The sequence below is a fragment of the Pinus tabuliformis genome, chromosome 9 (assembly GCF_031772625.1).
Source record: "Pinus tabuliformis cultivar Carrire ecotype Pingquan chromosome 9, CPIR1, whole genome shotgun sequence".
Classification (NCBI taxonomy): Eukaryota; Viridiplantae; Streptophyta; class Pinopsida; order Pinales; family Pinaceae; genus Pinus; species Pinus tabuliformis.
In genome coordinates, this window is record NC_142307.1 from 1,721,055,705 (window position 1) to 1,721,344,062 (window position 288,358).

The 288,358-nt window shown below is 39.5% G+C and overlaps 1 protein-coding gene across 4 annotated transcripts; it reads left to right on the forward strand.

Annotated features, from left to right (window-relative positions):
• Positions 1-11,720: 11,720 nt before the first annotated feature.
• Positions 11,721-186,956, forward strand: LOC149155578 (ankyrin repeat domain-containing protein 2A-like). 4 transcript variants are annotated; one of them, XM_089445751.1, is made up of 8 exons: positions 11,721-11,876; positions 124,044-124,210; positions 124,304-124,513; positions 124,650-124,798; positions 125,069-125,246; positions 125,374-125,466; positions 186,079-186,230; positions 186,475-186,956. In XM_089445751.1, exons 1-8 carry the CDS (start codon positions 11,852-11,854, stop codon positions 186,575-186,577), a joined length of 1,077 nt encoding a protein of 358 aa, XP_089301877.1. In that variant the 5' UTR covers positions 11,721-11,851; the 3' UTR covers positions 186,578-186,956. The 4 variants fall into 4 exon arrangements, with proteins under 4 accessions (XP_089301877.1, XP_089301878.1, XP_089301880.1 ...); XM_089445752.1 differs by having other exon boundaries at positions 186,091-186,230; XM_089445754.1 differs by having other exon boundaries at positions 124,719-124,798.
• Positions 186,957-288,358: the final 101,402 nt, after the last annotated feature.

A 288,358-nucleotide genomic window follows, 5' to 3' on the forward strand; every position in this document is an offset into this window, starting at 1 on the left:
GCTCATTGGCCAAATTGCTATTTTTAGAAGTGCTATTTTTAGGAGTTCTATTTTTAGCACATTCTAAATTTAGCATTTCTTGTTGCACACTTTTCAACACTCCCTCTCAACAAGAAAGGGATTATCAACAACCTCGATCTTGTCTCTATGGAACTCAAACTTGCCCTTTGACAATGCCTTTGTCAAAATATCTGCATCCTGTTCCTCAGTCAAAATGTATAGCAACATCATGATCCTCTTGACCACACAATCCTGTAGATGATGATAGCGGATATCTATATGCTTGGACCTGTCATGAAACATTGGATTCTTAGAGAGTTTAATGCAACTCTGATTATCACAATATATCACGGTAGGATCCATCATCCGACTAAACAATCCAACTAGAATCTTCCATATCCAGATGGCCTCACATGCAGCCTGACTAGCAGCCATGTATTCAGCCTCCGCTGAGCTAAGTGCAACTGATCTCTGTTTCCTGCTATACCAAGAAACCGCAGCTGACCCAAGGTTGAAGATTCCTCCAGAAGTGCTCTTCCTGTCTGATGGACTACCTGCCCAATCTGCATCCGTGAAGCCTTGGAGCTTCACTCCCTTTGTCCGCCTGTACCATAATCCATACTGTGTAGTGCCTCTGAGATATCTTAGCACATGCTTTGCCGCCTTCCAAAATAACTTGGTTGGCTAAACCATAGCTTGACTCAGCTGGTTCACCGCAAAGCACAAATTTGGTCATGTGTTCACTAGATACATAAGTGAATCCACAAGCTGCTGATAAACAGTAGCAACTACTACCTCACCTGAAGTAGCATCCTCCTTCCTCCAGTTACCTGCTAGAGGAGTCTCCATGGGCTTGCACATCTCCATGTGGAAACGCCTGAGTATCTCATTGGCATACTTTCCTTGAGACACAAATACTTCTCCATCTCTCTGCCACACCTCCATGCCTAGAAAGTAGTGCATGAGGCCCATGTCCTTCATCTCAAAATCTCTTGCGAGGTCCTCCTTACAAGACTTGAAAAACTGATCATCACCTATCAAAATCAGATCATCGACATAAAGTACAATAATCAATAGCTTACCTTCTACCATGATGTGATAGAGGTTCGCATCTGCTTCACTCTTAGTGAAGCCCAACCCAATGAAGTAGATGTCGATCCCGGTATCCTGGTGAGACTCACGATCGAAGGTCTCAAATCCCTTAGGCTGCTCTATGTATACCTCTTCCTCAATCTACCCATTGAGGAAAGTTGTCTTCATATCCATCTGATGGATCTTCCAACCCATCTATGCTGATAGTGCTAGAATCGATCTGATCAATGAGTACCTTGCAACAGGAGAAAAGGTCTCATCATAGTCAATCCCCTCAACCTGTGAGAAACCACGGGCAACAAACCTTGCCTTTTGTTTCTCAATATTGCCATCAACTGCATGCTTTACCTTGTAAAGCCATCAGGATGTAACCACTGACTTGTCCCCCGTTCTAAGAACAACATCCCACACACTGTTCCGCATGATAGAATCATACTCCTCTACCATTGCATCCACCCAAACTGGCTTCTGCACTGCGTCCTCAAAAGAAGAAGGCTCAGTCGCTACACACTCCCCAACCAGGGCCATGTAGCCAGTGTATTTATCGGGAGATCTCCTCTATTTGTGCTGAGAGGATGGCTGCCCCACATTCTCTCTCGCATCCTGCATCAATCTGTCAGCTTCCCGTGAGAGTTTTCGCCCATCTCTGGAAGACTCTCCAGCAGTGGTGATCTCCACTACTGGAATCTCTACATGTGGCTGATCCACATCATCAAGAGGCTCCTCCTCCTTAGGAACTAATAGTTCCTCATCATCACCATGCAACTTGAGCTCCCTCTCAAGTGACACTCGCATGGCTCGCTGCTCATCAAACTTCAGATCCCTGCGCACTACGGTCCTTTGACTGGCAGGCAGAAACACACGATAGTTGTGAGGTGTATCTGTGTACCCCACAAGTATTCCCAACTCAGCTATTGGGTCTAGCTTCTTCCAAGCATCTTTGGTCACATGACAGAAGACTGGTGATCCAAAGATGCGGAAGTGACTCACATCTGGTCGCTTCCCTGAAAAAGCCTCTATAGGTGTCTTCATCCCCAACATGCGATGAGGACTTCTGTTATGAAGATATACTGTTGTATTGCATGCCTCAGCCCACAGATGAAGTGGTAGGCCTTGGTCATGCAACATCGCTCGAGCTGCTCCCACAATAGACCTGTTCTTCCTTTCAGCCACCCCATTCTGTTGTGGGTTATGAGGTGCCGTGAGTTCTTGTTTAATTCCTTCTGAAGCACAGAAGTCCTTAAACTGTTGGGAAACATACTCTCCACCGTTATCAGTCCGCAAGGCCTTTATTTTCATCCCTGATTCTTTCTCTGCCAAAGCTTTGAACTCACAAAAATTCAAGAAGGTTTGATCCTTCTTTTGCATGAAGTAGATCCAACATCTACGAGAAAAATCATCAACAAAAATAACATAGTACCTATGCTTTGCCGTGGAGGCTGTAGAGAAGGGCCCGCATACATCTGAATGAACTCGCTCTAGAACTACTCCTGCTCTACTATCCTGATCATGAAAGGAAGCTTTTTCATACTTACCCAAAGTGCAACCTTTGCATGTGCTCGTTTGCTCTAGCTTACACTTGGGTAATCCGGTAGAAATTTGTTGCATGATCTTCAAGGCCCCATGATGCAAGTGGCCTAGTCTCCTATGCCATAACTCGCCAATATCTTGGCCATGCACCACCTCTGCTTTGGAACTCAATGCAGCATAGTCTTCTACCTATAACTTATAAAGATTCTTAATTTGAATCCCTATCTGTTTGGTCTGTCCAGTGCCGATATGCATTAGGAAAACCTTTCCCAAACTAAAGACTACATCATAGCCTTTATCCTCAAGCATAGCAATAGACACAAGATTCTTTTTCAGCCCTGGTACATACATAACATTAGAAAGAGTGAGCGGAGAACCATGCTCCCTTTGAGACACAATACTTTCTGTCATCGCCCATCTCGATCCATATCTGGAGATCCTTCTCCTCCAAAGTGCTGAAAATATTCTTGTTATCTGACATGTGGAACCTTTCTTGGACTTCTTCTTTGGGCAATTAGTAGCATAATGGCCCAACTCATGACAATGAAAGCATCTCACCTTCGACTTGTCAAACTTCTTCCCTCCTTGAGAAGACTTGGATTGGGATGCCTTCCCTTTCCCTTTCTTAGCTTTAGATGCTAAAGCCAATTTCTCTTCATCATCATGTTTTGATGAAGAAGCTCCATCCCTGGTGCTCCATCTTATCTCCTCTTGCATCAAATCCAACCATAGTTGTTCCCAATCCAGCAGTTTGTCCCTTCCATTCACCAAGTCCCAGTAGCTATGCCAGCTCTTAGGAAGGCCAAGGAGTGCTAGACTCACCATATCATCATCGACAGTCATGACCCCTACACTTGCAAGCTCATCCCTGCAGGTGGTGAGCTTGTTAAGGAACGTAGAGATAGTGTCATTCTTTTCACACTTGATCTTGCGAAGTTTGTCCTTCAGTGCCAGCTTCCTCTGATCACTGCTATTCTGATATAAATATTTCAATTTTTTCCACATTGCATGCGGAGTCTCCTTCCCATGGAGGCTCGAAATTATGTGATCTCGAACTCCCTCCAGGATGATTCTCCTAGCTCTAGCCACACACTTCTTCCATTCCACCAGTTGAGTAGCATCAGTAGGCTTAGGGACTTCTTGATCAATGAAGTCCTTAAGGCCGTTATCTTCCAATATTGCCTCCATGTGATCCTTCCAAGCTATGTAGTTTGAGCTGCCATCAAGGGCATACTCAAGCCTCAAACCATAGAAAGCCATCAATGAAATAGATGTGATAAGAACTTGAGATCTATATCCCAAATAATAAACTTCGAATTTCTCTTGCTTGTATATTGTTCTTCCTTGATCACCTGTGCTCTGATACCATGTAGAAATTTCACACCTGTAGATCAAACTGATATATGAAATGTACTAAAGCATAATACTTGATCTAGTTCTACAAAACATTAAGCGAAAGCATAATCGAATTTATGAGCAACATCAAGCATAAACACATATAACTGATCAAGAGAAATAATCAACCATGACACAAGATATATCATTGGGGAAAGCACCAGCATAAAACCCCTATCTGTATTATCAATCAAGTGGAAATCCTCTTCTGTTTACAAAAAGAATCAGCTCAAGAGCTATCCTCTACTCTCTAGAATCAAAAGATGAAGATCATAGACTCCCTAGGCCTCAATATATAGGCCACAAGTCCTCCAATCTCCTATGTCACGTATTTATCTTGGAAATAAGTCCTTCTCCATGCAAGGAATACTTACTAGAAATATCCAAGCATCTGATAGTACATTGTCCCTCATCTGATCTCAACTGGGTCTCTGTCTGAACTGACATGCATCAGTTATCCATGAGGGAATGCTCAGTTATCTGAAATAATAGTTGTCACATGCATGCAAGAATTAAAAAAGTATATCTCATTAATTTAACAACTTGTTAAATTAATCTAACTGGACTAGACTAATTAAAACTAAGTCAACTAATCCTCTCATTATAGAACTCATACTTGATTCCTCAATCATTGGAGAAAATCAAGGATAAATTCCTCAATCAGTGGGACAACTAATTGCATGTTCTCACAAATACTTCAAGTTTAATTTTCCATAATTAATTAACTCATGGAGATTAATTAATTAATATTTTAAACTGTTGTTAAGACCAAATTCGTTTTTACTTCCTATAGTTAGATCAAGGACTACTAAAAATAGGAAGGGACCCAAAAATGATTTTCAGAAGATTCTATTTTTAGTAGTTTCACCTCTCACCCAAGGTGGCCAAAATGCTTAATGACCAAAATACTATTTTTAGAAGTGCTTTTTCAGGAGTTCTATTTTTAGCACATTCTAAATTTAGCATTTCTTGTTGCACACTTTTCAACACACATGCCCCCCCTTTCTAAGAATGATTATATTCCAATGAAGTTTTCATGTTTGATGACCACTATTCCTCCTGTTTCTAGTGCCAAACCCCTTATCTCTATTTCAGTAATTTCTTCACCTCTTCTCCTCCTCCCATCTTCTCAAATCCCTACATGCCTCCTTTCATTCCCTCCCCCTATTCCCTAGGGGCACTTTCTTTGTGCTCTCCTCCTACGGTTCCTAACCCCCCTACATCCCTTCCTCTCTTGCCTCCTCAATATAACCTTTTCTCTTTGGGATGTGTTTCCTCATCCCCTCCCTTTGATCCTCTTCCTTCTTCAACAAACCCAAGGGGTGGTATTGGTCTCTTTACAAACCTCACCTCTATACCCTTTGTCAAAGGTCGAAAATCCTTCGTTTCAAAATCCTAGCAGAAAGATCACATTGAATCCAAGTTGGGAATTAGTCTTCCAACAAAAGGGCACTTAGATCAATTGGCCCTCCTTCAGTTCCTCAATGAATCTTCTTTCTTTAAACTGCAGGGGATTGGTTAGTCCCGCAAAAAAAAAGGCTCTTAAGAGATTATTTGAATGTCACTCTCCACATGTCATTTTAATTCTAGAAACTATGTTAGACGATGGAAACGTCTCAGATATATTGAAATCTATTATGCATAATTGGGATTTCATGACCATTGATGCCACAGGAAGATCAGGTGGCCTTATCATCAATTGAAATTTGAAATTTCTTCGCATAATATTAGCCTACTCTTCTTAGTCTTTGTTAGTTGTGGAATTGCTTTCAACAAACCTGAATTTGTCTTTCCATTTCTTAAACGCCTATGGCCCATATTCAAATTAATAAGAGTTATGGACATTTCTTTCCTATTTAAGAGCTTTCACATTTGACAAAGTCATCTTAGGTGGGGACTTAAATTTCACTGTGAGCAATTCAAAATTTTGGGGATCTTCAGCCATACCACATACACTCTTTGAATTTATGGTATCCCTCCTGAACGATCTAAATCTTTGTGATGTCCTTGCACAAAATCTCTCCCCTACCTGGTCAAATAATCACTTAGGACAGGTAATATTTTCAAAAAGGATAGATAGATTCCTTAGTTAGAGAACATGTTTGATTTGGGGCTTAAAATAAAATAATGATCAACAATTGGGGGAAGCATGTATCACTTTCCTATTCTCTTGAAATTGGCCTCCTTCCTTGAAAAACCTCCCAGTCCTTTCAAACTAAACCCCTATTAGCTAGAGGATCCATTGTTAGAAAATTATATATTACAGAGCAATGGAACACATAAAATATTGCAGAAATATAAACACAGAAAACACATAAAACAAGAGAGACACAGATATACATGGTTCACCCAGTTTGGGCTACGTCCATGGAGAACCAACCATTCCTTCCTTTTATATTATCCAGCAAACTAAAGAGATACAACCTACAACAGATCCACTGTAGTTCCCTCTTTGATCTCAATCTCCTCCCTTTTCCTCACTCAGAATACCGACCTACATAGACAAAATACAATTCCTTCATATATAGCGAGGGGTTGCCTTCTAGGGCAAAAAACGCTAAATTAAACATAACTTCTACAGTCAAATCTCCACCTAATCTAGATTGAATACGAAATTACAACATTTTACAAGGCAATTTTACATCTATTCTTAGCTTCGAGGGAATTGCCTCTGATCCCCCTGCCAACGGTGGGGCTCCCAAAATGTTGCAGCCGCCCCCCCTGGACCCCCCCTGCAGCGAATATTTTACAGGCCCCACACCAAACATCCATTCCTTCTTTCTCTTCTAAAATCGACGTGGTCCCCTCTCTCTCGTGCTTCCCTTGAATCTCCCTCCCCCAAATTTCATCACAATCCTAAAAAAGTAAAGAAGATCCTTGGAGATTGGGCCAGACGAAAAAATGAGACATCCTCAAAATACCTTTCAGATATTGAAAAAATATAAAATCTCTCTAGAATATGCTATCTTCCCCTCTTAACCCTATAGAAATCAAGAAGAAGGATTCTCCTTGACAGGGAATAGGAATGGCACTTAAAATGTTGAGCTCTCTGGTTATCAGTCAGGGATGACAATACAAAGTTCTTCCACTAAGTGACAAGCCATAGGAAAACTATAAATACCATTTGGGGTGTTATGGAACCCTCAGACCTGCATATGCCACTTCTTTCTCAGACATTGCCTTTGAAGGAGTCTCCTACTTCAAAAATATTTTCGACTAGGGAAATTGGTTTTCCATTAGGTAGGTTATCCAAGTTGCTCGACATTTCACTCATTTCATGGAGTAGGATGGTAATGATATGTTAATGGAGGAGATTACCAAGAAGGAAGTGAAAGATGTCATTCATAGTTTCCATAAAGACAAGAGCCCAGGGCCTGATGGCCTCCCAATTGAATTTTACATCAAATTTTGGGAATTCATTGGAAAAGATCTCTTCTCAGTGGTAGAATATTCTCATTCCTCTAGAGAAATGTTAGGGCCTTTCAACTCTACGCTTTTGGCCCTCATCCCAAAATTTGATAATCCTACTTCCTTTGATCGTTTCTGCCCCATCTCTATCTGTAACTAGATTTATAAGATTATCTAAAAATCATAGCTCTACGTGTAAAGCACATTCTTTCTCGCCATGCCTCTTCTGAGGAGTTTGGTTTTCTTGCTAATAAACAAATTCAAGATGCCAATGGACTAGCCCAAGAGGTTTTCCATTCTATTCACTTCTCAAAACAAAAGCCCTCGTTCTAAAAATTAATCTACCTAAAGCTTTTGATTGTGTAAACTAGCTTTATATTCATCTGCTTTGAATCCATCTAGGGTTTTCCTTTCCCTTTGTCTCATGGGTTATGAATTGTATCTCTACCTTTCCCCTACCTTTGCAGTTGTTATCAATGGAGTTACCTCCCCTTTCTTCAATGTCAAAAGGGGTTTTCAACAGGGCTACCCACTCTATTCCTTGATTTTTTCTCCTAGTAGCGTAGGGTCTTAATAGGATGATCTCTTCAATTGTTAGATTAGGCCACTTCAAAGGTATTATCACCTCTCCAAACAATTTCATGGCCCATCTTGTCTTTGTGGATGACATCCTCATTTTCTTGAATGGGAACTTACATCAGATTATCCATATTTAGTCTCTCCTTGAGCTATTTAGTGAGGCTACTTGAATGCAAATAAACAAACAAAAGTCAACTCTTTATAGTTGGGCTTTATCGGAAAATTAAAAAATGATCTGTCCTCCTATGAGATATCCTCCATATTTCAAAGAAAGGAGTTGATATTGGGATCAAATATTTAGGGTTTCTCCTCAAACCATGTAATTATGAGATTCAAGATTAGGCTTGGCTCCTAGAAAAAAGTGGAAATTCAAATTTGGAGCAATGGATGGCTATCTCGGGTTGGACACCTTGTGCTTTGCAAATTGTTGATTGAAGCTATTCCTGTTTTCTGGGCTTCCTTTCTTAGATTCCATAAGATATTTTGGGGAAAATACAACAATTTCAGTTGAATTTATTTGGTAAAGGAAATAGGAAAAACACACTTTTGCTCTAACTGCATGGAGCTCCATCTCTCTCCCAAAATGCTCGGGCGACTGGGGTATTAAACAACTCCAAAAGTTTGCCTAATCTTTGGCTACCAAAGGTGTATGGTGTTTTATTCAAGGTTCAAGGCTTTGGGCGATTACATTAACAAAAACATACATTTGGATCTTATCAATCCTATAATGGATTCATACTCCTATTTAATCCTCCAGAAACACATCCATTATTTGGAAAGCAATTCTCAAGGCTTTTGCGATCATTGGAAATAAATTATGTTGGAAGGCGGGCAATAAAAAATATCATAATTGGGAAAGATCCATGGATAGGCAATCTTCATTGATATCAACTTCTTGGTCCACTGATTCAATCTCTTGCAGATAGATATCTCTTCACTCTAAATCAAGCTATCTCTAGCTCTTCTTGGTTCTTAGTTGTTGATCTCCGTCTAGAGGGTGAGGGTGCTATTGATTGAGATCATTATATTAGGGCTTTGAAATTCTCAAACATACGCATAATTGACAATGAAAACTAGCTCATGTGGGCTTAGAGTTTGCATAAGACCTATGCGTCGAAGTATGGTTATCTATCTCGAATTCCAGGTATGGAGAATCCCCCATGGGGGGGGAAACTTCTTTGGGAACTTTGTTGGCCTCCCAAAACTATCTTATTCATTGATTTATGCTTAAAGGGAAAGCCCCAAGCTGGGAAATTCTTCAAAGATGTTCCTTTCAAGGGCCAAACATTTTCATGCTATGTAGATCTAAGATAGAAACTCTCTCATATTTTCATTAGATGTCCCTTTGCATGACAAGTCTGGTCTAAAGTAAATCATCTATGCCCTCAAGCTTTGGATTGGAATAAAGTTAACATATCTAGTTGCCTTAAACCATGGATCTTTAACTCTTTATCAAATAATCTAAAAAGCTCGCCCTTGATAGTCAGCCAGGGGATTTGGCTAGAGAAAAATTATGCTATCTTTGAAGACTCCCCTCTAAATTTGGAAAAAGTTTCTTCTCTTAGTCTCGCCATCTCCTCCACTTTTCCCTCAACCTATTCACTTGGATCTCCATTTACCCTTGCCCCTATAGAAATCCTCTCAAGGCTCAAGGCTCTCTTTGTTTGGGGGTGTTGGACGGATTTTACATATCTCTCACTCTCATACCATCTCTTTCTCCTCAAATATTGGTTAGGCTACAATATGGTTGAGTTATATGCACTCTACACTATTATTATTTTAGCCATATCCAAAAATTTCCATTCTCTTCATATCTACGACGACTCTCAAGTGGCTATTCTTTGGATGCAGAAACAAGCTTCTCTAAAATATTTCTCTCTTCTTCCCCTCATGGAAAATATTCAAAGAAAACTCTCATGCTTCTCGCTTATATATTTTGATCGCATGTACAGGCACATAAATGAAGAAGCTGACAAGTTATCAAAAATGGATTGGAAATGGACAATGACACATGCAAAATCTTTGAAGATAAAGAAGGACACAAAACATAATCTATTTTTGGCCCTTGGGACTTCTAAGGCAGGAAAGAATGATAAATGATCACTACGCATAAGCCACTATCAGAAAATTTTGAACTTCTGATGCTAAGGACAAACTGCTTTGTTTATTTTCTCATGATAGATCAACACGTGGCAACTTCTCCTTTTTGTGAGCTAAAACCTGTTTCTATCTCTCATAACTGTACCTGCACAAGCTAGATCAAGGGGCTCCACGGGGGGTTGGAACTACACTTTTTGGGCTCACAGTGTGGGCAGAAAATCAATGCACAACAAGTGACATCTATAGGCCGTTTTCTTGTTTTGTGGGCCCATGGGGGGGCTGGTAAAATCTCTTCAAGGGCCCGATGTGGGTGGTTTGTGTATTACCTTTAATTTTGCAAATTATAGATGTTGTTAAATACTATTGAAAATCATGTTTTGAGGCAATCGAGAGAATTGGTATATTTTCATAGGGCAATAGCCACTGGAATGCTTCAACATATACGGATGTAATTTTTATCTTTAAATGAAAATTACAAGCTTTTTTCTCTGGAAAAAAACATGCTTGAATCACAACTGTGCATCGAGAGTTACATTATGATTTTATTTCATCTTCAGTATCATCTATAGATTCCTGAACCAAAATTATCCTCCAAAGAGAAATACAATTGATACTAAGCATATACAGTTCTTTAGAGGTGAATACCTTCCAATAAAGCCCCAAAATTAAATAAAAATTGCAATACATATAGCCTACTTCAAAATATAATCCTTGATTACAATATATTTCCTCGAATCCACTAGTTCATTTAGGTTTGGAAACTTGACATTAGAGGTGATGGATTGATAATTGAACATAGGATTCATGCATAGTCCACTAAAGGATGGATGATGGTCAATTGATCATTTACCATCAACTCTCCAAACTTCAAATTGCAACCATATTTGGCACATTGATCTACTTCCTTGTTATTATTCTTGAGAATGTGCTTGAAACTCATCTTTGGACTATCTTTTGATATTTTCATAATTTGATTAAGGAGATTATCCAAAACTTTGTCTCTAGTAACGATCCTTTGACCAAATATTGAATTATTAAAAGAGAGTCACCTAACACAATGAAAGAAGAGACCTAAAATTCTTTGGCAAGAAAAATGCCTTCTATTAAACCATAGGTTTTTGCCTGAATATTTTTCATTTTCCCCGAGCACCATGAATACTCTAAAACATTGATTTCTCTGGGGCCATAAAAGATGCTTCATTTTCTCCAAACCCATGAATACTCTAAAATTTTGATTTCTCCCTAGCCATTAAAAAAAAACCACTCCCTCTCACCACTTCTAATTAGTAATACACTCCACTCATACAAGATTATAAATTAAACTAATATAAAAAAATATTATAAAATTAATTTGAAAAAATTATATATATATATATATATATATATATATATATATATATAACCATTTATTTATATATTTTATAATCTGGTGTAACGACGATATCAGTTCCCGATCTCAATATTTATGCCATAAAGAGCTATACAAAAAATAGTTATCAGACAAAATCTTTTACATCCCAACTCATCAATCAAGAGCACGAGCATGTTTAAAGTGTCCATGACTACTCTTAAGCGGGACGAGAAAAGATAAATCCAACATCCACATCAGCCTGCCGAGATATCACCAAAACCAATCACTGAAAAGATAACGTGGATAATCGCTCCTTCAATAATTATGCAGTTTTAAACCTCTGAACCCAATGGAAGATCGGCTCTTCATCAGCCAGTATAAGCAGCACCAGCCACCATGGCATCTGCACCGGTTAGCTCAGGTCCTTCCCCTTCACTTCATCGTATGCTTCAGAATTATATAAAATTCTTTAGTATTTGTATGGTGTTGATTTTCCTGCATTTTATGATTAAGAAAAGTGTCATTTAAAGCTCCTACATGTAACTCAAATCATACATTGATAGCGAGTGGCAGGCGTTTTTGACCCTTTTTCCACGAGAACCAAATCGATCATTATAGGAACGCCATGAAAATTCAGTTTGTTGGAAGCTGGTTTAGCATAAGCGAAAACGTATTTCTGGACTTGGGGATTGTCTAATTTTTATCAGAGCACGAAATGAAAAGGTTAGGACGGGGAATTCTTCCAGCAAAGTTTCACAGGGCACATTCTATTGGAATGGGGCCTTGGACCTAAAAGTAATTCGGGATGATCTTGATTTTGAGTTGGCGCAGCCCAGTGCTCAACTAGGCAGACATGATCTCATCATGGTTTGAGAGGTCCAAACAAACTGCTCATGAATTTTGATCATTACAGTTTAGCCGCTTAAAATTTCGTCCATAGTAGGCAGACATGATCTCATCATGGTTTGAGAGGTCCACTCAAACTGCTCATGAATTTTGATCATTACCGTTTAGCCTCTTAAAATTTCGTCCATAGTGGTCCTGGGGAACCGAGCGGTCTTTACAAATCACACTCCCAACATACATGTAGTTACAGATTTAACCCAATGTAAATAGACAGTATTGTGCCATTAATGCAATGATAGAAATCACACGATAAGTTATATAATTGCCATGTCGTAATCGCTGAGTAGTTAATTGTTTTTTTGGAAGTAATATAATTACTGCTCACATGAACTTATAGTAGGTATAACTTCCAAATCCTTTGACATTATCTCTAGTGGATTGTTAGTCCACTTGATCGATTCCCAAAAGTGTCATGATAGTCGAACCAACCTGGCCAAGGCAAGGCCCTGTCTTTTATTATGTTAAAGTTGCTATTACACCAAAATTAGTAGGTATTATTAACAAACATTATGTTGAATGGATAGTTTAGTCGAATGTTCCCAGAGTTGCAGTTAATCCACTATCCATTCTGAGAATAGCTGCCGTTAGTCCAGCCATTTTTTTTTTAATAATAGTTTATGTGTTGATCAAAAACTTGTGGCGGTTTTACCCATTACAGTCTCAGTCCATTCATCGATCATCTATCAGTGCAACGTAAGAAACAGAGTCAGAGTTTTGTCTGAGATAATTTAAAATGATCAATGTTTTCCTGCTCCAAAACGTTGCAGGTGAGAATTCTAATGAATTGTCTGCATTAAAAGATATAGAGAAATACATCTTTAACTAGTAAATAAAGAAAATCATTTGAAATTGGACACCGAGTCCACTTGGCTAGTTGCTTCTATCTTCACCCGGGATTCTTTCCCCACCTCGCGATATGCAGCTTGCTCCAAAAACATCTCCTGTGGAGGCAGATTGACATGACTGGCAATTTGAACTAGAGGGTCTTGAATCAAGGAGATGTCTGCATCCAATTCAATTCAATTGTTTTCAGCCTAAGAATAGTGAGTGCACTCATGGATTCTTCTTCCCAGCTGCGTATAACCAAAATGTGCTTTGCTGCCTTCACATAGAGACAGTCCTTGGATTTATTGGCCTTTGAAAACTTTGATTCGACCAGGATCTCCTTGCAGCCCCTTACCCCAAAGTTAGTCAGGCTAGCTTTAACTCCTTCAATTTCTTTGAAGCAAGCTTTCATACGACGTTGAAGTTCCTGCATGTCCTCCATGGAAGCTAAACAAGAATCACAGTGGTTCATAGGGACAAGAGCCAAGGATGGGTGGATTGAGAGCGCACCAAATCAAGAAGTTCCAGATTGCAGATTTGCCAGGTTCCCTTTTAAAAAACAACAGATATAATATTTATTTTTGTTGTTGTTTTGTTTCTGAGGAAATATTTGGACAGATCTCCAAGGGATCACATCTACATCTCTAGTCTAGGCTTATTAACATATATAATATTCATTTTTGTTGTTGTGTTGTTTCTGAGGAAATATCTGGACAGATCTCCAAGGGATCACATCTCTAGTCTATGCTTATTAACATAGCCTAATCTCAAGAGCGTTAAGGAGAATTGACTCGATGACCTCTTATTAGCCAGATGTGAAAGATGCTAGCCCAATTAAACTAACCCTTGGAACTATATATAAAATAATTTTATTAATATGCAATAAATAGTTATAAAATTCTAGTCCATAAAAATTAATGATACATCCAATGTGAAAGCACATAATCAAAAAGCTAAAAATAGCATAGTTTTATTAATGTACAACAAATAATTATAAAAATAAGTTAACCAGATTTAATAATACATTTAGTGTTAAAAGCACAGAAACAAAAAAACAAAAAATAACATAATTTTATTAATATCCCACAAATAACCTGAAATTAGGTAAATAAAAATTAATAATACGATTGATGATACATTTAGTGTGAAAACACAAAAGCACAAAGAAAGAGGAGTGCAGCATAACTAAATGCCTAAATAATTGAATCATTATGTCTAACCAAAAGATACAGTAGTGGTATAAGTGCAATGACACGATAGAAGGGCTCAAGACTGGATATGTTGGCACTGAACGAGAGAGATTGAGATGATGTCAAGGTTTCCTAGGTCTAATGATCAAGGGCAGAAGTGGGCAGGGGAATTGACGTATTGGTTTATTGTGGAGTCAGTGTAGCATGAGTTGGCGAGTGGGCTGAGTAAAAATAAGTTAACCAGATTTAATAATACATTTAGTGTTAAAAGCACAGAAACAAAAAAACAAAAAATAACATAATTTTAAATATCCCACAAATAACCTGAAATTGGGTAAATAAAAATTAATAATACGATTGATGATACATTTAGTGTGAAAACACAAAAGCACAAAGAAAGAGGAGTGCAGCATAACTAAATGCCTAAATAATTGAATCATTATGTCTAACCAAAAGATACAGTAGTGGTATAAGTGCAATGACACGATAGAAGGGCTCAAGACTGGATATGTTGGCACTGAACGAGAGAGATGGAGATGATGTCAAGGTTTCCTAGGTCTAATGACCAAGGGCAGAAGTGGGCAGGGGAATTGACGTATTGGTTTATTGTGGGAGTCAGTGTAGCATGAGTTGGTGAGTGGGCTGAGTATGGCCGAGTCCGCTACAAAATGAGTGACTCGGCCATACTTGGCTGAATTTTTTGTTCCGCCTTTTTTTCTAGTTAAAGTTGGCTTCTTCTTTGTTTGTTCACACTCACTTCACTTGGAATTAAGTTTTATTTTGTGAATTTTTCACAATTGCAATTACTGGATATTATTCTCTTAATTTGTACAGTTTATTTGTCTTCTGTAAATTAATTTATGACAAATAGTGAATAATTCACAACTGCAATCTCCACAAATAAAAATGTTGTGGAAGATAAAAACTGAAACTCAGAAATATGCACACACAAAAATTATAACTTCATTATTTTTGGCCAAATGTCTTTGGAAAAACTTCGAAGGGAAAACCAGTGTACGCTGCAACAGATGACGGTTTTGTTATTTTGTTCAACAATTTAGGAGAAATTACAATTGGTTGCTTTTCACTGGTAAATATTGATCTCCACTGGCAAAATAATCTGGAGACTGTCCCCCTCTGCTACTCGATCTGGCACTCTCCTAGCAACTTGCACTCTCCCAGGATATTTGCACTTCCTTTGGGAAATGCGCATTGCTGCCTCTAGAAATTCGATCAGCGACTAGGAACCCTTCCCAGCAAGTCGTCTTGCCTCCCTCTGCCTCTCGAATCCACTCACTCTGCCTATGGAAAATAGATCTAGCCTTGAGCAACTGAAACGTGGTCTCCTCCGGCAACTCGCATTGGGAAATTTGGCTAATTGCACTAGCTGATGCGACCTCCTCTGCAGATTAATTCAACCTCCTCTTCCTGTCTCCCTGACACTGGAAAATACCGAGGAAATCTCCTCCGAACTCCTGCTCCCAAATATCTATTGAAACCCTTTCCTCTGATTCTTCCCTAGCTTCAACCGCACCCTTGCTGAATACCTGCCACTGGGTAGTTGAACTGCTCAAATGATACTTGATACTTGGTGTCTTTTCCAAACCCTTCGACTTGCTCTTATAATCTATCGTTGGAGTCTCAACTGCCATGATCACGTCTCAACTGATGGCTAAGATCATCTTGATTCCGTCAATTAACTTTTCTGGAAGTCTCTCGAGCAAAATCGAATTTCCCCAATTAATTCACTTTAATCAATCAGTTTTTCTAAGTTAGACTTAGGAAATATCTAATTAATTTAATTGAGGTGTCTCCAAGTTTTTTTTTTTGGATATCTCATATTCCTTAGCCTCTTAGACATCATAGAGACTAGAATACATGTCCGCTACTACCATAATCTAATACTCCCTCTTAGCCAGGAAGGTGTTCTCCACTTGATCTAGGGGATCTCCACATTAGAAATTATTACCTTGCACACCATGGGATATGCCATTGAAGGAAATGATTAATGCTTCAAATGGGATGGAAAAGCTCATGTATTATTTATTAAAAATTTGTAATAATGATTAATACTTTGAGTATGACATACTCATGTATTAGTCATTAAATTGGGAAAATTATTAATGCTGGAAGTGGGTTTGAGAATCTCATGTATTATTCTTTTCAATTTGTAATAAGGAAAATTAGCTTTATGAGAAAAAACATCTCACAACTATTTTTCCTATTCTCAATGAGAGGTTGAGAGTCTCATGGGTTGTTTGAGATTTTGTCTTAGTTTGGGCATTGAGTTGTTATGAGATCCTATTATTATGGATCTTGTTTTTCCTTAAAAATCATGAGATCCTATTATTGTGGATCTAAGGAGTTATTCTCTCTTTGATTGGAGAAACTATTTAAAATTCCTTATGTGAGCCTTTTGAGGGAGATTTTGGAGGAGCTTGGTAACAACTTGAAGCTTGGAGCTTGGAGCTTGCATTGAGAGGAATGTAGCCCTTCTGGTGCTAAAGAAATGTCTCTTATGTGAGTGACTTAAGTCCTTTGTGTAGGAGAAGGTAGCCCCGTATGGAGCATGATCCACATATGGTGAGAAGATTTTAGCCCATTTTGTAAGGAGGTGAATGCCTTAGAATTAATAAAAGCGATTCGTATTTCAAAATGAATCCGAAGATGTAGCCCATCTCCCAGGGTGAACTCTGTTATCAAGTCTCTCGTTATGCTTGCTTAGTGATTATTGATTTCTTTGAATATGTTAATGTATTGGTGAAGAATTATCTAAAGAATGTGTTTGCTCACGTTCACACGCAACTAAGTGTTAGTTAAAGGAATTGAAATGAAGGTTTTTGTTTAAGTACTCACAATTTTTTTTGGATCAAGTGGTATCAGAGTGGTCTAACCATTTTTTCAAGGACTATGAATGTCATTGTGGGCAAAGGATTGAAGCGAGCAAGACTTCAAGAGTTGGAAGAGATTAACCAATGCATTCAAGTGGAGAATGCAGAACTCAGAAGGCTTCTACAAGTTGTAGAGGACGAGAAGCAAAAATTGAGGCTCATGTTAGAGCAGGCTATGGAGGAACAAATTGGAGTGTTTCACTACAAAGGAGAATAAATATCCCTCCAAGATTAGGCAAACTTGTGGCCACGATAGGTATAACAATTGTAGTTACTCTAATGAAAATGTGGATGTATGCACATTTGGTCAGGTACTAGAAGATACCTCCTACGTATTGGGGAACCAAGGTGGTTTCCTAGAGTATCCTTAGTATTGTAGGAATTTTACAGGGTAAGTTACTTAGATAGAATACCAAAGGACACTGCTCACAAACATATCACAGATCGGTACACCTATATTCTTGACGTGGTTAAAACCCTCAAAGAGGGAAATAGTCTACGGCTTGAGCCAACGTGGCCACTTTAGGCAATTTATTAATGTAAAAGAAAGAAAATTTACGTAAGCTTCTCTCATGAATAGTCACCTTACAAATGACCCTCCATGCTCTTTAAATAGAGATCATGGACCAATCGAGTGTTAAGCCACAGATCAAGTGTCGGTAATACCGAGGAGAGAATGAACCATCGGATCACTTCATGTCTAGAACATATCGTGACCATCAGATTGTAAGTTACAAAAAGTACATAATAAAGAAACACACTTTATCTAACTATACACTAGACCAAGTTATACTTAACTATTTCCTATGTGTCAGAGTATCTTGACATCCCCCCTTAAGAACAACTTGGGATAGAAGTGAAGGATGTACAAAGATGATATAATAGGAGAAGGAATGAGGCATTATAGCCTATCCTCCCATAGTGACAACTTCCTGAACTCCAACCATAAATTGAAGTATTCTTTTAGCTGCTTTCCAATGACTTTCATGTGGGTTTTGCATAAATCGAGTAATAAGGCCAACAACAAAGGAAAGGTCAGGACGGGTATGGGTCAGATACAAAAGTTTTCCAGCAAGCTAATGGTATAAGGTAGCATCAACTTCAGGGGAAGTACAAGTGATTGAAAGTTTGGCTCCAGATTGAAAGGGAGAAGGGGATGGCTTACAGTCTTCCAATTTGAAAGTGGCGTAGAAGATCACAGGCATACTTGGACTAGGAAAGGGAAATACCTTCTTTTGATTGCAAGACTTAAAGACCAAGAAAATAATGCAAGTGTCCTAAGTCTGTCATTTCAAACTGCTTTTTAAGGCTAGACTTCACATGGTTTATAAGGTTGGGATCACTACTAGTAAGGAAGATCATCAACATAAAAAACAAGAATGATAAGATACTTACCCACTTTCTTGGTGTAGACAGCATTGTCAGAATGGCTCTTAGAAAAGCCAGTATCTAAAAGAAACCTATCCATTTTCGCATACCAAGCCCGAGGGGCTTGTTTGAGACCATAAAGGGATTTCTTAAGCCGACATACAAGGTTGGAGTCTATTTATATAAAGCCAAGAGGTTTTTCCATATATATTTATTCATGCAAGTCTCCATGCAAGAAGGCAGATTTAACATCCATCTAATGGACTTCCCATTTGGAAGAGGCAGGAAGGGAAAGAACAAGGTGGATAGAGTTCATTTTGGCAACAGGGGAGAAGGTTTCAGTATATTCAATGCCTTCAACTTGTGAAAAGCCCTTAGCAACAAGACGAGCTTTATGTTTATCAACTTTTCCATCTGGTCCAAACTTGGTTCTGTAAACCCATTTGCATCTAACAAGTTTTCGTCCCTTTGGAAGAGGAACAAGGTCCCATGTATCATTTTCCAATAGTGAACGATATTCTTCATTCATAGCTGTGTCCCAATCTGGATGGCCTGAAGCTTCTGCAAAGGTGTCAGGATCATAATTTGTTGAAGCTTGAGCCAGTAAAGAAGAGGCTCTATCGAACTGAGAACGTGTACGACGCTGATCTGTAGGATCTCTTGCAAGAGCACTTGTCGCATCCCGAGTAGCACAGACCCATTTTGGAAGTTGAGGAGCTGAAAAAGGATCCCGAGAAGGTGGGGGAGGATTGTCATCCTCGCTGTCATCATCTGAAGAAGAAATATTTTCAGAAGTAGAAGGGATAGAGAGAGGTGGCACATCCGCCGAACTAGGCTCGTAGGCCGATATATTTTCAGCAAACTTTACATCTCTTCTAATGATGACATTTTTGGATTTTTGTTGAAGAAGTCTATATCCTTTGACATCTTCAGAATATCCAACAAAAATACATTTTTCACTCTTAGGTTCTAAAGCTTTATGTTTCTCATGTAGAATATGGGCCGATGCTTCACTTCCAAAAACACGAAAGTGACTTACATCTAGTTTAATTGAGCTCCATGCTTCTACTGGAGTGATATTCTATAAAACCTTAGTAGGAGTGTGATTTAATATGTAATTTGCACAGTTAATTGCTTCTGCCCAAAATTTAAGACACTCCTTTAGATTGAAGCATACAATTAGCCATTTCTTTTAAGGTGCAATTCTTCATTTTGTAAGGACCAGATCTATACTATATATATATTTTACTTTCATTTAATAAATCATAGCAAAATATAATTAGAAGAGAAAAACGTTGGGAATTCAAATTTATCAAGCACTGTCTATCACATCCCTAAATTTTATTTCACTGAACATATCATAAAATTTACGTATATTTAACTAAGGCCATAAAGAAATCATACAAAAGAATATTGTAACACATGTACCATTCACCAGAAGACGAGACTCCACTTGAATTGTAGTTACTGGTCTTCCCTTGCTATCGGCCACCTCCGAGTGTGAATGACGACGTACTTGAACCGAATGTAATGACCCACCGGTTAACCTCCCAGCCTACTTCTTGGGTACTCTTCTTCCCCGCGGACCCCCGAGCTGCAATGGAGTTGTACAATGGAGGAATGCAATAGCTGGTAGAGGAGAGCACTCCTTGGCTCAAGAGTCCCCTCTCTAAAATCCTCTACCTCGATGATCATACAAATCACTTTGTGTACCTGACATTGTCACTTATGGGGTCATGTAGACGTAGTTTGAAATGAACGACTATAATTGGAAGCTACGGGAGCACAGTGTGTGGATGACTTTACTTGGTTGAAAGCATCATATATTAATTGTACCATGAGATGAATATTGATTGTGATTATCCTGCCCTTGTCTTGTTGTTGCTTAGTCCCTAGAAAAAAAAAAAAAATTGGGCTGCAATGTTCACCAGATATAGTCCTTTAGTTTATAATGGAACCCATGGTATAGATACCTTGGGAAATTCTAACCTGCCCACTAGAAAGTAAATCAATCTGGATATTCACTTACTAAAGAGTCATTATTTCTTGGAATAACCCATATTCAAATTCCAATCAAACTAAAATGGTAGATAACTATGATGTCGACCAATGTGAGCTTAGATTGGAGGGATTGCGTACCTACTATTAATTTCCTTGAGAAATGGCCAACAAGAACGAAGAAAATGGGGAGCAAACTTTTGATAAAAAAAAAAGAAAAAAAGAAAAAAAGGACTTGCATTATGAACATAGTATGAAGGATGATCATAACAAGGACAATTGTTGGACATTACATCTCAAGCTCATGTTCGAAGGAACTATACTAGAAAGACACTCTTGAATATTCAAGAGGTTAAAGGAATGAAAATGAGAAGCATTAGATTTTATGACAATGTTTCATGAGGGCCTAATAGAACTAATTAGGTAAAAATGATAAAAATAATAATAATAATAAATAAGTAAATAAATTTGTTGACAAAATTACTTAATCCAGAAGATGAAAACGATTTTTTTAATTGATTTTAATTCATTAGAGGAAATTTGCTTAATTTAAAAATTAGAGATACCTGTTACCAGAAGGTTAGCAAGAGTTTCAGGAGGGGTTCCTAGGGTATATGTTGTCATTTTTCCTTTATGTTCTAAGGACTTCGGGACGAAGTCCATTGTTAAGAGGGGGTGTATGTAGTGCCCACTCTAGTTTCCTGACCCTAATATGACATTATCTTAGATACTTTAGTCTTTGAGGAACTCAGGTTGAGGATCTAGAAACGTGACTCTGTTATTAGTGAATGTAATGGTTATGCATGTTCTCTATTGATATTATGATGATTGTGGCATAAATGGTTATGTTTGTTATCTATTTGATGTTATGGTAATGATAGCCATGATGGATGTGTTCCCTATGTTACCTACTTGCATTAGTTCTGGTTCACAATGAACAGTGATGTGAATGACCAGGTGATGGTAATAATGCTATTATGACAATGACTAACACCGAGAAACCTCGTTACTGATTATTATTGAGTATGGCAGGAAACCACCAGAGGCACTCGCACATGACGAGTTGACGACACCTGGTTTGATGAAAATTTATATCATTTTATCTTTGAAATTCTAAGTCGATTTTGAAATCTGCTATATATGTTTATCTATATTCTGATGATATGTTAATGGTTGCAAGCACAGATTAGATGCTTGGCCGAATGACTCACATATGGGTAATGGGGTTGTACAAGTGGATGGAACTACATGGGAGGGGTGGGACAGTGTTCCTGATCTCACCCACTGGCACTCCCACTGTGACTTAGGCTGGAAAGGTGGAAACACCTTCGCCTTGAAGATCACGATGTCAGGAGGGCAGGTCCCAAAGTTGGGTCGCTCATGAGGATTTTACCGGAGGGCGCGCATCAAGGCGGATTCCTTGATCCCCGACACCATTAATCTCACTATAGCAGACAACATAAGAGATGATAGTGGTCTATGATGTTGCACCTATACTTTCCCCTCGTAGTCACTGAATGCTTGAAGGGCAAGTGGTGTGGCACCCTTGGAACTTCAAGGGAATTTCTTGAAGGGCACGACCAACTTGGCACCCTTGGCATCACAAATAAACTATTAGGCGTGGCACCCTTGGAACTTCAAGGGAAGTTCTTGAAGGGCACGACCAAACTTGGCACCCTTGGAATCACAAATAAACTATTAGGCGTGGCACCCTTGGAATTTCAAGGGAAGTTCTTGAAGGGCACGACCAAACTTGGCACCCTTGGAATCATTAAAAATAATTAAATAATTATAATCAAGAAATGAAAACTAGGTAAATTTACATCAAGGGTAAATGATGTTAGAAACCGAGATAATTAAATAAAAAATAAAATTTGGGTTAAAAGGATCATAGGAAGAAATGAAATAGGTTACCTTTAAAACTCTACCCTTTCCATTTGGAAAATAGTAGGTAGATTATGTAGTTTAATTAGGTAAAAGGGGAAAGAGGAACAAAATTTTAAGGATAAAGATTAATCCTAAAATAGTTAAACCTAATTAAGAGAAGAGGGTGGTGAATTAAAATAAGATTAATAAATTAAATTTTAGAGAAATGTAGAGAACCTCCATGTGGCAACAACCAACATAAGAATATCCATCTAAGAGATAACTTGAGTTAAATTAGGGAGTAGATAGGGGATCAAATCTTGACTCATTAATTGAATTTAGTAATGAACACAAATTAAGGAGTAGAAAGGGGAATCAAGAGGCAACTAGGAGAAGAAATAGGAATCTTGTTGAGGTAGGAAAATATTAGTTTTAAATTAAAATTTAAGTAAATAATTTTGGAGACCCTTGATGAGAGAGTGATACATGGGTGGGTGAATAATCAAACTATTGAATTATAGAAAAAAATTAATTATGCATGACATGCCAAGTGTCATCTAAGAGGACTCTTATAAAAGAAGGGGCAAGCCATGGGAGAAGGGACTTTTTTTGGGAACCCTATTGTGGGATGGATGAGACTATGTTAGAGCAGTGATTACGATACTATAGTGAGTTTGGTGAGGTAGAGGATTTTAGAGAGGGGACTCTTGAGCCAAGGAGTGCTCTCCTCTACCAGCTGTTGCATTCCTCCATTGTACAACCCCATTGCAGCTCGGGGGTCCGTGGGGAATAAGTGTACCCAAGGAGTAGGCTGGGAGGTTAACCGATGGGTCATTACATTCGGTTCAAGTACGTCGTCATTCACACTTGGAGGTGGTCGACAAGAAGGGAAGACCAGTGACTGCAATTCAAGTGGAGTCTCGTCTTCTGGTGAACGGTACATGTGTTACAATATTCTTTTGTATGATTTCTTTATGGCCTTAGTTAAATATATGTAAATTCTATGATATGTTCACTGAAATAAAATTTAGGGATGTGATAGACAGTGCTGGTTAAATTTGAATTCTCAACGTTTTTCTCTTCTGGTTATATTTCGCTGTGATTTATTAAATGAAAGTAAAATATATATATAGTATAGATCTGGTCCTTACACATTTCAGCGACCCCATTTTACTATGGAGTATATGGAACAACATGTTGCAATTGAATTCCATACTTAGTGAAAAAGTTGATGAATTTGTTGTTAACATATTCTCCACCATTATTAGATCTTAGCTTAAGAATTTGATGTCCAGATTGTTTGTCAACAAAGACCTTAAGGCGAAGATTCGAAGAACATGTTAAAGATTTCACTCTTGAGTTTTAAGAAGTATACCCAAGTGCGTCTAGAGAAATCATCAATGAAAGTTAAGAAATACTTGTAGCTAGAGAATGAAACAACAGGAAGTGGACCACATAAATCGCTATGCACAAGCTGTAAAGGGGTTGAGGCATGCCAAGAGGGATGTTTGTCAAAACTATGTCGATGATGTTTTCTGAGTATACATTCGCAACAAACACCATCTTTGTAAGATACCATAAGAAGACCTGTCACCATATTTTCTTTACATAGATTTTAAAGGGAGCGATAGTTTAAGTGACCAAATTGCTCATGCCAAAGTTTGTTCACTTCATCATTATGAGCAACAAATACCGAGGGAAGAGTTGATGACCCAAAGTTGTTAAACTTATACAACCTTGTAGAATCATCAAAAATTCCAGTAGCTAAAATTTGTCTAGGTTTTTTTAGGTCCTTAATTACAACATCATGAGGTGAAAATTCAACAATTTTACCTTCACCTGAATGAGTTATCTGATATATAGATGGAAGGTTGCAGGATAAGGTAGGAACACATAATACATCATTAAATTGACCATTGTCTAGATGAATAGTTCCATTCCCTACAACACTAAGAGATCTATCATCACCAACATATATATTTTTGGTGTTACAATCATTTAAAGAAGAAAACATGGCTTTATTTTTGGCCATGTGATAAGAAGCTCCAGAAACAATGAGCCACTCATGAGAATGAGAAGAAGAAGATACATTTAGTGAATAACCAGACCGAGATGCTTGACAACCACATGCAAAAAATGCTAATCCTGAAGATGAAGTTGAAGTTGAAGAGTGCTCCAAATGGATGTTATGCTTCTTCATTGCTGCTTCCAAGGATTCCATCTTCTTAAAGCATTTGGATTCTAAGTGGCCATCACGATTACAAAAGTTGCAATGTCTATCAGTCTTCTTCCCTTTGTTTTTATTTGCCTTATCATTTTGTTGAATTGATTTTTCATTTTGAGACTAAAATTGCTTAGGACCCTTGTTTGGTTTAGGACCATTCTTTTTAGGATGCTGCTTCTTAGGATTCTTTGAATTTGGTTGTTGTTGGGCTGCTAAGGATTTCTTAGAAGAGTTTCCAGTATTAAGAAGACCAAAATGTAAGAGTTTTTCTTATTCTCTTATTAAAGAATCACAAAAGACATCAAAAGAGGAGGACTTGTAGGCTTTTCCTTGAGAAATGAAGGCTTCTCTAGTAGAATGGAAGGTGGAAACAAACACAGAGTAGGCCGGTCCTAACTTAGAAAGAATGGAACAGATAAGGCTACCATCTTCTTTCTTAACCTTAACACCTTCCAAGCGAAGTCTAAGGGTCTTGAACTTGGACAAAAAATATTCAATGGAATAAAATTTATTGGGTTCCAACGTAAGCAACTCATTTTCGAGTTGATGGACTCTAATTTCATTTTTAATTCCAAAAACTTTATTGAGTTGTTTCATTGCTTCATCAGGGGTATCAAGTTCTGCGATATGGAATCTAAGGTCTGGAGAAATAAACATCCCTATCAACCCACGTGCTTGATCTTGCTTATTTTCCCATTTGGCTAGCTTATATTCATCTTTAGGTTTAGATTCTTGGCCTGAGGCTATTCTATAAAGATCTTTACTTCTAAGTAAATCCATAATGTAGGATAACCATTGGAAGTAGTTGGTGTTGTCAAGAATAACTAGGCATGGAATTTCAATTTTAAAAGAAACTGAAGCTGAATATGCTGAAACTAAGTGTTCCAATGGAAAGATCTCAAAAAATTAGGCCGATTAAAAAAAAACGGCTCTGAAAACGGCTTCCGGATGAAGAAGTTATGGCTTTTTGAAGAAAAGTTGTTGAAGATGCCGACGAACTACGTGAATGTTGGAAAGTGAATGATAATGTTATATTTAAAAAAAATCCCCCCCCCCTTCCAAACTTAATCTAATTAACTCACTTTAAAAAAATATTACTTTATGTGACCCACTTTTATAAATAAGTGAAAGTCACTTTTACAATGGTACTTTATGAACTACCCACTAAATTGTAATTTAAATAAAAGATAAAGTGACTTCAGAATTATAAGTGACTCACTTTTTATAATGGGTGAGAACACTTTTACATAAAGTAACTTTAAAACATAAGTTACATGTGCTTTTTGAAAAAGTAACTCAACAAAAAGAAAGACTTGAACCCAAGACCTCTATTTTCATAAAGTAACTTTGGACCAAGTGAGCTAGTTTAAAAGGTTAGTAATTTTTGGAAAGGAGGAAGGGGTTTTTTTTTTTTGCTCACTGAAGCTTTGGAGTGCGTGCTTACTTGAAAAACATATTTTTCCCTACAAAACAAAAGAAACCACACAACTCAAACCAACATGCAAAAGAAATCCAAGCCTTACGGCTTAAAGTTAGATTTGCCCGGAAACTAAATATTTTCCTCAATGTTTATGAGTTTCCAAGATCACAGTAAGGCGCAACGAAAAAGAGCATACGCATGAGAAAAATCCTTTCTTTCTGTTTCTAGTTTTCCCAGATCGCACAGAGTCGCTGGGCGAAGAGCATACATAGGAATGATAGGTATAGATCTAGTAATAATTTTTTTTTATAGAGGACTATAAACCGAAATAAACAGAGAGATAAATAATTGTAACTGCAAATAAAGATTGTATACCTCCAGATCTTAAAAATGACGTAGCTAGGGCTACCAGAAATATTTTCGCGTGAAATGAAAGGGGTTCCTCACTGAAACAGATGCTCCTAACACAATAGAGAAGTCATCTTGGCCCGAAAGCGGTAAGAAACAATAGATCTAGGAAACGATAGTTGGATGCAGTTGTACCAGCTTCAGATTTGAATCACCAATGGATGCGGCCCTTGAATAGCTCTGGTACCATGTACAAATTTATAGGGTAAGTTTCTTAGATAGAACACCAAAGGACACCGCTCACAAATAGATCACAGATCAGTACACCAGTATTCTTGATGTGGTTAAAACCCTCAAAGAGGGAAACAGTTCACGGCTTGAGCCAATGTGGCCACTTTAGGCAATTTATTAATGTAAAAGAAAGAAAATTTACATAAGCTTCTCTCATGAACAATCACCTTACAAATGAACCTCCATGCTCTTTAAATAGAGATCATGGACCAATCGGGTGTTAAGCCACGAATCAAGTGTCAGTAATACCGAGGAGAGAATGAACTGTCGGATCACTTCATGTCTAGAATATATCATGATCGTCAGATTGTAAGTTACAAAAAGCACATAGTAAAGAAACACACTTCACCTAACTATAAACTAGACCAAGTTATACTTAACTATTTCCTATGTGTCGGAATATCCTAACAAGTATGCCTTTCAAATGCACCAAAATTGACTGCTAGGAAACCTTGGTTATCCTTGAGATCATCTTCTACTCTCAGAAGGATCCTGGTACAACTTGTCCCACATCCCCTTCGTTGTTCCATTTTCTGCGACGTGTCGAACTATACGATCCCATACTCTGTCGAGGACCATCCTCTTAGCCTTGGTCATGTCCTTCTTGTAATCATGTAACATGATAGAATCTACTAGTACAACAACAACTATTGTCACAAACTCCTACATATCGTGCTCATCTAACAGGAACAACATCCTAGCCTTCCAGATGCCAAAGTTGGAGGCTCCATCTGTTAAAAATGTAACTAGTTTCAGTCTTCATAATTATTGTACTCATTTCAATATGTATCCTATGTTACAAACAAGAGAAGAAAAGAAAAAGTTATTATTATTAAAGCATGGGTCTCTTTATTGATGGTCTTCTAGGTAAAAGCATGTTCTTCATGCTTCTAGGATTCGTTAGGTCTTAGGATTTATTATCATGAGTTAAGGGAGTCAACATTATGTTTAAAAGACCCTTCTTGGAAAAAAGCAATTGTAAAAAGAATTATTTATGAGTCTATAAAGTCTTGAAAACTCCAAAAGTACAAGTCGGCCTAAAGAAGGCAATTCGACCGCTTGGAAAGGCTATATAAAGGAGCAGTTTGACCTCATTTGGGACACACTCATCCACAAGTTTGATCACACAATAAGAAGTTTGATCTTTAGCTGGGAAGCAAGAGAAAAGGAGAGCGAAGGTCTAGGAGGAAAGAAGGATCCAAGAAGGAACCAAAATTCTCTGTTTTGGGCTCTATCTCTCTCACACATGTGGACCTCTAGGGTTTCTGGTGCTGCAGAAAGAGGCCGCTAGGACGAAGTGTAGTATATTGAAGTTGGAAGGAAGAATACCCTACCTTGACCTCGTTGACCTTGGAAGGAGCTGTCTTGCTCTAGGAAGGTCTCAGGAGGAGGCTAAATTAGGGTTTCTATAGTAGCTACAAGGCTGGAATTACAGGGTCAAAGGTGCAGGACGAGTTGCAGTGTTGAAGTTGGCAGGTCAAAGTTGCATTTAGAAGCTAGTTGGAGCAGGATCAAGGAAGGATTTGTTGAGGGGCTGACTTGGTACTTGGAGGAGCACCTGGTCTAGGGTTTGGGTCTTTGTGTTTCATTTGGAGCAGATTCCATAAGAAGAGAAAAGTTTTCCGGGTTTTCCCCTTGGAGGGGTTTTTGTTGTTTTTTGTAGCATCAAATGTGTTATAGCCATGAAATTTGGTGGAGAAGGTAGAATACATGTATTCTCCAAAACCCAGAAATCATTTCTGGAAGTTCCACCTAGAGATGACTTAATTAAAATGATTAATCTTTTTTTAATGGTGCCTAAGGCTAAACTTAGGAAAACTGATTAATTAAAAGGTATTAATTAAATCATGGTGAAATTGATCCAGGTGGATGTTGGTGGCCACCCACCTATCCCATTTGGACCCCCACATCTGTCTCTTTCAGTTTTTCAGTTTCCGTAACTGTAGCACAATTTACTATTTTAGCAGTTTTTCTGGTCCTGAACTTCCGGAGCCGTTTTGAGGCCATAAACGTTGTTTTTTGGGAAATCTGGGAGCAACATGGGTCCATGGACTGATGTTTCTCTTCCCAAAGTTGTAGTGCTTGGATAAATCTTTCAAACGAGCTATTGTATGTGTCAAACGAAGATCGTATGCCAAAGTTACGACCCCGGGAAGTTGATATACCAACTTACCCAAAACGGGGCCCACAATTTGGTGTTTCATCTTCTAGGGTTAGGTTTTGGGATGTTAAGGGTTTTCCATTGTTTCTTAACAATAAATAGGCCTTCGAGCCTCATTGTAACACAGTTCAGAGGCATGTAGCCGCCACATCTCTTCTCAGAGATAAGCTACCATCGCCCTAGCTGGTTTATTTCCATTTCTGTTTGTAAGCATATTTCAGTATTTTACATTAATGAAATGAAGTATTATTTCCGCTGCATCTTTGTGTATATGGTTATCTTTGTATTTTGTTGTGTTCCTGTTTAAATCTGGATCAGTGGTATCAGAGCGGTCTGCTTTTTCTCTGTTTTTCTTTGCATGTCCCCAATGAGGTCGGGATATAAGGAGTTAGGGCTTGAACTGGTCGAACCTTTGCAAGACCAGCCTCGCAAATCCCGACGGCCTCCCATGGCGGATGAGAAGAAAGACGAGGGGGCAGGAGATCCTATCAAAATCTTGCTCGAAGAAAGCCCTCAAGCGACAAAGGAACGCGATGATGGACAACTTTGCGCAGATAACAGCTACCCAGAGGTGACGCATCAGCTTCCAATAGCTACTTTGGAAAAGCCACACCGTTTAAGGTACAAGTTAATTTTGAAATCCCCATATTCGAGGGTTAGATAGACGCAGATGTCGTAGATAAATGGTTAAATCTGCTAGATGGGTATTTTTCTGTTCATGAATTTTTGAGTAAGGAAAGATTGTTTTCGCTCTTTTCAAAGCAGCCCCCCATGTCAAGAACTGGTGGGAAAACTACTGCGAGCAGAAGGATGAAAATACGGACTCACTATTTTCAGTCGTACCCACTTGGGATTCATTCCGGGATGCCATCAAGGAGCAGTACTACCCTGTCAAAAGCTATGAGGACAAATACATCAAATGGACCACACTGCGGCAGGGAAGGGACCAAGATGTGCCGGAGTTCACAAACATTTTTCATACCCTTCGCACACAGTTGGGTATCAAGGACTCTGAGCTGCATTTGGTACTCAAATACTGTCACTGCCTACACAGATACATCCAGGAAGAGATGGAGTTCTTGAACATCTCCTCGCTCGGCACGGCGTACCGATACGTTGTCAAAATTGAGTAAAAGTTCAAACAAAAGAAGCGAGACTTTGGATCTGCAAATCCGAAGACCAAAGGACAAAGCCAAGGCGGGGTGACCCAAGGCAACCCGTCGAAACTGTAAGAAAAGAACAACACCCCGAAGTTGAAGGACACAGGAAAGTGGTGTGAGTTCCACAAGAGTCCCACTCATAACACAAGTGAGTGTTGGACCAAGCAGTCGTTGGTGGCCGAGTTGAAGGTTTTAGAATTAGATGCATGTTCCGACCCTGAGTTAGAACCCGACAAGGGGAATGGCAAAGGGAAGCAGATCATTGATGTGGAGCCTAGGATCACTGTTGCCACCGCTAAGATGCAGAAGAATGAGCGTGAAGATCCAGAGGAGGGGGAACGTCTTTTCCACTCACATATGTGGGTGAAGGGTTCGCCGCTACAATTCATTATCGACAGTGGCAGCCAAAAGAACCTCATTTCAGTAGAGGTCGTGAAGCGGTTGGGCCTACCGACTACACCACACCCGTAGCCGTACAGTATCAGGTGGCTTCATGAAGGATGAGATCTCAAAGTTCGCTAGCAGTGCTACCTTCCCTACAGCGTCAAGCCCTTCACAGACGAGGTATTGTGTGATGTTACACCTTTGGATGTTTGTGATGTATTATTAGGCCAACCATACTTGTGGAGGCAACATGCTGTGTATGAGTCAAGGCCTCGTGCTGTCATTATTTCTTTGTGTAATTCATTATACAGGATACCGGAGGTAGCCCCATCGACCGCCACCTCTTTGATCGCTGCTAAGAAAGGCAACAAGCTCATCTCACAGACTAGGAATTTTTTTTTTGTCTGGTTCGCTCCCAAAGTAAGGGGAAGATCGTCACCACATCCATGACCCTCGCGAAGGGTTCTGTCATGCAGCAGAAAAGAGATACGTCATGACAGAACATGGAACAACTTCTCTTCACCCATAGGGGTACCACACAAGCTTCAGGTGGGCAACAAAGTCTGGTTGCATCTGCAGAAAGAATGCCTTACAAGAGCCCATCAGAAGTTCCGACGACTCCGACGTGGTCCTTACACTAGTACCAAGGCTATGGGAAACAATGCTTTGGAGCACAACATTCCTCCATTCCTTCGCTTGCACCGAGTGTTCAATGTGGACCGTCGTCGACCAAGCTTCCCACCATTACTGGGACCAAGTTCAGCAGATGGAGGAACTCAACGCAATGGGGACCATTGCTTCCTAAGGGAAGAGGAATGATCCAAGTGGATGTTGGTGGCCACCCACCTATCCCATTTGGACCCCCACAAATGTCTCTTTCAGTTTTTCAGTTTCCGTAATTGTAGCACAATTTACTATTTTTAGAAGTTTTTCGGATCCTAAACTTCTGGAGCCATTTTGAGGCCCTAAACGACATTTTTTGGGAAATCTAGGTGCAACATGAGTTCATGGACCGATGTTTCTCTTCCCAAAGTTGTAGTGCTCGGATAGATCTTTCTAACGAGCTACTGTATGCGTCATATGGAGATCGTATGCCAAAGTTACGACCCCGGGAAGTTGATGTAACAACTTACCCAAAACGGGGCCCACAATTTGGCGTTTCATCTTCTAGGGTTAGGTTTTGGGATGTTAAGGGTTTTCCATTGTTTGTCAACAATAAATAGGCCTTCGAGCCTCATTGTAACACAGTTCAGAGGCATGTAGCCGCCACATCTCTTCTCAGAGATAAGCTACCATCGCCCTAGCTAGTTTATTTCCATTTCTGTTTGTAAGCATATTTCAGTATTTTACATTAATGAAATGAAGTATTATTTCCGCTGCATCTTTGTGTATATTTATCTCTGTATTTTGTTGCGTTCTTGTTTAAATCCGGATCAGAAATCTTCTAGAAGAAGACATGGATCGAATTCTAGTCAATATTAGCCATTGATTCTGTTTTAATCTTGGTCGTTGAAGCCTCAATGAGAGATTATAAGAAGAAATTTGATGAGTGTTGGAGAACACACTGGAGTAGCCACCAAGAATTCGATATCGCTAGGAAATTGAACTCCAGAATAGCAACTGTGTGTTGCTGGAGGTGATTCAGTAGTTTCGAAGCAGTGAGAGAGGGGCAAGGACAGTAAGGCCGGAAGGAACTTTTTCTAGTCTGGTAAGTGCATAACAGAGAGACAGTGTACTCCACAGAGACGCTGACGCAGTGCAGAGATTTAGAGGGAGATCTGTATTTTGTTGAGGAGAAGTCGAGATTCAGTGGTAGAAGCCGGAGTGGGAGCCCAGAGGCCAGAAGATTGAGTTTCTAGAGCAACAGCTGATCAACAGAGTGAGAGAGACGCTGGTCCAAGCAAGGCTGATGCAAATCTACATAGGGTGACACAGAGGCAGCATAGAGAAACTCATCTTGAGGGTCAGTGTTGGATCACTAGCGGAAGTGAGCTTTTTCTCACTGGATTTCTATCAGTCATTTTCTCTGTATGGAAATCTAGATTTGAGCTTCCATAGATTTGTACTCAGATTTACTACTGCATAATAATAAAACCCTCAGTTGCTGCACCGGTTTTCCCAAGTTGGGCTTTTTGGGGACACTGGTTTAAAAATAATGGTGTATTATTGTGTGTGTGCATTTATTCTTCCAGTATTTTTATTTCTTCCACAATATTGTATTTGTGAAGGCTGCAGTGTATATGTTTCGATATTTTCCGTAGGAAACTGCAAATAATTTTTTTGATTAATTTAACAAAGAGAAGAAACATTATCATTTGTTGCAGTAGGATTCGGGCTCAACAAACTTTCACATGGTATTATAGCATAGATAGAAGCCAAAGAGCTTAGTCGCAGAAAAGGAGAAAGAGGTTCGAATTTCCATGTAGGCAGCAGTTCAAAACCCTCTAAGGCAACACTGTCCCTTGAGCCAAGAAGGTCAGTTTTTGAGGATATTTATTTCTTTGAGTGAGTCAACAGAGAAACTAAATTTTACAGATCGAAGATTGCTAGAGGCAGAGGGAGTAGCAACAGTTTTCCTTGTAGAGAAGATCTTCAGCTGACAGTAGATTTTGCAGCAGTTTGCTAGTGCAAATAGCGTCAGGAGGGAGGAAGAGCACAAACAGAGGGAATTCATTCCTCAGGGGACTTCTAGCCGAGAAGTTCAAATTTTCCTAACAGAACAATAGTAGTTATGTGTAGAGTTTCTCACTCCAGAAAGGAGTGTGAATAGTTGGGCAGCAGCTGCGCAAAGGAGAAGAGGAGGAATTCAACATTTTTCAGAGATGGCATTAGCAGGGTTGATAGATAAAGATCGGTTGGAGGGAGCCTCCAACTATGTGATCTGGAAGGCTAGAATTTCCTGCCTTCTAGATGAACATGATCTCAAGACTTAAATCGATATTGTGGTAGCTGTACCCATAGATGCAGATCCTCTTAAGAAGTACAAGAAGGAGATGGCGAAAGCAAAGAGGCTGATTCTCGATGGGTTTCGAGATCACATGGTATCTCACATAGCTGGCAAAGATACTGCTTGATAGATGTGGGAAGCACTTGCTATGTTGTACGAAGGATCTTCCGAGCAGCAGAAGATGTATCTTGAGAAGAAGCTAAGATGCATGAGGATGTAGAAAGGGGAGCGCATAGACCGCTTCCGTGCTAGGCTTCAGGATGTCCGGGAGCAACTGTCTTCAGTAGGGTCAGCACCCCAACCTATAGAATTGGTACGATTAGCTTTGAACAATGTTTTCGAAGAATGGCAAGTTTTCTTCCAGAGTATATTGGGCAGAGAAAAACTTCCAAATTGGGATCGTATGTGGGTTGATTTGCAGCAGGAGGAGATGAGGCGATATTTGGTGAAAAGCACCATCACTAGTGGCAACGGTGTTAATTTATGGTATGTTCTATGCTTAGAGCAATTTACTTTTCTTACTTATTATTATTCATAGATTAGCAATCACATGTGCATAAGTAAAGCGCAGATAGAACATTAAACAATCAACAAAAAACAAGCCAAGACAAGAGACACAAGATGTGGCAGCTAGCTAGGGACAAACCCCACAATGTGTGGGGAAACCCTTTGATCAAATCTTCTTTTATCTTCAATAATTCAGCAGAGAGAAATAGTACAATAAATCTGATTTATATCAGCAGTATCAAACCCTAGATTAGCAACATCAGCATTAGCGGCTTCATCATCAAAACTAGGGCAGTCGATATCTCGCAAACCGACCATCGGATCGGCTTGATTCCACCACCAAAAGGTGCGGCCTTCAGAGGAGGTTCAGATGAACCTACAACGTAGTTCAAAAGAGGAGGTTTGATGGTCCACGCTGGTCAAAGTTTGGATCTGCAGTTGCAGCTTCAGTGTCAGCAGCTTCCTTCAAACTAGGGCAGTTGATATCTCACAAACAGACCATCAGATCGACTTGATTCCACCACCAAAAGTTGCGGCCTTCAGAGGATGTCTAGATGAACCTACAACACAATTCAGAAGAGGAGGCTTGATGGTCCACGCTGGTCAAAGTTTGGATTTACAGTTGCAGGTTTAGTTTCAGCAGCTTCCTTCAAACTATGTGTGAGAGAGAGTCTCTGTTTTGCGCATGAGAGAGATGTGATGAGATGAGTGAGTGCAAACGAGGAAAAATCCTCCTGTAGCTATACACAATTGTTGATGTTTGAATAGATGTGACTGTTGGGCTTCTGAGCCTACATGAGTGGTGGTCGGCTTGATAATAATACCATAATCAAAATTAATTCATATCTCCATAAATACTTATCGGAATTGTATGATCTTTAGATCAATCCTACATCTCTCGACGAGAGGAGTCTAATAAAAATATTATCAGCCATGAATAAGATGACCCACATGAAGTTTGGCCCTAGTTGCCAATTTTAACACTCCCTCTCAACTAGGGAGAACTTCATCTGCAATCTGTTTGTCGGTTGCTACTATTCATCCATCAAATGCACTGCCCTGTACATCCTGACCCTTGCCCTGCTGTGCTTTATTCTGCCTATTCTGCTTTGTCTTGTTCTGCCCTGAACTGATCTATACTGCTCTACTCTATTCTGCTCTGCTTTGCTTTGTTCTGTTCTGCTCTGCTCTGCTTTGTTCTATTTTGCTCTGCTTTTGTCCGAATTATGAAGAAGAAGAGATGATCAAGGATGTATCATACTGACTCAAAGTCAGTCTCAGAGTATGTACCACTGGTCCCAGACCAGTCTCAACCGACCCGAAGTCAGCGTCATAGTGAGTACAACTCCTACCACTGGTCCTAGACCAGTATCATCCTCCACTGACTCAAAGTTAGTCTTAGAGTGCGTACCACTGGTCCCAGACCAGTCTCAACCGACCCGAAGTCAGCGTCATAGTAGGTACCACTCCTACCATTGGTCCCAGACCAGTATCGCAGTCTCAGAGATTGTACCACTAGTCCCAGACCAGTCTCAATCGACCCGAAGTCAGTGTCATAGTATGTATCACTCTCACTAGTCCCAGACCAGTACTGCACTGACTCAAAGTCAGTCTCAGAGTGCGTACCACTGGTCCCAGACCAGTCTCAACCAACCTGAAGTCAGTGTCATAGTAGGTACCACTCCTACCACTGGTCCCAGACTAGTATCATTGATCCCAGATCAATGAAGGTCATCCTAGCGTAGGGAGTACGGTAGATACAACGATGCGTCCATCGGTACTACTATGGTCCCTAACTTCATTTCCTTGCTCATTGATCAAATGAGAGGTACTTCCCATGAGTCCCTGACTACATGGGTAGGATGCCTTGACAGGAGAACTTAATCAATCCTATCCTCACAGGAGAACTAATCATCCTGCTACACAATTGCCATGGAGAACACATCATCCAGGCCTTATAGGAGAACTAATCATCCTGTGACATAATCGTCATGGAGAACACATCATCCAAACCTCACAGGAGAACTAATCATCCTGCTACATAATCGTCATGGAGAACACATCATCCAGACCTCACAGGAGAACTACTCATCCTGCTACATAATTGTCATGGAGAACACTTCATCCAGACCTCACAGGAGAACTAATCATCCTGCTACATAATCGTCGTGGAGAACACACCATCTAGACCTCACAGGGGAACCAATCATCCTGCTTCATAGGAGAGCGAATCATCCTGTCCCACAAGAGAGCGAATCATCCTGTCCACAGGAGAGCGAATCATCCTGTCTCACAAGAGAGCGAATCATCTTGTCCCACAAGAGAGCGAATCATCTTGTCCACAGGAGAGCGAATCATCCTGTCCACAAGAGAGCGAATCATCTTGTCTCATAAGAAAGCGAATCATCTTGTCCCACAAGAGAGCGAATCATCTTGTCCACAGGAGAGCGAATCATCTTGTCCCACAAGAGAGCGAATCATCTTGTCCACAGGAGAGCGAATCATCCTGTCCACAGGAGAGCAAATCATCCTGTCTCACAAGAGATTGAATCATCTTGTCCCAAGAGAGCGAATCATCTTGTCCACAGTGTGCACCACCAGGGGAGGGTGAGTCACCCTATGGTCGTATGTTGCTCCAGTAAGAACCGCAAGCTCCCAGAGCTCCTAGAGCTCAATGTATGCAACATGTAGGACCGTTTTACAAGAGTCTCTCGACGACTCCAAGTTGTTCAGGAAAATAAAAAATATGATCTTTCCCCGGGGCTCTGACAAAGTGTAGCAACTTGTACATCATCTCAGTGTGTTGAGTTATGGTATGTTCTATGCTTATAATAGTTTACTTATTTTTCTTATTATATTCCACAGATTAGCAATCACATGTACATAAAGTAAAGTGCAGATAGAACATTAAACGATCGACAGAAAACAAGCCAAGACAAGAGACACAAGATGTGGCGGCTAGCCAGGGACAAATCTCGCAATGTGTGGGGAAACCCTTTGATCAAATCTTCTTTTATATTCAATAATTCAACAGAGAGAAATAGTACAATAAATCTGATTCATAAAACTAGGGCAGACGATATCTCACAAACTGACCGTCAAATTGACTTCATTCCACCACCAAAAGTTGCGGCTTCCAGAGGAGGTTTAGATGAACCTATAGCGCAGTTCAGATGAGGAGATCTTCTAGGCGATGCAGGTCAATCTTTACTTCTACAGTTGCAGCTTCAGTTTCAACAGTTTCCGGCTTCAAACTAGGGTAGTCGATATCTTGCAAACTGTTCGTCGGATTGACTTCATTCCACCACCAAAAGTTGCAGCTTTCAGAGGAGATTCAGATGAACCTACAACGCAGTTCCAAAGAGGAGATCTTCTAGGCCACACAGGTCAATTTTTACTTCTGCAGTTGCAGCTTCAGGTTCAACAGCTTCAGCTTCACATGTGTGAGAGAGAGACCCATTTCTGCGCAGTAGAGAAGAGACTCATTTCTGCGCAGTAGAGAGAGAGAGATGTGATGAGAAGAGTGAGTGCAAATGAGGAAAAGTCCTCCAATATTTATACACAACGTTGGTGTTTGAATAGATGCGACTGTTGGGCTTCTGAGCCTACATGAATTGTAGGTCAGCTTGATAATAATTCCATAATCAAAATAAATTCATATCTCCATGAATACTTATCGGAATCGGATGATCTTTATATCAATTCTACACCTCTCGACGAGAGGAATCTAATAAAAATATTATCAGACATGAATAAGATGACCCACATGAAGTTTTTCCCTGGTTGCCAATTTTAACACAGTGCGATGGAGCCTCCTTGCTTATCGACTTGCCATATCCTAGATAAGGCAGTATCTGATGTCTATCTGCTGGCAATCATTGAATATGGGATTCCTCAATACTCGAATCCCATCTCTGGCTGTCACAAAGAATCACATTGTATTCATCATGCGTGCTCACTGAAGTGTTTCCACAACCAGGCAACTTCATACGAGGTCATACTCATAGTTATGTATCCGGTCTCGGTGGTACTTATAACAACCGATTTCTGCTTCCTGCTCACCCATGATATCGAAGCAGAATCCAAAGAGAACCAGCACTGAGAAGTGCTCTAGTGATCCTTCACACTGCCTGCCCAGTCAGCATTCGAATAATCATGCAGTTTTTATATTTCCGGCAGTGTATCTCGATCCATGATAGATTGTGCCCCGAAGATATCTCAGAAGATTCTTGGCACCAATCCAGTGAGACTCAACCAAATATGAGCTCACCATGCTAACTGTAAAACATATGTTCGGAATCCAACTCCCTCTTACTTCTGAAAATGAGAGGGTTTGCACTTGTCAGAAATAGTTCGTCTGCATAAGGTGCTGGTATGAGAGGTCTATCATCCACAACCTTCGGGTAGTGGTTTGGATCGATTTCGCTCCTAGTGAATCTCAGCTTCATCAAACAGCTATCAATCCTCTCATACTACGCCTGGGGTGTTTTGCTTCAAGCCATAGGGGGATTTCTTCCACCTCTACACGTGGGATTCCCATTCATGAATCTCAAACTCCACGGGTTGTTCCAAACCTGTGGCCATGCTACCTGAGGGGAATGGTCCCCTTGTAAGATTTGCCTTTGGTACATCTCAGACATGTACTTTCATGCTCCTTTTGAATTCAGGCTTCCTTGTCACCATCTGACTCATTGACCTCCGATGCAATGTGTTAATGGACATGGTCCCTAGTGGACTTCTTACAACCCTGAACTCAAAAAAATCTTCGAAAATTCAATTTTCAAACACGTACCTTTCCATGACAAATGCCACCATAAAACCTTTGACTTCCATTCCCTTTTCGGGATAGGTGGCATCGGCTCCAAGTGTAATCCCACGATTGTTTCCATCTCTACCAATTTAGAGAGTGCACCCTTATATCTGATGAAGTGCCTTAAAGCACTACAATCAATACGCCAGATTCCCAAAGAATTTGAAGGAGAGGGCCAATACAAGATAACACTTCTTTATCTTATCATAAACAATATTTGATTCTTCATACTTGGGGTTCCTTGTTTTCTTTGAAGAGTCGACCAATTTTCCTTGATGAACTACATTACCTGTCATTCTTTTGAAGATGTCCCAGGAATGATCATCAAGTGATGTGTCCCTGCCATTTGGACACTCCTTCTCATAATGGCCGAACTTATTGCAACCAAGGCATCCGCCTTTCCTTCCACCCTTAGATCCGAACTTCCCAATGAAATGATGTTTAGATGGGTCATCAGAAACTTCCGCTATGCCATTCTGTTTAGGAGTATAGTAGTCTCCCTCTTAAAGCCAACCTCTACATATAATACATCTGAATTTCTAGCCTTCTTGAATGGTTGTCCTCTTCCTTGATTTCCAGCACTCCTTTTACCTCTGCTATTAGATTTTCCATTCCTTTGATTACCATGAGAGGGATTTTGATCATCGTCCCAGTGTGAGTCCCTTCTATTAGGGCACTCCCTTGCATAGTGACTTGCTTTATCGCAAATGTAACATCGTCCTTTTCTTCTTAAATGCATCTAGCCATTAATTCCTCGAAACCAGGGATTACATTATTGTTCAGAAGAGTAGTCCTGAACACGTACCATTCGGATGGTAATCCTCCAAGATTCATGAGTGCCATTTCCCTATCAGTAATAGTCTCCCCAATAGATAGGATATCATTCCTGATCTCGGTGATTCTAAAGAAGTATGCTTGCATATTCTCATCTTTGCCCTTCTTAATTTCCTTCAGCGTATTTCTAAGAAACAAGACTTGATTTGCATCATTAACTTTAAATAAACTCACCAGTCTATCGTAGATTTCCTTGGAGGTGTCTAGGTCGGAGATGTAGGCCACCAAGCACTTGTCAATAGAGTCTCGGATGATCTTCTTTGCTTTGACTTCACTGGTTTTCCATTTGTTCCTGGCAGTAGCGGATGCATTTGATGGAGGCTCAACAATATTGCCCCTCACATGGTCCAACACTCCTTGATCTTCTAAGGTTAGATCGATAGACATCTTCCATCCGTGATAGTTAGCTTTCTCACGGAGCTTGTCCTCTACAGGAAAGAGTGATGAGGACCCCATAGTTCTTTTAGGATAGCCTTGCCAATCTTCTCTTCGGTGATTGCTCTTGCTCGGGCTTTGTCTTCACCTCAGCTCTGATACCATGTTAAGTTATGGTATGTTCTATGCTTAGAGAAATTTACCTTTCTTACTTATTATTATTCATATATTAGAAATCACATTTGCATAAGTAAAGTGTAGATAGAACATTAAACGATCAACAGAAAACAAGCCAAGACAAGAGACACAAGATGTGGCGGCTAGCCAGGGACAAACCCCACAATGTGTGGGGAAACCCTTTGATCAAATCTTCTTTTATCTTCAATAATTTAGCAGAGAGAAATAGTACAATAAATCTGATTTATATCAGCAGTAGCAAACCCTAGATTAGCAACATCAGCATTAGCGACTTCATCATCAAAACTAGGGCAGTCGATATCTCGCAAACCGACCGTCGGATCGGCTTGATTCCACCACCAAAAGTTGCGGCCTTCAGAGGAGGTCCAGATGAACCTACAACGCAGTTCAGAAGAGGAGGTTTGATGGTCCACGCTGGTCAAAGTTTGGATCTGCAGTTGCAGCTTCAGTTTCAGCAGCTTCCTTCAAACTAGGGCAGTCGATATCTCACAAACCGACTGTCGGATCGACTTGATTCCACCACCAAAAGTTGTGGCCTTCAGAGGAGGTCCAGAGGAACCTACAACATAGTTCATAAGAGGAGGTTTGATGGTCCACATTGGTCAAAGTTTGGATCTGCTGTTGTAGCTTCAGTTTCAGCAGCTTCCTTCAAACTATGTCTGAGAGAGAGTCTCTTTTCTGCGCAATAGAGAAGAGCCTCTTTTCTGCGCAGGAGAGAGAGAGAGATGTGATGAGATGAGTGAGTGCAAATGAGGAAAAATCCTCCTGTATTTATACACAAATGTTGATGTTTGAATAGATGTGACTGTTGGGCTTCTGAGCCTACATGAGTGTAGGTCGGCTTGATAATAATTCCATAATCAAAATAAATTCATATCTCCATAAATACTTATCGGAATCGGATGATCTTTAGATCAATCCTACACCTCTCGACGAGAGGAGTCTAATAAAAATATTATCAGCCATGAATGAGATGACCCACATGAAATTTGGCCCTAGTTGCCAATTTTAACAAACAACAGCAGTGGGACGAAGCAAGAAAAGGAAGAGGAAGATGTGGCCCTCTCATCAAAGGGGCAACAAGAGAAGCACAAGAGGAAGAAGGACGTTTCCAAGATCAAGTGCTTCACGTGTGGTGAGCTTGGCCACTACAACACAGTTTCCTCTCAGAAAGAAGGACAAGGAGGAGAATCATGATCATCAGGTTGCATCTGCAGAGATCGACAGGTTGTCCTCCATATGGGAGGAAGAGTTTGCCATGATCACCGAGATACCTCCAAGGGTGAGGTGAGGTGATTTGGTTTTGTAGCCCCAGAGAGCTACAGGATGGGTAGGATTCTTGAGGAGGTCCACCTCATGAACCAATACCTTGTTACAGGAGCCCAAAACAAGCAGTAGTAGGATGGATCAGTGGCAGTTGGTGCAGTCAGGTGCCAGAGTGACAAATGCAGTAGCTACTAGCAGGTTAGATACTGGGCATCGCAAAGCAGAGTTGGCAGCAGTGCAGTTAGCACAGAGCAGAGTCAGCAACAGCGCAAAGGCTTCAGTGACAGCGCAGAGTCTAGCAGTAGTCGAGACTCAGGTGATAGATGCATCATATTGACCACAATTGGTTCAGTATTTTGGATGCTGTTCCGTTATAGTTGTTGTTGTTGTAGTTGTAGTAGCAACAGATGGAGAGGGAGTTGCAGTGCAAGTGTAGTGTTGGCAACAGTTTAGCAGTAGCACAGATGCAACGTTTATAAGAGTTGCTCAATGGTTCGTGGGCAGCAGCAGCTAGACATCAGCAACGTAACAGGAGATGGTGCAAAGACAAGGTGTTGCTTCAGTGGGTTGCAGCGCTAGAACACATTCCTCGCTAAGAGGGAGTGTTGATTTTTGTAGCATCAGATGTGTTCTAGCCACGAAATTTGGTGGAGAGGCTAGAATACATGTATTCTCCAAAACCAAAAAATCATTTCTGGAAATTCCACCTAGAGACGACTTAATTAAAATAATTAATATTTTTTTAATGGTGCCTAAGTCTAAACTTAGGAAAACTGATTAATTAAAGGGTATTAATTAAGTCATGGTGAAATCTTCTAGAAGAAGACATGGATCGAGTTCTAGTTAATCTTAGCCATCGATTATGTTTTAATCTTGGCCGTTGAAGCTTCAACGAGGGATTATAAGAAGAAATTTGATGGGGGTTGGAGAACACATTCGAGGAGCCACCTAGAATTCGATATTGCTGGGAAATCAAACTCCAGAGTAGCAGTTGTGTGTTGCTGGAGGTGATTCAGTAGTTTCAAAGTAGTGAGAGAGGGGCATGGATAGTAAGGTCGGAAGGAAGTTTTTCTAGTCCGGTGATTTCATAGCAGAGAGACAGCGTACTCCACAGAGAGGCTGATGCAATGCAGAGAGGCAACATAGAGCTTTTGAGGGAGATCCGAATTTTGCTGAGGAGAAGTTGAGATTCAGTGGTAGGAGTCAGAGTGGGAGCCCAGAGGCCAGAAGATCGAGTTTCCAAAGCAGCAACTGATCAGGAGAGTGAGAGAGACACTGGTCCAAGCAAGGGTTACGCAGATTTGCGTAGGGTGATGCAAAAGCAGCAAGGAGCAACTCATATTGAGCTAAGGTCAGTGTTGGATCACTGGTGGAAGTGAGATTTTTCTCACTAGACTCTTGTCAGTCATTTTCTCTGTATGGAAAGCTAGATTTGAGCTTCCATAGATTTGTACTTAGATTTACTACTACATAATAATAAAACCCTCTGCTGCTGCACCAATTTTCCCATGTTGGGTTTTTCCGGGGACATTGGTCCAAAAAAAACGGTGTATTATTGTGTGTGTGCATCTATTCTTCCAGTGTTTTTATTTCTACGGCAATATTGTATTTTTGAAGGCTGCAGTGTATATGTTTCGATATTTGCCACAACAAACTGCAAATAATTTGTTTGATTAATTTAACAAATAGAAGAAACATTATCAGTTGCTATAGTAGAACTCAGGCTCATTGAATTTTCACAGTTTTTTCTTGGCTGAGAGCCTAATTTTTGTGTCCTTTGTTGTTGCTATTTTGTTCTTGATATTTGTTTGATGAAAAGATCTAACTAAGGAACATAAAGAAGATTAACAAAGTTCACAAACAAATATTAAGGTTAAGGAAAATAAGAACTAATAGTTTCCATTTTTGCATTTTCCAACATGGTATGAGAGTTGTTGTCGCTCAAATTGTATAGGCACGCTGCGACAACAACTCAGGTCAGGGGCTGTCACTCTGACCCGCCGTCTCTGTTCTAGCTGTCTCCCAACAACAGGATATGGGGGTTAGTCCCTATGGAATGTGAGAATGTGAGATTTGTCGGCAACCAACAAATACAGGAGAAATAATTGAATGGCCTAGCCACTTGGTTGATTTAGCAAGTTTTAGAGATCAGATTATATTTTTGCGTGAGACCAGTGCCTTATGGAGTCAAATACTTTCTTTATATCAATTAGACACCAAATGATCAGATGAGCAGTTACTGCTTGGGGATGCTTTGCTATCCTATATGTTATGCAAATCCTATAATCTAGGTGAGATGTAAGATTTTGGTTTATTTTAATTAAATGCCTAACTAGGTGAATATCTTGATCCTTCGTTGTTTTGAGGCTAGTCTCTAAAGTAAGTTGTAGAGAGAAGTCAAGGCGATGCAAACGACTTGGTTAACGATACGTCCCCTTAAAATCTAACTACCCGGTGCCTCCGACACTGTAGAGACTGTGGCTCTGACGACTGCAAGGTTACTGTGTTAACCACTAGAGAGAGTCTAGCCTTCGCAAGCTACAAGAATAAGGGTGGCCCCATCTTTCTATCGGCCAAGCTTATGTTTGGAGGTTAATTAATTAATGTAGGACTATTCCTAAGATGCAAATGCAAGGTGATTGAGTGCTTCTTGTGGTGATATTATTATGATTTTAAGTACTTATTTGCAATCGATCTTTAATTATGACAAAAGAGTACTTACTTAACAAATGGAGGATAATCTTAACCACAAGATAAAGTGCTCAATTTAAAAGTGTGCAAGAGTTATATCTAATGTAACCAGGAGATAATTGCTCAAGTACTAAATCAAAGACAAGATTAATACTCTTCAAAATTATAACAATCCACCAATATGCCAAAGATAAATTATCATCCACAATAGATATCCAATTCAACCATGAACAATAAAATCAATGACAATAATGGCTATAAGAAAGAATAGAGCACTTATCCACGATATAACTTAGAACAATTAGCTAAGGTTCTTCAGAGACAATATGAGAATGAAAACAATTGCTCAAGAGATTGCCAATTTAGATGATAAACCACAATGTCAATTATATGTCACATAGAACAATTAGATGTCCAAAAAGGAACAAGTGATTAAACATTAAGATGCCAAAGTCCAATATGCCTTTTAATCACCAACTTAAGCAATATCAACCATTCAAGTGATTTGTCAAGTGCTTTTATGAGTGAGTTATTTAGTGCAAAATTATAATCTCTTAGATTATAAAACTCACAAGAAAGCAGAGTGTTACTATTCTTAATAGAGATGAATGCAATAACTTAACCAATCACTTAACAATCCAATATTACCAATACTAACAATCATTTTCACAATATGCTTATCGATAGAGCATTACCCAATGTTAGGAAAAGCTTATGCAATTTATGCTCAAGTTTTATGACAGCAGTAAGCTAAATATGCCAAACTAAATCCGATGAGAGCACTTAGAATGTAAAAAATGAAATGCTTATGAGTGCAAAAATGCAAATGAGGCAGCCCAATTAAAACTACTTTGCCAACACAAGATCATAAACAATGATGCAAGGGAAATAAGAGATGAATGCTTGATGAGCTTATGATCCTTTTCCAGAGTAACTGTTATGTATGATCAGACCTTGTTATGCTTCTTTAGACAACATGACAGTCATCAAAATTCATGAAATGAGCCGAACAATTATTACCCAATTGATGCAATGACTTGTCAATGTATTTAGGTGACTTATTAGTAAGATATATACCTCTTATATGAAATTTATACCACTGTAAACAAAATGATCAGAGACTGCTAGTAAAACAGAGATGAGATTGAGCGTTTGAGAAGGCAAACCAATAGGCCTTTAGGCCTTGAAAATGGCTAGTTTACTTGCCCAAAGCTCTTCCAATGACCCAAGCAATGACTGAAATGAGGCAAAGAGGGCGGCTAGATTAGGGCAGTGATGACGGCTTGGAGGCCAATGCTAGGCCAAGGAGGGGTAGCGGTCAAGGGAGGAGGCCTAGTAGGCCTGCGACAACAAGGAAGAAGGCCAATAGGCCTGTTGTCAAGGGCTAGAAGGGGCTGCAGCCCCTAGGGCAGGCCTCCTAGAGGCCGTTGAGGAGGGAAACAAGGCCTTTAGGCCTGCGGCAGGGCTGAAGAAGGGTGATGGAGGGAGGAAAAGGCCACAGAGTTGGGAAATAAGGTTTCAAGAGGCCTGCAGCCAAGGCCAACAAACCCTAAGGGCTGACGACAAGGGTTTGAGGGCCCACGGCAAGGGTTTGGAGGCCAAAATAGGCCTGTGGCTCACCAAGGGAGAAAGAGAAGGCCACAACTAGGGCAAAGAGGGCTAATGCTACGCCTAAAAAAAATTTGGAACCCCTGCAAAAAATCAAATTTTGATTCAGATCTTCAAAATTGCCACAAAATCTCCTCAAAAGTCTAGTGGCTTCCTCTCTTGCTTGAGCGTTAATCCTGGAGGGTACATAGAGGCTAGATCTTTCCTTCCTAGGCCTAGATATGCCTCAAAACCCCAATGATTTCTTCCAAAAAGGCTAGACGTCTCACTTGGGTGAGAGAAACCCTCACAAAATCTGTGATGGCTTGAGAATTCACCTGCACAAATGAAATAAAATTTCCCAAAAACCCAAATATATACAAAATTTAAAATAAACCCAAAACCCCAACTACTGCAAACAAGGGTTAGAAATAATTTACAAAATTATTTTACAAGAAATTATTTATAAAATATTTACACATGTACAATGCTTGAAAGATTTAATTTTTGAGAAATAGATCTTGAACAATGGCAATGGATAAATGTATTTTATGAAAATTAGAATATTGGCCACCCCCTTTTGCAAAGTTAGAATACCAAATAAAAATTCCTAGAGCCCAAACATAGTTGTCTCTTTTCCAAAGTCTGTGAACTTGGAGCCCAAGGGTCAGTGTACCTATCGATCTCCATATATTTTTCTCAAATCGAATTGTTAGATCATATGGTGAATCAGATCACCTAAGATAAAAAAATTAATTTTTACTAATAGAATGTCTTATCATCGACAAATGAAATAACGAATCATATAACAATTCAACACAATATAGGATTAGCACATAACTAGCATGTACCACAGATCAATAGAACAAGAACATGTTAATTAGGTATGTTCTATGCTAGAGCAATTTATTTAAATTTTCACAGTTAGCAATCACATCAGCATTAAAGTAAACTGCAGATAGAACATAAATATAAATCGCAAAAGACAAGCCAAGACAAAAGGACACAAGATGTGGCGCCAACCAGGGACAAACCCCACAATGTGGAGAAACCCTTGATGAATTCTTCTTTTATGTTCTTCAAAGTTCAGCAAAGAAAGTGAGAGAGATAGTGCATTTACAATAGAAGTCCATACTTGACTTTTGATATCGCATGAGATCAGTTGAAGACATATTGCTTCAATTGATTCTCTAAGGTGACTCATTCACCTATTTTAGTGCTGCATCTTGTCACTGAGCTGCTCCCATCTACTTCCATCATCATGCTACTCCTTACTAATATGCCCGTCATGCTGCATCATGCTGTCTCATTCATCATCATGCTGAGATTGATCATCCTTATCATTCTCATTATTGCTTCATGATGCCCAGACTATATTATTTCTTTATTATGCTGAAGCATTAGAACTGCTTCTCCTTATAGACTGTAACACTGCTTCGTATGCTGAGACATATAGATCCAAGTCATACTGCTCACTGTGAAGTATTCTTGTTCCCATCTATACCACAGTGATTATCACCGAGACTATGGGCTATCTGCTACAGGAGTATCCAAAGTTTGTCATCTATCCGAGATAGATATGCTGAGATGCTCAGGCTTCATCCTTTCTTTGCTGCTCTCTCCATATGAGAATACCTTCAATCTACAGGTATGCTGAGAGGGTGACCAACCTTGGTTCTACTGCTCCTTAACCCATTCGAGGAGGCAGCTTGAACCCTTAGACATATCTCACCTCAATGCGGATCCGATTGTGGCTTCCTTCTTCGTGACTGCGGCTTCCATGCGTTGACTGCGGCTACACCTCAGGACTGTGGCTCCTCTTCTTCGTGACTGTAGCTCCATGCGTTGACTGTGGCTCCTCTTCTTCGTGACTGCAGCTCCATGCGTTGACTGTGGCTCCTCTTCTTCGTGACTGCAGCTCCATGCGTTGACTGTGGCTACACCTCAGGACTACGTATAAGTGCCTCATGAACAACGTTAAGATGTTATCATGACTGCATTGAACTGCATGTAACGGTTTCCATGACCTGCATATATATGTCACCATGAGCAGCATATATATCTCTCTATGAACAACATATAACTATCTCCATGACCAGCGTGTAAATAGTTCTTCATATCTGTGTTGGAATAAAAATATCAGCTGCCATAAATAAGATGACCCACATGGAGTTTGGCCCTAGTTGCCAATTTTAACAAAACACCATGAACTGAACCCTAAAGTCTTTCTATCATGATATTAAAACGTTCCCAGTAGAGCAATGACTCAATACCAGCGTTACAAATTTTACATCATCTAGAGATAACCCAAGATTAGTCTATCTTGAGAAGTAAAATGGATTCTATTTATAGAGAAATCCTCCAAGTAGAAAATAATGGCTAGTTGGCATGATCCCTGTCAAAATAATCTCAATTGTTGATAATAATTTGATCACCTTTTAATCTTTGCAGCCGAAAATATTTTTATTTTGTGGGAAATTTCGAATTTCACTCAAAACACATTTTTTATTAATCCAAAAATTAATATTTTGGATTAATTTCCTCAAAAAAATGACTTTGACTTAACCACCAAGGTCCAAGGGCTTAATTTTTCTTAGAATATCCATTTTTTTCTTGGTGGGAGACCTCCAAAATTTGACTTTTCTTTGACCCACGAATTTTTTGATTATTTTCCACTTGCAGAAATTTTAATTTCTCTACAATTATTTTTTTACTCTAAATTAATTAATTTTCTGGCTTCAAATTTAATTTTAATTTATTCAAAAAAATTAATTAATTGAGACAAGAGGGGATTAATATTTTTTCCACCCTTATATACTTTAGCCATGGTGTCTAAATATGAGGGACCATGCATTAAAATATTTTTTACATCAAATATTACAAATAATTCAACCCTTAAAGAGGAATACACATTCGTTAAAGACCCTCATGACACTACCCAATTCTGCGATACAATATGATCTAATATAGACCAAGTGATATGTAATAAAATAATCTAGCCAAATAGCTTAACTTATTCCCAAACCACTTTTACAAAGACTCGATATAACACTGGGACTCACCTAAGACCTTGTCAATGAATTCCACCCTAGCTTTTTGATCTAGAATTTATCCAGGATTAAGAATGAAAGGTATTACAGACTTATGTGCATGGATATGCCTATGTTACTTATGCAACAAATCGATAAGATTGCTAGAATACACAGACACTGAGGCAAATAGAGAAAACATAAGAGACAAACATGTAAATAAAACAAGTTTAATAAGGAGTTCACCCAATGCTCCTCGGCTACGTCTCTTGGTCCAGCCTTTCAGTGGTGGCCTCTCTATTATGTTTTCAAGCAGAGTTTTTACAACAGTGAACTCGATTCGAGACTTACTAAACAGAATGAAGTCAGTAGGAATGGAGTGCACAAACTCTCCTTACTGAAACTCGACCTCTGAGGGTCACAATAGTATGACAGGCCTATGCCAAGGAGTTTGCTTGAACCTCTCAAGCCTTCAATGGAATACACAGACTCTTTGACTCTCTCTGGCTCTATCTAGCTCGATGCTGCCTTCAGGTCAGCTTGGCTTCTACTCTGTGTTCACTGCTATTAGCTTTCTATGTCTTTGTGTGTTGCCTCTCTATGTGTGCTGCCCTCTCTCTGCTTCTATCAGTTTATGGCTTTAAATCTAGTCTGTTCTTTGACTGCTCGTTTCCACTTCCCGGCCTTCTGGTTTCCTTACCTCTGTCCATTCAAATTCCTCTGCTCTGCGTCACTATCACTGGGTAACGCCTTGCAGGGAGGTCGCCACCTGTTTGCTAATGAATTGGGTGTCAGATCCCCTCAATCATATTCGAATGGCTGTTAAATTTGTTTGCTTCAAGATTGCCACACGAATTATTTGCCAACTCATCATCCATGTCGGACTTCAAATCCCTGTCATCTTGCTTTTTGACCTGTCAAATCCGGTCAGCCATCGGGACGTATCTCCGTCGTCGATCTGGACCCCCTAGATCCTACGGTCGTCCTTCATATCAGGCGGACAAGTCGCACGGTTTTTACCCATCTGATGCGGGCGGTTTTCTCTCTCATCCGCTGGACGCGTGTCGCTCAGTGTATGGCATCGGGCGAGACTCAACCAAAACTGCTTACCGCCTTGAACTTTGGAGCCTTCCGATATCCTGTCGGTTTGGGAAATCTCGCGCTACGGAACTGAAACGGTTAATTTTCCGAATTTTATATCGATTTCAAGAGCGGGCACTTCGGGGCTTTCCTTCATCGAGGGGGACGCTCTGTGATACGCGATTAGCGCTAATCACGTATCAGAATCCACCTCTCTTTCCTGAATTAGCCTCCGGTTTTGCCAGTTTTGTGCCATTGCGCTTTACCATGGGCCAACGATCTGCGCGCTTGACCGAGGGTCCTTGTTGCTTCGCTCTGGCCACAACTGCAATTGTTATGAGGATTCCTTCTGATAGCTTCGATCTTTTCTAGGACTTGAATCTTTTAGCATAATTTGAAACAGTCATGAAAACTTAGAGAGTTTTAGGATCCAATTCGGATCACGGCCTTCCCACTGAAAAAGCTTTTGGACCACCAAAAGTTGGTTTTCTTTCAAGCATCAATCAAGTGACGGTATTGTTTCCTCGCTTGCTTAATTTCTATCCATTTCACACTGCTTGGCTTTGAACCTTTGAGTCCGATCCTGAGGCACTCGGCATCACCTCTGCGTGTAGTTCTTACCTTCCTGTCCAGAACTGTATCTTCTCACAACTCATTGAGATATTCAAGTAACAGGTTATCAATAAAAGGCAATTGACTATGCTCTTCGAGATCTTGAATTAATGAAGGTTCAAATAGTCTCAAGCTGTTTGCATTAACAACTGATTAGATGTGCATGTAAGCTGGTAGATCAAGGCGAAAAACATTCTCACCATTTTTCTCAAGTATCTTGAAAGGTGCTTACCTTATTGGCTTTAGCTTCTTACCTTCACCTTGGATTTTGTCTTTGCTGATATACAACCAGACTTGGTCACCAACTTGGAAACTATGCTCCATCTGATGCTTGTCATGCCTTGCCTTGTACTTGGCTTGGCTCTTTTCTAGCTGTTCTTGTACTGCCTGGTGAATCTCTTGGATTTGTTCAATGAACTTGGTTGCTTTGTCCACATCACTGTGTCCATCAACTGCTATGTCTTTACCAAAGACAAAATCCAAGGGAGACCTTAGTGTGAAACCAAAACAGGTTTCAAAAGGAGATCTCTGTGTAGAAGAATATTTAGCTCGGTTGTAAGCATGCTGCACATAACATAAATTTTCATCCCAAAGTTTGGGATGCTTGCTGCAATAGCCTCTAAGCAACTGGATCACTGTCCTGTTGACCACTTCTGTTTGGCCATCTGTTTGTGGATGAAAAGCTGTGCTTTTCTTCAGCCTGGTGTCCATCAATTCCCACAAACTTGACCAAAATTTCCCAACAAATCAAGTATCTCGATCAGATATTATGGAAGTGGGTAATCCAAAATGAACCCATACATGCTGAAAGAACAACTTTGCAGTTTGTTCAGCTGTAATCTGTTTGTTACAAGGTATTAAAATACACATTTTTCTGAACCTATCCACAACAACATATAAATAGTCATGACCTTTCCTAGATTTAGGCAGTCCTCCAACAAAGTCCATGGAAACACTTTCCCAAGGATGAGAAGGAACTGGTAGTGGAGTGTACAAGCCTAGTTTTCTATTGCTGGGCTTGCTTTTAGCACACATGGTACAACCTCTTACATATCTAGAAATTGCCTCATTCATTTTTGGCCAATAACAAAATCTTTGCAGCTGTGCAACCGTTTTACTTACACCAAAGTGACCTGATATTAGAGAAGTGTGTGCTTCTCGAATTATCTTTACTCTTTCAATTTGTGGAATGCATAGCTTCCCACAATGATACAAGAGTTGGTCCTTAATATGATAATCCAATTCTTCTACCTTTTTTCCTTGACTCAAAGTTGCATATACATCTTTAAAATCTATATCTTGAGCATATTGTTCAATGTAGCTTTCATGCAATACTGAATTATGCTTAAGTATAGTAGATGCATTTATAATTGGTCTAGATAACATATCTGCAACTTTATTGTGTATGCCCTTTTTATATCTGATGACTAAATGAAATTGTTGTAGAAAACCCATCCATCTATAGTGTCTTGATCGCTGCAACTTAGTTTGGGAGTGTAGTTATTGCAGTGGTTGATGATCAGTATGTATCACTGTCTCTTTGCCCATTAATTAATGTTTCCACTTTTTCACACTCTGTACTAATGCATACAATTCTTTATCTTATGTAGGATAGTTAACTACTGCAGAATTAAATGTCTCAAAATGATAACATATGGGTTTACCGTGCTGCATCAACACTGCTCCCATGGCATAGTCACTGTCATCTGTTTCAATCTCAAATGGTCTTTGAAGATTGGGTAGTGCTAGTACTGGTGTTGTACTAATCTTTTCTTTCAAGGTGTTGAAGGCTTTCTGTTGTTTGCCTCCCCACTGAAACACCTTGTTCAATCTTGCTAAAGCATGTAAAGGAGCTGCAATTAAGGAAAAGTTAGAAATAAACTTTCTCCAAGATTGTGATGCTCCTAAGAAGCTTCTAACTTCTGTAGCAGATTTGAGTTTAGGCCAGCTTACAATGACTGCAACCTTAGAGGGATCTATCTTCAATTCACCACCCCCTACTATATGTCCCAAATAATTCAAAGATGTTTTGCCAATTTCACATTTTGAGAGTTTAACATAAAGTTTTTCTCTTTTCAAAACATCCGGTGTCTGCTTAACATGCTTTAAATGTTCTTCCCACATTTTGCTAAATATAAGAATTACATCCAGATATAAAATAACAAAATCATCAAGAAAAGGTCTGAGTACATCATTCGTTACTCTCATGAAAGTAGCAGGAGCATTAGTTAAGCCAAAAGGCATAACCAGCCACTCATACAATCCCTGCATTGTTTTGAAAGCAGTCTTCCATGCATCTTGCTCTGCAACTCTGACCTGATGATAGCCACTATGCAAGTCTAACTTGGAAAAATAAACAACCTCTTTCAACTGATCTAATAGATCATCTATGCGAGGAAGGGGATAACGATTTTTGATCGTTATCTTATTCAGTGCTCTATAATCAATGCACATTCTCCACGAGCCATTTTTCTTTTTCACCAAAACAATTGGAGACCCACATGGTGATGTGCTAGGTCTGATGAACCCTTTCTCGAGCAGCTCCTGTACCTGCTTCTTGATTTTTGCATTCTCTAAAGCGGACAACCTGTACATTCCGATGTTAGGCGATGGAGCATCTTGTTGCAAATTAATATCATGCACTATTTCCCTTTTGGGTGGCAGACCTTTAGGTTCTTGAAACAATACATCATTTTTTGAAACATCTTTTTCTAAATCAATTTGTTATTTAGCATCACAACCCTCAAATACATTGGTTTTATCAGGTTTCTTTTCCTTTACAACCATCAGTAAAAATTGTTTGCATGAATTTATAATTCATTTCATCTGCCATGAGTTTATGAGAGTATAATTATTCTTGAGCTTATGAGCTCTTACAATATATTCGATTCCATCTTTAATGAGTAGACAGTTGTTTTCAGCTCTATAGAAAATAGCTTTTCTATCATACAAGTAAGGACTTCTTAAAACAATTCCACATATATCCAAAGGAACTATATCTAACTCAACCTCATCTACAAATGCTGACCCAAAAGAAGTTTACATTGTCTAGTCACTTGTAGCTGTGCTTTATCACATAACCAACCTAATGGATATGGTTTCTTGTGAGGTATAGTTAGTAATCCCAGCTTCTTTACAATTGCTTCAGAAATTAAATTTACTTGTGAACCACTATCAAACAAAGAATCAATCTTTTGATGCTTGGAAATAACTCGAATATGAAAAAGCTCATGTCTTTTCCTCTCATTTTCTTCATTATTAGTGGATTGTGCAAAATTACTAGTAGATGCTTCAGAATTCTTACCTTTTATACCTGTGGCTGCGATTGTTGCTTCATCTCCTGAGTCTGACCCCAAATCCTTTTGAATAGCTGCAGTGGTATTCTTCTTCTTGCCCTCGAACTTCTTAGGTTTCAGCTCTGGATGCAAAATCCAGTAGTGTTCATCATCATGCCCATTCTTCTTACAGTGAGTGCATGAACACTTGCTTTTCTGTACAGTGTTTGTCTTCCTCTCTTTCCATTTCTGTTTTCTCTTCTCCTTATTTTTGCTTTTAGTGGGTTTGGATGATCCCCCAACTTCTGGGTTCCCATTCTTACCTCTCGCTTCGAGATGCGTAGCCTGAACGGATACTTCATCTATACTAGTGGGATTAAACATGAGGATAGTGTACCTCATGTAGCTGTGTAGACCACCTATATACTTCAATAGAGTCTCGGGTGAGTCTAAAGAAATTCCTAGAATCAAAACTCTTTTCCTAAATTCTTGGGTGTAACCTTGTACACTTTGCCCCTTTAGTTGTCAAAGAGTTTGCCAGCTCATCATGGCTTGCTGCATGTAGGCTAGTGGATAGAATTGCTTTTTAATTATAGAAACAAATTCACTCCAGACAGAAAGAATCTTACCATGTTTCTTCATGTCAGCTTGTGTCCTGCCTTCCCACCATACCAAGGCAGTGCCTCCAAGGCGTAGGCTGGCCAGCTGAATCTTACTCTTGTTTGAGTCAATACTCTGCACTCTGCAATAAACATCAATCTCTCTGATACAATTATCCAACTTCTCTACATTCAACTCTCCATCATATATTGGTAAATCAAATTTAACATCTAATTTAATCAAAGATGTCTTCTTTTTATTTTCAGGGCTATTAGGAGGTGTGAGAAATTTTTCTTCTTTCCCTTTGCCTTTGGAGTGGTCATGGAGGAGAGATTCTTCTACTCCTTTGTCTTATTTGGAGCTTGATGAATCTTCATCTCTATGTTTCTTATAGTCCCGATACATTTCCTCCACCATGGATTTCAAGGTCATAAAACTATCCATGAACTGGGGGTTTGATTCCAAGGGATTTTCTCCTGACATTTTCCTCTTAGAATAGACACTTCCAATTTCCAGGTTAGTTTCAGCCAATTCTCCTTCTCCTAATTTAAGCTTTGATTTAGTTAGCATTCAACAACAAAATCCAGCACAAGCTTGTCTAACCTTAGTAACCTAGAGCTCTGATACCATTTGATCTGGAATTTATCTAGGATTAAGAATGAAAGGTATTACAGACTCATGTGCATGGATGTGTCTATGTTACTTATGCAATGATCAATAATATTGCTAGAATACATAGACACTGAGACAAACAGAGAAAACATAAGAGACAAACATGTAAACAAAACAAGTTTAATAAGGAGTTCACCCAATGCTCCGGGGCTACCTCTCCTGGTCCAGCCTTTCAGTGGTGGCCTCTCTATTATGTTTTCAAGCAGAGTTTTTACAACAGTGAACTCGAATTGAGACTCACTAAACAGAATGAATTCAGTAGGAATGGGGTGCACAGACTCTCCTTACTGAAACTCGACCTCTGAGGGTCACAGTAGTATGACAGGCCTATGCCGAGGAGTTTGCTTGAACCTCTCAAGCCTTCAATGGAGTACACAGACTCTCTGACTCTCTCTGGCTCTGTTTGGCTCGATGCTGCCTTTAGGTCAGCTCGGCTTCTACTCTCTGTTCTCTGCTATTAGCTTTCTACATGTCTGTGTGTTGCCTCTTTGTGTGTGCTGCCTTCTCTCTGCTTTTGTCAGTTTATGGCTTTAAAGCTAGTATGTTCTTTGACTACTTGTTTCCGCTTCCCGACCTTCTGGTTTCCTTACCTCTGTCTGTTTGAATTCCTTTGCTCTGCGTCATCATCATTGGGTAATACCTCGCAGGGAGGTGGCCACCTGTTTGCTAACGAACTGGGTGTCAGATTCCCTGAATCATATTCGAATGGCTGTTAAATCTGTTTGCTTCAAGATCGCCCGCGAACACGAATCGTTTGCCAACTCATCATCCACGTCAGACCTCAAATCCTTGTCATCTTGCTTTTTGACCTATCAAATCTGGTCATCCATCGGGATGTATCTCCGCTGTCGATCTGGACCCCCCAGATCCTAGGGTTGTCCTTCATATCGGGCGGACAAGTCACCCGGTGTTTACCCATCCGACGCGGGCGGTTTTCTCTCTCATCCGCCAGATGCGTGTCGCTCGATGTATGGCATCGGGCGGGACTCGGCCAAAACTGCTTACCACCTTGAAGCCTTCCGATATCCTGTCGGTTTGGGGAATCCCGTGCTATGGAACCGAAACGGTTACTTTTTCGAATTTTATAGTGATTTCAGGTCTGGGCGCTTTGGGACTTTCCTTCACTGAGGGGGGCGCCCTACGATACACGATTAGCGCTAATCGCGTATCAGAATCCACCTCTGTTTCCCGAATTAGCCTCCGGTTTTGCCAGTTTTGTGCCATTGCGCTTTACCATGGGCCAACGATCTGCGCGCTTGACCGAGGGTCCTCATTGCTCCGCTCTGGCCACAACTGCAATTGAGGATTCCTTCTAATAGCTTCGATCTTTTCTAGGACTTGAATCTGTTAGCATAATTTGAAACAGTCATGAAAAATTAGAGAGTTTTAGGATCCAATTCGGATCACTTTTGGGGTTTAAGTTGGAGGAAAAGCTCTACTGATTATCCATGTTTAGAAGCACACATAATTTTGTGAGGTTAAAAGACCTCCTAGGATGAAATTTGTTGCCAAAATCAAAGGCTTACCTAGGTGTTGATATAAAATTAAACGGTCATACTAGCCTCATTTACAACATAACTTGCAGAAATTGGGTTTATAATGATATAACAATTGGCTGGCTGATGATTCTGATCTTTGAAAAATTTTGTACATTGCTTTCTCAAACTTGTGACAAAATGGATACAACAAGAGGTAAGGTGAACAAGGAAGGCAACTGGAAGGACACTAGAAGGAATCACTCATCAAGGGGAAGGAAAATGGAAACTCTCAAGAAATTCAGAAAGAGTTGTTTCTTGAAGAGATCTAGTTGAAGACTCATTGGTAGACCTATTTAAAGGAAGTATTAAAGGATCTTGTTATCATTCATCACTCTTGGAAGTTGTTGTTGGAGAAATCCTAGGAAACATCTTTCAAGGATATTGTAAGACATCAAGGAGGTTTGAGACATCGTCAAGAAGAACCTTGGTTGTCAAGTAAGTATCATTTTATTACATCATGTTTGAATCTACAAGTCATATGGGTTCTTTTTGCAAGGAGAGCAATAAACTTGTTGGAGCATCAAATTACCTAGCATGGAAGAAAAGAATTGACTTGACACTTGTTGAACATGAGGTAATGGAGTATGTTATAGGTGAAATTACTAAACCTAGCAAAGACAAGACTCAAGAACTAGCAAAGTACAAGAAGGGGGAAGTAAGGGCACAAAGGCTCATAGTTGAATCCATCAAGGATCCTCTTGTTCCATTTGTTGCAAACTTGAAAAATTCCAAGGCTATGTATGATAAGCTAGTGAACTTGTACTCTGTAAGTACACCAAGACAAAAAATGTCTTTGCGGAATAAGCTATATAAGATGAAGACATGGCATCCTTTCTAGTGAGAGTCTTTCAATTGAGAGATCACTTGCAAGGGCTTGGAGAAACAATCTCTAATTCGGAAATGACTATTTGTGTGTTAAATGCATTACCACCGGAATGGGGTAGCTTTGCAACAAGCATTTAATCTAAGAAAGATTCAACTCCCTTTGATGAGTTGTGGGGTCAATGCATTTTGGAAGAATCAAGGATCAAGGTCAAGGATAAAATTAAATCAGATGAGCCAACTCAATCCTTTCTAGCTTGAATCAAAAAGCTGAAGAAGGAAAAGTTTGGAAAGTCCAAGAATAAAGATATGTCCAAGGTTCAATGCTTCAAGTGCAATGAGTTTGGACACTTTAAAAGGGACTGTCCAAGCCTACAAAACAACAAGAGAAAGGAAAGAAGCAAAGCTCATGTAGTGGGAGAACCTGAGACGAAGCCGAAGAAAGAAGAAGTGAATGATCTTTACTATTAAAGAAGGCACCTTGTTTGTCAGATTCTTGTTGAAATTGGTCTTTCCGTTAGGATAATATGCATTATTGTTTATTTTTGAAAAGTCTTGATTTTTGTATAACATCATAGGGAGAAGCATGTGGTAGTATCATATATAGAGTCTACTTGGTTAAGATGCTTTGTAGAAGTCATCTAGTCTTTAAAAGGAGATAGATAGACCATTTTGCATGTTGTTCATCCAAGCATTATCTAATATTATGTTAGAGGCAATCATCTTGCTTGGGTGGATCATTATGATCCCGGAAGAACCATCATTTTGAAAGGTTCTTGGGAGAAGCATTATGACAAGGTTAGTATACATTCCATGTAATGTGGAAACAATATTGGTAAAGGGATGAAGGAATGCAATGGGTCAGGTTGCTGGCTGATTATGAGACATATAGCTAGATGATGGATAAGAAGCATAAGAATGCACATTGAAAGTGACTCTTGGATAAGATTCATGTGAATAGAATCTTGTAACATGCTTGGTATGATTGTATGATGTTTAAAAGGAAGAAATTGACTTACTTAAGGATGTATAAAAGATTAATACTTTCTTTAGAATATGTAAAATGATGATTAACATCCAGTATAATCTCCGGAAGAAAAAGTTGTAACTTGGTAATCAAGTTTGATCCTTGGGCACTCTGATGCATGAAGGAAGATTCAAGTGGAGATGGACCATGAGGATGTTGATGGAACAAGAAGGTCATCATGATGAGGTAAGTCTGATTTTCATTATTGTTGGTTATTTGGTTAACATATTATTTTGCTACCTGGAAGAATGTTGCAGGAATATATGATGACAGTTGAGGCAAGTTCAACCCTATGAATGAAAATGTATGAAGAATGTTGAGGGAAGCTCGATATATGGTAGCTGGCAACTATGAAGTCAAGATGTGTTCATCTTGGGATTGAAAGGTAACAATGTGAGAAGATAACGTGAAGGTCAAATGAGATCACTTTTACGAGGAAGCTATGATTAGCTTGACGTTTGGAAAGGTTCAACACAATCCCTTTATCTATGATGTCGAAGATGAAAGTGATGAACAAGAAAAATGACCTAGATCCTGTCACAAGATTGAAGAGTGAAGATGGCTCCATGATACCTCAAAAGGAAGCAAGTTCAATACAATGAGATGTGAAGAAAACAGGGAGCTAGGCAACTATGGAGAACTGGTAGCTGATACTCTTATGAAGATAAGCCATAAGGTTTGTGGTGTTAGCTTCCACTATTAAAAAGGAAGTCTGAAATCCCCTTTGGTTTTTGAAAGGAAGCAAAGGAGTCTCCTTGAATAGATGCAGGGATCTATTCTCTAGTCAAAAGGAGAATAGGGATATCCTCTCTGGTTGCAAGGGAGTGATTTTGGACATCACATGTGCATTCTCTTCTGCTGGTGATGAAGAGGGAATGGTGGAGGATTGGATAAGCATCTGTGGTTTCCTTGAGGATAAAGCATCGTTTTATTGCTCAAACTAGCATTGGTCCTAGGAGGGAATCCTAAAGGGAAACTACTGGGTCAAGGGAAACAATGGAGTGATAGCCCACTGTCACCTCAGCTAAGGCTCCTTGCTCTTTATGGACTTCCACCGATGGGAGGAGACCTGGTATAAATGGAATCACTAGATAAATGAGTCAATAAGGGGATAAGGAGTGATTTCTAAGCCCTATTCACAAGAGAGACTCAATTGTATGGTTTGCTTGCTTGTGAAGCAAGGTGTAAGGCTCTCTAGGAAGGGCCAAGGGGATTTCAAGGGCTAGGGTTTGTGGATAAGACTTGTAAAGGGGATACCTAGACCTAGAAAACCTTGTGAAAACTTGGTTTCCAAGTGATATTTGTGAGATTATCTTCGAAAAGTTATGGGACCACATGGGACCAAGTGGACCCAAAATTAGGTCAAGTAAGAGGGATTGGTCACTCAAGGAGGGGCTTTACCTAATTGTGGAAGAGAAGAGGATCAATGGACAAATCTTCTCGGAATAGAACACAATGATCCAAATGAGGTCACTAGCCAAGGGAAACCTAGGGACAGAAACAGTCCTCGAGCTAGGGCTTGCAATATCTCGAGATCCCATTGTCAAATTTGCTTCAAATTTGGAGGGCCTCTAGAGAAAACTCCAACGTAGTTGTGGACCAAAAATTGAAGTGTTTGGATGGCTAGATTGTGAGATAATTGATGCCCTAGGTGACCTATGTAGGCTAGACCTAGAAAGAAAGAGAGAAAGGTGAGAAAAATATGCTTTAAGGTGATCACCTATGGAGGACCAGTGCCTAATCCTTTGGGAGAAATGGAGTCAAGATGATTCCAATGTTTGGGATGGTTTCACTTCATCAAGGAGGCCTTTAGAACAATTTTGCATGGCAATTAGGGCATGGGACAATTGCTTCAAGGTCTTTATACTTCGATGTGCAATATGTGATGACTTATCAAGATAAAAATATCTTTAGGAACATTCACTTATTCAAACATGGCCCATGACATGATGCAACGCTATAAAAAGACAAATTTCCACCATTTCACACAAGAAAAGCAACAAATTTTAGCCTAGTATTGTGAAATTCCCCAACAACATGCATGTGACATAAGAAAATGATAAAATAACGTTAAAAGAAAACTTGCATGTGAGAACAAGTATATCCAATCATCATCATATGCCAATAACTCCAAGACAAAAATGAAAATATCCAAACATCAAAATTCATCCATCCATCCAATTTCGTTCTCCAAAGAGTATAGCGAAAATCTCACAAGAGAATATGATCAATCCAAGTGATGATGAGAGAATGAATCAACTCATCATCTATTTATACAACGTCTAATGAATTCGATCTAGCTTATCTGGCCTAATGTAACCCTTAAAATAAAATAATGTGCATAATAACAACCTTTTGGTGACAAGCCCACCAAAATAGCTCAATAAAGGAGTAAGCCTGTCAAGAGGTTCGAATGATCAATAACGTGTGTTGTTGGGCCTTAGAGGAGGCCTAATGAAGTCCATAGGTGCCATAATGGGAAATAGGACTCCAAAAATAGTGGAAAAGGGGTTGGCCCCTTGTTCTCCAAGTAATAAACTTGTGGTGCTCCCAAATGGATGTGGGGGCACACAAATGTCCTCATGGGTCTCCAAACAGATCGAAGATGCCTATAGACCATCTACAAGGGCTAGGATGATGATATAAGTGATGCCACATCATCATATAGATCCTGGACCATCTGCAAGGGTTGGGATGATGATATAAGTGATGCCACATCATCATATAGATCCTGGACCATCTTCCAAGTGTATGGTGCAACGTTGGAGTCAGATGGGAATGGTGAACCAAGTGCATCTTCCTTATACACTAGGTGAACCACGAGCAATCTTTGAATGACTCTGGGGTTCCATGGAATGCTATCTGATGCTGTGTTGGCCCATGTCTCTCTACACACACCCTACATGTGCCAATGTAGCCCTCTGGAGGGTTAGGACCCCATATAGGGAGACCAAACTCAAAATGGAGACCATTTGTAATCCTGCATAAGATCCAATGCGTCCCCTTTCCCTCTAGTAGACCAAGTCATTAAAGAAATTAAGTAAAAGAGTTTACAAACCATGGAAAACAAGTGGGCACTTCATAATGGCATGCGATTCCATAGTGGGTTTTGGCATGTGCAAATGTCTCCAAGCTCAAAGGGGGGTTAACCAAGCACCATATTAGGTGGTTTCTGCTTCTAAAGGGGGTGGTATGTCCATGGTACATCCTTCAAATGGTGGTGGCATGTGATAAAGTGATGGAATGAAGTAGATGATGAAGGGCAAAACCTGGGTCACATGCCATGGTACAAGGGTAGCTAATGAAAAGGAAGCCCATGCTTGGGTAAATGATGTGTAGAAGGGAGAAATCATGGTACATGAGTTACCTTGCCCTTGATTTTTCCACCCTTCTTCTTATGCCTTTTGCCTTTTATGATTTTTCTTCTGTTAATTGCTCAGGGCTCAAGGGAATGAGAGCATGATGTGTAAAGTATAGCAGTGGATACCCCCTTTAAGGTGGGGCAGTTCATCGCCCACTAGGGGTTGGGACAATCATGGGTTCCTGAATGATAGAGGAGGCTCATCTAGGGCCTATAGGAACCAGGGTGATGGCCATGGAAGGGGTAGAGCTCATGTATTGGCTTTTGCCCACGTGCTAAATGTGTTTGTCTTGACCATCTTTTGCATTTTGTGGTACAATTTCCTGTTGAATGTGGCCAATTATGCTTTTTCTTTTCTTTTCTTTTGCATCAACCTCTAGGCATTGTTCCAGGCCCGACCCAAGGTGTGGGCAAAGGGGAGGGGGTGGCTGACCCTTTGTGGACCTAGTGGAGGAATGTGGACCCAGGTGGGAGGAGTGATGAATGGGATTATAATGAGCGGAAGGGGGGTGATATATGTGGATCAGGGAGTGGGACCACGCAACCAAAATCGGGGTTTCCCATGTAGTACCATCCCTAAAGCCCAAAGGTCAGTAAAAGAGATCCCACAAGACTAGGGTCCAAGGTTAACATCCAAAAGAGACCTAGGGGACAAGAGCACAGACCTAGTCCACTCTTTCTGCCAAATCCCCCCATTAATCCATGCCCAAGAGTTTCCATGATAAGTAAACTAAAATACTCAATCACCAAATGACAAGGCATACCTTTAGGTTTGGGAGGCCCACCTTCAAACATATGATCATGACAAATGGGTGAGGGACCACATGGCTGGCTCAGGTGGCAGAGAAATGGTACAATGAGCTAGATGATGACTGCAAGGGGCTGTTGGTTGTCGACTGAGGACTATCATGGAGATTTTTTTTCTCCTAGGGATATCACCCACAAGAATAGTCCTAAATGGACCTACCTTGTGGACATTTGAATGGGGTATGTGCCTTGTAGAGGCAGTGTGGTATCACACGTAAAACCTTCCAGCATAATGCTCTTGATTAAAGAAGAGCTTGTCTAGTTAGGCCTCAGAGACAGTGCTGTTCATGATGACGATGCTTCCAGTTGGATTATCAATCCGACTCTTCTTATGATAACTCTTTAGTTTTAGGTTGATGTTGTACTGGTTGTACAATTATGAATACCTCCCTAGTTAAGAGGGAGTGTTGAAATTGTAACTAGTTTCATTTTTCATAATTGTTGTACTCATTTCAATATGTATCCTATGTAAAAAACAAGAGAAGAAAAGAAAAAGTTATTATTATTAAAGCATGGGTTTCATGCTCTTTATTGATGGTCTTCTAGGTAAAAGCATGTTCTTCATGCTTGTAGGGTTTGTAAAAGCCATAATTTTACAATTAACAGAATTTTAATGAAGTTGTTGCTCAGATTAACTAGAGAAACTCAAAATTTGACAATTAACATTTTAATGCCCAAATTTTGGAATTAAACCAAAGAAACTAAAATTTAATCATTCATTTGAAAGTACTTACCTGAAGCTTTCGTTTGAAGGTTTTTCTGGTTTGTTGTTGCTCCTACTCTTGTTACCAAATAAACCCTTTTCCTCGCAGCGTATTTGGGATCAACCTACTCGGTTCCCAGATGCAGAAGACTTGAAAATGGAGGTCTTCTAGCCCCCACGCCCAAATCTCCAAGAACAATCAAGGTTCAATCTTCCTCTCTATCTGTGGATCTGTTGGAAATTCCTCCTCTGTCTACATAATACTCCAAAAATTCTCCCCCTCCTATGCGCTATTTTGTCTCCTTATATTTCCCCCTCCACCACTGGCTTAGCCTCCAGCGAGGTCTTCTATATCCTTGTTCTCTGGCATGTGGAAACCCAAAATGATCTTTTCCCTTTTGGAGGTAGTCACACTTGTTTTGTTTAAATAACGTTGTGTTGATTGAGTCAGTCATGTTTTGTTAAAAGATTTATTAAAATGTTTTTTTTGTCATATATACTATTACATTATATGTTATGTTATATTATTTAAATGTTATTTAGTCCCTTTAATTGATATAATGTATATAATTATATTGTTTTTTTTCATTTTCTTTTAATTGTAAGATATCCAAAGTATGCTTACTTTTAATTAATATAATATTTATATTAAACTTTCTTTTTAATTTGTATAACAAATTAATATGTATATATTTTAATTTTCCCTTTTATTTAATATATATTGTATCCCTAATGTACTTTGTTTAACCCATTGTATTTACTTTAATTTTGTATGATATATTCTAGTTATATATGTTATGATGGTGGTATACATAACAAGTACTCCACAACATATATTCATTAGATTTTGGTATGTTAGAATTTACTTAGCACTTCGACAATTAATTCATTACCTTATACTTGGACATTTTGCATAATTAGTTAGTATGCATACTAGTGCAGTGCATGTGATACATGCATATGTAGCTGTCATATGCATTCTAATAATCATATTCTATTCATAATCTGAGATGGGTCTGTTGACCACTACGTGTCAACTACCCTTAGCAGTACACCCCCCTTTTCTTCGCAAAAGGGATAGTGCTTGATTGACGTGTCCGTGCCATTTGACAGTCATCGTCGACCTTATCATATTATGTTGTAAATCCAGTCTGCATGTGTGAATTGTAAATAATCTTAGCAGAGCTGAGTCATGTATTAAAATTGCCTAGGTGGACCTAATTTTCTAGTGATACTCTATGTTCCAGAAGGTTTTTTGTCTCACTGATCCATGATCGGCAGATTTTTCCTTCAGCCTAACCCCAAAGCTGGAATGAATTTTGTCACTAGAATCTTAGAAGAATCCTAGTGCGTTGATCTGCTAGATTATAGTTGTATCGCAGAACTGGGTGGTCTATGTCAAAATGGTTTTCCCCCTTGAGATGTAAAATTGTAAAAGTCATGATGTAAAGTGTCTTGAGGGTTAGAAAATGTTTTAATCCCCTCATAAGTCCTAAGTCCTAGGTCCTAGGTGATTTTTCCAAAGGCTAAGTTCAAGGATCCATTTAAAAAAAAATAAAATTTAAATTTAAAAAAAAAAGTTAAAAAAGTTTAAAAATGTATATAAAAAATTAAAAATAAATAAATAAATAAAAATAATAATAAAATTTAAAAATTAAAAAAATAAAATAATAATAAGTCAAATTTTTGAGTAAATAAATGCAAAATTTCAATTTTTAATATATTAAAATGCATTTAAAAATTCGACGGATGAGATTAAAGGATATCTTGATCCTCATCGATGGTCGAGATCATTTTGACATGGATCACTCGAATTAGCCATTGGGAATTTTTCCTTTAAATAGGGTGCTAGGGGTCATTTGAGATCATTCAATCTGTGTGTCTTGTGCTGAAAAAAGCTCTTTTGTAAACTTTTTTTTTGTGCAAATAAAGAAAGACTTTGTGTTGAAATTTGGTACCGGAGGACAGGTGGTTCCCTTAGTCTTTGATCTTTGGCCTAGGGAAAAGTGTCCAAAAGAAGTTAATTTTTCTCCTAAAGTGACTTTATAATTTTATAAAGTTAAATCTAATTTAAAAGTGACTTTAAGTGATAAAGTTACTAAGTCTAATTTTAAAGTGATGTTTATAAAGTCAATGAAAAATCAGAAAGGAAAAGTGACTTTGAAAATAAATGACTAAGTGGGTCTTTATTAAAGTGGGGTGAATTAAAAAATAAAAAGTGAGATTTAAATGAGCATTTAATCTCAGCCTTAGATCTCAATCTATTTCAGCCATTGGATTTAGGGATCACCCAAAAGTCACTTGGATCACCCAAAAGTCACTTGGGGTTAGATTAAAGGAGGAAAAGGAGGAAAAGGTCATTCATTCTTTCATGAGCAGATTGGGAGAAGGAGAGCAAGAGAGTAAGAGAGCAAGAGAGATTTCTGAGCAGGGAGGAGAAGGAGACAGCAGCTTGGCACACATTCCAAGGCAGCAGTTGAGCAGATTTGTACAGTTGGTTCAGCACACAGTGAAAGACAGATTTTGGCACAATTTTCGAGGAGTGGTTTGCACAAAAATCGAGGAGCAGTTTGCTGATTTTTCTGCATGCAAAACAAGGGCTGTACAATGCATTTATTGCAGTCCGTACAACGCATTAAATGTTGGCCGTACAATAGCATTTAATGCTGAAAGTGGGCACGAAAATCGAGGAGGTCGTACAACATTTATTGTTGTCCTGTTTGCTGTAATTTCCAGTTTGCTGTGAGGCATGGGAAAAGAGATAAGTTGTAAATTTGCTTGCTGATTTTTTGCTGAATATTTCTCACTGTGAAAAAGACAATTTTCAGAAATAAAGAAGAGCTCTCAAACTGGTTTTCCCCAAGAGTTGTAGGGGGTTTTTCCAGGGTCACATTGACCAAAAATCTCAGTGTTTAAATGTGTTTTAATGGTTGTTTATTACTGCTGATTTTTATTTCTGCAATTTCCAGTATTCTGTAAAATTTCCAGAATTTGTGTTTTCAGCAAATTTATTTTTTCCAGCTTGTTAAATGTATGGTTATGGGAAAGGGCATTTAACTATATGGGAGAAATAAGGAGAAACTGAAAACTGGGGTGGGAAAACAGAAATTTCTACATGGTATCAGAGCTTGAGTGCTGAAGGACAGTTTGGGACAGCAAAAGGAAAAATTACAACTATTGATTTTTCACTCAGAAAATTCCAGCAAGCTGATTTTTTCATAAACAACAGTTTTATCTTTACTATAGCAGTGCTATTTTTTCAGTTTTAGGACAACAGGATGTCATTGGGATTGAGGGTGGAGGATAGGCTGGATGGGCATACAAATTACAACGTTTGGAAGGAGAGAATGCACAGTATCTTTGAGGAGGCAGAAGTCTGGGATATCATGGTGCATACCACACAGAACCTTGTTGTTGTGCCTACTGATGCTACTCAGTTGGCTGAGTATAATAAGAAGAACAATAAGGGTAAGAGGCTGATTCTAGACAGAATCAAAGACCATTGCATTCCTCGTGTGAGAGGAAAAAACAATGCCCATGAGATGTGGACAACGTTGTCCAATCTCTACCAGAGTACCAATGAGAACCGGAAGATGGTCCTGAAGGAGAAGCTGAAGAACATTAAGATGGGTAATGATAGTGTAGCTGGATATCTCACAAAGATTACTAATGTGAGAGATGAGTTGGTAGCGATTGGAGAGGCCATTCCACCCACTGAGTTGGTGCGGATTGCAGTGAATGGCCTCCCCCGTTCATGGTTGAACTTTGCTGATGGGGTTTGTGCACGTGAGACCCTTCCCACATGGGAGAGGTTTTGGGATGATTGCATTCAGACAAAGATCAGGAAAGGTCAGCTTGGGGCAGCCAAGCCAGTTGAGCAGGATTAGGATGTAGCACTGGTGGCAGGGGGCAAGAAAGGCAAAGGAAAGAAGCAGGCTTCCACAAGCAGTGGTGGGGGCAAAGGCAAAGGTAAAGGTAAATAGGGTAACACACAGAAGGACTATTCCAAGGTGAAGTGTTGGAATTGTCAAAAGATGGGACACTATGCAGTTGTGTGTCCGGAGAAGAAGAAGAAGAAGGGGAAGAACCGAGATGTGGCAGCTTCAGCAGAGATTGAGGACTTTACAGGTCGTTTTGACCGGGAGTTTGCGTTCACTACGTGTGAGTCCTCTAGTGCAGGATCACCTGCCACACAGGTTCAAAGGGAGCATGCTTTTCCCTCGATTAGTGGAGTATCTTCAGGTATCTGGTATGTGGACAGTGGGGCTTCACGTCACATGACAGGAGTCCGTGAGTACTTCTCAGAGCTTTCAGAGAGTGGCACTGATATTGAGGTAGTACTCGGTGATGACAGAGTTGTTAGAGCAGTCGGGGTGGGGACACTGACATTTCAGAGGGAGTCCAAACCTCCCTTGAAAGTGTCAGATGTTCTTTATGTGCCAGGGATGAGGAAGAACCTCATATCCGTCTCAGCTTTAGAGGACAGAGGATATGAGGTACTGTTCAGGGGAGGACAGGTGTTGATGTATCGCAGGGGCACTCCAGCGGATTCAGCTAGAGTGATAGGTGTACGCCATGCAAAGGTGTACAAGTTTGCATTCTAGCCCCTTTTGGCATTGAGCAGTAGTACCAACAACAGAGCTAGCAGTTCTGAGCTGTGTGAGATTTGGCACCGCAGGATGGGACATATGTATCATGGAGCCTTGGGGACATTGCGGGAGATCACTACAGGTGTGCCAGATTTCAGTACTAATCACTTTGATACTTGCAGAGGTTGTGCGATGGGCAAGTTTGCCAAATCCCCTTTTCCCAGTAGTGACCGCAGAGCGACTGGGATACTTGATTTGATTCATTCTGATGTGAGCGGTCGGATGTCTCATGTTTCCTTGAGTGGATATGAGTACTATGTTTTATTCATTGATGATCACTCCAGGAGGACTTGGATTTATTTCTTGAAGACCAAGAGTGAGGTCTTCAAGCGGTTTCAGGAGTTCAAAGCTCTTGTGGAGACACAGACAGGTCGAAAGATCAAGTCCCTGAGGTCGGACAATGGAGGAGAGTACACCCTCGGAGAGTTTGTTGATTATTGTGCGGAGGCAGGCATTAGGAGGGAGTTCACTGTTCCTTACAACCCCCAGCAGAACGGGGTTGCGGAGAGGAAGAACAGATCCATCATAGGGACTGCCAAAGCCATGTTACATGATCAGGGGTTGCCATTGTTCTTGTGGGCAGAGGCCTGCAACACAGCTGTTTACTTGCTTAATAGGAGTCCGCATCGTGCCTTGGGACACATGACTCCGGAGGAGGCTTTCTTTGGGAAGAAGCCTGATATTGGTCATCTTCATATCTTTGGATGCATTACATACTCCTATATACCCAAGGAGAAGAGGACCAAACTAGAGCCCACCGCAGATAAGGGTATCTTTGTGGGCTACAGTGAGACCTCAAAGGCCTTTCGGATTTACATTCCTGCACAGAGGAGAGTTGTTGTCAGACGGGATGTGAAGTTCGAGGAGGACAGGGCCTTCAGGAGGTCACGGGAGTTAGAGTATCTGGATCAGCCAGACCCTCAGCAGCAGTTGAGTCAGTCGCAGGGATCCAGTGGGCAGGGATCAGGAGGATCAGGAGGTACATCTATGAGGATGTCAGGTCCGTCAGTGAGCAGTGGCTCACCGAGCCAGAGGGGTGGTGCTCCGGGCAGCATGCAGAGCAGTCCACAGAGCAGTTCACTATGGAGTCCACTGATGGAAAGTTCACACGATACCTCAGCTTCTACAGGTTCAGGTGCAGGCAGGAGGACAGCAAACAAACAGTCAGGAGTTCAGGCTCCTGATGATGATGAGGAGGAGTTTCATTCTCCGGTGGGAGAAGTGTGCTCAGGGAAGAGGAAGCCCAAGTGGCTTCAGGACACCTTGAGAGATGCCACATCTGTTGCTGAGCCGAAGAGGCCGGTCCCAGAGAGTAGACCACCTGAGAGGTTTTGTAGCTATATGGAGATGGTTACTAGCATCCTTGACTCTGAGCCTTCTAGCTATGAGGAGGCAGCTAGCCAACAGGTCTGGAGAGAGGCCATGCAGGAGGAGTATTCTTCTATCATGAAGAATGATGTTTGGGAGGTGGTGCCGAGGCTTGAGGGCAAATCCGTGGTTACTTCCAGATGGCTTTACAAGGTAAAGCATGCTGCAGATGGCAGCATTGAAAAATTCAAAGCAAGGTTTGTGGCTAGAGGGTTCTCCCAGGTAGAGGGAGTTGATTATGAGGAGACCTTCGCTCCCGTGGCTCGATATACTTCGATCCGCTCCATTATATCTATAGCAGCAGAGATGGGTTGGAAGATCCACCAGATGGATGTGAAGACTGCATTTCTCAATGGCTTCATACAGGAGGAGGTGTACATTGAGCAGCCACAGGGCTTTGAGGTGCATGGGAAGGAGTCCCATGTGTGCAGACTGAAGAAGGCCCTTTATGGCCTGAAGCAAGCTCCCAGAGCTTGGTACTCCAGGATAGATACATATTTGCAGGGGATGGGTTTCACAAAGAGTGAGGCAGTTCCCAACCTTTACTTTATTGTGATTGGTGAGGAGCCTCTCATTCTGGTGTTGTATGTGGATGACTTGGTCATTACAGGTGCAGAGAGACTCATAGAGCATTGCAAGAGAGATCTTGCGACGGAGTTTGAGATGAAGGACATCGGCTTGATGCATTACTTTTTGGGCTTGGAGGTGTGGCAGGAGGAGGGGCATTTCTTCCTGGGGCAGGGGAAGTATATTGTGGACATCCTTAGCAGATTCCACATAGAGGATTGTAGACCCATGTCGACACCAATGATCACCAACTGGAAGAAGCTTCATGCTTCGGATTCCGAGTTGGTGGATCCCACATTGTACAGGCAGCTGATTGGTTCCTTGATGTATTTGGACAACACTAGACCAGATATCTGTTTTGCAGTCAACACGATGAGTCAGTTTATATGTGAGCCTAGGAAGGTTCACTGGGTGGCTGCAAAACACATTTTGCGGTACTTGCAGGGGACAGTGGATTATGGTTTGGACTACAGGCAGGGAGATGGAGTGAGATTGGCAGGATACACTGATTCTGATTGGGCAGGTTGTGCTTCTGATAGGAAGAGCACTTCAGGGTGTTGTTTTGGATTGGGTTCAGTAATATTGTCATGGTTCAGCCGGAAGCAGCAGTCAGTAGCACTGAGTTCAGCAGAAGCAGAGTATATGGCAGCCAGTCTAGCTAGTTGTGAGGCTATCTGGCTTCGCAAGATGTTGTTTGGCTTATTTGGTTAGCTATTGAGACCTTCAGTGATTTACTGTGATAATCAGAGTTGCATTAAACTCACGGAGAATCCAGTATTTGATGACAGGTCAAAGCATATCGGGATCAGATATCATTTCATCAGAGACTATGTTCAGAAGGGAGTTGTGAAGCTTGAGTATATTTCCACTGATGAGCAGGTTGCAGATATTCTTACCAAAGCCTTACCACGGGGCAAACATGTCTACTTAAGAGACAAGATGGGTGTGGTGAGGAACACCTTCCTCGGTAAGAGGGAGTGTTGAAATTTGGTACCGGAGGACAGGTGGTTCCCTTAGGCTTTGATCTTTGGCTTAGGGAAAAGTGTCGAAAAAAATTAATTTTTCTCCTAAAGTGACTTTATAATTTTATAAAGTTAAATCTAATTTAAAAGTGACTTTAAGTGTTAAGTTACTAAGTTTAATTTTAAAGTGACTTTTATAAAGTCAATGAAAAATTAGAAAGGAAAAGTGACTTTGGAAATAAATGACTAAGTGGGTCTTTATTAAAGTGGGGAGAATTAAAAAATAAAAAGTGAGATTTGAATGAGCATTTAATCTCAGCCTTAGATCTCAATCTATTTCAGCCATTGGATTTAGGGATCACCCAAAAGTCATTTGGATCACCCAAAAGTCACTTGAGGTTAGATTAAAGGAGGAAAAGGAGGAACAGGTCATTCATTCTTTCATGAGCAGATTGGGAGAAGGAGAGCAACAGAGCAAGAGAGATTTCTGAGCAGGGAGAAGAAGGAGACAGCAGCTTGGCACACATTCCAAGGCAGCAGTTGAGCAGATTTGTACCGCTGGTTCAGCACACAGTGAAAGGCAGATTTTGGCATGATTTTTGAGGAGTGGTTTGCACAAAAATCGAGGAGCAGTTTGCTGATTTTTCTGCATGCAAAACAAGGGCTGTACAACTCATTTATTGCAGTCCGTACAACGCATTAAATGTTGGTTGTACAACAACATTTAATGCTGAAAGTGGGCACAAAAATCGAGGAGGCCGTACAACATTTATTGCTGTCCTGTTTGCTGTAATTTCTAGTTTGCTGTGAGGCATGGGAAAAGAGATAAGTTGTAAATGTGCTTGCTGATTTTTTGCTGAATATTTCTCACTGTGAAAAAGGCAATTTTCAGAAATAAAGAAAAGCTCTCAAACTGGTTTTCCCCAAGAGTTGTAGGGGGTTTTTCCAGGGTCACATTGACCAAAAATCTCAGTGTTTAAATGTGTTTTAATGGCTGTTTATTACTGCTGATTTTTATTTCTGCAATTTCCAACATTCTGTAAAATTTCTAGAATTTGTGTTTTCAGCAAATTTATTTTTTCTAGCTTGTTAAATGTATGGTTATGGGAAATGGCATTTAACTTTATGGGAGAAATAAGGAGAAACTGAAAACCGGGGTGGGAAAACAGAAATTTCTACACTTTGGGGTTGAAATCTTGCTGGTGTTACTCTTCTAAAGTGTTGTAAGCTGCTTTATTTTTTGCATAATTCTGTTTTTAGCCATTGGTAATAGCTTGATGTAGAGTGATGTTGAACACAAGTATCTTGTTCACTTACTAGGGTCTGAATGGTAATAGAATTTCTGAAATAATGGCAGGTATCTCCATTGGATCTGGAATTTAGTACTGTTTTTTCCCTCTTTATTGATGGTTGAAGTGAGCTGTGCAGGAAATCTAGATTGAGAAGATCAGTGGGCGTTTGGGGAAATTCTCGGTTGAACCAGCCAACTCCCGCCAAGCATTTTCTTGAAGAGCCCAACCAGTTTTAATTCTGGGTCTATCATTTTAATTTATCTTTTGAATGCATGAGAAATTTTCTGAAGTGCCTCATAGTAAATCTAAAGTTCTGAAAATATTTTTGTGGATTACTGACAAATCTGGCTGTTATAGAGTCATGAAACTATAAATATTGTAGCTGGTTTGTAGGGTTTTTGCATATATATTCTCTGGGTGTTTGTTTTTCCATTGCAGGTTGCAGGTCTGAGAAGACATTTTTGTGGGAAACCAGATCTAGGCCCTGGAGGGTAAGATCTGGTTTTGAAACTAGTTATTTGCAGGGTCACCGTTTTGCTGTTCGAGGGTTTCAAACTTCAGATCCGAAAATTTTTGTGGGATTTTCTGAGTTCTTGGGTTTTCATTTCAGTGGTTGAGAAGTTTCAAATGTTTTAAGGCAAGCTGTGTTCATTCACGCAGCTGCATACAATCTCAATCTTCTCACGCAGTGCCATCCTCTCTCCCCTAGCTCCTCGCTATTTGTCCTGCAAAACTCCGCGGTGCGTTTTCTGCTTTCCAACACTGCAAATTCTCCAAGTTGCCGCCTGCAGAGAAAAGTCATAAAGTCGATTTTTGTGTGCATCATTTTTATGTACTTTACTTTTATGGTTTTAAATCATTAAAATTTAAAAAAATAAAAAAAATCTTATTAAAAAAAAACCAGCGTTTCAACCTGCTCCATTCCTCAATGCACAGTCTTATATCCCTCAACACTGCGCATTTATTCGCTGCTTAATTTCTGCCTTTATCCATCGACTTGTAGCTTTCACTCTGCCCTTCCTCTTCGCGTTTTTTTTCTTCCTTCTGCTGCCATCACGCAGCTCTTCCCAAAGCGCAGTCCTTATCATTGCCAATCTTCGGTGCTACTCTCCAACCCACGGACCTGCACACACACGACATCAGCAGTCCATACTTCGATCCTCCGCAGCCATTTCTGATAGAACACGCAACTACCTTTTGCTCTCTCCCGTAGCCTGCCCTCCTCACACCGTCCGACCTACACAAACGTTAAACAAATCATTCGAATTTTTTCTCTCTTTATTGTATGCTATGCAGCTAGGTTTTCAGGCGTATGCGATTTTCATTTAGTTTGTTTTGTTTAAAGTTAGGATAAAATTTTAGTTAGTTTTCATTTGATTTTTTTTCCTTAGTGTATCATTTGTTATAAAGTGTGTTTTTAATAGATAAAAAAAAAAAGAAAAAAAAATGATTTTTATTTTTGATAGAGTTAGATATTAGTTTTGCTGTTTTATTTGACTTCTTTTTTTTTAAAAGTCACGTTGTAGTTTAGTTTTATTTAATTTTAGTTTCATTTCATTTTTAGCCAAAAAATGTTTAAAAAAAATAAAAAAAGGGGTTCTTATAAGTTAGAGTTAAGTTTCAGATTTTTTTTTTTGGTTTAGTTTTAGATTTTTTAATTAAATTTAATTTTGTTTAAAGTTAGATTTAAAAAAATCAATTCATAAAGGTTAAAAAGTTCCTTTTATTTTTATTAAACTTTAGTTTAGATTAGATTTTATTTAGGATTTTAGTTTTGTTTAATTTTTAGACTCAAAATTATATATATATATATATATATATATATACATATATATAAATCCCAAAAAAATTGTTTTTCCTGAAATATTTTTTGCGTCATTTTTAGTCTTAGCATATTTTGTCATGTTTCCAAATTTTTGGCATATTTCGTTAATAGATTTTTGATGTGGGATCAATATTTATCATTTTTATGTGGTTAAACGTACTTAATTGTTCATCTGAAGTTAGCTATGTGAAAGTGGTAACTGGTCAGCATTTAAATTTTATGATCATTTAAAGCATTTAATTTTTCTTGAAGTTTAATTGCTGGAACATCGTTAAAGCATTGTGAATTTACTGAATATCTTGCATTGCTTGGGTTATTTGATGATAAATGTTTGTTTACATGGTTTATACTTTTGCAACATTTAATAAATAATCATTTAATCATTGACTCCCTAAGGCACTGGTCTATTAACTTAATAAAATCAATTGAGTGCTTGTTTCCCCTCGTGTCTCCCAACCCAACTGGTTCACAGTTGGTCATCCATTGTCCCATAGGGTCTACCCCCCTTAGCCGCGGGAGACAGGCTTAAACGGAGAGATCGGGGATCAGGGTGACAGCCCCCGGTCTGAGCGTTGTCGTGACAATCTGTGCGACAACAGGGTCATTACAAGGTTTTTTAGGTCTCAAGTGCTGAAAAGTAACTAGGTTCAGTCTTCATAATGACATGTGTGATTATGATTTTATGTAATTGATGTAAAGAAAAAAAATAAAATTATTATTGTAATGCTTGTCTCATGGGTTTCGTGGGCAAGCAATTTATTTTTAGTGTCACTCCCATTGTGAGTCCTTAAGATTGGCCATAAAGTCAAATTGAGTCAATGTCATGTATGAAGGAACCTTCTTGGGTATGGTACATTTTTGAATGTGTCATTCAAAGAGTCAAAAGACTCTCCAAGACAAGCACAAGAAAATCCTAGCAAGTTAGCTTCAAGATGAATTATATGATCTCCTCAAATGACATGTCGGCTCACACCCAAGTCAAGTCGGCTTATATTGACAGGAAACAACTATAAATAGCCCTGTTCGAATTCCATTTCAGAAATAAATTGAAGAGAAGTAATTCGGTCAACTCTGAAGTAAAAGTAGTGTGAAGGGAGCTTAAGGACCAACAAGTAGAGAAGAGGAAATCGAAAATTATTCCAACATTGTTTGGGACTGTTTTGGGCTCAAGGTATCTCCACTAGTGCGAAGTTGCAAACCTGTAAATTGCATCAAGGAGGCTGAGAAAGTTACAACAATCAAAAGGTAACTAAGTTGGGTGAAGGATTAGTCAAGAGGAAGTCGAATTAAAGGGAAGAAGTCTCCTACTAAAGAGAATCTAGTTAAGGGCTAAAGTTGGTCAACTGTACAAACTAGTGTTTTTGATTTGGAACCAGAAGTTGCAGACTTAGATCAAGGGGTCGAAATTCTGAAGGAAAGCTGAGAAGAAGAAGCAAAGGGTTTGACTATTGTTGACTCAAGGAAGAGGAAGGAGGCTTGGTGTCTCAGTCTTGGAGTGGCAACTAGGTTAAGGGTCTTGGCCTTGGTACTCATCAATTAAAGTCTCTATAAGAAGAATAAGTTATGCGGGTTTTCCTCTCAAGTGGGAAAGGTTTTGGCCCTGGCGAATAGCCTACATTCTGTGTCTTTTGTCTCTTTATTGTTTATGCATTGGTAACTGTTTGATGAAATAAGAACACAGTAATAATCTAAAGAGAAGAATCTAGTCTAAGAAGTAAAAAACATTCAGAAGCAGCTATCTCTCAGAGAAATCACCTTATACTTGATGCCCTAGATTTCTCAACATGGTTTTAGAGCTAAGGTGACAAAGTCAATGAAGGGCATCTTATCAAGGGACACTCAAGGATCAAATCTTGAGAAAGGCATCAAAGCAAAGATCATATTTAAGACAAGATTTACAAAGGAAGCATTATAATGCTAGAGCGAAGAAGGAATCTGCAAAAAAGTCTTGGGATCATCATCAAGAAAAAAAGGCCAAGTTGAAGAAATCTACAAATCAAGGTCCTTACCATTGAAGACATCACCAAGAAGTCATCATTGATATTCATCAAAGGATCCAAAGAGATCTCACTCTCTGTGGGATCAAGGATCACTCTTGAAGAAAACTACCTTCATCAAGGAGAAGTTTTCTACTATCTATATCATCATCAACATCAAGGAAGCAACAAGGAGAAAGGAGCATCCTATCAAGTAAGTATATGACCTTATCTGAATCTGTCAAAATTTCTTTTTGCAAGGAAAGCAACAAATTGGTTGGGGCTTCAAACTATCTTGCATGGAAGAAAATGACAGATCTAAATCTCATTGAAAATGAGGTCATGGATCATGTCAAAGGATCTATCACCAAACCAGGAGAAGAAGATGCTCAAGAACTTGCAAAGTATATGAAAGGGGAAATTAGGGCTCAAAGGATTCTCATTGAATCCATCAAAGATCCCCTCATCCCATATGTATCTAAACTTGAAACGTCAAAAGAAATCTATAACAAACTGGTAGAGTTGTATTACGTAGGCATTGCTGGAGAAGTCATCTCATTAAGGCAAGAACTCTACAAACTGATGATGTCTAGGGAAGATGGAATAGCCTCATACTTTATGAGGATATCTAAGATCCGAGATCAACTACAAGATCTGGGAGAAGTCATGTCTGATAGTGAAATGACTACAGTTGTATTAAATGCACTACCGGAGGAGTGGGGTAACTTTACTTCAAGTATTTATGGGAAGAAAGAAGCTACTCCATTCCAGGATCTATGGTCACTATGCAAGATTGAAGAATCTAGACTAAAGGCCAAATCTGATGTGGGAGCAGGTGAGCAAAATCAAGCTTATGCTGCAATGACAAGAAGAAAGGGACAATTTGGAAAGTTTGGTCCTCAGAAAAAGAAAAAGAACATGGCTAAAATCCAATGCTATGGGTGTCAAGAATATGGACACTACAAAAGAGACTATCCTAAGATCAAAAAGGAAAATAACAAAAGAATAAGAGAAGAAGCTCATATCACCGATGAAATGGAGGAAGCTAAAATGAAGAAGTCCAAGTTAGAGGAAGTAAGAGATCTCTACCATGACTGAAATAGTATTCCTCACCTAATTTCTTTTCAAATTCCTAAGTCTTCTATTGTAAGATATGTCTATCATGATTCACTAAATGGGATGCATCAAGGCATCATAGAAGCATCGGGAGCAAGAGCTCAGGACATCATCATAGAGAAGCATGAAAGATGGTTAGTATCTATGAAATTCAAGAATATATCTCTTGGAAATCTCATTGGAAACATTAGTGGCAAGGTCATCTAGTTCAATGTTCATCATATATCTGTCAAAAAGAAACATCTGCCAATGGGGATACTTTAGATCCTCAAGAATCTCTGATGGAATCTTCATTGAAAGGTTCATCGATCATGAGGGGAAGCAAGTGTTTCATCAAGAATTTCAAACTTGTAGAATTCATTGGATGATGGTATGATGACATAAAAGTGAAGCAGATCAAGGGATTGAAGCTCTTTCAATCAAGGAAGCTACTACAGGAAGTTTGGGTGACCCAAAGTAAAATCAGGTATGTGTGCTTATATTCTATATTGAAGAGTCTTGTCATATGGTTGCAGGTATCATGAACCAATGCTCTACCTTAGGAGCATGATCAAAAGAAAGGATATCCTCCCTCAAAGGGATGCAGGAATGCATTGGTCACACATTCACTAGATGAAATCAACATAATACGTCCTCATATGAAGTATGAGGTGGTTGACTACAATTGAGGAACTTTGATTGGAATCTCCTGGGAATGAAATGTGTGAAGAAAGGAAGGAAGATATCATGGAAAATGCAACCATGGTAAATGCAATCAACATCCGAAAGACTAAGAAGATTTGACTAGGATATCTCCATGGAAGATTTGAAGAATCTGATGGAGTCTAAAGAAGAAAGAGACCCTTGACAATATATATCTTTGGGAGATGTGTCGATATGTATGCAGGATGTTGATGCAAACTAGAAGATTTCACGATGAAAGACCATCACAAATGTAATGTTGATTTTAATGTTCATTCCTTTATTTTGAACAAATATCTGGATGGGTTAATGCAGGGATGCCAAGGGAAGATCTATGGATGTCTTCCACCACCGATGCACATGTAGTAGGATGAAAAATCCTTAAGTAAACATGGCATGAAGAAAGAAACATGGCATGAAGGAAGGGCAGATATGGGCTAATGGATCACTTTCCGATGATGACATGGGTGACTCATGGATGAAAGTGATGGGTGGTGGATGCCCTATGTAGAAGTCCCAAACATGAAGACTCTTGGATAACGAAAAGAAGTTCATGATGTCGTGAGGAGGAGTTCTTCAAGCAGCTGGTTGTCCCATCATATCCACTTGAGGAGCTGCTGTAGGTCCCTAATTAAGAGGGAGCCTGAAAACAAGTTTCTTACTTGGAAGAAACTTGGAAATTCCTAAGCCAAGAGGGAGCTTAGGTACATTCCTTCCATAGGAATGAGTACATTTCTTTATTGGAATAGATATGTCCTCCCTAATTAAGAGGGAGAGATAGACACATCATTCTTGTCTTCACTTGAGAAGACAGAATGGAGGATTGGGTAAACATCTAGCATCTGATGCTCTTTGAGGATGTATTAGGGCATCCAAGATAAGAGTAGTCGTTAAGGAGCAATATTCTTTGAGGATTGGGAATCCAATATAAGAATAGTTCTGGTGGAACACACCCTGAGAACCCGGGTGGGGTATGTTTCAAGAGAGACAGTGATGAGGGTGTCTATACATCATTGGTCTCGCTAACATTATGCTTAAATCTCGTGGAGAGATAGAGTTGTTAGTCAAGGCCTTGTTATATGACAATGCTAGTTGATATGATGCTAAAAAAGCGAGTTACCAATCCGACGACTCTTATGAGAAATTCTTCAGATTGAGAATGACCAAGTACCATTATGAATATCTCCTTAGTTAAGAGGGAATGTTGAAAAGTAACTAGGTTCAGTCTTCATAATGACATGTGTAATTATGATTTTATGTAATTGATGTAAAGAAGAAAAATAAAATTATTATTGTAATGCTTGTCTCATGGGTTTCATGGGCAAGCAATTTATTTTTAGTGTGACTCCCACTGTGATTCCTTAGGATTGGTCATAAAGTCAAATTGATTCAATGTCATGTATGAAGGAACCTTCTTGGGTATGTTACATTTTTGTATGAGACATTCAAAGAGTCAAAAGACCCTCCAAGACAAGCACAAGTAAATCCTAGCAAGTCAGCTTCAAGATGAATTATATGATCTCCTCAAATGACATGTCGGCTCACACCCAAGTCAAGTTGGCTTATATTGACAGGAAACAACTATAAATAGCCCAGTTCGGATTCCATTTCAGAAATGAATTGCAAAGCAGTAATTTGGTAAAGTTTGAAGTAAAAGCAGTGCGAAGGGAGCTTAAGGACTAGCGAGTAGAGAAGAGGAAATTGCAAAGTATTCCAACATTGTTTGGGATTGTTTTGGGCTAAAGGTATCTCCACTAGTGTGAAGTTGCAGACCTGTAAATTGCAGCAAGGAGGCCGAGAAAGTTACAACAATCAAAAGGTAACTAAGTTGGGTGAAGGACTAGTCAAGAGGAAGTTGAATTAAAGGGAAGAAGTCTCCTACTAAAGAGAAGCTAGTTAAGGGCTAAAGTTGGTCAACCATACAAACTAGGGTTTCTGATTTGGAACCATAAGTTGCAGACTTAAATCAAGGGGTCAAAATTTTGAAGGAAAACCAAGAAGAAGAAGAAGCAAAGGGTTTGACTATCATTGACTCAAGGAAGAGGAAGAAGGCTTGGTGTCTTGGTCTTGGAGTGGCAACTAGGTCAAGGGTCTTGGTCTTGGTACTCGTCAATTGAAGTCTCTATAAGAAGAAGAATTTATGCAGGTTTTCCTCTCAAGTGGGAGAGGTTTTGGCCCTAGCGAATAGCCTACATTCTGTGTCTCTTGTCTCTTTATTGTTTATGCATTGGTAACTGTTTGATGAAATAAGAACACAATAATAATCTAAAGAGAAGAATCTAACCTAAGAAGTAAAAAGCATTCACAAGCAGTTATCTCTCAGAGAAATCACCTTATCCTTGATGCCCTAGATTTCTCAACATTAGGATTTATTTTCATGAGTCAAAGGAGTCAACATTATGTTTATAAGACACTTCCGGGCAAAAAGTAATTGTAATAATAATTATTTTTGAGTCTAGAAAGTCTGGAAACTCCAAAAGTACAAGTTGGCACTGGCAGCTTAAAGTCGGCCTAAAGAAGAGAATTAGACCCCTTGGAAAGGCTATAGAGCACCTCTCGACACAATTAATTTAGATTTAATATAACTTAAAAATTAATTTCTTTATAAAATTTAATTTATTGCTAAAGTTATGAGATTCTCAAGCATTTTAAATTTAATATTTATTGCAACTCATACCAATTTAAATTAGAAATTTCTCTCTAAAAATGAGGATAAAGAAATATAACATGATAAGGCTTCATGTGAAGTTACTTGTTGTTGGATATTCGAGCAATTCGACCTCATTTGGGACACACTCATCCACAAGTTCGATTGCACAAGAAGTTCGATCGTTAGCTGAGAAGCAAGAGAAAAGGAGAGCGAAGGTCTAGGAGGCAAGGAGGATTCAAGGAAGCAAAATTCTCTGTTTTGGGATCTATCTCTCTCACATGTGTGAAGCTCTAGGGTTTCTGGTGCTGCAGAAAGAGGTTGAAGTTGTAGTAGTACGAAGTGCAATATATTGTAGCTGGAAGGAAGAATACCCTACCTTGACCTCGTTGATCTTGGGAGGAACTGTCTTGCTCTAGGAAGGTTTTAGGAGGGGGCTAAATTAGGGTTTCTGTAATAGCTACAAGGTTGGAATTGCAGGGTCGAAGGTGCAGTGTTGAAACTTTCAGGTCGAAGTTGCAGTTAGAAGCTGGTTGGTGCAGGATCAAGGAAGGATTTGTTGAGGGGATGACTTGGTACTTGGAGGAGGACTTGGTCTAGGGTTTGGGTCAACGTGTTTCGTTTGACGCAGATTCTGTAAGAAGAGAAGAGTTTCTCGGGTTTTCCCCTTGGAGGGGTTTTGCCCTGGCTGAGGGCCTAATTTTTGTGTCCTTTGTTGTTGCTATTTCGTTCTTGATATTTGTTTGATGAAAAGATCTAACTAAGGAACATAAAGAAGATTAACAAAGTTCACGAGAAAATTTTAAGGTTAATGAAAATAAGAATTAATAACTACCATTTTTGCATTTTCCAACACTACACAGCTTGTCCTAACCTCTTAGTCCTGCTGCGACCATCTCTGAGAAAATATGTGAAACCCAATAAATTGGAGAAATTTACCTCACTCGTCCAATTGGCAAATCACTCTGGAAACACTAAGTTTTCTTTACAAAAACCAACTCTGCCTCCGGAGCTTGAACTGGATCCTTCAAATCGACTTGAAAATTGAGAAATGCTTATGAAAATTCTTTCTGGTGAATATACAACCTCCCTCTGTCCTATGAAGCTACTTTCATTTCCTCCCGCAAACAGATCCAGTCACTAGAAATGAAATTACCGCTTCAAATCTGCAAACTGGGTGAATAGATATTTGATCTGCTTGCCGTGGTTCTCTTTTCTGCAGATAAATCAACCTTTCTCTGACTCTAAGAATATTGGAGAAATGAAACTCTCGCGTGCTTTTTCTTGCTCGCCTTGCGCTGATTTATAACTACAAAACCCTTATGTTGCAAATCTCTGCGCTAGATCTGCTTTGCGAATCTCTGATTTTCTCACCGGAAACCCTTTCCGACAACGCCACTGCCTGCTACTGCAACTGAGGAAAATTGATTTTCCATCGGATCACCTCCCTAGACTGGAAATCAAACTCTTGCCTCTGAAAGTCGCACTGCCTAGCTAGGCCTGCTCAAAGTTTGTTCTTTGTGTTTTAGATCTCCCTTTGAACTATGCAACCCTTGCCACTTCGCTCTAGAGCCTCTTTGATATGATCTACTCTGATACCATGTGAACTTTCGACGACTGCAATTACTGGATATTATTCTCATAACTTGTACAATTTGTTTGTCTTCTGTAAATTAATATTACGACAAATAGTGAATAATTCAAAATTGCAATCTTCACAAATAAAAATGCTGCGAAAGATAAAAACTAGAATTGAGAAATATGCACACACAAAAATTATAACACTGTTATTTTTGGACAAATGTACTTGGAAAAACCTGAAGGGAAAACTAGTGCACTAGATGAGGGTTTTATTATTATGTTCAACAATTTAGGAGAAGTTACAACTAGTTTCCTTTCACTAGCAAACCTCCGGCAAATACTGATCTCCACTAGGAAAATAATATGGAGACTAAATGTCTCCCTCTGCTACTCAATCTGGCCCTCTCTCAGCAACTCACACTCTCCTAGGTTATTCGCAGCCTATGGTAAATGTGCACTATTGCCCCTAAAAATTCGATTAGCCATTGGGAACTCTTCACAACAAGTCGTCTTGCGTCCCTCTGCCTCTGGAATCCACTTACTCTACCTCTAGAAAATAGATTCAGCCTTTGGAAACTAAAATGTGGTCTCCTTCGACAACTCGCACTGGGAAATATAGCTACTCGCACTAACTGATGTGGCCTCTTCTGCAGATGAATTTAGCCTCCTCTCTCTGTCTCCCTGACACTAGAAAATACTGAGGAAATCTCCTCAGGACTCCTGCTGCGAAATCTCTGTTGAAACCCCAGCCTCTGATGCTTCCCTAGCGTCAACTGTGCCCTTGCTGAATACTTGCAATTGTGTACTCGAATTGCTTAAATGATACTCTATGTCTTCTCCAAACTCTTTGACCTGCTCTTATAGTATCTCGTTGGAGTCTCAATGACCACAATCATATCTCATTTGATGGCTAAGATCATCTTGACTCCGTCAATTAACTTTTTCAAAAGTCTCTAGAGCAAAATTGAACTTTCGCAATTAATTCACTTTAACTAACTAGTTTTCCTAAGTCAAAATTAGGAAATATTTAATTATTAGCTAATTAATTTAATTGAGACGTCTCCAAGTCTTTTCTTGTGAAACCTTTTATGGGTTTTGGAGATCTCATGTTCCTTAGCCTCTCAGACATCATAGAGACTACATGACCTGTCCACTGCTACCATAATCTAACATCCTCCAACATCCAGCCTTAATGATCCGGTAGCGAGCATTTAGGTAAGCATCGATCCTTTAGTATTCCATTTCATTTTGATTTTTTTAATTTAAAAAAAAAAAAAAATTATTGATGGAGGCCCTTACAAAAGCTTGTTGTAGGCTTCTACGGCCCGTAGGCCCCCATGGGCTTGTCTCAGGGTCATAAAGCGAGCTTCTACAACCCTGAGACAAGTCCATAGGGGCCTATAATAGCCACAGTAGGGTCCCTTGGGCTTTTCTTCGGGCCACAGAGGCCTGTAATAAGTCCCCTGTCCAGGCAAAGGGCCTGTTGCAAGCCTTAACGATCTTGAGACAGGTCCACAGAGGCCTGTAACAACCATAGTTGGTTGTTATAGGGCTCTATGGGCCCTGTTACCGCTCAAACTAGAAAGGGTCCTCGGGGGGGTTCCTATAGAGCAATTACGAGGTCAAGTAGTAACTATGGAGCAATAGCCCACTGTTACCTCAGCTAAAGCTCCCTTCTCTTTACGGAATTTCACCAATGGGAGGAGTCCTGGTATTAGGGAAATCACTAGGAGAAATATATCAATGGTGTGTGGATAGTGATTTCAAGATCCTATTCAAAAGATAGACTCAAATGATGGGGATCGCTTGCTTTAGAAGCAAGGTGAATGGCTCTCCAAGAAGGGCTCGGAGGAGACCTAGACCTAGGGATGAGGGGTATTTCTTCATGTGAAATGTCCTAGGCCAAAGAATCCTAGAAGAATAGGGTTTCCAAGCAATCCTTGTGAAATTTGAGTGACAAGGTTGTGGGACCATAAAGAAGCCCTAGTGGACCCAAACGAGGTCAAGGGTTTGGGATGAAACTTCAAACAAACGAGCTTGATCAAGTGGGGGAGGAGAAGAAGGATCAAGAGATTGGATTTGACTTGAGTCTTTAATACAATGATCCTTGATAAAGCCACTAACCAACAGAAACCTAGGGAGAATGGTTTGCGAGCTAGGGCGTGCCAAAACTTGAGATTCCACTGTCGGAATAGCTTCAAAATTTGGATGACCTTTCAAGGACAGATCAACGCAGCTCTCGAACAAATTTTATCGATTTTGGATGGCTACAATGGATTTTGTGTGATGCCCTAGGAAGCCTACTAGGGTTAGGGCTTAGAAAGAAGAAAAGGGGTGAGAAATATGTTCATTTTGGTGACCACCTAGAACTACACCAATGCTTAGCCTATTGGAAGAATGGAGCCAATGAGATTCAATGTTTAGAGATGCTTATGCCCAGTCAAGGAGTTCCCCAACAACTTTGTATGGCCCTAGAAGCAACAACTAAGTTACTAGGGAAATTTATACTTCTTTGGTGCTGCAATTGATGACTTATCAAGGAAATTATGAACAATCATATACCCCTAGGACAATCATTCACTATACTTTGCATGAACATATGAAAAAGCCCTCACAAAGACAAGGTAAACAAATTCACATTTCATTTAAGGCAGCTACACCAACTTCATGAGTGAAAATTTTCCATACATTATACAAGTGCAAGACATGAGAAATAAACCATGAAAAGACACTTACAAGAATAGTGAAATCTTCCAATCATCAATAGAGACAAAAATTGAAGCTCCAAGATTAAAGACAAGCTCTTCCAAACATTGAAATGCATTAAGATTCCAATTCGTCCATCAATAAGGCTAGCGAAATTCTCAAGAAGAGATACAAGTCCAAATCCAAGTGATGATCAAATGAAATGATCATCACATCAATATATATCCTCCCTAAGGGGTTCGATTTGCCTAATAAGGCCTAATAATGCCCCAACTAATAAAATAATGTGCCAAAATAACATTCCTTGGTGACAAGCCCACCAAGATAGCTCCATAATACAAAAATAAACCTCCCAAGAGGACAAAATAATAGATACAATAGGTCGAAGGGCCATTGAGGAGGCCTAGTGGAGTCCAATGTGTGCTAAGATGAATGAATGAGCTCCAAACATAGTGATAAAGGGATTGGCCCCTTGATATCCAAGAAAATGAGTTGTGGTGTCCCCAAGTGGCTATGGGGGTGTTGATTTCTGGTAGTATAGATGTGCTCTAAGTCTCAAAATTTGCAATGAGGCTTAGACACATGCATTCTCCAATACCTAGAATCGTTTTGGGAAATTCCATCCAGAGACAATTTAGTTAAAATAATTAATTATTTTTAATGGGACCCTAAGTCTAAACTTAGGAAATTAAAATAATTAATGGGTATTAATCTAAACTCTGGGTGAAACTTCTAGAAGAAGGCGAAGATCAAGTCAATATGGTCCTAGCCATTGATTAGAATCTAATCTGGGTTGTTGATTGATCAGCGAGAGGATTATAAGAGAAGGCTTGATGGGCACTTGGGGAACACATAGAGGGAGTTCAGAAGATCGAATTTTTGAAGCAGATCAACTGCCAGTGAGAAATTCGAAGTGAGCTTTTGCAGTGAGGGGTAGGGATAGTATCTGAAGGGACATCTTTCCCAGTCAGAGAAATACTCAGCAGAAAAGGCAGAGGGAAATCCAACAGTGGTAGCGTAGAGCCAGAGGGGATGATGCAGTGCCACACAAGGCCACACAAAAGCCTAGAGGAAGTCCAAAAATTTGTTGAAGGAATCGATTGCAGGAGCTGGGAGTCGGGGTGTGAGACTAGGAGGCAAAAATCGAATTTCCTGGGCAACAAATCGATCAGTTGGAGGAGTGACACTGTCCCTAGAGGGTTTGACGCTGGACTGACGCAGAGGCAGCCAAGGGTAGTCATTTAGGGGCTGGATCAGCCAGGATTTCCAGTGATAGTGTGAGGTAATCTCACAGATTTCTTTGCCAGTGATATTCTCTGTAACTGGATTGTCGAGAAGGCATCAGAAGTTGTATTCAGAAATTACTACTGCATAATAATAAAACCCTCAGAGTTGCTGCACCAGTTTTCCCGCATTGGGTTTTTCCGGGGACATTTGTCCAAAAATAACTGTGTAGATGTGTGTTGTATCTCTTTCTTGTTCAGTTTCTTGTTTCAACATATTATTTTTTAGTGAATGTTGTAGTTGTATTTACTTCAATATTTACCGTAGAACACAATAAATAACTTGTATGGATTAACAAGTAGGAGAAGTAACATTAGTTTGCTGCAGTAGGGATTCCAGGTTTAGGAATTTTCACATGGTATCAGAGCTGCAGGTGAAGCAAGAAGAACAAAGCCAGAAAACCTAGCGTTGAAGGAGGAGGGGAGTTCGAAATTCCTGTAGAGGCAACAATTTGAATCCCCTGAGGGTTTGTGCAGTTCAGGCCAGGAGGGCTAGATTCTCGTGGTAAATCTCTCTCAGAGTGAGTCAATAGAGAGGTAGGATTTCTAGTTCGAGATTTATCAGCAGCAGAGGGAGCAGTGCAGTAGAAGCTTCAACGAAGAGGGGTTTTTTGGTGGGACGCAGTGTTCTGTAGGCAGTTGCTGGGCAGAAAGACATAAGAGGGAAGAGAGAGACACGGTTGAGGGAATTCTTACTCAGAGGACTTCCAGCCAAGAAGTTCGATTTCTCATCAACTGAGAAGCAATAAGGGGTAGTAGATCTACAAGCTCCAACATGAAGTGCGTAGGCCAGTCTAGTGTTGCATAGAGGAGAGAGGAGGCTATTTGACATTCTCGATTGGCAGAGATGGCCACGGATGGGTAGGATCTATGGAAGAGAAACAAATTAGATCCAATTTCTGCAGATTTCTCACATAGATCAGTAACCCTGCTACGGGAGCCCAACAAAATCAGTAGCAGAAGGATCACAGTGTCAGCAGACACAACTAGTCATTCAAATGACAGTCGCATAGCTAGTTGTAGTTAGTTTTCAGAAGACAGTTTTAGAACTAGTTGCAGTGACACAGGCAGTGTGAATTGCCTATTTGCAGTATACAAGTGTAGTTCCAGCTAGGAGATTCCTAGCGCAGCTCTTCGCAGTCCAGTTTCTGTTTATTTTTGGTAGCATCAAATGTGCTCTAGCCTTGAAATTTGGAGGATTGGATAAGGCACATGAGATCTCGAAGACCCAGAAATCGTTTTGAGAAATTCCACCCAGATGAGGAGTTATTAAAATAATTAATATTTTTAATGGGTTCCTAAGTCTAAACTTAGGAAAATAAAAATATTAATGAGTATTAATAAAGATAAGGGTGAGAAGCTTCTAAGAGACGAGGATCAAGTCTATTTTAATCTTAGCCGTTGATTAGGGACTTAATCTTGGTCGTTGATTCATCAACAGGAAAAGTATAAGAGAAGACTTGAGGATCATTTGGAGATACACCGACAGAAACTCAGTATCTCAAGGAAAATCGATTCTCAAGTAGAGGAGATCAATTTCAGAGGGAGAGTTGCAAGGTGGAGGAAGAGGAGGGCATCAACAGCAGGCAGTGATTGAGGAGGAGGTGATACAGGGATAGTGGGAGACAGCGTAGAGAGAGACGCAGTCCAGAGGAGAGACACAGAGCTTATGCAAGCTGACATAGAGTGATGCAGATCCACCCAGAGCCACGTTGGGCCACACAAAGTGACGCAAGGTGACGTAGAAGTGGGAGCAGGGTCTCCAAAGTGTCAGAAGGTTTCAAAGGGAAAGTCTCAGGTGTTTCTTTCAGTTTCTCTCTAAAATCATTCCTTGTAACAACAATTGCTGCTGAAGATTATTAAAGCCCTCATCTGGTACACTGGTTTTCCCACATTGGGTTTTTTCGGGGACAATGATCCAAAAATAATTGTGTTGATGTGATTGATTCTTGTGCATGTATTTTTCTCTAGGTAATTGTGTGATAACTGTAGTAGAATTTATTTTAATATTTGTTGAAGGGATTTCGTAAATAACTTATTGTGAACAATAAGTAGGTGAAATAAATCAGTTGTTGCAGTAGTAGAATTTCAGTTTAGAAACTTTCACAGTTTCCAGTACAATAGGATTGTACAAGTTGCTAGGAGGGAGCAGAGAGATTTCCCATAGGGAGATCGAGACTTAGAGGGAGTCTAGTTTCAAAGGGAGCAACCCTATGGATGCTAGTACTTCTGGATTTGGGGAGATCAGACTCATTATTGCAGTAGTTGCAACAGCAGTGTAGAAGCATCAACAGAGCAGTAGCAGCCACAGTATGAGGTGGGGTGATTTAGTTTTGTAGCCCCAGATAGCTACAGTTGGGCAGGATCCTTGAGGAGCCCACCTCTCGGATCAATTCCTTTCTATGGGAGCCCAGATCATGAGTAGTAGGATGGACCAGTGTCAGTTGGTGCAGAGGAGTGCCAGAGTGATAGTTACAGTGGCTAGGAGCGCCAGACACTGAGCAGCGCAGAGCTAGAGTTGGTAGTAGTGCAGATGGCACAGAGTAGAGGTCAGTAGCAGCGCAAAGGTTTTAGAGGGTAGTGCAGAGACTAGCAGTAGTCAGACTCTAGCAATAAGATGCATCATACTGAACACCAGTTCAGTAATTTGGGATGCTTTTCTGTTGCTAATGCAATAGCAACCACAGTTGGAGAAGGTTACAGTGCAGACGCAGTTGGCAAGGGCAGTGCCAACAACAACATGGATGCATAGTTGAGAGAGAGTTGCAGTGTTGACAGTGGCAGGGTCAACAACAGTACAGATGCAACATTTGTGCAGTTGTTGGTGGATAGGATGTCAGACATCAGCAACGCAGAAGGAGATGTTACAGAACAGAGTGATGCTTCAGCAGGTTGCATTGTTAGAGAACATTCCTCACTAATAGGGAATGTTTATTTCTGATAGCATCAGATGTGCTCTAAGTCTCAAAATTTGTAGGGAGGCTTAGGCACATGCATTCTCCAATACCCAAAAATCGTTTTGGGAAATTCTACCCGGAGACAGTTTTAATAAAATAATTAATTATTTTTAATTGGAACCTAATTCTGAACTTAGGAAATTAAAATAATTAATGGGTATTAATCTAAACTGTGGGTGAAAGTTCTAGAAGAAGGCGGAGATCAAGTCAATATGATCCTAGCTATTGATTAGAATCTAATCTAGGCCGTTGATTGATCAGCGAGACGATTATAAGAGAAGGTTTGATGGACACTTGGAGAACACACAGAGGAGTTCAAAACACTGAATTTATGAAGCAGAGCAACTGCCGGTGAGAAATCTGAAGTGAGCTTTCGTAGTGAGTGGCAGGGATAGTATCAGAAGGGAAATCTTTCCCGGTTAGAGAATACTCAGCAGAGAAGGCAGAGGGAGATCCAATAGTGGAAGCGCAAAGCCAAAGGATACTCAGCAGAGAAGGCAGAGGGAGATCCAACAGTGGAAGCGCAAAGCCAAAGGGGCTGACACAGAGCCACACAGAGGCAGCGCGGAAGCCGAGAGGAAGTCTGAAAATTTGCTAAAGGAATCGATTGCAAGAGCTGGGAGCTAGGGTGTGAGACCAGGAGGCAGAAATCGAAGTTCCTGGGCAGCAAATCGATCAGCTGGAGGAGTGATGTTGTCCCTAGAGGGTTTGACGTTGGGCTGATGCAGAGATAGCCAGGGGCAGTCATTCAAGGGCTGGATCAGGCATGATTTCTAGTGATAGTGTGAGGTAATCTCATAGATCTCTCTCTCAGTGGTATTCTCTATAATTGGATTGTCGGGTGTTGAAGAAAACTGTAACTAGGTTTGTTTTTTCACCAAAAATTATAATTATGATTTTATAATAAAGAAACAAATGTTTATTGTTTTCCTTGCATCATGGGTTTAATGAGAAAGAAGTGTTTTATCTAGGTCAAATACTTCTTAATGTCTTTATGATTTATGAATATAATTACAAAGGCTATGTTACACAAGGAGAACTCATACTCCAAGACGTTGTCACTATCTCTCATCATCAGTTAAAACGAACAAAACAATCTTCATATGAATATGTCGGCCTAAACCAAGGATCTTATGTCGGCCTTCAAAGGTAAGGCATAGACCACTATAAGTATGCAAATGATCTCACTCCAAAATAACAAGAAGTTAACTTGATACATCTACGTATCTCGGTGAAGAATTACAGTGATACGAAGGCAATTACATCTATCACAAGTTTCGGGTAAAGGAGTCTCTGTCTTCATCGCAGTGATATGAAGGAATGGTGAAATACATATATCTCTGTTTCGAAGTAAGGCAACCTCTGTTTTCATTACAGTAATACGAAGAAGGGTTCCATCACAGATTCAGATATCCTCTGTCTCATCGTGTGCAAAGAATCAATCACTGTCTTGGGACAGTACTCTTATAAGGATATATATATATATATATATCTATATATATATATATATATATCTATATATATATATATATATATATCTATATATATATATATATATCTATATATATATATATATATCTATATATATATACATATAACGTGATCCAGATATAGAGAAGATCGAAGTTAGAACAATCTTGTCAAGTGAAAGTCTTGGATTGTAGAATACATTGTGAAGGAGGAGAACAAAACTTGGCATAAGATCAGTGTCAAGGTTTCGGAGGCTGAGTTTCTCCAGTGCTACGACAGTTAGAAGGAGAAGGAACTTAGAAGTATGTGAAAAGAATCACTGTGCAGAATTCGTGAGATAGTGACAAAAGTCTTGGAAGCAAGTCTGAGTCAAGCAATTTTTTTAAGGGTCTTGGTATTCATCAATAAGATGTCTATAAGAAGAGATTGATGTATTTTCCTCTCAAGAGGAGATGTTTTGCCTTGCCTTGAAGATTGCATTTTGTGTATTTGTACTTTGTTGATTTTCTTGTTTTCAATAATTGTTTGATGATTGAAGAACAAGCAAACATAAAGAAGTTAACTCAAGAAAATAAAAGACATCACAAGTAGTTGCCAATGATGGAAGAACCATTAATAATTTGCCCTAGATTCTTCAACATGGTATCAGAGCTATGGTTATATCCTAAGGAAGGGCAGAAAAGAGACATTTAAGGATCAAGTGTCAGGCAGGGCATCAAAAGCAAGTTGAAGGATTTTGTCAAAATTGAAGGATCAAGTCTACAACAAGCAATCTACAAACAACAAGATCTTGTGTCTCCACAGTCATCATCAAAGGGTCATCACAGGAATTCAAGTAATGAAAACTCCTATATATAGTCCTGGTATTCCTATGATCATGGTCACAGTCATACAAAATTGCAGTCCCTGTGATCTCGTGATACAATCTCGGCATGATATCTAATCACTGTTACAGTCTTGGCTTATGAAGAAGATCGAATCTCGGCATTTCACTGTGACTACTGTCTTTGTCTCGAGTCTCAGCTTAACTGTGATATGAAGTATCTCAATGAAGCATACTTGGTCTAGGTATATTCGTGATGAATGAATCACACAGTAACAAGCTGGATGGAGTTATAATCCCGGTCTCTAGACATAGTTACAAGTATTGATTATATCTCCGTGCAAGATCTTAGTGTTATAATGATGAGTCAAGTAAAGGTATGATCTTAATAAAAGAACAAATGAAGATCTTAGTGAAGTTGTAACAATGGAGCAACAATCATGAATTCGGTGACAAGTTCGGGCTCACAACATTGTGCCTCTCTACATAACTCGTATAGTGCTCATAGACATCACTGTCTCAGTACAGTGTCATAACAATATACTTGTCACAATCTCGGATCTTGTCTATGAACATGATCTCCATAGCATGGTGCCAGATCAACACACGAGTTCTTCTATATCACTATCATAATTTGGATAATCCTCAATATAGGTGTTTGCTGACGCACTCCTAGGAATGATGAGTGTGATAAAGTCCACTTGTGGGACAGCAATATCACTAGCATGTCAATAATGTTTTCAAATGTAGGAGTCAAAAACAACTTGAAGATGAATTAGGAGTCAAGATAATGTCAAGATCACAAATGTCATGCTATGGTGCTAGAAGGTCTCCAAGGAAGTCTTGATCAAAGGATACTAGTGGTTCATGATGGGCAGCTCAAGCAATCAAGGTGAAGATCTCCTCTTCACATGCCAAGTATCTTTCATGTTTTTGGTTTAATGACTTTGTTTTGCAAGGAAATAGAAATACTGGAGGATAGTCATAGTCCTCATGGAAAAAGTCCTTGCATAGAATGAGGAGGATAGCCTTAGTCCTCATAGATGAGTAAAGTCATTAAATAAGGTCTCCTTTGAATTCATAAGGTAGACATTAGGAAGATAGTAAAGGGATTACGAATAGTATGGTTCTTAAAAGAACATTGATAGGAGGAAAAGAAAAAATTCATGTCATTGGATAGGATGGAATAATATGAATGAAGCCCATGGTAAGAGGGAGTAGAATTCTTTTTGGGCTCCTATATCCTACGTAGAATGTGACTCCAATATATCATGGGATAAGGTGTGACATCATGGAAAGTATTAGAAACAAGATCTCATGACATCATCACGAGGGTGACTAGATTCACAAGGATAAGTTAGAAACCTTTGTCAACAACTTAGGGTTTCTATGAAAGAAGGCAAGTCGTAGGCAACAACTTTGCAGAACACAAACATTTGAAGAATCATCATCATGCAACAAAAGGAAAACATTTGCTAGATAGGGATCTTTAAGATCCTCAAGATTCTCTGATGAAATCTTCACTAGAAGATTCACTGATCCAGGGATGAAGAAAGTGTTTCAATAAAAACTCCAATTTGTGGAGTTCATGAATGATGATATGATGACATAAGTGTTGATTTTTTTTGGGTAGGATCGGATGTGCTCTAGCTCCAAAATTTTTGTGGAGGGGCTAGAACACATGAGATCTCCAAGACCCAGAAATCGTTTGGAGAAATTCCACCTGAATTGCATGTTATTCAAATAATTAATTATTTTTAATGGTGCCTAAGTTAAAACTTAGGAAATTAAAATAATTAAAGTGAATTAATGTAAATATGGGTGAGAAGCTTCTAAGAGATGAGGATCAAGTCTAAGTTAATCTTAGCCGTTGATTAGAAATTAGATCACAGTCGTTGATATCTCAACAGGAAAAGTATAAAGGAAGACTTGAGAGTCAATTGGAGACACATCAGGCAAATACTCAGTAACCCGAGGGAAATCGATTCTCAAGGAGGAACAATTCGATTTCAGAGGGAGAGTTGTAAGGTGAAGGAAGAGGAGGGTATCAGCATCAGTCGGAGATTGAGGAGGAGGAGATGCAGTGCATCAGAGGGACAACACAGAGGGACAACTTGGAGAGGTAGCGCAGCAAGGGACACAGTTCTCACGTAGAGATGGTGTAGAGGTGACGCAATGGAGGCTGGAGGGTTTCTTGGGTGTTAGAATTTCTCCAAAGGGTGGAGGGAAATTACCTTGGTGTTTTCCCAGAGGTTTCTCTATGTTCTGCAGATCATTCCTTGTAAAGAGATTGTTGCTAAAGAATAATAAATAAACCCTCATCTGCTGCACTGGTTTTCTCGCATTGGGTTTTTCTGGGGACTATTGTCCAGAAATAACTGTGTTGATGTGATTGATTCTTATGCTTGTATTTCAATGTTCTTTTCTCTATGCTATTATGTGACAACTGCAGTAGAATTTACTTTGATGTTTACTGAATGGTTTTGTAAATAACTTATTGTGGAAAATAAGTAGGAGAAATAAATCCGTTATTGCAGTAGAATTTCGTGTTAGAAATTTTCACATGGTATCAGAGCAGAGATCGGGCAACAAGATTAGAGGATCTACAATGAGTCGTGAATATGATGTTGGAGCAGCAACTCAAAAGGAATCACACAATTCTCCCAGGAAAGAGGAAAGCACGAAGAAGTCACTTGCTTGAAAAGTTCTGCTTCCTTTGAGGTTTGGAATATTGATAGTGGAGCTCCTGCGCACATGACGAGAATACGAGAATGTTTCTCGAGCTATCAAGAGGAACAGATGAACTTCCAAATCACCATAGGAAATAAGTCAAAATGTACCCCCGTAGGAAGAGGTACTATAGTTTTTCAAACAAAAGCAGGGGATCAGCTTCAAGCTACCAATGTGTTGCATGTGCTTGCATTGGGGATGAAATTACTCACTGTATCTCAGTTACAGAACAAGGGCTATGATGTTTACTTCACTGGGAAGAAATTATATGTCAAACATCCGAGTTGGAAGAAGAAGGCCCAAATTAGAGTCAGAAGTAACAGACTGTATAAGTTATAGCTAGAGTCTCCAATGGCACTAATAGGCAGTAGTGGTGGAAAAAATTTGAATGAACTATGGAAAAGAAGGATGGGGCCCTTACACCATGGGGCTCTAAGCCAGAATTAAGTTTCAAACGACACGATGTATGCAGTGGTTGCATACAGGGCAAGTACTCCAAAGCGAATTATTCTAGAAGTAACAATAGGGCAAAGGGTGTTCTGGGATTGATACAATCAGATATCTGCGGACCCATGTCCACAAAAGCTCTTAGTGGTGCCGAATACTTCATCACCTTCATTGATGAGCATTCTAGAAAGACTTGGATCTACTTTCTAAAAATCAAGGATGAAGTTTTTGATCGATTCAAAGAGTTTAAAGCTCTGGTTGAGAATCTGACAGGGAAGAGGATAAAAGTGTTGTGCTTAGACAATGGTGGAGAATACATTGATAGGGACTTCACTGATTTCTATGCAATGGAAGGCATCGGAAGAGAATGGACAACTCCATATAGTTCGGAGCAGAATGGAGTAGCAGAGAGGAAGAACAAAACTATAGTTGAAGCAGCGAGGGCAATGTTGTATGATCAAGATATACCCAAATTTCTATGGGCAGAAGCATGCAACACAACAGTATATGTTTAGAATAGGACTCCTCACAGGTCATTAGGTAAGATTACTTCGGAGAGTGTCTTCACCAGAAAGAAGTTTGAAGTGAGTCATTTTAGAATATTTGGTAGTTTGGCATATTGCCATATACTCGAAGAAAAGAGGAAGAAGTTGGATCAAATTGCAGAAAAATGATATCTTGTGGGATATAGCGAGAAGGTTAAGGCATATAGAATCCACCATTCGGGAAATAGAAAGATTGTAGTACAATAGGATGTAAAGTACATGGAGGACAGAGCTTTTAGGAAATCCCGAGAAATGCCTTCCGAAGAGTAGTGAAAGGATGATCCATTGGTCCAGCCACTTCGACCAATAGAAACCAACACCAGTATTTCTCCAAAGGACAAGAATCCAGAGGCATCATAGCGGGTGGAATCTCAGGAGGAGGAGCAAATAGATCTACCCATTACTAGTGGAAGAACGAGCCAGGAACTTCGATAGATACTATGGGATGCAGAGGATTTCATTGGAGCTCCTAGGAACGAGAAAAGGGAGCATAAAAAACTAGATTGATATCAAGATTTGGTGGCTCGGGTTGGAGAACCCTCTAGTTTTCAGGAGGTTGTTCAACATCAAGTATGGGTAGATGCCATGGTGGAGGAATACAGTTCCATAATGATCAATGATGTCTGGGAAGTGGTACCTAGGCCTCAGGACAAATCAATTGTAGGTTCGAGATGGATCTACAAGGTCAAATATGTTGCAGATGGAAATGTGGAAAAATACAAAGCCAGGTTCGTGGCTAATGGGTATGCTCAGAAGGAAGGGATAGAGTACGAAGAAACCTTCGCCCCAGTAGCCAGGTATACTTCTATTAGATCCACGATATCCCTTGCAGCACAGATGGAGTGTGAGATTCACCAGATGGACGTCAATATTGCGTTCTTGAACAAGGTGATAGAAGAAGAAGTATACATTGAACAACCATAGGGTTTTGAGACACATGAGAAGAAAACTCATGTATGTAGGTTGAAGAAAGCATTGTATGGGCTTAAACAAGCACTTAGAGCATGGTATGGTTGAATTGATGGTTTCTTGCAGAAGATGGGATTCGTCAAGAGTGACGCAGATCCCAACCCCTACTATCAGATTGTAAAGAATGAGCTTCTAATTCTGGTGTTAGATGTGGATGACATTTTCTTGACAGGTTCATCCAGGCTCATCAAAGATTGCAAGGAAAACTTAGCTACATAATTTGACATGAATGATTTGGGACAGATGCATTATTTTCTGGGGTTGGAAGTTTGGCAACAAAAGGGTGGAATTTTCCTTGGACAAGGGAGATACGCTACATAAATTTTAAAAAGGTTCAGAATGCAGGACTGTAGACCCATGGCTACTTCAATGATGACCAACTAGAAGAAGATTGATGCGTCTAGAGATAAAGAAGTAGATCCCACGTTGTACAGGCAGCTCATAGGGTCCCTGATGTATCTAGTCAATACCAGGCTAGACATTTGTTACGCTTTCAACACCCTTAGTCAGTTCATGGTGGAACCAAAGAGGGCACACTGGGAAACAATCAAGCATGTTCTCAGATATATACGAGAAACAGTTGAGCATGTATTAATGTACACCCGAGACAATGATATCAGGTTGAGTGGGTTCATTGACGTAGATTGGGCTGGAAGTTCAGTAGATTGGAAAAGTACCACTGGGTACTGTTTCAACATTGGATCAGGAATGACCTCCTGGTGTAGTAGGAAACAGAAATTCGTAGCTCTGAGCTCAACTGAAGTTGAATATATGGTAGCTAGCACAACATCGTGTGAAGCCATATGGCTTAGGAAGCTGTTTGTGAATCTATTCAGGAGGAGGATGGAAGCAACCAATATTTTGTGTGATAACTAGAGTTGCATCAAGCTCTCTGAGAATCTAGTTTTTCATGATCGGTTGAAGCACATTGACATCAGGTGTCACTTTATCAGAGACTGTGTCCAGCGAGGAGAAGTACAGTTACTGTACACTCCGACAAGAGAAAAGGTGGCAGACATTCTCACCAAGGCTGTAGGAAGAACAAAGTTTGTTTATTTCAGGGAGAAGATGGGGATGATTGAGAATCCGTTTCAGTAGGAGAAACAGATAATGTAGTTCTTAAGAGGGAGTTGCAGTGCAAATGCAACAGTGACAGTGGCGGTGTCATGGGCAACAATACAAATTTTAGTAGCATAGTGGATGAGGGGTAGCAGGTCGAGCATCAACAGTGCAGAGGACCGATGTCGTGGATCAGTGTGATACTTCTATTGGAAAGTATTGCTAGAGCACATTCCTTGCTTAGAGGGAGTGTTGATTTTTTTTGGGTAGCATCAGATGTGCTCTAGCTCCAAATTTTTTTGGAGGGGCTAGAACACATGAGATCTCGAAGACCCAGAAATCGTTTGGAGAAATTCCACCCGGATTGTATTTTATTAAAATAATTAATATTTTTAATGGGGTTCCTAAGTCTAAACTTAGGAAAATTAAAATATTAATGGGTATTAATGAAAATATGGGTGAGAAGCTTCTAAGAGATGAGGATCAAGTCTAAGTTAATCTTAGTCATTGATATCTCAACAGGAAAATTATAAAGGAAGACTTGAGATTCATTTGGAGTCACACCGGGCAAATACTCAGTAACTCGAGGGAAATCGATTCTAAAGGAGGAAGAATTCGATTTCAGAGGGAGAGTTGCAGGGTGAAGGAAGAGGACGCTATTAGCATCAGTCGGAGACTGAGGAGGAGGAGATGCAGTGCATCAGAGGGACAACTCAAAGAGGCAGCGTGGCAAGGGACGTAGTCCTCACACAGAGATGATGCAGAGGGGACGCAATGGAGGCTGGAGGGTCTCTGGGGTGTCAGAATTTCTCCAAAGGGTGGAGGAAAATTATCTTAGGTGTTTTCTCAGAGGTTTCTCTATGTTATACAAAAAATTCCTTGTAAAGAGATTGTTGCTGAAGAATAATAAATAAACCCTCATTTTCTGCACCGATTTTCCCGGATTTGGTTTTTCCGGGGACTATTGTCCAAAAATAACTGTGTTGTTGTGATTGATTCTTGTGCTTGTATTTCACTGTTCTTTTCTCTATGCTATTATGTGACAAGTGTAGTAGAATTTACTTTGATGCTTACTGAAGGGTTTTGTAAATAATTTATTGTGGAAAATAATTAGGAGAAATAAATCAGGTCTTGCAGTAGAATTTTGTGTTAGAAATTTTCACAGTAAGAGCACTTCAAAGGGTTGAAGACATTTCAATCAAGGAAGCTGTTGAAACAAGCCTAGACAACCTAAAGATAAAATGAAGTATGTATACTTGTATTTAAACTTTATAGTGTCATGTCATATGGTTGCAGATCAATACTTCTATCTTTAGAAGCATGATCGAAGGAAAATGATCTCCTCCTCTAAAAGGATGCAAAAAGACATAAGTCACACCAGATTAAATCAACATAATATGTCCTCATATAAAGTATGAAGTGGTTGACTACGATTATATAACTTTGATTAGAAACCCCTGAGAACAAAATGTGTGGGAAAGGAAGAGATCGTGAGCTATGTAGCCATGATGAAGGCAATCAACATCCAAATGACCAAGAAGAGTGACTAGGAAATCTGCCAGAGAGATATGAAGATTATGGTGAAAGTTTGAAAAAGATGAAGACCCTGGACAATAGATATCTTTGGAAAACATGTCAACAAGTATGTAAGATGCTAATACCTACTGAAATGATGTCATGATAGAAAGCCATCTCAAAATGTACGATTTGATTTAATTTTATGCCTTGATTTCTTGAATAATGTCTAGATTGTTGGCATTATGATTCTGGTTTGGCTCTCTGGTATAGGTGTTGTACTTGATGGCAACTCACTCAAGTGGCAAAACTCTGTTTCAGGCTCTCAAAATGATGGAAAATAAGAGGTTCGCAGGTGCATCGTTCAAAAGGTGCGGACCCGCAGGTTCGCCGTCCAGGAAGTGCGGACATACCCGCAGGTTATCCGTTCATAAGGTGCAGTCCCCCAGTTCACTCACTCCAATGCAGAGAAGCGCGCTCACGTGGGGTTTCTTATGTTTGGCCCTTGGTATTTAGCCCGTCGTTCATGATCCTATGGTTTTGGCCCGTGGTATAGGATCTAAATTATTTGAACCCCTGTTTGGATCCCTTGTATTGGTTTTCGATGGTTTTGTCCCATGGTTTGAATAAGGGCTTGCCTATAAAAAGGAAAAGAGATCACTTGGCTAGACACTTGTGAAATTTGAATATCTTAAGATCTGAAATTTTGGGTGATTGGTTTTAAAAGCTAGATCTAAATCAAGGAGAAAACTTAAGGCGAATCTATTGATAAGTCGTGATCTCTCAGGCGCATGATCAGATCTGTGGATCTGACTATCTGTGGCACATTGGAAGACTGTTAATTTGGCCCTAATCAGAGGCTCGCAGGCGATCCACGGTGTGAGTGCGGGGGTACGCAATGCAGCAGAAGGTGTAGTGCGGGGGTACGCAGTGCAGCAGAAGGCGCAGTGTGAGGTACGCAGTGCAGAAGAAGGCACAGTGCGGAGGTACGCATGGAAACAGAAGAACAAGTTGCGGAGGTACGCTGTCAGGCGGACAGTGCAGGTGCGGATCTGAGCAAAGGTACGCAGGGTAGCAGAACGAGTGGTGCGGAGATACGCAGAGCAGTAGAAAGACTAGGTGCGGATCTGCGCAATTTAGACACAGAAGAGTTACGGGTATTCGCAGGCCACTATTGGTGAAGTTGCGGACCTATCTTGAAACATTTGTTGGTTGTCTTTTATCTATTGTTGCAGAGGTCTGGTTTAGATTTCTGGTATTACTTTTATGTTTACAGCATTCTGAGAAGTTGGGTGATTCATTGGTTGATTGTATAAGGAGATTGGGTAATTTGCATGTACTTGATGATTATTTGATCTTCTTGGATTCAGTTTGAAAATTAATGAAACGTGGTCCTTAAAGAAGTAAAGGAGCAAAGGGGGTTGTAGCTCCCTTCCAGGAGAGGCTGGAAAACGAGAGAGAGTTGTAGCTCTCTGCAAGTTGCAGCCTGCGTACTGGTAAAGGACTGCACCAGTACAAAATCCTTGTAAAATAAGTTTCTAACTGAAAGAAGATAGAGACATATTGCAGCAGGTGGTTTTCACCCACATTGGGTTTCCACCTTATATTTGGTGTTCTTTGGTGTGCCTATCTATTTTTCTTGTTCTTGTTCATTATTATATGGCACTGACATACAAATTAATGATCAATATCTGAAGAATAAATTAAAGTATAAATCTGGAAGGTATATTCAAAAGAATTTGATAATACTGATTCACCCCCCCTCTCAGTGTTATTTCCAACATGGATGAGTTCATGTAGGGCTACTGGAACAAGAGTTGTAAGCGCAAGGACAACTAACATTCATGTGGTGGATGGAAATTCCTAAAAGAAGCATGAAGAGAAAGAAGTAGCCAGATGAAAAAGGTTCTAGATATGTACCAAGAAGGCCACTTTTCATGAAGAAAGAAATGACATGACGAACCAAGAAGGAAAGTGATGGATGGCCAATGCCCTACAAGGAAGAAGCTCAACTGAATTTCATGACATGAAGGAAAGAAGTTGATCAGGCAGCTGAGGGACCCACGAATAAGAAGCGACTGATGGAAAGGAGAGTCCCTTGTTAAGACGAAGCTCTGACAAATCCCTAATTAAGAGTGAGCTTGGATTGGGTCGCTCCTCATTACAAGGGAGTGATATATGTGTCTTTCCATTTCATGTGTCGTGCACTATATCAGGACTAACAACCGTAAGTCTTAGTGAAGGCCATGAATGGAAATGTAGACACATGGTAGACACAACATTCTTGTCTTCACCTGGGAAGAAAGAATGGAGGATTGGGTAATCATCTGGCATCCGATGCTCTTTGAGGATGTGTAGGGCATCCAAGATAAGAGTAGGCAAGAGGACTGATATTCTTTGAGGGTTGGGAACCCAAGATAAGAATAGTCCTAGAAGGACATACTCAAGTGAACACCCGGGTGGGTATGTACCTAGAGAGACAATGATGAAGGTGTCTAAAGTCATTGGTCTCACCAACATTGTGATTTGATCTATTGTAAGATAGAACAGTTAGTCAAGGCTAGGCAAGAGGACTGATATTCTTTGAGGGTTGGGAACCCAAGATAAGAATAGTCCTAGAAGGACATACTCAAGTGAACATCTGGGTGGGTATGTACCTAGAGAGACAATGGTGAAGGTGTCTAAAGTCATTGGTCTCACCAACATTGTGATCTGATCTGTTGTAAGATAGAAAAGTTAGTCAAGGCCTTTCTATGTGACAATGTTGATTATATGATGCTATACAGATGGATTACTAGTCCTACTCTTCTTGATAGATCTCTTCTATATTGAGAATAATCATGTACCGTGTATGAAAAACCTCCCTAGTTAAGAGGGAGTGTTGAAGAAAAGTGTAGCTAGGTTTGGTTTTTCACCACAAATTATAATTATGATTTTATAATAAAGAAACAAATGTTTATTGTATTCCTTGCATCATGGGTTTCATGAGCAAGAAGTGTTTTATCTAGGTCAAAGACTTCTTCTTGATGTCTTTAGGATTTATGAATATAATTACAAAGGTTATGTTACACAAGGAGAACTCATACTCCAATAAGTTGTCACTATCTCTCACCATCAATGAAAATGAATAGAACAGTGTTCATACGAATATGTCGGCCCAAACCAACGATCTTATGTCAGCCTTCAAAGGTAACACATGGACCACTATAAGAATGCAAGTAATCTCAATCCAAAAGAAGAAGAAGAAGTTAACTTGATACATCTACATATCTTGGTGAAGAATTACAGTGATACGAAGGCAATTACATCTATCACAAGTTTCGGGTAAAGGAGTCTTTGTCTTCATCGCACTGATATGAAGGAATTGTGAAATATGTATATCTTTGTTTCGAAGTAAGGCAACCTCTGTTTTCACTATAGTAATATGAAGAAGGGTTCCATCACAGATTCAAATATCCTCTGTCTCATCGTGTGCAAAGAATCAATCATTGTCTTGGGAAAATGTTGAAGTTTCTAAGTCTAACAATTAGAAACCTTCCATGTACTTTCTGATTTATTCCTTCCTACTTGTTCTGATAAATTAACAAGTTATTTACCATGTAAATACTGAAAATAAACACAAGTACATGCTCAACACATTACAGATCATCAACTTAAGGAAACAAAAACAAGCACATAAATGACACCATTATTTTTGGACTAATGTCCCCGAAAAAATCCAATGCAGGAAAACCGGTGCAGCTATCTGAAGGTTTGATTTATTAAGCAATTTTAGAATACAATCTGGGTGCCAAATCTAGCTCACCCAACAGAGAAAAATCTCAGTAGTAGTACCTCTACTTCGGAGACAGATGCTCCGGCTGAAACCCCAGATAAACACTCTAGCAGGTCCTCAGCTCCAATCTGCCCCACGAAAACCCCCCTGCGTCAGCCTCTTTTGCCCTCTGCGCCAGCTTTCCCAGTAGTTCCGGCTGTTCCCGACAGTTCCCGTTTCTGCCTTCTATGTTAGCTCTCCCGACAGTTCCGGCTGTTCCCAGCAGTTCCGACTTTTGCCCTCTGTTTCAACTTTCTCGGCAGTTCCCGGCAGTTCCAGCTTTTTCCCTTTGCGTTAGATTTCTTGGCAGTTTCGGCAGTTCCTGGCAGTTTCGGATGTTCCCAGTAGTGCCAGCTTCTGCCTTCTGCGTCACCTTTCCCGACAGTTCCGGTTGTTCTTGACAGTTTCGGCTTCTGCCCTTTGCGTCACTATTCCCGGCTGCTGCACTGATCCTCTTGACACTATCTCTGCCTCTCTGCTTTTGTATTCACTGCCCCTCAGCTACAACTCCAGATCACTCTCTCAATTTTCTCAGCAAACCGAGCCCCAGAAAGTTGAAATCTTGATCTTTTGGTGTGTTCTCCAAGTGACCCTCAAGCCTCCTCTTATACTTTTCTCGTTGATAGATCAATGACCGAGATTAAGTCCCTAGTCAACGACTAAGATTAGATCTGGCTTGATCCATGACTTTTGGACCATTCTAACATAGTTTTATATTAATTCACATTAATATTTTAATTTCCCTAAGTTTAGACTTAGGAACTCCATTAAAAATATTAATTATTATAATATCTCCCAAATTGTTTAGAATTTTCCCAAACCCTTTCTGGGTATTGGAGATTTCATGTGCCTTAGCCTCTCCGACAAATTTCGTGGCTAGAGCACATCCGATGCTACTCCAAATCAACAGAGAATACTCTTATAAGGATATATATATATATATAACGTGATCTGGAGATAGAGAAGATCGAAGTTAGAACAATCTTGTTAAGCGAAACTCTTGGGATTGTGGACTACATTGCGAAGGAGGAGAACAGAGCTTGGCATAAGATCAGTGTCAAGTTTCGGAGGCCGAGTTTCTCCAGTGCTACGACAGCTGGAAGGAGAAGGAACTTAGAAGTATGTGAAAAGAATGACTGTGCAGAATTTGTGAGATAGTGACAAGCGTCTTGGAAGCAACTCTGAGCCAAGCAGTTTTGTTAAGGGTATTGGTATTCATCAATAAGATATCTATAAGAAGAGATTGACGAGTTTTCCTCTCAAGAGGAGAGGTTTTTCCTTGGCTTGAAGCCTACGTTTTGTGTACTTGTACTTTGTTTATTTTCTTGTTTTTGATAACTGTTTGATGATTGAAGAACAAGCAAACATAAAGAAGTTAACTCAAGAAAATAAAAGACATCACAAGCAGTTGTCAATGATGGAAGAATGATTAATAATTTTCCCTAGATTCTTCAACACCGGGAAGGCATCTAGACGTTGTATTTAGAAATTACTACTGCATAATAATAAAACCCTCAGAGCCGCTGAATCGGTTTTCCCGCATTGGGTTTTTCCGAGGACATGAGTCCAAAAATAACTATGTGGATGTGTGTTGTATCTCTTTCTTGTTCAGTTTCTTGTTTCGGCATATTATTTTTAGTGAATGCTGCAGTTATATTTACTTCAATATTTACCGTAGAACACAGTAAATAACTTGTATGGATTAACAAGTAGAAGAGGTAACATTAGTTTGCTACGGTAGGGATTTCGGGTTTAGGAATTTTCACAGGGGGCACAAAACATCCTCATGGACCTCCAAATGGATTGAAAAGGCCTGTATCCAATCTGTAAGGGCTGAAAGAACAATGCAAGCCCTCCAATCATCTCTCATGGCGAGACACATCCTCATCTAGGCCCTAGATCAGCTGCCAAGTGTGTGGTGCAAGAGTGGAGTTGACTGGGCAAGGTGGTCCAGGTGCATCATCATCGTCTAATAAGTGGAACACGAGCAAGGAATAGGTGGAACTGAAGGATCCCATGAAGTGAAAATCTGCTCTCTGCTATGGTGGAGACCCGTGGTTCTCAATGCTCACCCTACAAATGCCAATATGACCCTCTGGAGGGCTTGGACCCCGTATAGGGAGACTAAACCCCAAACAAAGACTCACTTGTAATCCGGTATAAGATCCAATGTATCCCATCACCTTCTATTATAACCAATGTTGCGAACATCGTTATCAAGATTAATTCGGCGAGGGGAAAAAGTCGAAAAAATCGGAAAAATTGGGAAATAATTGGGAAAAAATCGTAAAATACAAAAATATTAATTTTTTTTCAATTTTTTTAATATCTAAAGCATCTACAACATAAAATAAATACATTGACACATAAATGATAAAAGAACTAATATATAAGATGTGTAATATCATTTCTAGTGCTACATCACACATAACAGTGAATCATGTCCTGAATAGTCAGTCCTGACCAGTGTTGCAGGAAACGTCCCCACCCCCTCAGATCAAAACCGCGATCTGCGATCCGTATGGATGCGTGGGGGAAGCGTCATCCAAAACACGTTTCGGACGGTGCTTTGGTCGTACGAAGCGTACGGATCGCGAGCTTCCGCCATGTGTTTTTTTTGTATGAATTTTTTGAGCAATTCCAGGATGATGATGATCGTGTTGAGATGCCACCCCCATCTGGTCCCTTGGTTCCTAGGTTCCATGGTTCAACACCAACAGTAGGGGGTTTGTATTCATCAGTTTTAGTGCCACAACTTCCACAGGCACCATCTTCTTCATTGCCACCACGTGGAGGCCTGCCGCCACGTCCTTTTCGTAGTGGAAGGAGGAGAGATTAGTAGATATATTCGCAGTTTACTACTTTTGTCATAGATTAATCATTAGACTTGCAGGCTTGTGAATTTGAACCTTTTTGGCTTGGCGGTAACCAAGTGACCTATTTTGTAAACATTATTATTTGAATTTTGGACATGACAAATGTTGATAGTTTCTCACTTGCTAGATAAATCATAATATGTTCTATGTTTTATGTTTTATAATATGCTTAAATGTTTTATGTTTTATAATATGTTTAAAAATTTGATGTATGTTTGTAATTGCTAGAATATAGATGGTTGATGCTCGAATAAGTAATCATTGATGTACATACTACATACTAGTAACTACAATGGAATCATGGATGCCATACCTATCTTGATTTATGCAAAAATATGCATGTTTTCATGTCTTCTACAACTAATTTGGTATTTGGGATGTTTGTTTTGAATATAAATGCAATATATATATATATATATATATCAGACGCTTCCGGAGACACTTCGCTTCCTACATTTTTGGAAAATGACACTTCCGTGTCCCCGCTTCCAAAAAACATCCCCGTTTCGTCCCCGCTTTGTGCAAAATTGGTCCCGACTCCTGAGTCCCAACTCAACCTCAAAATATCAACAAAAAATATAATAATGTATCTCATATCATGAGTCATAATGTCATATACAATGAAATGAACCAAATAACTAATACTATTGATTTCCTCTGCCCTTCTTGCGAGAAAATGCAATAGCTTTCCCTCTAGATGTAGATGCCGGTGGAGTTGGTAGTGGACTTTGCTGTGCTCTAGAAGTTGAAGAACTAAGAGCTATAGGAGGTAGACCACGTTCTCTACTAGTGACAGGGGTAGCTTGGGTAGGTTGTGTCACCTCCTCCTCACCAAAAAAGTGGCAAAATTGAAAAAAAAAAATCAAGATTTTTTTCGAAAAAATCAGGATTTTTTGAAAAAATCAGGATTTTTTGAAAAAATCAGGATTTTTTGAAAAAATCAGGATTTTTTGAAAAAATCAGGATTTTTTGGAAAAAATCACTGAATTAATCACGCGATATTATCAACAAAATGAAAAAATCACAATTTTCCGATGTTATCACGATAAAATCGCGATTTTTGCAACACTGATTATAACCGAACATTAGTGCAATTGAGTAAATGAGCTCACAAATCATGGAACCAAGTGGACACTTCATAGTGACATGCCCTGCCATAATGGTTTTCAGAATGTACAAATGTCTCCAATTTCAAGAAGAAGGTTAATCCAGGACCCTATTAGGTGGTTTCAGCCTCTAAGGGGATGACATATCCATGGTATATCCATCAAATGGCAGGTGGTATCTAAAATAATGATGGAATGGAGTGGGGCATTAGGGGAATGCTCCATTCCACATGCCACATGCCATAGTACAAGGGCAGCTAAAATAAGGGAAGCCCACACTTGGGTATATGAATGTAGGAGGGAGAAATCATGGTACATGAGTTACCCCGACCATTGTTTTTCCACCCTTCTTCATATGCCTTTTGCCTTTTATAAATTTTTCTTTGTAACTGCTTGGGGCTCTAGGGGATGAGATCCTGATATGTAAGATATAGCAATGAATACCCCCTTAAGGTGGGGCAGTTCATTGCCCACCAAGGGTTGGGACAATCATGGGTTCCTTAATGATGTAAGGGGCCAATATGAGGGGCCCTAAGAACTAGGGTGATGGCCATGATGATAGGGGTAGAGCTCATGTTTGGCTTTTGCCCACGTGCTAAATTTGTATGTCTCAGCCATCTTTTGCATTTTATGGTACATTTCCTATTGAGAGTGGCCAAATTATGCTTTTTCTTTTCTTTTAGCTGCATCAACCTTCGGGGCATCGTTCCAGGCTCGACCTAAGGTGTGGACAAGGGGAGGGGGAGGCTAACTCCTTGTGGACCCAATGGACAAATGTGGACTCGGATGGGAAATATGGTGAATGGGGTTTTAATGAGTGGAGGGGAGCGACATATATGTTGTTTGGAAGTGGGACCACGCAACGAAAATCAGGGTTTCCCATGTACGACCACCCCTAAAGCTAGTAGCCAATAAAGGAGATCCCACGGGACTAGCATACAAGGTTAACCATCGAATTGGACAGAGGAGGAAAGAGTACAAACCAAGCCCACTTTTTCACCTAATCCCCCTGCTAATCCATGCCCAAAAGTGTCCATGATAAGTAAACAAAAATACCTAACTACATAATGAAAAGCCATACCTTCGTGGTTGGAAGGCCCACCTTCAAACATACGATCATAGCAGATGTGCGAGGGAGCATACGCTAGCTTAGGTCATGGAGATAGTGGCACATCGAGCGATCTGGTGGTTGCAAGGGGCTGCTGACTATTGATTTTTGTAGCATTGGATGAGATCTTGCCTCGAGCTTTTGCAGAGAGGCTAAGACACATGCATTCTCCAATACCTAGAAATCGTTTTGGAAAATTCCACCTAGAGATGCTTTAATTAAAATAATCAACCTTTTTAAATGGTTCCCTAAGTCTAAACTTAGGAAATTTGGTTAATTAAAGGGTATTAATTAAATCAAGTGTGAATCTTCTAGAAGAAGATGAGGATCAACTCCCAGTTAATCTTAGCCCTTGATTATGTTTTAATCTTGGTTGTTGAATTTCCAACGAGAGATTATAAGAAGGAGTTCGACGGGCACTTGGAGAACACATTGAATGAGAGATAAGAGATCGAATTTCTCAAGAGTAGTAGCATTGAGTTGTTGGAGTGAGATCGAGTGATCTTTTAGTGAGGGGTAGGGATAGTAGTCCCGAGGAGATTTTTCCAGATTCGGCGAGTGCAAAGTAGAGAAGACAAAGAGAGAGTCAGAGAGGCAGTGTAGAGCTTTAGAGGGAGTCTGAGATTGAGTTGGGAAGTCGAGTTCCAGATCCAGAAGTCGGGGTGTGAGATCGGAGGGCCAAAGGAGCAAAGTTTCAGACAACATGAGATCTGTGGAAGAGGTGACACAGACCCCAGAGAATTTGACGTAGATCTGCGTAGGTTGACGCAGAGGCTGCACAGAGCCAGCATGGGACTAGCCATCTAGGGCCTGGATCAGATTCAGATCACTAGACATTATGAGATTTTTCTCACTATCTCCTTGTCAGCATTTCTCTGTATTGGATAGCCAGTTTGGGCATTCAATGATTTGTACTTAGATTTACTACTGCATAATAATAAAACCCTTAGCTGCTGCACCGGTTTTCCCAAGTTGGGTTTTTCTAGGGACATTGGTCCAAAAATAACGGTGTATTATTGTGTGTGCATCTATTCTTCCAGTGTTTTTATTTCTTCCCCAATATTTATTTTGTGAAGGTTGCAGTGTATTAGTTTCGATATTTGTTGTAGGAAACTACAAATAATTTGTTCAATTATTTAACAAATAGAATAAACTTAATCAGTTGCTGCAGTAGGATTCAGGGTTTCCAAATTTTCACATTGGCTGTCGCCTAAGGATCATCTAGGAGAATTTTTTTCTCTTATGGATGTTAGCCACGGGTGGTGGGTAACATCTATCTACAACTAGGACGCGATCTCTCAGAAGAGTGCACAAACGTACTCAAACAAGGAGGTCATGAGAACACCAACAATCTCCTGGGACTGCAAACCTGTTACTTACACATTTCAAAGACCAAGCGCACGGGGAAACATAATTTTGCGGCTTCTGATGATTGCCCGTGCTTATATTAGGCCATAAAAATCAAGAAGAAAAAAAAGGTTTATTCTAAATGCAATTTAACCTAAATGTAGCTAATCTAGCATGATAAAGAACATGATGTTAGTTATAATGAGAAAATCAACATGCCATGCATCCTACCCTATCATGCATATCATTTCAGGAAAATACTAAGTGTAATCATAGATCCGGTGCAACCAAAGTATCATTAGATCGATATAAATATGTCTGCCTCTATGATTACTCATGTAGTAGATCCCAAAGCCAACGTAGAAACAATTGCATGGAGGATGATGCAAGTGGGAGGTGGGAAAGTATGATATCCATATGACCTAGAAAGGAGTTTTGGATTAGGGAAAGGACACCTTTTTAGAGATCCAAAGTATTTCTTGCAGACACAAAATGGATGAATGAATAACCAAGCTCAAGAACTCCCTATCACGATCATTGCTCATGATATTATGCTTTGTGGATGCCACAAGGTCATGGTGAGAGGGGAAAGGAGATTGAGGGAAGGAAGGAGCGCAACAAACAGGCTGCTCAATGTGATGTTCACATTGGATATATTTTACCTCCTCTCCAAATTTTTCGTCTTGACTAATGATACTTTCTCTTTGGAGGGCTACCTATAGCTTTCACAAGCAACTTCATTAGATTGGAATTTTGGCCCCTTACACTATATGAATTTGTTGATCAAGTCAACAAAAGATGAAATGATTTTAGGCTCACATGAATCAAGCCAACCTCGGTGTTCATATCCGATAGAGGCAATGAATAACTCAATGAGGCTGTCTAGATGAACTACATTCATCTTGGAAGCATGCTTGATGAGTTTTGCTATGTGGTCAATTGTTGTACATGGATCACCATCAAATTGTGGCATATTTCGCATGAACCTCCAATCCAGGCCATTTGGGTATCCTGGGACCCATGTGTTATCCAAAGAAGGGAACCATTCATGAAGTTTTTTGATAGCCATTGATATTTATATATTGATAACGTGGGAGTCGCGAGGTTGAATAAAATTGCTTTAACTAATGCTTGCTTCACCCTACAAGCATTGACTTTAAAGTTCAATGAGGAACTAGGGCTTCGTTCCTCTAATGAAGTCACCAATAGATATGTCAATATTATCATATGGGGAATAAGACACACGTCTCGTGTCCCCGACAACGATGCCAAAATGTTACCATTCAAACTAGCAAGGGTCCTAGGAGGGGTTCCTATAGAGCAACTACTAGGTCAAGTGGCAACAATGGAACAATAACCCACTGTCACCTCAGCTAAATCTCCCTGCTCTACAGAATTTCATCAATGGGAGGAGTTCTGGTATTAGGGAAATCACTAGGAGAAATATGTCAATGGTGTGTGGATAGTGATTTCAAGACCCTATTCAAAGGAGAGACTCTAATGATGGGGATTGCTTGCTTTAGAAGCAAGGTGAATGGCTCTCCAAGAAGGGCTAGAAGGAGACCTAGACCGTGGGATGAGTGGTATTTCTTGATGTGAAATGCCCCAGGCCAAGGAATCCTAGAAGAATAGGGTTTCCAAGCAATCATTGTGAAATTTGAGTGACAAGGTTGCGGGACCACAAAGAAGCCCTAGTGGACCCAAAAGAGGTCAAGGGTTTGGGATGAAACTTCAAACAAAGGGGCTTGACCAAGTGAGGGAGGAGAAGAAGGATCAAGAGATTTGATTTGACTTGAGACTTTAATACAATGATCCTTGATAAATCCACTAACCAAAGGAAATCTAGGGAGAATGGTTTGCGAGCTAGGGCTTTCCAAAACTCGAGATTCCACCATCGAAGTAGCTTCAAAATTGGAAGACCTCTCAAGGATAGACCAATGGAGCTCTTGACCAAATTTTTATCAAGTTTGGATGTCTATAATGGATTTTTTTTGATGCCCTAGGAAGCCCACTAGGGTTAGGGATTAGAAAGAGAAAAAGGGGTGAGAAAGATGTTCCTTTTGGTGACCGCCTAGGACTAGACCAGTGCATAGCCTATTGGGAGAATGGATCCAATGAGATTCAATGTTTAGAGATGCTTATGCCCAATCAAGGAGTTCCCTAACAACTTCGTATAGCCCTAGAAGCAACAACTAGGTTATTAGGGAAATTTTTATACTTCTTTGATGCTGCAATTGATGACTTATCAAGGCAATTATGAACAATCATATACCCCTAGGAAAATCATTCACTATACTTTGCATGAACATATGAAAAAGCCCTCATGAATATGAGGTAAACAAATTCACACTTCATTTAAGGAAGCTACTCCAGCTTCATGAGCGAAAATTTTCCATACATTAATACAATTGCAAGATATGAGAAATAAACCATGAAAAGACACTTACGAGAATAGCAAAACATTCCAATCATCAAAGAGGCAAAAATTGAAGCTCCAAGGTTAAAGATAAGCTCTTCCAAACATTGAAATGCATCAAGATTCCAATTTGTCCATTAATAAGGCTAGTGAAATTCTCAAGGAGAGATACAAGTCCAAATCCAAGTGATGATCAAATGAAATGATCATCACATCAATATATATCCTCCCTAAAGGGTTCAATTTGTCTAGTAAGTTCTAATAATGCCCCGACTAAGAAAATAATGTGCCAAAATAACATTCCTTGGTGACAAGCCCACCAAGATAGCTCCATAATACAATAATAAGCCTCCCAAGAGGGAAAAATAATAGATACAATAGGTCAAAGGGCCATTGAGGAGGCTTAGTGGAGTCCAATGTGTGCCAAGATGAATGAATGAGCTCCAAACATAGTGATAAAGGGGTTGGCCCCTTGATATCCAAGCAAATGACTTGTGATGTCCCCAAGTGGCTATTGGGGCACAAAACATCCTCATGGGCCTCCAAATGGATCGAATAAGTATGTTTCCCATCTGTAAGGGCTGAAAGAACAATGCAAGCCTTCCAATCGTCTCTCATGGTGAGACGCATCCTCATCTAGGCTCTGGATCAGCGACCAAGTGTGTGGTGCAAGCATGGAGTCGATTGGGCAAGGTGGTCTAGGTGCATCATCATCGTCTAATAAGTGGAACACAAGCAAAGAATAAGTGGAAATGAAGGATCCCATGAAGTGGCAATTTGCTCTCTGCTATGATGGAGACCCTTGGCTCTCAACGCTCACCTTACAAATGCCAATATGACCCTCTAGAGGGCTTGGACCACGTATAGGGAGACCAAACCCCAGACGAAGACTCACCCTCTGGAGGGCTTGGACCACGTATAGGGAGACCAAACCCCAGATGAAGACTCACATGTAATCCTGTATAAGATCCAATGCGTCCCCTCACCTTCTAGTATAACCAAACATTAGTGCAATTGAGCTTACAAATCATGGAACCAAGTGGACACTTCATAGTGGCATGCCATTCCATAATGGGCTTCAAAATGTACAAGTGTCTCCAAGTTCAAGAAGAAGATTAATCTAGGACCCTATTAGGTGGTTTCAGCCTCTAAGAGGGTGACATGTCCATGGTACATCCATCAAATGGTAGGTGGTATGTGAAATAATGATAGAATGGAGTGGGGCATTAGGGGAAGGCTCCATGCCACATGCCACAGTACAACGATAGCTAAAATAAGGGAAGCCCACACATGGGTATATCAATGTAGGGGAGAGCAATCGTGGTACATGAGTTACCACGACCATTGTTTTTCCACCCTTCTTTGTATGCCTTTTGCCTTTTATAAATTTTTCTTTGTAACTGCTCGGGGCTCCAGGAGATGAGAACATGATATGTAAGATATAGCAGTGAATACCTCCTTAAGGTAGGACTATTCAATGCCCAATAGGGGTTGGGACAATGATGGGTTCCTTAATGATGTAAGGGGCCAATATGAGAGGCCCTAGGAACCAGGGTGATGGCCATAATGATAGGGGTAGAGCTCATGTTTGGCTTTTGCCCACGTGCTAAATATGTATGTCCCGACCATCTTTTGCATTTTATGGTACATTTCCTGTTGAGAGTGGCCAAATTATGCTTTTTCTTTTCTTTTAGCTGCATCAACCTCTAGGGCATCATTTTAGGCTCGATCCAAGGTGTGGACAAGGGGAGTGGGTGTTTATTTCTGGTAGCATCAGATGTGCTATAAGTTTCAAATTTTGCAGGGAGGCTTGGACACATGTATTCCAAAGAACCCAGAAAGAGTTCTGGGAAATTCCACCCAAAAACAATTTTATTAAAATAATTAGTTATTTTTAAAGGGACCCTAAGTCTAAACTTAGAAAATAAAATAATTAAAGGGTATTAATATAAACTATGGGTGTAACTTCTAGAAGAAGACGAGGAATTAGCAGAAATGATCTTAGCCATTGATTAGCTTCTAATCTGGGTCGTTGAATGTCAATGAGGAGATTATTTAAGGAGGCTTGAGGGTCATTTGGAAAGACACACAGAGAGTTCAGAAGTTCGATTTTCTGAAGCAGAGCAACTGTCGGGAGAATTTCGATAGTGAGCTATTGCAGAGAGGGGTAGAGAGAGTTTTGGCTGGAGGATCTTCTCCGGAGCCAAGAATACTCAACAAAGAGGCAGAAAGACACACAAAGGAGGTAGCGCAGAGGGTAGAGAGGGTGACGCAGAGTCAGGAAGGGCCCACGCAGGCCCCACGCAGAGCAACACAACAACTTATAGTGCAGAGGCTCAAATTTGCTGAAGGAGTTGAAATTTCCGAGCTGAGAGGGCTGGAAAAGGCTCCTGAAGGCAAATCGATTCTCAGTTGGGCTAACGTAATGACTTAGAGGCTGATGCAGGGCCCACACAGGGGCAACACAAAAGTAGTTGGGGAACTTGTAGTTCAGCTGCCGGACCATCCAGGATCAATAGTGTTGAGTGAGGTAATCTCACCAGTCTTTCTTGCTAAGTGATTTTCTCTGTAACTGGATTGCGAGGAGGGAATCCAGAGTTGTATTCATAATACTTCTGCATAATAATAAAAACCCTTAGATCTGCTGCACTAGTTTTCCCGCATTGGGTTTTTCCAGGGACATTTGTCCAAAAAATAATGTGTCACTTGTGTGAATCTTTCTCTATTGTTCTATTCTTGTTTTGGGCATATTAATTAATTAAGTGAAGGCTACAGTTGTATTAGCTTCAATATTTACCGTAGGAAGCATTAAATAATTTGTTTCAATAATTAACAAATAGGAGAAGCTTAATCAGTTGCTCCAGTAGTAGATTTGGGTGGGGATTCTCGAATTTTCACATGGTATCAGAGCTAGTGCAGGTGAAGCAAGACGAACAATGCCAGAGAACCTAGTGCTGAGCAAAAGAGGGAGATCGAAAAAGCTGCAGGAGGTAGCAGTCGAAACCCCAGATGGTTTGCGCAGTCCTAGTCGGAGGGCTGAATTTCGAGGTAGTCTCTCTCTGAGTGAGTCGACAGAGAGAAGAGCTATTTGATCGAGATCTTGTCGTGGCAGAGGGAGCAGTGCTGAAGCCTTAGCGTGAGGAGAAGCTGGTGGGACGCAGTCTTTTCTGCAGGCTGTTTTGTTGGGCAGAAAGACATTAGAAGAGAAGGATGGTTGAGGGAATTTTTCCTCGGTAAGACTTCCCGCCAAGAAGTCTGTTTTCTTATTGGCTCAGCAGTAGCAATAAGAATCAAAGAGGAGATTTTCGACATTTTTCAGTGTGCAGAAATGGCAACTAGTAGCTTGAGGGATCAAGTAGATTGGATGGATCATCCACCTATGTCATCTGGAAGGCAAGAATGTCATTCCTTCTAGATTAGCATGCCCTCAAGACATATGTCGACAATGTGGTGGTTGTGCCTGCAGATGCAGATCTGTTGAAGAAATACAAGGCCGAGATGGCGAAGGCAAAAAGAATGATCCTCGACGGAGTGAAGGATCATGTGGTCTGTCACATTGCTAGCAAATGGACTGCTAAGGAGATATGGGATGTGTTGTCTACACTGTATCAGGGATCTTTCGAGTAGCGGAAGATGTCCCTTGAGCAGAAATTGAGATCTAATCAGATGCAGAAGGGGGAGCATGTGGATCCATTCCTCACGGAGCTTTAAGGGACCTGAGATGAATTATTAGTTGTGGGGTCTACACCTCAAGCTACCGAGTTGGTTATATTGGCCCGCAATTCCGTCTCAGATGAGTGGCATGTCTTTGTCCAGAGTATCCTAGGCAGGGCAGCTTTGCTGAATTGGGATGAGATGTGGGAAACTCTCAAGCAAGAGGAGCTGAGGAGAGACTTGATCAAGTGTAAAATTGACGGAAGCAGCAGCAGTGGGTCTAAGCCCAAGGAGGAGGAGGAGAATGCAACCCTTGCATCTAAGGGGCAGTAGGAGTAGTGGAGGCGGAAGAAGGATGTCTCGAAGATAAAGTGCTTCAAGTGTGGTGAGATGGGTCACTACGCTACACATTGTCCTCTCAAGAAGAAAGACAAAGATGAGAAGCACGATCCAAAGGCCTCGCTCGCGAAGATCGAGGAGGAGTTCGCCATGACAATCGAGATACCTCCAGGAGGGAGGTGGGCTGATTTGGAGCTGTAGTTCGAAGGAGCTACAGATGGGCAGGATCCTTGAGGAGTCCACCTCTTGGATCATTACCTTGCTATGGGAACCCACTTTTGTGGTAGTAGGATGGACTAGTGTCGGATGACACTGAGGAATGTCGGAGAGACAGTTGAAGTGGCTAAGAGTGCCAGAGATTGAGCAGCGCAGAGCAGAGTTGGCAGTAGTGCAGATGGCACAGAGCAGAGGTCAGCATCAGCGCAGTAGATTCAGAGGGTCAACGCAGAGGCTAGCAGTAGTCAGGTTCCAGCATTCACATGGTATCATGTTGTACATAGTTAGTTCAGTAATTTGGGATGTTTTTTCGTTGTTGATGCAGTAGCAGCAACATATTGTAGTGCAGTAGCAATTGGCAGTGGCAGTGGCACCAACAACGCAGATGCAAAAATTCAGAGGGAGTTGCAGTGTTGACAGTGGCAGTGTCAGCGACAGTACAGATGCAGCGATTGCGTAGTGGTTGGTGGACAGCATGTCGAACATCAACAACGCAAAGGGAGATGTTATAGAATAGAGTGATGCTTCAGCAGGTTGCATTGCTAGAGTACATTCCTTGCTAAGAGGGAGAGTTTATTTCTGGTAGCATTGGATGTGCTCTATGTCTCAAATTTTGCAAGGAGGCTTGGGAACATGTATTCCAAAGAACCCAGAAAGTGTTTTGGGAAATTCCACCCAAAAACAATTTTATTAAAATAATAAATTATTTTTAAAGGGACCCTAAGTCTAAACTTTAGGAAAATAAAATAATTAAAGGGTGTTAATATAAACTATGGATGTAACTTCTAGAAGAAGACAAGGATCAAGGAGAAATGATCTTAGCCATTGATTAGCTTCTAATCTCGGCTGTTGAACGTCAACGAGGAGATTATTTAAGGAGGCTCGAGGGTCATTTGGAAATACACACAAACAGTTCATAATTTCGATTTTTTGAAGCAGATCAACTGCCGGGAGAATTTTGATAGTGGATTGTTGCAGAGAGGGGTAGAGAGAGTTTTGGCTGGAGGATCTTCTCCGGAGCCAAAAATACTTAATAGAGAGGCAAAAAGACACACAGAGCAGGCAGTGCAAAGGGCAGAGAGGGTGACGCAGAGCCAGGAAGGGCTCACACAAGCCCCACCCAGAGCAACGCAATAACTTCCAGCATAGAGGTTCAAATTTGCTGGAGGAGCTGACGTTTCTGAGCCGAGAGGGCTAGAAAAGGCTTTGAAGGCATATCGATTCTCAGTTGGGTTGACGCAGTGACTTAGAGGATGACGCAAGGGCAGCCCATAAGTAGCTGGGGAACTCACAGTTCAGCTGCCAGATCATTCAGGATCAACAGTGTTGAGTGAGGTAATCTCACCAGTCTTTCTTGCCAAGTGATTTTCTCTGTAAATGGATTGTTGGGAGGGCATCCAGAGTTGTATTCATAATACTTCTGCATAATAATAAAAGCCTTCAAATCTGCTGCATCGGTTTTCCCACATTGGGTTTTTCATGGGACATTTTCCAAAAAATACTGTCACTTGTGTGTATCTTTCTCTATTGTTCTGTTCTTGTTTTGGGAAAATTAATTAATTAAGTGAAGGATGCAGTTGTATTAGCTTCGATATTTACTATAGGAAGCAGTAAATAATTTGTTTCAGTAATTAACAAAGAGGAGAAATTTAATCAGTTGTTGCAGTAGTAGATTCGGGTGGGGATTCTCGAATTTTCACAGTGGGAGGCTAACTCCTTGTGGAGGACAAATGTGGACCCGGATGGGAAATATGGTGAATGGGGTTATAATGAGTAGAGGGGAGTGATGTATATGGTGTCAGGAAGCGGGAACACACAACCAAAATCAGGGTTTCCCATGTAGTGCCACCCCTAAAGCTTGTAGCCAATAAAGGAGATCCCAAGGGACTAGGATACAAGGTTAACCATCAGGAAAGAGTACAAACCAAGCCTACTCTTTCCACCGAATCCCCCCACTAATCTATGCCTAAAAGTGTCCATGATAAGTAAACAAAGATACCCAACTACACAATGAAAATCCATAGCTTCGTGGTTGGAAGGCCCACCTTCAAACATACAATCATAGTAGATGGGTGAGGGAGCATACGTCCAGCTCAGGTGGCAAAGATAGTGGCACATCGAGCTATCTAGTAGCTGCAAGCAGCTATTGGTTGCTGATTGAGGATCATCTGTTGAAATTTCTAAGTCTGACACGTTAGAAACCCTTCATACACTTTACCGATTTATTCCTACCTACTTGTTCTGTTAATTAACAAGTTATTTACCATGTAAATACTGGAAATAAACACAAGTACATGCTCAACACATTACAGATCAGCAACTGAAGGAAATAGAAATAAGCACACAAATGACATCGTTATTTTTGGACTAATGTCCCCGAAAAAACCCAATGCAGGAAAACCGGTGCAACTATCTGAGGGTTTGATTTATTATGTAGTTTTAGAATACAATCTGGGTGCCAAATCCAGCTCACCCAATAGAGAAAAATCTCGGCAGTAGTACCTCTCCTTCGGAGACAGATGCTCCAGTTGAAACCTCGGATAAACACTCCGGCAGCGCCTCAGCTCCAATTTGCCCAACGAAAAACTCCAGTGTCAACCTCTAGGGACCGCATCAGCCTCTTCTGCCCTCTCTGTCAGCTTTCCCGACTGTTCCGACAATTCTAGAAAGTTTCGGTTGTTCCCGATAGTTCCGGCTTCTGCCCTTTGCGTCAGCTTTCCTGACAGTTCCAGCTTCTGCCCTTTGCGTCAGCTTTCCCGGCTGTTTCGGCTGTTCCTGGCAGTTCCGGCTTTTGCCCTCTGCATCCCTCTCTCCAACTACTGTGCTGATCCTTCTGGTGCTATCTTTGCCTCTCTCCTTCTGTATTCACTGCCCCTTAGCTGCAACTCTGATCACTCTCTCAACTTTCTCAGCAAACTTAGCCCTAGAAAGTCGAAACCTTGATCTCTTGGTGTGTTCTCCAAGTGACCCTCAAGCCTCTTCTTATACTTTTCTCATTGACAAATCAACAATCGAGTTTTAGTCCCTAGTCAACAGCGAAGATTAGATCTGGCTTGATCCATGCCTTTTGGACCATTCTAACAGAGTTTTATATTAATTCACATTAATATTTTAATTTCCCTAAGTTTAGACTTAGGGACTCCATTAAAAATATTAATTATTTTAATATCTCCTAAACTGTTTAGAATCTACCCAAACGTTTTCTGGGCATTAGAGATCTCATGTGCCTTAGCCTCTCCACCAATTTTCGTGGCTAGAGCACATCTGATGCTACCCCAAATCAACATCATCTAGGAGAAAAAAAATTCTCCTATGGATACTACCCATGGGTGGTGGGTAACAGGGCCTTTTTTATTGCACTTCTTGTTGCAGGTATCAACAATTAAAAAAATTACATTTTTTTAATTTAATTTTTCTTTCCGAAATCAGATTGTCATCCTAATCCATAAATTCCATGGCTCCTAAATCCAAGTCTAGAAGTCATCTTGATGAAGCCTGGAAATATGGTTCTTGTGAAATTCTCATTTCTAATGTGAGTCAAATGCAATGTTGTCTCATTGTGGTGTTTGGGGGCATAAACAGATTGAAATACCACCTGCCTAGAATAGTATGTAAAGATGTGGCAGTTTGTGATCATTGCCCTCTAGAAGTCACAACCAAAGTGCAAGCTAGTTTGGATGCCATTCAGGAACAAATTGCTCAGAGAGCAAGAATGAAGCAAGAAACTACAACAATGGGTGGATCTCAGAGACAGACATAGGGTCAACATGTTCCTACAGGTACTGGCTCATCAAATGTTGTAGCAAATGCATCTCATATAACTCTCCTTTATTCCTTCCTCGCATTGGTCTGGGATCTCAGCCAATCTTGGAAATTTTTAATGAAAAAAGAAAGGAGGCAGATATGGCAGTGAGGAGGTCTTGGTATCATGATAGTCTTCCATTTAACTATGTAAAGTCACCTTGCTTTCAGCCCCTGGTAGATGCAATTGCATGTGCTAGCCTTGACTACAAAGCACCTTCTTAGAGGGAGGAAGATGTTAATGAGGAGTTTGAACGTGTCAAGGCATAGTTGGAGAGCATTAAAAACTCATGGAAGACCACTGGGTGCACAATTATGTTAGATGGGTGGATAGATCAAAAGAGGTAGAACATTCATCAACTTTATTTTTGGTTGCTCTAAAGGAACCATGTTCCTAAAGACCATTGATGCATGTTCACATGTAAAAGACGCAAGTCTGATTTTTTCGATGTTGTAAGAGGTTGTGGGGGAAGTTGGGGTAAAAAATTTTCTCCATATAATCATGGACAATGTTGCAAAATATGTGGCAGCTGGAAGAATGCTAACCAAAAATATCCTACCATTTTTTGGAGCCCATGTGTTTCCCATTGCATAGACCTGATTTTGGAGGACTACAGGAAGTTTCTGTGGGTGCAAGATGTTGTTGTAGAGTGCAAACAAATAACCAAGTACATTTATAACCATGCTTGGGTGCTGAGTCTTATGAGAGAATTCATAGAGGGTGAGCTCAGTCGGTCTGTTGTCACCCTATTTGCCACTAATTTCCTCTCCCTCCAAATCCTTTTGAATGAGTACCAAGCTTTGAGACAAATGTTTTGTAGCCAACAATGGCTATTTTGGAAAGATAACACAAAACTAGATGCCATGGTTATGAAGGTGTATCTCTTCAAAGAGGGCTTGTGGGAGAAAGTCAGTAAGATTGTTAGCTTAACCGAGCCCCTTGTGAAAGTATTGAGGATCATGGATGGAGACAAGCCTCCAATGAGCTACATTTATGAGGGCATGGATAGGTCCAAAGAGGCCATCAAGGCTTTTTATAGGGGAGATTCATCTAAATATCTCCCTATATGGGAAATTATTGATTCCAGGTGGGACAAGCAACTACATTCACTGTTGCATGCAATAGGAGCATATCTAAATCCAAGCATATTCTATAATGAGGGGTCTAATATTCAAAAAGATCTCGAGGTGATGAGAGGTGTCATAATATGCATTGAGAGGATGTTCTCGAGCCAAGAAATTCAAGACAAAATCAGTTTGCAACGAGACATGTACAAGGAAGCATTTGGCATGTTTGGATTTAGCTCAACCATACGGCTCAAGGACAAGAAAATGCCATGTAAGATTCAATTTTTAAATTCTATAAATTCTTTAAGTTTGGCATTGCAATTTGCAACACTCTAAACTTTTTTGTTGTTTTTTACAACCAATTGGTGGATAGGTTGAAGCTAACAAAGTTCCTTCTACAGATTAATTACTCCAAAAGACTTGGAATGTCAAGATATCCATTTAGGATATAAATATTATATTAAATAAAATGAATAAGAATGAATGATTTACAAATGAGAACGAGAGACTTGCTTATATACCAAGCAAGTGTCTCTTCATGAAGAGTCATGTCTCATTTAGACATGCCTCTTCAACCTCATTACTAGCTTAACTAACTATTATTTATGATTATTATCGTTACGTTGCCTCCTTCCTCAAAAAGCTTTGTCCTCAAAGCTTGTCGATGACAAAAGGCTTGATCTCTTTTTCGGCTTCGAACATCTTTCTGTCTTGGAACAGTCATCTTCGTCGATACAAGTTGATATGATCTTCTTAGTGACAAACAAAATTGTCACACTGAGAAGGGATCAGACCACCCCAGATTAATCTTCTGTATAGCATTTTGATCACTAAAATTTTGTAACGACTTGTCAGCATAAGATGGAATTGATGTTACGTCATTATTCTCTGAAACATTAATTTGTTGTCTACGGTTTGAATGGTCCTAATACACAACTTGGTTGATTTGTCTATTCTCATGATTCAGATGCCGATATAAAGTTTTTAGATTTTCTTCTGGTGAAGATGTTGTTGAATTGGTTATGGAACATTCACTTGGGATGTCCATTGTCTGAACTGCAACATCTACATGTGTCGTTTCTTCAACTAACTTGTCTTCTTGAGTTGTCATATTCATTGGATCGGTATTCATTCCCTTATTTTCAACTTGAACTGTTGTGGCTGGAGATTTCAATACTTCTTCTTGAGTGACTTGTTCCAACTTATCTTTTAATGCTTTCTTATCCTCCTTAAGTTTCTTAGTTTGATTGAGCAGACTTTGATTATGGTTTCTCAGACGTAAAAGTTCTTTGGTTTTTGATTCATCAACCTTATTTTCAGTGTTTTGAATTTTAAGTTTTTCATCTTTTAGATCTCTGATTTGTTCTAATAAATTTTTATTAAGGTTCTTTAAACGTAAATTTTCCTCTTCTTGTTCTGATAAATGCTGCTTGAGTTCTTTCTTTGAGACTTTAGTCTTCTTCACTTGTGCCAGTAATTTTTCGACATGGTCCTTGAGACAAGAAATTTCTTCGTCCTTTTCCATTATTTCTTTGTAATGTATATCCACAAGATTTTTATGTCCGCGTTCTAACACTTCCTTGCTTTGTTGAATTTTGGCTATTTTGTCATTCTCTTGATCTTTTAGCTGCACTTTCTCGGTACACTGGATAACATCATTCTGTGGAAGTGATGATGGATGTAGAGAATGGAAGAAGGAATCCATTCTCTTTCTCTCCTCACCCTGTCGCTCAATTATTGTAATTAATTGTTCTATATCTCTTGCGATTGATTGTTTTTGTTCCTTACTTAGGGATTCCATATTTTTTCTTTTTCTTCACTTCTTTTAACTTTGTATGGATTTTATATATATATATATATATATATATATATATTTAACTTATTTTATCTCCCTTTTTTACATATATATATTTCCAATATTCTCCCTTAATGTGGATTGTTAAAAACTTGAATACCCTTTTATTAAAAAGAAATACTCCTTTATATTGTTGCCCTCTATATATGTATGTATTTCTTTATATTAAGACCCCTTTTCAAAATAACTTTATTATCTTAAAATAATAATAGTTTCACTTCTTTTTTTTTAATAATAAATTGGTCACTTTTTTTATATACTTAATTACTCCCTTCATTAATTTTTAATGTCACCCCACTTAATAAATATAAAGGTCACGTCTTTTCATATGACACGGTCACGATGTCAAAATACCATGGGCTATTACCATGGGTTGTTTTTAAAACCTCCGTTAAAATGTTCTCCACGTAGAAAGTAAAACATATTCCTTTTGTTTTTTGTTTTTGTTTTTTAACTTTTTAAAATACCATGGGCAATTACTATGGATTGTTTTTAAAACCAAGGGCTTATCCACGTAAAAAGTTTTAAATATACTTGGAAAGATTCCCTCTTATTTTTACTATGCACTTTTTTTTTTAATTTGATTTTTTTTTCTATATTTTTTTAATCTTTTTTTTATGACTTTTTTTTTAATTAATAATCTTTATTATTATTTTTGTTATATATATATATATATAGCCAAAGGCCTGATAGCGAGACGGAGAAACCCCAAATATTTAGCGGAACTGCAACAACAATAAATTTGACGAAGAGTCGATAGCCAAAGACTCGGAGAACGAGCTTTGTACACCGGTTAAACAACCTAGAGGACCGAACTGCTCCGATACCAATGAAGCGAACAAAGTTCCTTCTACAGATTAATTACTCCAAAAGACTTGGAATGTCAAGATATCCATTTAGGATATAAATATTATATTAAATAAAATGAATAAGAATGAATGATTTACAAATGAGAACGAGAGGCTTGCTTATATACCAAGCAAGTGTCTCTTCATGAAGAGTCATGTCTCATTTAGACATGCCTCTTCAACCTAATTACTAGCTTAACTAACTATTATTTATGATTATTATCGTTACATAGGTTGTGGGACTGAGGCACCAAAATTGCAAGAATTTGGAATCAGAGTTCTAAGCCAACCTTGTAATGCTTTAGGATGTGAGCACAATTGGTCAGTGTTTGAGAACATCCATTGAAAAAAGCGTAACAGGTTGGAGCATGAGCGGTTGCAAAAGCTGGTCTACATCTATTACAACTTTTGGCTGCTCACTAAACAAATGCATCCAAAGGATTTAGATCCAATTGTATTGGATGACATTGATCTAGAGTTTGAACGGGTTGTGGAGTAGTTGCCTACAGATGATTAATTTGACTTGATGAGGAGACACAAGATCCTTTGGTCTTCCATTTTCTCAAATGGAAACTCCAAACACACCTGCCTCACAGTTGTTGTTTCAGCCCACTGATGTTGGCACTAGCTCCTCGAGGGCTTATTCTAGGTGTCCTCGTGCTGATGCATGAGACATGACATTGCACATGGAGACATTGTCTATTTTTGGTTTTCTAATTATGTTATGACTCATGGAGAACTTGCAAGTTGCTACCATATGTGATTTTGTTTATGAAATCATTTTTTAGTTTGCTTTTAAAATTTTTGAATACAAATATCAATTGTGTTATGTTATATGATCATATTTTATGAGATGATGTTATGAATTCTTGTGTAAACCATGGTTTTATAACTTGTATGTGTTGGAAATGCCATTAATTTATCTTTTATGCAAAAAAATGAGATATTTTTTAGTTTTTTGCTATTTGCTGAGTCTTTGCCAAGTCTTCCCGAGTTGGTGAGTGATATGCCAGTCGAGTATTTGCTGAGTACGAGTTGTGCAACATTGGTTCATATAATCTCTAATTGGCTCTTGTGAACAAAAGCGAAATATATATAAAACTGATAGAGCAGCTTGTGGTAGATGTTGCTTCTTATCTACTTGGCAATGCCTTTCCTATGGGGTTGCATTCTCATTAAACTTTTATTGATTGATGCAGACAACACAAAAGAAGCATCAAGCACATATACTGAGGCTACAGTGGGTCCATCTACAGTCGCTGGTGACATTCCAGACAATGCAGCAGGAAATAAACCAACAGGCAATCAGGACAATGTGACATTGCCTAGCCCTTTTGACTTCTCTTCAATGTCGAGCCTTTTAAATGTACTTCCTTCGCTGATTTTCACTTCTGTTTTCGCATTTTATTTTTGTGTTATTGAACTTTTCTCTTAATTATTTCTTATTGCTTCTTCTCAGGATCCCAGCATAAAAGAGCTGGCAAAGGATGTTTCCAAAGATCCAGCCTTTCGGAAGATGGCTCAGCAACTTCAGCAAAGTGTGAAGGGTGCTGGGCAATCTACTACACCCCAACTGGATCCAGATAAGTATGTCAAGAGCATGCAAAAGGTTATGCAAAATCCTCAGTTCATGACAATGGCACAACATCTTCGCCATTCTCTGATGCAGGTAAAAGTTTGCCATAGACAGGGTCAATCTTCAGAGTGCTTGCCTGTTTTGAAATTCATCTTGTAAACAAATTGAAGTGTAGTCCTTTAGTTGGTAAACATTCTGGTTTCAATTCTGATCATTATGTTGTCTTTAGGATCCAGCAGTAATGAATTTGATTAAGATGTTGTCAGACCCTGTACAAAAAATGCAATTTGAAGCACAGATGGCCCAGCTTAAGAACGATCCTGCTTTAAAGCCTGTTTTGGATGAAATTTCAAAGGGTGGACCTCCTGCAATGATGAAGTGAGAAAGAATAACTCCTCTCCCATACTTGATGCCTCATATAGATCTGTTTTTTTCATTGATTCTGACTCCAATTTCAATATGTACTACTATTTTGAGTTTTTTATTCCCCAATTTATTACTGCCTGCATATGCTTCTATATGTCATGTTCCTCTTTGTTCATATTATATTCAAGATGTTGAGACAGAATGGGACAGCCGAGGATGAAGTGGAAGAGTTGATGACTGGATCTCATAACTAATTAGTTCTTTCTTGTTATGATTGTATAGGTATTGGAATGATCCAGTGATACTCAGTAAGCTTGGAAAAGCTTTTCAAATGGGCAGTTCAGGAGATATGTCAGTTTCCAAGCAGTCTGCTAACAATAAAAGAGAAGAAACGAGTGAAGACACTGACAAGGAGACATCTTTGACTTTGACTCATGTGGCCAGCACTGGTGATGTTAAGGTCTATTTGATCTAATTTTTTTATGAAAAATAAAAAATTGTATGTTGCACAGGCATTAGCCTGCAAGTATTACTCGTTTACTATTTCTGCATTTTCCATTGTAATCTTAGTAGAAACTTGTTTACAGGAGCTGCAAAGTATGCTTGCAAAGGGTGTAGACAAAGATCAGAAAGATTCACAAGGAAGAACAGCCTTACATTTTGCGTGTGGATATGGAAATGTAATGAGCCCCAGAGCATCCCTTGTCCCTATTTTTTGAATGAGTATATTGTCTATTTCTGATAGTTGATTGTGTTGAAATTCGAGTGAAAGCTAGAATTTCTGAACATGGTAATTACTTGTTAAGTTGTTTTATATATATATATATATATAGCATTCACTTCATTTAGTTATGTGATCAAATAATTATACATTTAAATATACAAGAAGAGATCACAATGCACAAAGAGATGAGAGACACCCCAGAAATTAGGCCAGCGGCTAGGGCAAAACCCACAAGGGGAAAACCCAGCAATCCTTTCCTTATAAAGTCTTCATCAACAAGAGAAATCCAAGTCACATCTAACCTGACCAGTAGGCCAATTATCCAAGTGCAAAGTTAGCCCTCCTTATGTCTGTTCACCAGACTGATCATAAATCTGTCCATAGGATGCCATATACTACTGAAATAAAGTGCCTCAGGAACTTGCTTAACCACAGAAGAATATCCTCCAGAAACTCACATAAACATAGAAGATTATAGCCTCAGGAAGATCGCATAATCACAGAAAGTGCTTCAGGTAGCTCGCTTAACCACAGAAAATGTGCTTCAGAAACTTCGCTCGTCACAGAAGAATAGTGCTTTAGGTAGTTCGCTTAAACACAGAGAATGTGCCTCAGATTGTGCTTCAGATTCGCATGCCACAGACCCAAATTTCCTTCCACATATGAAGTGCGAATTGGTTTCCAAATGGTGGAGTAATGGTGCCAATATATAGTTGTTTCCTCATCCAAAAATGTGCCTCTAAATGCTGAGCTGACTTGACTTCTGGAGGGCCGACTTGGTCAACTTGGAGACAAAATCATACTTAAAAATTCAATTTTCTTTCTTTTAAATGTCCAAATGGGACATGATAAAATAACTTTTCTTTTGACTCAAATACATTCTTTTTGACTCTTTACAAGATCATAATTATGAAGACCGAACCTAGTTACAATTTCAACAGATTGACAGCGATAGCTATATTAAAAAAACATTATATTTAAAATGTATTAATTTTGAACAGAAAAGATCATTATATTTAAAACTAGTTGTTTGTACCTTTTTTGTTGCTGTTGTTAGTATATGATTTCTTTGTATTTACAAAGAGAAGTACAAATTTCCCAGTGTTAGGCCTTCCAATGGTAAATCTGTCATCCTGCATTATATGTGTGTGTGTGCATATCACAAGCTTTCTGTCTATGAGTAGACCTGCTGCTTTGTTAAGAATCTTATTGAGCTGATCTATGCTGTACTTTAAACAAAAAAAAGTTTGCTAATTCTAATTCTTAACCTATACCCGAAGAGGCTATAACCCATGCATTCTATAGAAATTGGGCGAGACAGATGCACCATGCCAACTATGAGGTGGGAGTCAGTCCTGGTCTGTGTTGACCTTGATGGGAATGCCTGTGGTGCCCTTGGTTCCCTGGTCTGGATTGCTGCCTCTGTATCATCTTCATCAACTTCCTTGGCAGGTTCAACTTCTCCTCTATTGAGATCGCAAACATAAAAAGGGGATCAAATGGAAACACCAACAAATCCCAAATCAGCATAAACCATAAGCACAAGTGGGAAGCCATTGCATAAAAAGAGAACATAGGATGTGGGTGCATGTAGGATAAAAGAACCAATCGCTTATGAAAAAATATGATGAGATGGTCTCACAAGTGAAGAGTGTATTGTGTATTTATACACAACTCATGCAGTTGGGGTGTCTTCCTCTAGGAAAGGGTAATGAGCCCTTATAAATGCCTAGGTCAGCCTTGGCCACCTAAAATAAAAATAGTGTTGAGTAGGTCAACTCTTAAGCCATAACCTAGTGATACAATAAAAAGGATGCTTAGCCAGCAATGACCACGTGTGAATATTACCATCATTCCAACACCTCACCTTTAATCTTATCATGGCGACATGAAGAAGGATGATAAAATAGAAAAGCAGTGGGCATACCTATCTCAATAGAGATACAACTGTAGCTGGAATATAAAGGAAAGTGGGTATGAGATGACCACCAACTCAAATACAAGCTTGGGTGGGTATATGAAGACCTACCCATCATCATAGAGCTACTCAACTCTCAAGGAGATGCTAGCTCTGGACTAGTCATATCTAGAGACTTGCGGTATCGATTTGGCCTTCTAATAAGGAAGTGTTGAAAAGAGGCATATGTACAAGAGAGAAAAGTCAGTGGGCATGCCCAATTAATTGTAGCGTTAGCCATAGGTAGATGAAGAGATACCGAGTTTGTGATCACTGTTGTCGGTCAAATTGTACAGGCACCGCGACAACCGCTCAAGGCGGGGGTTGTCACTTTGATCCTCACCCACTCCATTCTAGCTATCTCCCAATAGAAGACTATGGGGGATAATCCCTATGGAAATGAAATAATGGAAAAGCAAGTTGGGAACCAACTTGCCCAGGACACATAGTTGAGTGGCCTAGCTACTTGGTGAAAATTTAGCAAGATTAATGATTCAATTAGTTTTAGAATTGATACCAGTGCCTTATGGAGTCAAAAGCTCTTGCTTATTATAAAGTATGACCAAGTAATTGGATGGACAATTGCTGCTTATATGATTGACTAACCTAGAAGATATGAAACTCCTAAGACCGAAGTGTGATGCAAGGATCTTGGTTAATTTTCGATTATATGCCTAGTCTAAATGGAACCTTTCCCTTAACTATTTTGAGAAACAATCTTCAGAGTAGGTAGGTTGTGGGATGGAAGCCAACAGGAAGTAGCAAGATACACAATTAATGATACCTCCCCTTGTGTTCCAACCATCTAGTGTCTTTGGCGCTGCAAAGACTGTGGCTTTGATGACTGCAAGGTCACTGTGTTAACCACTAAGAAGGGCTGAATCCCTCAAGCTAAATGAAAAAGGGTTGTCCTAGGAGTCTATCAACCAAGCTTATGCTTGGAGGTAAGTTGTTAAATGCAACTACTCTTAGAATGAAATGCAAGATGGATGAGTGAAGTTCTTAGCTTAAGATTGTTTTAAATGTTTAAGTACTTAAGTTATGATTATTCTTTATGACAAGAGTACTTAACGATAAATGAAAAGACAATCTTAACCAAACAAGAATGTGCCAAATACTTAAGTGTGAAGTAGATACCAAAGATAATCACAAAGTTCTAATGACTACGAGATGTACACAAATCCTGTAATAACTTAACTCACACTTAGTCAAGATATCAATTGCAAGATTATTAAAGACAATGCCACAATTGAAACAATTAGAGATCTTCAAAGATATTTCAACCAAGTAAATGCCAATGATGATGCCAATATCAAATCCACAAGATGCCAATCCCACAAGATAACTGATACAAATACCCAAGCTTCTTAAGATTATGAACTTAAAGTAGAGCACTTATTCAATAATGATTCAATCACAATGTCAATTTGATCTTAATGCCAAAAGTAACTTAAACAAGATTTAGAAACTTAGAGCTTAGATGTGTGAGTGTCTTAAGTGCAAACTTTGACAATTATTAGAGCTTAAGACAAGACAAACGAATGTTAGATTTCCAATAATCAAAATCAACAGTAATACTTCAGAAATATCAACACTTGTTATCCTTATGACAACAGTAATAAAATCACTTTAGATTCGAGAAACAACAAGCCTATGATAGCCACAGATGATCAATGAGATGCCCAACACTTTTCTAATGTAAATTATGAGTTTTAGCCCACTTTAAGATGCAATGTTCAGACTTATATCAGATCTGATTTAACTTGTTACAACAGTAAGTAGAACAAAAAATCAATGAGTTATTTATGCCACAACAAGTGCCAAATCTGGCCCAAAACTTGGAAAAATTTGCCAAAAACTGAAAAGTTTAGTTTTTGAGTCCTTTTAGGTGTGTTATTCAAAGAAATTCAGATTTGATCTAGCACTTATGCAGAAAATTTCTAGCAAGCCAAAATTTAGATCCAAGTTAGATCCTTAATGCCCAAGTGGCCAAATTTCTAGAAAATTTGAATTATGCAATTTTAGAGTATTTTGACCAACTTAATGTGTTTTTAGGGCTTATGTATCATTGCTATGAATCAGAATTTGCAGCTGTAAGAGGAGAGGCCTCAAAAGAGGCAGCTGCAAGCCCTAAGGGAGAAAGGGGACCAAGGGCAATCAGAGGAGGACGGAGGCCGATGAGGGAGGAAGAGAGGCCGCGGAGGAGAATGGAGGCCCGGGGGAAAGGAAGAAGGGAAACGGAGGAGGCCGAGAGGGAGAGGAAGGCCTGCAGCAAGCCTAGGAGGAGAGGCCAAAGCCCCTAGGGGTCACAACCAACCTCAAGGAGGCTAGAAACCCTGACGCAGAGTGCTAGAAGGATGACACTGAGGGTTTGGAGGAGAAAACTAGGGCTAGGAGCCCTAAAAATTTGAAATCCTTGCTCCTGAAAATTATTTTGCTTCAGCTCATCAATTTTTTTGAAAATTCTTCTGTGGCTAGCCCTGCAAAAAATTTGAGAGACTAGATCTTACCCTCATGGGCCTAGATCTAGATCTATTCCAAATTCTCTTGATTTCACCTGCAAAAATGGAGATAAAATGCCCAAAACCCCAATATACACAAAAATATTTTAAAATCCAAAAACCCAATTAAAAGAAATAATATGCAAAATTAAATTACAAATCTATTTACAAAATTTACAAATGTACAAAGGTTTTAAAATAAATTTTGAGAAATATTTTTTTTGGAATTTTTTTGATAAATGGCTAATAATACTTTGGAAAATTAATTCACGCTATAGCCTTAGCGAAGTTAAATCAACCACATAAATATTTGGAGTCCAAACAATGTCGGTTCATGCCCACAGTTTGTGAACTTGAAGACCAAGGACTGGGGAGCTTGCAAATATTATATATATTTCTCAAGAAAATTTGTTAGACATATGGTGTGTTGACCACTACGTGTCAACTTCCCATAGCAATACACCCCCTTTTTTTCGCAAAAGGGATAGCGCTTGATTGACGTGTCCGTGCCATTCGACAGTCATCGTTGACTTGATCAATTTATGTTGTAAACCTAGTCTGCATGTGTGAATTGTAAATAATCTTAGGAGAGTTGAGTCATGTATGTAAATTGCCTAGGTGGACCTAATTTTCTAGTGATAATCTACGTTCCGGAAGGTTTTTTGTCTCACCGATCCATGATCGGCAGAGTTTTCCTTCAGCCTAACCCCAAAGCCGGAATGGATTTTGTCATTAGAATCTTAGAGGAATCCTAGTGTGTTGATATGCTAGATTATATTTGGTCGCAGAACTGAGTGGTTCATGAGGGTCTATGTCAAATGGGTTTTCCCCCTTGAGATGTAAAATTGTAAAAGTCATGATGTAATGTGTCTTGAGGGTTAGAAAATGTTTTAATCCCCTCATAAGTCCTAAGTCCTAGGTCCTAGGTGATTTTTCCAAAGGCTAAGTTCGAGGATCCATTTAAAAATAAATTAAAAATTAAAAATTAAAAAATTGAAAAGATAAAAAACAATAAAAAGGGGGAATATATATAAAAAATAAATTAAAAAATTGAAAAATTAAAAAAATAATAAAATAAAAAAAATAAAAACTTAAAAATAATAAAATAATATTTTTGAGTAAATAAATGCAGAATTTCAATTTTTTAATGCATTAAAAATTCGACGGATGAGATTAAGAGATATCTTGATCCTCATCGACGGTTAAGATTAGTTTGACATGGATCACTCGAACTAGCTGTTGGGAACTTTTCCTTTAAATATGGTGCTAGGGGTCATTTGAGATCAGATTTGATCTGAGAGTCTGGTGCTAAAGAAAGCTCTCTTGTAGGCATTTTTTGTGCAATAAAGAAGACTTTGGGGTTAAAAATCTTGCTGGTGTTACTCTTCTGAAAATGTTGTAAGATTGTTTTATTTTTTCTGCATAATTTTATTTTCAGCCATTGATGATAGCTTAATGAAGATTAATCTAGGCACAAGTATCTTGTCTGATCTTTGGGGTTTGAATGATAGTTTAGATTCTTAAATATAGTGGCAGGTATCTCCATTTGATCGGGGTTTCACTATTGTTTTCTCCCTCTATGTTAATGGTTGATTTTAAGCTGTGCAGGAAATCCTTTTTTCAGATTATCGGGCATTAGGGGAAGTTCTCGGCTGAACAGCCAACTCCCGGATTGTGTTTTCTGAAAGAGCCCAGTCAGTTCTTGATCCCGAGCTAATCATTCAAAATTTTTTTTTATGAATGCATGCAGAGTTTTCTAAAGCATCTTACATTAAACTTATACTCTGAAAATATTACTGTGGATTATTGATAAATCTGGCTGTTTAAGAGTCAAAAGTTGTAAATGCTGTTTAGATGATCTAGGGTTTTAAATTTGTTTTATGCACATATTATTTTTGGGTGATTTTCCATTCCAGGTTGCAGGATTTCTGAAGATTTCCAAGGTTTATCTACACTATTTTGTTGTCCAAGGGTTTCAAATATCAGTTGTTTTCAGATCTGGAGGGTTTCGATTGTATTGCAGGAAGAAATTTCTCGAAAAACTTTTGTGACCTGGGCAAAGCCCTTGCCGCTTGGCCAACTGCCTGTTTGCTGCTGCAAATAAAACACTGCATTCCCTAACACCATACGCCAGATCAAAGCAGCATTTCATCCACGCATTTTTCATTCTCCATATCCCCCACGCGCAGTGCCATTCGCTCTGTCCACGCGACCTTATTCTTCGTTGTATTTTCCCATCTCTGCAAACCCAAGCTTCCACGCTGAGCAGATCCCGCCTGTCTACCTGCACATCAAAACTGCAACAATACACCATACGCGTGGTCCAATCTGCAAAGCTCTCCGCCATACTTCATTCATTCCATCCCGTCGAGCTTGTTCCCTCTGCCGTCGACCTGTGCACCTGCAAAAGACAAATGATCATACGCTGCCTGCTGCTCGATTTCCCATCTGCAAAACGAATCTACTGCCGTCAAGTTCTCCACGATCTATCTGCAAACACACAGTAATGATTCAAGGTTTCTCTCGTGGGCGCTGGATATATTCTTCAAGACCTGCGTGCTGCATCGAAGAGCATTCTGCTATTGAACTGTAAGAGATCACACCCTTTTTTTTACGGGCCAGGTAAATTTTGGTGAACTGTTATACGTGAATCTTTTCCCTGCCTGCGTATGAAGAAATCGTTTTTTGGTTTTCAGCGTAAGTGCGAGTTGAAAAATTTAAACTTTGGTTGTATTTCATTCAGATTATAGTTTAGAAGTTTGGCGTTAGTTTAGTTTTCAGCGTCATTTTATTTCATAGCGTAGGTCTTTTTGTTTGTTTGATCTGATTTAGGTGTATAAAAATTAAAATCAAAAAATTCGATTTTCATTTTTTTTATTTTTTATTGTGTTTGATTGTGACTGTAGATTTAAATTTTTATTTAGGCTTTGTTTTGTTTTCATGCATTAGATTATTTTTTATTTAATTTTAAATTTATTTAAATATAAAAAATAAAGATTCATAAAAAATTCGTTAGATGTTAGTTTTTGTTTAGATTTTTAATCTTAGGATAGTTTTAAATTAAATATTATTTCTTTGTTTCATTTTGAGTTTAAGAATTAAAATTTATAAAAAATTTAAAACTTTTTTTAAAAAATAAAAAAAAATTATAAAACTTCAAAAAATCATTTTCTTATAGTTTAGATTTTGATTTAATGTCATTTAGATTTTTTATTTAAAAGTTTCATTTAGCTTTAAAATTTTGCTTTATCTAAAAAAACATAAAAATATTCTGGAAATTTTTGCCAGATTTAGTATTAGCTCAAGGATTTATTACTTTTTATCTCTTTTGCTGAGGCTAAAATTTTGATGTGGAATTAATGATTTAGCATGCTTGAATGATCATGAATGGATATCTGGTTAGCGTTTAAAATTACATGGTTGTGTATCGAAACTGTATCTTTTTCGAAATTTTAAACTGTTGGAGTATCATTAAGCCATTAAGCATTTATTGATTCGCATTTGGTAAAAAGTTAAGCTTTGTTTGATGATAAATGATTGTTGATGAGCTTATATCTCTGCAACATTTGATAAAAAAATTGTTTCATCATTCATTTCATAAGGCACTGGTTTATTGACTTAGTAAAATCAATTTAGTGCTTGTTTCCTCGTGTCTCTCAACCCAACTGTTTCATAGTTGGTCATTCATTTTCCCATAGGGTCTACCCCCCTTAGCCGCGGGAGACAGGCTTAAACGGAGAGATCGGGGATCAAAGTGACAACCCCTGGTCTGAGTGTTGTCATGACAATCTGTGCGACAACATGGTGAATCAAATCATCTAAGATAAACCCAAAATATATCAATAGAATGGCTTTATCCCGATCTGATGAAGACAAATTTTAACATTAATCAACAAAATATAGGAAAGCCCGTACCCAACACATACCATAAATCAATGAACACTGAACACCTTGAACTACACCCCAAAGTATTTATTATGATTCAAATAAATGTTCCCAATGAGACAATAGTGTTACATCGATGCTTCTTCAGCAATTTGTTAGCCAGATATCAGATGACTTTTGAGACAAATGACTCTCTAATTTATAGATAAATCCTCCAAGTGGGAAATAACGGCTAGTTGGAACGATCCTCGTCAAAATAATCTTGGCCGTTGATAAATCCTTCATGATATTTTAATTTTAGCCATTGAAAATATTTACTTTGAGGAATTTTCGAATTTCTCATTAAATTCCTTTTTTATTAGCTCAAAATTAATTATTTTGACCTAATTTCCTCAAAAAATTGACTTTGACTTAACCACCAAGGTCTAAGGGTCCAATTTTTCTTGAAATTTCCAATATTCTCTTGGAGGGACCTCCAAAAATTAATTCTTTTGATACCCACGAATTTTTCCACTTGCAGAATTTAATTTCTCTAGAGTCCAGACTTCAAATTTTGACTTTAATTAATTAATTTTCTGGTTTATGATTAATTTTATTTTTGCCAGATTAATTAATTAATTGACACTTGAGAGGATTAATATTTTTTCCACCCTCTAATATTTTAGCCATGGTGTCTAAGTATGAGGGACCATGCACTAAATTATTTTTACATAAGATTTTTACATTTACAACCTTCAAAGGTGGAACACCTATTCGGTTTAGACCCTCAAAATACATACCCAATTCCGCGACATAATATGATCTAGTAGACCAAGTGATTTGTAATAAAATAATTTAGCCAATTTTTTAAATTATTTTCAAGTCACTTTTACAAAAGACTCGACTAGAACACTAGGACTCACCTAAGATTTTGACGAAGAACTCCACCCTAGCTTTGGGATGAGGTTGGAGGGAAAAACTCAACCGATCATCCGTGATTAGAAACACAGATGAGTCAGTGAGACGAAAAACCTCCTAGGATAAAATTATTGCATAAATAATAGACTTACCTAGGTTGTTACATACATTCATGGTCTTACTAGCATCATTTACATTAAAATTTTGCAGAATGGGTTTACAATAACATAGTGCTGAAGTTGATGATCTTGATCCTTTGAAGAAAAATATGGTACATTTGCTTCCTCAGAACTTTGACAAAATGAGTGCAACAATGACTACTACCCACCCAAGTGGGTAATCCCTAGGAGAAATTTTTTTCATATTTGTTCAACTTGTTGGTTGGTAGCCATATGATGATCCATAGATAGCTAGCCTCAAAGGCCTTCCATCCATGCTCTGGTCGGTGCTTTATTTCATCTAGCTTACTCATCAGATGAAGGTGGGTCATCTATTATAAGGTACATTAACCATTTTTGTATCAAGTGCTTTCATTTAATGTTTAAGGGCATTCTAGTATGGATCATAGGTTGAATTGGATGATAGATCGCTTTTGGTTGTATTCTTGTTCCCATGCTTCACCTTGGTGGTTATCCCTTGCCCCTAGTCTAGTGTGACCTTCCTTGAGGCCTTTCTTTCCACTATCTAGGAGGGGCACAAATAGGAGACACTGATTGATGTTATGTGTCCATGGTAATCCATACTTGACACTTTCCATCTATCCTTTGCATCCACATCCCATCTTTGGGTTTTTTACTGCTCAAACTAGCAAGGATCCTAAAAGGGGATCCTTGGAGGATTACTACCAGATCAAGGGCAACAGTGGAGCAATAGCCCACTGTCACCTTGTCTATGGCTCCCTACTCTTTATGGACTTGCACTAATGGGAGGAGACCCAATATGATAAGGACCAAGAAATGAATAGGTAAATGATAAGGTGAGGGGGGATCTCAGGGGCCTGTTCACAAGAGCGGCTCAAATGTATGGCTTATTTGCTTTGGAAGACAAGGTTGAAGGCTCTCAAGGAAGGGCTCAAGGATAATTTCAAGGTTTAGGTTTAGGGTATATATCTTGTAAAGGAGGTCCCTAAACCCTAAAATTCTTGTGAAGGCTTGAATTCCAAGTATCTTTGAAGAATTATCCTTAATAGTGTGTGGGACCACACGGGACCAAGTGGACCTGGGGTTAGGTCAAGGAGGTAGGGTTTAGCAACCAATGATATGCTTGACCTATTCTGGAAGGAGAAAGGGACCAAAGAAAGAATTTTCAATGCAAGACGATGTGAGGGTCTTGTTGACCACTGGACTGACATTTGATGATTATATGAAGACTCCATGCCCAATGATGATCCAGAGGACACTTGTACCATCAAATATCGTCAGTCAATAGAGTTTTTAAACTCTACTTCTATTTCTCATCATCAATTCTTATACTCAGATTCCACACCCTATGTGGAATTGTAATAAGTGATACTAGTAATGATGAGTTTTGAGTCTGTAACAGGCCTAAGATGTTGGGACTTGATCAACAAACGAGTACACCTTGGAGTGTTTTTTTTATTTGGTTAATTATCCCTTTGTTTTTAGAGGCGGATAATTTTCTGGGTTTTTTCACTCACTTTTTACCCCAAAGCTGAGGTGACAGTTTGAAGGTTGAGCCCCTAACACATCTTAGTGTCTAGAGTCGATGTATATTACCATACTAGATCACACAAAAAATTTCGTGGAATTTGGTTAGGTCTAGGTAGTCATTTTTTAATTTTTTAAATTTCCCGTAGGTCTAAAATTGCAAATAAAATTGTATTTAAATTGTAATAAGTGTAGTCTAGAGAAGTTGTATGGGGTATGAGTAATAAAAATTACACCTCTCACCCTCACCTTTCTACTATGGCACACTTTGAGGGGTTAATAATGTGTTTTGGGCCCTCAAACCCACATTTCCTAAGTTTAGTGGAAATTGTTGCTTTTAATTAGGCTAGAATTAAATAAAATAGAGAAATACATTATTCCATATGATAGAATGATGTGGAAATGACTTGGAAATTATCTTAAGTCAAAGAGTTGAGTCAATGGACATGTGGAAGATGAATGAGCACACTGCATCATAAATACACCATTTGGCAAAAACGAATTTCCCAGAGATAAAGCAACAGTTGCACATGTGGAAAATCGGTTTAATTAGAGGAACTCATGCACTAAAGGAATATTCTATGGAATATTTAAACTGAGGATTTCATGGGGCCTTCTCTCACTATTAGCTCGAGTGCTTCTACACTTAGCACTTCACATGGAGGAGATCACGTAGTTCCTAGGGATCTGCACAAAGCATTTTTGGGATCATCATCTGAGGTGGAAACACTTGGCTCGAGTTTGATTTGGTTTGACAGGAGTTATCTCATTGTTTTGGTTCACTCATGGATATGTTTACTATGCCCTATAGAGAAATCAATTTTCTTTGGGTGCCACATGAGGAATTCAATTTGCCTTGGTGTCTCTATCATCTCCACTTGGAACTCGACTTGCTCTTTCTTGGGATTTGCTCCAAGTTCAGTTCTCACATGTATTCTTCCTTGGGATTTTCTCCCAACTCTCTATATAATGAGGCTATGGGCTCTCATATTGTATCATGTAATACGAGCTATTGTACTTGAGGAGTGATCCACATGGCTCCAGAGACACACAAGACAAAGAAGACTCCGAAAAGCTCAAAAATCAAAGTGTTTGGATTATGATTGAACCAAGACCAAAGCATAGATCTTGTCGTCCTGATCACGGTGGTGTGAACGGTTCGTCAATCCGAGTCTGGATGAAGGAGATAGAGGCAGTCAAAGTTGTGTTGACTTTTGTTCACTGGGCAGGCTTAAGGAGGCCACAATTTGAACTTTTTCGGCGGATAGAATCTAGCCAACTCCGGCCAGATTTTGGGCAAAATTGTTGCCTGTTTAAAAAGACTCCTTCGGTCAAACTTCGGATTTTCAAAAATGACTGTTATTTTAAAATAACAAAAATTGTTAAAAAAAAGGGGTGGCGAGCCACCAACCACGCCACCCCAATCCATGACCATAACATTAAAAATAGTGGCGCAGGCGACCATGACCCCATCACCTTGGTACCCACCGAAACAAACCACCAAAAATAAGCGGGCTGGGCAGCCATGACCCCGCCACCCCACAACCAACACATAACATTAATATAGTGGGGGCACGGGCTGCCAACCCCGTCGCCCTCCACATCACCCTAAATAAAAGGTGGCAGCGAAAATGGGGGAAGCGGGCCACCAAGTACGGTGGGCCCGCCACCCCAAAAATAAACCATTAAATGTTAATTTTAAAAAAAGATTCATTTGTAAAATTATTCAATGTATAAAAAACGGAGGAGGCGGGGTTTGACCACCCGACCTCCTCCCTATTAACCGGGCTCCTCAACCAACTCAGCCAATGGCTTCATTGAGAAATCCGTTGGCGATTTTTTACTTAAATGCAGTTTGTTAGTGTGCTTAGGGGGAGAAGAGAGGGCATGCAGTTCGAGGCTGATTTGCAGGAGGGCCGAATTTCACTTCGTCGATTTTGACAAATTTTATATTGTTTCAGCACTTCTCGACGCCATGAACGCAGTGGCGTTGTTCGTTTCTCCATCAGAGTTATGCATTTTTCAGCCATTTTTTAGTATGGAGGTGGAACCATGATTGCTGCAGAAACAGGGAGCGGAACTATGATCCTTGAAATTTTCCCGAGGAGGTAATTTTTCTCCATGTCGGAATATAGTCAAGTTTACAGTCATTTTCATAGTTTTCTGCAGGGATCGCAATGGCGAAGTTAGATTCACCTTTGGAGTTGCAGATTTCCAGTCCACCCATGGAGCAGAATCTTTGAGGAATCTAAAAGATTCCTTAAGCCCCAAAATTCTCAACTTCCCAGAATTCAGAAATTGGATAGTTGATTTTGCACTATTCGACGTCACAAATCTGATGGTGCATTCAGATTTTTCATTTGCTCATTCTATTCTTCATCCACTTTTCTAAGTGGGATGTAGGTGTCAGCATTCATGTGTGAGCAACCATTTCCATGCGATTGATGGCACGAGCAACTTCAGCAGTTTGACATCCGCTTCTTCATATGGCCCTTGGTTGTGAGGTATATGCAGTGTGTTCATGTACTGCCTTTGCTATGCATTTTGCTGCACAGATCCCTGTTTGATGTTGATGAGGGATCTTGTTTAATACTTGTTTTCATGATTCCTGCTTGATGTGACGCAGAATTGTCTATGTGATGTACTTGTTGTCATGATTCGTCATGTTATGTTTTGAGATCCCTTTGTTTTATGTTGATGGGATACTCATGTTGTTGTCATGCATGTTTGCATTGAGATCCCTTTTATGCCATGTTGGCGGGATGCTCATCATGCATGAGTTTGTGTCATATTGATAGGAGTCTTGTTTGACTGAGAGTTCTGGTAGTGGAACATCTCTTGGAGCCTCTTTTGCATGAGGGCATTATCCTTGTATGATAGCAACATCATCTCTATGTACATCACTACTATTGACAGCACTTAATGCAGCGGCCTACACCATCTTGACACCGGGGCCCAGAGGCGTAGTCCCTCTTGGACGAACTCCGTTATCAACGGCTTATGTTTTTATGTTGCTGATGATTGTCATGTTCCTATTCTTTATAGCATGCACATGTATTCATTTATGTTCTTTTAAAAATTAAATTTAACACATTACGAAAGTAAAAGGTCTTGGAAGGGTCCTTTGTCACACCCGGACCTAGGTCAAGGAGACACTGTGGATTTGTATTCAATACTTGCAATATAATACAACAGTGTTTGGGGTAAATCGTGATGGCGTTCTTCTCCTTGCATATGTGGTAAAATCTTCACTTGTTGTTATGCTTTTACTTATTTTCCCATGTCATTGTTTATTTCATGCTTGTTTCAAGTTATCTTAGTACGCAACTATTTCATATTAGCATAAGAATTACTTATTTGCTTTAGGAAAAGAAATCTTCTAGTGGATGTTAGATGTATCTCTAGGAACTCTTTCCACTACACTTATTTATTTTCATGTGGATTTGGTGATTTATGGTGAAGTTTTGTGGAGGAATCATTCTTCGATCAATCTTTTCAAGCGCGAGAAAAAATTCTTGGAGGAATCAACCCATTCTTGAAAAATATTCAAGGAGAACCGCATGTGTTGAACTCCAAAGTCTCATCTATATCTTTTTTTTTTTTTGTAGGGATTCTTTCAAGTTTTTTAAAGCTCTTATTTCTTGCATAAAAATATCAAACTTAAAATAATTTTATTTTTTTTACGTATTGCACTTCATTTATCAATATTTGTCTATTTCAAAGAGCTAAGTCATGGCTAGTCAAAGAGGAGAGCTTGCTCATACTCTTTGGCCTATCCTCTTGTAGATTATTTTTGTAACATGTTTTGTAGTTTTCCTAAGCTAATATTTGTTGTGTTGTTGTAACCATTTCTAACATGTTCTTGGGATTCATCATAAAAAAAATACTTAAAGTTTTGCATGCAGGACCTTGGGGCTCGAATTTAGCGACTACTTCCACCTTTAGACTGAATTTTTCTTGGACAAAGCCGAGTTTTTTTAGGGGAGGCTAAGTTCATTTTGGGCCTCTATTTATCTCTCTTGGCCGTAAACATCAAAGAGGCTTTACCTTTCTTCTCCTTCCTCAAAACAAATCTGCATTTTGTTGAGCCTTTATGGGCTTCAAATTGCAGAAACTTGGAAAGCTCTATGGTTTGAAGCCAAATTGTTAAGACTTTCTTTGGATTTTAGAAAAGACTTCATTGTCTTTTCCTTCTTGTAACAAATAATAAAATTTCTGATTTTGGGAGCTTGGGTTTTACCTAATATCTCTATCTCTCCGCCTTTTGGAGAGACTTGGTGGCTTGATCTTTGATCTATTTCATCTGCATGGATCTCATTTAATTGAGTAATTAACACAATCATGCATTTCACTCATTCCACATCTTCTTTAGTTTGATTTACTACATGTTTCAAGTCCATAACAAGTTCATATTTTTTGCATGCAAACACTTTTTACTTTATCTTATTTGGCTTGAACATAGTTCCGAGTTTACTTATGCTTCACCATTAAACACATCTTACATGCATCAAGTATTTTGGCAAATTTTCTTCATAAAGTAACATTCTCTTTCATGTCAAGCACGTACATTTCAAGTTGGACTTAATTTTCATTATTTGGCTAATTTACTTACATGCCCCAAGCATTACTAAAACTACCTCCAACTTAAGTTGGTTGAATAGACTTTTAGGGAACTTCTACCGATATTGAATCCTAATTGTGAGATCTAAATATTTGGGCGAGGATGAAGTCTGAGGACTAGAGTTCAATTGTAACTTTGCTTTAGCGCTAGTTAATAAAATAAACCAAGAACACCATTTTATCACATTTACTTGCAAAGTTCTTAAATTTCTTGCTATCTTGATGGCTAAAAATATCACATGCGAATCTTATGTCAAGAAGCTTGGATGCAAACATTGTAATCTCTTAATTCGGCTACAAGTTTAGTTTAACTTTCTTGTGCTTGGAAATTGGTTTACCTTTAAAGCTTAATTACATATTGCCATTTTGATGGTCATTGATCTCACTTTCAAGTACTCTTATTTTGTTGCAAACTTAATTGCATGTTTTTATCTTGGTCTAACATTTGAGTTCTTTTTATCATCTCATTCTCACAAGTAGATTTCTAATTGTATCATTTTGAGAAAGATAGTTTCCATGACTTGATTTGTAAACTTGTTCATCTTAAAAATATTTATAATATCTTGTGCTAATAGTTTATTGTTTCACTTTTCAAGATTATTTTGGCTTTCCATTTGAAAACATTTCACTTAATTTTAAGCAAATACAATTTCATTTATTTAGAGCAATTTCTTTAAAGGCACTGGTTGAATGCTCATGTATTGATGGTTGTCATAATTATTTGATGTCATATTGCTCATATCACATTTGCTTATAAATCTCTAAGAGTAATCCATTACACTATAACAATCTCCTAGAAACTCACATCTTTAACTTAGTTTTCCTTTAGGGACCACCCCGCTTAGCTAACCTACGAGATAGCTTAAACTAAGAGAGTCAGGATTAGTGTGACAAACCCTTCTTTGAGTTCCCTGCCACCAACCACACCTTGTGAGGTGTTGAAATTTCTAAGTCTGACACGTTAGAAACCCCTACTGCATTATCTGGTTTATTTCTCCTACTTGTTTATTCCATTAAAAAGTTATTTATAAATAGAAATACTGAAATAAACACAAATGCAACTTTAACTCATATACAAATCATCAACTGAAATACTGAAACAAACACACAAGGGACATCATTATTTTTGGACAATCGTCCCTGGAAAAACGCAATGCGGGAAAACTGGTACAACAATTCTGAGGATTTTATTATTATGCAGATTTTTGAGTACAACTAGGGTGCTGAAATGGCTCACCCAATAGAGCTTGTTACATGGCAGTAATACCTCTTCTTGGAGACAGATATTCAGCCTCTCAGCTCTAGTCTACCCCACGAAAATCCTTCCTACGCTTCCTCTTGGCTTTGCGTCACCCTGCTAGCCTCAACATAGCTCCTGAACACTCTGCGTCAGCCTTCTGATTCTCTGTATTAGCTCTCTGGCCCTCTCCGTCACCCATGCAGGCCCCTCAGCCTCTCTGTAGTCCCCAGTTGCCTCTGCGTGGCTCCTACTGCTTCTGTGTCAGCCTCTTTGATCACTGCGCTGATTCTCTGGCACTATCTTTGCCTCTCTACTATGTACTCACTGCCCCTCGCTGCAACAGATCACTTGTTCGAATTTTCTCAGCAAGCCCCGCTCCAAAAAATCGAACTAACTGATCAATCTTGGTGTATCTCCAACTGACCCTCAAGCATTCTCTTATACTTTTCCTGTTGAGTCTTCAACGACCGAGATTAAGTCTCTAATCAACGGCTAAGACTAGATTTGGCTTGATCCATGTCATTTAGAATATTCTCACCTAGTTTTATATTAATACCCATTACCCCATTAAAAATATTAATTATTTTAATGTCTCTCCAACCAGGTGGAATTTCCCCAAACCATTTCTGGGTCTTGGAGATCTTATGTGCCTTAGCATCTCCAGCAATTTTCATGGCTAGAGCACATCCGATGCTACCTCAAATCAACATGAGGTTGAAGGATTTTCTCACTAACCTATAGGTAGGTGTAGGTGGCAGGAGTAATAGGTCCCAATGAGGTTTCTAGTCTAAGGAAACTAAGGGAAAGATTCAATCTCGAGGCTACGGCTTGTGATATCTCAAAATCCCACCATCAGAATTCTTCAAAATTGGAGGGCACCTAGGAGACACACTAATGCAGTGGGGGCCAAGAGACGAATTTTTTTGATGGGTGGTTTGCAATATAAATGGTTCCCTAGGAGACCTAATGGGCTAGGACTAGAAAATAAGAGGGAGTAGAATAAGGTTTAAGGTGATCACATTTTGGTGGACCAATGCTTAATCCTTTGGGGAGATTGGAGTCCGGTAGAATTATGACTATGGACTTTTAGATTTTCTAGGGCAAGGAGGCCTTAAAGACAACTTTGCTTAGCATTAGGGCAGCAACAAAAGCAACTTCAAAGACTTTATACTTCGTGTTGCAACATAGATGGCTTAGCAAAATGAATTCATTATACATGGCCCATACATCAAACATTCACTATCTAGAAACAAAATTTCCACACCTTCGCATAAAGAGATGCAGTAAATAAGCCCTAGTATAGCGAAATCCCGACAACAATGTATGTGAGAAAAATAGAGAGAGAATAGCATTAAATTGTACTAACATGTATAAGAATATATCCAACCATCCAAAATCTTGTTATTCAAGAAGCTCCAAGACATGAGAAAATAATCCGAACATCAAAATTCATTCCATGCTCCAAAAATTCGTCCTCCAAGAAGGATAGTGAAAATTTATAGATAGATATATGTTCCAAATCCAAGTGATGATGCAAAAATGAATTCACATCACTTGTATTTATACACTTCTAATGAGTTTGATTTAGCTAATTAGGCCTAAATTAGCCCCTAGAATAAAATAATGTGCAAAATAACTAAATTTTGGTGACAAACCCACCAAACTAACTCATACACAAAAGAATAAGTCTCTCAAGAGGTCAAATGATCAATAGTACATGTTATTGGGCCTTTTAAGAGGCTCGATGAAGTCCATGGGTGCCATAATGAGAAATAGAACTCCTAAAAATAGTGGACAAGGGGTTGGCCCCTTGTTCTCCAAATAATAAACTTGTGGTGCTCCCAATGGATGTGGGGGCACACAAGTGTCCTCATGGGTATCCAAATAGATCGAAGATGCATGTAGACCATCTTCAAAGTCTTAGATGATGTTATAAGTGATGCCACATCATCATATAAGTCTTGGGTCATCGCCAAGTGCATGATACAATTGTGGGGCCGGTTAAGCATGGTGGATCAAGTGCATTTCCTTGTCCAATAGATGAAACTCGAGCAATATCTGAACATATTTGGGGATCCATGGAATGTTGTCTACTATTGTGGAGGCCCATGGCTATCTACACACACCCTACATGTGCTAATGTAGCCCTCTAGAGAGGTAGGACCCCCTATAGGGAGACCAAACCCAAAATGGAGACCATCTGCAATCCCGCATAAGATCCAATGTGTCCCCTAGCCTTCCAGTACAACAAGTCAGTTAAAGAAATTGAGTTAAATAACTTACAAACCATGGACAACATGTGGGCACTTCAAAATGACATGCCCTTCCATAGTGGGCTTGTTAAAATTGGCAACCAGGGCAAAACTTCATGTGGGTCATCTTATTCATGGCTAATAATATTTTTATTAGATTCCTCTCATCGAGAGGTGTAGGATTGATATAAAGATCATCCAATTCTGATAAGTATTCATGGAGATATGAATTTATTTTGATTATGGAATTATTATCAAGCCGACCTACAACTCATGTAGGCTCAGAAGCCCAACAGTCGCATCTATTCACCCACCAATGTTGTGTATAAATATAAGAGGACTTTTCCTCATTTGGACTCACTCATCTCATCACATCTCTCTCTACTGCGCAGATATGAGTCTCTTCTCTACTACGCTAAAATGGGTCTCTCTCTCTCTCACACATGTGAAGCCGGAAGCTGTTGAATTTGAAGCTGCAACTGCAGAAGTAAAGATTGACTTGCGTGGCCTAGAAGATCTCCTCTTTGGAACTGCGTTGTAGGTTCATCTGAACCTCCTTTGAAAGCCGCAACTTTTGGTGGTGGAATGAAGTCAATCCGACGAACGGTTTGCAAGATATCAACTGCCCTAGTTTGAAGCCGGAAACTGCTGAAACTGAAGCTGCAACTGCAGAAGTAAAGATTGACTTGCGTGGCCTAGAAGATCTCCTCATCTGAACTGCGCTGTAGGTTCATCTGAACCTCCTCTGGAAGCCGAAACTTTTGGTGGTGGAATGAAGTCAATCCGACTGTCGGTTTGTGAGATATGGTCTGCCCTAGTTTGATAATGAAGCCGCTAATGCTGATTCTGCTGATCTAGGGTTTGCTACTGCTGATATGAATCAGATTTATTGTACTATTTCTCTCTGCTGAATTATTGAAGATAAAAGAAGATTTGATCAAAGGGTTTCCCCACACATTGTGGGGTTTGTCCCGGGCTAGCCGCCACATCTTGTGTCTTTTGTCTTGGCTTGTTTTCTGTCGATCATTTAATGTTCTATCCGCATTTACTTTATGTACATGTGATTGCTAATCGATGGAATATAATAAGAAAAATAAGTAAACTGTTATAAGCATAGAACATACCATAACTTAACATGGTATCAGAGCTGAGGTGAAGACGAAGCCCGAGCAAGAGCAAGAGCAATCATCGAAGAGAATATTGACAAGGCTATCCTAAAAGAACTATGGGGTCCTCAACACTCTTTCCTGCTGAAGACAAGCTTCGTGAGAAAGCTGACTATCACGGATGGAAGATGTCTATCGATCTAACCCTTGAGAATCAAGGAGTGTTGGATCATGTGAGAGGCAATATTGTTGAGCCTCCATCAAATGCATCCGCTGCTGCCTGGAACAAATGAAAAAATGGAGAAGTCAAAACAATAGAAGATCATCCGGGACTCTATCGACAAGCACTTGGTGGCCTACATCTCTGAACTGGACACCTCCAAGGAAATCTATGATAGACTGGTGAGTTTATTTAAAGTTAATGATGCAAATCAAGTTTTGTTTCTTAGAAATAAGCTGAGGGAAATCAAGAAGGGTAAAGATGAAAGTATGCAAGCATACTTCTTAAGAATCACAGAGATCAAGAACGATCTCCTATCTATTGGGGAAACTATTACTAACAGAGAAATGGCACTCATGACTCTTGGAGGATTACCATCCGAATGGTACGTGTTCAGGACTATTCTTCTGAACTATAATGTAATTCCTGGTTTCGAGGAATTAATGGCTAGATGCATTCAAGAAGAAACAAGGGAAGAAGTGCAAGAAATGCCCATGCCTAAAGGTCCTCCTGCTGCCTTTTCTTCTCATGCAAAGAAAAGAAATAATTCCGGGACTAAATCAAAAGGAAAGGCTGGACCTAAGGCTAGAAGAAAATGACGATGTTACATTTGCGATAAAGCAAGTCACTATGTATGAGATCATGAGCATCATGATGAATGAGATCATGGACATAAAGGGCAACATGAGATCATGGACATATAGGATAGCATGATGATGATGCACACTAGTTTGAGCAGCATTATGATGGATAAAATCATGGACATGGGCAGCAGGATGATAATCATGATTAGAGAAGCATGGTATAGTATGCAGTGGTGCAACTCGAAATCCCTCTGATGGCAATCAAAGGAATGACAAATTCAACAACAAAGGTAAGAGGAGAGCTGGGAATCAAGGAAGAGGACAAGCATTCAAGAAGGCTAGAAATTCTAGGATGTATTAAATGCACCTAACCTCAAAAGGAACCTAGTGTTCATCTTGGCAATGGAAGACAGAGGCTACAAGGTAACCTTCAGCAATGGCAAGGTATGTATATGGAAAAATAATGTTAAAGATTCCTTTACTCTTGGGTTTAGTGTTGATTCATTATATCAGGTCGATGGAAGTCCGCTAGGTGTCATGTCTTGTGACACAACTCTTTATTCCGAACTTTAGCATCGGAGGTTTGCCCACCTTCATTACAAAGTTCTACCCGATGTAAGACAAATGGTAACAGGGATGCCCGAATTCCAAGTAGAGAAAGAAGGTGTATGTCTGGGATGTGCCAAAGGAAAGCTCAAAAGGGGACCATTCCCCTCAATCCAAAGCAATACCTCCGATATATTACAATTGGTTTACTCAGGCATACCTGAGGTTGGCATTAAGAAGGAGACTACTACACCACATACTCCTGAGTAGAATGGTGTGGTGGGAAGGAAGAACCACACGATGATGGAAGTTGTTCGGGCCATGCTACATGATCAAAGACTTCCGAAGTTTCTATGGGCTGAAACTACAATCACCGCCGTATATGTACAAAATAGATGCCCTCATCACGCATTGGGTTCCAAGACTCCTGAAGAAAAGTTCACCGGTAAGAAACCTGATGTTTCTCATTTTAGAATTTTTGGAAGCCCTGTATATTTTCATGTGCCGAAAGAGAAAAGAATAAATTGGGTGCATCTGGAAAGAAGGGAATTTTTGTGGGCTACGGTGAAAATACTAAAGGCTATAGAATCTATGTAGCAGGTCAAAGGGAAGTCGTAATTAGTCATGATGTTACCTTTGACGAAGATATGGCTCTCAGCAAGGTGGACAATCTGCTGACTTTGAGTAGCTCTCAAGAAACCGACACCAGGGAACCGAAAGAAAAGGATGATGAATCAATGCCTGATGTAGAAGATCCCATGGATCTGATTGATCCTCATCCACATGAGCCTTCCTCTTCTAGGAAGAGGCCTTCATGGCTTAGGGGGATACTTGATGATGCTGAAGGACATGCTGCACCCTGAGGAACCTTCCATCAAAGTAAGAAACTTAACAGGTATCAGGGATACCTGACCATCATGAGCACGATCATACAAAATGAACCTTCATCATTCTCAAGCATTAACTATGGAAGGATGTTGTGACCATAGAATATGAGTCTATTATGGAGAATGATGTTTGGGAAGTAGTTCCCAGACCCTGGAAAAGACAATTGTTACTTCAAAATGGCTTTACAAGATAAAGCATGTAGCCAATGGAAGTATGGAAAAGTATAAGGTTCATTTTGTTGCTCGTGGTTTATCCCAGAAGGGAGGTATAGACTATGATATTTGCACCTGTTGCCAGATATACGATCATCCGCTTGATCATAGCCCTTGTGGCTTCACAAGGATGGAACCTACATCAGATGGATGTTAAGGCTGTGTTCTTGCATGGTTCTATCAAAGAGGAGGTCTATGTGGAGCAACTTGAAGGATTTGAGATTTATGATTGAAAATCTCATGTATGAAGGTTGAAGAAGGCTCTCTATGGGCTGAAGCAAGCACCCCGAGCATGGTATGAGAGGATCGATAGCTACTTGATGAAGCTGGTATTCACTAGGAGTGAAGCTGATCCTAACCTTTACTTTAAGGTTGAAGATGACAAGCCTCTCATACTGGTGTTGTATGTGGATGACCTCTTTCTAACAAGTGCAAACCCTCTCATTCACAAATGTAAGAGGGAGATGGCTTCTGAATTTGAAATAAAGGACCAAGGACTTGAAGTGTGGCAGAAGCCAAGGGAAATTTTCCTATCTCAAGGAAAATATGTGGTAAATATATTGGAAAGATTCGGTATGATGGACTGCAAGCCTGTGACTACCTCGAGGATCTTAACTTTTAGAAGTTATATGGTAGTGATGTCGGACCAGACTTGGGAAATGCCTCTGAGTTTCAAAAACTCATTCGCATTGATGTTCTTGGTGAACCTCCGTCCGAACATATGTTTTGCAGTTAGCATTGTGAGCTCATATTTGGTTGAGCCTCACTGGATTGATGCCAGGAATCTTCTGAGATGTCTTCAGGACACAATATCTCATGGATTAAGATACACTGCCGGAGATGTGAGACTACTTGGATATATCGATGTTGATTGGGCAGGAAGTGTGGTGGACCGTAAGAGCACTTCCGGGTACTGTTTCACCTTGGGATCTGCTTCGATATCCTAGATGAGCAGGAAGCAAAAGTCGGTGGCTTTGAGCACCGCCGAAGCAGAATATATTGTTGCTAGCATAACCTCGTGTGAGGCCGTCTGGTTGCGAAAGCTCTTCAGTGAGCTATTTGGATTTACATTGGATACCACTGTGATTCTCTGTAACAACCACAGGTGGGATTCGATTATTGAGGAATCCCGTATTCGTCAATTTCTCCAGTAGATAGACATCATCTGGGATATGGTAAGTCGATGAGCAAGGAAGCTCCATCACATTAAGATGATGTACAGGTTGATACACCTTGTCAAAGCCTCGAGGAAAGATCTAATCTGTGATTTTCCCAAACGACTTGGAGTCGGCAAGAAACCCTTGTACAAGGGTCCTGCATGTTGCATACATTGAGCTCTGGGAGCTCTGAGGGCTTGCGGTTCCTACTGGAGCAACATATGACCACAGGGTGACTCACCCTCCCCTGGTGGTGCACACTAGAACAAGATGATTCGCTCTCTTGTGGGACAAGATGATTCGCTCTCTTGTGGAATAGGATGATTCGCTCTCCTGTGTAGCAGGATGATTAGTTCTCCTGTGAGGCCTGGATTGATGCGTTCTCCATGGCAGCCTGGATTGATATGTTCTCCATGGCAATTGTAGCAGGATTGATGTGTTCTCCTCTGAGGCCTGGATTGATGTGTTCTCCATGGAAATTGTAACAGGATTGATGTGTTCTCCTGTGAGGCCTGGATTGATGTGTTCTCCATGGCAATTGTAGCAGGATTGATGTGTTCTCCTGTGAGGCCTGGATTGATGTGTTCTCCATGGCAATTGTAGCAGGATTGATGTGTTCTCCTGTGAGGACAGGATTGATTAGTTCTCCTGTCGAGGCATTCTACCCATGCAGTCTGGGACTCATGGGAAGTACCTCTCATCTGATCAATGAGCAGGGAAATGAAGTTAGGGACCATAGTAGTACCGATGGACGCATCGTTGTATCTACCGTACTCCCTACGCTAGGATGACCTCCATTGATCTGGAATCAATGATACTGGTCTGGGACCAGTAGTAGGAGTTGTACCATACTATGACGCTGACTTCGGATCAGTTGAGACTGGTCTGGGATCAGTGGTACATACTCTGAGACTGACTTTGAGTCAGTGGAGGATAATATTGGTCTGGGACCATTGGAGTTGTACTCACTATGACACTGACTTTGGGTTGGTTGAGACTGGTCTGAGACCAGTGGTACATACTCTGAGACTGACTTTGAGTCAGTATGATACATCCTCGATCATTTCTTCTTCTTCATAATTCGGACAAAAGCAGAGTAGAATAGAACAATGCAAGAGCAGACCAGAACAGAACAAAACAGTACAGATCAGTGCAGGGCAGAACAAGACAAAGTAGAACAAGCAAAATAGAGCAGAGCAGGGCAAGGGTCAGGCTGTACAAGGCAGTGCATTTGATGGATGAATAGTAACGACCGATAGACAGATTGCAGATGAAGTTCTCCATGGTTGAGAGGGAGTGTTAAAATTGGCAACTAGGGCAAAACTTCATGTGGGTCATCTTATTCATGGCTAATAATATTTTTATTAGATTCCTCTCGTCGAGAGGTGTAGGATTGATATAAAGATCATCCAATTCCGATAAGTATTCATGGAGATATGAATTTATTTTGATTATGGAATTATTATCAAGCCGACCTACAACTCATGTAGGCTCAGAAGCCCAACAGTCGCATCTATTCACCCATCAACGTTGTGTATAAATATAAGAGGACTTTTCTTCATTTGGACTCACTCATCTCATCACATCTCTCTCTCTCTACTGCGCAGATATGAGTCTCTTCTCTACTACACTGAAATGGGTCTCTCTCTCTCACACATGTGAAGCCGGAAGCTGTTGAATTTGAAGCTGCAACTGCAGAAGTAAAGATTGACTTGCGTGGCCTAGAAGATCTCCTCTTTGGAACTGCGCTGTAGGTTCATCTGAACCTCCTTTGAAAGCCGCAACTTTTGCTGGTGGAATGAAGTCAATCCGACGAACGGTTTGCAAGATATCGACTGCCCTAGTTTGAAGCCGGAAACTGCTGAAACTAAAGCTGCAACTGCAGAAGTAAAGATTGACTTGCGTGGCCTAGAAGATCTCCTCATCTGAACTGCGCTGTAGTTTCATCTGAACCTCCTCTGGAATCCGAAACTTTTGGTGGTGGAATGAAGTCAATCCGACTGTCGGTTTGTGAGATATGGTCTGCCCTAGTTTGATAATGAAGCCGCTAATGCTGATGATGCTGATCTAGGGTTTGCTACTGCTGATATGAATCAGATTTATTGTACTATTTCTCTCTGTTGAATTATTGAAGATAAAAGAAGATTTGATCAAAGGGTTTCCCCACACATTGTGGGGTTTGTCTCTGGCTAGCCGCCACATCTTGTGTCTCTTGTCTTGGCTTGTTTTCTGTCGATCGTTTAATGTTCTATCTGCACTTTACTTTATGTACATGTGATTGCTAATCGGTGGAATATAATAAGAAAAATAAGTAAACTGTTATAAGCATAGAACATACCATAACTTAACAGGGCTTTAGCATGTGCTAATGTCTCTAAGCTCCGAAGGGGTTTAACCAAGTACCCTATTAGGCGGTTTCTACCTTTAGAGGGGATAGTATGTCCTATTACTCCTGCCGCCTGTTGGAAATATTGAGAGGGGGGGTGAATCAGTATTTCTTTTTCCCACTATTGTTTTACCAGTTAAAACATATATATTCAGAACACAAGATGAACAACAAGAATAAATGCTTTTATTAATATAAACTGTGCGGTAAAATAGATACAATATATAGATGGTTACAATCAGTTGCCAAGCTCCAACTTGGACTTTGGTGAGGCTCCAACCTCCAGAGCACCAACTCTATTTTGCCAAGACACCAATCTTGGACTTAGGAGCACAAACTCCCAAGGACTTCAATCCTTCTTACTTCTGAGGCATCAACCCCAAGGACTCCAATCCTACTCACTTCTGAGGCACCAGCCCCAAGGACTCCAATCCTTCTCACTTCTGAGGCACCAGCCCCAAGGGTTCTAATCCAATCTTGTCAAGGCACTTTTGATAATAATCTTTTGCTCTCAGAACTCTTCTCTGCTGAGTTCTGTCTATTTACAGCTTCTCTGTAGTCTCCAAGCTACAACATCAATGACAACCAGTATTCTTATGAAGTAGTCTTCCCAATTCTTCATACTGCCCACACAGAGTGTCCAGTACCCTTCATGACTTCTGATAATGTCTTCACACAGCTTTAGTCAGTCTACTGTTAGCTGCACTAAGCTCTGCATAAAGAAAAACTTTCTGTTCAAGCTTATGTTCTCTGCTGGCTACTTCTCCCCTTCGATTGTTTGTTGTTCTGTTGGCCCTTCGGCCCTCTTTCTGTTCTGCTGGATCCTCTCGCTCCCTCTGTCTTCTCCAGCTTATTTTCCACAAAAATGTTCAACAACGTTCAATAGCATTCACCACTCCAACGGTCACCATAGTCCTATGTTTTTACTGTTTTATGCATTCCTCATTCTTCTGTCCATTCGTTTCCTCTTACACCGCCTCTTAGACTTCCTCAACGCTCGCTGTCATTTCCTCTGTGCTCGCTTGCTTCTTCAGCTTCCCATCTTTCGGTTTCCTCTGTCTACTCATGCTCACAGGACACGTTGAATCAATGGCCAGGTCCAAGTCATACGCAAAGGACACATATTCAGAAAACTGTAACAGCGCTCTTGTTTTCTCATGATAGTAGGCATACACAGGGATGGAATTATTTAACGGACCTGCCACGTCTTGATCGCAATCGCCATCGACATTATTTCAGCCTCCTGAACTATCAGGAGCATTCTGTAGTGTATTTCTGCCTCTAAATGCCGCGTAAGCCAAAAATTCATTTACACAGGAAACACAGGTAAGTTGGGACCTCTGTTCCGTCAAGTCCCTAGGCGCAAACTATTAAACCCATATAATCGCGCGCCTTCGCATAATCCTTAATCCGTCGTTCTCCTGTCACATCAGTAAAAAAACAAGTGAAGTTAAACCTGTCGTCTGATCATTCATCAGGCGATCCGACGACGTTCGCTCCTCCTGATCCCGCGAACCGCCCGTGCGTTAACTCGCGATAAAGCGGTTTTCAACTGTTCCCTGCTGCCACGCGTCACAGTTCTAATGGAATCGCGAGCCCGTGTATGAATACCACTTGACTCCCAAGGGCGGTGCGAGCATTACCGCTTACCGCTTAAGCCTGCTCTCCCCGCCCGATAAACCTTATGCATCTTCCGTGCCATCCCTTTAGGACTTGCGATCGTTGCAGATGCGATATGATATTAAGCAGTAGTTGATATACTCGTCGGGTCTGCAACAGTTCATCGCAATCGGGGGTTGCCCTTGGCGGAGGTTTGATGTGATATCGCTATCGGCGATCGCAAAGGGGCCGCTTACCACTGTATGACTTCCGCTCCGAATTCCCGATGCGATAATCGCTATCGGCGATCGCAATGGTCCACTTGACGTATTGTAGCGCCTGCTCCCGAAGTGCCGATGCGATATAGTGTGCCGGACCCGATAGGACTCAACGCTCCCGTTCATAAAAAATTCAGGTCCGCTTTCTGCCTCCGATAGTGTATTTTCCTATGTAGATGCCTTGGCCTCCGTTTGCGCCTCCGATAGTGTTAAACACATATATGCATGGTTTTTGCCGCCGATAGTGTTATGGACTCCCGATAGTGTTTAAATGCATGCATATATATGTGTTTTCTCCTCTGATGGCTCCCGATAGTGTTATCTGTGGCATATTTTCTCCTCTCGTCTCCATCTGCTCCGATGGCTCTGTTCTGTTGTTCCTCTTGGCTCTGTCTGCTCCTCTTGGCTCCTCTTGGCTTCGTCTGCTCTTGTTTGCTCCTCTTCTTTGGCATATATATATGCTCTGTTTTGCTTGCTCTGTTTGCTCCTGTAGCTCCACTAACTCTGTTTTGACATATATATATATATATGTGGCTACTCCTGTAGGTTCTTCGTGGGCATCTATTACATGCAGCTCTCTTCCGATATGGCTCCTCTTGCTCTGATATGCCTCCTTGCTATATGGTTCCTCCTGTAACTCATTTTTCTTATGGCTTGGCTATCCGGATGGCCTTGCTCCTGTCTCTTCATGAATTTGCTCTGCTTCCCCTTGGCTTCATGTCATCCTTTAGTATCCGAAATATTGTGTTATGCCCCTATACTACTAGTGTAACCCCTTATTGTTATTAGTATAACCCACTTATTATATTGATGTACCCATGTAGTGCCCATATTGTTACTATTATGCCACATAGAAGCCCACCATTGTTACTGTTGTGCCCTACAATATTATTGTTATGTAGGCTTTGATTGTATTGGGACCACTTAGACTCCTATTTATAGAAAGGAGGTATTTTCATTTGTATCATCCAAGAATTGTTCATTTATGTAATGTAAAGGAGGTTGCCCCCTCGAAGAGGCTGAATTCTAAGGCGTTGATCTTTCTTTTCTATCTTTTCTTGAGCTGGTTTCATAACATTTGGTATCAGAGCTTTGGATTCTAGGGTTTCGCTGCTCCAAACAGGTCATCGTGGCATTTTCGCTATAACGTTTTTTCTGTGACGTTTCAGAAGTCGCAAAAAAAACCCATTTGAGAAGAATTGGCGCTGAACCTTGGGTCCGAATTTCAGATCTTTTCGCGCGACATTTTCGGAGATATGATCTGCGGAAGTTGGTCTTTTTGCAGACTCCTGAATTACTCTCAAAACAGGTGACCTGGGGAAAATCGTCATAACTTTCTTTCTGAGCATCGGATTGAAATTTCGTAAGAAGTTACAGAAAGAGAACGGACTGTAGTTTCTGTTTATATATTTTTCAGAGTCAAAGGTTGAAACAGTGACACGTGGCACTTCATACAAGTTCGCTCTACTGAACCAGTCTATAATCAGGTCACTGCGGGAGATTGTGCATAACGTTTTCTTGGAGAATCCAATTTGGATCAGACTTGTTGCATTGGAAAGAGGACATAGAGGGCTACTACAGGTCACAAGTTCAGAACTTAAAGATCTGAAATTACAGAGTTACAGTCGTTTCAAGGTAGAGCTCCTAAAATCAAGAAAAAGCAAGATGAGGAAGTTTGATGGCAAGGATCCGGTAAATTGGATACTTCAGATGGAGCAATATTTTGATATACATGGTGTACAACTATTACAAAAGGTATGTATTGCATCTTCATATTTAGAACCAGATCAATTTTTATAGTACAAAGGGCTTTGTTCTCGTAAAAAACTTGTTACGTGGTCAATTTTCACGGAGGAAATGATAGCACATTATGAGGATATAAAGAGCAACACCTTCTTTAGAGCAACAACACAACAATTGGAAAGAGTAAAAGGGCTTTGTGACATAATGGAAAGCAAAATTATGGAAACCAGGAAGCATACCCCTCACAACTATAAAGATGGAAGTGTTGTTTCTCCCAGCCTTCCACAACTTACAAGGGTTACACCACAACAATTGGAAGAAAAAAGAGAAAAAGGGCTTTGTTACAATTGTGATAGCAAATGCACTAAAGGTCATAGGTGTGCTGAGAAGAAATTATTTTACATAGAATATGAAGAGGAGGAAGAAAAGGATCAAGAAACATCAAAAGAAGAGGATATACGTCAGGACACCACCCCAGAGAAAGAAGAAATGAATCAGACCATATCTTGTAAAGCCTTGGCAAGAATTACCACTCCTCAAACTCTCAAGATAGAAGGACATATCAAGAAGAAAAAGGTGCAAGAAGTGAAAGATCACATCGAGAAAGAAGAAATGAATCCAACCATATCTTGTAATTCAATGGATGAAATTACCACTCCTCAAACTATCAAGATAGAAGGACACATCAAGAAGAAAAATGTTCAAGAAGTGAAAGATCACATCGAGCATCAAGAAATGAATCCGACCATATCTTGTAAAGGACTGGAAGAAATTACCACTCCTCAAAAGATAGAAGGACATATCAAGAAGAAAAAGGTTCAAGTAGAGAAAGATCATATCGAGCATCAACAGCAAGTTCTCCAACATTTAAAGGATAACGCCACTTTGGTGCAAAATCAAATGAAACAACAGGTAGATCAACATTGTAGTGAAAAATGTTTTGATGTGAGTGATTGGGTATTTTTACTGCTACATCTCAAGCAAGCTATTTATGAGAAGGAAATGTTGGCAATACTACATGCACTTAAAAAATGGCGACCTTACCGAATGGGAAGACGCTTCAAGGATGAGGATGTGGAAGCATTGTTTTGTGCTATTTATATTATCCAACCAAATTGGATAAACGAAGCAACGGATGAATGGAAGAAGAACGAAGAAGTATGGCGACTTATTCAAAAGTTGCAAAAGATCTCAATTCAAGCAATATTGCCAGAAATTGAAGAGGAAGAAAAAAATCATATTGGAACCTGGAGCAGTCATAGAAACAAGAACCCGACAGCTATGAAATCGATCAATTTCAGAGTATCTCATCAAGTGGAAGAACTTACCCGCTGAATATTCCACATGGGAGGACAAGAATTTTATATAGAAGCATCAAAAACTACTCAAGCGTTGAGGACAACGTTTTTTGAAGGAGAGGGGCATGTTAGGCCCCTATACTACTAGTGTAACCCCTTATTGTTATTAGTATAACCCACTTATTATATTGATGTACCCATGTAGTGCCCATATTGTTACTATTATGCCACATAGAAGCCCACCATTGTTACTGTTGTGCCCTACAATATTATTGTTATGTAGGCTTTGATTGTATTGGGACCACTTAGACTCCTATATATAGAAATGAGGTATTTTCATTTGTATCATCCAAGAATTGTTCATTTATGTAATGTAAAGGAGGTTGCCCCCTCGAAGAGGCTGAATTCTAAGGCGTTGATCTTTCTTTTCTATCTTTTCTTGAGCTGGTTTCATAACATATTGCCATATTAACATCAATGACAACCTAGGTCAACAATCTCCCCCTTTGACATCATTGGCAAAGGAGTGCTCTAGGACTTCCCCTATTAAACTGCTTTTGTTCTTCATGAATGGTAGATCTTCACGGGTCTGTGACTCCCCCTGTCATAATGCTCTTCTTCTTTTTACTCAAGATAGAAGGATTGATGTTTTATCATCAATTTGCACATTATTCCCTCTTCATGTCTCTGAACTGCTTTATCATGGCTTCAACAATGCTTAAGGATGCTCTACTTTAATGCTTTCATTTAGATTGCAAATGGCCATACACCAAGTGTCCAAGTCCAAGCTTTTGTGCTTCAATCCATATTGTTGTCTCCACAGGTAACATTGAGAGGCCTTCATAGTCCGAATCAAGAGAAAATGCCCCTGAGATTGTCTTTCTTGCTATCTTTCTTCAGATCTGAGTTCCTTTATGTCTCTGTGCTTCCCCTTAAGTTACTACCATCTAGTATTCAATCATCATTGCATTTGGACAAAAAAATGTGAGGGGTTGTGCCTTACTGTTGTTATATTTCTTAAGTGATCTGTATCAGCTTAAGTTATGCTTGGCTGCACAACATTCTCCTTCCTATGAGCCATCTTTTCCTTGTGTTCTTGTACATATCTCTGCAGATTCAGATATCCAATCTGTGACTGTCCTTTAAATTTATTCTGTTGATTTGCATCTTCATGCAATGCTTCAGTTTTGTTATATGCTTCCAGCTGCTCTTACTTCAAACTCCATTCCAGATGTATTTGTTTGTTTGAAGACTGCCTCTATTAGTGTCCAGAATTTATCTGTTCTCACATTAAATTCTTGAGTTTAGACATAAACTTCTGTGATAATAGCACCATGGTTGTTTGCCCTATTTCTTTAACAACAATCCAAAGAATGGTTACAGGATCATATGCTTCAATGGAGTGCTCAGGCTCCCCCTAACTGTATGCATCATCTCTTTTGGGCAGAGTCTGCCCATCTAATGCTTAGATTATCAAAATTCAGGCCAATGACATATGTTGTTGGCTGAAGAACTCAAGGGACTTTCAGATTGTATTTCCTTCCTTCTCCATACTTGTGTAACTTTCTTCTTTTGCATGGTTCTAGCTTGTGTACGAGCCCATGTTAAGTTACAATCACGTGCCATATGACCAATGTTATGACACTTGAAGCATTCTACATTGTTCATGAATAAGAATTCATGATTTCTTCCTGCAAAATTGTTTCTTGGAGGTTGTCAGAGACTATAACATCTATCTCTATGAGATGGTTGGGGACCATAACATCTATCTTTATGATATGCTTTACAGTCTTTTGCCATGTGACCAAAGTTTGAACAAGAATAACAATAACCAAAAAATGAACTTTGGTACTTGGGAGATGGAGGTTTCCTTGATGTACTTCTGAAGCCTTTCTGCCTTGAGATCCTTTGATGATAACCATTGCCTCTCACCTCTTTGACATCATCTACATTTCTTCTTGGAGCAGGATTTCTTCTTGGAATAGGATTTCTTCTATTGTAGCCTTGATTTTTCTCCTTGCATTTGCTAGAACTGGGAGCATCACCATTTCTTTCTGGCTTCTTCACATCTCTTTTGTTTAAAGCATTTTCATTCTTGTTTGAGGATTCACCTGCATACCCGAGACCTGATTTATCAAATGGACATTTGTGATAGCTGAGCATGTCATCCAAGGCTTGAGATCTCTTCAAGATTTTGTTCATCCCTTCAACCTTTGTTCTGAGGAAGACAACCTCTTGCAATCTTTCACACTCATTATTCTTCTGGGCAAGTTGTTTCTCAATTTCTTCCTTGCTACAAGTAGCTTCATCTGCTTCTATTTTAAGGGAGATGATATCTGACTTCATTTTGAAGATTTCTTCATTCTTTGCTTGACTGCTCTCCATTTTCTTCTCAGCTCCTTGTGCCTGTTTCCTGGCTTCTTGTAATTGAGACTTAAGGGAGAAGACATCTACCTTGTACTGACCAATCTCTTCTTCAACTTTGTTCAAGCTCTTGTGCCTTTGTTCAAGTTGACTTGACAAGGTATCTTCCTGCTTCTTTGCTTTATTCAGTTGATTTGTCATGGATATGACTTCTTCATGATGCTTTCTTTTACTTTGATCAAATTCCTTCTTAATCTTGGCAAGCTCTTCATCCCTTTCTTGTACTTGAAGCTTGATGAAGTCAACTTTCTTTCTTGTTTGATCTTGGTCACCAATTGGAGCTATCTTCTTAAGTGCCTCATTTTCCTTTTTCAAATTGTTAATCTCTTCCATGGCAGTCATAAGTTGAGTGAGGAGTTCTTCTACAAAGTCTTTTTCATTCTCTTCATCTTCTAGGTCTGCTTTAGCCTTGATGTCATCATTCTCATTTTCAGCTTCTATGATGGGTTCAGGATCTCCTTCTTGATTGATGGTCATAGTCAGTGCTCTTTTGAGTGAAGATCATGAAGTTTGTCCCATATTCCCTTTGCTGATGAATCTTTTCCTAGATTGTTCTTTACAAAATTAGGGAGCCCATTCAAGATTGCCTTTACTGCTTTTGCATTGTACTCCTTGGATTCTCTATCCATCCTGCGATCATCAATCACTGATTTCTAGATTTCAATGCCTTGATTCTGTAAGAAATTCCTCATTCTTGCTTCCCATATATTAAAGTTCCCATTGAGCCTTGAAACCTCATCAAATTGATTGTCTTCTATTTTAGTAGTAGAGGGAGACACATCCTTAGGAGGATTGGAGACTTTCTTCGTTGACCTCGCCATTTGTGTTCTAAATGTCGACCTTCAAGCTGTTAAGCTTTGAATGAAGGTACCTGCTCTGATACCAATTGTTGGAAATACTGGGGGGGTGAATCGGTATTTCTTTTTCCCACTATTGTTTTACTAGTTAAAACATATATATTCAGAACACAAGATGAACAGCAAGAATAAATGCTTTTATTAATATAAACTGTGCGGTAAAATAGATACAATATATAGATGGTTACAATCAGTTGCCAAGCTCCAACTTGGACTTTGGTGAGCCTCCAACCTCCAGAGCACCAACTCTATTTTGCCAAGACACCAATCTTGGACTTAGGAGCACAAACTCCCAAGGGCTTCAATCCTTCCTACTTCTGAAGCATCAACCCCAAGGACTCCAATCCTACTCACTTCTGAGGCACCAGCCCCAAGGACTCCAATCCTTCTCACTTCTGAGGCACCAGCCCTAAGGGTTCTAATCCAATCTTGTCAAGGCACTTTTGATAATAATTTTTTGCTCTCTGAACTCTTCTCTGTTGAGTTTTGTCTATTTACAACTTCTCTATAGTCTCCAAGCTACAACATCAATGACAGCCAGTATTCTTATGAAGTAGTCTTCCCAATTCTTCATACTGTCCACACAGAGTGTCCAATACCTTTCATGACTTCTGATAATGTCTTCACACAGCTTTAGTTAGTCTACTGTTAGTTGCACTAAGCTCTGCATAAAGAACAACTTTCTGTTCAAGCTTATGTTCTCTACTGGCTACTTCTCCCCTTCGACTGTCGGCTGCCCTGTTGGCCCTTCGACCCTCTTTCTGTTCTATTGGATCCTCTCGCTTCCTCTGCCTCCTCCAGCTTATTTTTCACAAAAATGTTCAACAACGTTCAACAACATTCACCACTCCAACGATCACCACAGTCCTGTGTTTTTACTGTTTTATGCATTCTTCATTCTTCTGTCCATTCGTTTCCTCTTACACCACCTCTTAGACTTCCTCAACGCTCGCTGTCATTTCCTCTGTGCTCGCTTGCTTCTTCAGCTTCCCATCTTTCGGTTTCCTCTGTCTCCTCATACTCACAGGACACGTTGAATCAATAGCTAGGTCCAAGTCATACGCAGAGGACACATATTCAGAAAATTGTAATAGTGCTCCTGTTTTCTCATGATAATAGGCACACACAAGGATGGCATTATTTAACGGACTTGCCACATCCTGATCGCAATCGCCATTGACATTATTTCAGCCTCCTGAACTATCGGGAGCATTCCGTAGTGTATTTCTGCCTCTAAACGCCACGTAAGACAATTCATTTACACAGGAAACACAGGTAAGTTGGGACCTCTGTTCCGTCAAGCCCTTAGGCGCTAAGTATTAAACCCATATAACCGCGCGCCTTTGCATAATCCTTAATCTGCCGTTCTCCTGTCACATCAGTCGAAAAACACGTGAAGTTAAACCTGCTGTCCGATCATTCATCAGGCGATTCGACGACGTTCGCTCCTCCTGATCCTGCGAACCGCCCGCGCGTTAACTCGCGATAAAACGGTTTTCAACTGTTCCCTACCGCCATGCATCACAATTCTAATGGAATCACAAGCCCGTGTACGAATACCACTTGACTCCCAAGGGCGGTGCGAGCATTATTGCTTACCGCTTAAGCTTGCTCTCCCCGCCCGATAAACCTTATGCATCTTCCGCGCCATCCCTTTAGGACTTGCGATCACTGCGGATGCGATATGATATTAAGTAGTAGTTGATATACTCGTCGGGTCCGCAACAGTTCATCGCAATTGGGGGTTGCCCTTGGCGGAGGTTCGATGCGATATTGCTATCGACGATCGCAAAGGGGCCGCTTACCACTGTATGACTTCTGCTCCGAATTCCTGATGCGATAATCGCTATCGGCTATTGCAATGGTCCACTTGATGTATTGTAGCACCTGCTCCTGAAGTGCCGATGCGATATAGTGTGCCGGACCCGATAGGACCCAACGCTCCCGTTCATAAAAAATTCAGGTCTGCTTTCTGTCTCCGATAGTGTATTTTCCTATGTAGATGCCTTGGCCTCCGTTTGCACCTCCGATAGTGTTAAACACATATATGCATGGTTTTTGCCACCGATAGTGTTATGGACTCTTGATAGTGTTTAAATGCATGCATATATATGTGTTTTCTCCTCTGATGGCTCCTGATAATGTTATCTGTGGCATATTTGCTCCTCTCGTCTCCATCTACTCCGATGGCTCTGTTCTGCTGTTCCTCTTGGCTCTGTCTGCTCCTCTTGGCTCCGTCTGCTCCTGTTTGCTCCTCTTCTTTGGCATATATATGGCATATATATATGCTCTGTTTTGTTTGCTTTGTTTCCTCCTGTAGCTCCGCTAACTCTGTTTTGACATATATATATTATATATATATGTGGCTACTCCTGTAGGTTTTTTGTGGGCATGTATTACATGCAGCTCTCTTCCGATATGGCTCCTCTTGCTCTGATATGCCTCCTTGCTATATGGTTCCTCCTGTAACTCCTTTTGTTTATGGCTTGGCTATCCTAATGGCCTTGCTCCTGTCTCTTCACAAATCTGCTCTGCTTCCCCTTGGCTTCATGTCATCCTTTAGGATCCAAAATATTGCCATATTGACATCAATGACAACCTAGGTCAACACCGCCTACACCTACCTACAAGTCAGTGAGAAAAGCCTTCAACCCCAAAAGGTGTGGTTGGTGGTAGGGAACTAAAAGAAGGGGCTGTCACACTAAATCCATACTCTATCCATTTAATTTATCTCCTTGGTTAGCTAAGAGTGGTGGTCCCTAATGAAAAGTTAAGTTAAAAGCTAAGTCACAGGACACGTCCCCTAGGGTCCCGTGTCTCGTATTTCACGTATTGGACACGAAAACGGCCCTAATACGTGTCCAATACGGTTTTTGACGTGTCCTAAAAATAGCATACGTATTCTACGTTTTCCCCTTCGTGTCATGAATTTAGAATACGCGTATTCGGTACAGAGAATACGTTGCCATAACGTATTTCGATTTTTGAATACGTATTGCAAAAAAATTCGGTTTATAACGTCAGCGTCAGGGTTTTTTTCGTTTGTTTTGGAGCTGTTCGTGTGTCGTGTGTAGCTGCGGGAGCTGTGTGTGTCGTGTGGAGCTGCTGTTCGTTCAAGACCAGCGTAACCAGGACCGGCGTTAAAGGTTTAAACCAGTAAGCAATAGCATTCACGTTACATTTGCTCGCTGTATAATTTGTATCCGATATACAGTGTTAACCACAATTCTCTTAAGCAACCGAGAACCAGTCTTGGCATTCACCTGGCATTCGTACCAGGAAAGTTACTCCAGTTCTAGAAGGCTATTAAATCCCACTTAGTGCATCCAATTTTCAAAATTACCGATAGCCTAATTATCGAAAAAAGGGCACCATATTTTAATCAGAGCTTGATGGAGTAAATGTGCGTAAAGAGAATGATGAAAAAATTGCCACCAATTTCTTTATTATATATTTACACTATTCCATATGCACTATTTCTAATGCCTGCAATAAAAAAAGCTCATCCTGCTGTAAATATTGCAGAGCAACCTGTTACATAAGAGCAGGGAGACATGCTACTTAAGAGCCATTTACTTTGCAATAAATGTTTTATGGCAACCAGCTACTAGCGAAATCTGACAGCCTGAGATGGAAGATGGTTGCAGACAAAACAAGAAGAGCACCCAATCATGAACAGATGATTTCAGCAAGCAAGAACTTGCTGCTTCAGAGATGGAACAAGTATCACTATTGTTGCAAGCCACTGCAATCATTGTTCAAGAGAAATACATACAGATAGAGGAGAGAGAGCCCAGCAAAGAGGAAATGCCATGATGGCAGATAAATGTCTGAAAAAGAAATCATACATTCTCAACCTTTGTAGAAATGGCCAACCAGTAGCAAAAGAGAAGTCACATTGAAAAACAACAGTATTTTAAGAGAGAATTTTCAAGAGAAAGGCCCAATCAATAGCAAAGGAAGAGTCATGCTGGAGGAAAAAACAGTATTTTTGACAGCAAAACATCACCAGAGAAAAGGACTATTCATGACATGCAGGTAGACAAGAACAATGTGAAAAATACCACTATCAAACAGTCATACACAATCAATCTCTACCAGTCAAATTTGGAAAGAGTGGACGCCACCATCACCCTGTGCTCTCAATGTCAAGGACAAGAATGAGAACCTAATATTTCTGAAGTTTAAAAGTTCTTCAAAATAAGAATATACCACGTACATATTCCTCTTAATTTTAAGTTTCCTTTCCCCAAAGTTGAGATATCAAAAAGGATTTCATTCTCTAGGATAGAGTTTTAAAGGGTCACCTCATTTAAAGTGAGGTTTAATTATTCCAAGGTTTGTAGCCAATCTTACGGGAAGATTTTTCAGGGTTTTATTGGAATTTACTATATATATATATTTTATTAAATATATATAAAACGTGTCCCCCGTGTCCTGTTTCCAGGTCGCTGCGTTTCGTATTGAATACCACGTATTTACGTGTCCTCCGTGTCTCGTGTCCTCGTGTCATGTGACTTAGGTTAAAAGTGATATGAGGTTTTAGGAGAGTGTTATAGTAAAAATGAATTATTTTTAATGATCTATGAGAAAAATATGATATGAGCAATAACAATGAAAGTCATTAACATGAGGAAACCATAAAACTAGTGCCTTATAAAGAATATGCCCAACAAAATAAAAGATACATCTGCTCAAAGTAAAGATGAAATGTTTCCAATAATGAAAGCAAAGTAACCCTGAAATGCAAACAAAAAATGATAGCGCAAGATATTTTAAGATATAAAATCAATTCATGAATCAAAATATATCTTGCCAAAACTTAACAATTATAAAATTTACTTATAAAAAATAAAATAGGAGATGTTAAATGCTAAATCAAGATGTCAATATGGAATTAGACTTGAGCATGAAATGAAAACATTTATTACCACTTTGAAGAATCACAATACTTGCTTTGAAATGTTTCTTGAAAATAAAATTTGCAATATAACAACTCAAAACATCAAGAGACAAGTAAAGTAAATGTGATGGAAAGCGCTCTTGGTTAATTTTATCAACTATCTCTACAACAATATTGCAATTGAACTCTTTAATACTCAGACTTTACCCTCGCCCAAAGATTTCGGCATCACAGTGAGAAGTCCATAAAAGAGTAGAGGGTCCCTAAGATGTCTACTTCAACCAACTTATGTTGGAGGTAAAATTTTAGTGAGGCTTGGGGCCTTCCTATACTAAAATGCCTAGATGAAGTGAAAATTGTGTTAATTCTCCAATTAAAATAATGCTACATGCAAATGCTTCAAAGAGAAATAAGATAGTTGCAAAACTTGAGAGGCTAGAATGTAAATGAACTCATGTGTTTGCACCATTAAATGGAAAATAGACGAGTAAAATGGAATAGATTGCTTTAAGCTACAATTATTTCAAATAATGATAATGCTCAAATAGTTTCCATGACATATAACATAAATTGACCAAATAGTGAAACATGTACTTGAAGAAATTATGAAACAATTAAAATTTGCCAACCTATGAAGTGTTTAAACATGAGATAAGATTTCTCAAGTTTACAAGTTGAAGCTTATGTATGTGAGAGATTTAAAATTATGAAAATTGCATGTGGAGTGAAATGTGTTAATTTTAAACATGCACAAAATAAAATTAAGAGCTAGAAAGCTAAGAAAAACTAGAAGCAAAATTAATCCACCCATAAGAATTCCCTCAAATGAGGAAGGGGGATGCTGTGGGAAAAATCCCAAGCTCCCTCAAAACATAAAATTTATTTTATTAGTGGTTGAGATGGGTTAAAATGTCTTTAAAGGGCTGTCCATAATATGAGATAAATCTTTACAAAGTGCAAAAATTTAACAAAGCTAGAATTTCTCTCAAGAATATACAACAACAAGCTACAAGGCTCAAAGGACCCTTCAAAAGATAGTTGTAAAGCTCAATATGGCCCACAACCTAAGTGAACTTGCAGCTTCCCCTGAAATGTTTACAACCTCCTTTGAGAAAATTGATCTTTGAAATGGTTGAGGGGGTCCTGCATGCACACAACTAAGTAGTTTTTTAATGTCTCTCCTCAAAGCTCTTTGTTGTCCAATGATTCAAGATTATGAGCTGCAAAATGAAAACCAAGAATTAGTTGAAAATAAATCAAAACAAACAAACTAGAATATAAATTTAGTGTACAAAAATACTAGCTCAAGTATTGGGAGTAAACCCCCATACTTGCCTAGTTTTGATGATAGCTCTTGAATAACAAATATGACTTTGAAAAAGATAGAATCAAATAAGTATTTAAATGATGATCAAGTAACTATAGAGTAAAGAAACTCCCTCTTGCTTCGTTGGATGGAAGACTTTGGAGTGGACGATGACAAAGTCTTAGATTGCTATGGCTCCAGGAGTTGGTTGATCTTGTGAAGATTTCCCCCACTTTCGAATAGATTCCTGCACACAAAATGAAAATCTTTCCTACACACTTGAAAGAGATATTAGTTCATACATGGATTATAGCAATATAATAAACAAGATAACCAAGCATTCCTCTGAAAATGACTTAGAAAGCCTATTCCTAGAATATTACTTTAAATCAATGGGTGTGCAAGATAACTTGCACACATCAATCCAAATAAGATGGCAAAATATAATCTAATACTCATTCAATATGCAAAAGGAAATAAAAATAATAGAAATAGCATGAAAATAAGTCACCTCATAACGCAAAGCAAACATAAGCCATGTAGCCCCACATTCTTGATTATATTAAGAATACGCAAGTACAAACAAACAAAATCCCCTCAAGCCCAATAGCTCATAACATGATACAATATGAGAGTTCATGGCCTCATTATATAGAGAGTTGGAAGAAAATCCCAAGGAATAATGCATGTGAGAACTGAACTTGGAGCAAATCCCAAGGAAAGATAAGTCAAGTTCGATGTGGAGAAGATAGAGACACCAGAGCAAAATCGAATTCCATATATGCTCCTCAGGTGAAATCGAATTCCATATATGGTATAGTAAACTCATACATGATTGAATCCACGTGATGAGACAACTATAGTCCACCAAATCCAAACTCGAACTAAGTGCTAACAACCTCATATGATGATCTCAAAGAAAGCTCATCATAGACTCATAGGAACTGCGTGATCTCCTCCAAGGGAAACTTGTAATCCTCCAAGTGAAGTGCTAAGAGTAGAAGCACCTAAGATAACTGTGAGATGAGGCCCCACATAATCTTCAGTCCAAATATTCCATAGAATATTCCTTCATTGCATGAGCTCCTCTATTAAATTCGATTTTTCACATGTGAAATTGTTGCTTTATCTCTAGGAAAATCAATTTTGTGAAATAATGGTTTATTTATGATGCAGTGTGCTTAGTCATCCTCCACATGTCCGTTGACTCAACTCTTTGACTTAGGATAATTTTAAAGTCATTTCCATGTCATTTTGTCACATGGAATAATTTATTTCTCTCTATTTTATTTAATTCTAGCGTAATTAAATGCCACAATTTCCACTAAACTTAGGAAATGTGGGTTTTGAGGGTCCATAACACATTATTAACCCCTCAGAGTATCCTAGTAGAAATTTGAGGGTGAGATGTAATTTTTAATACTCTTGCCCCATACAACTTCTTTAGACAACACTTATTACATTACATATACAATTTTTATTGCGATTTTTGATCTGTGAGAAATCAAACAAACTAAAAATGACTACCTATGCCTAACCAAATTCCACGAATTTTTTTGTGTGATCTAATATGGTAATATATATCGACTCTAGACACTAGGACTCACCCAAGGCCTCACCATCAAGCCGTACTCCGACTTTGGGGTAAATTTGGAGGAAAAAACTCAATTAATTATTAACTCTTGGTAGGGAGATGATAATTAACCAAGTGAAAAAAAACCTCCCAGAGTAATACTCACTTGTTGGCAAGGTCCCAGGCTACCTAGGCCTGTTACAGACTCAAAACTCATCATTACTAGCATCACTTATTACAATTCTTCGTAGGGCGTGGAATCTAGGTACACGAGAAAATGATGAGAAGTAGAAGTAGACTTTAAAAACTCTAGTAATCTGATGATATCTGAAGGTACAAGTGTCCTTTGATACATCCTTGGGCATGGAGTCTTCATATAATCATCAGGTGTTGCTGCAGTGGTCAACATGTCCAAGGTACATCTTTCAAATGGTGGTGGCATGGGATAAAGAGATGAATGGAATAGGGAATGAGGGGCAATCCTGGGCCACATGTTGGGGTAATAAAGGGAAGCCCACATTTGGATATATAATGTATAGGAGGGAGCAATTGTGGTGCATGAGATACCCCGACCTTGATTTTTCCACCCTTCTTTATATGCCTTTTGCCTTTTATGTTTTTTCTTTGATTGACTGCTCTGAGCTCAAAGGATAAGAACATGATGTGTAAGGTATAGAAGTGAATACCCCTTGTAGGGTAGGGCAGTTCATTGCCCACCAAGGGTTAGGACGATCACAGGTTCCAGAATGATAAAGGAGGATCATCTAAGGCCTATAGTAACCAGGGTGGTGGCCATGGTTATGGGGTAGAGTTCATGCATTTGGCCTTTTCCCACGTGCTAAATGTGTTTGTCCCGACCATCTTTTGCATTTTGTGGTACTTTTTCCAGTTGAATGTGGCCAAATATGCTTTTACTTTTCTTTTCAACTGCATCAACCTTTGGGGCATTGTTTCAAGCCCGACCCAAGGTGTGGGCAAGGGGAAGGGGAGGCCAACCCTATGTGGACCCAGTTCGGAAATGTGGACCGAGGTTGGAATAATAATGAATGGGGCTATAATGAATGGAAGGGGAGTAATGTATGTGGATGAGGGAATGAGACCACGCAACCAAAATCAGGGTTTTCCATGTAGTATATGTTACCCACCATTTTGTGGGTGATATCCCTAGGAGAAATTTGTTTCTCCAAGATGGTCCTTAGCCGGCAACCAGAAACCCCTTATAGCCACCATCTAGCTCATTATGCCATTTCTCCCCACCTGAGCTAGCCATGTGGTCCCTTGCCCATCTCCCATGATTGTATGTTTGAATATGGGCCTCTCAAACCTAAATGTATGCTTTCTTATTTGTTAATTGAGTATTTGATCCACGTGGATCTTTAGATACAATGGCATGGAAAACCCAGAAATCAAAGTAGGCAGAATGAAGTCAACCAAAGACTAGAGCAGAGACCTTGTCTTTCTAATTCCAATGACGCAAACAGAATTTCAATCCGAATCTGGATGATGAAGTTATTGCTAAAAGAAGGGTTCTTCAATCCTTAAGAAAATGAGGAATTTCCTTTGAAAAAGGAGTCTTAAGCCTTAAGGCCAAATCGCAATCGGAGGTTGCATGTGGGCAGATTTAAGCTTTGGGCCATGGAACCCCCGATCGCCAATCTCCGATCAGATCGGATCGGTGAATCGGAGGCAGCCGAATTGGCGGTCAATCACCAATCCCGCCGATTTGTTTGATTACCGATCGCACTGCCTTCTCGCCAATATATACTTATATATATATATATATATATAAGTATATATATATATATATACTTATATATATATATATATACTTATATATATATATATATATATATATATATATATATATATATATATATATATATAGTATATATATATATATATAAGTATATATATATATATATAAGTATATATATATATATATACTTATATATATATATATATATATAAGTATATATTGGCGAGAAGGCAGTGCGATCGGTAATCAAGCAAATCGGCGGGATTGGTGATTGGTGATCGGCGGTTGGCATTTCCCGTGAACAGGCCCTTGGCAACAATGATACGCTGATTGCAATAACAGGCCAGACCCGATGAATATTATGCACCCGATTTAATGATTTTTGAAATCCGGGTAAACGGTTTTGGGTGGATTTCTTAGTGTTTTTGGGATTTATGGAGTTTTATCGTTTCAAACAATATAAGACCATTTTGAGTGGCGATTGCACCCGCCGATCCTTCCACTTTACTGACCTCTCTTATTAACCAGACAACTCCGATTTGAATGGGGTTCTGTCCAAAGAACCCATTATAAAACAGAGTCGATGAAAAGATTGGAGGGAGGCATTTTTATGGTTGCAGCACGCTGTTTTGCAGGAGGCCAAGAGCACGTATTGATCTGTTTTAGACAGTTACACAACTCCAACCCCTTTCATTGTTGCAGGATGCTTTGGTGTTGCATACCACTCCATCTCAGGCATTCATTTCATAGCCATCTTGCAGATTGGAGGTATAAGCCTCTCGTGGACAGTTTGATGATTGTAAATTCTCTTTCTTTCATGCCATTTTAATAAGAAAGGCCTCCCCATTGTTGAGCTGGGCCTGGAGACATAGTCTGAATTGGACGAACTCCATTATCAAGCCTTGGTGTCTTCTTTTTGTGCCTTTTTATGTGTTTACTTCTTCTTTTCTTATGTGCACATTTATGTGTTAAGCTGCAATTTTATATGCAATTCTTTTCTATACATCTATAAGCGGAAACATCCTGGATCAAGTGGTATCAGAGTAGGGCTTTTTAGATGTGAATTGCATGTTTGTATGCTAACAAGAGGCAGGCTTCAAATAGGCGAAGGGAATCTAGAACCTTTCGATCCAGAAGCAGGGTGTGCACCTCAAAGGAGAAACATGGCAAAAGATGAAGCTCATCTTGAAGAGGAGCGTAATTTCAGAAAGACTTTCTATTTAATGGCAGAGAACATCAGTCAACTGGTTTTAAGACTGGAGAGAGCAGAGGAGAGAAATCCAGAAGGACAAGGTTCAACACATGGGAATGGTGGAGAAGAACCCCCTATTTCTCCTTCTGGTAGTGAAGGCTCTCCTTCCTCTCCCTGCCATAATCAGAGAAATCCAAAGGATGCATCTAAGAAACCTTTTTTTAAATTAGATATTAAATTTGATCTTCCTGTGTTTAATGGTGAAAGTAACGCAAAGAAGCTTAACAATTGGATCAGGCAGATTAAGGTTTATTGTAGGATTCAACAAATCGTAGAGAATGAGGCGAAAATTCAGCTGGCCTCTCTACGGCTGGGCAGCACCGCTCTCTTTTGGTGGGAGAGTAAATTGCAGAGCAGTAAAAATGTGGGTAAGCTCTTTTCTTCATGGTCTGATTTTACTTCTGTGTTAAAGGAACAATTTTATCCCTTAGGATACAAACATAAAGCTTTGATGAATTGGCAATATTTAAGGCAAGGTAAAGGGCAGGATGTTCAGAGTTTTACAGAAGAATTTAGGAAGCAAGCACTGAATTTGGGTATTGCACTTGATACACCTGAAGTTGTAACTAAGTATATTGGATCATTGCATAGTTATATTTGGCATGCATTATTTTTGTTTGAACAAACCACTATTGACGCAGCTAGTGTGAAAGCAACTCATACTGAGAACAGGGGCAAGAATGAAAGAGAGGACTAGTCTGAAAGCCACCGTTCAAACCTCCCAATGGCAAATCCAAAGCGAGATGGAAAGGGAAGGAGAAGAAAACAACAATAGCCAAAGAGAAAGAGCAGCGTTATTTCAATCATTGCAAGAAAGAAGGCCACGATGATGATCACTGTTGGAAGTAGCACCCAGAAAAATGCCCAAAGAAGTATGGAGGAAAAGGGAAGTAGAAAACAGTGGCAGCAACACAGCAAGACCTTGGATCAGATTCGGGAGATGAAGCGTTGGTCACAGCAGCGGGAACAAAAGGTACCCTTACACCTCTTGTTGATTCTAAATCACATGGAAGCACCAGTTCTGTAGATGAGTCCCTTTCAAATGATAGAAAAAGAATTGAATTATTTCATATCAGAGTTGTAGTAAATCATACCAAAGTAGAAACTCTGTTTGATACGAGGTCCCAAGCAAATTTAATTGCAGAATCCCTGGTAAAGAAGCTTGGCTTAGAAACAAAACCGCACCCAAAGCCTTACCCGCTAGGATGGATACATGATAAAGCTAAATTGAATGTAACCCAGCAGTGCAAGGTAAAATTTGTGATTGCGTCTAAGCTGGTAGACGAAGTAGAAATGGATGTAATCCCACTAGATATGTGTGGCATGGTATTGGGGAGCCCCTACCTGTATGATAGAAAAGCTGTCTTTTTCTGCCATGAGAATAAATATCACATCACGAAAGATAGGGTAGAATACATAGTGCGGGCTCATCAAAACAAGATTAACGCCAGCCTCGTAAGCGTTGGGCAGATGAAACGGCTGGTGAATTCCAGCAAGACATGCATGCTTATGGTTGTAAGGGAAAAGGAGGCCGAATTTGCGGACGCGTTCCAAGGCTGCGATGGGAAGCATAAACAGGAATTGATGGACTTAATTTCTGATTATAATGCATTGTTTCAGGAGCCATAGGGACTACCTCCAAAGAGGGAGATCCAACACGAGATCCACTTGTTGCATGACGCCCCCCTACCGAATATCAACATGTACAGAATATCAGCAGTCGAAATGGAGGAGATCAAGTGTCAAGTGCAGGAATCGCTGGACCACGGTGTGATTAGGCCGAGCTCCTCCCATGCGGGTCGCCAATTGTTCTAGTGCCAAAGAAAGACGAATAGATGTAATCCCACTGGATATGTGTGGCATGGTATTGGGGAGCCCCTACCTGTATGATAGAAAAGCTGTCTTTTTCCGCCATGAGAATAAATATCACATCACGAAAGATGGGGTAGAATACATAGTGCGAGCTCATCAAAACAAGATTAACGCCAGCCTCGTAAGCATTGGGCAGATGAAACGGCTGGTGAGTTCCAGCAAGACATGCATGCTTATGCTTGTAAGGGAAAAGGAGGCCGAATTTGCGGACGCGTTCCAAGGCTGCGATGGGAAGCATAAACAGGAATTGATGGACTTAATTTCTGATTATAATGCATTGTTTCAAGAGCCATAGGGACTACCTCCAAAGAGGGAGATCCAACACGAGATCCACTTGTTGCATGACGCCCCCCTGTCGAATATCGGCATGTACAGAATATCAGCAGTCGAAATGGAGGAGATCAAGTGTCAAGTGCAGGAATCGCTAGACCACGGTGTGATTAGGCCGAGCTCCTCCCATGCGGGTCGCCAATTGTTCTAGTGCCAAAGAAAGACGGCAGCTGGAGGATGTGTGTGGACTACCGCGAGCTCAACAAAATATCAGTAAAAAATCACTATCCCCTCCCACGCATAGACGATTTATTGGATCAATTAAAAAATGTTGTATATTTCACAAAATTGGATTTGCGCAGTGGCTGTCACGAGGTCCGAATTGCTGAGCAGGATGTGTGGAAAACTGCATTCAAAACCAAGCAGGGGGTGTTCGAATGGATGGTAATGCCATTTGGGCTTTGCAACGCTCCAGCCACCTTTATGTGGGTTATGAATCATATATTTAATCCTTTCATTGATGAGTTTGTTCTTGTATATTTAGATGATATACTAGATTTCAGCAAGAGTTGGTTTGAACATGTGAGTCATGTAAAGAAAGTGCTTGATGTGTTGATATGAGTCTTTTCTCTACTGCGCAGATATGAGTCTCTTCTCTACTGCGCTGAAATGGGTGTCTCTCTCTCACACATGTGAAGCCGGAAGCTGTTGAATTTGAAGCTGCAACTGCAGAAGTAAAGATTGACTTGCATGGCCTAGAAGATCTCCTCTTTGGAACTGCGTTGTAGGTTCATCTGAACCTCCTCTGAAAGCCGCAACTTTTGGTGGTGGAATGAAGTCAATCCGACGAACGGTTTGCAAGATATTGACTGCCCTAGTTTGAAGCCGGAAACTGCTGAAATTGAAGTTGCATCTGCAGAAGTAAAGATTGACTTGCGTTGCCTAGAAGATCTCCTCTTTGGAACTGCGTTGTAGGTTCATCAGAACCTCGTCTGAAAGCCGCAACTTTTGGTGGTGGAATGAAGTCAATCCGACGAACGGTTTGCAAGATATCGATTGCCCTAGTTTGAAGCCGGAAACTGCTGAAACTAAAGCTGCATCTGCAGAAGTAAAGATTGACTTGCATGGCCTAGAAGATCTCCTCTTTGGAACTGTGCTGTAGGTTCATCTGAACCTCCTCTGGAAGCCGAAACTTTTGGTGGTGGAATGAAGTCAATCCGACTGTCGGTTTGTGAGATATGGTCTGCCCTAGTTTGATAATGAAGCCGCTAATACTGATGCTACTGATCTAGGGTTTGCTACTGCTGATATGAATCAGATTTATTGTACTATTTCTCTCTGCTGAATTATTGAAGATAAAGGAAGATTTGATCAAAGGGTTTCCCCACACATTGTGGGGTTTGTCCCTGCCTAGCCGCCACATCTTGTGTCTCTTGTCTTGGCTTGTTTTCTGTCGATCGTTTAATGTTCTATCTGCACTTTACTTTATGTACACGTGATTGCTAATCGGTGGAATATAATAAGAAAAAGAAGTAAATTGTTATAAGCATAGAACATAGCATAACTTAACATGGTATCAGAGCTGAGGTGAAGACAAAGCCCGAGCAAGAGCAAGAGCAATCATTGAAGAGAAGATTAGCAAGGCTATCCTAAAAGAACTATGGGGTCCTCAACACTCTTTCCTGCCGAAGACAAGCTCCGTGAGAAAGCTGACTATCACGGATGGAAGATGTCTATCGATCTAACCCTTGAAGATCAAGGAGTGCTGGACCATGTAAGAGGCAATATTGTTGAGCCTTCATCAAATGCATCTGCTGCTGCCTGGAACAAATGGAAAAATGGAGAAGTCAAAACAAAGAAGATCATCCGGGACTCTATCGACAAGCGCTTGGTGGCCTACATCTCTGATCTAGACACCTCCAAGGAAATCTACGACAGACTGGTGAGTTTATTTAAAGTTAATGATGCAAATCAAGTTTTGTTTCTTAGAAATAAGTTGAGGGAAATCAAGAAGGGTAAAGATGAAAGTATGCAAGCATACTTCTTAAGAATCACCGAGATCAAGAAAGATCTCCTATCTATTGGGGAAACCATTATTGACAGAGAAATCGCACTCACAACTCTCGGAGGATTACCATCTGAATGGTATGTGTTCAGGACTACTCTTCTGAACTATAATGTAATTCCTGGTTTCGAGGAATTAATAACTAGATGCATTCAAGAAGAAACAAGGGAAGAAGTGCAAGAAATGCCCATGCCTAAAGGTCCTCCTGCTGCCTTTTCTTCTCATGCAAATAAAAGAAATAATTCCGGGACTAAATCAAAAGGAAAGGCTGGACCTAAGGCTAGAAGAAAAAGACGATGTTACATTTGCGATAAAGCAAGTCACTATGTATGAGATCATGAGCATCATGAGGCATGAGATCATGGACATATAGGATAGCATGATGATGATGCACACTAGTTTGAGCAGCATTATGATGGATAAAATCATGGACATGGGTAGCATGATGATAATCATGATTAGAGAAGCATGGTACAGTATGCAGTGGTGCAACTCGAAATCCCTCTGATGGCAATCAAAGGAATGACAAATTCAACAGCAAAGGTAAGAGGAGAGATGGGAATCAAGGAAGAGGACAAGCATTCAAGAAGGCTAGAAATTCTAGGATGTATTAAATGCACCTGACCTCAAAAGGAACCTAGTGTCCATCTTGGCAATGGCAGACAGAGGCTACAAGGTAACCTTCAGCAATGACAAGGTATGTATATGGAAAAATAATGTTAAAGATGCCTTTACACTTGGGTTTAGTTTTGATTCATTATATCAGGTCGATGGAAGTCTACTAGGTGTCATGTCTTATGACACATCTCTTCAGTCCGAACTTTGGCATCGGAGGTTTTCCCACCTTCATTACAAAGCTCTACCCGATGTAAGACCGATGGTAACAGGGATGCCTGAATTCCAAGTAGAGAAAGAAGGTGTATGTCCGGGATGTGCCAAAGGAAAGCTCAAAAGGGGACCATTCCCCTCAAGCCAAAGCAAGACCTCCGATATATTACAATTGGTTTACTCAGGCATACCTGAGGTTGGCATTAAGAGGGAGACTACTACACCACATACTCTTGAGCAGAATCGTGTGGTGGGAAGGAAGAACCACACGATGATGGAAGCTGTTCGGGCCATGCTACATGATCAAAGACTTCCAAAGTTTCTATGGGCTGAAACTACAATCACCGCCGTATATGTACAAAATCGATGCCCTCACCAAGCATTGGGTTCCTAAACTCCTGAAGAAATGTTCACCACTGGTCAAAGGGAAGTCGTGATTAGTCATGATGTCACCTTTGACAAAGATATGGCTCTCAGCAAGGTGGACAATTTGCTAACTTTGAGTAGCTCTCAAGAAGCCGACACCAGGGAACCGAAAGAAAAGGATGATGAATCAATGCCTGATGTAGAAGAACCCATGGATCCGATTGATCCTCATCCACATGAGCCTTCCTCTTCTAGGAAGAGGCCTTCATGGCTTAGGGGGATACTTGATGATGCTGAAGAACATGCTTCACCCTGAGGAACCTTCCATCAAAGTAAGAAACTTAATAGGTATCAAGGATACCTAACCATCATGAGCACGATCATACAAAATGAGCCTTCGTCATTCTCAGATGTCATCAAGCATCAAGTATGGAAGGATGCTATGACCGAAGAATATGAGTCTATCATAAAGAATGATGTTTGGGAAGTAGTTCCCAGACCCCAGGACAAGACTGTTGTTACTTCCAAATGGCTTTACAAGATAAAGCATGCAGCAGATGGAAGCATGGAAAAGTATAAGGCTCGTTTTGTTGCTCGAGGTTTCTCCCAAAAGGAAGGTATAGACTATGATGAGATATTTGCACCTATTGCCAGATGTACGACCATCCGCTCGATCATAGCCCTTGCCGCTTCACAAGGATGGAACCTACATCAGATGGATGTCAAGACTGCGTTCTTGCATGGCTCGATCAAAGAAGAGGTCTACGTGGAGCAACCCGAAGGATTTGAGATTTATGATCGAAAATCTCATGTATGCAGGTTGAAGAAAGCTCTCTATGGGCTGAAGCAAGCACCCCGAGCATGGTATGAGAGGATCGATAGCTACTTGATGAAGTTGGGATTCACTAGGAGTGAAGTCGATCCTAACCTTTACTTTAAGGTTGAAGATGACAAGCCTCTCATACTGGTGTTGTATGTGGATGACCTCTTTCTAACAGGTGCAAACCCTCTCATTCACAAATTTTAGAGAGAGATGGTTTTTGAATTTGAAATGAAGGACCAAGGACTTGAAGTGTGGCAGAAGCCAAGGGAAATTTTCCTATCTCAAGGAAAATATGTGGTAAATATATTGGAAAGATTTGGTATGATGGACTGCAAGCCTGTGACTACCTCGAGGATCTTAACTTTTAGAAGATATATGGTAGTGATGTCGGACCAGACTTGGGAAATGCCTCTGAGTTTCAAAAACTCATTCGCATTGATGTTCTTGGTGAACCTCCGTCCGAACATATGTTTTGCAGTTAGCATTGTGAGCTCATATTTGGTTGAGCCTCACTGGATTGATGCCAAGAATCTTCTGAGATATCTTCGTGGCACAACGGGCTAAGATACACTGCCGGAGATGTGAGACTACTTGGATATACTGATGTTGATTGGGCAGGCAATGTGGTGGACCGTAAGAGCACTTCCGGGTACTGTTTCACCTTGGGATCTGCTTCGATATCTTGGATGAGCAGGGAGCAGAAGTCGGTGGCTTTGAGCACCACCGAAGCAGGATATATTGTTGCTAGCATAACCTTGTGTGAGGCAGTCTGGTTGCGAAAGCTCTTCAGTGAGCTGTTTGGATTTACATTGGATACCACTGTGATTCTCTGTAACAACCAGAGGTGGGATTCGATTATTGAGGAATCCTGTATTGATCAATTGCTCCAACAGATAGACATCATCTGGGATATGGTAAGTCGATGAGCAAGGAAGCTCCATCACATTAAGATGATGTACAGGTTGATACACCTTGTCAAAGCCCCGAGGAAAGATCTAATCTGTGATTTTCCCAAACGACTTGGAGTCGGCAAGAAACCCTTGTACAAGGGTCCTACATGTTGCATACATTGAGCTCTGGGAGCTCTGAGGGCTTGCAGTTCCTACTGGAGCAACATATGACCACAGGGTGACTCACCCTCCCCTGGTGGTGCACACTGGAACAAGATGATTCGCTCTCTTGTGGGACAAGATGATTCGCTCTCTTGTGGAACAGGATGATTCGCTCTCCTGTGTAGCAGGATTGATGTGTTCTCCTGTGAGGCCTGGATTGATGTGTTCTCCATGGCAATTGTAGCAGGATTGATGTGTTCTCCTGTGAGGCCTAGATTGATGTGTTCTCCATGGCAATTGTAGCAGGATTGATGTGTTCTCCTGTGAGGACAGGATTGATTAGTTCTCCTGTCGAGGCATCCTACCCATGCAGTCTGGGACTCATGGGAAGTACCTCTCATCTGATCAATGAGCAGGGAAATGAAGTTAGGGACCATAGTAGTACCGATGGACGCATCGTTGTAACTACCGTACTCCCTACACTAGGATGACCTCCATTGATCTGGGATCAATGATACTGGTCTGGGACCAGTAGTAGGAGTTGTACCATACTATGAAGCTGACTTCGGGTCGGTTTAGACTGGTCTGGGATCAGTGGTACATACTCTGAGACTGACTTTGAGTCAGTGGAGGATGATATTGGTCGGGGACCATTGGAGTTGTACTCACTATGACGCTGACTTTGGGTTGGTTGACACTGGTCTGGGACCAGTGGTACATACTCTGAGACTGACTTTGAGTCAGTATGATACATCCTCGATCATTTCTTCTTCATAATTTGGACAAAAGCAGAGTAGAACAGAACAATGCAAGAGCAGAGCAGAACAAAACAAAACAATACAGATCAGTGCAGGGCAGAACAAGACAAAGCAGAACAGGCAAAATAGAGCAGAGCAGGGCAAGGGTCAAGCTGTACAAGGCAGTGCATTTGATGGATGAATAGTAACGACCGATAGACAGATTGCAGATGAAGTTCTCCATGGTTGAGAGGGAGTGTTAAAATTGGCAACCAGGGCAAAACTTCATGTGGGTCATCTTATTCATGGCTAATAATATTTTTATTAGATTCCTCTCGTCGAGAGGTGTAGCATTGATATAAAGATCATCCAATTCCGATAAGTATTCATGGAGATATGAATTTATTTTGATTATGGAATTATTATCAAGCCGACCTACAACTCATGTAGGCTGAGAAGCCCAACAGTCGCATCTATTCACCCGCCAACGTTGTGTATAAATATAAGAGGACTTTTCCTCATTTAGACTCACTCATCTCATCACATCTCTCTCTCTCTACTGCGCAGATATGAGTCTCTTCTCTACTGCGCTGAAATGGGTGTCTCTCTCTCACACATGTGAAGCCGGAAGCTGTTGAATTTGAAGCTGCAACTGCAGAAGTAAAGATTGACTTGCGTGGCCTAGAAGATCTCCTCTTTGGAACTGCGTTGTAGGTTTATCTGAACCTCCTCTGAAAGCCGCAACTTTTGGTGGTGGAATGAAGTCAATCCGACGAACGGTTTGCAAGATAATGACTGCCCTAGTTTGAAGCCGGAAACTGCTAAAATTGAAACTGCAACTGCAGAAGTAAAGATTGACTTGCGTGGCCTAGAAGATCTCCTCTTTGGAACTGCGCTGTAGGTTCATCTGAACCTCCTCTGAAAGCCGCAACTTTTGGTGGTGGAATGAAGTCAATCCGACGAACGGTTTGCAAGATATCGACTGCCCTAGTTTGAAGCCGGAAACTGCTGAAACTGACGCTGCAACTGCAGAAGTAAAGATTGACTTGCGTGGCCTAGAAGATCTCTTATTTGGAACTGTGTTGTAGGTTGATCTGAACCTCCTCTGGAAGCCGAAACTTTTGGTGGTGGAATGAAGTCAATCCGACTGTCGGTTTGTGAGATATGGTCTGCCCTAGTTTGATAATGAAGCCGCTAATACTGATGCTACTGATCTAGGGTTTGCTACTGCTGATATGAATCAGATTTATTGTACTATTTCTCTCTGCTGAATTATTGAAGATAAAAGAAGATTTGATCAAAGGGTTTCCCCACACATTGTGGGGTTTGTCCCTGCCTAGCCGCCACATCTTGTGTCTCTTGTCTTGGCTTGTTTTCTGTCGATCGTTTAATGTTCTATCTGCACTTTACTTTATGTACATGTGATTGCTAATCGGTGGAATATAATAAGAAAAAGAAGTAAATTGTTATAAGCATAGAACATACCATAACTTAACATCTTGAGAGGACACTATGTAGCGTAGTGACCAAATTCACCACACCGGAACCACTTGATCTTCAAGACGTCCTTCTTCTTTCTCCACTGCTCCTGCTGCCCCTTTGATGTAAGGGTTGCATTTTCCTTCTCCTCCTTGGGCTTCGTCCCATTGCTGCTAGTGCTATCAAGTTTGCACTTGACTAAGTCTCTCATCTCTTCCTGCTGAAGAGCAACCCACATTCCTTCTCAATCCGGCAATCTCTCTTTGCTCAAGATACTTTGGACAAACACTTGTCATTCTTCTGAGACTGAATTCAGGGCCAGCCTCAACATCTCGGTAGGCTGCGGTGTTGACCCCACAACTGCAACGAATCTCAGATTTCCTGAAGCTTTGTTAGGAACGGATCAATGCGTTCCCCCTTCTGCATTTGCAAGGATCTCATCTTCTACTCCAAGTACATCTTCCGTTGCTTGGAAGATCCTTCGTATAACGTAGCCAATGCTTCCCACATTTGTCGGGCAATATCCTTGCCGACAATGTGACATACTACATGATCTCTCACTCCATTGAGGATCAATCATTTGGCCTTTGCCATTTCAGCCTTGTACATTTTTAGCAGATTTGGATCCGCGAGTACAACTACCACACTATAGACATAGGTTTTGAGATCGCTCTCATCCAGAAGGCATGAGATCCTTGCCTTCCAGATCACATAGTTGGATGCACCTTCCAACCGATACTGATCTCGTAACCCACTAGCTTCCATCTCTGCCAACGAAATGTCAAACTACCTCCTCTCTCCTCTGCGCATCACTAAGCTAGCCTACGCACTCCATGCTAGAGTTAGTAGATTTGCTCCTCCCTGCTGCTACTCAGCAATAGAGAAATCGAATTCCCTGGCTAGGAATTCTTTAAGGGAGAAATTCCCTCAATAGTGTCTCCTTCCTTCTGACGCTTTTCTACCCCAGCGACTACTGCAGAAAACTGCTCTGCGCTGATGCTTTTGCGATGCTCCCTCTAACAATGGAAGACTTCGATCTGGAAATATTTCTCTCTGTTGACTCACTCAAAGAGAGACTTTCCCACGAAAATTTTGCCCTGTTGTTCTGGATTGTGCAATCCCTCTGGGGATTCGATTTGCTGCCTATGCAGCGCTTCGACTTCCCTCCTTCTCTTCAATGCTGGGCTTTTCCGGCCTTGCTCTCTTGCTTCACCTGCGTTTTGATACCATGTGAAAATTTGGAGACCCAAATTTCTACTACAACAATTGATGAAGTTTCTTCTATTTGTTAAATTACTGAACTAATTATTTACTACATCCTACAGCAAATACTGAAACTAATACACTACAACCTTCACCAATTAAAATTATATGCGGAAACAAGAAACTGAGTAAGAAAGAAATACACAACACATGACACCATTATTTTTGGACAAATGTCCCCGGAAAATCCCAATGCGGGAAAATCTATGCAGCAGCTGAGGGTTTTAACTTTTATTATTAAGCAGTAGTTTTCTGAATATACTCTTTGGATGCCGTACTGGCTATTCAATGCAGAGAATCTGACTGGCAGAAGATTAGTGATAAATACCTCCCACTATCACTAGCGATCCGACACTGATCCAGGCCCTGGATGGTTGGCCCCACGTTGGCTCTGCGCATCTACTGCGTCAGCCTATGCAGTTCTGCGTCAACCTCTCTAGGGATCTGCGTCACCTCTTCTCAGATCTCCTATTGTCTGGAGATTTGAACTTCAGGCCTTCCGGTCTCACACCCCAGTTTCCTGCACTGAAACTCGTCTCTCTTGGCTGGAATTCAAACTCCCTCTGAAGCTCTGCGCTGCCTCTGCCTGGCCTTACGCCATTCAACGTGGCCTCTTCTGGATCTCTCTTTGCCTCCTCTGCGATGTATTCCTAGATCATAAAACTCTCCAACTGGAACTATCCCTGTCCCTCACTGCAAGAAATCACTTCGATCTTCTCTCTAGCAACTGCTGCGTTGCCCTGTCTGAGAAATTCGATCTCTTCATCTCTCCTCGATTTGTTTTCCAAATGCCCATCGAAGTCCTTCTTATAATCCTCCAATTGAGTAATAAATAGCCCAAATCAGATTCTAATCAATGGCTTAGATCATTTGGACTTGATCTCCATCTTCTTCTAGAAGTTTTGCCCTCAGTTTGATTAATACCCTTTAATTATTTTAACTTCCTAAGTTTAGACTTAGGCACCCATTAAAATTAATTAATTATTTTAATAAAATTGTCTCCAAGTGGAATTTCCCAAAACAATTTCTGGGTATTATGTAATACATGTGTTCTAGCCTCCCTGCAAATTTTGAGGCTTAGAGCACATTCGATGCTACCAGAGATCAACATTTCATACATGGATTATGGATGCTTTAAGGCTGCTCTTTGAATGTTTATGATTCATGTTTTGCTTTCACATATACTAATTGAACTATTTCGGTGACTTTGGTGCTTAACTTATTGTAAATGTGTTGTAATGATTGTAACGATCGTCACATCTATGTGAACTATTTCGCTTGATGTTAGACGAGCCTTTCTCATCTGTGTGTGTCTCCATTAGAGTAATACTATTACTTTTCTTTTAGAGGCTCACTTTATTTCCCCTCTGCAATGAAAGAACCTTAATACATCTGCAATCAAACATTCACAAGGCACACTTTCTTGGTCATTCAAAAGCACATGTGCGCTTCTCTCTTGTGCTAACTACGAAAGCTAAGACATATCTTTAAGTAAACGACAGCTTGGCCGTATTCTGGATGGGATTCTTACACCAAACGGTGTGAGATCTAATTGGGACCTCATATCAAGGAGTTCCCCTGTATGTTGGCAGTATCCAACACTGTCAACAGAGTGCTAAGCTAGGTGGGAGCATGTTGTGTCCAAGTGCATCATCCCATAAAAGTCATCAATGTGGGGCAAAGTGCTCGCTATGGGTTCTGGAGGTTCCCATTTAATATTCCTAAATGGAAATATTAAGTGTAAATAGTAGCATGCACTATGAACAACAATAAAAATTTGCACACACACTCAACTCGTCAACTTGCACAAGAAAAATAAGCTGGAAACTGAGTCATTTTATTAATTTGAGTGAAATGGAGTACAAAATGAGTGGAACAGAGGCACCTGGGCTTGTTATAGCAAGCAAAGCCAAACCTAGGTCGAAATGAGTTTACCCACAAGCTGAAATGACTTAACCCAGAAAATCCCTGCGCTGCCCTTGAAATTCTGAACGCTGTTGTTGAAGAAGAATGGTTGTACAAGTCTCAAATGTTCTCAGAAGAGGATGAAATTGTAGCTGGTGCCCTTTCTCACCCAACTCCAACAAACCCAAAAAGGAATTTGCCTCTAGAAAACCCACAAAAAGTGCGAGTTTCCAAGTCTCACTGGCTGTACGCATTGTTGGAAATTAGTTGATGGATACTCCTCAAATCCTCCAGAAAACACCTGCAAAACTCTTGCAAATTTTTCCTTAATTTTTTCCTTGAAACTCCAGCCCTTATGCCCCCAATTGCTCCTTCCACTTGACCTCTGCGTGTCTCTATCAGAGAGGACCCTGCGTAGGCCCTGAAAAACAAATTGTTGGCTTGAATTATCCCCTCAATCCCCTCACTGCAAACCACCCAAAATCTCTAGCAATTACCATTCCAAACTAGCTCCGAATTCCCCAGAAATTATCTTGCTGCACAGTTGCCTCCCTCTACTGGTGTGAATTCCTCCCAACATCATGGTCGCTTGTAGAATTGAGTGCAAGCTACTTGTTCCAGCTCTGGAATGGCTCCCAAAGTGTCCAAGGAATCCTCTAGGGTGGCACTCGAAGTCCACCGAAGTAGGAGCTAAGATCTCCGCCCGAAAATCTCCTTGTGCTAAGCAACACTGTGTTAACTTGGTTGAGCAGCTCAAGCAAACAACTAGGTTCAGTTGTAAAATTGCCAAAATCCCCAAGCAATAGCCCTCACCTCATATTTAAGCTTGTTGCCTCCTCTTTCCTCCTTGTGGGCCTCTTCCTCCACTTAGTTCGATTTTCCCTCCCTTCTTCTCTCTCCACAAATGTGTGCTGCCTCAAAGGGGTGCGTATGCCTTGTGGGTGGTCCCACAACCCACCAAAAATTTAATTTTTCCCCTTCTCCTAAGTTAAATCACCAAAATTGATGCCAATGCCAAAATTGGGAGGTCTCCTTATCACCTAAGAAATTGGGGATATTACAGCCCACAGGTATGAATGTGTTCTGCTACTGCTTGGAGTCCCATGGCTCTCAATGCTCCACTTGTGGGTGTCAATATGCTCCTCTAAAAGACTTGGGCCCCAATTAAGTTGCCCAAGCCATGGTTGTGGAACCACCTAACAATTACACACAATATCCAGTGCTAGCAACTACATCATTAGGTACATTTAATCATTTTTGCATCTAAGTGAACCAAGCTTGAAAGTAATGGGCAATTTGACACTTCAAATAAGGCTTCCCTTCCAAAATTAAGGCTTTGAACTCGCAATGGTGTTACCTCCCTAGGTAGGAGTGGCTAATAGACCACCCTATTAGGTGTTTCCAGCCCCCAAGGGGAAGTGACATGTCCTTGGTCCACCCTTCAATTGATAGGTGTCATGTGAATAATGATGGGGCAATGGGGAAAAGACTTTATTGGCCAAGTGCCATGGTCAAAAGGACTAGGAATGATGGGCTCCTCATCTTGAGTGTATAGATGTTAGGAGGGAGCAATCGTGGATGCATGAGTTACCAACTCGGCCTTTGTTTTTCCACCCCTCTTGTGTGCCTTTTACTTTTTCTTGATTTTTCTTTGTATTATTGCTCATAGCTCAAAGGGTTAGAGCTTTCTTTGTATGATGTATAGCAATTATTATCCCCTTAATGACGAGGTGACTCATTGCCCATTAGGGGTTGGGACATGCAAGGGTTCTTTCTCATAATATGAAGAGCAACATGTGCTCAGGAATCGGGTGATGGCCATAATGAGTGAGGTAGAGCTCATGCTAGGTTTTTGCCACGTGCTAATGTGTATGTCCCAACCATCTTTTGCATTTTGATCTTCTTTTGTTTTTGCTTGTGGCCATCATATGCCTTGTTCTTTTAGCTGCATCAACCTCCCAGTGCCAAGTTCTGGGCCCTACCTAGGTATGAGGATGTACGGTGCCAAATCTCGGAGAACCAATGGTCATTGGAACCTAAAGAAGGGAGGTGGAGGACTCGTAATGTAAGATGGAAAGTGGTAAGTATGGAATAGGGAGAGATGGGACTACGCTATCTTGATCATGGTTTCCCAAGTAGTGCCCCTCTTATACCCATTGGGCCATTAGGGGAGGTCACACTAAACTAGGATGAAATATTAACCCCCATTTAAGGTGAGGGAACAAGATCACAGTCAAAACCTCTCTTCCAGGTTACCCCATAATCCCTGTGAAATGCCCAAAATACAAACAAGCATAAACATCCAATTGCAAAATAAATAAAGTACCTTTTGATCGGAAGCCCACCTTCCAACATGTGCTCTTGCCAAATGGGCGAGGAAAAATATCATTGATACAGGTGGCAAAGATATGAATGGCACATTGTCATCAGCTACTAGTGGCTGTTAGGGGCTGCCAGCTAGCTGGCTGGAAGAGATGATGGAAGAAAAATCTCTATTATGGGATCACCCACTTTTGGTGGGTAACACAGTGAATGCCAACAATGAATTTAAATACAGAAAGAAACCATAACCATGCAAATTCTCCCACTTACAAATATCAATGTAAAATCCTTTTTGCTATTTTGCTTGTGCCATGTAGCTATCAATGGTTAGCTGGGTAATTGATTTATGTAATTCCTCAGGCTACGTATTTTGTTCTTCCAGTACACTCTTATGATCCTAAACTTACATGTAAACTTGTGTCATTTGTGAGGGAAAACAATAGTGTCATTTGACTTATTGAACTGATGAGGGATAATAGTTCAAATTGCAGGCAAGGTGTGTGGAAGTGTTGCTTGAAGCAGGTGCTTTAGTTGATCCTTTCGATAAGAACAACAACACTCCTCTTCATTATGCTTCAGGTTATGGACAGTATGAATGTGCTGAACTTCTACTCAAGGGAGGAGCTGCAGTGTAAGTTTTTCCTTCTTTCTCTTTTGTTGTTAGTCTGCCTAATTTAATGTCTTTGCAAGAAACCAGAGCAATGACTAGAAGCATGCAAAAGGTCTTTGATGAGCTCACTATAGTGGGTTTCTATTAAAGGTAGAGAGGATGAAGCAGCACTTGCAAGGGCACAGTTGTTCATATTATTTGGCTATTGCTCAGGTCGTTTTTGACTGTTTAGCATAGAGCTGAGCTTTTTTATTTGTATTGACAGAACTCTGGTGAATTTGGAAGGGAAAACACCAATGGATGTTGCAAAGCTTAATAAGCGCATGGAAATCATAAGGTTGCTTGAGAAAAATGCATTTTGTAGTTGATGTAAGGAGTTCAGATAAATATGGCAGGTAGCATAAAAGAATAATAAGGTCAATTTGAGCAGTTTTCTGTAAGTTAAGATATGCTGATGTTATTCCGGTAGGCCGGGATCAAACTTGCTACTTTGATTATTCACTCTTTGTTGTTTAAATTGAAAGTTTGTGTTGCTTGGTTTAAGAGTTTTCTCTTGCACGTGCATCATCTAAAAATGCAATTGCAGTTGTAATTTACAGCAATAACTATTTATGTCGGTGTTCTAGAAAAGCATACAGTTTTCTAGGATGGCTTCTTAATTTTAGAAATGTACAGCATTGGAAACTTTGAAAGATTGGGTTCTCTCCTTAATACAATTTCATTCAAGAATCTTAGAATTTAAGTTTACTTCAGGCACTTTATCTTCTGGTCTTGTTCATGCAAATACCTTCCATGTTATAAAAGATGGGATTGAAAAATATATTTTTCCTCATTTTAAACATGGAGGATGTAAATGGCAGTGGAGGGCAAGCATGAAGGATGTATATGGCTCTGGAAGTCATGATTATGAAGCATTTTCAAAAATAAGTTGTAGTAACAGGGAAGTTTCTGAGGATCTATACTTATCCTTGAAGTGTAGAAACTTTGACGTGTTTTAATCATATCTGTTGAGAGTGAGAGTGTAAAGCAGGAAGCAGAAGCGTGAAGCACCAATTTCCAAAAGACGCCGAAAGCAAAGTGTTCCAGGAGCATATATATATTCAAATAAATTACCCATAATGGTGAATTAGTTTGCAGAAAATATGAAAGCATAGATCTTTCTAGTAGATTAACGATAGTCATAAAAGCGTCAACCATTCAGTAGACAAATAACATTAAAGATCTAGCACTTATAGCATTGTCATCAAATGATCAACCATAACATCAACCCTCAAGTTTTAAGTTTCAAGAGAGAACATTTGTAATCAATAAACTGTAGGAGATAACATCAGCCAGAAAATTAAATAGGGCATCATGACCAAAGAGTTGTCATATGCAATCAATAATGCAAACTTCAATTTCCATATAATATTTACAAAATAGACCATGATAATACAAGTGATTCTCAGTTCTTGGATCTAGAGTTTAAAAACTGAAAAATATAAATAAATGTGCTATCTACTAAGCCTTCTTAAGCCTCTTGTCACGAGCAATTCCATTTTCCTCTTTCGTGGTTTAGTTGCATCACGAATCGTTCTGGGTGCTGGGGGAATCCTCTTGGAGCACAAGGAATCATTTTCGGAGCATTCTCCCTTCTAAAGCCAGCTTTAGGAACACAAGCGTTGGTGGGAAGGAAGGGGAAGCTTCCCGACAGCTAGAGTTTTACTAATTATTAAAATGTCAACTATAAATGTTGTTTGGGATATCTTTGCAAAAATCTTTAAATTTCAGGATTTATCTTATTTCAAGATATTTTGGCTTTTTTTTTGTTTTTTCCCTCCTTCGTGACAAATGAGTTAAAAAGGTGAAATTTAGCCCCTAAATTGTTCACAGTTGTACCTTATTCTTTGCAAATTCAGAGGCATTGATTGTCATAGTAAGGTAAGTCGGGATCTTTGTATTGTTCTTCCTATGAAAAGTTTACATTTCCAATTGGCCCAAGTCTCAATTTATCTGCTAAATATTGCTTTATGAAATATAAATTTAATTGTTTAATTTATTTTTTTCTTTATTAGGTTTTTCTATCCAAATATCACAAGGGATAAGTAATCAAATTGAAGATCTAAGGCGATGAAATGTTTTAGAATCAATTTTTAACTTTAGCAAACACTTTTTACAGTTCATTGATTACTTATGACAATTTTTTACAAAACAAAAAAATTCCCTATACCTTGAAACCTATAAATATATTTGCATTGTACGATTAAGATTAATTAGTAATATGTCTTAATATGTATGTTCAAATTAACCGAACAATTATTATGAATTGTCATAACTTTAGATAATCTATGTGAACTCGTGTTGTATGTTATGAAGTTTTAATCATACAAATGATGTGGTCTAGTGGGAAGTAGAAATACCAATGTAGACTCGAGTGTTATAGTTAATGGATAGTGATTGCTTCAAGCACCTTATTTCTTGTATACGCATATATGTGTTTCGTACATCAATTTGGCATAGTTTCCCAAAGAACTTGTAGTTGCTCGTTCAAATTAACCGAACAATTATTATGAATTGCCACAACTTTAGATAATCTATATGAACTCGTGTTGTATGTTATGAAGTTTTAATCATACAAATGATGTGGTCTAGTGGGAAGTAGAAATACCAATGTAGACTCAAGTGTTATAGTTAATGGATAGTGATTGCTTCAAGCACCTTATTTCTTGTATACGCATATATGTGTTTCGTACATCAATTTGGCATAGTTTCCGAAAGAACTTGTAGTTGCTCATTTAGGAGATTTTAAATTAGCAATTGAAGAATTCAAAATAGAAAATTAGCAAGAAGAATTAGATTATTACTATGTGATAGAATTTTTTATGAAGTATGAAAGATAAATTTTGAATTACATAGAGAAGCCAAGGAATCAAAAGAAGCATAAAACAAATTGGGATTATATGCAAGAGACGCAATTTTGCAAGAATCCAACCACGCTTGATAGTTACCCAAAATGGTGCATAAACATGATTGGTGCAATCAAATATAGAATAAAGAAACCGTGATTCAAATTTCAAATGTATTGAGCAAGAAAAAGAGCAGGGACAGTGATTTCGACAAAAGGAGGAAGATTAAACAAAAACAATTATGAAGACAATGAAGCCATTTCAAGAGAAGATGTTTAGATCATAGTTGTTGTTGAAGAGGTTGTAAACGCTGAGATTAGGGATGTAAAGATTCCCTCAGAGATCACTAAGATCGATTTTAAGTATAGAAAGACTAATTATTGTGATCTGTCATGGACAAATGATGATGGTAAAGGCGGTAGTGGATATAGTAAAAATGAAATTCATGGAGGTGATGAAGGTGGGAACACAAAAATAGTTTGTTCAAAGGAGGATGTAAATAAAATGATATGGATGTTTATGATGTGAGTGTTGTGAGGAGAATGATGGACAAAAAAAGGTGGAAGCAACAAGATCAATGATAATATTTGTTGCCTAGGGTGTGGAGAGGTAGTGCTTTTGCACCATTCTTGTTCTAGAGAACCAACACTTGTTTTTGCCCTCATGATTCTTGTTGAAGATGATTGTATTTATCTTAGGGATAAGAATCTCAATCTTCCTATTTGAGGGTTGAAAAATATTATAAAAGTAGGAATAAGGATCATATCTACTCTTTAATGTGAGATATGGAAATTCATATCAAATGAGAGGGAATGTTGTTTCTTGTTTCCCCCTTGTTCCTGCAAAATCTATCAGGCCTTGTAGAGGGGTACCCTACAAGTCAAGCACTAGAATAAGTGACAAAATTAAGGTAGGAAGTGACAACAATAAGGTCACCCATGGATTTTCACCAATGGGAGGAGTACCATTATATAGGTCACCTATAAGAGGTATTCTAGGCTTAGAGGTTTAAGGTGACACAATAGGCTTCCAAGGGATGACTCAACTTAGGTACAAGGCTCAAACAATGGAAATGAAGCAATTTGCATCCCTTAGAGAGACCTAAATAGGGAACGCTAGACCTAGGGCTTGAGTGATAGTGTGTAAAATGGAGTGGCCTCAGGTCAACATACCAAGAAAAGGTTTCCAACAATGTATTCTAGCAAGACAAAGGCACATGAAACCTTCAAGAAGCCCTCAAGTTGAAGCTTAACCAAACTAGGGTTTTTCCTAGGGCAAAATAGCTAGGGAAAGAAAAATTATGGAGAAAAATGGAGAGATTATCCATCAAAGGGAATGATTTTAAGGCAACCACTTCTACTCTTGATGTTGAATCCTTCCAATGCCAAAACTTTTGCTCATATGCAATTTTGCACCAAGCCTTAGTTGGTATGCTTGTTCCTAAGAGGGCTAAAAATAGAGAGATAAGGAGAGTGAAAATGAATTTGTGGATAAGATAAAGGTTGATCACCTATTAGACAAGGTCGATGCCTAGTCCTTGGGTGGATGAAGTCTATGGGTGTTAAATATTTGCTAATCCTTACAAAGGAGTAAGGATATTTTGATTCCCTAGCAACAAAAACCTAACTATTACCTTTGTGAGGGATCACTATTCACTTGGGAGAGCTAATTAAAAGATTCACCAAGGGGATTGTTATTCACATATTATACATGAGTAATGCATGCAATGAAGATACCTAGATTATATACAATTTATCTTCAATAACAATAGTGTAATAGAAAAACCCTAGATCATCAATACATTCTATACATTAGACATAAAATCATAAATTTATTCAATAACGAAGCTCACTTACAAGATAACATGCATGTACAATCATTTAATTGATTGTAACGAACAAAGGTCCGTACTTAAGAATACTTCGAAGACAAAACATCTATTATAGGACAAGTAATTGTATGTAAGAATATTTGAATACAAGTGACATGATGTTACAGATGAGGGTGAAGGTCTACTTATATACCTAGGTAGGTACCTCTTCACAAATGGTCATGTCCTTAGAACATGCCTCTTCAATACCAACTATTAGTTAATAAATCATTGTTTATGTCTATTATTATTTATATTATTTGTATTATTATATATATATATTTTATTCATAACATTGTCTTCCTGTTCAAAAAGTTTGTCCTCAAAGCTTATTGCTGACAAGGCGTGTCATCTATTCCTTTGTCTTGAGATGTATTTGTATCTTTTGTAGTTCTTTGAATTGTATCTTTTGCAGCTCTTCGAATAGTCATCTTTGTTGGTACATGATGATAGGATCCTTGGAATGATAAGTAAAATTGTCGAACTGAGGAAGGATCTGACCATCCTAGATCAATCTTCTGTGTAATCTTGTAGTTACTGGAAACTTGTGATGAATTGTTATAACAAGACTAGATTGTGCAAACTTCAATATTATTTGGAACATAAGTTTGTTGTTTATGTTCTGAGTGATACAGATTCATAGATTGATTGAGATGTTTGTTCTTGTGATTTAGATGTAGATAAGGAGTTCTTTTGGTTTGTCTTTCCCTTATCATGTGTGTGGAAATATTCTGATTTACTTCAAGTTTTGATGTTGTTGAGTTGGTTACAAAATCTTCACTTGGAATTTTCATCATCTAAACTGCAACATCTGAGTGTGTTTTTTCTTTAACTAGCTTGTCTTCTTCTTGAGTTATCATATTCACTGGATCAATATTCATTCGATTCTCTTCAACTTGAATTTCTTCATTTGAAGATTTCAACAGTTCTTCTCAATAAGTTGTTGTACCTTGTTTTCCAACGATTTCTTGTCATTTTTAAACTTCTTAATTTGTGTTAGTAATTTTTTAGTATGGTCCTTAAGTCAAGAAACTTCTTCATTTTTGTTAGCAGTGATTTTGTCAACTTCCATTTTCATATTTTGTATCGCCCTTCTACTTTCTTGAAAAATTACTTTTGAGATACCTTGTATGTTTTTTGGTGTTACTGAATCTGGGTTCAACGTAATGCCTTGGAGCGTTATTTTTTTCTTCTTGTAGGAAAATGTTAAAAACTTCTTCTTCGTATTTAGGATAAAGGATCCTAACGTTTCCATCCAGGGTGATCCCAAAATAGTGTCACCTTGATCATTCCATAGGGATTAAACAAAGAATTGTGATAGTATAATCTTCAATGTTTAACTATAAATCAATTATTTTGTATTATTATTTGTCCAAAAAGTCTAATTTTTTAATTCTATTTGACTAAAGAATCACCAATTGGTTTAAATTTTATAGTTTATATAATTTTTACTTTCACCGAGAGGAATAGAAATAATAGCATCTTTTTATATAAGAGTTCCCTTAATTCTAAATAACACCTTAGCATAGTTGAGTGAGGTTTCTAAAAATCTTCCGCTACTAATTTCCATTTTATTTTGATCCATAATTCACATTTTTTTTCCAAATATTATTTGATAACCTTTAAATATTAATTTTTTTGTTTACTTGATCATTGTATTTGAAACTTCCTTTTAAATACAATACTTTTTTCCTTTTACCAACATCTTTAACACTTCAATTAAGATTTCCCTTACTCTTTCACTCTCTTTACACTTTCATAAAATACTCACTTTATACTTTTTATTAAAATCTTTATAATACACTTTACCTTACTTTTTATAATAAACCTCCCACTTCTTTCTATATAGTTCCCTGTTTTTCTTTTGTAATTTTTCTTTTTCTCTTTAAATTACTTTGTAAAAGTTTTTTATTTTTTTGAAATTAATTTAAATCCCTAAACCATGTTACGTCAAATAAATTAATAAGTTTATGGTAGGACGTGACTGTAAAAATGGAATGGACTGATACCCTGCTTCTTCAAGCAACAAAAATGTCTCAACAACAATTTAAATGTCACTGGATTTCAACATTTAATAATCCCTAAACAACGTGATGTCTGACTTCCATCAATAGAGGAATGCATTAAACTGACGGCAAACTGGCGGTGGTGGCTGGATTTGTGACGAGATGTTGCAGTCGTGCCACAATGCAGTGGTTGTGTCGAAGAAAAGAGACAACGGGAAGGCTTTTACGAAGTCGACGGTAGCAGTGGCAGTGCAAGGGCGGAAGGTTGGGGTGATTCAGGACGTCCGATGGTGGGCTAGAGGCTGCGTTGGTATTAGACAAATGCAGCCGTGGCCAACCAGTAAGTTGCTCTATTTTGAGTTTTTATTTTATATATCTATATATATATTTTATATATCTATATCTATATATATATATATTTTATTTGGTTTTTTTTCATATATATAATTTTTTACATTTTTTTTTCAATATCCAATATATATAATATTTTTTTATGATTTTTTTATATCTTTTATTTTTTTACAAAAATCTTTTTTTTTATTTTTATTTATTTGAATATATAATGGCTAAATGCTTGATGGTAAAATGGAGAATCTTCAAAACTGTGTAGCGAAATGCTTTGATCATGATGACAACAAGGTTGACGAAAATTGATGGCCAAAGGCCGAATTAGACTAGCTTTGTGCAGCGATTGAGTGCGCAGAGGATCGAACAACTCTGATACCAATGTAATGAACAAAGGTTCGTACTTCAGAATACTTCGAAGACAAAAATATCCATTGTAGGGAAAATAATTGTATGTAAGAATGTTTGAATACAAGTGACATGATGTTACAAATGAGGGTGAGGGTTTACTTATATAACTAGAAAGGTAAATTTTCACAAATGGTCATGTTCATAGAAAATTGCTCTTCAATACTAACTATTAGTTATTAAATCATTGCTTATATTTATTATTATTTATATTATTTTCTATATATATTTTATGCATAACATTGATCCAACATAACTTCTCTAAAGACAAGAATATAGCTCCAATAGACAAAATTCTCCATAGATCACATCTCTCCAAAGATACAATAGGGACAAAATTCTCTAAGAGATGTTGAATTAGTTCAAGTGATGATGAATGAAATGAAAATTACTCTCTATTTATATGAGGAGTATGATTCATAATATTAGCTTAAAAGCCCCTACAAACAAGTTTGATCACAAGATACCCTTGGGTTACAAGTCAACCCACTAGCTTTTGATCAAAAGTATAAAATAGGCCCACACATGTGAGTCACTAGCCTTCTAGGGTTAGTTTCATGCATGAAATATGTTCCATGTGACATCTCCAAGTGCTATGAGGTGTCAAATGTGGTGCAATAGCATGTAAAAATCATAATTTGAGGGTTGGTCGTCATACTTACCTCAATGGTTCTTTGTGTTCCCAAAATACAGTTGGGACACCACAAAGTGGTCTCCATTGGTCTCCAACTGCTCATAATGTTCATCTCTGCTCCAACATTGAGGTATTTCTAGGTTCTACTAGCCCTCCCATGTCTCTGAAGGTGAGACCATCCTCATTTGGGCCCTGAATCAACTTCCATCCCTCATAAGGTGCTAAGGTCGGCTTGAGGGCATGCCACATCTAGGTTTGTCATCTTGAATAATCATCAAATCTAGTGCAAAGTGGCAGAACGTCCTAGGTGCAGGAGGTCCCCAGGGTGATGTGTGATGTGCTGTTGTTGCTAGGAGGCCCAAGGCTCTCAACTCTTCACCTATTAGTTCCAATACACTTCTTTGATGGCCTAGGTACCTGTGGAGAGGTGCCCCAGACATGGGTTGTTGAACCACCTGACAATCACAAGTTAGATTCTAGTGAAAGAAACCAATCATTAGAGACAATAATCATTATCACATCTAAGTGAACCAAGCTTGAATGTAATGGGCTATGTAATACTTCAAATAAGGATTCCCTTCCAAAATCAGGGCCTTGATCTCACAATGGTGTTTCCTCCCTAAGTAGGAGTGGCTAAAGGATAATCCTATTAGGTGTTTCCAGCCCCTAAGGGAAAGTAACATTTACTCATTCCACCCTTCAAATGATAGGTGTTAGTGAATAATAATGATGTTATAGAGGGGAGAAGACTTCATGGCCAAGTGACATGGCCAAGGGGACCAATGGGGATCCACATCCTGAGTTTATAGATGTGAGTAGGGAACAATTGTGGATGCATGAGTTACCAACTCGACCTTTGTCTTTCCACCCTCTTGTGTGCCTTTTACTTTTTCTTGATTTTTCTTTGTATTACTACTCCTATCTTAAGGGTTAGAGTTTGCTTTGAATGATATAGCAGTTGTATTACCCTTAATGATTAGTCAGTTTATCACTCATCGGGGTTGGGACATACAAGAGTTCCCTTTTATGATTGTAATAGAGAAACATGTGCTCAAGAACCAAGTGATGGCCATGTTGAAAATGCATCAAGATGATGGAGCTTAGTGAAAAGAAGTCGCCTTCACTAAGTGGGCCCGCAGGTTATTTTTGGCACAAAGTCTATTTTTAGACTATGTCTATTTTTAGACATATGGATCATGGTCTATGAGTTGCAGGATGCTATTTATGGATGATTGGTCATGTTGGTAAAAATAGATGTACTTTTATTTTTAGACATATGAGCGGAGTTTATTTTTAGACTGCCAGTCTAAAAATAGAACAGTCGAATATTATTAGCTCTTAATAATATTTGGACTATAAACATTATCTTATCCTCTTGCAACACTTCAGTTCGAGCTACGGATGTGGCACATGCAACTGCCAGAAGGAAATATGCTTTTCCTATGGGTTAGTTGAGCTATTGCATGATGGACTTCAGTTAGAACTCAAGTGATTGAGTTTGGTGGAGTTAATTGAGGAGTTGATGGAGTTGTGTTCAGTTTGACTTAGTTGTATTTAGTCTAACTGCCAAATACACTAGTGATGAGTGATGTGAATTAATTATTAATTAATTCACTAATTATTAACTCATAAATCAACTAAAGAATACATCAGTTAACTCAGTGCATGGACAGTTCAGTGGAGACAAGTGTTAGAGGTGGGTGAAAGGGTGAGACTACTATCAGTTGTGACTATAGCTGTGCATGAGATTTGCACAATCATTGATTGAGATTGCCAATGAGGATTGTGCAGTACAAGCCAAGGGAATTCGAACTTGGATCAGATCCATTCTCAACTTGGATTGCGCAGTAGAGGTAGGCAAACAGTGGAGGAGATTTGAACCTGTGACTTGTTCATATTTGAGCTAGTTTGTGTGTAGCAGGTGGAGATAGTATTGAGTACTTGTGAGGAGTATTGTACTATGTATTGTTACATGTTCTCTATCATTATAATGTACAGATAGTTGGGGGTTTTCAGCTGTATGCTTTCCCTATTACATACTATGTTGATATGTGCGATTAATGTTTCAATGTGCGCATGCGATTGTTTCTTAATTCTGCAAATTGATGATCAATGGTAGAGGAGGTTATGTATTATGCATGCATTCCGCAAATAGTGTATAATCAGGATAATCTTTGTGAATAAATGTTATATTATTCAAAATTTCTACATGGTATCAGAGCGAAGTTGATCATCAGATCTATTATTCAGAAAGTGATTACATTTTATTTCTTCAGGCAGAGTCTGTAATCGGGCCAGGTAGCCTCTGGATTCATCCTTCTTTTGGAAGGTGAGATATCCGGTAAATGCCCATACAGTTAATCTTTGTACGAGAAATACTTTGTTCTCACGAATTTTAGATCAGAAGCGGTTGAGTTTTGCGCAGGTGGAATTCGAATTTGCAGCAGTGTTTTCTTGGTGTCAAAGTTGAAATGTCTTTCAACGGATTGCGATTGGAGTATGCCCTTGAAAGCAGCTCGAATTATATTGCATGGAAAGACAGGATGGAGGCGGTGTTAGATGACAATTTGTTGAAGGAGTTCATAGAGGCTGAGGTCCCATATCCTACTGATGCTGCTCACGTTGAGGCTTGGCAAAAGAAGACAACAAAGTGTCGAAGGATTCTGTTGGAGGGCGTGAAGGATCACATTGTATCCAACCTGCATGGAAAGTCTTCGCCATACTTGATGTGGAAAGCGTTGACAGATTTATTCCAAAGCAAGAGCAGCTAGAGGAAGTTGGTGCTCAAGGATAAACTCAGAAACATTAAGTGTGAGAAAGGAGATAGTATGCCCAAGTATCTCACGAAGTTCACCCAATGCTGAGATGAGCTGGGAAGTGTGGGGGTGACTGTCGATGATGAGGACTTGGTGAGCTTGGCTCTCCTTGGTTTTCCGAAGAGTTGGCATTCCTATAAGACTCTGTCAATGGTCGGGAGAAATTGCCAGGATGGGAGAGACTTTGGTCTGATCTTGTGCAAGAGGAGATGAGGCGGAATACCAGGGACGGATCTTCATCAAAGGCATCTGATGAAGAAAATTGTGCTTTTGCTGCCAAAGCAAAGAAGGGGAAGAACAAGAAAGCTTCTCATTCCGGTGAGAAAGGCAAGAAGCAGGGCATGTCCAAGGTGAAGTGCTTTCACTGTCACCAACACGGACATTATGCCACAAATTGTTCGCAGAAAAAGAAAAATAAGCAAGTTGTTGGATCTGCAGCAGGAGAGGCCTTAGCCTCGCAGTTTGAGCTGGATTTTTTTCTGATCGCATGCTTGGTATCAAGTGTGATGGGATCGGTATGGTTCTTGGACAGTGGTGCGTCTTTTCACATGACAGGAGATTGAGATTTGTTTTCTGATCTGGATGAGAAAGATCTTGGAGTGCACATCGAGATGGGCGATGATGATAGATACAGTGCAACCCGTATCGGTACCATTTCCTTTGAGAGGGAGTCTGGTAAACCCTTTGTATTGAAGGAAGTGATGCATGTTCCAGGATTGAAGAAGAATCTTATCTTTGTGGCGATGTTAGAAGACAAGGGATATGATGTTGTCTTCAGCGAGGGAAAGGCTTTCTTGCGCAGTAAGACAACTGGAGAAACTCGGAAGATAGGGGTTTGAGTCAAGAACCTTTATCAATTGCATGTAGATGGCTACGCAGCAATGGCATGCAAGGCAGAAGGATTGGTGAGCCAGGATGATGGCGAGCTGTGGCACCGGAGATTGGGCCACCTTCACCATGGAGCCTTGAAGATACTGCAACAGATTTCTACTGGGCTTCCTAAAGGCACTCTTGCGTAGTCAAATCAGTGCAAGGGGTGTACTTTGGAAAATTTGTAAAAGCCACCTTTCACGAGAAGGATAGTCGTGCCACGACGATCCTTGAGAGAATTCACACAGACGTGTGTGGGCCTTTCTCAGTAGCTTCGACAGCAAAGCACAAGTACTATATGATATTTGTTGATGATTTCTCTCGAAAGTGTTGGATCTTCTTCATGCAAAAGAAGAGCAAGACATACTCAAAGTTCTGTGAGTTCAAAGCACTAGTCGAGAAGGAATCGGGGAAGAAGGTGAAGGCTCTTAGGAGCGACAATGGTGGTGAATTCATCTTTGGCGAGTTCAAGGACTTCTGCAGCGCAGAAGGGATTCGAAGAGAGCTCATAGCTCCCCATAACCCACAGCAGAACGGGGTTGCTGAGCAGAAGAACAGAACGATCGTGGGTGCTGCACGGGCGATGTTGCATGATCAGGGCCTACACCTTCACTTGTGGGCAGAGGCATGCAATACTGCAGTATATATGCAGAACCGTTGTCCTCACAAGATACTTGGCATGACTACACCCGATGAGGCTTATTCTGGTAAGAGGCCTGATATTTCCCATTTGAGGATTTTTGGTTCTCCTGTTTACATGCATGTGACGAAGGATGCCAGGAAGAAGCTGGAGCCCACCGTAGAGGTTGGGATATTTGTGGGGTACACTGATACGCGCCACAAATATCGTGTGTATTTGCCACACAGTCACAGGACTGTTGTGAGACGGGATATCAAATTTCAGGAGGAGAAAGCCATGAAGTGTTCTCTTGAGAGGGAGCCACACTTGCTTGCAGATGAGGAGCTATTAGTTCCTAATGATGAGCTTCAAGATGTGGATCAGCCATAAGATGAAGTTCATGGAGTGGAAGAGACCACTCATGCAGCACCAACCATCAGAGGGCGAAAGCGCACTACAGAAGCTGAGCGACTGGCTCAAGATGCAGAGAAGGTTGTAGGACCACCTACAGCAACGCAGACAGAGACAGTCACCTGATTGGTACACTGGATACATGGCTCTTGTGAGCAAATGTGTCGTGACTGAGCCATCCTCTTTTGAGGAAGCTGTGGAGGATCCTGCATGGGTAGATGTCATGGTGGAAGAGTATGATTCGATTTTCAGAAACAGTGCATTGGAGATTGTCCCAAGACCGGAGGGGAAATCAGTGGTGGGTTCGAGATGGATCTACAATGTGAAGCAAGCAGCTGACAGGAGTGTGGAGAAGTACAAGGCAAGATTTGTTGCCCGAGGCTTCTCACAGATAGAGGGGATCGATTATGAGGAGACCTTTGCACCTGTCACAAGGTATTCTTGCATACGGACGATTCTCGCTCTCTCAGCGCAGATGGGGTGGCACATCCATCAGATGGATGTCAAGACTGCATTCCTCAACAGAGTCATTGAGGAGGAGGTGTACATAGAGTAGCCCGAAGGTTTCGATATCTTCAGCAGCGAGTCGCATGTGTGCAGGATCAAGAGAGTGTTGTATGGGTTGAAACAAGCACCTCGTGCTTGGTACACACGGATAGACAGTTATTGCACCGGACTTGGATTGTCCAAGAGTGAGGTGGATCCTAACCTATATCAGATTGTGGTGGAGGGTAAGTTGTTGATCATTGTACTTTATGTAGATGATTTGATTTTGACGGGAGATGAGTTGTTGATACTTTTATGCAAGGAGGATCTTGCTAGAGAGTTTGAGATGAAGGACTTGGGTCTCCTTCATTATTTCCTGGGATTGGAAATTTGGCAGCGCAGTGATGGACTATTTGTTTCTCAGGGTAAGTATGCCCGGGAGATACTGAAGAAGTTCAACATGCATGGCTGCAAGCCTGTTGATACTCCTCTTCCTGGAGGTTGGAGGAAGGAGGATGCTACTTCAGCGGAGGTAGTGGATGCCACTGTTTATCGACAGTTGGTGGGGTCGCTTATGTATCTGGTCAATACACGACCCGATATTTGCTATGCTGTTAACCAACTTTCACAAGCTATGGTTAAGCCAACCAAGCTCTTCTGGAAGGCAGACAAGCATGTATTGTGTTATCTCAGAGGCACATCGGGATATGGATTGTGGTACAGACAGGAGGATGAGGTGAAGCTATGTGGCTTCATGGATGTAGATTAGGCAGGGAGCCCAACGGACAGAAAGAGCACATCTGGAGGGATCTTCAGTATCGAGTCGACAGCAGTTTCTTGGTACAACAGGAAGCAGAGATCCATGGCACTCAGTTCAGCAGAGGCCGAGCATATGGCAGTATGTTTGGCTGCATGCGAGGCTATATGGATGAGGAAGATCCTGGTCGGGTTGTTCGGGTCACACTTGGAGCCTACTGTGATTTATTGTGATAACCAGAGTTGCATTAAACTCTCGGCTAATCCAGTGTTTCATGATAGATCCAAGCACATCGACATCAGGTACCATCATATCAGAGATTGTGTGCAACGGAGAATCATGTTACTTTCATACATTCCAACGGAGGATCAGGGTGCTGATATCTTGATGAAGGCGCTCACTAGGAGCAAATTCGAATACCATAGAGGCAGGATAGGGGTTTCCGATAATCCATATCTTGTTGAGAGGGAGTGTTGAAAATGCAACAATATGATGGAGCTTAGTGAAAAGAAGTCGCCTTCACTAAGTGTGCCCGCAGGCTATTTTTGACGCAAAGTCTATTTTTAGACATATGGATCATGGTCTATGAGTTGCAGGATGCTATTTATGGATTATTGGTCATGTTGGTAAAAATATATGGACTTCTATTTTTAGACATATGGGCGGAGTCTATTTTTAGACTGCCAGTCTAAAAATAGAACAGTCGAATATTATTAGCTCTTAATAATATTTGGACTATAAACATTATCTTATCCTCTTGCAGCACTTCAGTTCGAGCCACGGATGTTGCACATGCAACTTCCAGAAGGAAATACGCTTTTCCTATGGGTTAGTTGAGCTATTGCATGATGGACTTCGGTTAGAACTCAAGTGATTGAGTTTGGTGGAGTTGATGGAGTTGTGTTCAGCTTGACTTAGTTGAACTAGTTGTATTTAGTCTAACTGCCAAATACACTAGTGATGAGTGATGTGAATTAATTACTAATTAATTCACTAATTATTAACTCATAAATCAACTAAAGAATACATCAATTAACTCAGTGCATGGACAGTTCAGTGGAGACAAGTGTTAGAGGTGGGTGAAAGGGTGAGACTACTATCAATTGTTACTATAGCTGTGCATGAGATTTGCACAATCATTGATTGAGATTGCCAATGAGGATTGCGCAGTACAAGCCAAGGGAATTCGAACTTGGATCAGATCTATTCTCAACTTGGATTGTGCAGTAGAGGCAGGCAAACAACGGAGGATATTTGAGCCCGTGACTTGTTCAGATCTGAGCTAGTTTGTGTGTAGCAGGTGGAGATAGTACTGAGTACTTGTGAGGAGTATTGTACTATGTATTGTTACATGTTCTCTATCATTATAATATACAGATAGTTGGGGGTTTTCAGTTGTATGCTTTCCCCATTACATACTGTGTTGATATGAGTGATTGATGTTTCAATGTGCGCATGCGATTTCTTTTAATTCCGCAAATTGATGATCAACGTAGAGGAGGTTATGTATTATGCATGCATTCCGAAAATAGTGTATAATCAGGATAATCTCCGTGAATAAGTGTTATATTATTCAAAATTTCTACAGACCATAAGGAGTGAGATAGAGCTCATGCTAGGCTTTTCCCCACGTGCTAATTTGTATGTCCCAACCATGTTTTGCATTTTTATATTTTTTTCTTTCGATTTTATTTCTATGTCCATGATATGATATTTTTGTTTCTTTTAGCTACATCAAGCTCCTAGGGAAAAGTTTTGGGCACTACCTAGGTATGGGGATGTATGGGTGTGAAATCCCAAAGAATCAAAGATCAATTGAACTCAAAGAATGGATGTGAGATAAGGGCTTGTAATGCATGATGGAAACTGTTAAGTATGGCATAAGAAGGGATGGAACTATGTTATCTCAATCAGGTTTTCCCAAGTAGCGCCTCTCCTATACCCATTAGTCCATTTGGGGAGATCCCACTGGACTAGGATAGAATATTAATCCCCTATTAAAGGTGAGAAAACAAGATCATGATCAAAGCCCATCCTTCTTCCAGGTCACCCCATAATCCATATCAAATGCCCAAATACAAACAAACATAAGAAACCAATTGCAAAACGATTAAAGTGCCCTTTTGTTGGAAGCCCACCTTCATCCATGCCTTCATGTCAAATGGGTGATATGTATATGGATGATGCAATTGGCATAGATATAGTGGCATGTCATCAGCTGGTGGTGGTTTTCAAGGATTGCTAGCTGCATGGCCAGTGTAGGAATTTACTGGGTAAGTTCCTCAGACAGAACACGAAAGGACACCGCTCACAAACAAATCACAAATCAATACACCAATATTCTTGATGTGGTTAAACCCTCAAAGAGGGAAACAATCCACACCCTGAGCCAACGCGGCCACTTCAGGGAATTTATTAATAAAAGAAATAAAATTTACATAATCTTCTCTCATGAATGGTCACCCTACAAATAACCCTCCATGCTCTTTAAATAGAGATCATGGACCAATCGGGTGTTAAGCCACGGATCAAGTGTCGGTAATACCAAGGAGAGAATGAACCGTCAGATCACTTCATGTCTAGAACATATCGTGACCATCGGATTGTAAGTTACAAATGTACATAGTAAAGAAACACATTTTACCTAACTCTACACTAGACCAAGTTATACTTAATTATTTCCTATGTGTCGGAATATCCTAACATCCCCCCTTAAGAACAACTTGGGATAGGATTGAAGGATGTACAAATATGACACAATAGGAGAAGGAAGGAGGCATTAGAGCCTATCCCCCCATAGTGACAACTTCTTGAACTCCAACCATAAATTGAAGTTTAGTAAACTTCACCTCTGTGAGAGCCTTTGTAAAGATGTCTGCAACTTGATCATCAGTTGAACAATATTGCACTTCAAGAACATGGTCTTGAATGAACTTTCTGATGAAGTGCATGTGTAGTTCAATGTGTTTTCTGCACTGATGTTGGACTAGATCTTTGCATCGTTGAATGACACTTTGATTATCACACCAAAGTGTAGTCGGATGTTGTTGTTGAAAACTAAACTCTAACAGGATCTGACGAAGCCACAGGGCTTCCTTACTAGCTTCTACGGCGCCACGATACTCTGCTTCTGCTGAAGAAAGAGAAATGGCACTTTGTTTCTTACAAGCCCATGTAACAGGTCTAGAACCAAGAGTGAAGACATAACCTGCAGTAGACTTTCGATCATCAGGGTCACCAGCCCAATCGGAATCAGTTAAACCAACCAATAGAGGAGATGCTTCTACACTGTAATGAATCCCAAATTGAACTGTACCTCGAACATAATGAAGTATTCTTTTAGCTGCTTTCCAATGACTCTCATGTGGGTTTTTCATAAACCGAGCAATAAGGCCAACAACAAAGGAAAGGTCAGGATAGGTATGGGTCAGATACAAAAGTTTTCCTACAAGCTGACGGTATAAGGTAGCATCAACTTCAGGGGAAGTACAAGTGACTGAAAGTTTGGCTCCAGACTGAAAGGGAGAAGGGGCGGATTACAGTCTTCCATGTGAAAGTGGTGTGAAAGTGGCGTAGAAGATCACATACATACTTGCACTGGGAAAGGGAAATACCTTCCTTGGATTGCAAGACTTGAAGACCAAGAAAATAATGCAAGTGTCCTAAGTCTGTCATTTCAAACTTATTTTTAAGCCTGGACTTCACATGGCTTATAAGGTTGGTATCACTACCAGTAAGGATAAGATCATCAACATAAAGAACAAGAATGATAAGAGACTTACCCACGTTCTTGTTGTAGACAATATTGTCCGAATGACACCTAGAAAATCCAGTATCTAAAAGAAAGCTATCCATTTTGGCATACCAAGCTCGAGGGGCTTACTTGAGACCATAAAGGGATTTCTTACGCCGACATACAAGGCTAGAGTTTGTTTGTATAAAGCCAGTAGGTTGTTCTATATAGATTTCTTCATGCAAGTCCCCATGCAAGAAGGCAGATTTAACATCCAACTGATGGACTTCCCATTTAAAAGATGCAGCAAGGGAAAGAACAAGGCGGATAGAGTTCATTTTGGCAACAGGGATGAAGGTTTCAGTATAGCAAATGTCCTCAACTTGTGAAAAACCCTTAGCAACAAGACGAGCTTTATGTTTATCAACTTTTCCATCTGGTCCATACTTGGTTCTGTAAACCCATTTGCATGTAACAAGTTTTCGTCCCTTTGGAAGAGGAACAAGATCCCATGTATCATTTGCCAATAATGAACAATATTATTCATTCATAGCTGCGTCCCAATCTGGATGGCCTGAAGCTTCTACAAAGGTGTCAAGATCATAATTTGTTGAATCTTAACCAAGTAAAGAAGAGGCTCTATCAAACTAAGAACGTGTATGTCATTGATATGTAGGATCACCTGCAAAAGCACCTGCTGCATCTCGAGTAGCACGAACCCATTTTGGAAGTTGAGGAGCTAAAGGAGGATCTTGAGAAGGTGGTGGAGGATTGTCATCCTCGTTGTCATCATCTGAAGATGAAATAGTTTCAGAAGTAGAAGGGATAGAGAGAGGTGACACATCCACCGAACTAGGCTCGTAGGCCGATATATTTTCAGCAAAATTTACATATCTTCTAATGATAACATTTTTGGACTTAAGTGGAATAATTTTATATCCTTTGCATCTTCAGAATATCCAACAAAAATACATTTTTCACTCTTAGGTTCTAAAGCTTTATGTTTCTCATCTAGAATATGGGCCCATGCTTCACTTCCAAAAATATGAAAGTGACTTACATCTGGTTTAATTGAGCTCCATGCTTCTTCTGGAGTGATATTATTTAAAACCTTAGTAGGAGTGTGATTTACTATGTAATTTGCATAATTAATTGCTTCTGCCCAAAAATTAAGACTAAGGCATTTAGATTGAAGCATACAATTAGCCATTTCCTTTAAGGTGCAATTCTTCCTTTCAACTACACCATTTTGTTGTGGAGTATATAGAACAATATGTTGCATTTGAATTTCATGCTCAGTGCAAAAGTTGATGAATTTGTTGTTAACATATTCTCTGCCATTATCAGATCTTAGCTTAAGAATTTGATGTCTAGATTGTTTCTCAACAAAGACCTTAAAGGCCAAGAACATGTTAAATACTTCACTCTTGAGTTTTAAGAAGTATACCCAAGTGCGTCTAGAGAAATCATCAATGAAAGTTAAGAAATAATTGTAGCCGGAGAATGAAACAACTGGAAGTGGACCACATAAATCGCTATGCACAAGATGTAAAGGGGCTGAGGCGTGCCAAGAGGCACATTTTTCAAAACTATCCCGATGATGTTTTCCAAGTACACATCTGGAACAAACACCATCTCTGCAAGATACCATAGGAAGACCTGTCACCATATTTTCTTTACATATATTTTGAAGGGAGCGATAGTTTAAGTGACCAAATCGCTCATGCCAAAGTTTGCTCACTTCATCATTATGAGCAACAAATACCAAGGGAAGTGTGTATGACCCAAAGTTGTTAAACTTATACAACCTTGTAGAATCATCAACAATTTTAGTAGCTAAAATCTGTCTAGGATCTCTTAGGTCCTTAATTACAACATCGTGAGGTGAAAATTCGACGATTTTACCTTCACCTGAATGAGTTATCTGATATATAGATAGAAGGTTGCAGGATAAGGTCGGAACACATTACATCATTAAATTGACCATTGTCTAGATGAATAGTTCTAGTCTCTACAACACTAAGAGATCTATCATCACCAACATATATATTTTTGGTGTTACAATCATTTAAAGAAGAAAACATGGCTTTGTTTTTGGCCATGTGATAAGAAGCTCCAAAATCAATGAGCCACTCATGAGAATGAGAAGAAGAAGATACATTTAGTGCATAACCAGACCGAGATGCTTGACAACCACATGCAGAAAGTGTTATTCCTGAAAATGAAGTTGAAGTTGAAGAGTGCTCCAAATCAATGTTATGCTTCTTCATTGCTGCTTCCAAGGCTTCCATCTTCTTAAAGCATTTGGATTCAAAGTGGCCATCTTGATTACAAAAGTTGCAATGTTTATCAGTCTTCTTCCCTTTGCTTTTATTTGCCTTATCATTTTGTTGAAATGATTTTTCATTTTGAGACTGGAATTTCTTAGGACCCTTGTTTGGTTTAGGACCATTATTTTTAGGATACTGCTTCTTAGGATTCTTTGAATTTGGTTGATGTTGGGCAGCTAAGGCTTTCTTAGAAGAGTTTCCAAGATTAAGAAGACCAATAAGTAAGAGTTTTTCTTGTTCTCTTATTAAAGAATCACAAAAGGCATCAAAAGAGAGGGACTTGTAATCTTGTCCTTGAGAAATAAAGGCTTCTCTAGTAGAATGGAAGGTGGAAACAAACACAGAGTAGGCTGGTCCCAACTTAGTAAGAATGGAATAAATAAGGCTACCATCTTCTTTCTTAACCTTAACACCTTCCAAGAGAAGTCTAAGGGTCTTGAACTTGGACAAAAAATCTTCAATGGAAGAAAAATTATTGGGGTCCAACGTAAGCAACTCATTTTCGAGTTGATGGGCTCTAATTTCATTTTTAATTCCAAAAACTTTAGTGAGTTGTTTCATTACTTCATTAGGGGTATCAAGTTCTGCGATATGGAATCTAAGGTCTGGAGAAATAGACATCCCTATCAACCCACGTGCTTGATCTTGCCTATTTTCCCATTTGGCTGCCTTATCTTCATCTTTAGGTTTAGTTTCTTGGCATGAGGCTATTCTGTAAAGACCTTTACTTCTAAGTAAATCCACAATGTAAGATCACCATTGGAAGTAGTTGGTGTTGTCAAGAATAACTTGGCATGGAATTTCAATTTTAAAAGAAACTGAAGTTGTAGATGCTGAAACTAAGTGTTCCAATGGAGAGATCTTGAAAAATTAGGCGGATTAAAAAAAAACAGCTCTGAAAACGGCTTTCGAATGAAGAAGTTATGGCTTTTTGAAGAAAAGTTGTTGAAGATGTCGATGAAGTTATGGCTTTTTTTGGTCACTGAAGCTTTGGGGTGCGTGCTTACTTCAAAAGCTATTTTTGCCTACAAAACAAAAAACCACACAACCCAACACAGACATGCAAAAAAAACCAAACCATGTGGCTTGAAGTTAACTTTCACCGGAAACTAAATATTTTCCTCAATGTTTTTGATTTTTCGAGATCACACTAAGGCACGACGGAAAAGAGTATATGCATGAGAAAAATCCTTCCTTTCTGTTTCTGACCAGATCGCACAGAGTCGCAAGGAAAAGAGAATACGCAGAAATGAAAGGTATAGATCCAGTAATAAAAAACAAAGAGATAAATAAACTGAAATAAACAGAGAGATAAATAACTAAAACTGCAAATAAAGACTGTATACCTCCAGATCTTAAAAATGACGTAACTAGGGCTACTGGAAACCTTTTCGCATGAAATGAAAGGGGTTCCTCATTGGAATAGATGGTCCTAACACAATAGATCAATCTTCTCGGCCCGAAAGCAGTTAGAAACAGTAAATCTAGGAAATGACAGTTGGATGCAGTTGCACCGACTTCCGATTTGGATCACCAACGGATGCAACCCTCAAATAGCTCTGATACCATGTAGGAATTTATAGGTTAAGTTCCTCAGACAGAACACTGAAGGACACCGCTCACAAACACATCACAGATCAATACACTAGTATTCTTGACTTGGTTAAAACCCTCAAAGAGGGAAACAGTCCACGGCCTAAGCCAACACGACCACTTCAAGCAGTTTATTAATAAAAGAAATAAAATTTACATAAGCTTTGTTTGGCCAATTTAGTGATGTCTAAATTGCAACTTTTAAATGTCAACCCGGGGCTCGTAAGCTGATGAAGTGATGGGTACTGTATGTACTTAGGCAACTATTTCTTAAGTTTTTGTTGTTTTTAACTTTTTAAGTTTGTTTTCAAGTCTATTTCTCCTACAATGATGTGATGGAAATGAAATAAAGTGAGTGAGGTGTGTGTGATTGTGATGAGTTTACAGCTTAAAAGTAATCTACAAGAAAGCTTTGAACAACAACTGAAATGAAATTAACTCTTAAAGGAAAAATGAAAGCATCAAATAAAAGACTAATGACCTTGGCCCAGTGTCTATGTTGCTGCAAGAAAATGAAGATAAGGTCTATGTCAAGCCAAGCTAAAACTAAGCAATATGAAACTGAAGTAAATCTACATAAAAGAAAGACTAATCACAAATACTTTAACTCCTTCTTAACTTCTGGTCTTTTAACTGAATATATCATGTGAGAGACAGTCAAAAATAAGCCAAGCAATTGTGAGTTCTTGAGCCACTAAACCAAGCTGTGTTAGTGATATTTTGGTCCTCAATAAAGATATTGAATTATAGAGAAGAGACCATCAACAAGTAAACAACTTGATTAGTAAACAACTATGCAACTTAAAGAAATGATAACAAAGAAATAAAGGCTGCAAACAAAGAAGGTCAGCACCATTAGACAAGATGATCACAAGTATCACTAGCTGTGAAAAAAGAAAGAAAAGAAACTGTCCCGGGCACCTAAGCAATCTGCAAAAACACACTGATCAGTCATGGAAAAGTGCGGAAATATAAATGGACAGAATTCAAAGTTATATACAGCTATTGTACATGATCAAAGCATAGCAAACAAAAGCATTCTGTACAACTATTATACATAAATTGTTAAGAAGAAATGCATAAAATGAAAATCATTGTACAGGCCTTAAGTAAACAGGGGCCCTCTGCCTACTCCAGCCAGCTCAAAAGATCACTTAAACACTCAAATGGAGAACAGTCTTCTCATATATTACGTAGCAAAAGTAAAAGTTACAGTGGGGTTCAATATTACATAACAACAGCTAGCTAATCAGCGTTCAAATACGCTTTATTTATAGCAGAAAAACCAAACTAACTTAATCACAAACTACGCTATTCTAACAGCTGTGTGAAGAACACATAATCTAGCACAGTCCATGGATTTAGGCAACGGTCGAGGTGGGTATTAAATCTCTGGTTGGATTCATGTTCCCCATCATCTGCGTGGTTGAGGAAGAGGCCAGCTGTGCTTCACGTGCTCTAAACCGAACATGCAGAGCCGTGCCACCATCAATTACCTTCGTTTGACCGAAGTTGCCCCCTCGTTGACCATGGGTGTTTACGACTGTTATGGCTGAGCTGGAAGGACACACACCATGTCCTTAGTGCCACGCACTTGCCCATGTGGCCCTTATGACCGGAGTACACTTGGATCATGCCGTTTAAGAAAACAGCTGCGGAAACTGGGATCAGCTGCGGAAACTGCAGGTTTTGAACCAAAATTCTAATCCAACAACACAGTCATTAGCATAATTAATAAACCATGTAAAAGTCCTATAATACAATGATTTAAGCAAATTGATGAAGGAAATGAGTGATAAAGGAAGGAAATGAATGGAAAAGGAGGCTGAGAGGATGTGAAAAGGAGTGCAGGTCTGAGGCTCAACATACCCCCACTGTGAGGATGTTGCATGTCCTCATGCAACCAAAACTTTGTTAGTGTTTTTTTTCAGTCCATGTGCTCAGATGATTCTGCCAAAACATCCAGCCTTCTCCTCTTTCTCCTTGTTGCCAAAATTTTCCTTGGTTTTCTAACTAAACACTTGAATTTCAAATTGATCAAGGCCATGCTCAGTTTCTTGCATTTTCTCTTCAATTTCCTGTTCTTCTTCTGCCAGAGCCCAAGGTGAAGCATGGTGTTGTCATGGACAATCTTGTCCACCTTGCTTTGTTCTTTCAATGCTTCATTCTCCTGTTTAACATGTCGGTTTAGGATTTCTAGCTCAAATACCTCTTGTTTTAGAGAGTGGACCTGTTCCTCAAGAGGTAATATAGTGCTTGGATCGGCAACAGATTGCTCCAAGGTCTCTAAATAATTATATGCCTCCTACTGGTCAGGGTCAATGTCAGGTGTTTGTCTTGGCCTAAATTCGAATTCTTGAAGACTGCTTTCTCTTTCTTGCTGGAAGGGACTTTCCTCTCGTGGAGGACTTGGCTCAATATCTAGCTGGATTGGAGTCTTTTCAGGTGTGCCCAAATCAATGAAATGTGACTGTTTTTCTTTAGTCACACTCTTCTTTTCTATAAGTCTACTGCTTCTTCTCACTTGTACACTAGTACTCTTTTGCTGACTGCTTTGTTTTTCTTTTTGTTTCTTCTTTGAGAGGGCAGTAGCTTGGAGTTGTACTAGCCTATCAGCCAAGGTTTGATAGTCCTCTTCTATTGAAGGTTCAGGGGATGAATATGATTCTTGGACAACTGCTTTCCCTTTATCCTTTTTCTATTTCTTAGTTTTCTCTCTCTCCACTTCTTCTTCTTGAGTAGTCTCCTGAGTTTCTATAATGGGAGGATCTTGGGATACAACATCCTTTTTCATTTTTCTACTTCTTTTTGGGACTCTAGGAGAACTGCTAGCGGAAGCTTCAGTTACCTCTTGAAAATGATTCTTGACTAAAAACTTTTCCCATGTATCATTGTTGTTTTTCAATTGGTCCTCTATAAGAATTTTAATGAACCCATGATGATACAAGTGAGGTTCAATATTGCCTATATTCTTTTGGACAGTAAAACTCATTTTTGTTAGGCTTCTTAACAGAAAATAGGGCAAATTGATGGCATGGCCCTCCATGAAGTTCATCATAATTCTAGCATGGTACATATACATAGTGCCAAAGCGGCCCTCACATGTAACAAATTTTTGAACTAATAACAACAATGCAGTCCATTCTTCTTTAATAACATGTACAGGAATCCCTTTGGTGAATATTGAAGTGTCCATACCTAGATTCTTAAGCATATTTTTCCATTCCTGATCTTCAACCCCTCTGTTCTTGAACCATCGGTCTCCCACCATAGGTAAATTAGTTGCTGTTGCTATAGAGTTTTCTGTGACTGTGAATTTCAGATCTCCTATTTCCACAGTATTTCCATTGAATGAACGAGCAAACGTTTTCGTTACCTCCTTATCATATCCTTTGAATTTCTGAATGAACTTCAACCATTTTGCCTTCTTTAACGCTTCCTTTGTCTGTGGGTATCCTTCTAGATACTTTGAACCTTCAGGCTCAGCTCGAAGCAATTTCCCCATCTCAACTTCGGCTGAAGCTTTAATTGTATATGGATACTCAAAGAGGATGCTCACAGTAGACTACGGCTGTAGGTGGAATAGCCGCACTGTAATGCGAGGTAATACAGGTTGGAAACGGAACCGTGGAGTTTGTAACAGAGCTGCGGGGTTTAAAACAGAGACGTGAAGTTTAAAACAAAGCTGCGGGGTTTATAGAAAAAACGAGAGTTGAAATGGTGTGAAGGTGAAAGAGTGGAAGACAAGCACGGGAATGAGTTCGAATGCGTGCGAAAACGGAGTGATAAGGGAATGAAATAACGACCAAATCCCTTGGAGTCGGATGGCTTTCATACACGTTTCGGTTTTTGGCTGCGGAGATCGTGGTGGAGAAGAGACGTAGTACGATAGGTCTCTTCTTCCTCGTAAGGCTAATTAATGAAAGCGCAGTCTCTATTTGAGTTTAAACTAAGGGTGATTATGAGAACGTTATGAGGATCTGAGGTGAATGATGGATGATCACGACGGAGAAATGGGATGATCTTTGCTTAATCATTGCATTTAGTGACTCTGTCCACGATTAATAATTATGCACAACATGACATTCAAATGGTTGTTTGGAGAAAAATTGTGATCATACCTTTATGGGTTTACCATCTGTTGATTAAGGTTGTTGATCCATGATTTCCTTTTGATCCTGCAGGTGCCTTCCATCCTTGTTGCCCTCTGACTGTGATTTTTTTTGAAAACAGAGTACTGCTGCTGTGGAGACAGAGTGTGCTGGCTGCGGAATCTGGTGCGAGCTGCGGAAACTGGTGCGAGCTGCGGAAACAGTTCTCAGCTGCAGAAACTGAAACAACACCCTTCTGTCTATACAAAAAGTAGTTAGAGAAGACTTAACTAAATGAAATAGTCCTGAGAGGGACTTTTATTGATGAAATGGAGTGAGATGAATGAAATGAAATGAAAATGAAGTGGAATGAAAATGAAATGGAATGGAGATGAAGTGGAATGAAATGGCGAATGAGATGGAAAGTGAGAGAGATTTTTTTATTTGGAAAATATAAAGTGTCAGGTGCCCCTGATTTTCACCTTATATTTTCTGCATAAGACCGCCAATCCAAGATTGGTTTTCAGGCTTATACAAGAGACCTTTTTTTTCCTTTTTTTTTTTCAACTGAAAGAAACAAAGACTAGGTTGATGGAGGAGAAGAATTCTCCTCCACCAGCCTCATTACAGAATCTTCTTGGAACATTTTAACAAATTCCTCCTTTGAGAGTGGCTTGTGGTAGACTTTCAATCGGTGGCCATTCACAATGAGAGGAGTCTGAAGCTCATCAATGGTCTTTACTCGAACTGCTCCATTGTTAAAGACTTCATCAATCTCATATGGTCCAAGCCAATGAGTTTGAAATTTTCCTTTGAAGTCCTTAAACTTGGAATTAAACAATAGTGCCCAATCTCCCTTCTGAAACTTTTTCTCTCTTATGTGTCGATCATGCCACTTAGTTCTTTGATGCTGAACTAGATCTGTCCTTAAAATTGCATCTTGTCTTATTTCATCTAGCTCATTTAGCTGCTCCATTTTGTGCTTTTGGGCTTCTGATAGGTTCATCCCCAATTGAACTGCCATCTTGAAGGTCTTGACTTGGAACTCAATGGGGAGCAGGACTTCTTTCCCATAAACAAGTTCATAGGGAGAATGTCCTGTTGTGTTCCTCCATGTAGTTCTATAGGCCCATAAGGCTTCAAGAAGCCTTTCTGCCCAATCTCTTCTGTGGAGATGAACAATTTTGGTGATGATACTTTCAAGAACTTTGTTTGTGGATTCCACTTGACCATTTGCTTGCGGATGGTATGGAGTAGATGTTCTGTGCTTGATTTTGTATTCCTCCATCAGCTTTTCCATCAATTTAGATGTAAATTGACTTCCCTGATCTGTCACAATTTATCTTGGGACACCAAAACGAGTAAAAATATCCTCAAAAAGAAATTGAACAACTGAATTTTCAGTGGCAGAAGGCAATGCCTTGGCTTCTACCCACTTAGTAACATAATCAGTGCAAACCAATATATACTTCTTTTGCTTAGATGGTGGATTAATAGGTCCAACGAAATCTAGAGCCCATTTCTCAAAGGGTTCGATGCATACATGTGGCTGTAGTGGCATTTCATTTGAAGGAGTTGGTCTCCCAACTCTTTGGCAGCTGTCACACCTTCTAACATATTGCTTTGCATCTTTGAAGAGAGAAGGCCAATAATATCCTAAAGAAAGGATTTTATAGGCCGTCCTCTTGTCAGCAAAGTGTCCGCCGCACGGTTCATCATGACATGCCTTAAGGATGTCAGGCATTTCATCTTCCCGAACACATCTTGTGATCATACAATCTGGCCCTGTTTTGAACAATTCATTAGAAATCCATGAATAATGTGAACTCTCCTGAATGATTTTCCTTTTCTCATTAGGAAATAAGTGTGGAGGTAGCTTCCCTGTAACTAAATAGTTAGCAATATCTGCATACCAAGGAGTTTTAGTAGTTACTGCAAACAAGTATTCATATGGAAACTTATCCTCTACAGGAGAATCTTCGTTAGTGTTTTGGATTCTAGACAAGAAATCAGCTACTGTGTTTTGTTTCCCTGGTCTATCTAACACAGTAATATTGAATTCTTGTAAAAGCAAAAGCCATCTTGTAACTCTGCCATTAGTAACAGGTTTTTTCATAAGATATCTAATTGCAGAATGATCAGTATGGACAAAAGTTTCATAGCTGGTTATATAATGTCTAAACTTGTTGATTGCATGAACAACGGCTAAGAATTCTTTTTCAGTCACAGTATAATTTAACTCAGTGGGAGTCAAATTTTTACTTGTGTAATAAATGGCATAAGGAACTAAATCCTTTTGACCCAACACAGCTCCTAGAGCTGTATCTAAAGCATCTGTAGAAATGTGGAAATGGAGTTTCCAATTTGGCCCTCTCAAAATGGGTGCTTCAGATATTCTAGTTTTTAAAGTTTCAAATGCAGATTGACAGTCGGGATCCCACTTGAATTCACAATCTTTGGTAAGTAATTTGAAGAGTGGAGATGCTATCTTGGTGAAGTTTTCAATAAATCTTCTATAATACCCAGTAAACCCAAGAAAACTTCTAACATCCCTTTGACAATTTGGAATAGGTAACTTGGAGATGACTTCGACTTTTGATCTATCAACTTTGATTCCATCTCCTGAAATATGATTTCCTAAAACAATCCCTTCAGTAAACATCATAAAACATTTTTCATGACTTAATGAAAGATTTGTTTCTTTACATCTAATAAGGACTTTTTCCAAATTTTCTAATGCTTCTTCAAATGAGTTACCATAAACTGTAAAATCATCCATATAGACCTCTACACAATCATTAATTAGATCGGAAAATATTCCTAATACCGCCCTTTGAAATGTTGCGGGTGCATTACATAATCCAAAAGGAAGTACTCGGTAAGAAAAAGTCCCCCATGGACAGGTAAATGTGGTTTTATCCTGATCTTCAGGTGCTACCTGAATTTGATTGTAACCACTAAAACCATCCAAGAATGAGAAATAGTTTTTGCCTGCTAGAGTATCTAATACTTGATCAATAAAGGGTAAAGGAAAGTCCTTCAAGGTTGCTTTGTTCAATTCTCTGTAATCAATGCAAACCCTCCATTTACCATTCTTTTTAGGTACGATAACCAAAGGGGAAACCCACCGGCTATCTGAAATAGGGTAAATGAAGTTTACATTAAGTAACTTTTGGAGCTCTTCTTTCACTATCTCCCTAAGATTTGGATTCATCCTTCTTTGAGGTTGTCTGATTGGTCTACTGTTTTCCTCAATGTAGATGTGATGAATGCAAGTCTTAGGATCAATACCTTTCATATCGGTATACTCCCATGCAAATGCAGTAGAATGTCTTTGCAAGACTTTGGTTAGCTCTTCCTGTTGGGATTTTTCCAAGTTTTTGTTAATGTTTAATGTTTTTCCTGGAAAGATCTCAATGGCAAAACTACCAAATTCTTCCATAGAGAAAAGAGACATTTGTCTAGATGATAGACACTCTATGTCAGAATCCAACTGAAATTGTGTGGAGTCATATTCTGAAGATGGTTCAAAATTTTCTAATGTGTTCAGAATTTGACTATCTTCACTAATCTCAGAAATGGTAAAGACAGGTTGTATAGTATCTTCATCATCAACCCACTCATTATCTCCTATTTCTGTAATTTCTTTTGCTGGAGGATACAGATTGAACTTCTTTGTCGAATTGCCATCAGAAATATACATATCCCCAGACCTACAACTTATGAAAGCATCAGCTGTGGCTAGCCAAGGTCTTCCTAAAATAAGAGGATGTCCTCCTAGATTACTCTTGGGAGTTAAAATCATGAAATCCACTGGATATTCCCAAGAATCTAAGGAGACTGGAATGTCTTCTAATACACCATCTGGTTTGATAATGGATTGATCTGCAAGTTGTAACAAGGTGGGTGTAAAAAGAAGATTAGGAAGTTTTAGCTGTTCCATAGTCTGTCTACTCATAATGTTAATAGCAGCCCCTAAATCAATCAAAGTATTTGGTATTTCTACCCCATTGATATGTGTTTTCACAATTGGACTACCGGGATCTACATATTTCTGCATAGTAATTTTTCCCATCATGATATCTGCAATTTTCCCTACCAGGTGGATCCTTCTGGTATCTCTTGCTTTCCTTCCTGGTCTTTTAAGACTCAACTCCTTTATTGTTTTTGCTAGAATAGGAATTTCCTTAATGGCTTGTAACAAGGGAATCTTGATACAGACATTTTTCAATTCATCTAGAAAATTATAGTCAGGCAACCAAATTTGTTTTTCCACTCCTTTGTCGATTTGTAATCTTTCAGGAAAAGGAGGTGTGGACAAAGATGTAGGTTGTTCAACTATGGGAGTTGTGGGGGTTGATTCTTTTTCTTTTTCTTTTTGAGTGTTTGGGTTTTGAAGAGATGCTTCAGAACCCTTATTGGCTTTAAGAGACTCTTCCTCAGAAATTCTTGGCTGTTGAACATTTATAGAAGGTTGATATAGGATTCTACTTGATCTGAGTTGTACTTCATTGAGAGGAACAATCATATAGGTAGGGAATGGTTGACCTTCCATCATGTAAGCATTTTGAGGGTTTTTATTATTAGGGTTTGGCAATGGCTGAGAAGGAAGTTAGTTTGACTTAAGCAAGAGTTGAGAACTTTGATTCTGTTGAGAAGGTTGTTGTTGTTGAGGAAATGGTAATGATAGTTGTGGACTTTGATTTGGAAGTTGTGGAACTTGCTGGTTTTGAAAAGATGGAGGATATTGATAGAATTGAGCAAATCTCCCATAAGGATTTTGCATACCTTGCATCCATGATTGAAAAGGATTTTGAGGTTGGGACCAAGGTTGTTGCCAAGGATTCCAATTTGGTTGGGGTTGAAAATTCATAGAGTTGTTAAACCCTTGATTTTGTTGCCCTTGCCAAGGTCTCCTTGCAACAAAACAGAGAGATTCGAGTGTATTTGGATCTTCTTGAAAGACAACTTTGAGCCCAGGAATTGAAGGACAATCCTTGGTCTCATGGTTCTCTGAGCAAATTACACATGTTTCTACAACTTTTGCATCCAAGGGACATTCCCTTAGAGCATGTTTCTTCCTACATTTTGGGCAAAAGATGGCCAAAGCCTCAGCTTCTGCTTTCTGTTTATTGTGAATCTTAAGGGTGTCTAATTGTTCACTAAGACTCCCTAAGATGTCAGTTTTAAATTCATCAAGCATACTGCCAATTTCAGCCCTACTTACCGATCCAGTTGCAGATTTGTTTGCTCTGAAGAGAGAAGGATCTCTAGGCCCTTTTTGAGTTTTAGATTTCCCCCTTGAGAGATGGACACATAGTTCCGCTATTTCATTGAGTGAAAGTTGAGATATATCTCCCTTCCCCATCATGTTCAAAATGTCTATCCATTCATCTCTAATGGCTTTTAACAAAAGGGCTTTCAAGGTCTCCTCATCTAAGTTGTTCATTTTTGCTCTTTTCAAATTGTATTGAAATCTTTCAAGCAAATCCTCCAAATTTTCATCTTCTTTTTGTACCATTTTGAATACCTCGTCCTTGTGATTGGTGGGCATACAATAGTCTAGGTACCTATCCAAAAATGTTTGTTTCATATCATTCCAAGACCTAATGGATTGAGTGAGTAATCCCATGAACCATTTCAAAGCTTGTCCTTTCAATGTTGAAGGAAACAATTTGAGTTTTTGAGAGTCATCCAGATAATCATAAGTTCGACATACGACTTCAAACTCAAATAGAAATGTTTGAGGGTCCTCATTCCTTAACCCATGGAAGTTTGGGAGGACAGATGGTGAGATGTTTTTCATGGTGGCTCGGGAGTCCTCATCGACTATAGGAAACTCGAATGAGTTATCTCCATCCCTTTTTCCCCCAATGTTACCTCTACCTCCTCCATTGTTTCCTCCTCCTCCTCCTCTACCTCTACCTCTACCACCTCCTTCCTCTGTCATAGTAGTTTCCCTAGAGACTTTAGAGTCTTCTGGTTCTTCTACAAAGGGTGAATGAGAAGGAATTTCTCCCTCTTCTTCAGATGATTCTACTTCTTCAATTACAATTGGTCTTTCTGTAGAAGAAAGGAAAGGATCTCTTTCTGATTCAAATTCAATAGAAGGTGTGGGAGAGTCAATTCTTGCCTCTTGGATTCCAGGAATCCTAGGGCTAGGCGTGTCAGTTGGAGATGAGGGAGGCGTCTCTTGTCTATTCCTTGAAGTAGATGGACTTGTAAAAATCAAACTCTTGGCTCTAGCTAAAAACCTTCCCCTAGAATCTATAGCTCTATGCATGTCATTTTTCCTTCAAGTCAGGCTAATAATTCTGTTTCTGATCTTCCAGGTCACTCTAGGTGCAAGAAGAGAGCATGCTCAAGAAACTATTAAACCAATAACTTTCTCTTTTCTGATCCTCTAGATCACTCTAGGTGCAAGAGGAGAGCATACTTTGAGAGGTTATTAATTTTCCTTTCTTGAAATTTTCTTGTTTTTTTTTTAAGAATTGGCTACCTAACTTTCACTTCCCCGGCAACGGCGCCAAAATGTTTGGTCAATTTAGTGATGTCTAAATTGCAACTTTTAAATGTCAACCCGGGGCTCGTAAGCTGATGAAGTGATGGGTACTGTATGTACTTAGGCAACTATTTCTTAAGTTTTTGTTGTTTTTAACTTTTTAAGTTTGTTTTCAAGTCTATTTCTCCTACAGTGATGTGATGGAAATGAAATAAAGTGAGTGAGGTGTGTGTGATTGTGATGAGTTTACAACTTAAAAGTAATCTACAAGAAAGATTTGAACAACAACTGAAATGAAATTAACTCTTAAAGGAAAAATGAAAGCATCAAATAAAAGACTAATGACCTTGGCCCAGTGTCTATGTTGCTGCAAGAAAATGAAGATAAGGTCTATGTCAAGCCAAGCTAAAACTAAGCAATATGAAACTGAAGTAAATCTACATAAAAGAAAGACTAATCACAAATACTTTAACTCCTTCTTAACTTCTGGTCTTTTAACTGAATATATCATGTGAGATACAATAAAAAATAAGCCAAGCAATTGTGAGTTCTTGAGCCACTAAACCAAGCTGTGTTAGTGATATTTTGGTCCTCAATAAAGATATTGAATTATAGAGAAGAGACCATCAACAAGTAAACAACTTGATTAGTAAACAACTATGCAACTTAAAGAAATGATAACAAAGAAATAAAGGCTGCAAACAAAGAAGGTCAGCACCATTAGACAAGACGATCACAAGTATCACTAGTTGTGAAAAAAGAAAGAAAAGAAACTGTCCCGGGCACCTAAGCAATCTGCAAAAACACACTGATCAGTCATGGAAAAGTGCGGAAATATAAATGGACAGAATTCAAAGTTATATACAGCTATTGTACATGATCAAAGCATAGCAAACAAAAGCATTCTGTACAACTATTATACATAAACTGTTAAGAAGAAATGCATAAAATGAAAAGCACTGTACAGGCCTTAAGTAAACAGGGGCCCTCTGCCTACTCCAGCCAGCTCAAAAGATCACTTAAACGCTCAAATGGAGAACAATCTTCTCATATATTACGTAGCAAAAGTAAAAGTTACAGTGGGGTTCAATATTACATAACAACAGCTAGCTAATCAGCGTTCAAATACGCTTTATTTATAGCAGAAAAACCAAACTAACTTAATCACAAACTACGCTATTCTAACAACTGTGTGAAGAACACGTAATCTAGCACAGTCCACGGATTTAGGCAACGGTCGAGGTGGGTATTAAATCTCTGGTTGGATTCATGTTCCCCATCATCTGCGTGGTTGAGGAAGAGGCCAACTGTGCTTCACATGCTCTAAACCGAACACGCAGAGCCGTGCCACCGTCAATTACCTTCGTTTGACCGAAGTTGCCCCCTCGTTGACCATGGGTGTTTACGACTGTTATGGCTGAGCTGGAAGGACACACACCATGTCCTTAGTGCCACGCACTTGCCCATGTGGCCCTTCTGACCGGAGGACACCTGGATCATGCCGTTTAAGAAAACAGCTGCGGAAACTGGGATCAGCTGCGGAAACTGGGATCAGCTGCGGAAACTGGGATCAGCTGCGGAAACTGCAGGTTTTGAACCAAAATTCTAATCCAACAACACAGTCATTAGCATAATTAATAAACCATGTAAAAGTCCTATAATACAATGATTTAAGCAAATTGATGAAGGAAATGAGTGATAAAGGAAGGAAATGAATGGAAAAGGAGGCTGAGAGGATGTGAAAAGGAGTGCAGGTCTGAGGCTCAACAAGCTTATCTCATGAACGGTCACCCTACAAATAACCCTCCATGCTATTTAAATAGAGATCATGGACCAATCGGGTGTTAAGCCACGAATCAAGCGTCGGTAATACCGAGGAGAGAATGAATCGTCGGATCACTTCATGTTTAGAACATATCGTGACCATCAGATTGTAAGTTACAAATGTACATAGTAAAGAAACATACTTTACCTAACTCTACACTAGACCAAGTTATACTTAACTATTTCCTATGTGTCGGAATATCCTAACAACTAGCCGACTGGATATGAAGAATAAGAGAAAAGTTTTCCCCTATAGGGTTACCCTTTTTTGTCGTTAACATCTGACTCCAATTTGGGGACATGAGCTCACTGTAGAGCGCATGATCCATATGCTCAAATGGGGATTTCATGAGAACTCTAGCAATCCCTAGGTTCACAGACTTGTAATCTGCACATTGCGATCAACTTGTTTGGGAGCATGTCAACTGGGTGTAGCATATTGCCCATGTTTTCTATGAAGATATAAATTTGCACATAAATAAAATCTATTCTAACTGCAATCTACTCTAGCATGAAACATGAAATGAATTATGTTAGAATGCTCATAAAATATACAATGCAACTACACTATTATGCATGACTAATAGATGTCAGTTTCCATCAAAGAAAGTGAGGCAGCTCCCTTTTACCGGAGAAGGAAAAAGTTCACCATCAAGCTTAGTCATGTAAAAATATCCCACACCTACTTTCCCATGGTTTCTAAGAGGGATAATGCCTTTATCAACCAAAAAATGTCACCTACTTGGTATTCCCTCTTTGGTTTTTGGACCCAATGCTTTTAAGGAATGGTCAACCTTGAATTTGACATCTTGATGTGGCATATTGTTATTTTTTGGTAGAAATAGACATGTGATCTAGTCTCTATTGTGTCTATGAGGCTAAGGAACACATTTTCTCCAACACCCATAAAACATTTTGCAAGAAATTCCTTAATTAGATTAATTAGCCAATTATTAACTATTTTCCTAAGTTTAACTTAGGAAAGTTGGTTAATTAAATCAGATTAATTGAGGTAAATTGATTTTTCTCTAGAGAGTTTCGAAAAACTCAATTGATGGGGTCAAGATCATCTTAGCCATCAATTGTGATTAGATCATGGCTAGTGGTTGCGCAACGAGAGATTATAATAACAAGTCAATGGGGCTTTGGAGAACATACAAAGACACTTAGATATAGTGAATTGCCGTGAGAGTAAGGGCACAGAGGGAGACACCAACAACGTGATTTCAGTAGAGATATTGGGAAGATAATTTTCGGAGAAATTCTCCAAAGAGATTGTAACATTCTAGAAGAAGAAGGGAGGGCAAATTATTATGTGTAGAGGTTGTACCATGCAGTGTGAATTAGCTAGTGCGTAAAGTTTGGTAATAGTTCGATTTCTAGTTGCAAGAGACAGGTTATGGAGGAGGTGCAAGTTGCACGCAGAAGAAGACTTGCAGGAATGATTTTCCAAAAGTAGCGCAAATTCCAGAGAGGGGTCGTACCCATTTCTAGAGTTGCCAATGCGAGTTGCAGGCAAGATTGCGAGATGCACTGAGGAGGCCAATTTGATTTTGCAGAGGAAACTTGGGTTTCCAAATTGATTTTTCTAGTGTAGATATTGTATGTCAGAGCTTTACAGTGAGAGGAAAGCTGATTGTATTTTTCAATTTTGTTGAAAAATTATTAATAAAATAAACCCTCATTCGCAGAACTGGTTTTCCCACACTTGGGGTTTTTCTAGGGACATTTGTCCAAAAATACCAGTGACAATAATTTTTGTGTTTGTGCATTATTTCTTAGTTCCTGTATTTATTTGTGAATATTGCAATAGCGAATTAATTATTATTTTTCTTACTTAAATTTATGATGACAAATAATCTCTAGTAGATAGAAGATTAAATTCTAGTTGTTGCAATTAAGGAAATTTCACATAGTATCAGAGCAGATCTAAGCACATAGGATTTGTAGGAGTAAATAAGTGTAGGGCACAGGAAGAGGCACAGGAAGAGAAAGTTGAGGGTTTTAACCCAATTCAAGCTCTTCAGTTTATTCTCTATTTTTATTTGAGTTTCACAGATTTCCAAAGATGGCCGCAACAGGTTTGAGAGATGAGGACAGGTTGGATGGATCCTCCAACTTTGACGCGTGGAAGGCCAAAATGCAATTCTTAGTGGATGAATATGGACTGAAAAAGTACGTGGGGAATGTGATTTTTGTACCAACAAATCCACAACAACAGGCTACCTACTAAAAGGAGAATACCAAAGCGAAGAGGATTATACTTGATGGAGTCAAGGACCATATTATTTCACATATTGCTGAGGACACAATGAAGCAGACGTGGGACACAATTATTAACTTGTGTCAGAATCCTACAAAGAACAAGAAGTTAATTCTTCAAGAGAAGCTGAGGACCATCAAGATGCACAAGGGTGAGGACATAACATCCTATCTCACCAGAGTTAGACTTGCGAGAGGTGAACTGGCTATAGCAGGAGACAAGCTAAGTGACGACGAGCTAGTGCGAATAACACTGAATGGATTTTCCAAGGAATGGAACATGTCCATCCAAGTACTTTCCGGGTGAGATACACTTCTAGTTTGGGATCGCCTATGGAGAGACTTCACTTAGGAGGAGTTTAGGCTCTGCTTGGTCAATGGCACTAGTAGTAGCGACAAAGCACTGAAGGTGGAGAAGGAGAAAGAAAATTTAACCCTAACAGGAAAAGGGAAGGCAAAGAAGGGTTCCAGTAAGAGACAAGGTTCAAAAGGAGAGAAGAAGAAGAAGGACCTAGTGAAGATTAAGTGTTGTTGGTCAACATGGACACTATGTTAGCCAATGTCCTAACTAAAAGAAGGAAAATATGGGGAAGCAGACAAAAACTACAACGAACATTAAGGATTTGTCTTCTAGGTTGGAAGATGAATTCACTCTCATAGCTTGTCTCTCTGACTCCACATACACAAGAGTTTGGTACATAGATAGTGGAGTATCATCACATATGACGGAGGTTAGAGACTATTTCTCAAATTATAAGGAAGAGCAGATGGACTTCCAAATATAGATGGGAAACAAAACAAAGTGTACTCTAGTTGGGATAGGTACCATCAACATTCAGAGGGAGTGAAGAAAAATCAATAATGTTAAAAATGTGTTGGATGTTTCAGGTTTGGGTATGAACCTGACTTCCGTTTATGCACTATAGGATAAGGGGTACAATGTTTACTTCATGGGGCAAAAGGTGCATATCAAGCACCAAAATTGGAAGAAGGTCAAATAGATTGGGGTTCGAAGCAACAAGTTGTACTAGTTGCAGTTCGATTCTCCAAAGGCATTGATTAGCAACAACGATAACAATGGAAGATACTTGGGAGAGTTATGGCATAGGAGGATGAGACACTTGCATCATGGAGCACTAAAGATGCTAAGGGAGACCATGACCGAAGTTCTATAATTGAGAACAGAACATGATGATACGTGCAGAGGGTGCGTGCATTGGAATTTTGCAAAGGAAATGTTCCCAAGGAGTGATGGTAGAGCCAATGGTGTGCTTCAGTTGGTACACTTAGATATTTGTGGCTCATTGTCTACTAGATCTCCCAGGGGTTATGAATATTTCGTAAACTTCACCGATTACTCCATAAAAACCTGGATCTATTTTCTGAAGACAAAGGATGAGGTCTTCAGTCTCTTTCAAGAGTTTGAGGATCTTCTGGAGAACACGACAGGTAAAACGATCAAGGTGCTTTGTCTGGATAATGGAGGTGAGTACACAGCTAAGGCCTTCACGAGGTTCTGTGCGAAGGAGGGAATTATGAGAGAGTGGACAACTCCATACAACCCACAACAGAATGGGGTTACGAAGCGGAAGAACATAATGATTGTTAGAGTAGCAGGGGAAATGTTATATGACCAGGATATGCCTAAGTTTCTATGGGCAGAGGCATGTAACACAACAATGTACATACATAACAAGGTTCCTCATAGAGTGTTGGGGAAGATAACACCAAAGGTCTTTACAATGAAGAAGCCAAATGTTAGGCACTTCAAGATCTTTGGCAATATAGCTTACTATCATGTGCCATATAATAAACACGCCAAATTGGATTAGACTACAGAGAAGGGCTATTTCATTGGGTATAGTGAAACATCCAAGCTATATAGGATCTACATTCTTGGTGTAGAAGGATCATAGTGAGATGAGACATGAAGTTCCAAGAGGATAAATCCTTTAGGGGATCTCACGAGTTGCCAACAGATGATCAAAGTGGGCTAGCATAAGCTCCAAGGGCTGAGAAACAACTGCAGTGACAACAAAGCATAAGTACAATTACTAGTATGGGCACTAGGTCAGGTGCAAGAGGTCTAGTGAGTTCACAATAGATGGAGCAATAGGGGCAGGGTGAGGAGCAGGAAGCTACAACCACCACCAGCGGAAGGAGTAGAGAGGTGCTTTAGACATTGAAGGATGTGCAGGAGTTCATGGGAGCTCCTAGGGTGAGCACTAGAGAGCACATACAACCAAACAGGTACAAGGCGATGGTAACAGAGGTTGTCGATAGAGACCCTTCCAGCTATGAGGAGGTTACACAACATCAGGTGTGGCAGGATGCCATCATGGACGAATACAAAATCATGATCAATAATGTATGGGAGGTCGTGCCTAGACCTGTGGACAAGTCAGTTGTAGGCTCTCATTGGATATATAACATCAAGTATGTTGCAGATGGCAGTGTGGAGAAGTATAAGGTTAGATTCATGGCCAAGGGGTACGCGCAGAAGGAAGGAATAGATTATGAAGAGACCTTCAATCAAGTATCCAATTTCACTTCCATCAGGTCCGTGATATCTTTAGCAGCGCAAATGGGATGACAGATTCACCAGATGGACGTCAAGACAACTTTATTGAATGAGGGGATAGAGGAGGAGGTGTATATCAAACAACCAGATGGATTTGAGATACATGAGAGAGACATGCATGTATGAAGGTTGAAGAGGGCACTATATGGACTTAAGTAAGCTCCCAAGGCATGGTATGGTCAGATTGACAACTGCTTCCGACTGATGGGTTTTGTGAAGAGAAATGCAGATTCCAACCTCTACTATCTAATGGTAGGGGGTGAGCCACTCATCCTAGTATTGTATGTGGATGATCTAATCTTGAAAGGGTCATCAAAGCTCATAGAGGACTATAAAATGGATTGCAAGAGGGGCTTGGCAACAAAGTTCGAGATGAAGGGCTTGGGATTGATGCATTACTTCATAGGACTGAAGGTATGGTAGGCAGACAAGGAGATCTTCCTTGGGCAAGGGAGATATGCTATGGAGATCCTGAAGAGATTCAAGATGCAGGATTGTAGATCCATGTCCATGCCTATGATTACCAACTCAAGGAAGATAGATGCATTGGAGGATGCTGATGTGGACCCCATAGAAAATTTTAGGGGCGAAATTTCACCCATGGGCGAAATTAGGGGGTTATTTATTTTGGTTGGACGATTTTTTTACAAATAGCATCACCCAATATTTATTTAAAAAAAATAGTTGTAAACCATTAGCCCATGGGAATTTGATGCGGAGAGTTTAAAAAATTATTTCGCCTTGCAAAATTCAAACTACATTCTCCCATTCGCCTTATTTTTATCATAATGACAAGTATGAAGATATATTTCACCCTATATTTATGGGAATACCAATTATTTGGATTTATTTCTCCTAGTATAATTTATTTTCACTCTATTATATTTTTCTATTAACCCAAAATGGTTGGATTTCATTTTATTTTATTTCTTTTAGTAAAATTCAAATTACATTGTCTCATGGGCCCTATTTTTATGGTAATGAAAAGTATCAAGATATATTTCACCCTATTTTTATGGGAATACCAATTATTTGGATTTGTTTCTCCTGGTGGAATTTATTTGCACTGTATTATATTTTTCTATTAATCCAAAATTGTTGAATTTTTTTTTTTTCCAGTAAAATGTATCATGGAATGTGGAAACACAGGTTTATAAGAATTAGGGGTTTATATGAAAGCCATTCCATCACTATTTAAACAACCATTGAAATGGAGATTAATTTGTCAATTATTCCTTGTTGATTTGGCATCTAACGAACATAGTTATTCGACTATATGCATTTTATTTTGGTAAGCATTCACCCACATCCGTGTTCTTTAAATGATCAAATGAAGAAACTATCCGACATAAAAAAAATGAATATGATTATTAAAATTTTACTTTTTATTTTATTTTTTAGGTAGATAAACTATTATAATTTTTTCTTATTGTAATAATAGAGACTATCAATAAAGATCTATATAAATAGTAGATGATGTAACATCTTTTTATTTGTTATATGTCTAGATTGAAAAGTTGTTTCTTTTAGTAAATCATTTAACCCTCTATATAAATGAGAGAGATGATTTTATAAAGCTAAAATACTCTAGTTGTAAGATAAAGTTAATTGTATACATCATTGCATTCGCCATCGAAGTTGTCAAAATTATTTAGGAATCAATAAAATAATAGTCTAGCGAAGATTGTTGTGGGATTTCACAAATTCCTTTAACATGGACACTCTAGGACATTCAATAGGCTTGATCCGCCATGTATCATGAAAGGGTGATTAAGTTAATTGTGTACATCATTGCATTCACCATCGAAGTTGTCAAAATTATTTAGGAATCAATGAAATAATAGTCTAGTGAAGATTGTTGTGGGATTTCACAAATTCCTTTAACATGGACACTCCAAGACATTCAATGGGCTTGATCCACCATGTATCATGAAAGGGTGATTGTTCTCCTAACTGTAGCAATCTTTTCTTTCTAATTCAATTAACTATAAATAATGGCAGTGTGGGTGGTGGAGCTATATTCCAATGTAGATATAAAAACTACTAACTTGTAATGTCTCCCTTTTACTTGTTGTAGCATTTTTAAAAAGATTACAAAATAGTTAGTTTCTACACATTAAGATTCACATTAACTCAGTTTCATGCACCTTCAAAGGTTTGAAACCACCTTTAGAAATAATAATCTCTAAATTCTTTTGATTTTACATCCATCTTTTTGTTTTGCTTGAGTGTAACAGTTTTATATATTCCTTTAAAAACTTGTTCATGTTTAAGGTATAAATCCTAGATCTTAAAAAGTTTTGCACAATAGGTTGCGGATATTAGTTTTCCTCATTGCTTAGAAACATTCTATTGCTTAGATGATGTAGTTTTTTGGTAAAAGTTTGTGTATAGAATCAAAAAAATATAATTAGCACACATGCATAGATAAAAAGAACAATATTTTTTTTTATTTTTTTTACAAAACATTATTAGAGATACTAAGTTTGTGCATGGAATAAAAACATATAATTACTTATATAGATGAATGAGATACTAAGTTTGTGTATGGAATAAAAAAATATAATTATTTATATAGATGATTTGTTGGTGGAGACAAACTGGGGGTGATTCCTTCCATTCCTTCTATTTGTAAAGGTAGATTGACTATGTTTTCTGGTACAATTTAGATAAATTCGTTTAGAATTCAACACTAGGTTTTCTCACCTATAATTATATAAATATGTCAAATTCACACACACACACACATATTAAAGCCTTGTAATCAATAAGTTGTAATCGAGTGTTGGAATTCATTGGAATGCATAGTAATAATATTAGAGATTCTATTATTATTATTATTATTATTATTATTATGATTATTACTTTGAGCAAAGAAATAAGTTTTTCACTAATTTTCTTGTTGAAAATTAATAATTTTATAAATTTAAAAACACGTAGTAGAGTTTGTTTTCTTTTTTAAGATATTAATTAAACAATCTCATTTTTTTTAATGATTTTCCAATTAAAAAAAAATTATATATCCAAATATGTTTCAATATCATCTTCTAAATCTACTTGTCTAATTTTCTTTGTGTTATATCATAGGTTAAAAAATATATTTGCACATACTTATTTAATTTTTTTTTTTAATTAAAAATACAAATAATATAAAAATGAATTTTAAAAAATACTAACTAAAGGACTGGTTGGCAATCAACATTTGCTCTCCAAATAGAGAGTAGATCGGCATTGTGAATATTCAATCTTTCATCATTGCGAGTTGGGACATAGGTTTTATGACCTTTATCATCAATGAAAAGCGAAGAAGTGGACTTCAATTCCCACGGTACTCCATATCGGCAGCTAAGCACATTGTCTTTCTTATGAAGACAAGAAGATTCATGACACTTTGTATGACGTTGAACGCAGTTGACGAGCTCTGTATAGTCTTCGAACTGATTGGACGTGAATATTGCTGCTGTGTCAAGGAGACACGGGCTATAGTTATTTACTGATTATGACCCTCGACTATGTGTGCCCTAACGCGTGTTTGTGGGCACTGAACCAAGGCCCTGCTTGTGTATAATGGATAACTTAATCATTTGTAATTTGATTAAGTATTTATTTTAGGTTAAGTCCAAGACATTCACAGTTCCAGTCGATGGTCTTTTCGATCATCCCTCGCCAAGTCCGAGTTCGGTGACCAATGGGAATGGCCATTCAGAACCTAATCCCAAGAATTGTAGGTCCAAACTCTGTTTTAACTTTGTAGAATACCTTTTGAACTGCGATCCGAATTCCGGGCCTATTCTAAAATACTCTTTGAATTTTTGGTCTGGCCCAACATGTTATAAAAAAAAATTACCAGCTAAAAATTCATTTAAATAGTAGGCAGAAAAATTGGCTTAAAGCCCTTTTCTAACTTTTGGTTTCGATCAAAACCCTAATTGATTCTATGTTTGGCTGAAAATCACTCAAGTACTGCAAATTATTGTAGATTGTTGTTTAAAAATTTCACTTTGTTTTGTTATATTACCTGTAGGGCTCATCCATTTCATTGCCTCCCATCTTAACAATGAATTACCTGTAGAGTTCATCCAGTTCCTGCCTCGAGTATGGGAACACCTCATCACACTTTATTTTCACATTAAAAGGAAAAAAAATATTGCAAATATAAAAGAACCATTCAAAATGCATCAATCACTTGTAGATTAAGTTTAGCAGACATACAGTTAATCGACACCTTATAATGCTACGTTTTAACGTTCTTTCACATTAGTTTCTTTGTTAAGAAGACCATCCTTCCTATGGTCATTAAATTATAGGTCATTATGAACAAAGGATCAGTTACATCTACTATTAGTGGAAGGGGTCCTTTTAACAAATAAATTAAAGTGGAAAAAGGTCCTTTAAGAATGATAATATTTTTACATTTATTAATTATTTTTATGTCTTTTTAGTGATGTTGTAATGTAATATTTATTATTTTGGTTATGTCAAATTATATAAAAATAAAATAAAGTTAAATAATAACATAAATGTAATGTAAATAGTTTAACTCTATACGAATAAAATAATAATAAAAATACAAATTATTCATGGCATTGAGAATCCATAATATTCATGTGGAATGAAGCTTATTTAAAGGGAGAAATTAAACCAGCTTAGATCCATCATAACTTTGAATCTACCAAAACAAGAAGGATCAAATCTCTTGATATGCAAACCTCTTTTAAAGTGAAAGAAAATTTAATCTCTTGGTAAATTCCGAATTAAGATGGGTCGAGGGTGGTTTAAAATTTACATAACTTATACATATAAATATAAATGATAAAAATACTTTGTAATGTAATTTGTAATTAATTATCAAGTATATCATCTTTTACAATATTTATATAAAATTTAAAGTTTCCAATACATATGGGATATGGCATACATATCTACAAATGTGTTCCTCATACTTTACAATATCTATGTAGAATTTAAATTTGATCAAGTTAGAAAATTACAAGAAATACCTTTAAAACAAAAAATTAAACATGCACTTAAAATTATATTTATATGATTATCACCAATTTTAAAAAATATAATTTATATTTTTATTAGATTAGAATTTTTTTATAATTCATAAGTAATGATAATATATGTGTGTGTCAATAATATGACTTATATTTTGATCAAGTTAGAAAATTACAAGAAATACCTTTAAAACAAAAAATTAAACATGCACTTAAGATTATATTTATATGATTATCACCAATTTAAAAAAAAAATATTATCTTTTAGTCAAAGTGAAAGAGATACGAGAAATGTCAATGTTAGAGAGAGATTACAAAAATTAAAACATTATTGGTTTTATAAAAACCTTTATATCTATATATATTTTCCTCTAACAAAAATTTCCATAACACATGTAAATGACTCAAATTCATATAAACATATAATGTTTAAAGAATAATGGATGTAGAGATACGATAACAATATTTAATTATGATAGAAAAAGAATTAATGTTTATATTGACTATCTTAACTTTTTTACATAAATACACTAATTATTAATATAATGGTATTTTTACATAACTCAAAATATTATTTTGACATTCTAACCATATTCTTTATATAACTCAATATGAAATAGAATATAAACAAAAAAAACATATAAAATATAAGTAATACTTTATATAATTAATTAAAAAAAGTTTTTATATAGTTATAATAATTATTATTAAATTTTAATTAAAAATATTTATATTGGAAATATGTATATTTTTTTAATTTATGTTTTAATATAAAAATTATATACATCATATAACATTCTATCTATTGTTATAAATATTAAACAATAGACACAAAATAATAAATAGATTTTATAATTTATTTATAATAATAATAATATTATTTTTAATATTATTTATTAATTATTATCTTTATAGAAGTGTTTTTCTAGAATAAGGTTTTTAAAATTTTCATTTAATTATCAGTAGTTATTTAGTGGAACAATTTGATATACACTAATTTTCAATACTAGTTACCATAAGGGTTTGTGATTTATCTCAAAAAAATAACTCCTAACCAACCTAATTGACTCCCAAATGCCACCAAACGAACCCTACTACAACTCACCAAGTGGAGAAAATGCTCATAAAAATAAGCAAGCCCAAAACTTGAAATAGGTGGTTAGGGAAATTATGTCACATAGATTAATGGTCCTTTGAACTTTTCCAAGATGTTGCATTGATGTCACCCAGTGCCAAAATATAACTTGTGAAGGTGTTGAACACTTGAACATAACATCACTGACTTAGCCACCAAAATACTATGTTGAGAAGTAACACTATTTGCAATGACTTTACAATATTTTATAATTTAGTGAAAAATTCACCAAGATTTAACAAAAAATTATAATTCAATAAAATATTTGCCAAAAAATTATATATACATATTATATAATTGAAAAAATAGCTTGTACATTTTTATATGTACCATGGGGATTCACCCATTTATTATACATATAATTTCGGTGGGATTTCTTAATATTTTCCCTGGTGGACCCAACCTTGTATAGGCAACTCATCAAATCTCTCATGTATCTTGTCAACAAAAGACCAAACATTTGTTTCGCGGTCAACACTCTTGGTCAATTCATAGTGGAGCCGAAGAGAGTACACGAGACAACATTGAGACATGTATTGAGGTATCTACGAGGTACAATCGAGTATGGTCTTAAATAGCTCGAGGTGATGGTGCCAGTTTGATGGGATATACAAATGCAGACTGGGTAGGCAGTTCAGTGGATCAGAAAAGCACCTCAGGGTGTTGCTTCAATATTGGATTAGGGGTTGTCTCTTGGTGCAGTAGGAAGCAAAAGTTCGTGGCACTGAGTTCTACAGAGGTAAAATACATGGCAATGACCATGGTCACCTGCGAAGTTATTTGACTTCAGAAACTTCTAGTGGGACTGCCTAGCCAAAGGTTAGATTCAACTAGTATTTTCTATGATAATTAGAGTTGCCTCAAACTCTTTGAGAATCCAGTCTTTCATGATAATTCGAATCATGTCGACATTAGATACCACTTCATCAAATATTGTGTGCATCGTGGATCAATTTGGCTACAATATGCTCCCACCGATCAATAGGTTACAAATATTCTCACGAAGGCCTCGGCTAAGGTAATTTTTGTCTACTTCAGAGATAAGATGGGAGTAGTGAGGAACACCTTCCTCGCTAAAAGGGAGTGCTAATTTTTGGTAGAAACAATTAGGCGTTCTAGTCTCTATGGTGGCTATGAGGTTAAGGAACACATTTTCTCCAATATCTAGAAAAAAATCGTAATAAATGCCTTAATTAGATTAATTAGCTAATTATTATTTTTTTTCCTAAGTCTAACTTAGGAAAAATGGTTAATTAAATCATATTAATTAAGGTAAACCAATTTTTCTCTAGAGAATTCCGATAAAGTCACTCGATGGGGTTAAGATGGTCTTAGCCATCGATTATGATTAGATTGTGGTTGTTGGTTTTGCAATGAGAGATTATACGAGCAAGTTGATGGGGCTTTGGAGAACATACAAAGACACTCAAAGATAGAAAATTTCAATGATAACAAGGGCATAGAGGGAGACACCAACAATGGGGTTTCAACATAGAGATTGGGAAGAGAATTTCCAGAGAAATTCTCCATAGAGATTCTAACATTCCAGAAGAGGAAAGGAGGGCGAATTATTCTGTAGAGAGGTTGTAACAGGAAGTGTGCAGAGATGGGAAGTAGTTTGATTTCTAGGGTCCAAATACAAGTGTCAGAGCAGGTGCAAGTTGCAGGCAGAAGAAGACATTGCAGGAATGATTTTCTAGAGGCAGTGTGAATTCCAAAGAGGATTCGTACACATTTCTAGAGTTTCTAGTGTGATTTGTGGGCAAGAGTGTGAATTTCTATCAGGAGGACGAATTGATTTTCTAGAGGAAACTTGGGTTTCCAGATTGATTTTTCTAGTGGAGATATTGTATGCCAGAGCTTTTCTAGTGAGAGGAAAATTGATTGTACTTCTCAATTTTGTTGAATATTTATTAATAATATAAACCCTCATCTGCAAAATTGGTTTCCCCATATTGGCGTTTTTCTAGGGACATCTGTCCAAAAATGTTGGTATCAATAATTGTGCATTATTTCTTAGTTCTTGTATTCATTTGTGAAGATTTCAATAGTGAATTAATCGTTAGTTGTCGTATTCAAATATCTAATGAAAAATAATCTCCAATAGATAGATGATTAAATTTCAATTGCTGCAATTAAGGAAATTTCACATAGATCTCATGAGAAGTGAGAGGCTTGATTGATTTTGAAGTCCACTAAGAGGGTTTTGAATCATACAATTTAAGATTTTGATTATGGTCTCATGACTATTATGGGTAGGGTATAGGAAGGGCTCAATGTATTCAACATGATTAGGCAAGTGAGGTTCCCTATAAAGGACACATGACATCCCATCAAGTTTGGGAATGGTGGCATATGATAGATCCTTTTGCAATTGTCCACCTATTGAAGCACACCACTTCCTTGATAACAACACGCCCAAGGCATTAGGCACATCGATAAAAACAATGTCCATTAATACCAAAAAGTACATATTGGCTTCCAGAGACACCTTAAGATCTTTAATAAGACCATGGACATGAATAGACCTAAAATCAAAACCACACACATTCTTATATGTGTTTATTTTGGGTAACATCGGATGTGCTCTAGCCACGAAAATTGGTGGAGAGACTAAAGCACATGAGATATCCAAGACCCATAAATGGTTTGGGGAAATTCCACCCGGTTAGAGATATATTAAAATAATTAAAAATTTTAATGAGGAAAATTAAAATATTAATGGGTATTAATATAAAACCGGGTGAGAATGTTCTAAATGACATGGATCAAGCCAAATATAATCTTAGCTGTTGATTAGGGACTTAATCTCGGCTGTTGAAGACTTAACAGGAAAAGTATAAGAGGAGGCTCAAGGGTCAATTGGAGATACACCGAGATTGACCAGTCAGTTTGATTTTTTGGAGTGGGGTTTGGTGAGAAAATTCGAACAAGTGATTTGAGTTGCAGTGAGGGGAAGTGAGTGCATAACGGAGAGGTAGAGATAGTACGGACCAACGCAGAGATTGAGGAGGCTACGAAGAGCTAGAAGGAGCCACATAGAGGGCTAGAGTGACTGCGCAAAGGCTAGCAGGGCCTGCGTGGGTGACGCATAAGGCCAGAGAGCTAGCGCGGAGCAGCAGAAGGATGATGCTGGGGTTTTAGAGTGACACAGAGCCTCAGAGAAGCGTTGGAGAGATTTTCGTGGAGCAGAATTTCTAAATATCTGCTTCCAAAGAGAGGTGACCCAGTTTGGCACCCTAGTTGTACTCAAGAAAGCTGCTTAATAATAAAACCCTCAGAACTGCTGCACTGGTTTTCCCAAGTTGGGTTTTTCCGAGGATGATTTTCCAAATATAATGGTGTCCCTTGTGTGTTTTTCTGTTATTTTCAGTTGATGATCTGTATATGGTTGACACTGTATTTGTGTTTATTTTCAGTATTTATATGGTTAAATAACTTATTAAGAAATAAACAAGTAGGTGAAATAAACCAGATAATGCAGGAAGAATTTCTAACATGTTAGACTTAGAAATTCCAACAATATGGCCTAGTGATATCCAGTTCCAATTGATGCATGAATTTCAATGGCATGATATTGGTGGATTCTCTTAAGTCAAGTGTGAAAATATGAAGTATAAGCTTATTAATCACTAAGGACAACAATAAGGGCTCATGACCCCCATTTTTTTGTCAAAGAACATGTTTTACAATACAATAGGAGGATCATTGGGCTCATCTTCAAAACCTAAAGCCTTCTTAATTTTCCTCCTTTGGGGAGGAAGCTTAGCCATCTCTATAAGGGGGACTTGCACATTAACCTTGGCCAAAAAATTGCCCATTTCAACATCTAATGCAATATCATCACTCTTGGGTTTTGGCTTTGGTTTACTTTGCAGGTGCACTTGGGGATTTTCCTCCCCTTGAGATGGATTCCCAGAGCTAGATCTTGCTTGGGTTTGTTCATTGTTCCTCCTAGAATATTGAAGACCCTTAAATCTTCCAACACTTTTAATAGCTAACATAGGTTAAACTTGGTCACTATTAGTATCATTTTGGATTTGGCCCTGTCTTTGGGTGAAAATAGGTATCCCCAAGCAAGATGTTGAAAGGAGCAGTCTCATTTACTATATTTAGGTGCTTAGGATTTTCCTCCTCTTCTTCTTGATTGTAGGTACTATCCTCATGGGAGTGATGATCCTTATAAGATTGATACCAAGATGACCCTCCTTATCTAACAAAGTTGGTCGGGGCAAGAGTGTTTGAAACACTTTGTTGAACAACATGATCTCCCGAACAACATGATCTCCCTTAGTGGTGTTTCTAGTGAAGTATTTGTCTTAATTGAATTGGTTCTTAGGAGGAAAATTAGGCCTAGATACCTTCTCCCTGCTGAAATGTGTAGCTCGGTAGGTACTCCCACGACCCTGTAGTATTGGATTTGTGAGGAGTGGACCCATGAAAATGGAGCTTTGTGGGCAATGTACCTAAGTGGTGGGTTTTGTACCCAAAGTTTTGGGTGCAAGACCAAGGTGAAAAATGGTTGTATAGTCATTGAAAGAATGAGGGGCATCCTTGAAGGGCTAAGGGGCACCTAGGGCTTCAATGACGTGGCGAAAAACAAATGGAAATGAATTTATTTCTTAAGATAGTGGGGTTTTTACTTGTAGACTCATGTCGGCTTGGCCTACAAGACATGACCCTTGGGGTTTAATGTTAGCCCCTAAGACCACTATAAGAAATGGTGAGTTCAAGATCATTTGATTCATCAAAAGAGAAATCATCTAAACAAAGAAGAAGAGTCTAAGAAGAGTGTCTACCTCAGGAGATAACTGAGCTGAAGAAGGAGGATTAATAAGGTATATTTTGTGCTATTAAGTTTAGAAGGAGGTCGAGTTTATCCCTGTGAATTAGCCAATTTTTTTCTGTGGAGGAGGGACAATGTCCTTCCGAGGTTCTGGGCTGAAAAGGTTTGTGTTCTCCTCTGTGATTTAGGCCAAGTACAACTTGTCGAAGAAAGGAGGACCAAGACCCTTAAGTGACTGGGAAAGAGGGCTGAAAGGCCTGCGATGTGCTTGGTATGATGGCCGAGTTTCCTTAGATTGTTTTTCTAGAATTTAGGGGCCTATAAGGGAAGAAAAAACATAAGTTTTAGTGACTGAAGTGACCATATAAGTATGAACTATGGTGGCTGCAAAAGTATGTGATGAAGGATGAAAATTTGAGTCAAGTTTGATGCCCTAGACCGAGACCTTGTTGATTTCATAACAAGTATTTGGTTGTGTCTTTATGTTGATGAATGCTAGGTTGATGAAGTGTTTTGGAAAATTATTTTAGTAGCCATAAGTTCAATGAATGCAAGTGATTTTTTATTGGTGTGAGGGTTGCTTTGAAAAATCCCTAAGTTCAATGAGTGCAAGTTGCATATCTTTGATGTGAGGGTTGGTAAATGAAGCCTTGTGGATAGTGATCCTTTGAGAAGTAAAGGGAATGTTAGTAGGCCGTTTGTTGGTGAAGCTTGTGAATAGTGTTTGAGCCATGGCAAACCACTGTGTGAAAGCATACTTTGTGTAGTCTATGATCAACCTCTTTAGTGGAGTAAAGGGACTGTGTGAAGGTTGAACCTTGAAGACTCTAAGAGCAAGCTTTCTTGGAGTAGCAAGAGGGTTTCTAGAGAGAAGACTTGTGTGGCCTTATTTCAGTGTCATTAGAGCAACAATGCCATTGATAGAGGCAGATTGGTCAGCTGAAGAAGCAAGCAATTATGGAGCAACAAAAGTACTTGCAAGCACCGATAAAGGTGGCAAAGGACCTGCCGGGTGTTCAAGGCACATGGACAGAAAGAGATGAGTTTAGCGCTCATTCATCAATCAATTCACATGTGTCTTGTTCAAGGGTATATTGATGATCATGTGTTGTTGACATCAAGCCCTAACTGTTTTTGTATCAGGGCTAATTGGAAGTGCCATGATCCCTCGTATGACAACCCTATGTTTTTTGTATTAAAGTTGTAGTATAACAAGTTTTGGGTTGAAAAATTCTCTTGTGTACTACATTGATTCACTTTTGTACATTTTATGCTATGCAAAGTCCTTGTGTTGTGGCATTTTAGTGTGTTTGTGATTGGGTTTAAGACATAGACCTGATTTTGAAGTGCAAAGGAAAAATCAACACTCCCTCTCTATCATGGTCATTTTATTCATCACATTCTTCTGCCCTTGCATGATTTCAGTGGTGAACTTATCACCTTTTTGAGAAAAGGCATGCATATTAACAGGGTCAACCTAAGAACTAGGTATTTCCTTAGATTTAAACTTTGACCCTAGGGTAGTTGAATAAATCAATCTTCGTAGTGTTCAAATTTTGTTCAATCTCAACAATGATCTTCTTAACCTCTGACAAGTTATTGGGGTTCTTATCTCTAAGTGCACAAGTTAGATGTCCATGAAGAGCCCTAAAATATCTATCAAGGATGGTAGCATCAAAGGATCTAAATATATTAGGGACATCCCTTAGGAGGTTATCAAATATTTGAGTAAATTCCTTCATAGCTTCCTTTTCAGTCTTTGTTGCAACAAGGAATCTATTAAGGAGCGAACCTCCATCTAATGCTAAAGCCCATATTTTATTGATCCAAATGGATCCTAGAAAACCCTCTAAGTCTTCTAAAGATAAAAACTATCGCAAAAGAAGAACTCTTAGAAATAGTGGATAACACTATCGGGAGTGAAAAACATGAAGAAATGACCAAAAACAGAGCTATCAGAGGCATGGATAGTGATGCACGAGAGCTGTCAGATCTGGCCGATCAACGATCTAGATATGATCGACATATCACAATTGGAGAAGGCAGGCAGAGGATATCGAAGGCGACCATATAAATGTTGCGATAGCGATCAGCGGGGTCAACGAGGACCATTGATCAAGCGCGCAGATCGACGACCCAGGTTAACCTACCATATCGCTTCGGCAGATTACAGAGGAGTGCTTACAAACGGACCGGGGATCTATGTGATATGCGATTGCGATCAATCACATCGCAATATCGCATCAGAGATATGCAAAGGAGGTGAACCGATAACAATTGTGACTGCAATAGTTGGACCCGACAAAATTATGAATGATATTTGATATATTTTGAGATCCGGAAACAAGGCTTTTTCTATGTAAATTCGCGTTTTCGTTAAATAAACGAAAACCAAAGAAAATGCGAATAAAGTGATAAACTGGACCCGAAAGGGTTTATACATGCAGATATATATGTTTTGAGATCTGAAACAAGCAAGATTTTGGGCGAGCCATAGGCGGTAAGTGGTTTTGGCCGAGCTCCGCCCGAGCCCATACATTGGCTGCCACGTGGCCAGGACTCGGAGAGAGAAAACCAACCTTTTCGGGCGGTTAACCCTCGTACGCATGAGCCACCTGAAATAAACCTCAGCTATTGGATCAAGATCTCTCAGATCAACGGTGGAGATGCAATAAGCAATATAAAGGCGGACCTGATAGGAGTTATAAGGTAGAATTTATAATAATTCAAATCCGATAAACGGTAGTTTGGCGAATTTTCATAGTTTTTAGTGTATTTCTTTGTGCAAATAGAGAATGCTATTTTTGGGGATTTCAAAGGCCTGATGGTCCATTCCGTTATGGCACAGTGGCCACCATCCCTGAAGGCGTTTAGAAATGATTGCTAACGCTCATAAGGGGATTCGAGCGGACAGAGGCTGAGAGCCAGAGAGCCCGAGAAGGGGAAATGAATAGACAACGCCGATTGGATTTAAAGCCACAGAAGATAGAAGACAGAGGCAAGCAGTGCTAAGACAGAAAGAAAATAGAGACAAAGAGTCAGTGAGAAGAGTCAGTGTACTCAGAAAGACTTGGAGGATCCAAGTAAAGCCTTGTTGTTTTGTATCTATTGTGTGAGACTCAAATTGAGCTCGGTTTTGTAAAACTCTATTTTCAAAGACATAATAGAGAGGTCATCACTGAAGGTTGGACCACGAGATGTAGCCCATGAATGTTGGGTGAACTCCTTGATTATCTTGTTGTGTTATGTGTGTCTATTATGTTTCTTTAACTTCTTCATTGTCTATGTTATTCGCAATCTTATCGATCCATTGCACTAAGTAATATAGGCAAATCCATGCACATGAGTCTGTAATACCTTAATAATTGTCTAAGATCTCATTATCAGATAATTTATTGAATGCATCATGAAAGGCATCCCAATCATTAATAATCCCTTGTGGTAAACTAAGATACCAATCTCTCGCATCCCCATCAAATGAGAGGGAAAATAACATTATAACAACATCTTCTTGGATAATGAGTTTGGCACTCACTGCCTAATAAAAATTATGAATGTGTTTTTTAGTAGTGGTAATATCATTATCATTGAATTTAGGGATCCACTCATGATATCTATTAGGTAAGGGATGAGGAGCATGAGAGTGACCACTCAGATCCACTGGCTTTGTTTCCACAAAATCTATAAGTTCTTGGAGAAGGATACCCTACAAGGCTATCACTAGACCAAGTGACAACAATAATGTAGTAGCCCACTATCACCAAAATTAATACCCCCTAATATTTATGGATTTTCACCGGAGGAGTCCTGCTATTAGGTTGCCTACGATGGATATTCTAGGTTTCAAGGTATAAGGTGACTAAAAGGCTTCTAGGGAAAATCACAACTTAGGTACAAGGCTCTAATGATGAATAAGGAGCACTTCACTTTCCAAGTGGAGGCCAAATTGAGACAACACAAGACCTAGGGTTTGGTTGAGATGTTGAGATTTTTTATTACTTAAGGTCAAGGAGCCAAGAAAATGTTTCCAATAGTAAGTGTTAGCAAGGTACCTCAAGTTGAAGTTGTTACCAAACTAAGGTTTTTCCTAGGGAAATAAACTAGCGCAAGAGAAATTATGGATAAAAATGGAAGGAATGGACACCAAAGGAGAGTGATTTTGAGGCAACCACTCAACCATAGGTGCTGAGACCTTCGAAGAACAAAAATTTATCTTCCTAGCTAATTTGCACTATGCACTAGCTAGATCACCTGGCCTTAAGAGGGCCAAATTATAAAAGAGAGGGAAAATTCAATTTTACGGATAAGAATTGATTTGATCACCAACAATGGATGACTAGTGCCTAGTCCTAGGGTTTATGGAGTCTATGGATTTTTAGCATAGGCTAAAACCTGCAAAGGAGTAAGGATATTTTGATGCCCTAGCATCAAAACCCTAACCATTACCTTTGTGAGGGATCAAAATTCACTTGGGAGAGCTAATGTAAGGTAAACAAAGAGATTGTCATTCACATATATTACAATGAGTAATGTGTTGGAAATAATACTGAGAGGGGGGGTGAATCAGTATTATCTAATTCTTTTAATAAATCTTCTTTATTTGTTCTTTGAATTGTTTTTGCATGTTAGTACCATAAAATAATGAGCATGAACAAAAGAAACCAGATAGTCACACCAAAGAACACAAGATGTAAGGTGGAAACCCAATGTGGGTGAAAACCACCTGCTGCAATATGTCTCTATCTTCTTTCAAATTAGAAACTCCTTTTACAATGGTTTTGTACTGGTGCAGTCCTTTACCAGTACGCAGGCTGCAACCTGCAGAGAGCTACAACTCTCTCTCTCGTTTTCCAGTCTCTCCTGGAAGGGAGCTACAACCCCCTACTTCTTTTCTTACAAGGACCACTTTTCATAAATTTTCAAACTGGATCCATAAGCATCAAATAATCATCAAGTATAAGAGAATCACCCAGTCAACTGTAGTAACCAGATCAACAATAATAGGACCAAACCTAGAACACAACAATGATAAACAAAGATTTTAAGAGAAGTAAGCACCCTGTTCAACTGCTCGCCTGCTTACGTAAGCACCCTGCTCAACTGCTGGCTTGCTTACAGTACTCACCCTGCTCAACTGCTTGCCTGCTTACAGTACGCACCCTGCTCAACTGCTAGCCTGCTTATGTACGCACCCTGCTCAACTGCTAGCATGCGTACCTCGCTCTGAGTCCATTGAACTGCTTGCGGACCTCCGCACCTGCAACCCTTCTGTGCCTGCGTACCGGCGCACCTGCAACCCTTCTGTGCTTGCGTACTGGCGCACCTGAAACCCTTCTGTGCCTGCGTACCGGCGCACCTGAAACCCTTCTGTGCCTGCGTACCGGCGCACCTGAAACCCTTCTGTGCCTGCGTACCGGCGCACCTGAAACCCTTCTGTGCCTGCGTACCGGCGCACCTGAAACCCTTCTGTGCCTGCGTACCAGCGCACCTGAAACGCTTCGTTCCTGCGTATGTACGCACTTTTCTCTCACTGTACCTGTGTACCTTCGGGCATAGATGATTTCAAGACTTCAGGAATAACCCAGACAGTCAGATCTATAGATCTGAACATGCGCCGAAGAGATCTCGGTCCATCAGTAGATTTGCCTTCTTTAGATCTAGACCAGATCTAGCCCTCATAAGATATTCAACCAAAAACATGCTCAAGCCAAATGATCTCCTTTGCTTTATATAGGAAAGCTCTTCCTTAAAACATGGATCAATACCACGAGCCGACACCACAATAACACAATACCTTCGGCTAAATACCAAGAGTAAAACATAAGAAAACCCCACATGTGAATTTCTTTGCCTTGAAATGTGTGCACTGGGGGTACGCACCTCCTGAACGGGATAACTGCGGGTATGTACGCACTTTATGTAACACTGACCTGCGTGTACGCACCTTATGTAAGGTGTACCTGCGTACCCCTTATTTTCTTCAATATTTGATAGCTGATCATCAATCTCTGCTGCTGACTTGAAGTACTGTGATCTATCACCTGAATGGGTTGCCATCAAGGACAACACTTTAGCCATAATGCCAACAATCTCCCCCTTTGGACTTGATGGCAACCTCAAAACTTCAGCTTCATTCTCCCCCTTTGACATCAAGGGCAAAGGGTTATGCTCCCCCTAAGAACATGCTCCCCCTGAATATGAACCAGATCTGCAACGAAGAACCATAATCCACCATGAAAGAGATAGAGACATATTGCAGCTACTTCCAAGATCTCCTTCTGCACATCCTCCATAATGCCAACAATGCATTATATGCTCCCCCTGAACCTGTACCATCAATCAGAAGAGGTTCAGCAATAAGATGATGCATCAACAACCCCCAGCTTTTGCCTGAGGTATTCAAAAGTGTCCCTGGGCAATGGTTTGGTGAGAATATCAGCAACTTGTTCCTTAGAAGGAACATACTCCAACTTGACCTTCTGTTCAAGCACTTGTTCCCGGAGAAAATGATACTTGATTGGTATGTGCTTGGTTTTTGAATGCATAACAGGATTCTTTGAGATGCTGATTGCACTTGTGTTATCACATAAGATGGGGATTGGTGGTGTACAAGTGATTTGAAAATCCTGCAAAGTCTGCATCATCCAAAGGAGTTGGGTGCAACAAGATGCAGCAGCAACATATTCCGCTTCAGCTGTAGACAAGGCAATCGAACTCTGTTTCTTGCTGAACCAAGATACCAGTCTGGAACCCATAAAGAACGCACCACCACTTGTGCTTTTCCTGTCATCCACGCTTCCGGCCCAATCTGCATCTGTATAAGCATGAAGTGTAAGATCTGTATCTCTAGGATACCATAAGCCATAATTTTGAGTCCCTTGAAGATATTTGAAAATTCTCTTCACTGCCTGAAGATGAGTCTCCTTCGGATTTGCCTGAAATCTTCCAACTATTCCAACTGCATGCATGATGTCTGGTCGGGTACCTGTCAAATAAAGTAAACTTCCAATCATAGATCTGTAGGTTGGTTGATGTACTGCTGCAGATTCATCATTTGCACTGAGGCTACATCCTGTGACCATGGGTGTACATACTGGTTTTGCATCTTCCATACCATATTTCTTCAAAATCTGTTTGAGATACTTGGTTTGAGATAAAAAGATTCCTCCTTCTTTTTGTTGGATTTGCAAACCAAGGAAATATGTCAGTTCTCCTAGCAAGGACATTTCAAATTCTTTCTGCATGACCAAGGCAAAGTTTTGACTCATAGCTTCTTCATTGCTCCCAAAAATAATGTCATCTACATACACAACAAGTATTAGCAATTTGTCATTTTCAACTTTTATATAAAGATTGCTATCTGCCGATCCTTTTGAAAAGCCTTGTTGATGAAGATATTTGTCCAAATAGTAGTACCAAGCCCTTGGAGCTTGTTTGAGACCATAGAGAGCCTTTTTCAATCTGCATACAAGATTTGGATCATTTCCAAGAATGAACCCATCTGGCTGTTCAATGTACACTTCTTCTTCCAAGTCTCCATTCAGAAAGGCTGATTTCACGTCCATTTGAAATACTTTGAAGTTTTGAAAACTTGAGAGAGCAAGGAACATTCGGATGGCCTCAAGTCTTGCAACAGGAGCAAAGGTTTCTTCAAAGTCTATTCCTTCTTGCTGCGCATACCCTTTACAAACAAGTCTGGCTTTGTTTCTAATTACTTCTCCATTTTCATTCAATTTGTTTTTGAAGACCCATTTTGTCCCGATAACATTCTTATCTTTTGGTCTAGGAACCAGCTCCCAAGTGTTGTTCTTTTCGATCTGCTCAAGTTCTTCATCCATTGCTTTCACCCAACATTCATCTTTGCATGCTTCTTTCACATTTTGTGGTTCAGTAGAGGAGAGTAATGCCAAATAGCTTGAAGCTTCTGCAACTGTTCTTCTTGTTTGTACACCTGCTTCTTTCTGCCCCATAATCTGAGATTCTGGATGGTTCTTCTGAACATATCTGGATGGAGTCTTTTCTTCTATTCTTGTTTGCTCCTCTGGTTCTTCTTGAGGTTCTTCTTCTTCATCATTCTGTCGTTGGGGATAGCCTTCATCTTCTTCGATGTCTTCATGATGTACTTGCCTAGGAATGTATCCCTTCTCATCAACCACTACATCAATGCTGTCAACAATTCTGCCAAGTCTTTTATTGTAGCATTTGTATGCTTTGCTATGTGGAGAGTAACCAAGAAGAATGCCTTCATCTGCTCTAGGTTCAAGTTTGCCAAGCTGCTCATCAGTATTCTTGATATAGCATTTGCTCCCAAAGATTTTGAAGTGCTTTACTGAAGGATTCCTACCACTCCAGAGCTCATGAGGAGTTTGAGTGCTGTTCACCCGGACATTTGTTTTGTTGAGAATAACAACTGCAGCATGTGCAGCTTCACCCCAGAAAGTTGCGGGAGTTCCTGACTCATCAAGCATAGCACGAGCCATTTGTTGGACTGTTCTGTTCATTCTTTCCACAACTCCATTTTGCTGAGGAGTTCTTGCTGTAGAGAATTCTCTTCTTATCCCATGTTCTTCACAGAAATCGAAAAATTCATTTGAAGTAAATTCCCCACCTCTGTCGGATCTGAGGCACTTAATTTTGTGACCTGATTCATTTTCAACCAAGGCTTTGAAGGATTTGAATTTTTCGAATGCTTCATCTTTGTGCTTCATAAGTCCTAACCAGACAAACCTGGAGAAATCGTCAATGAATAATATCAAGTATTCTTCTCCTCGAGGTGTTCTTTTCCTGAAAGGACCGCATGTATCTGTATGTACTAGCTCAAGAGGCATGCTAGCTGATCCTTCTTTCTCTGGAAAGTTAGTTCTGGTTTGTTTTCCAAACTGACATGATTTGCATATGGTGTTGTCAGGAATTTTGATATCTGGAAGATCGCGAACTGCCTGATATTTGCATGCTTTCCTTATTTGTGAAAAGCTTAGATGTCCCAACCTCCGATGCCATAACCAGTGCTCATCATCCTTGCTCAGATAGCATTGTTGTTGTCCTTCTTCAAATATGTACAGATTATTTGGAGTTCTTTTGCCTTTGATCACTGTTTTACCTGTATCAAGATCACGAACAAGACATCCATTTGATCTGAATATAACCTCGGTTCTTTGATCACACATCTGGCTGACACTTAGAAGATTATGCTTCAATCCATCAACATACAAAACATTTCCAGCCTTGACCTTTTCTTTTAACTGAGCAATGCCTTTTCCTTTTATAGTTGCAGGAGTATCATTTCCAAAAGAGACTTTCTTTCCCTTTTCTAGAGTAGAATAAGACTCAAGTTTTTCTTTATCACCTGTCATATGCTTCGAACATCCACTGTCAATGTACCATAGATTTTCCTGTCCCTCTGCATAAAATGCTATCCCACATCTTTCTGTTTGAGGTTCCTTTATTCTCCATGTTTTGGTGCTTGAGGCTTGTTCCTTTTTCTGCTGAAACCTGCTCCTGCATTCAGAGTCTTCATGACCAAAGTTATTGCAAATAGAACATTCAACTTCATTTTCAAGAACCGAAAAGTTGTTATAGGTCCTTTTTGTAATCCCCGTCATACTTCTTTGTTTTTGAGCTTCCCTAGTCATGATCGTTTTATATGCAACACATTGAGCTGCTTTGTGACCAAAGTTATGGCAAGAAAAGCATTGTCCATTGAAGAAACTTCTGCGGTTATCGAATCTACCAGCCAATTGATTGTAATTTCTATTGTCATCTATTCTTGAACCAAATTGAGAAGATTTTACCTGTGGCTGGTTGTAGCTTTTGTTCACCCTTAAGATGGATTGCCCCTGATAGTTTCTGTTTGTAATTCGTCCCTGCTTTACCTGATGATCTTCATTGTGCTTTTGCTCATTTCTTCTTGCTGCATCAAGATAACTTTTTGAGGTGGATGCTTGAGAAGTTTCTCCATTATAGCCCAGACCTGTCTTGTTTAGTGGAGACCGCTGCACATTGATAATCTCATCCAAAGTTTCAGATCCTTTGACAAACTTGAGATTAATAGCTTTTGTTTTCTCAATCTCTTTTCTAAGACCAACAATTTCACCTTCTAATTTTTCAAGATGTTTTTCCTTTTCATCAATTTGAAATTGTAGAGTATCAATGATCATGTTCTTTTCTTCTATACATCTCTTGAGTCTAGTAATTTCATCATAAAGGTTATCCACATCTATAGCATCCATATAATCATCATCTTCAAATGCCATTAACAACTTATATTCATTACCTTGTTCATCTTCATCACTGTTTGATAGACCATCACTATCTTCATGAGTGTAGTAGCTTTTCTTATTTGCATTCTGTTTCTTGTTCCATCTAGCAGGTTCCTTTCCTTTATCCTTATAAGGACATTTTGCAGCATAATGACCTACTCTTCCACAAGCAAAGCATTTAAAAGGTAACTTACCTCTGAACCTTCCAGAACCCCTTTGAAGATTTCTGACAAAATTTGATTCTTCTTCCTCTTCTTCTGGGACGTGGCTCGCTTCATAATAATCTCCTTTGCCTGATGCCTTGAAAGCAGCTTCTCTTCTGTCTGATGGACCTCCCTTTCTCATTTCATAAGCAGTTAGAATTCCATGTAGCTGAGACATAGTAAGAATTCGTAGATTTTCCTTTTCTTCTATTGCAGATACTTTAGATTCAAACTTGGGGGACAATGATCTTAGAACTTTTTCAACCACAATAGCCTCTTTTATTTCTTCACCCAAATTTTTCATACAGTTAACAACCTCATCTACCCGAAGAAAATAGTTAGCCACACTTTCATCATTATACATTTTGAGAGTCTCATACTGAATTCTGAGAGTTTGAAGTTTAGCACGCTTTACCTGTTCATCTCCTTCATAGCTCGTGACAATTTTGTCCCATATCTCTTTTGCGGATTTATAGTGCATTACCTTCATGAATTCTGATTGAGATATACATCCTAATAGAGTACTGACTGCTTTCGCATTTGTTTCATACTTCTTTTTCTCGGCTGCATCTGTAGGAGTAGCTGAAGGAAAAGCGTAGCCTGTCTCTACGATGTCCCAAACTTCTGTACCAAGAGATTGAAGATAGGCAGTAACTCTTACCTTCCAATAATTGAAGTTTGTCCCATCAAAAACCGGTGGCCTGATTGATGCTTCTCTCTCGTAGTTGCTCATGATGAACGATCTACCTTCAAGCGATCAAGCTTCTCTGAAGGACCTGCTCTGATACCAATTGTTGGAAATAATACTGAGAGGGGGGGTGAATCAGTATTATCTAATTCTTTTAATAAATCTTCTTTATTTGTTCTTTGAATTGTTTTTGCATGTCAGTACCATAAAATAATGAGCATGAACAAAAGAAACCAGATAGTCACACCAAAGAACACAAGATGTAAGGTGGAAACCCAATGTGGGTGAAAACCACCTGCTGCAATATGTCTCTATCTTCTTTCAAATTAGAAACTCCTTTTACAATGGTTTTGTACTGGTGCAGTCCTTTACCAGTACGCAGGCTGCAACCTGCAGAGAGCTACAACTCTCTCTCTCGTTTTCCAGTCTCTCCTGGAAGGGAGCTACAACCCCCTACTTCTTTTCTTACAAGGACCACTTTTCATAAATTTTCAAACTGGATCCATAAGCATCAAATAATCATCAAGTATAAGAGAATCACCTAGTCAACTGTAGTAACCAGATCAACAATAATAGGACCAAACCTAGAACACAACAATGATAAACAAAGATTTTAAGAGAAGTAAGCACCCTGCTCAACTGCTCGCCTGCTTACGTAAGCACCCTGCTCAACTGCTGGCCTGCTTACAGTACTCACCCTGCTCAACAGCTTGCCTGCTTACAGTACACACCTTGCTCAACTACTAGCCTGCTTATGTACGCACCCTGCTCAACTGCTAGCATGCGTACCTCGCTCTGAGTCCATTGAACTGCCTGCGGACCTCCGCACCTGCAACCCTTCTGTGCCTGCGTACCGGCGCACCTGCAACCCTTCTGTGCCTGCGTACCGGCGCACCTGAAACCCTTCTGTGCCTGCGTACCGGCGCACCTGAAACCCTTCTGTGCCTGCGTACCGGCGCACCTGAAACCCTTCTGTGCCTGCGTACCGGTGCACCTGAAACCCTTCTACGCCTGCGTACCGGCGCAACTAAAACCCTTCTGTGCCTGCGTACGGGCGCACCTGAAACCCTTCTGTGCCTGCGTACCGGCGCACCTGAAACCCTTCTGTGCCTGCGTACTGGCGCACCTGAAACGCTTCGTTCCTACGTATGTACGCACTTTTCTCTCACTGTACCTACGTACCTTCGGGCATAGATGATTTCAAGATTTCAGGAATAACCCAGACAGTCAGATCTACAGATCTGAATATGCGCCGAAGAGATCTCGGTCCATCAGTAGATTCGCCTTCTTTAGATCTAGACCAGATCTAGCCCTCATAAGATATTCAACCAAAAACATGCTCAAGCCAAATGATCTCATTTGCTTTATATAGGAAAGCTCTTCCTTAAAACATGGATCAATACCACGAGCCGACACCATAATAACACAATACCGTCGGCTAAATACCAAGAGTAAAACATAAGAAAACCCCACATGTGAATTTCTTTGCCTTGAAATGTGTGCACTGGGGGTACGCACCTCCTGAACGGGATAACTGCGGGTATGTACGCACTTTATGTAACACTGACCTGCGTGTACGCACCTTATGTAAGGTGTACCTGCGTACCCCTTATTTTCTTCAATATTTGATAGCTGATCATCAATCTCTGCTGCTGACTTGAAGTACTGTGATCTATCACCTGAATGGGTTGCCATCAAGGACAACACTTTAGCCATAATGCCAACATAATGTATGCAATAATATGGCCTAACTTCCATACAATTGATATTCAACAAAATTAGGACACAATATTTGACCTAGATCACCAATTTATTCCATAATTTAGACATGAAATAAAAAATATTCAATAAAAAGGCACTTATAAGACAATAGGCATGTATAATCCAATCAATAATCCAGGGCAACTTCTCCAAAGACAAGAATATAGCTCCAAGACAAAATATGCTCCATAGATGACATCTCTCCAATATGTACAAGAGGGTGAAATTATCTTAAGAGAGGCTTAGTTCACAAGTGATGATGATGAGTTACGAAATGAGTGTATTCTTTATTTATATGATAAGGACAAGACACAATTTAGCCTAAAATTCCCTAGAAAATAAGTTAAACCACAATAATTCATTGGGTTACAAGCCATCCTACTAGCTTTCAGCATTAATGCTAGAAAGATCCCATACGTGTGAGCTGCAAGGTATTCTAGGCTGACATCATGCATGATAGGTGCTCTGTATGTCAATAATTGAGGCTTTACGTGCCAATTATGGTGTAGAAACCTTTAAAAACCATCCTTTGAGGGTTGCCCCTTAAATATTTGTCAATGGCTCTCTATGGCCCCCAAAACCCACTTAGGGTGCCACAAAGGGGTCTCTATAGGAATTTACAGGGTAAGTTCCTCAGATAGAACACCCAAGGACACTGCTCACAAACAGAACACAGATCAATACACCAGTACTCTTGACGTGGTTAAAACCATCAAAGAGGGAAATAGTCCATGACCTTAGCCAACGAGGCCACTTTAGGGAATTTATTAATGTAAAAGAAAGAAAATTTACATAAGCTTCTCTCATGAACAACCACCCTATAAATGACCCTCCATGCTCTTTAAATAGAGATCATGGATCAATCGGGTGTGTAAGCCACGGATCAAGTGTCGGTAATAATCAGGAGAGAATGAACCATCAGATCACTTCATGCCTAGAACATATTTTTACCGTAGGATTGTAAGTTACGAAAGTACATAGTAAAGAAACATACTTTACCTAACTCTACACTAGACCAAGTTATACTTAACTATTTCCTATGTGTCGGAATATCCTAACATCCCCCCTTAAGAACAACTTGGGATATGATTGAAGGATGTACAAATATGACACAATAGGAGAAGGAAGGAGGCATTAGAGCCTATCCCCCCTTAGTGACAACTTCCTAAACTCCAACCATAAATTGGAGTTTAGTAAACTTCGCCTCTATGAGAGCCTTTGTAAAGATGTCTGCAACTTGATCATCGGTTGAAAAATATTGCACTTCAAGAACATGGTCATGAATGAGATTTCTAATGAAGTGCATGTGTTGAATGGCACTTTGATTATCACACCAAAGTGTAGTCGGATGCTACTGCTGAAAGCCAAACTCTGATAGGATCTGACGAAGCCACAAGGCTTTCTTACTAGCTTCTACAATGCCACGATACTCTGCTTCTACTGAAGAAAGAGAAATGGTACTTTCTTTATTTCAAGCCCATGTAATAGGTCCAGAACCAAGAGTGATGACATAACCCGCAGTAGAATTTCGATCATCAGGGTCACCATCCCAATCGGAATCAGTGAAACCAACCAATAGAGGAGATGCTTCTGCATTGTAATGAATCCCAAACTGAGCTATACCTCGAACATAATGAAGTATTCTTTTAGCTGCTTTCCAATGACTTCCATGTGGGTTTTTCATAAATCGAGCAATAAGGCCAGTAACAAAGGAAAGGTCTGGATGGGTATGGGTCAGATACAAAAGTTTTCCTACAAGCGGACGGTATAAGGTAGCATCAACTTCAGGGGAAGTACAAGTGACTGAAAGTTTGGCTCCAGATTGAAATGGAGAAGGGGATGGCTTACAGTCTTCCATGTGAAAGTGGCATAGAATATCACAAGCATACTTGGACTGGGAAAGGGAAATACCTTCCTTGGATTGCAAGACTTGAAGACCAAGAAAATAATGCAAGTGTCCTAAGTCTGTCATTTCAAACTGCTTTTTAAGGATGGACTTCACATGGTTTATAAGGTTGGGATCACTACCGGTAAGGATAAGATCATCAACATAAAGAACAAGAATGATAAGAGATTTACCCACTTTCTTGGTGTAGACAGTATTGTCAGAATGACACTTAGAAAAGCCAATATGTAAAATAAAGCTATCCATTTTGGCATACCAAGCCCGAGGGGCTTGCTTGAGACCATAAAGGGATTTCTTAAGCCGACATACAAGGCTGGATTCTGTTTGTATAAATCCAGGAGGTTGTTCCATATAGATTTCTTCATGCAAGTCCCCATATAATAAGGCAGATTTAACATCCATCTGATGGACTTCCCATTTGAAAGAGGCAGCAAGGGAAAGAACAAGGAGAATAGATTTCATTTTGGCAAAAGGGGAGAAGGTTTTAGTATATTCAAGGCCTTCAACTTGTGAAAAACCCTTAGAAACAAGACAAGATTTATGTTTATCAACTTTTCCATTTGGTCCAAACTTGGTTCTATAAACCCATTTTCATCTAACAATTTGTCGTCCCTTTGGAAGAGGAATTTTTAGAGTCGGTCTAGTCAGTCCTCCGTCAGAGATCAAAACTCTTTATGCATTTCATTTTTAGGAGTCCCGCTCCATTTACCCAGCTGCATTCCGCAAGGAGCATGCCATAATCTGACGGAAAAGGTCATGTTAGTCATTTCCCCTCATGTCTGGCTCCTACTGGCTTAGGTATTTTGTCAATGATCACTTAAGTCCATGACAGTCAAGGTCTAGTCCTTTAATGGAAAAAGTCATTTTCGATAATTAGGTCTAGGTATTAATCAATTTGGTCTTCAACCATGTCCAATAAAGCCATGCAGGCCAGAGTGGGGAAGAAAGAAATTCAGTGTTGCTTTAAGTCAGTGAAAAGTGTTAAAAGGAAACATTAGCAAAGTGAGTTTTTGAAGAAGCAAAAATTTAACCCATGACTTCAAAGTCTTTATATAAGAATTTCCACAAGGAAACAATGTCATTGTGCAAATAAAGGTTATTGAGAAACATAGCAAAGTGTTTGAGAGTGCAAAGCATGCGTTTGGAGGGAGTTGGAGTCGTTTTCAGGAGCGCGACGCACACACAGAGGGGCGCGGCGCACATACAGAGTGCGGCGCACACAGAGCCACCCCACAGTGCAAAGTTTACAAGGGCACGACGCATATAAAGAGCGCAGCGCACTGGGTTTTTCGCGTGGCGCACACCCACAAAGGCCCGAAATCATGCCAAATTGCCTCAAGTTGCCTTTGAAACCCCTCAAATCGACAGGTAGGCTCTAAATCTCGATGGCTCATGTATTCTTGTGAATGTTATGTTGGTTCATGGCTAGTTATAGTGGCAACTAAAATTCATAAAACCAACCACTAGAAAACACCAAAGCCATTGTTGCTAGGGTTGCAAAATTGTGGTGTTGATGCCAAGGCTCCTCTTTCACCTCTCATCTTTTCCCTCCTCTCCATTTTTCCCTTCCCCCCTATCTCATTTTTCCCTATCACCCCTACCTGAAAATATTACCAAACTCCATTCCCTATCCCCTCCTCTTATTTGTCAACATAACACCCCAAAACCCTACCTTATAAAAACCCCAAAACCCTAACTTATCAAATCCCAAAACCCCCCTACATATCCCTAAACAAAACTTCTCCCCATAACCCCTATTCCCATCATATTATTCGCCTCCTAATATTCCATTTTTTCATTGTTCCCCTTGGTGGCAGATATCACAACAACACCTAGTTTCACACCATCATCAAAGGGCAACCCAAGTACAGTACACACAATAATCATGGCATCTGAGCATTCATCAGAGTATGATATGGAGACACAAAGTGATTCATCCTCAGAAGAACAAGCTCCCAGGAGACATCACAAGAGTGTAAAACATGTTAGGGATGAGCCAACCACCCTCACTGAATAGCAGGCCTGCCCTCTTGCCATGTCATGCTTCCAGCATCTATCATTATTTGAATTTTTTCAAAGAGTGGCTAATGTTCGAGTTCATCATGAGTTGGCCCGTCTTTTTATGCTTCACCTACATGGAGATCACTCTATCTTGGCCGGGGTCACCTTCACACTGACACCCGAAACTGTCTCATTAGCAACCGGTATATCGAATGTTGGAGAACCATGGCACAAGAAACATAAATTTGATCGACAACATTATGAGCCTTACATTAAGGCCAGTTTCTTGAGGCAGCTCACAAGAGTCTTTCCATTCATATATTTGAAAGATGAATATCCTCCACTCATGAAGTTGATCATGGAGTACTTCAGCTGTGAGGGGAGGTTCTATCGTCTATATGCCTATCACATCAGGTTGCTCATGCACTTTACCAGGGTACGGATGATGAACATCCCATTTTTCATTTGCAGGAACATAGAGAGGATGAACACCTTCATGCAGCACAAGACCCCTCAGCAGCAGCTTAACAATGTTTATCACTTTTCTCTTATTAAAATTTTGGTGGTTCATCAGCTGGGGTTGCAGGGCATTACTGGGGATGATTTCATATCCCGTGACCTCTTCAACACTTCACAGGTATTATCAGAGTTTAAACATGAGGGTGAACCTTCTCGTCGGTATGAGCGCCATGAGACAGGTAGGCTCTAAATCTCGATGGCTCATGTATTCTTGTGAACGTTATGTTGGTTCATGGCTAGTTATAGTGGCAACTAAAATTCATAAAACCAACCACTAGAAAACACCAAAGCCATTGTTGCTAGGGTTGAAAAATTGTGGTGTTGATGCCAAGGCTCCTCTTTCACCTCTCATCTTTTCCCTCTCCATTTTCCCCTTCCCCCCTATCTCATTTTTCCCTATCACCCCTACCTGAAAATATTACCAAACTCCATTCCCTATCCCCTCCTCTTATTTGTCAACATAACACCCCAAAACCCTACCTTATCAAAACCCCAAAACCCTACCTTATCAAATCCCCAAACCCCCCTACATGTCCCTAAACAAAACTTCTCCCCATAACCCCTATTCCCATCATATTATTCGCCTCCGAATATTCCATATTTTCATTGTTCCCCTTGGTGGCAGATATCACAACAACACCTAGTTTCACACCATCATCAAAGGGCAGCCCAAGTACAGTACACACAACAATCATGGCATCTGAGCATTCATCAGAGTATGAGATGGAGACACAAAGTGATTCATCCTCAGAAGAACAAGCTCCCAGGAGACATCACAAGAGTGGAAAACATGTTAGGGATGAGCCAACCACCCTCACTGAATAGCAGGCCTGCCCTCTTGCCATGTCATGCTTCCGGCATCTATCATGTTTTGAATTTTTTCAAAGAGTGGCTAATGTTCAAGTTCATCATGAGTTGGCCCGTCTTTTTATGCTTCACCTACATGGAGATCACTCTATCTTAGCCGGGGTCACCTTCACACTGACACCCGAAACTGTCTCATTAGCAACCGGTATTCCGAATGTTGGAGAACCATGGCACAAGAAACAGAAAGTTGATCGACAACATTATGAGCCTTACATTAAGGCTAGTTGCTTGAGGCAACTCACAAGAGTCTTTCCATTCAGATATTTGAAAGATGAATATCCTCCACTCATGAAGTTGATCATGGAGTACTTCAGCTGTGAGGGGAGGTTCTATCATCTATATGCCTATCACATCAGGTTGCTCATGCACTTTACCAGGGTATGGATGATGAACATCCCATTTTTCATTTGCAGGAACATAGAGAGGATGAACACCTTCATGCAGCACAAGACCCCTCAGCAGCAACTTAACAGTGTTTATCACTTTTCTCTTATTAAAATTTTGGTGGTTCATCAGCTGGGATTGCAGGGCATTACTTGGGATGATTTCATATCCCGTGACCTCTTCAACACTTCACAGGTATTATCAGAGTTTAAACATGAGGGTGAACCTTCTCGTCGGTATGAGCGCCATGAGACTGCTAGTGTGCCGGTTTTCATCACATATCAGAGGGGTGCTAGACATTTGTTTGCAGTAGCAAAGCGAGTGTTATCTCCACCCGGGGTGGAAGGGCCCTCGCTTCTGACATCGACACTACAGGTACAGGACAGAGGTAAGGATCCAATGCATGATGAGGGGCCTTCAGGTGAACGAGAGACCGAATTCGTTTTCCTTCATGATGGTGATACAGATACAGAACCAACAAGTGCACAGCTCCAAGAGATCATCCAGGAGCAACAATCAGAGATCGAAGCCTTATCCCTTGACTTGGAGAGGGCTAAGTGGAACATGAAGTATCTGGAGTAGAGGAACAAATAGCTGGAGGATCAGCAAGCAATCATGGAGCTACAAAACATTCATGAGCATCGCCAAGCTGCACAAAGGAAAAGAGTTGAGCTCATGTCATTGGAGCAAGAGATTAATGAGGATTGGGAGGCCAACCTTGAGAGAGTTAATATGCACTTGGAGAGGCTGCTGGAAAAGGCCGACAAGGACCATGCACTGCTGAGACACATGGCTTTCCACTACATGGTGCGAAACAAAGTATGCAAGACCCAAATCAGGAATTTGAAGGCGAAATTGAGGAAGGCAATCAAGAAGAAAAAGAGGCAAAGGGAGCTCGATCGACTTCAGATATTGGTCGAAACCTCTTTTGCCCAGCATAACACTTGATAAGGAAGCTCCAACCCAAATTTCAAGAAATTTGGGGCAATTTTGGTCACATGGCAAATTTTTGGTCACAAAATAGGTTTTTTCTCCCTGTGCGCCGCGCCACTGGCGCGACGCTTAGGATTGGGAGCTCCAAATCACAAATGGTTTGCATTTTTGGATTCAGCATACAAAATCACGACTACTGGTGCTTGGACAAGAAATTTTGGCATGATTTGAGTCTCCAGGAGGTCAAAAACACTCAAAAAATGACCTCTCTACCCCTATTTTGACACACAGGAAGCAGTCTTGGGAGAATGAAGATTTGGAGGGGAAAATGAGCACCAAATTCAGAAATTCCACTTGGGTTGGAAAGTAGATAGGCCAAGATTTCCAAAAAACACACTTGGGCACATTTTGGACTCCTGTAGGTGCCTCAAAATAGCCTCCAAAGTGGCGCGACACATATAGAATTGGGTGTGGCACATATAGAGAAAAAGGCCAAAATCGCGCCCATTTCGCGAAATTTCGATTCGCGACTTTCTCCAAGTGGGCCTGCTCATTTACACTATATTTTTCTCGGAAACTAAGGCAATGTTTAAGAAGAATTTTCACTAAAGGTGGGATCCTATCCAAGTGGCAAAGGAAGGCGAGCAGTCACCCAAGCCATTTGTCATTTTTGTAACGTTGCACCTGTAACTAATGGTTGGCTTTCCACTTCCACTTTGTAATGATTCGAAAAACTCCCCAACTCTTGGTCGTTCTATTTCCTCATGGCATAGTCTATTTATTGTATGGAAACCATTTGCAAAAGGTTGGCTTGTAATTTCTGGGAGACTGTGGGAGAGAAACTCAGTTCTTCATTGTATATTTTGACAGAGGATTAATGAAAGGAAATGGCTCTGTTTCATGAGATTCATGTGGTTGTGAGTGTAGCAAATGTGTCTCTTATGTTTCATATGCATTTCGTAATGTTTCACAGTTCATTTCATGTTCATTTCCAGTGAAATTTTCTAAGTTAGATAAGGTAGAATTCATTTTTATTGCTCTGCCTGTGGGAAAATTTCATGTTCAGTTTTCTTCTTCTGTTGAAAAGGATTCATGTACTTATGCCCTTTTCACCCTCCTAAGCAATTCCTCCATTCTGCATTATTTCAAACTAAATTGCTAGACTTACCACCTGTCTTGCCTCACAAAGTAATCTGTGCCTTTGTATTAAATTCTCTGCTCATTGCTGTTCGTTGGTCTCATACCTTCCCAGAAACTCAGTCAGTCATAAAAAATTGCTTCTTGTATCCATATTTACTTACTAGCCTAAGATCAATATTTCACTGTTAGTCATCTCAGATCATTCCGTTTACTTATTCGCTGAGCGTGACTTGGAGAGAGCCCTCTCCTGTTCTGGTAGGGCTAGCTACCAGACTAAGCGTGGTTTGTGGTTACCCTGAATTTTGCCTTCCTTTAGCCTAAGGCAAATTTAGGTGCTAACAGGAACAACATCCCATGTATCATTTGCCAATAATGAGTGATATTCTTCATTCATATCTACGTCCCAAGTTAGATCGCCAGAAGCTTCTGCAAAAGTGTCAGGATCATAATTCATTGAAGCTCGAGCCAGTAAAGAAGAGGCTCTATCGAACTGAGAACGTGTACGTCGCTGATCTATAGGATCACCTGCTACATCCCGAGTAGCACAAACTCATTTTGGAAGCTGAGGAGCTGAAGGAGGATCCTGAGAAGGCGGGGGAGGATTGTCATCCTCGTTGTCATCATCTGAAGAAGAAATATTTTCAGAAGTAGAAGGGATAGAGAGAGATGGCACATCCACTGAACTGGGTTTGTAGGCTGATATATTTTCAGCAAACTTTACATCTCTTCTAATGATAACATTTTTGGACTTAGGTGAAAGAAGTCTATATCCTTTGACATCTTCAGAATATCCAACAAAAATACATTTTTCACTCTTAGTTTCTAAGGATTTATGTTTCTCATCTGGAATATGGGCCCATGCTTCACTTCTAAAAACACGAAAGTGACTTACATCTGGTTTAATTGAGCTCCATGCTTCTTCTGGAGTGATATTCTTTAAAACCTTAGTAGGAGTGAGATTTACTATGTAATTTGCACAGTTAATTTCCTCTACCCAAAAATTAAGACCAAGTCCTTTAGATTGAAGCATACAATTAGCCATTTCCTTTAAGGTGTGATTCTTCCTTTCAGCTACACCAATTTGTTGTGGAGTATATGGAACAATATGTTGCATTTGAATTTGATGCTTAGTGCAAAAGTTGATGAATTTGTTGTTAACGTATTCTTCGCCATTATCAAATCTTAGCTTAAGAATTTGATGTCCATATTGTTTCTCAACAAAGGCCTTAAAGGGCAATAACATGTTAAATACTTCACTCTTGAGTTTTAAGAAGTATACCCAAGTGCATCTGGAGAAATCATCAATGAAAGTTAAGAAATACTTGTAGCCAGAGAATGAAACAACTAGAAGTGGACCACACAAATCACTATGCACAAGCTGTAAAGGGGCTAAGGCGTGCCAAGAGGCAAGTTTTTCAAAGCTATCTCGATGATGTTTTCCGAGTACACATCCGTAACAAACACCATCTCTGCAAGATAACATAGGAAGACATGTCACCATATTTTCTTTACATAGATTTTGAAGGGAGAGATAGTTTAAGTGACCAAATCGCTCATGCCAAAGTTTGCTCATTTCATCATTATGAGCAAAAAATACTGAGGGAAGAGTTGATGACCTAAAGTTGTTAAACTTATACAACCTTGTAGAATCATCAGCAATTCTAGTAGCTAAAATCTGTCTAGGATCTCTTAGGTCCTTAATTACAACATTGTGAGGTGAAAATTCAACGGTTTTACCTTCACCTGAATGAGTTATCTGATATACAGATAGAAGGTTGCAGGATAAGGTTGGAACACATAATACATCATTAAATATACCATTGTCTAGATGAATAGTTCCAGTCCCTACAACACTAAGAGATCTATCATCACCAAAATATATATTTTTGGTGTTACAATCATATAAAGAAGAAAACATGGCTTTGTTTTTGGCCATGTGATTAGAAGCTCCAGAATCAATGAGGTACTCATGAGAATGAGACGACGAAGATACATTTAGTGCATAACCAGAACGAGATGCTTGAAAACCAAATGCATAAAGTGTTATTCCTGAATATGAAGTTGAAGTTGAAGAGTGCTCCAAATGGATGTTATTCTTCTTCATTGCTGCTTCCAAGGCTTCCATCTTATTAAAGCATTTGGATTCTAAGTGGCCATCTCGATTACAAAAGTTGCAATGTCTATCAGTCTTCTTCCCTTTGTTTTTATTTGCCTTAACATTTTTTGAATTGATTTTTCATTTTGAGACTGAAAGTGCTTAGGACCCTTGGTTGGTTTAGGACCATTCTTTTTAGGATGTTGCTTCTTATGATTCTTTGAACTTGGTTGTTGTTGGGTGGCTAAGGCTTTCTTAGAAGAGTTTCCAAGATTAAGAAGACCAAGATGTAAGAGTTTTTCTTGTTCTCTTATTAAAGAATAAAAAAAGGCATCAAAAGAGGGGGACTTGTGGTCTTGCCCTTGAGAAATAAAGGCTTCTCTAGTAGAATGGAAGGTGGAAACAAACACAGAGTAGGCTGGTCCCAACTTAGTAAGAATGGAATAAATAAGGCTGCCATCTTCTTTCTTAACCTTAACACCTTACAAGAGAAGTCTAAGGGTCTTGAACTTGGATTAAAAATATTCAATAGAAGAAAAATTATTGGGGTCCAATGTAAGCAACTCATTTTCGAGTTGATGGGCTCTAATTTCATTTTTAATTCCAAAAACTTTATTGAGTTGTTTCATTGCTTCATCAAGGGTATCAAGTTTTGCGATATGGAATCTAAGGTCTGGAGAAATAGACATCCCTATCAACCCACGTGCTTGACCTTGCCTATTTTCCCATTTGGCTTGTTTATCTTCATCTTTAGGCTTAGACTCTTGGCCGGATGCTATTCTATAAAGACCTTTACTTCTAAGCAAATCCTCCACATATGACACCCATTGAAAGTAGTTGGTGCTGCCAAGAATAACTTGGCATGGAGTTTCCATTTTAACAGAAACTGAAGCTGAAGATTCTAAAACTAAGTGTTCCAATGTAAATATCTTGAAAAATTAGGCGGATTAAAAAAAACGGCTCTGAAAACGGTTTTCAGATGAAGAAGTTAGGGCTTTTTGAAGAAAAGTTGTTGAAGATGCCAACGAAGTGCGTGAATGTGTGGAAGTGAATGATAATGTTATATTTAAAATAACATCCCCCCTCCCTTTCCAAACTTAATCTAATTAGCTCACTTTAAAAAAAAAAATATGTGACCCACTTTATAAATAAGTGAAAGTCACTTTTACAATGGTACTTTAGGAATTTACAGGGTAAGTTCCTCAGATAGAACACTAAAGGACACGTCTCACAAACAGATCACAGATCAATACACCAGTATTCTTGATGTGGTTAAAACCCTCAAAGAGGGAAACAATCCACGGCCTGAGCCAACGCGACCACCTCAGACAATTTATTAATGTAAAAGAACGAAAATTTACATAAGATTCTCTCATGAATGGTCACCCTACAAATGACCCTCCATGCTCTTTAAATAGAGATTATGGAGCAATCGGGTGCTAATCCATGGATCAAGTGTCAGTAATACCGAGGAGAGAATGAACCATTAGAGAAACACACTTTACCTAAATCTACACTAGACCATGTTATACTTAACTACTTCTTATGTGTCAGAATATCCTAACAGTCTCTTGGGTCTTCAATTGCAAAAAAGTGTCCATCTCTACTCTATGGTTGAGGGATTTCCAGGTGTTACCAACCCTCTGGGGTCTCTGAAGGCAATACCATCCTCATCTAGGCTCTAAATCAGTTCCCATCCCTCATAAGGTGCAAAGGTCGAACTGGGGGCATGTTGGGTCTAGGTGTATCATCCTGAAGAATCATCAAACATAGTGCAAAGTGGAAAAACATCCTGGGTAAAGGAGGTTCCCAGGGATAGGTGTGAAGTGTTGCTGCTATTTAGATACCCAAGGATCTGAACGCTTCACCTATGGGTGCCAATATACTTCTCTAGGGAGTGGACGCTTGTGGGTAAGGTTCCAAAGTCATGGGTTACTGAACCACGTGACAATCAAAACATAAATTCTAGTGAAAACAACTAGTCATCAGGGAGAATAATCAATTTTGCATCTAAGTGAACCAATCTTGAATGTAAAGGACTATTTAATACTTCAAATAAGGCTCCTCTTCCAAAATTAAGGCCTTGAACTCGCAATGGTGTTTCCTCCCTATGTATTAGTGGTTAAAGTACAATCCTATTAGGTGTTTCCAACCCCCAAGGGGAAGTAATATTTCTTTAGTCCACCTTTTAATTTATACGTGTTAGTGAATAGTAATGATGCTATGAAGGGGAGAAGACTTCATGGCCAAGTTCCATGGTCAAAGGGAATAACATGATGGGGATCCACATCCTGAGTGTATAAATGTGAGGAGAGAGCAATTGCAGATGCATGAGTTACCAACTTGGCCATTGTTTTTCCATCCCTATTATGCACCTTTTACTTTTGCTTGATTTTTATTTGTATTGATGCTTGTAGCTTAAAGGGTTAGAGCTTGCTTTGAATGATGTATAACAATCATATTACCCCTTGAGGATGATCCATTTCATTTCTCATCAAGGTTTGGACATGCAACGGTTCCTTATATGATGTAATGGAGAAACATGTGCTCAAGATACAGGTGATGGCCATAATGGGTGAGGTAGAGCTCATGCTAGGATTTTTCCCATGTGTTAATGTGTATGTCTTAGCCATCTTTTGCACTTTGATATTCTTTTATTTTCTTTTGTGGCCATGATATGCTCTTTCTTTTTCTTCTAGCTTCATCAACCTCCTAGGGTGAAGTTTTGGGCCCTACCTAGGTATGAGGATGTGTGAGTGCCACATCCTAGAGAACCAATGGCTAGTTGAACCCGGAGAATGGATGTGAGATAAGGGCTTGTAATGTACGATGGAAAGTGTTGAGTATGGAATAGGGATAGATCATACTATGTTATCTCAATCAAGGCTTCCCAAACAATGCCCTTCCTATACCCATCGGGCCATTAGGGGAGGTCCCACTTGACTAGGATCAAAGAATAAATCCCCATTTAAGGTGAGGGAATTGTTGCCACAAAATCTAGTATGCCTTAGAGAGGGGAGCCCTACAAGGCTAATGCTAGACCAAGTTACAACAATGGGTTAATGGCCCACTATCACCACAGCTAAAACCCCCTGCTCTTTATGGACTTTCACCAATGGGAGGAGTGCTGACATATGAAAAGGTCACCTAATATGTATTATAAGGTTCTATGGGCAAGGTGACATAAGAGTTCTTCAATGGAAAGGCACAATTTAGGCTCAAGACTCCAATATGAGACAATACACTTTCCTTAGAGAGAGACCTATTAAATGCAACACAAGACCTAAGGCTTAATTAATGAGTTGATAGTTAGGATGACCAATTGTCAAGGTGAAGAGAAAGGATTTCCAAGTATGTATTCAAATAAAACTAAGGTACATGAAACCGTTAAGAAGCCCCCAAATTGAAGGTAAATCTAAAATAGGGTTTACCCTAGGGAAAACAACTAGAGCAAGAGAATTTATGGAAAAAAATTGAAGTGAATGCCTACCAAGAGGGTTGATTTTGAGACAACCAACTATACCCTTAGAATTTAGTCTCTCCAATCCCAAAAATCCTTCTTGCCCAAAAATTCGCACCAAGCCCTATTTTAGATGCTTGTCCTTAAAGGGGTCGAATTATGTCAAGAGAGTGAAAGAGAAAAGTTTGTGGATAAGTAGTATCACCAACAAGGAAGGCCAATGCCAGCCTTAGGATCAATGGAGTCTATGGGTTCTTAAAATTGATTTAATATTGAAAATAAGTAAGTTTATTTTGATGCCGTAACATCAAAACCCTAACTATCACCTTTGTAAGGGATCAAAGGTCCTTGGGAGAGCTAACATGGGATCACCAAAGGGTTCTACGATGTGACACGAGGAAGTTCCCTCTGTGGACAGAGGCAACCCCTCTAGCCCTAGAGTGGGTCTAGTCACTGCACAGACAATACCAAAGCAAATTTCCTTAGAAAGTTGGTGTTATGAAGATCTACCTTCAATCTGACGTTCAATGAAGTCCTTTTCGTGTTGCTCCAACTCTTTGTTCTTCTAGTCGTTCGTATCTGAAAACAACATGTAGAGAAACACTACAAATGCAAATAGAAAACAACCAAACAATATACTTGAAGAGTCAAGGAACCTCAAGCTATCTACATATAATTTAACGCACGATATAGGAAACAAGCTATTGATTTGTATTAATATAAATAAAAGTAAAACTTACAACTGAGCCTTGACGTCGTAAACCTCCTTGAAGGGTCCTATCGATATGTCTCTGTAAGAATTTACTTGTGAACCATCTTCCAAGGGAACATATGACTCTCTCTTCTATCCAAAAGGGTTGATACTCTCTCAAGTCAACTCTACTCAAGCATCTCTCAAATCAAAATACAAATGAGGCTACTTCCACACTCCAATAACACTCTCTACCTCTACTCCTCTCTTAGAAACTTGAAACTGTCAAATTACATCTAGCTATCATCCAGTTACATCCAAGCTAGCTGATGTTATTCATGGAGGAGATATTTATAGGAGGGAGAGGTCCCATAAGAGAAGGAAGGAAGAGCTTATCTCTTAAGGAGGTTGCACAAAAGGTGGAACAACGATCCCAGAGGAGAAAGGTGAGCTCAACTGACCCAACAACCAGCCCTAGGACTGCCCATGAAGAAATTTCATCTAGAAGTTTCAAGGAGTTGTTGAAAAACTTTCCAAATCTGGCTCGTCGCGGGTGCAACATAGGGACAAAGAGAATACTTCGCTAGGGCTAGTGTTAACTTGTCAATCTTCACGAGGGGGATAACTTTTGACTCGCGACGACCCAGAAACTTAGGTAAAAAGGGTCTTCTTCAGGGATAATGAAATGAGACACTCTTCCTGAGATTGCAAGGAAGGTAATGACACATAATTGGCAACATGACACAACACAAATGTCAGTAACATGGACTGGCAGTATCCGGGATCAGGGAATGCAGAGTTGGTGACAAATTACTGTGTAACAGATGCCCCCTAAAGCATGAAGGCTGAGAGAGTGGGAGGGGTGAAATGCTTTATGAATCCATAACCAAAACAAAACGTCCTCGCGGAGAACCTGTAGACACAAGTACAACTGATATCTTTGATACATGAGTACATAGTGAAAGGAAATACATGTGCATAAGGCATGGGAAGAACCATCTAGAAGATAAATACAAATGGTTTGTGGTATGGGCACAACCATCCAATCAGAAAGACCACAAAAACGACTTAGGTATGGTCGCAACCATCCAATCAAAAGAGTCATTTATAAATTAATCCACACAACCTGGACTTGTGTAATCTGAGCCTAGGGTCTTGAATCCCAACCCGACCACTGTACAATTTCTAATATGAGAATAGATGTGTTGAAGTCGAGCATACTATAAAATCAATTGATTACCGGCCAATGATGTGAATCGTTAACAAGCGCGAGAGAGACCACCAGTAATGTCAATGGTTCTCAAGGTACTGCTAGTACAATCCACAAAGTGTGAAAAAATGATCTGGAGTTGAACACTTGTGAAATCACCCGATCGAAGACCAATGATGCAAGCCTGTCATCGAGTATGAAGAACTTGCCATTGAGGCATGCAAGCTCCAAGGTACCAGAAAGGAGTCTCTAGGTCAACTTCCCAATAATTCGCTGAAGTTGACAGGAAGCGACCAGTCGAAGGAGGGCCATAATGTTTCCCGCATCATCGACGTGAGACAAAGGAACAAGATGATTGTGACTGAGACAGAGAATCTGAGGAAGGTGTGTAAGGCTACAAACTGTAGAAGGATTAAGCTCTTGAACATATCGGCGACATAACTCCGAAATTTGGCAGCATTTTGGTACCAAAGGATCAAAGGTCATGATGATGCAGCATGGATCAGATGGAATAGGGCAAAAATGAATAACCCAAAACTCGGAAGGCCGATGATAAAATGAGGATATCCCAACCTGACACGAAGTAGAAAGAGTGTCAATGTCCAAGAGCGACAAGCTACTGTAATAAATAATACAATCAATGGAATGTTTCCAAATTTCCCCCCACCATTTCTGGTGAGTACCCCAATTATTTTGAAACACAAGATTGAAGGGGATAGAATATTCTTGTAATGTAAGTTCATCCTTCGGACGAATCCAACCTAGTGAGTTTTAACGATCCCTAGGAAGGAGAAGCTCGATCTCGTCATGGTGACAAGTCCAATGTCGTCAGGGTTTAACGAGTCCGACTTAGGTAAAACTCAGAGTCTTTTTCATGTTCAGAGAGTTTGAAAAAGACACGAAAAAGAAAAATCCAAAGGTCCCTTTTCATAAATTTGTCCGTTGAACCCGAAAAGGTAGAAAATAATATCCAAGGGAACCTATTGACCATGAAATATCAATGTATACCTTTTTCGTAAATAATCTACCCCAACCTGAAAAAGGGGTAAATGTATACTTGGTAGATGACGCTTCGCAACCTTTAATGAGTTCAAAGTGAAAAGAGCTTGACGATATTTTCATGTTTCAAGAGTCTGAAAAGAGCTTAAAGACGACCCTAAGAGGGACTTTTTCGTGTTTTTACTGAGTCCGAAAAAGTATAAAATACAACTCGCAGGGTAGTCACCAGGGCGCTGCACAAAAACAAGCGTAAGATCCATCATTGATATAAAAATACGCGAAATAGTCAAAAACCATAATTTGACCAAAAAGGCTTATAAAAGAGTCATTTGGTAAAAAACAAATTACTTTTCACCATTTTACCTAAGAGCTAAAATTTTACCCTCGTGCATTCGAAATTTCAACAGTCGACTGGAGAAAGATCAACAGCCTGTCAGAAAATTCGTTTGGTCCTGGCAATCTCTAATCGTTTTCCTACATTTTTTCATAGATAATATGTCATTTTTGATGGTATGAGCTCCCTCCAAGGAAGGTTGTAGGGCCAGCATATGCGTGGCGGTTGTCGCGGGTCACTAACTCAGGACCGCGATGACCCAAAATCTTCCACTGAGAGAAAACGGGGTCTCCGCGACTCTACACGAAAAAGTCACGAAGATCCTGATTTTTCTCAACGGGTGATTTTGGCTCGGCACACCTGTTTGAAAAATAGGCACGTCGAGCGCCGATTCTTAACAATTCTCAAAATTAAAGCCATTTCTTTGGATTTTAAATGCAAGCAAAGTATTTATAATCCTTGATGTGTATGTGCAGGAAGAAAAATGGTGATTGAGTGGAAATAACGAGAGCATACTGGCGATGATGAACTAGCCATGGGAGACCAAGACTGTCTGGACGTGCTCTGGAACTATGGTCTGCTAAAATTTTTCATGGTGCCTAGTCTGAGGGCACAACCAGACTTACTCCAATATTTGATTGGAGCGTGGGATCCGAATGAGGCTAAGTTCATTATCCGAGGGAAAGAGCTGGAGATTGAGGTAGCAGACATCTATTTCTTGACAGGTTTGTCTCGGAGGGGGGAAAGGCCCCGCATGACCAGGACTCGGATCACTGGAGAAACTATGGACATGATGATGGGAAGGATGTGTCCAGAGGCAGAGAAGTCAGACAAGGGCGAAAAGCTCAAGATTGCTACTGTCAGAGACTTGTCTCTCTGTGTCCTTCTCTCGACCATTACTAGAGAAGCTGGCTCACAGGCCCCTCACGAGGCCACCAAAACCCAACTTTGGTTGGCCGTCGACTATATGGATCCCACTGTCTTCAACTAGGCTGAGGCCGTGGCTGATAACATGAAACAAAAATTAACAAAGTGCCACGAGGGGATGTAAAACAGTTCGGGTATGGGTCCATCCTGGTATCATTCATCCTTGAGCGCCTTCCTATCTTTCAGAGACAGGAAGCAGTTGTAGCATGGTCGACTCCGCGGGAGCCGAGGATGACTCAGTGGGCATTGCTGATGCCCAGAGGAGGCGGGGGTCAGCATATGTCCTGGAGACCCGAGTTTTTCCAGTGGTTGGACCACCAGCTTGTCATTGTCAAGGACTGGGCATACACTGGGCTAGATTTCAGGGGCAATCCGGAGTTAGTACTTCCCCCTGGGGAACATTGGGACCACAGAGGTAATAAATTTTGATTTTAATGATTTTGTAATTTTTTATCATTTTTTATATATGTTCTGATCACTATGTTTCAATCTGGCAGATGTTGGGCTAGAAAGGCCTGCAAGCTTGTCTCTGATTGCTTGGAGAGTTGAGTGGGAGTTTGAGATTCCTCCGCCTGGTGGAGATGTAGAGGATGAGATCGCTCGAGACCTGGAGGGATTGACGTAGGGAATCCCTGACTATGTGAGATTCAAGGATGTCCCTCGACAATACTAATGACACATAGCAGGGGTGTTAGGCAGGATTCATTGACTTCTTAGACGTGTGGTCCGAGCAGTCGTGTGCTACAAAGAGCACCATGCAGATTAGACTCCTAAGTTTAATTTCTGCCATTTTTGAAAGACATGTCGTCTTGTGATGTAACCAAACACATATTTTTTGAGCACCGTGATGTGTAACACTGATATAGATAGATACATATATATATATATATATACCTATGTTTTTTTCTATATGAATTATTATGTCTTTAATGATTTAATTTCATAAATGTCGCAAATGTCTATCTAATACATGATTTAACAATGCATCAGTTAATGTATTTAGTCTTCTAGGAATGTGTCAATATGTAATATAATCAAAATTACTTTCCAGTAAATGAACACGTAAATACAACCTTAAAATTTGAGGATTTCTGATGGAATAATGCTCGTTGAGTTGAAGAACAACAAGCTGGGAGTCTAGATTCACAATCAATGTGCGAATATTGAGGACAACAACCTCAGCCAATAATTCAATGATGACACTATATTCAGTGACATTGTTTGTGGTACACCCTAGATAAACACCTTGAAGATCCACCAACTCACCATGAGGATCATAGATAACCCATGCTGCGGAGGAAAGATTCCGGGTACTGCGACAAGCACCATCAGTGAAACCGACATAAGGTGTGACAGACATCTGCATAAGAAGCAAAAAGGACATAGTAAGTGGAAAACGCTCACACACCAAGCCAAACACGTACAGAATGAAAAACACACTTATGTACACAACAATTCATGAAAGACTCATGCATAGTATTTCTTAAGATAAAGCCCATTCCGGGACTTATATAAAGGGTTACCTTCGTAATCAATTATCTCATAAGCCCCTTTCTATTTGATGATATAGGGCCCATGCCACATGGGTTCGAATTTGCTTGCCCCTAGCTTGTCATTAGCTTGATCATATAGCAGGATTAAATCTCCCTTTGTGAAGGAACGTGGGTTGACTGTCTGATCAAAGTGAGTTTTGAATCTCTTCTTTTGTGCTTCAATGACTAAATAAGCAAGTTGACGAGTCTCGTCAAGCCATTCTAGATAAAGAAGGTGTTCTTCGATCGGAGTAGTATTTGGGAGCAATTCAACAACTAATTTGAGAGAAGGGATTTCACATTCAATCGGGAAAGTAGCTTCCAGACCATAAACAAGTTGAAAAGGTGTGAATGTAGTCGCATCCTTAACCAAGGTATGGTAGGCCCATAGGGTGGAAAACAACATCAAATTCCAGTTGGACTTGTGCATTCCAATGGTACGTTGAAGCATGGTAACCAACACTTTGTTTACTGCTTTGACTTGGCCATTGGATTGAGGGTAATAAGGTGTCTAACTATAGTGACACAAGCCTAACTGGGTTTTCAACTCGGTCATCATATAACCACATAAATGGGAACCATGATCAGTGACTATAGCCTGAGGGACTCCGAACCGGGTGATCACATGATTGAATAGGAATTACGCAACTATCTTACCGTCATTAGACAATGTAGGCATTGCTTCGGCCCATTTTGTAAAATAATCGACAGCAACGATGATATACCCATGCCCCCCGGCCGAGCGAGGGTTACAGGTCATAAAATCAATGCCCCATTTAGCAAAAGGGCCTATGCAAAAGGGAAGGTGGTGCACACATCTTCCACTGGTAAATTTGACATGCATGACAGGAACAGATAACTAGAATGCAATCCTTGAAAATGGAGGGACAAAAGTAACCATCACGAAGAGTTTTTTAGGCAATAACATAGCTAGACATATGACCGCCAAAGGCACCAGAGTGGCAGTCATTTAAGACCTTTTCAATTTCTTCGAAATTCAGACAACGACGGAGAACCGAATCAACGCCGAGACGGTATAAAGTGTCTCCAACAATACGATAGGGCTGAGAATGGTGGAAAATGCGTCATCGAGCATCCTTAGACAAATCAGGGTGGAATGAAGATGTCTGGAGGTAAACAATAATGTCAGCGTACCAGGGATCGAGGGTACTGATCAAGAAAAGTGTGTCGTCTGGAATGCGGTCCTTTATTTGAGAGGGAGCGAAAGCAGATGGTAACGAGAAAATCAACTCAGCGAAGACCAATGACTTCTTAGACTTGGAAATGGTAAACTCCAAATCAAACTCCTGAAGGATAACAATCCATTTCGAGTATTTGCCCCGCAACAATTAACGTGACAGAATGTATGTCATCGGGTTGCAATCAGAAATCGCGGTTGTCGTGCGCAACAAAATATAATGACGAAAGCGTTGGAAAACTTGAACAACTGCCAAGTCAAGCTTCTTGATGTAAGCATAACGATTCTCAATGTCAAGAAGGTTGCGACTAAGATAATAGATGACATGCTCGGAATCATCGTCGTCGTCTTGAACCAAAACCATACCAATAGTACTATCAGCGGCAGCGAGATAAAGTGAATAATCACGATGATAGTTGGGTGGACGCAACAAGGGAGCAGAAACAAGAAGTGCCTTGAGTTTCTCGAATGACCTTTGGGCAATGTTATCCCAAATAAATGGAGTGTCACGCTTGAGGAGACACATGTAACCTTTAGCAATCTCGGCATAGTTAGGGATAAAATGACGTAGGAAATTGGCCTTCCCCTGCAAACTCTGCAACTGATGCAAAGAAGCAGGTGGCGAGAGATTCAGAATAGCTTCGACCTTGAGAGGATCGAGATGAATACCCTCTTTAGAAACGACAAACCCAAGAAGTCTGTCGGATTCGACGCAGAAGACACACTTATGCGGTTTGAGACGAATACGATAATGTCTACAGCGAAGAAAAATTTGGCGAAGGTGGTTCGGATGGTCAGTGCATTTAGTTGAATGAGCCAAAAGATCATCTAGATAACGCTAAACAATGTGTCAGATGTCATGAACAGCATAGGACATTGCTCGCTGGAGCGTGGCACCAACATTCTTTAGGCCGAAAGGGAGTTTTTTGTAAGCAAAAGTACCCCGCGGATAGATGAAGGCGGTTTTGTGTTGATCGACAAGAAAAATATTGATCTGGTTGTAACCAAAAAAGCCATCCATAAAAGAGAATATCTCACTCCTAGCACAGTCGTCGATAAGCTGGTCAATAAATGGAGTAGGATAGTTATCTTTCGGACATGTGTGATTGATGTCACGATAATCAACACAAACCCTAGTAGTGCCCTGCTTTTTGGTCACAGGGACAATGTTAGATACCCAGTCTGTCAGTGGGATAGGATAAATAAACCCTGCCTTGAGAAGTTTTCAACTTCTCCTTTAATGGCCGTGACTTTTCTCGGGTGCACGGGGTGTAAACGTTGTCGAACTGGCTTTGCACTAGGGTACGTGGGTATCTCGTGTACCACAATACTTGGATCAATACCAAGCATTTCTTCATATGACCAGGCGAACACATCACGGAACTCTCGGAAAAGGTCGGTGTAAAGCTGGATCTCCTCAGGAGAACAAGTAACTCCAATGTGAATATTTTTAACAATCCTTGGTTTAATAGAGATTTCGATGGGCATGGTTTGCTTAATATTCCCCATATTCCCCTCAGAAAAAACCGCATGAGTCAAGATAGGTGTCTGAAATGACTGGGAAGGAACACAAGAAGCAAACTTACCTAGACAAACAGTCATGGCCCCATGGCTTGGGAGAAACGAGGAACTATGGTGATGATCGAGCCAAGGAGGATCCTCAAAAGACATAGTCTCAAGAATTGCCTCATCGAAAGGAAATGTCTCTTGTAATGGATCTAGAGAAACAATGTCTCCAAGCCAAGGGGATTGCACATACGTGTCGAGAGATCTGCTCGAAGGAGCAGAATCAGAAGATGAAACTGAATCCGAAACAATTTCAACATAGTTGAGCTCTACAGGGCTCAACGGCATAACTGCACCCCATGAATCCACCTGATCGATGGGGGGAATCACCCAGGGATTAGGATTGATAGAGATCATATTAATCGAGGCAACATTAGGAGGTGGGAGTGAAAAAACACCCATAAGGGCAGGATCTTTAAAGATTCTAGCACCCACACTCTCATAGGGAATACTGGTATGCTCCACAAATGGAACATTTCCATCCAAGGAAGAGGAAGCGAAGAAGGATAGTTGATCGATCGTGACAATCTTCCCTTGATGAGGAAAACTAAGTACATGAAATAATGACAAAGCCACGGCATGCATAACATACATCCAACTTCACCCCAACAAAAGGTTGTAAGTCAGATTAGCATCAAAAATTTCGACTTCAACGTCGACTGTCTTCCCTTCCAGGGTGATAGGCAAGTGTGAGAGAATACCAAATGAACGAGAATCTCTTCCCTCAAAGGCTTCCAAGGTATCAGGATATTGACTCAAAGACAGGGAGTCGATGGCCTTCCAACAAGAAACAAACATGATGCAAGTGGAGGCACCCTCATCAATAACAATATGATGAATATTCTTCGAGTTAATGATGACTTGAATGAGAAAAGTGATTTGATGAGGCAATCATGGCACATGGTTTTCAAGATTGAATGTAATTAACTCCGAATCGGCTAAATCAATGCCACCAATGGCAGATAGCAGAGACTTCCGTTGGGGGGGACAACTCTGGAGAACTTCCAAGGCAGACATAGCCGAAGGAGCTTGGGCTAAGTCTTCAACAATACTATAGTGCTGCGTGGCATGAGCATTGGGGTTATAGGAAGATTTCCGGAGAACTCCCTTAGTAGGAGGTCTAATGACAGACTCGGTGTTGGGCCATTCAATATGAAGAGGGCCAGAACTGGATGAAGGAACATTAGAAGGTACTTTAGGTTCCTTGCCGGTAGATGGAGGATATTCTTTCGATCGAGTACTCACATGAATAGGGATAGTCCCAGCCATAAAAACTTGGGAGCCAAAAGTGGAAGAGGACTGAGGTTGATCGACCACCATTTGAGTTTGCTGGGAGGGAAAAGGCTCTTTAAGTACAACAGGAGTTCCTGAAGTCCCCTTAAGCAAACGACTAACTTCAGACTGTCTAGGATAGTCTTTAGTGTAGTGATCCTCGTCACAGATAAGACAAGGATACTTAGGTTTGCGTTTAGAACCATCATCGACAGGAGTCTTAGGAGGATCTTGCTTCGGTGGATCGGCCTTATTTTTACCTTTCCCCTTCTTCTTACCTTTCGAAGTTTTCTCTGCCGCGGTGGACTGAACGACATTGACTTCGGAGGTTTTTCCAGTATTAGATGTAGACTAAGAAGCATTTTCACTAGGAGCAGTAGGTTTTTGCTTCGCAGGAGTTGTGGAAGACTTTCGGGAAGATTGAGCAATGAAACCAATAACACCATCGACGGAAGGCGTCAACGGGGCTTTAGAAGTTCCAGGTCGTGAAGCATTAGGCAAGACATCATAAAGCGTGCCAGATTGGGAATAAACCAAATCAAGATACTGAGCATGCGTGATAGCTTGCTCTTCAGTAACACATGCCCCCATAGCAATATCTCGGGCTATCAGACCGAAAAAAGAGGTAGTAAACCAATCAATCAGAAGTTTATCAGGGATCCAAAACTTAATCAAATGGTGCCACCTTCTCCATTCATGAATATGATCAGAGATATGAGTAGCCATGTCCTGTTTCAGAGAAGTAAGGAGATGTGTTCCCGTTTCATAACGAATTGGTAACTGAAAATGGGTAAGAAATTCCATCGCAAGCGAATTGAAGTCTTGGAAAGTTCCACAAGTGAGCTCAATATACCATTTCATAGTGGAACCAGTAAGAGTCCTTTGAAAAAGATGGAGGTAGATAGAATCATCAAGCCATGAGTTAGATGAGCACCAAAGGTGATAAGTCATAACATGCGCTTGGGGATCCTCTCCAGATTTACCGTCGAATTTAGGACAATCACCAAGAATCTTGGTCGGAATTGGTGGCCAATATGGATTATGAAGGATAGGGTCATTCGTCAGCTTGGACACATCGGGCAGTTCCAAAGTCGCAAGAAAAGGTAATTGAGGGTTAAAGGACATCATAGGCCTCTGATAAGGGCCAGCATTAGGGTTCCAACCAGAGCCTTGTTTCCCCCATGGATTTTGTCCATAAGGGTTATAGTTGGGTGGATTAATGCCATAACCTGGTTGTTGACCCAGATTTTGACCACCAGCAAACCATTGGTTACCATCTTGACCAACAAGGGCAGCATATGGTTGCTGAAAATTCTGATAAGGATTAACCTGAGGTTGCTGATAATTCTGATACGGAGCACCCTGAGGTTGCCCTTGGGGTTGCTGAGGTACTTGGAGACCGTATTGCGGCTAAGGTCCAAACTGTGTCTGGGGCCTAGGTTGCATTTGATAAATAGGTTGGGCTTGGAATCCAACTTGAGTTTGGGGACCGGGTTGAGCTTGGAGTCTAGCCTGAGTCTGGAAACCAGGTGGAGCTTGGGAACCAGCTGGCGTCTGAGTGCCTGGTTGACTAAGAGTTGGATTGATTTGACCAGACTGATGTCCTTGTTGGAACTGGGGCTAACCCAACTGGCCAGAAGGTTGGCCTTGTTGGAACTGAGGTTGACCTATTTGTCCAGAAGGTTGACCTTGCTGGGTGATAGGTTGACCTTGCTGAAACTGAGGCTATCCCACTTGACCAGAGGGTTGACCTTGCTGGACAACAGGTTGGCCTTGCTGAAACTGAGGTTGACCTAGCTGCCCAGAAGGTTGACCTTGTTGGGCAACAGGTTGGCCTGGCTGGAATTGAGGCTGACCTGGCTGACCAGAAGGTTGCCCTAAATAAACAAAAGAGGAACCTGTGGAGGCCGAAGGTTGTCCCTAAAAGGGTTGTCCTTGTAGGCCTGAAGGTTTTCCTTGAAACGGTTGCCCTTGTAAAGGTTGCTCTTGCGGGCCATGATAGGTAGTATGATTCCAGGCAACCGAAAGCAGAATGTAATTCTCAACTAGGACTCCTGGAGGAAGCGACCCAGTGTAATAAATATGAGCTCCATGGTGATCATAGTAGTGTGGAGGGTTATGCGGAACGGATAGCGGTTGAGAACCTAAAGGATTATGAGTCAGATTTTGGAGGGAAAATAGGTATTTCTCAAATGAAAATCCCGCCGGAATGGAATTCGAAGAGATTGGTACAGTGTCTGTAGGTTGACCAACTCCAGAAACCAAAGGTGAAGGACCGTCACCAGTAGGTCCAGAGGATATCCCAGTAACAACAGTAATTACTGAAGATGCGGTAACTGCACTAACAGAAGGAGCAGTGGATGCCACACACACGGCGGGCATTGATGGAATGGACGAAACTAACGTAACCTGCATTTGAGGTATGGAAGTTAGGGCCAATTGAGCAGACATGAAAGGTCCGGAAGACGAAATGGTAGCACAAGACCACATAGAGCTCTGATGCAGAGAGGTAGAACCAAGTATGTCGGCCAGAGCGCGATAGCGAAGTGGAAACGACACATTTGGAGCAGTGTGGAAAGGAAAACCTTCCGGGGAAACTGAGGTTCCCCGGTCGACCCAAGGCTCTCTTGACTGCTAATAGGATTTGACTCATCCATGTTGGAAGTGGCCATTGGAATCGAAGCACCAGGAGGAGTAGATGGGAGATCCGAGTCCAAAAATTCCCAAACGTTGGGAGGAGTCCAATCGAAAGGGTCCTCACCTGGAGCTCGAGAATCAAGAGGCTAAACACTTGGGACAATAGGAAGAGTACCAGTAATAGATGATACCTCAAAAGAGACAGGAGAAAGGGGCTCTCTGTCACTTGGTAGGGACGATGGATTCGGTGAGTCCGCCAAGATGGACTAACTCAAAAGTCTGGGAGAAAAGATAGAGTCAATAGGGTTGCAAAAAATCTTCCAAGATGTGATCACAAGGCGACCAAGATTAATAGGTAAAATGTTGTCGCAGACAAATAAATTTTATGACAGTGGAATGAAACATTGCCTTTTCATGTTTAAAGAGTCGAGAAAAAGGACTAAATATGACTCTAGTCGCCTTCAAAGTTTAATGAGCCTGAAAGGACAAGTGCTCAGATGATCCTTTTACTTTTAAAGAGTAAAAAAGGAACGAAAGTGACTACTTTGGAATGCTAGGCAAGAGGTTTACCAGAAAAATTGTAAAACTGCATATACACCTTGGTAATAAAATGAAAGAGAAATGACCAAGGACTTCCCGTATGGCAATCAATCTTTCTGAATGTTGTGCTTGGTGCGTTACAACTCGTAAGGCGGTAGACTCGGCTTCCAAGGGATAATAGGATGATAACCTAGTGGGATCTCCCAATATATACGTGACGGTATGGGGAGCACAAATCCGTAATAGCCTCTATTGTATCACAAAAGGAGGAATCACCCAACCTTAGTGAAAACAATAGGAACTAGGTTTAACGACGTCGGAACATGTCTCTAGCCTAGACCTCTAGATATGTGAGTGTTAGGTTCCAATGTGTTTTTAAGTTCATTCAATAAATTTTAATAGTTAATCTTGAATTTAGTCTCGATTTTAAGGCCCTATCGAATGTATCTTTAACACTCCTAGAATGCAACTAGATGAGCAAAAGACCATTTTCGTTGGATGAATAACTAGCTAAGGAAGAGTGAGAGGTTCAATGCATAACAACTAAATGGAAAACAAGCAAACCAATCAAAGAAAAAGGAACACTTCTACCATCTACTCAAACTTGCAAGCAATCCAAGAAAGAATGAGAAACACACTTTTTGCTTTTCAATGTCTTAATCTCAAGAATCTACTAATGCAAAAATCGTCTTTCAAACCTTAATACAAGATGAATGCACTTTTTTGATTTTCTTGAATAAATGATAAGCAACTACATGCACAAATGAATCAAAGACTCAAAACTAAAGAAATAATCCTTTTTCACAAAACTGGAAAACTATCTCATTGACTGGGAAGCAAAGCGATTTATGCCAAGCGAAAGAAGGAGACCGAACGAACAAGACAAGGAAGTTCAGTGACCAAACACATACACCAATCAAGAGAATGAAAAACAATAAAAAAGAAGAAGCCTCAAACTACGAGAGAGATTTTACCAAGCAGAGTCTAAATATCTCAATGAAGGAGTGACCCAAGCAAACCAAGCAGTGGAGAAACCCTAGGGTATTTAGGTCACATGGTTCAAGAGAGAGGATTTGAAAAGACTTGAAAACCGAAATCAAAAATATTAACAACCAACACTTTTGACACAACAAAGAGAAGCAAAACAAGCTCTAAGGACAAAACACACTAGCCGATCAACCAAACAAACCTCAAAATTTGAAACTCACAGGAATCGTCGCAAGTAAAACACTAGCAACATGTGCCGACAACAAATCCCCACACCTCCCTAACCAAGCACTCTACAACGTCATCGCAAAAGTACATTAGTGAGCTGCGTCGAGCTGATTTCAAGCCTCGGCTTGACTGTTAGACAATTTATTTGCTCCGTATAGTAAAAGGTGCAACCCAGAAGTCAACGCAGACACGACTACTTCGCGACTGTTAGGAAATAAACAACGACGACCCAGAATCAAAAGAAAAAAATGAAAGTTTGACTAGAGCAGGGCTAGATCTATCACTCAGAAGGTTGGGAAGGCTATAGAAGTAGTTCAACAGCTTCCAGAATGAAGTATGCTACCCAAATAGTAAGGAAGACAATAAACCAACAAAGCCAATCAACACAAAAGACAAAAGACAAGTCCCCAGTATGGTCGCCAACTTGTGACACAGGTAAGTTCCCTCTGCGGACATAGGCAACCCCTCTAGCCCTAGAGTGCGTCTAGTCACTGCATAGACAATAATAAAGAAACTTTCCTTAGAAAGTTGGTGTTATGAAGACCTACCTTCAATCTGACGTTCAATGAAGTCCTCGTCGTGTTGCTCCAGCTCTTTGTTCTTCTAGTCATTCGTACCTGAAAACAACATGTAGAGAAACACCACAAACGCAAATAGAAAACAACTAAACAATCTACTTGAAGAGTCAAGGAACTTGTTGAAGCCCCGAAAATCGGGTCGACAACAAGGGGGATACCCACCTGGTCCGGACCTTGGTTGGCAGCTCCTTATCCATTTGGTATAGCGGGTCCGACTGGGGATAATGGGACCAGTTTCCCAATCTAAGGGTGTGTGTGTGTGCAGAGTTGGATGTTGCTGATCTAAGAGTTCTAATCTAAGCTAATTTAATCTAATTCTATGATATTGTAATCTAATGAAAACAACACATCTAATATATGCTAACCCGGGATGTATTTCTTCTATTATGCGATCTAAAGAGATTTCAAATAATAACTGGTAATAAAGATCATTCAGCTATCATAAGAATGGAAATCAATTAAGATGAATCACTTTGCATAAAAAGTTAGGCAAAACAGTTGTGAACAGCATATCGCATAATAAGTTATTCATATATCAAACATAAATAAATGACTCCACCGTACAAAAGTACCAAATGGTAACTCAAACATTCATGCAATAACATATAAACAACTAAAAACTGTATATCACTTTAAGAATATAAGCAGAAATGGCCAAGAGATAAAAGTACCATTTATGACTGGTCCTACTCATAAGCTTCAAGCAACAATGATTTATCTCTACTTGTTCTAATATCTACTAAGAGTACAGAAGTGCAACATCAGTAGCAGATATCAAATGCAAACATTAATAAACCTCGATCCATTCATTCATCAAAACCTCCTCTGAGGGTGTAGAAGTGCATGTTCTGAGGACAAGTTTTTGACAAATTTCTGGACCCTTCTCTAAATGCATGAGAAGGGTTTAAATACTACTTCCTAATTCTAATAATAGTTTATTTACAAAATTTAGGATGCGGTTTTCAAATGACCGTCCTTTTTCTAATCTAATTTTAAGAAAAAACAACATTCTAAATAAAGCTACTTCTGAATCTGATCTTTAAAGCTGCATGTATTCATCATGGGTTTGAGGAGAGTCGGCTGGCTGACTTCTGCTTTGAGCTGGGCTGAGAAAACAGAATCTATGAGAGCTGGCACCACTTTCTCGGCCGCATTTATGATACATTTCACAGTCATCTGCTGACTATGCGGCTTCACCAAGTATGCCTAGTAACACTCCCAATTTAACCTGTTTAGTGCTTGGACCTCTTTTTTCTTTTCTTGCGCCTTCTGCTTCCATTCTGCTTGTTTTGCCTCCCTGATTTGATCGTCCCACTCGTTGAAGAGCAATGCTGAGCCCACTTCTTGTGCTACCTGTGTATTGCTCACAGGTGTTTTTGGGGCTTGTCCTTCAAGATTGATCAGTTCGTTGAAGGTTTCCCATTCCTTATCTAATTCTGTTGTGACGGGTGGTGCTTCAATGACGAGAGGGGGGACATCTCTTGACGAGGAGGCAATAACTTGCTGTTGTGGAAATTCCATTGACTGAGCGGTGTCCTTAGCTGAATCTTCACCTCTATCTTGGTTGTTTTCGGATCTTTTAGAATGCTCAGGCATCCCTTGTCCAGTCTTAGATTTAGATCCGGAAGCGCTTGAATTCCCACTAAGGCTAATGCTTGGAGTAGGTTCTTTGGTAGGTGGTTGCAGCTTTTCTAGAGGAACACTGGCTAGTCTTCTTTCCCTGTATACCATGAATATTTGGAGGTCATCTGGAGACAAATGCGATTGAGATTCCCGCAAAATTTCCTGGAGTGAGCTTTTACTCTGAAATAAATCATCAAATAAATATTTCTTTCCAACGAACACTTTTATCTTGACTGTCGTTGTGAAATCCTGGGCAACCTCATTTGGGTCAAATGGCCTTGCCGGGAATTTAAATAATTGTAGACACGTCATATTCTCTACTTCGGTGAACGTGTGACCTACATCGAACAATGAAAAGGCCCCACAAGCTACAGGAAACTGAGGCCATATGGCCTTCTTTTTGTCTTTTAGGTCTTTAGTCAGGCCGCCTTCTGAACAAGTTTGATATGCAATCTCTCTAGCCAGAAGTTTGTCAGGAATATACAAAGGAAGGACATGAGGGGGGACGGTGCTTCCAAATACTCTAATATAGGTGAACCATTCTTCTCCAAACCATCTTGCGATGGGGATGATATCTATCTGTGCCTCAGGTGAGCATCTCGGGGGTTCTTTATCATACATCATTCTATACACGGGTAAGATAAGCCCGTGACAAATTTGGTAGAAATGTGGAGTGAACTGAGAATCCCATAATATCTTATGATAAACATGGATGGGTAATGGGTCCTGAGTTGTCCATTTCCAACCCATAGCGGGAAATTTAGACACATAACAAATAGAATCCATAACATATGCGGATAGGTAAAAAGGAGGATAGATCCTTTGAAACATGGATCTTTTAGACCGGTAATTGATAATAGCCGTGAATAGGTTATCAGAAAAGATCCTGGCCCAATCTATAATAACGGCATTTGTGGCAGCATCAATCAATGGTAACCATTCAGATGAAAACTTATTGATATTTGGCATCCCGAATAATCTACAAAGCATGGCCGCAACAAAACAATATGGAGAGGTGAGGGAACCAGTGCTGTACATACCGTTTTTATATTTTTTGAGCGGTTCATCTTTTCTGGACCAATCTTTGGTGGTCTCTGATAGGTTTGGGTTCTCTGCCACAATTTTTTTAATGAATTGTGCATTGTAAGTCACCTGCGGTTCAGGAAGATGATACATGAGCTTTAAGTCTTGTGCAGCGAATGACCCAATGAGCCCATGTCCTTGAATCTTGAACTGTCTATCGTTCATTTTTTCATTGTCAAGTATCCACTTGATCATATCCGTATGTGGGAGAATTTTAGGCCTTGCTGCTATCCGATGAAGGAATGAGCACGCTAGCTCTTCTAAGGATGCTTCGGAAGAGCCCTGTGAATCTGCGACAGCGGTAACCTTCATTATCCTGGGGTTTGCTTCTTCAAGCAGTCTGTACATGCTTTCCCACGTCGATATCCCTGCGTCTCTGCTACAAGCTGTGTCTGTATATAAAGGTGCCATTTCCTTCACCTCAGAGCCCTGAGCCTTATTTTTCTTTCCCATTTCTTCCTGTGTATGGCTTGGTATCGCCCTTCGTTCTTCGTTCCTGCAGCTCACAAATGGAAATGATTGATCAAGAAAGGTGATGGGAGAGTCTTAAATGCAGCAGATATATCAAATATGCCACCTTACGTGAAGTAATTCTTTGCAAAAGCACGCGTCTACATTTAATAGATGACAACTAATTCCTTTATTATCATTAAAAGCGCATGATCTTGAGTTAGATTATGGTAAGTGGCTTTTCTTGAATAGCGTGCCCGAAAGATTCGTGATGGAGTGATTTTGCGATTTGGTTTGCAATCGTCGCAGATCGCAACATTGCATTATCGCACCATCGTGCTCTCGTACCGACTCACAAATATAACATCGCAGAGTTGATTTGGCTTAATATCGCAACCATCGCTTTATCGCGATATCGCAACATCGCAGATCGCAGAAGTTTTATGCTTGCCATATTTTGTTAGCCCATTCCCTGCGATATGCGATCTTGCGATCGGGGTTATCGCAAATCGGAAAATCTTGAAGTCTTTCTCATTGGCATTACCTTATTGCGATGCGATATACTGCTTAGTACGAGAATTCTTGCACATACCAGGATTATACCCAAATGGAGGTGTTTTTCTATCATTTTATGATGCGATTTTTTAAAGATTTTTCTTATCATAAACTTAGGTTTTAAAGTATTCAAAAGATCTTCCTAAGCTTACGATGGTAACCTTATTTTGAAGAAAGGAAACTCTTGATTTTCCTAAATTTTAACTAAGGGTCCCCATTCATTTAGTATTTTGGACAACACTTAAATGAAACAGGGGGGGGGGGGGGGGGGTTGCTGGCCACAACAGAACATCAAGCTATCGACATGTAATTTAATGCATAATATAGGAAACAAGTATTGATTTGTATTAATATCAATCAAAGTAAAACTTACAACTGAGCCTTGCGTTGTAAGCCTCGTTGAAGGGTCTTGTCGGTATGTCTTCGTAAGCATTTACTTGTGAACCGTCTCCCAAGGGAACATATGATTCTCTCTTCTATCCAAAAGGGTTGATACTCTCTCAAGCCAAATCTACTCAAACATCTCTCAAATCAAAATACAAATGAGTCTACTTCCACACTCCAATAACACTCTCTACCTCTACTCCTCTGTTAGAAACTTGAAACTATCAAATTACATCTAGCTATCATCCAGTTACATCCAAGCTAGTTGATTTTATTCATAGAGGAGATATTTATATGAGGGAGAGGTCCCATAAGAGAAGGAAGGAAGAGATTATCTCATAGGGAGGTTGCACAAAAGGTGTAACAACTATCCCAGAGGAGAAAGGCAAGCTCAACTGACTCAACAACCAGCCCTAGGACCGCCCATGAAGCAATTTCATCTAGAAGTTTCAACGAGTTGTTGAAAAACTTGCCAAATCTGGCTCGTCGTGGGTGCAACATAGGGACAGAGCGAAGACTTCACTAGGGCTAGTGTTAACTTGTCAATCTTTGCGAGGGGGATAACTTCTGACTCGCGACGACCCAAAAACTTAGGTAAAAAGGGTCTTCTTCAGGGATAATGAAATGAGACACTCTTCCTGAGATTGAAAGGAAGGTAATGACACATAATTGGCAACATGACATAGCACAAATGTCAGTAACACGGACTGGCAGTATCCAGGATTAGGGAATGCAGAATCAGAGACAAATTACTGTGTAACATACGGATTCTTAAAATTGATTTTATATTGCAAAAAATAAAGGTTATTTTGATTCCCTAGGATCAAAATCCTAACTATCACCTTTGTGAGGGATCAAAGGTCACTTGGGATTTGACATGAGATCACTAAGGGGATTTCCATTCACATATCATACTATGAGTAATGAATGCAATAATATGATGTAATTTCCTTTCAATTGATATTCAACAAAATTATGGCACAAAATTTAACCTAGATCATTAATTCATTCCATACATTGACATGAAATCGGATATTTTTAATAAATAATGTACTTACAAGACAATATGCATGAAACAATCCAAGTATTGATACAAAGTGACTTCTACAAAGACAAGCACAAATGCTCAAGAATATTTTCATTCCATAAATCAAATTTTTCTTATTAGAACAATAGGCTAAAATTCTCAAAGAGGCCAAAATATCCAAGTCCAAGTGATGATGAATAACAAAGTGTCCTCTCATCTATTTATATGAGGAGGAATACATGTAATTAAGCCTAAAATCCCCTGATCAAAAGGTGAAATCACAATGATAAGGTTGTTGAAAATTGGCAGCTAAGGGAGCAATTTCTCCATTGGAGAAGCCCAACAAACCCTAAGGAGACCCCTCTTGCACTTGGAAAAATTAGTTTTGCACATGGAAAAAATATTATTTTTAATGCTCGTCCAAGTTGACTTGAAAAGTAGAAGTCAACCTAGAGAGAGAAATTTGACTTCCTAACTCACATGTAAATTGACCTACGTTGACTTCACTTGCAGGAATCACATCGCACATCACGTCCTAATTATTTGGTTCGTACATCTTTGAAATATTATAAGTTGACTTCACACGCGCAAAAGGAGGAGGACTTTTGTTTGCCTGTATTGACTTTCTGTTTTTAGCCTTCTTTGATTAGCGTTGAGTGGGGGTGACTTTGATTTGGTTTGATTGAAATATGATATGTTTTGAAAGGTCTTCTTGACTGAAATGTTGACCAAATTCTTCTAGGCACTTTGACCATATTCGACCGTAGGTTTGAAGCTAGGTTTGATTGCAGGTTGACTGTTGGCTTTGACCAAATTACAAGTTGTATTTTAGATCTACTTTGATTGGGTTTAAATGAGGAAAAGAGGCTACATTCTTTGAATGGTTGACCAAATTTTACTGTTGACTTTGACTGGTTAGGGTTGTCGTTGAATGAACTTTGACAAGGTCAAAATTGAAGAACTCGTACTTTGACTAGATTTGAATTTTTGACTCCTCATTGATTGGATATTGAATTATTCACTTGGATAATCATGGATTTGATATTTGACTTGTTGATGGATGTACTTGGATTATGTATCTTTGCTGAACATTTGATGAATATATAATAGAAGAAGAATTTGGTTGTGTTTTCCCCCTTGTAGGTTTTTCCCTGCTCTCTAACCTAAATCTCTGTGTCATTGATCTTGACTGTCTTCTATTGTGCATATTGTTTATTGTTCTATCTAAAATTTCTTGTTGTTATTGGGTGATTGAAAATAAAATGGAAAACCGATTTCTATTGAAAGAAGAATGTTTTTAAGGATTGTTACAACATAGAGCATTGTGAAAAATTAACATGGTATTAGAGCTGAGGTGAAAAAAATCCTAAGGAGACAAGAGAAATCACCCCTTTGAATACTTCTTATTTGTTGTTGAAGTTAATTTGACTTGTGTTATCACTCTGTAATTTTAAGGTTGTGAAAGAAACCCAGAGTTAACCACAAAACCACTTTTAAGCTTGGAAGCAAGCCCTACTAAACTCAGAGAGGGATCTCTCTATTGGATTTAGATTTGTTGTTGTAAGATTTAAGGGTAGTTATTAGGTTTAGAGTTTGCTTTTTTGAAATGTTTGGTTGAAATTGCAAGGAAAGGTCATTGGGAAACAGAGTCAAAGTTTTAGGGTGATCAAATACAGAAATATCAGAACATATTGAAACATGGCAAGGTAGGAAAGATATTGGATCTTTGAAGCTTTGTGGAGTGAAAGGGAGGAAAAGATTCAAATTCAATTAAACATAGAGAATTTTAACATGAATTCTATATTTAATCTTAGTTTGAAAACATATATATTTCTTATAATCGAGGAAAGAGAGTAATTAAACAAGTTCAACCCTTCATCTTCTTTAAAACAATACAGATAAGAAAGACATGAAAAACAGAGATATAACAATTTTACAAGAGAAAAAACATCACCAATTTTCTTGACACATGAATCCTGGAACGATCTTTTGTATTAATGAAATGATCATTTTTAGCTCAATGAACAACTTTACAACAAATTATGCTTTCTGGATACAAGTTCCAACATTTGTACTTCGATTCATGAAGTATTTATACAAAACTTAACAAAATATCTTGATTTGAAAAATCAATATTTTTACAAAATATCTTAATTTTTTTTTACAAAAAGGTAGGCAACTAAAATTTTTGTAGTTCTCTGGCACTATCTTCGAGGACTGCTAGTGATGAATCGACCTGAAAAAATGTTGCTTTGCTATTGAAGGTGAATTTTTTTTTACCCAAGTAACTGGCACAATTTGTCCCATTTGTCTTCATCTGGAGTGGATAATTTAACAAGCTTCCTGTAGGTTTCATCCACCTCGGTGTACTTTTGAAAAGTAGGCTTGACAATGAATAAGTGCTTTATCTCATGTTTGATAAGAAAATGAAAATCCAAAGATTCCATGAATGCTTTTCTTGTGATGCTTCCTTTGATAGTAGAAAACTTTGACTTATCCCTGGCTATGGTATACAACTTCTTCTGATAATCATCTAACTTGATCAACTTCTCTCCATTTCTTAAACCTGGCAACCCCTTTAGATTTAGCACATTGAATTTCATGTGGAACTTCTGAATGATGGATTCTAAGTTGTGGCACTTGTTTTCCAACTGAAGCATAAGGTTCCTTTTTGTAAGGACCCTCCTCACCTTCGTAATTGTCTCTATCCTGTCTGTGACTTCAAACTCTTCTAATTCCTCTTTAGTCTTTGAATTTAGAATCCTGATCAGAGCAGTGGCTTCACCTGGCTTTTGTCCTAAATATTCTTTCACCTCTTCAATGACCTCTTTAGATTTTTGTACTAACTCTTCCTGCTAAAAAATGATCTCAATAGAGGGCCATATTTCAGTCATGGCCTCATTTATTTCTATCCAAATACTTTCTTTTGCCTGTGCAAGTGTTTGTGCCATTGCAGACTCATTCTCCAACTGTTCAATTTTCTGGGTTAATTTATGAGTCTTTTGCAGCTCTGCTAGGTACACACTGTCAATTTTCAACTTCTGCTCCTGGAGATTATTTAGCTGAGTTTTCAGCTTCTCAATTTCTTGTCCTCTTATTGATAGGTCATCCATTGCTTTGATTAGTTCTTCTGAAGAATCTGTAGATTGTGCCTCAACTATGATGGTTGTTGAAGTGGATGCCCCTGTTGCTGATGTAGATGAAATTGGAATTGTTGTGAGTGGAATGACTGCCAACTGTGTTGACTGTGCTCTTTCCTTTAACAATTTCTCCATCTCAACCTCCATTTCTTTGATCTGTCCACTTTGTTCAATAATAATTTTGAACATGTCTTCCTTTTCCTTCTCTAATTGTCCAACTTCTTTTGTTTGTGGGTCTTCTGTGGAGGGAAGCTTGAGTTGTTTATTTGAGTGCTACAATGTCAACATTCTTCCTTCTAATGATCTCCTCTGCAGCTTTCACATTATTGGGATCATATCCTAGTTTAATTACTAGATCTTCTAAAGACTTGATTTTTGTGTCTTTAGCTAGAGAAGAAATATTCTCTAATTTGAGTTGTGATTGAATGTTATTGATAGAAGCTTGCAACCTAGAAGTTGTCATTGCTGAAGTTGTCAAGGTCGAATACAATATCTCCCCTGTTTTCTTACACAATTCTATTTGATCAATTGGATGAATTTGGTCAACATTGAAGGAAAAGATGGATTTCTTGTAATCTTCTGGAGTTTTAGGGAAAGGAACTTTAGCCTGGAGGAAGGCTATCTGCATTTTTCCTTTCTCTGTGTCAAAGGAAAAAAGTAGCCTATGCTGTGAGGATGATGTCTGCATCCAAAGCTATGTATAAGTTATAGCTTTTATCATCTCATTTTTCTTTTTAATTTCTCTATACTTGGCAAATATGTTTGGTTAAGCTTGGTCATGAACTTATTCCCTTGATTGAGAGGTATCCAGTGGCTCTTGGGTGGTTGAAGAGGATGGAGATTCTACAAAAATATCTTCATTCTTGACAGGATTCTTTTGTTGGATTGGTACTCTGTCTCTTCTTGTAAATTAGAAACTCTTTCTCTTGGATTTCTATGACTGCAGGGAAAACATCTTCCCTTGGCCTCTTCTCTTGCTTTTCCTGTGGTGTTGGTGTCTGTGTTTTGTTGTGGAGATTACCTATTCTTCTGCTTCTTGCAAGGTGTTTTCCAGCCATTGATCCTCGTTCATGTATCTTTCAATTTCTGGCTTGGGAGTGTGAGTATAGGGAGTAGTCTTATGTTCTACTCTTAGCTTTGAATTTACTCCCAAGGAGTCATATGACCAGGTGAAGTTGAGTTTGAAGTTCATCTGTTTGAGGAGGATATCAACTTCTTTAGTTGTTTCCTTGGTATTGCAGATGAAAGGGCCCTCCTATTTTTTTTATTTTAAATTGGTATTTATTCTTGGATGCCAAAAAATGCAGCTCATCCATGTTGATCATTTGTCTGATATATTCTAGTGAGAATATTTTCATTGGAACAAACTTTGGTAACCTGTATGGTGGAAACTCACACCCATAGACCTTGATTTCTTTGTAATTCTAGTACCAGTACCAGTCACCTGTTTTGGTCTACTTGCTATGATGAAGAAATATTTTGATTTCAGGTCATATCCTTGGTTCAACATTCCTGTTTATTAGGCAAGATATTGTATATAATAATTGATCAACATGCTCAGTGAAGGTAAATTCATTGGAATGCTTCCTTACGAAGGACGTCGAATGAATTACTAATTGAGCATTCCCTTACTTATCCAATTTTTGTAAGGGAAATTGAAACATGTTTGCCTGATGATATAAAAATCAATAGAAAACTTCAGGAACTGCTCATGGATTGCATCTGCTAGAAACTCACTGAAGTTGAAGATGATGGAGGGTTTCTCACCTATTGAAAAGACTGACAAAAAACCTATGATGGCCTCATCAACCCACTGATTATATTGTTAGCCTAGTAAACATGAAACAATGTATTTAATTTGTTTGGTCGTCTCAGGGAACATGGAGGATGAATAGGGGGGGTTTTATTAGGTAATTGGGCATCCTCAAGGAGAAATGTTTCAAAAATATTCGCTCTATGTGGGAAGGTGAGGTTCTTGTATAATTCCATGAGGGAGTCTAATGTAAAAGGTTTTAGAGGGGGAAGTTTTGAATTTGGAGCATTTGGGAGATGGATTCAAAGGTGATTGTGAAAAGGATGTCATTATTTTGGGCCACAATTGTCCTATGACTGGGAATATATCAGAAATGGCACCAAGAAATGAATTAAGGGAAGTGGTAGGTCTGAGGGAAAATGAATTGGAGTAGGGAGGAGTCCCACGGACCCAATTCATCACTGAGGTCAATGAATTTTTATTTTAACCAGTTGTGGAGTTCGTAGAGGTCAAACTCACAACTGGTTTCAACAATTTTATATTCCTGATCTACTAGGGGTTGATGGTCCAAATCGATGACAGGGGGTAGGAGGGGGTTTTATTCTGTAACTATAGTTTTTCCTTTAGGAGCCATGTTGGAAGGGAAATGAACCAGAGGATTTAAATTACCTGGGAATCAATAGAATGAAGACTGATGGCTAGGCAATCAGTTGCACTGGTAGTTTGCTTGCTGATGAGGTCACAATAGTAGTGTAGTTTTCTGATTGGGCGTTGTAACAGGCTCTAGTCTCTAATGTCTCGAAACAACAAAGGGAAAGGTGAATAAACGGGTTTTGGCTTGATTTATAAGTGAAGATAACTTACCGTTGTGATTAAGCTACTAACGGAGCGAGTTTGTTATCGTGGGAACGGTTACATAACGGGTGCAATGGGGGTGCCAAGTGGCAGTACAGAATTGGAGTGAACTGGGGATGGGAGGCACCATTTGGTGGAAGGGGAGTGGTGTGGGAGAGCGGGGGTCAATGCTCATATTAAGCAGATGGCATAAAAGCAGATTTCAGAGGGGGGAGGGGGGGGGGGGGGGTAAATGGCTTTAGGCATGGTGGGGGGTTGAAATGCACCTAGAGGAGACACGTACCATAAATGGTTTAGCGGGAAACAACTTTTCGGAACCCCCCCGGTTAATCATGGGAGGGGCGGGGGAGGGTGGTGTCCAAACTCATTACCCACTATTGATCTGGATGGGTGAGATTGTGGACTTTCATATCTATGCCA

Coding starts and splice junctions, on each gene's coding strand:
- LOC149155578 (XM_089445751.1), top strand. CDS start 11,852: ATGGCATCTGCACCGGTTAGCTCAG. Junction 11,877..124,043: donor ATCTGCACCGGTTAGCTCAG/GTCCTTCCCCTT, acceptor TGATTGATGCAG/ACAACACAAAAGAAGCATCA. Junction 125,467..186,078: donor TTGCGTGTGGATATGGAAAT/GTAATGAGCCCC, acceptor GAGGGATAATAG/TTCAAATTGCAGGCAAGGTG.